This window comes from Pseudorasbora parva, chromosome 14 (assembly GCF_024679245.1).
Source record: "Pseudorasbora parva isolate DD20220531a chromosome 14, ASM2467924v1, whole genome shotgun sequence".
NCBI classification, from domain to species: domain Eukaryota; kingdom Metazoa; phylum Chordata; class Actinopteri; order Cypriniformes; family Gobionidae; genus Pseudorasbora; species Pseudorasbora parva.
In genome coordinates this window covers 39,632,999-39,921,356 of record NC_090185.1, presented here as the reverse complement: position 1 = coordinate 39,921,356, position 288,358 = coordinate 39,632,999, and the positions used below count along the sequence as shown (strand labels likewise).

At 41.2% G+C, this 288,358-nt stretch overlaps 4 protein-coding genes across 8 annotated transcripts; all 4 read left to right on the top strand.

The window, feature by feature from the left end:
- The first annotated feature begins 68,891 nt into the window (after window positions 1-68,891).
- alpi.1 (alkaline phosphatase, intestinal, tandem duplicate 1) lies at window positions 68,892-102,361 on the top strand. The gene is made up of 11 exons (XM_067416398.1): window positions 68,892-69,021; window positions 69,349-69,468; window positions 72,056-72,171; window positions 72,560-72,734; window positions 77,213-77,385; window positions 78,554-78,688; window positions 78,770-78,845; window positions 78,919-79,053; window positions 79,136-79,327; window positions 82,323-82,439; window positions 101,945-102,361. The coding sequence occupies exons 1-11, from the start codon at window positions 68,952-68,954 to the stop codon at window positions 102,217-102,219; spliced, it is 1,584 nt and encodes a 527-aa protein (XP_067272499.1). The 5' UTR covers window positions 68,892-68,951; the 3' UTR covers window positions 102,220-102,361.
- Window positions 102,362-102,811: 450 nt separating this feature from the next.
- On the top strand, window positions 102,812-120,902 carry alpi.2 (alkaline phosphatase, intestinal, tandem duplicate 2). Its single transcript, XM_067416399.1, has 11 exons — window positions 102,812-102,890; window positions 102,979-103,095; window positions 105,035-105,150; window positions 105,230-105,404; window positions 113,450-113,622; window positions 114,124-114,249; window positions 115,159-115,228; window positions 118,451-118,585; window positions 118,672-118,863; window positions 119,355-119,475; window positions 120,641-120,902. The coding sequence occupies exons 1-11, from the start codon at window positions 102,812-102,814 to the stop codon at window positions 120,900-120,902; spliced, it is 1,566 nt and encodes a 521-aa protein (XP_067272500.1).
- A 21,259-nt stretch (window positions 120,903-142,161) lies between these two features.
- Window positions 142,162-191,556, top strand: ppp1r2 (protein phosphatase 1, regulatory (inhibitor) subunit 2). The gene is made up of 6 exons (XM_067416397.1): window positions 142,162-142,529; window positions 160,715-160,822; window positions 163,355-163,438; window positions 176,963-177,063; window positions 185,084-185,254; window positions 189,606-191,556. The coding sequence occupies exons 1-6, from the start codon at window positions 142,405-142,407 to the stop codon at window positions 189,623-189,625; spliced, it is 609 nt and encodes a 202-aa protein (XP_067272498.1). The 5' UTR covers window positions 142,162-142,404; the 3' UTR covers window positions 189,626-191,556.
- Window positions 191,557-193,687: 2,131 nt separating this feature from the next.
- LOC137040614 (arf-GAP with coiled-coil, ANK repeat and PH domain-containing protein 2) lies at window positions 193,688-284,600 on the top strand. 5 transcript variants are annotated; one of them, XM_067416389.1, is made up of 24 exons: window positions 193,688-194,049; window positions 227,082-227,139; window positions 235,624-235,743; window positions 237,402-237,455; window positions 238,508-238,566; window positions 245,666-245,849; window positions 248,277-248,321; window positions 248,536-248,631; window positions 254,270-254,344; window positions 263,944-264,056; window positions 264,155-264,206; window positions 264,285-264,385; window positions 265,382-265,487; window positions 265,558-265,766; window positions 266,943-267,012; window positions 267,329-267,423; window positions 267,556-267,740; window positions 273,292-273,372; window positions 276,219-276,311; window positions 279,669-279,859; window positions 280,698-280,807; window positions 280,891-281,001; window positions 281,102-281,163; window positions 283,772-284,600. In XM_067416389.1, exons 1-24 carry the CDS (start codon window positions 193,997-193,999, stop codon window positions 283,849-283,851), a joined length of 2,403 nt encoding a protein of 800 aa, XP_067272490.1. In that variant the 5' UTR covers window positions 193,688-193,996; the 3' UTR covers window positions 283,852-284,600. The 5 variants fall into 5 exon arrangements, with proteins under 5 accessions (XP_067272490.1, XP_067272488.1, XP_067272491.1 ...); XM_067416390.1 differs by having other exon boundaries at window positions 193,689-194,049; window positions 281,102-281,145; XM_067416387.1 differs by lacking the exon at window positions 283,772-284,600 and having other exon boundaries at window positions 281,102-282,976.
- The last annotated feature ends 3,758 nt before the right edge of the window (window positions 284,601-288,358 follow it).

Below are 288,358 nucleotides of genomic sequence, written 5' to 3'. Positions count from 1 at the left end.
TGCAGAGATCTAAACAGTTGCTAGGGTACTCTGTTTGGTTGCTATGGAGTGGCTTGGTAGCATCCCATAATGATTCCCCAAAATCCCCTTGCCAGTATGAATGATATATACCAACCCCCGTGTCTCTATGATGTACTAATGCAGAGATATAGGTCTTGCTAAACAGTTGCTAGGGTACTCTGTTTGGTTGCTATGGAGTGGCTTGGCACCATCCCATAATGATTCCCCAAAATCCCCTTGCCAGTATGAATGATATATACCAACCCCCGTGTCTCTATGATGTTCAGATGTGGAGATATACACTGTGGATTTGGGTTGTTAGGGTGCTTGATAATGGTTGCTAGGGAGTGGCTAGGAAGTGTTGAAGGTGATTTGTGATTGGCCGTTGATGCCCTGAGTCAATCAAACCCACCCTCATGTTTCTATGACACTCCTATCTAGAGATATAACTTTGATCTTTTTCAATGGAAGTCTATGGGATCGGTTGTTAGGGAGCTCTAAACGGTTGCTAGGGCGTGGCTTAATAACATCATCATGATCCTGAGATAGTGATTGGTTGTCTGAGTAGATTGGGCCCACCCCCTTGTCTCTGTGAGTCTGTGAAACAGAGCTATGCTCAATACAAAATCCCTATGGGATTTACCATAGTAGGAGAAACGCATGCGTTGCATGCGTTTCATGGGGCAACCCTCCCCATGTTAAGTCTATGGGGCAATTTTTCGATTTTTGGGGAGCTCTAGCACCCCAGGGGTACAACTTACACCCCTTTGAGATGTGTGTGCTGAGAGATCCTATCAGCCCCTTCAATTTTCGTGTAATATATGTGTGTGTTTGAGATCCTCGCTCGGAGCCACGAGGGGTCAAAGTTTCGCCCCATCAATCGTCAATGGCACTTTTGGGGTACGTTTGCACCCCTGGGGCACACACCGTACCCCCGATCCCTTATAAAAGTCATAGCACACCATTCCCGTATAGGTCGCCGACTTTGGCTATTTAGTGGTTGGGGTTTGACAAAATTTGTGGGAGGAGAAGCGCGCCGAAATACGTAACCAGAAGAATAAGAATAACTAGAAAGTACAATTCCTGAAGAAATTGTGAGTGGTGCTTGCCGTGGCAAAACTCGGGGCCCGGTTATTGCAAGAGACTGCAAAATCACCTTGCCAGTATGAATGATATAAACCAACCCCCATGTCTCTACGATTTTCAGATGTAGAGATCTGAACAGTTGCTAGGGTACTCTGTTTGGTTGCTATGGAGTGGCTTGGCAGCATCCCATAATGTTTCCCCAAAATCCCCTTGCCAGTATGGATGATATAAACCAACCCCCGTGTCTCTATGATGTACTAATGCAGAGATATAGGTCTTGCTAAACAGTTGCTAAGGTACTCTGTTTGGTTGCTATGGAGTGGCTTGGCACCATCCCATAATGATTCCCCAAAATCCCCCTGCCAGTATGAATGATATAAACCAACCCCCGTGTCTCTATGATGTTCAGATGTGAAGATATACACTGTGGATTTGGGTTGTTAGGGTGCTTGATAATGGTTGCTAGGGAGTGGCTAGGAGGTGTTGAAGGTGATTTGTGATTGGCCGTTGATGCCCTGAGTCAATCAAACCCACCCCCATGTTTCTATGACACTCCTATCCAGAGATATAACTTTGATCTTTTTCAATGGAAGTCAATGGGATCGGTTGTTAGGGAGCTCTAAACGGTTGCTAGGGCGTGGCTTAATAACATCATCATGATCCTGAGATAGTGATTGGTTGTCTGAGTAGATTGGGCCCACCCCCTTGTCTCTGTGAGTCTGTGAAGCAGAGCTATGCTCAATACAAAATCCCTATGGGATTTACCATTGAATGAGAAACGCATGCGTTGCATGCGTTTCATGGGACGACCCTCCCCATGTTAAGTCAATGGGTTTTTTTGCGATTTTTGGGGAGCTCTAGCACCCCAGGGGTACAACTTACACCCCTTTGAGATGTGTGTGCTGAGAGATCCTATCAGGATCTTCAAATTTCGTATAAGCAACGAGTGTTTTGGAATTTATCGCTTGGCGCTATGAGTGTTCAAAGTTTTCGCAATGCATTCTCGATGGGACGTTTTCGCTACTTTTTCGCCCCTGGGGCGAGCCCCGCACCCCCGATCCCTTAGAAAAGACATAGCACACCATTCCCGATGAGGACGCACCTTTTGACAATTGCTTTGTTGGGTCTTTGACAAAATCCCTGGGAGGAGTAGCGCGCCGAAATTTTGGCGGAAGGAAGAAGAATAATAATAAGTATGGTGGAGAACAATAGTGATGCCTTGCTAAAGCAAGCACCACTAATAACTAGAAAGTACAATTCCTGAAGAAATTGTGAGTGGTGCTTGCCGTGGCAACACTCGGGGCCCGGTTATTGCAAGAGACTGCAAAATCACCTTGTCAGTATGAATGATATAAACCAACCCCCATGTCTCTACGATTTTCAGATGTAGAGATCTGAACAGTTGCTAGGGTACTCTGTTTGGTTGCTATGGAGTGGCTTGGCACCATCCCATCATGATTCCCCAAAGTCCCCTTGCCAGTATGGATGATATAAACCAACCCCTGTGTCTTCATGATTTTCTGATGCAGAGATCTGAACGGTTGCTAAGGTACTCTGTTTGGTTGCTATGGAGTGGCTTGGCACCATCCCATAATGATTCCCCAAAAGCTCCTTGCTAGTATGAATGATATATACCAACCCCCGAGTCTCTATGATGTACTAATGCAGAGATGTAGGTCTTGCTAAACAGTTGCTAGGGTACTCTGTTTGGTTGCTATGGAGTGGCCTGGCACCATCCCATAAAGATTCCCCAAAATCCCCTTGCCAGTATGAATGATATAAACCAACTCCCGTGTCTCTATGATGTTCAGATGTGAAGATATACACTGTGGATTTGGGTTGTTAGGGTGCTCGATAATGGTTGCTAGGGAGTGGCTAGGAGGTGTTGAAGGTGATTTGTGATTGGCCGTTGATGCCCTGAGTCAATCAAACCCACCCCCATGTTTCTATGACACTCCTATCCAGAGATATAACTTTGATATTTTTCAATGGAAGTCAATGGGATCGGTTGTTAGGGAGCTCTAAACGGTTGCTAGGGCGTGGCTTAATAACATCATCATGATCCTGAGATAGTGATTGGTTGTCTGAGTAGATTGGGCCCACCCCCTTGTCTCTGTGAGTCTGTGAAGCAGAGCTATGCTCAATACAAAATCCCTATGGGATTTACCATTGAATGAGAAACGCATGCGTTGCATGCGTTTCATGGGACGACCCTCCCCATGTTAAGTCAATGGGAAAATTTGCGATTTTTGGGGAGCTGTAGCACCCCAGGGGTACAACTTACACCCCTTTGAGATGTGTGTGCTGAGAGATCCTATCAGGATCTTCAACTTTCGTATAAGAGACGAGTGTTTTTGAAATCCTCGCTCGGAGCTATGAGTGTTCAAAGTTTTCGCAATGCATTCTCGATGGGACGTTTTCGCTACTTTTTCGCCCCTGGGGCGAGCCCCGTACCCCCGATCCCTTAGTAGAGATATAGCACACCATTCCCGATGAGGACGCACCTTTTGTCAATGGCTTTGTTGGGTCTTTGACAAAATCTCTGGGAGGAGTAGCGCGCCGAAATTTTGTGCAGAATAAAGAATAATAATAACTAGAAAGTACAATTCCTGAAGAAATTGTGAGTGGTGCTTGCCGTGGCAAAACTCGGGGCCCTGTGGCATTTGTGATGCAAAAAAGCCAAGCAACATGATGTTAGCATGATGCTAACATGAATAGCATGTTGTTAGCATAGGATAAGCAAGTTATTAGCATAATGCTAACATGATTAGCATGTGGTTAGCACGATGCTAACATGATTAGCATGTTGCTAGCATGATGCTAACATGATTAGCATGATGTTAGCATGATGCTAACATGATTAGCATGTTGTTAGCATGATGCTAACATGATTAGCATGATGCTAGCAACATGATTAGCATGTTGTTAGCATGATGCTAACATGATTAGCATGTTGCTAGCATGATGCTAACATTATTAGCATTTTGCTAGCATGATGCTAGCATGATTAGCATGATGCTAACACGATTAGCATGTTGCTAGGTGGTTGCTAGGGTGTTTTTGGTGGTTGCTAGGCGGTTGCTAGGGTATACTGGGTGGTTGCTAGGGCGTTGCTAGGCGGTTGCTAGGGTGTTCTGGGTGGTTGCTAGGGCGTTGCTAGGGTGTTGCTAGGCGGTTGCTAAGGTGTTCTGGGTGGTTGCTAGGCAGTTGCTAGGTGGTTGCTAGGCGGTTGCTATGGTGTTCTGGGTGGTTGCTAGGGCGTTGCTAGGCGGTTGCTATGGTGTTCTGGGTGGTTGCTAGGGCGTTGCTAGGGTGTTGCTAGGCGGTTGCTAAGGTGTTCTGGGTGGTTGCTAGGCAGTTGCTATGGTGTTCTGGGTGGTTGCTATGACGTTGCTATGTGGTTGCTAGGGTATTCTGGGTGGTTGCTATGGAGTGGCAGCATCCCATAATGATACCCCAAAATCACCTTGCCAGTACTAATTATATAAACCAACCCCCATGTCTGTATGATTTTCTGATGCAGAGATGTGAACGGTCGCTAGGGTACTCTGTTTGGTTGCTATGGAGTGGCTTGGCAGCATCCCATAATGCTACCCCAAAATCCCCTTGCCAGTATGAATGATATAAACCAACCCCCGTGTCTCTATGATTTTCTGATGCAGAGATCTGAACGGTTGCTAAGGTACTCTGTTTGGTTGCTATGGAGTGGCTTGGCACCATCCCATAATGATACCCCAAAAGCTCCTTGCCAGTATGAATGATATAAACCAACCCCCGTGTCTGTACGATTTTCAGATGCAGAGATCTGAACAGTTGCTAGGGTACTGTGTTTGGTTGCTATGGAGTGGCTTGGCACCATCCCATAATGATTCCCCAAAATCCCCTTGCCAGTATGAATGATATATACCAACCCCCGTGTCTCTATGATGTTCAGATGTGGAGATATACACTGTGGATTTGGGTTGTTAGGGTGCTTGATAATGGTTGCTAGGGAGTGGCTAGGAGGTGTTGAAGGTGATTTGTGATTGGCCGTTGATGCCCTGAGTCAATCAAACCCACCCCCATGTTTCTATGACACTCCTATCCAGAGATATAACTTTGATCTTTTTCAATGGAAGTCTATGGGATCGGTTGTTAGGGAGCTCTAAACGGTTGCTAGGGCGTGGCTTAATAACATCATCATGATCCTGAGATAGTGATTGGTTGTCTGAGTAGATTGGGCCCACCCCCTTGTCTCTGTGAGTCTGTGAAGCAGAGCTATGCTCAATACAAAATCCCTATGGGATTTACCATAGTAGGAGAAACGCATGCGTTGCATGCGTTTCATGGGAGGACCCTCCCCATGTTAAGTCAATGGGGCAATTTTTCGATTTTTGGGGAGCTCTAGCACCCCAGGGGTACAACTTACACCCCTTTGAGATGTGTGTGCTGAGAGATCCTATCAGCCCCTTCAATTTTCGTGTAATATATGTGTGTGTTTGAGATCCTCGCTCGGAGCTACGAGGGGTCAAAGTTTCGCCCCATCAATCGTCTATGGCACTTTTGGGCTACTTCTGCACCCCTGGGGCGGACCCCGTACCCCCGATCCCTTAGCAGAGATATAGCACACCATTCCCGTATAGGCCGCCGACTTTGGCTATTTAGTGGTTGGGGTTTGACAAAATTTGTGTGAGGAGAAGCGCGCCAAAATACGTGTGCGGTGGAAGAAGAATAATAATAAGTATGGAGAAGAACAATAGTGATGCCTTGCTAAAGCAAGCACCACTAATAAGTATGGTGGAGAACAATAGTGATGCCTTGCTACGCAAGCACCACTAACTAGAAAGTACAATTCCTGAAGAAATTGTGAGTGGTGCTTGCCGTGGCAAAACTCGGGGCCCTGTGGCATTTGTGATGCAAAAAAGCCAAGCAACATGATGTTAGCATGATGCTAACATGAATAGCATGTTGTTAGCATAGAATAAGCAAAATATTAGCATAATGCTAACATGATTAGCATGTGGTTAGCACGATGCTAACATGATTAGCATGTTGCTAGCATGATGCTAACATGATTAGCATGATGCTAGCATGATGCTAACATGATTAGCATGTTGCTAGCATGATGCTAACATGATTAGCATGTTGCTAGCATGATGCTAACATGATTAGCATAGAGCTAGCAACATGATTAGCATGTTGCTAGCATGATGCTAACATGATTAGCATGTTGCTAGCATAATGCTAACATGATTAGCAAGTTGTTAGCATGATGCTAACATGATTAGCATGATGTTAGCATGATGTTAGCATGATGCTAACATGATTAGCATGTTGCTAGCATGATGCTAACATGATTAGCATCATGCTAGCAACATGATTAGCATGTTGCTAGCATAATGCTAACATGATTAGCATTATGCTAGCACGATGCTAACATGATTAGCATGTTGCTAGCATGATTAGCATGTTGCTAGGCGGTTGCTATGGTGTTCTGGATGGTTGCTAGGGCGTTGCTAGGCGGTTGCTAGGGTGTTCTGGGTGGTTGCTAGGGTGTTGCTAGGCGGTTGCTAGGGTGTTCTGGGAGGTTGCTAGGGCGTTGCTAGGTGGTTGCTAGGCGGTTGCTATGGTGTTCTGGGTGGTTGCTAGGGCGTTGCTAGGCGGTTGCTAGGGTATTCTGGATGGTTGCTAGGGCGTTGCTAGGGTGTTGGTAGGCGGTTGCTAGGGTGTTCTGGGTGGTTGCTAGGCAGTTGCTATGGTGTTCTGGGTGGTTGCTATGACGTTGCTATGTGGTTGCTAGGGTATTCTGGGTGGTTGCTATGGAGTGGCAGCATCCCATAATGATACCCCAAAATCACCTTGCCAGTATGGATGATATATACCAACCCCCATGTCTCTATGATTTTCTGATGCAGAGATCTAAACAGTTGCTAGGGTACTCTGTTTGGTTGCTATGGAGTGGCTTGGTAGCATCCCATAATGATTCCCCAAAATCCCCTTGCCAGTATGAATGATATATACCAACCCCCGTGTCTCTATGATGTACTAATGCAGAGATATAGGTCTTGCTAAACAGTTGCTAGGGTACTCTGTTTGGTTGCTATGGAGTGGCTTGGCACCATCCCATAATGATTCCCCAAAATCCCCTTGCCAGTATGAATGATATATACCAACCCCCGTGTCTCTATGATGTTCAGATGTGGAGATATACACTGTGGATTTGGGTTGTTAGGGTGCTTGATAATGGTTGCTAGGGAGTGGCTAGGAAGTGTTGAAGGTGATTTGTGATTGGCCGTTGATGCCCTGAGTCAATCAAACCCACCCTCATGTTTCTATGACACTCCTATCTAGAGATATAACTTTGATCTTTTTCAATGGAAGTCTATGGGATCGGTTGTTAGGGAGCTCTAAACGGTTGCTAGGGCGTGGCTTAATAACATCATCATGATCCTGAGATAGTGATTGGTTGTCTGAGTAGATTGGGCCCACCCCCTTGTCTCTGTGAGTCTGTGAAACAGAGCTATGCTCAATACAAAATCCCTATGGGATTTACCATAGTAGGAGAAACGCATGCGTTGCATGCGTTTCATGGGGCAACCCTCCCCATGTTAAGTCTATGGGGCAATTTTTCGATTTTTGGGGAGCTCTAGCACCCCAGGGGTACAACTTACACCCCTTTGAGATGTGTGTGCTGAGAGATCCTATCAGCCCCTTCAATTTTCGTGTAATATATGTGTGTGTTTGAGATCCTCGCTCGGAGCCACGAGGGGTCAAAGTTTCGCCCCATCAATCGTCAATGGCACTTTTGGGGTACGTTTGCACCCCTGGGGCACACACCGTACCCCCGATCCCTTATAAAAGTCATAGCACACCATTCCCGTATAGGTCGCCGACTTTGGCTATTTAGTGGTTGGGGTTTGACAAAATTTGTGGGAGGAGAAGCGCGCCGAAATACGTAACCAGAAGAATAAGAATAATAATAAGTATGGTGGAGAACAATAGTGATGCCTTGCTACGCAAGCACCACTAATAAGTATGGTGGAGAACAATAGTGATGCCTTGCTACGCAAGCACCACTAATAAGTATGGTGGAGAACAATAGTGATGCCTTGCTACGCAAGCACCACTAATAATAACTAGAAAGTACAATTCCTGAAGAAATTGTGAGTGGTGCTTGCCGTGGCAAAACTCGGGGCCCTGTGGCATTTGTGATGCAAAAAAGCCAAGCAACATGATGTTAGCATGATGCTAACATGATTAGCAAGTTGTTAACATGATGCTAACATGATTAGCAAGTTGTTAGCATGATGCTAACATGATTAGCATGATGTTAGCATGATGCTAACATGATTAGCATGTTGCTAGCATAATGCTAACATGATTAGCATGATGTTAGCATGATGCTAACATGATTAGCATGATGCTAGCAACATGATTAGCAAGTTATTAGCATAATGCTAACATGATTAGCATTTTGCTAGCATGATGCTAACATGATTAGCATGATGTTAGCATTATGCTAACGTGATTAGCATGATGTTAGCATGATGCTAACATGATTAGCATGTTGCTAGCATAATGGTAACATGATTAGCATGATGTTAGCATGATGCTAACATGATTAGCATGATGCTAGCAACATGATTAGCATGTTGCTAGAATGATGCTAACATGATTAGCATGATGTTAGCATTATGCTAACATGATTAGCATGATGTTAGCATGATGCTAACATGATTAGCATGTTGCTAGCATGATGCTAACATGATTAGCATGTTGCTAGCATGATGCTAACATGATTAGCATGTTGCTAGCATGATTAGCATGTTGCTAGGCGGTTGCTAGGGTGTTCTGGGTGGTTGCTAGGGCGTTGCTAGGCGGTTGCTAGGGTGTTCTGGGTGGTTGCTAGGGCATTGCTAGGTGGTTGCTAGGCGGTTGCTATGGTGTTCTGGGTGGTTGCTAGGGCGTTGCTAGGCGGTTGCTAGGGTGTTCTGGGTGGTTGCTAGGGCGTTGCTAGGGTGTTGCTAGGCGGTTGCTAGGGTGTTCTGGGTGGTTGCTAGGCAGTTGCTATGGTGTTCTGGGTGGTTGCTATGACGTTGCTATGTGGTTGCTAGGGTATTCTGGGTGGTTGCTATGGAGTGGCAACATCCCATAATGATACCCCAAAATCACCTTGCCAGTACTAATTATATAAACCAACCCCCTTGTCTGTATGATTTTCTGATGCAGAGATGTGAACGGTTGCCAGGGTACTCTGTTTGGTTGCTATGGAGTGGCTTGGCAGCATCCCATAATGCTACCCCAAAATCACCTTGCCAGTATGAATGATATAAACCAACCCCCGTGTCTCTATGATTTTCTGATGCAGAGATCTGAACGGTTGCTAAGGTACTCTGTTTGGTTGCTATGGAGTGGCTTGGCACCATCCCATAATGATACCCCAAAAGCTCCTTGCCAGTATGAATGATATAAACCAACCCCCGTGTCTCTATGATGTTCAGATGTGAAGATATAGATTGTGGATTTGGGTTGTTAGGGTGCTTGATAATGGTTGCTAGGGAGTGGCTAGTAAGTGTTGAAGGTGATTTGTGATTGGCCATTGATGCCCTGAGTCAATCAAACCCACCCCCATGTTTCTATGACACTCCTATCCAGAGATATAACTTTGATCTTTTTCAATGGAAGTCTATGGGATCGGTTGTTAGGGAGCTCTAAACGGTTGCTAGGGCGTGGCTTAATAACATCATCATGATCCTGAGATAGTGATTGGTTGTCTGAGTAGATTGGGCCCACCCCCTTGTCTCTGTGAGTCTGTGAAGCAGAGCTATGCTCAATACAAAATCCCTATGGGATTTACCATTGAATGAGAAACGCATGCGTTGCATGCGTTTCATGGGACGACCCTCCCCATGTTAAGTCAATGGGCCTTTTTTTCGATTTTTGGGGAGCTCTAGCACCCCAGGGGTACAACTTACACCCCTTTGAGATGTGTGTGCTGAGAGATCCTATCAGCCCCTTCAAATTTCGTGTAATATATGTGTGTGTTTGAGATCCTCGCTCGGAGCTACGAGGCGTCAAAGTTTCGCCCCATCAATCGTCTATGGCACTTTCGGGGTACGTTTGCACCCCTGGGGCGCACACCGTACCCCCGATCCCTTATAAAAGTCATAGCACACGATTCCCGTATAGGCCGCCGACTTTGGCTATTTAGTGGTTGGGGTTTGACAAAATTTGTGGGAGGAGAAGCGCGTCAAAATAAGTGGCCAGAAGAATAATAATAACTAGAAAGTACAATTCCTGAAGAAATTGTGAGTGGTGCTTGCCGTGGCAAAACTCGGGGCCCGGTTATTGCAAGAGACTGCAAAATCACCTTGCCAGTATGAATGATATAAACCAACCCCCATGTCTCTACGATTTTCAGATGTAGAGATCTGAACAGTTGCTAGGGTACTCTGTTTGGTTGCTATGGAGTGGCTTGGCACCATCCCATAATGATTCCCCAAAATCCCCTTGCCAGTATGAATGATATAAACCAACCCCCATGTCTGTATGATGTACTAATGCCGAGATATAGGTCTTGCTAAACAGTTGCTAGGGTACTCTGTTTGGTTGCTATGGAGTGGCTTGGCATCATCCCATAATGATTACCCAAAATCCCCTTGCCAGTATGAATGATATAAACCAACCCCCGTGTCTCTATGATGTTCAGATGTGAAGATATACACTGTGGATTTGGGTTGTTAGGGTGCTTGATAATGGTTGCTAGGGAGTGGCTAGGAGGTGTTGAAGGTGATTTGTGATTGGCCGTTGATGCCTTGAGTCAATCAAACCCACCCCCATGTTTCTATGACACTCCTATCCAGAGATATAACTTTGATCTTTTTCAATGGAAGTCAATGGGATCGGTTGTTAGGGAGCTGTAAACGGTTGCTAGGGCGTGGCTTAATAACATCATCATGATCCTGAGATAGTGATTGGTTGTCTGAGTAGATTGGGCCCACCCCCTTGTCTCTGTGAGTCTGTGAAGCAGAGCTATGCTCAATACAAAATCCCTATGGGATTTACCATAGTAGGAGAAACGCATGCGTTGCATGCGTTTCACGGGGCAACCCTCCCCATGTTAAGTCAATGGGCCTTTTTTTCGATTTTTGGGGAGCTCTAGCACCCCAGGGGTACAACTTACACCCCTTTGAGATGTGTGTGCTGAGAGATCCTATCAGCCCCTTCAAATTTCGTGTAATATATGTGTGTGTTTGAGATCCTGGCTCGGAGCCACGAGGGGTCAAAGTTTCGCCCCATCAATCGTCTATGGCACTTTTGGGCTACGTTTGCACCCCTGGGGCACACACCGTACCCCCGATCCCTTATAAAAGTCATAGCACACCATTCCCGTATAGGCCGCCGACTTTGGCTATTTAGTGGTTGGGGTTTGACAAAATTTGTGTGAGGAGAAGCGCGCCGAAATACGTGTCCAGAAGAAGAAGAAGAACTAGAAAGTACAATTCCTGAAGAAATTGTGAGTGGTGCTTGCCGTGGCAAAACTCGGGGCCCGGTTATGGAAAATAAGCCAGCCCCATGTCTCTATGATGTTGTGGAGTTGAGATATGGCTTATTCATGTGTTTGTATGGTTGTTAGGGTGGTCAAAATGGTTGCTAGGGTGTGACTATACAGTTCAAGGGGTGATATTCATAGAGTAGTTCTCAGTCTGAGTCAAAAGAGCCCAACTCTGTATGTGTTCAATGCTGTAGTACTGAGATATGGCTTGTTAATGTTGAAATACGGTTGCTAGGGTGCTGAAACTGGTTGCTAGGGCATGTCTATGAAGTTGTGATGTCACTACTGATTGTCTACTTGATAGGCCGAGTCAAAAGAGCCCACCCTCGAGTCTCTATGACCTTCTGATCCGAACATATGATCTCACACAGTACTGCCAATGTTAAGTCTATGGGACTTTTCCGGGAGGATTTTTTTCCCGCCAAAACGGAGATCGTTCATCCGATCCCTTAGAAAAGACATAGCACACCTCTCCTCGATAAGTCGGTCGATTTGACACCTCATCCGTGGGTCTGTGACAAACGGTGCCGGAGGAGTAGCGTGCCAAAGTTTTGAAAAAGTGAATAGTATTTACAATACTAGAAAGTACAATTCCTGAAGAAATTGTGAGTGGTGCTTGCCGTGGCAAAACTCGGGGCCCGGTTATGGAAAATAAGCCAGCCCCATGTCTCTATGATGTTGTGGAGTTGAGATATGGCTTATTCATGTGTTTGTATGGTTGTTAGGGTGGTCAAAATGGTTGCTAGGGTGTGACTATACAGTTCAAGGGGTGATATTCATAGAGTAGTTCTCAGTCTGAGTCAAAAGAGCCCAACTCTGTATGTGTTCAATGCTGTAGTACTGAGATATGGCTTGTTAATGTTGAAATACGGTTGCTAGGGTGCTGAAACTGGTTGCTAGGGCATGTCTATGAAGTTGTGATGTCACTACTGATTGTCTACTTGATAGGCCGAGTCAAAAGAGCCCACCCTCGAGTCTCTATGACCTTCTGATCCGAACATATGATCTCACACAGTACTGCCAATGTTAAGTCTATGGGACTTTTCCGGGAGGATTTTTTTCCCGCCAAAACGGAGATCGTTCATCCGATCCCTTAGAAAAGACATAGCACACCTCTCCTCGATAAGTCGGTCGATTTGACACCTCATCCGTGGGTCTGTGACAAACGGTGCCGGAGGAGTAGCGTGCCAAAGTTTTGAAAAAGTGAATAGTATTTACAATACTAGAAAGTACAATTCCTGAAGAAATTGTGAGTGGTGCTTGCCGTGGCAAAACTCGGGGCCCGGTTATTGCAAGAGACTGCAAAATCACCTTGCCAGTATGAATGATATAAACCAACCGCCATGTCTCTACGATTTTCAGATGTAGAGATCTGAACAGTTGCTAGGGTACTCTGTTTGGTTGCTATGGAGTGGCTTGGCACCATCCCATAATGATTCCCCAAAATCCCCTTGCCAGTATGAATGATATATACCAACCCCCGTGTCTCTATGATGTACTAATGCAGAGATATAGGTCTTGCTAAACAGTTGCTAGGGTACTCTGTTTGGTTGCTATGGAGTGGCTTGGCAGCATCCCATAATGATACGCCAAAAGCTCCTTGTCAGTATGAATGATATAAACCAACCCCCGTGTCTCTATGATGTTCAGATGTGAAGATATACACTGTGGATTTGTGTTGTTAGGGTGCTCGATAATGGTTGCTAGGGCGTGGCTAGGAGGTGTTGAAGGTGATTTGTGATTGGCCGTTGATGCCCTGAGTCAATCAAACCCACCCCCATGTTTCTATGACACTCCTATCCAGAGATATAACTTTGATCTTTTTCAATGGAAGTCAATGGGATCGGTTGTTAGGGAGCTCTAAACGGTTGCTAGGGCGTGGCTTAATAACATCATCATGATCCTGAGATAGTGATTGGTTGTCTGAGTAGATTGGGCCCACCCCCTTGTCTCTGTGAGTCTGTGAAGCAGAGCTATGCTCAATACAAAATCCCTATGGGATTTACCATAGTAGGAGAAACGCATGCGTTGCATGCGTTTCATGGGAGGACCCTCCCCATGTTAAGTCAATGGGGCAATTTTTCGATTTTTGGGGAGCTCTAGCACCCCAGGGGTACAACTTACACCCCTTTGAGATGTGTGTTTTGAGAGATCCTATCAGCCCCTTCAATTTTCGTGTAATATATGTGTGTGTTTGAGATCCTCGCTCGGAGCTACGAGGGGTCAAAGTTTCGCCCCATCAATCGTCTATGGCACTTTTGGGCTACTTCTGCACCCCTGGGGCGCACACCGTACCCCCGATCCCTTATAAAAGTCATAGCACACCATTCCCGTATAGGTCGCCGGATTTGGCTATTTAGAGGTTGGGGTTTGACAAAATTTGTGTGAGGAGAAGCGCGCCGAAATACGTGTCCAGAAGAAGAAGAAGAATAATAAGTATGGTGGAGAACAATAGTGATGCCTTGCTACCGCAAGCACCACTAATAAGTATGGTGGAGAACAATAGTGATGCCTTGCTAAAGCAAGCACCACTAACTAGAAAGTACAATTCCTGAAGAAATTGTGAGTGGTGCTTGCCGTGGCAAAACTCGGGGCCCTGTGGCATTTGTGATGCAAAAAAGCCAAGCAACATGATGTTAGCATGATGCTAACATGAATAGCATGTTGTTAGCATAGAATAAGCAAAATATTAGCATAATGCTAACATGATTAGCATGTGGTTAGCACGATGCTAACATGATTAGCATGTTGCTAGCATGATGCTAACATGATTAGCATGATGCTAGCATGATGCTAACATGATTAGCATGTTGCTAGCATGATGCTAACATGATTAGCATGTTGCTAGCATGATGCTAACATGATTAGCATAGAGCTAGCAACATGATTAGCATGTTGCTAGCATGATGCTAACATGATTAGCATGTTGCTAGCATAATGCTAACATGATTAGCAAGTTGTTAGCATGATGCTAACATGATTAGCATGATGTTAGCATGATGTTAGCATGATGCTAACATGATTAGCATGTTGCTAGCATGATGCTAACATGATTAGCATCATGCTAGCAACATGATTAGCATGTTGCTAGCATAATGCTAACATGATTAGCATTATGCTAGCACGATGCTAACATGATTAGCATGTTGCTAGCATGATTAGCATGTTGCTAGGCGGTTGCTATGGTGTTCTGGATGGTTGCTAGGGCGTTGCTAGGCGGTTGCTAGGGTGTTCTGGGTGGTTGCTAGGGTGTTGCTAGGCGGTTGCTAGGGTGTTCTGGGAGGTTGCTAGGGCGTTGCTAGGTGGTTGCTAGGCGGTTGCTATGGTGTTCTGGGTGGTTGCTAGGGCGTTGCTAGGCGGTTGCTAGGGTATTCTGGATGGTTGCTAGGGCGTTGCTAGGGTGTTGGTAGGCGGTTGCTAGGGTGTTCTGGGTGGTTGCTAGGCAGTTGCTATGGTGTTCTGGGTGGTTGCTATGACGTTGCTATGTGGTTGCTAGGGTATTCTGGGTGGTTGCTATGGAGTGGCAGCATCCCATAATGATACCCCAAAATCACCTTGCCAGTATGGATGATATATACCAACCCCCATGTCTCTATGATTTTCTGATGCAGAGATCTAAACAGTTGCTAGGGTACTCTGTTTGGTTGCTATGGAGTGGCTTGGTAGCATCCCATAATGATTCCCCAAAATCCCCTTGCCAGTATGAATGATATATACCAACCCCCGTGTCTCTATGATGTACTAATGCAGAGATATAGGTCTTGCTAAACAGTTGCTAGGGTACTCTGTTTGGTTGCTATGGAGTGGCTTGGCACCATCCCATAATGATTCCCCAAAATCCCCTTGCCAGTATGAATGATATATACCAACCCCCGTGTCTCTATGATGTTCAGATGTGGAGATATACACTGTGGATTTGGGTTGTTAGGGTGCTTGATAATGGTTGCTAGGGAGTGGCTAGGAAGTGTTGAAGGTGATTTGTGATTGGCCGTTGATGCCCTGAGTCAATCAAACCCACCCTCATGTTTCTATGACACTCCTATCTAGAGATATAACTTTGATCTTTTTCAATGGAAGTCTATGGGATCGGTTGTTAGGGAGCTCTAAACGGTTGCTAGGGCGTGGCTTAATAACATCATCATGATCCTGAGATAGTGATTGGTTGTCTGAGTAGATTGGGCCCACCCCCTTGTCTCTGTGAGTCTGTGAAACAGAGCTATGCTCAATACAAAATCCCTATGGGATTTACCATAGTAGGAGAAACGCATGCGTTGCATGCGTTTCATGGGGCAACCCTCCCCATGTTAAGTCTATGGGGCAATTTTTCGATTTTTGGGGAGCTCTAGCACCCCAGGGGTACAACTTACACCCCTTTGAGATGTGTGTGCTGAGAGATCCTATCAGCCCCTTCAATTTTCGTGTAATATATGTGTGTGTTTGAGATCCTCGCTCGGAGCCACGAGGGGTCAAAGTTTCGCCCCATCAATCGTCAATGGCACTTTTGGGGTACGTTTGCACCCCTGGGGCACACACCGTACCCCCGATCCCTTATAAAAGTCATAGCACACCATTCCCGTATAGGTCGCCGACTTTGGCTATTTAGTGGTTGGGGTTTGACAAAATTTGTGGGAGGAGAAGCGCGCCGAAATACGTAACCAGAAGAATAAGAATAATAATAAGTATGGTGGAGAACAATAGTGATGCCTTGCTACGCAAGCACCACTAACTAGAAAGTACAATTCCTGAAGAAATTGTGAGTGGTGCTTGCCGTGGCAAAACTCGGGGCCCTGTGGCATTTGTGATGCAAAAAAGCCAAGCAACATGATGTTAGCATGATGCTAACATGAATAGCATGTTGTTAGCATAGAATAAGCAAAATATTAGCATAATGCTAACATGATTAGCATGTGGTTAGCACGATGCTAACATGATTAGCATGTTGCTAGCATGATGCTAACATGATTAGCATGATGCTAGCATGATGCTAACATGATTAGCATGTTGCTAGCATGATGCTAACATGATTAGCATGTTGCTAGCATGATGCTAACATGATTAGCATAGAGCTAGCAACATGATTAGCATGTTGCTAGCATGATGCTAACATGATTAGCATGTTGCTAGCATAATGCTAACATGATTAGCAAGTTGTTAGCATGATGCTAACATGATTAGCATGATGTTAGCATGATGTTAGCATGATGCTAACATGATTAGCATGTTGCTAGCATGATGCTAACATGATTAGCATCATGCTAGCAACATGATTAGCATGTTGCTAGCATAATGCTAACATGATTAGCATTATGCTAGCACGATGCTAACATGATTAGCATGTTGCTAGCATGATTAGCATGTTGCTAGGCGGTTGCTATGGTGTTCTGGATGGTTGCTAGGGCGTTGCTAGGCGGTTGCTAGGGTGTTCTGGGTGGTTGCTAGGGTGTTGCTAGGCGGTTGCTAGGGTGTTCTGGGAGGTTGCTAGGGCGTTGCTAGGTGGTTGCTAGGCGGTTGCTATGGTGTTCTGGGTGGTTGCTAGGGCGTTGCTAGGCGGTTGCTAGGGTATTCTGGATGGTTGCTAGGGCGTTGCTAGGGTGTTGGTAGGCGGTTGCTAGGGTGTTCTGGGTGGTTGCTAGGCAGTTGCTATGGTGTTCTGGGTGGTTGCTATGACGTTGCTATGTGGTTGCTAGGGTATTCTGGGTGGTTGCTATGGAGTGGCAGCATCCCATAATGATACCCCAAAATCACCTTGCCAGTATGGATGATATATACCAACCCCCATGTCTCTATGATTTTCTGATGCAGAGATCTAAACAGTTGCTAGGGTACTCTGTTTGGTTGCTATGGAGTGGCTTGGTAGCATCCCATAATGATTCCCCAAAATCCCCTTGCCAGTATGAATGATATATACCAACCCCCGTGTCTCTATGATGTACTAATGCAGAGATATAGGTCTTGCTAAACAGTTGCTAGGGTACTCTGTTTGGTTGCTATGGAGTGGCTTGGCACCATCCCATAATGATTCCCCAAAATCCCCTTGCCAGTATGAATGATATATACCAACCCCCGTGTCTCTATGATGTTCAGATGTGGAGATATACACTGTGGATTTGGGTTGTTAGGGTGCTTGATAATGGTTGCTAGGGAGTGGCTAGGAAGTGTTGAAGGTGATTTGTGATTGGCCGTTGATGCCCTGAGTCAATCAAACCCACCCTCATGTTTCTATGACACTCCTATCTAGAGATATAACTTTGATCTTTTTCAATGGAAGTCTATGGGATCGGTTGTTAGGGAGCTCTAAACGGTTGCTAGGGCGTGGCTTAATAACATCATCATGATCCTGAGATAGTGATTGGTTGTCTGAGTAGATTGGGCCCACCCCCTTGTCTCTGTGAGTCTGTGAAACAGAGCTATGCTCAATACAAAATCCCTATGGGATTTACCATAGTAGGAGAAACGCATGCGTTGCATGCGTTTCATGGGGCAACCCTCCCCATGTTAAGTCTATGGGGCAATTTTTCGATTTTTGGGGAGCTCTAGCACCCCAGGGGTACAACTTACACCCCTTTGAGATGTGTGTGCTGAGAGATCCTATCAGCCCCTTCAATTTTCGTGTAATATATGTGTGTGTTTGAGATCCTCGCTCGGAGCCACGAGGGGTCAAAGTTTCGCCCCATCAATCGTCAATGGCACTTTTGGGGTACGTTTGCACCCCTGGGGCACACACCGTACCCCCGATCCCTTATAAAAGTCATAGCACACCATTCCCGTATAGGTCGCCGACTTTGGCTATTTAGTGGTTGGGGTTTGACAAAATTTGTGGGAGGAGAAGCGCGCCGAAATACGTAACCAGAAGAATAAGAATAATAACTAGAAAGTACAATTCCTGAAGAAATTGTGAGTGGTGCTTGCCGTGGCAAAACTCGGGGCCCGGTTATTGCAAGAGACTGCAAAATCACCTTGCCAGTATGAATGATATAAACCAACCCCCATGTCTCTATGATTTTCTAATGCAGAGATCTAAACAGTTGCTAGGGTACTCTGTTTGGTTGCTATGGAGTGGCTTGGCACCATCCCATAATGATTCCCCAAAATCCCCTTGCCAATATGGATGATATAAACCAACCCCCGTGTCTTCATGATTTTCTGATGCAGAGATCTGAACAGTTGCTAGGGTACTCTGTTTGGTTGCTATGGAGTGGCTTGGCACCATCCCATAATGATTCCCCAAAATCCCCTTGCCAGTATGAATGATATATACCAACCCCCGTGTCTCTATGATGTACTAATGCAGAGATATAGGTCTTGCTAAACAGTTGCTAGGGTACTCTGTTTGGTTGCTATGGAGTGGCTTGGCACCATCCCATAATGATTCCCCAAAATCCCCTTGCCAGTATGAATGATATAAACCAACTCCCGTGTCTCTATGATGTTCAGATGTTCAGATATACACTGTGGATTTGGATTGTTAGGGTGCTTGATAATGGTTGCTAGGGAGTGGCTAGGAGGTGTTGAAGGTGATTTGTGATTGGCCGTTGATGCCCTGAGTCAATCAAACCCACCCTCATGTTTGTATGACACTCCTATCCAGAGATATAACTTTGATCTTTTTCAATGGAAGTCTATGGGATCGGTTGTTAGGGAGCTCTAAATGGTTGCTAGGGCGTGGCTTAATAACATCATCATGATCCTGAGATAGTGATTGGTTGTCTGAGTAGATTGGGCCCACCCCCTTGTCTCTGTGAGTCTGTGAAACAGAGCTATGCTCAATACAAAATCCCTATGGGATTTACCATAGTAGGAGAAACGCATGCGTTGCATGCGTTTCATGGGGCAACCCTCCCCATGTTAAGTCTATGGGGCAATTTTTCGATTTTTGGGGAGCTCTAGCACCCCAGGGGTACAACTTACACCCCTTTGAGATGTGTGTGCTGAGAGATCCTATCAGCCCCTTCAATTTTCGTGTAATATATGTGTGTGTTTGAGATCCTCGCTCGGAGCCACGAGGGGTCAAAGTTTCGCCCCATCAATCGTCAATGGCACTTTTGGGGTACGTTTGCACCCCTGGGGCACACACCGTACCCCCGATCCCTTATAAAAGTCATAGCACACCATTCCCGTATAGGTCGCCGACTTTGGCTATTTAGTGGTTGGGGTTTGACAAAATTTGTGGGAGGAGAAGCGCGCCGAAATACGTAACCAGAAGAATAAGAATAATAATAAGTATGGTGGAGAACAATAGTGATGCCTTGCTAAAGCAAGCACCACTAATAAGTATGGTGGAGAACAATAGTGATGCCTTGCTACCGCAAGCACCACTAATAAGTATGGTGGAGAACAATAGTGATGCCTTGCTACGCAAGCACCACTAACTAGAAAGTACAATTCCTGAAGAAATTGTGAGTGGTGCTTGCCGTGGCAAAACTCGGGGCCCTGTTATGCAAGAGACTGCAAAGAGACAAGCAACATGCCTGTACGATGTTGTGGAGTGGAGATATGGCTTATTCATGTGTGTGTACGGTTGCTAGGGTGGTCGAAATGGTTGCTAGGGTGTGGCTATACAGTTTAAGGGGTGATATTCATAGAGTAGTTGTCAGTCTGAGTCAAAAGAGCCCAAGTCTGTATGTGTACAATGGTCTGGTACTGAGATATGGCTTATTAATGTTGAAATACGGTTGCTAGGGTGGTTTAAATAGTTGCTAGGGAGTGGCTATGAAGTTGTGATGTCACTACGGATTGTCAACTTGATAGGCCGAGTAAAAAGAGCCCACCCTCAAGTCTCTACGACCTTCTGATCCGAATATATGATCTCACACAGTACTGCCAATGTTAAGTCTATGGGACTTTTCCGGGACGATTTTTTTCCCGCCAAAACGGAGATCGTTCATCCGATCCCTTAGAAAAGACATAGCACACCTCTCCTCAATAAGTCGGTCGATTTGACACCTCATCCGTGGGTCTGTGACAAACGGTGCCGGAGGAGTAGCGTGCCAAAGTTTTGAAAAAGTGAATAGTATTTACAATACTAGAAAGTACAATTCCTGAAGAAATTGTGAGTGGTGCTTGCCGTGGCAAAACTCGGGGCCCTGTGGCATTTGTGATGCAAAAAAGCCAAGCAACATGATGTTAGCATGATGCTAACATGATTAGCAAGTTGTTAGCATGATGCTAACATGATTAGCATGTTGTTAGCAGCATGATTAGCAATCTATTAGCATAATGCTAACATGATTAGCATGTTGTTAGCATGATGCTAACATGATTAGCATGATGTTAGCATGATGCTAACATGATTAGCATGTTGCTAGCACAATGCTAACATGATTAGCATGATGTTAGCATAATGCTAACATGATTAGCATGATGTTAGCATGATGCTAACATGATTAGCATGATGCTAGCAACATGATTAGCATGATGTTAGCATGATGCTAACATGATTAGCATGTTGCTAGCATGATGCTAACATGACTAGCATGTTGCTAGCATGATGCTAACATGATTAGCATGTTGCTAGCATGATGCTAACATGATTAGCATGTTGTTAGCATGATGCTAACATGATTAGCATGATGCTAGCAACATGATTAGCATGTTGCTAGCATGATGCTAACATGATTAGCATGTTGCTAGCATGATGCTAACATGATTAGCATGATGCTAACACAATTAGCATGTTGCTAGGTGGTTGCTAGGGTGTTTTTGGTGGTTGCTAGGGGGTTGCTAGTGTGTTCTGGGTGGTTGCTAGGGCGTTGCTAGGCGGTTGCTAGGGTGTTCTGGGAGGTTGCTAGGGCGTTGCTAGGTGGTTGCTAGGCGGTTGCTATGGTGTTCTTGGCGGTTGCTAGTGCGTTGCTAGGTGGTTGCTAGGGTGTTCTGGGTGGTTGCTAGGGCGTTGCTAGGGTGTTGCTAGGCGGTTGCTAGGGTGTTCTGGTTGGTTGCTAGGCAGTTGCTATGGTGTTCTGGGTGGTTGCTATGACGTTGCTATGTGGTTGCTAGGGTATTCTGGGTGGTTGCTATGGAGTGGCAACATCCCATAATGATACCCCAAAATCACCTTGCCAGTACTAATTATATAAACCAACCCCCATGTCTGTATGATTTTCTAATGCAGAGATCTGAACAGTTGCTAGGGTACTCTGTTTGGTTGCTATGGAGTGGCTTGGCAGCATCCCATAATGATATCCCAAAATCCCCTTGCCAGTCTGAATGATATAAACCAACCCCCGTGTCTGTACGATTTTCAGATGCAGAGATCTGAACAGTTGCTAGGGTACTGTGTTTGGTTGCTATGGAGTGGCTTGGCACCATCCCATAATGATTCCCCAAAATCCCCTTGCCAGTATGAATGATATAAACCAACCCCCGTGTCTCTATGATGTTCAGATGTGAAGATATACACTGTGGATTTGGGTTGTTAGGGTGCTTGATAATGGTTGCTAGGGAGTGGCTAGGAGGTGTTGAAGGTGATTTGTGATTGGTCGTTGATGCCCTGAGTCAATCAAACCCACCATCAGGTTTGTATGACACTCCTATCCAGAGATATAACTTTGATCTTTTTCAATGGAAGTCAATGGGATCGGTTGTTAGGGAGCTCTAAACGGTTGCTAGGGCGTGGCTTAATAACATCATCATGATCCTGAGATAGTGATTGGTTGTCTGAGTAGATTGGGCCCACCCCCTTGTCTCTGTGAGTCTGTGAAACAGAGATATGCTCAATACAAAATCCCTATGGGATTTACCATTGAATGAGAAACGCATGCGTTGCATGCGTTTCATGGGACGACCCTCCCCATGTTAAGTCAATGGGCCTTTTTTTCGATTTTTGGGGAGCTCTAACACCCCAGGGGTACAACTTACACCCCTTTGAGATGTGTGTGCTGAGAGATCCTATCAGCCCCTTCAAATTTCGTGTAATATATGTGTGTGTTTGAGATCCTGGCTCGGAGCCACGAGGGGTCAAAGTTTCGCCCCATCAATCGTCTATGGCACTTTTGGGCTACGTTTGCACCCCTGGGGCACACACCGTACCCCCGATCCCTTATAAAAGTCATAGCACACCATTCCCGTATAGGCCGCCGACTTTGGCTATTTAGTGGTTGGGGTTTGACAAAATTTGTGTGAGGAGAAGCGCGCCGAAATACGTGTCCAGAAGAAGAAGAAGAATAATAAGTATGGTGGAGAACAATAGTGATGCCTTGCTACCGCAAGCACCACTAACTAGAAAGTACAATTCCTGAAGAAATTGTGAGTGGTGCTTGCCGTGGCAAAACTCGGGGCCCGGTTATTGCAAGAGACTGCAAAATCACCTTGCCAGTATGAATGATATAAACCAACCCCCATGTCTCTATGATTTTCTAATGCAGAGATCTAAACAGTTGCTAGGGTACTCTGTTTGGTTGCTATGGAGTGGCTTGGCACCATCCCATAATGATTCCCCCAAATCCCCTTGCCAGTATGAATGATATATACCAACCCCCGTGTCTCTATGATGTACTAATGCAGAGATATAGGTCTTGCTAAACAGTTGCTAGGGTACTCTGTTTGGTTGCTATGGAGTGGCCTGGCACCATCCCATAATGATTCCCCAAAATCCCCTTGCCAGTATGAATGATATAAACCAACTCCCGTGTCTCTATGATGTTCAGATGTGAAGATATACACTGTGGATTTGGGTTGTTAGGGTGCTTGATAATGGTTGCTAGGGAGTGGCTAGGAGGTGTTGAAGGTGATTTGTGATTGGCCGTCGATGCCCTGAGTCAATCAAACCCACCCCCATGTTTCTATGACACTCCTATCCAGAGATATCCCTTTGATCTTTTTCAATGGAAGTCTATGGGATCGGTTGTTAGGGAGCTCTAAACGGTTGCTAGGGCGTGGCTTAATAACATCATCATGATCCTGAGATAGTGATTGGTTTTCTGAGTAGATTGGGCCCACCCCCTTGTCTCTGTGAGTCTGTGAAGCAGAGCTATGCTCAATACAAAATCCCTATGGGATTTACCATTGAATGAGAAACGCATGCGTTGCATGCGTTTCATAGGACGACCCTCCCCATGTTAAGTCAATGGGGCAACTTTGGGCAGCTGTAGCACCCCAGGGGTACAACTTACACCCCATTGAGATGTATGTGCTGAGAGATCCTGTCAGCCTCTTCAAATGTCGTATAAGCGGCGATTTTCTACGAAACCCTCGCTCTGAGCTACGAGTCGTTATTTTTTTTTTCAATGAAATGTCTATGCGATTTTTTTCGCTACTTTTTCGCCCCTGGGGCGAGCCCCGTACCCCCGATCCCTTAGAAAAGATATAGCACACCATTCCCGATTAGGCCCCACGTTTTGGCATCACAACTATGGGTCTGTGACAAAATCTCTGGGAGGAGTAGCGTGCCGAAATGTTGTGTGGAATAATAAGAATAATAATAAGTATGGTGGAGAACAATAGTGATGCCTTGCTAAAGCAAGCACCACTAACTAGAAAGTACAATTCCTGAAGAAATTGTGAGTGGTGCTTGCCGTGGCAAAACTCGGGGCCCTGTGGCATTTGTGATGCAAAAAAGCCAAGCAACATGATGTTAGCATGATGCTAACATGAATAGCATGTTGTTAGCATAGAATAAGCAAAATATTAGCATAATGCTAACATGATTAGCATGTGGTTAGCACGATGCTAACATGATTAGCATGTTGCTAGCATGATGCTAACATGATTAGCATGATGCTAGCATGATGCTAACATGATTAGCATGTTGCTAGCATGATGCTAACATGATTAGCATGTTGCTAGCATGATGCTAACATGATTAGCATAGAGCTAGCAACATGATTAGCATGTTGCTAGCATGATGCTAACATGATTAGCATGTTGCTAGCATAATGCTAACATGATTAGCAAGTTGTTAGCATGATGCTAACATGATTAGCATGATGTTAGCATGATGTTAGCATGATGCTAACATGATTAGCATGTTGCTAGCATGATGCTAACATGATTAGCATCATGCTAGCAACATGATTAGCATGTTGCTAGCATAATGCTAACATGATTAGCATTATGCTAGCACGATGCTAACATGATTAGCATGTTGCTAGCATGATTAGCATGTTGCTAGGCGGTTGCTATGGTGTTCTGGATGGTTGCTAGGGCGTTGCTAGGCGGTTGCTAGGGTGTTCTGGGTGGTTGCTAGGGTGTTGCTAGGCGGTTGCTAGGGTGTTCTGGGAGGTTGCTAGGGCGTTGCTAGGTGGTTGCTAGGCGGTTGCTATGGTGTTCTGGGTGGTTGCTAGGGCGTTGCTAGGCGGTTGCTAGGGTATTCTGGATGGTTGCTAGGGCGTTGCTAGGGTGTTGGTAGGCGGTTGCTAGGGTGTTCTGGGTGGTTGCTAGGCAGTTGCTATGGTGTTCTGGGTGGTTGCTATGACGTTGCTATGTGGTTGCTAGGGTATTCTGGGTGGTTGCTATGGAGTGGCAGCATCCCATAATGATACCCCAAAATCACCTTGCCAGTATGGATGATATATACCAACCCCCATGTCTCTATGATTTTCTGATGCAGAGATCTAAACAGTTGCTAGGGTACTCTGTTTGGTTGCTATGGAGTGGCTTGGTAGCATCCCATAATGATTCCCCAAAATCCCCTTGCCAGTATGAATGATATATACCAACCCCCGTGTCTCTATGATGTACTAATGCAGAGATATAGGTCTTGCTAAACAGTTGCTAGGGTACTCTGTTTGGTTGCTATGGAGTGGCTTGGCACCATCCCATAATGATTCCCCAAAATCCCCTTGCCAGTATGAATGATATATACCAACCCCCGTGTCTCTATGATGTTCAGATGTGGAGATATACACTGTGGATTTGGGTTGTTAGGGTGCTTGATAATGGTTGCTAGGGAGTGGCTAGGAAGTGTTGAAGGTGATTTGTGATTGGCCGTTGATGCCCTGAGTCAATCAAACCCACCCTCATGTTTCTATGACACTCCTATCTAGAGATATAACTTTGATCTTTTTCAATGGAAGTCTATGGGATCGGTTGTTAGGGAGCTCTAAACGGTTGCTAGGGCGTGGCTTAATAACATCATCATGATCCTGAGATAGTGATTGGTTGTCTGAGTAGATTGGGCCCACCCCCTTGTCTCTGTGAGTCTGTGAAACAGAGCTATGCTCAATACAAAATCCCTATGGGATTTACCATAGTAGGAGAAACGCATGCGTTGCATGCGTTTCATGGGGCAACCCTCCCCATGTTAAGTCTATGGGGCAATTTTTCGATTTTTGGGGAGCTCTAGCACCCCAGGGGTACAACTTACACCCCTTTGAGATGTGTGTGCTGAGAGATCCTATCAGCCCCTTCAATTTTCGTGTAATATATGTGTGTGTTTGAGATCCTCGCTCGGAGCCACGAGGGGTCAAAGTTTCGCCCCATCAATCGTCAATGGCACTTTTGGGGTACGTTTGCACCCCTGGGGCACACACCGTACCCCCGATCCCTTATAAAAGTCATAGCACACCATTCCCGTATAGGTCGCCGACTTTGGCTATTTAGTGGTTGGGGTTTGACAAAATTTGTGGGAGGAGAAGCGCGCCGAAATACGTAACCAGAAGAATAAGAATAATAATAAGTATGGTGGAGAACAATAGTGATGCCTTGCTACGCAAGCACCACTAATAAGTATGGTGGAGAACAATAGTGATGCCTTGCTACGCAAGCACCACTAACTAGAAAGTACAATTCCTGAAGAAATTGTGAGTGGTGCTTGCCGTGGCAAAACTCGGGGCCCTGTGGCATTTGTGATGCAAAAAAGCCAAGCAACATGATGTTAGCATGATGCTAACATGAATAGCATGTTGTTAGCATAGAATAAGCAAAATATTAGCATAATGCTAACATGATTAGCATGTGGTTAGCACGATGCTAACATGATTAGCATGTTGCTAGCATGATGCTAACATGATTAGCATGATGCTAGCATGATGCTAACATGATTAGCATGTTGCTAGCATGATGCTAACATGATTAGCATGTTGCTAGCATGATGCTAACATGATTAGCATAGAGCTAGCAACATGATTAGCATGTTGCTAGCATGATGCTAACATGATTAGCATGTTGCTAGCATAATGCTAACATGATTAGCAAGTTGTTAGCATGATGCTAACATGATTAGCATGATGTTAGCATGATGTTAGCATGATGCTAACATGATTAGCATGTTGCTAGCATGATGCTAACATGATTAGCATCATGCTAGCAACATGATTAGCATGTTGCTAGCATAATGCTAACATGATTAGCATTATGCTAGCACGATGCTAACATGATTAGCATGTTGCTAGCATGATTAGCATGTTGCTAGGCGGTTGCTATGGTGTTCTGGATGGTTGCTAGGGCGTTGCTAGGCGGTTGCTAGGGTGTTCTGGGTGGTTGCTAGGGTGTTGCTAGGCGGTTGCTAGGGTGTTCTGGGAGGTTGCTAGGGCGTTGCTAGGTGGTTGCTAGGCGGTTGCTATGGTGTTCTGGGTGGTTGCTAGGGCGTTGCTAGGCGGTTGCTAGGGTATTCTGGATGGTTGCTAGGGCGTTGCTAGGGTGTTGGTAGGCGGTTGCTAGGGTGTTCTGGGTGGTTGCTAGGCAGTTGCTATGGTGTTCTGGGTGGTTGCTATGACGTTGCTATGTGGTTGCTAGGGTATTCTGGGTGGTTGCTATGGAGTGGCAGCATCCCATAATGATACCCCAAAATCACCTTGCCAGTATGGATGATATATACCAACCCCCATGTCTCTATGATTTTCTGATGCAGAGATCTAAACAGTTGCTAGGGTACTCTGTTTGGTTGCTATGGAGTGGCTTGGTAGCATCCCATAATGATTCCCCAAAATCCCCTTGCCAGTATGAATGATATATACCAACCCCCGTGTCTCTATGATGTACTAATGCAGAGATATAGGTCTTGCTAAACAGTTGCTAGGGTACTCTGTTTGGTTGCTATGGAGTGGCTTGGCACCATCCCATAATGATTCCCCAAAATCCCCTTGCCAGTATGAATGATATATACCAACCCCCGTGTCTCTATGATGTTCAGATGTGGAGATATACACTGTGGATTTGGGTTGTTAGGGTGCTTGATAATGGTTGCTAGGGAGTGGCTAGGAAGTGTTGAAGGTGATTTGTGATTGGCCGTTGATGCCCTGAGTCAATCAAACCCACCCTCATGTTTCTATGACACTCCTATCTAGAGATATAACTTTGATCTTTTTCAATGGAAGTCTATGGGATCGGTTGTTAGGGAGCTCTAAACGGTTGCTAGGGCGTGGCTTAATAACATCATCATGATCCTGAGATAGTGATTGGTTGTCTGAGTAGATTGGGCCCACCCCCTTGTCTCTGTGAGTCTGTGAAACAGAGCTATGCTCAATACAAAATCCCTATGGGATTTACCATAGTAGGAGAAACGCATGCGTTGCATGCGTTTCATGGGGCAACCCTCCCCATGTTAAGTCTATGGGGCAATTTTTCGATTTTTGGGGAGCTCTAGCACCCCAGGGGTACAACTTACACCCCTTTGAGATGTGTGTGCTGAGAGATCCTATCAGCCCCTTCAATTTTCGTGTAATATATGTGTGTGTTTGAGATCCTCGCTCGGAGCCACGAGGGGTCAAAGTTTCGCCCCATCAATCGTCAATGGCACTTTTGGGGTACGTTTGCACCCCTGGGGCACACACCGTACCCCCGATCCCTTATAAAAGTCATAGCACACCATTCCCGTATAGGTCGCCGACTTTGGCTATTTAGTGGTTGGGGTTTGACAAAATTTGTGGGAGGAGAAGCGCGCCGAAATACGTAACCAGAAGAATAAGAATAATAATAATAAGTATGGTGGAGAACAATAGTGATGCCTTGCTACGCAAGCACCACTAACTAGAAAGTACAATTCCTGAAGAAATTGTGAGTGGTGCTTGCCGTGGCAAAACTCGGGGCCCTGTGGCATTTGTGATGCAAAAAAGCCAAGCAACATGATGTTAGCACGATGTTAACATGATTAGCAAGTTGCTAGCATGATGCTAACATGATTAGCATGTTGTTAGCAGCATGATTAGCAAGTTATTAGCATGATGCTAACATGATTAGCATGATGTTAGCATGATGCTAACATGATTAGCATGTTGCTAGCATAATGCTAACATGATTAGCATGATGTTAGCATGATGCTAACATGATTAGCATGTTGCTAGCATGATGCTAACATGATTAGCATGTTACTAGCATGATGCTAACATGATTAGCATGTTGTTAGCATTATGCTAACATGATTAGCATGATGCTAGCAACATGATTAGCATGTTGCTAGCATGATGCTAACATGATTAGCATGTTGCTAGCATGATGCTAACATGATTAGCATGATGCTAACACAATTAGCATGTTGCTAGGTGGTTGCTAGGGTGTTTTTGGTGGTTGCTAGGCGGTTGCTAGGGTGTTCTGGGTGGTTGCTAGGGCGTTGCTAGGTGGTTGCTAGGGTGTTCTGGGAGGTTGCTAGGGCGTTGCTAGGTGGTTGCTAGGCGGTTGCTATGGTGTTCTGGGTGGTTGCTAGGGCGTTGCTAGGGTGTTCTGGGTGGTTGCTAGGGCGTTGCTAGGGTGTTGCTAGGCGGTTGCTAGGGTGTTCTGGGTGGTTGCTAGGCAGTTGCTATGGTGTTCTGGGTGGTTGCTAGGCGGTTGCTATGTGGTTGCTAGGGTATTCTGGGTGGTTGCTATGGAGTGGCAACATCCCATAATGATACCCCAAAATGACCTTGCCAGTACTAATTATATAAACCAACCCCCATGTCTGTATGATTTTCTAATGCAGAGATCTGAACAGTTGCTAGGGTACTCTGTTTGGTTGCTATGGAGTGGCTTGGCAGCATCCCATAATGATTCCCCAAAATCCCCTTGCCAGTATGAATGATATAAACCAACCCCCATGTCTGTACGATTTTCAGATGCAGAGATCTGAACAGTTGCTAGGGTACTGTGTTTGGTTGCTATGGAGTGGCTTGGCACCATCCCATAATGATTCCCCAAAATCCCCTTGCCAGTATGAATGATATAAACCAACCCCCGTGTCTCTATGATTTTCTGATGCAGAGATCTGAACGGTTGCTAAGGTACTCTGTTTGGTTGCTATGGAGTGGCTTGGCACCATCCCATAATGATTCCCCAAAATCCCCTTGCCAGTATGAATGATATAAACCAACTCCCGTGTCTCTATGATGTTCAGATATGAAGATACACACTGTGGATTTGGGTTGCTAAGGTGCTTGATAGTGGTTGCTAGGGCGTGGCTAGGAGGTGTTGAAGGTGATTTGTGATTGGCTGTTGATGCCCTGAGTCAATCAAACCCACCCTCATGTTTGTATGACACTCCTATCCAGAGATATCCCTTTGATCTATTTCAATGGAAGTGTATGGGATCTGTTGCTAGGGAGCTCTGAACGGTTGCTAGGGCGTGGCTTAATAGTGTCACAATGATCCTGAGATAGTGATTGGTTGTCTGAGTAGATTGGGCCCACCCCCTTGTCTCTGTGAGTCTGTGAAGTAGAGCTATACTCAATACAAAATCCCTATGGGATTTACCATTGAATGAGAAACGCATGCGTTGCATGCGTTTCATGGGACGACCCTCCCCATGTTAAGTCAATGGGCCTTTTTTGCGATTTTTGGGGAGCTGTAGCACCCCAGGGGTACAACTTACACCCCTTTGAGATGTGTGTGCTGAGAGATCCTATCAGCCCCTTCAATTTTCGTGTAATATATGTGTGTGTTTGAGATCCTCGCTCAGAGCTACGAGGGGTCAAAGTTTCGCCCCATCAATCGTCTATGGCACTTTCGGGCTACGTTTGCACCCCTGGGGCGCACACCGTACCCCCGATCCCTTAGCAGAGATATAGCACACGATTCCCGTATAGGCCGCCGACTTTGGCTATTTAGTGGTTGGGGTTTGACAAAATTTGTGGGAGGAGAAGCGCGTCAAAATACGTGTGTGGAAGAATAAGAATAAGAATAATAAGTATGGTGGAGAACAATAGTGATGCCTTGCTAAAGCAAGCACCACTAACTAGAAAGTACAATTCCTGAAGAAATTGTGAGTGGTGCTTGCCGTGGCAAAACTCGGGGCCCGGTTATTGCAAGAGACTGCAAAATCACCTTGCCAGTATGAATGATATAAACCAACCCCCATGTCTCTATGATTTTCTAATGCAGAGATCTAAACAGTTGCTAGGGTACTCTGTTTGGTTGCTATGGAGTGGCTTGGCACCATCCCATAATGATTCCCCCAAATCCCCTTGCCAGTATGAATGATATATACCAACCCCCGTGTCTCTATGATGTACTAATGCAGAGATATAGGTCTTGCTAAACAGTTGCTAGGGTACTCTGTTTGGTTGCTATGGAGTGGCCTGGCACCATCCCATAATGATTCCCCAAAATCCCCTTGCCAGTATGAATGATATAAACCAACTCCCGTGTCTCTATGATGTTCAGATGTAAAGATATACACTGTGGATTTGGGTTGTTAGGGTGCTTGATAATGGTTGCTAGGGAGTGGCTAGGAGGTGTTGAAGGTGATTTGTGATTGGCCGTCGATGCCCTGAGTCAATCAAACCCACCCTCATGTTTCTATGACACTCCTATCCAGAGATATAACTTTGATCTTTTTCAATGGAAGTCAATGTGATCGGTTGTTAGGGAGCTCTAAACGGTTGCTAGGGCGTGGCTTAATAGTGTCACAATGATCCTGAGATAGTGATTGGTTGTCTGAGTAGATTGGGCCCACCCCCTTGTCTCTGTGAGTCTGTGAAGCAGAGCTATGCTCAATACAAAATCCCTATGGGATTTACCATTGAATGAGAAACGCATGCGTTGCATGCGTTTCATGGGACGACCCTCCCCATGTTAAGTCAATGGGCCTTTTTTGCGATTTTTGGGGAGCTCTAGCACCCCAGGGGTACAACTTACACCCCTTTGAGATGTGTGTGCTGAGAGATCCTATCAGCCCCTTCAATTTTCGTGTAATATATGTGTGTGTTTGAGATCCTCGCTCGGAGCCACGAGGGGTCAAAGTTTCGCCCCATCAATCGTCTATGGCACTTTTGGGCTACTTCTGCACCCCTGGGGCGCACCCCGTACCCCCGATCCCTTATAAAAGTCATAGCACACGATTCCCGTATAGGCCGCCGACTTTGGCTATTTAGTGGTTGGGGTTTGACAAAATTTGTGTGAGGAGAAGCGCGTCAAAATACGTGTGTGGAAGAATAAGAATAAGAATAATAAGTATGGTGGAGAACAATAGTGATGCCTTGCTACCGCAAGCACCACTAATAAGTATGGTGGAGAACAATAGTGATGCCTTGCTACGCAAGCACCACTAACTAGAAAGTACAATTCCTGAAGAAATTGTGAGTGGTGCTTGCCGTGGCAAAACTCGGGGCCCTGTGGCATTTGTGATGGAAAAAAGCCAAGCAACATGATGTTAGCATGATGCTAACATGAATAGCATGTTGTTAGCATAGAATAAGCAAAATATTAGCATAATGCTAACATGATTAGCATGTGGTTAGCACGATGCTAACATGATTAGCATGTTGCTAGCATGATGCTAACATGATTAGCATGATGCTAGCATGATGCTAACATGATTAGCATGTTGCTAGCATGATGCTAACATGATTAGCATTTTGTTAGCATGATGCTAACATGATTAGCATGTTGTTAGCATGATGCTAACATGATTAGCATAGAGCTAGCAACATGATTAGCATGTTGCTAGCATGATGCTAACATGATTAGCATGTTGCTAGCATAATGCTAACATGATTAGCAAGTTGTTAGCATGATGCTAACATGATTAGCATGATGTTAGCATGATGCTAACATGATTAGCATGTTGCTAGCATAATGCTAACATGATTAGCATCATGTTAGCATGATGCTAACATGATTAGCATCATGCTAGCAACATGATTAGCATGTTGCTAGCATTATGCTAACATGATTAGCATGATGCTAGCATGATGCTAACATGATTAGCATGTTGCTAGCATGATTAGCTTGTTGGTAGGCGGTTGCTATGGTGTTCTGGATGGTTGCTAGGGCGTTGCTAGGCGGTTGCTAGGGTGTTCTGGGTGGTTGCTAGGGCGTTGCTAGGTGGTTGCTAGGGTGTTCTGGGAGGTTGCTAGGGCGTTGCTAGGTGGTTGCTAGGCGGTTGCTATGGTGTTCTGGGTGGTTGCTAGGGCGTTGCTAGGCGGTTGCTAGGGTGTTCTGGGTGGTTGCTAGGGCGTTGCTAGGGTGTTGCTAGGCGGTTGCTAGGGTGTTCTGGGTGGTTGCTAGGCAGTTGCTATGGTGTTCTGGGTGGTTGCTATGACGTTGCTATGTGGTTGCTAGGGTATTGTGGGTGGTTGCTATGGAGTGGCAACATCCCATAATGATACCCCAAAATGACCTTGCCAGTACTAATTATATAAACCAACCCCCATGTCTGTACGATTTTCAGATGCAGAGATCTGAACAGTTGCTAGGGTACTGTGTTTGGTTGCTATGGAGTGGCTTGGCAGCATCCCATAATGCTACCCCAAAATCACCTTGCCAGTATGAATGATATAAACCAACCCCCGTGTCTCTATGATTTTCTGATGCAGAGATCTGAACGGTTGCTAAGGTACTCTGTTTGGTTGCTATGGAGTGGCTTGGCACCATCCCATAATGATTCCCCAAAATCCCCTTGCCAGTATGAATGATATATACCAACCCCCGTGTCTCTATGATGTTCAGATGTGAAGATATACACTGTGGATTTGGGTTGTTAGGGTGCTTGATAATGGTTGCTAGGGAGTGGCTAGGAGGTGTTGAAGGTGATTTGTGATTGGCCGTTGATGCCCTGAGTCAATCAAACCCACCCCCATGTTTCTATGACACTCCTATCCAGAGATATAACTTTGATCTTTTTCAATGGAAGTCAATGGGATCGGTTGTTAGGGAGCTCTAAATGGTTGCTAGGGCGTGGCTTAATAACATCATCATGATCCTGAGATAGTGATTGGTTGTCTGAGTAGATTGGGCCCACCCCCTTGTCTCTGTGAGTCTGTGAAGCAGAGCTATGCTCAATACAAAATCCCTATGGGATTTACCATTGAATGAGAAACGCATGCGTTGCATGCGTTTCATGGGACGACCCTCCCCATGTTAAGTCAATGGGCCTTTTTTTCGATTTTTGGGGAGCTCTAGCACCCCAGGGGTACAACTTACACCCCTTTGAGATGTGTGTGCTGAGAGATCCTATCAGCCCCTTCAAATTTCGTGTAATATATGTGTGTGTTTGAGATCCTCGCTCGGAGCTACGAGGCGTCAAAGTTTCGCCCCATCAATCGTCTATGGCACTTTCGGGGTACGTTTGCACCCCTGGGGCGCACACCGTACCCCCGATCCCTTATAAAAGTCATAGCACACGATTCCCGTATAGGCCGCCGACTTTGGCTATTTAGTGGTTGGGGTTTGACAAAATTTGTGTGAGGAGAAGCGCGTCAAAATAAGTGGCCAGAAGAATAATAATAATAAGTATGGTGGAGAACAATAGTGATGCCTTGCTACGCAAGCACCACTAATAATAATAAGTATGGTGGAGAACAATAGTGATGCCTTGCTAAAGCAAGCACCACTAATAAGTATGGTGGAGAACAATAGTGATGCCTTGCTAAAGCAAGCACCACTAATAATAATAAGTATGGTGGAGAACAATAGTGATGCCTTGCTAAAGCAAGCACCACTAATAATAATAAGTATGGTGGAGAACAATAGTGATGCCTTGCTAAAGCAAGCACCACTAATAAGTATGGTGGAGAACAATAGTGATGCCTTGCTAAAGCAAGCACCACTAATAAGTATGGTGGAGAACAATAGTGATGCCTTGCTACCGCAAGCACCACTAATAATAAGTATGGTGGAGAACAATAGTGATGCCTTGCTAAAGCAAGCACCACTAATAAGTATGGAGAAGAACAATAGTGATGCCTTGCTAAAGCAAGCACCACTAATAATAAGTATGGTGGAGAACAATAGTGATGCCTTGCTACCGCAAGCACCACTAATAATAAGTATGGTGGAGAACAATAGTGATGCCTTGCTACCGCAAGCACCACTAATAATAATAATAATAATAATAATAATAATAATAATAATAATAATAATAATAATAATACATTATAACAAAAAATACATATTTATATAATTTGATTATTTTAATTTGTTTTATTAATAACTTTTGTTTTAAAATATTGTGTTTAAATAATAATAATAAAATAAAATGTATTATTATTCCCAAATATTTATATATTGTTTAAATTAATTTAAATTAGTTTAATTATAGGTGCTATTTAATAATAATAATAATAATAATAATAATAATAATAATAATAATAATAATAATAATAATAATAATAAATATAGCCTCGAGCTGCAATTATCAGGGTTCAAGCGTTTAAGGCCTTTAAGCACATGGGTAAAAAGATATTATGTTTTATTTATCAAGCCTGTAACCAGTTAGATCATAGATGGAAAATACCTTTCACAGCCAAAACAGGCAATTTACTAAGAGAAAATATGTTTTTTGAAAGGTTTTTTGACACCACCTCTTGCACAATTTCCACCACTTTTTAGGTGTCCTCAGAGTGTGTGCATACATATATGTGTCAAATTTTGTGTAAATATATCATTTAGTTTTAAAGTTATAGACACTTATATTTATGAGAGCATACATTGTTTCATTTTTTTGCCACTTTCTATCAAAATTGGACTAATGGTTTCGAAGATAGTCGCAAAAGTTTTTAATGCTAAATCACACCGTTGCACAAACGATGAGGTGAAACCTGGCATGTTCAGTTTCGTTGGATTCGAGAAGGATTCAGGAGTCTAAGGAGGTGACTCCCATGAAAGGTGTGGGCTAGAAACTTCTCAGGCTCCTTTAGAGCATGATGTCGATGACACATACAGAGTTTCTTTCCGATTGGTGATTAGCCTTGTCTAATAGATGCTCAAATTTAATTGGCCAATGGTGGACACATATTTTTTTAAGAAATGCCAATGTCCTCAAAGACAGACATGGCACCGTGGACCGAGACACGGTGTTTTATTGTTGAATTGGGACACTGTACAAATTGTGAATAAAAACATAATGCAATGATGTGGAAGTTTCAACTTTCAATATTTTATTCAGAATACAACATACTGTAGATGACATCAAATGTTTAAACTCAGAAAATGTATAATTAAAAAGGGGTAAATAATTTTTTTTTAAATTTCATGGCATCAACACATCTCAAAAAAGCTAGGACAAAGCTATATTTACCAAGCAGATCTCCTAGAAGTGGTGAACTCCTCACTTCTCTATGGGACTTTTCCAACCGCCCTTAAAACTGCGATAGTTAAGCCTCTTCTGAAAAAGAGAAATCTGGATAACGCCATACTGAGCAACTGCAGACCAATCTCAAATCTCCCCTTCATAGGCAAAATCATTAAAAAAGTTGTTTTCAATCAACTAAACAAATTCTTAAACTCAAACGGATTCTTTGACAATTTTCAATCTGGTTTCCGACCACATCACAGCACAGAGACAGTGCTCATAAAGATTATAAATGATATTCGCTTAAATACTGATACAGGTAAAACATCAATTCTGGTACAACTGGACCTCAGTGCTGCATTCGACACTGTTGACCACACTATACTTCTTGACAGGCTGGAAAACTGGGTCGGGCTTTCTGGGATGGTCCTCAAATGGTTCAGGTCATACTTAGAAGGGAGAGGTTATTATGTGAGTATAGGAGACCACAAGTCTGAGTGGACGTCCATGACATGCGGAGTCCCACAGGGTCAATTCTAGCACCACTCCTGTTTAACCTGTATATGCTGCCACTGAGCCAAATAATGAAAAATAACAATATTGCTTACCACAGCTATGCTGACGACACCCAGCTCTACTTAGCACTGTCACCTAATGACTACAGCCCCATTGACTCCCTGTGCAAATGCATTGATGAAGTTAACGACTGGATGTGCCAAAACTATCTTCAGTTAAACAAAGACAAAACTGAAATCACTACATTTGGAAACAAAGGTGAAATTCTCAAGGTGAATGCATATCTTGAGGTGAAAGGTCTGATAACAAAAAATCAAGTCAGAATTTTGGTGTGATTTTGGAGTCAGACCTGAGTTTCAGTAGTCATGTCAAAGCAATAACTAAACCAGCATACTATCATCTGAAAAATATTGCAAGAATTAGATGTTTTGTCTCCAGGCAAGACTTAGAGAAACTGGTTCACGCTTTCATCACCAGTAGGGTGGACTACTGTAATGCCCTTCTCACCGGCCTTCCCAAAAAGACCATTAGACAGCTGCAGCTCATACAGAACGCTGCTGCCAGGATTCTGAGCAGAACCAGAAAATATGACCATATCACACCAGTCCTCAGGTCTTTATACTGGTTTCCAGTTACATTTTGGATCAATTTTAAAGTACTATTACTTGTTTATAAATCACTCAATGAGCTAGGACCTCAATACATTGCAGATATGCTGATTAAATACAAACCCAGCAGATCACTCAGATCAGCAGGATCAAGTCAGTTAGAAATACCAAGAGTTCACTCAAAGCAAGGAGAGTCTGCTTTTAGCTATTATGCCAGCCGTAGTTGGAACCAGCTTCCTGAACAGATCAGATGTGCTCCAACAGTAGCCACATTCAAATCCAGACTCAAAACACATCTGTTTAGCTGTGCATTTACTGAATGAGCACTGTGCCACTGTATGTCCGACTGATTGCACCTTATCTATGCATCATTTTTTAAATTCTTTTTATAACTGTTTTAGTTTACCTGTTCTTTTCTATGGTTATCATCATTTTATTATTTTTAATTCTCTTTATATTGTATTCTTTTTCTTATGCATTTTTTATCCCTATTTTAATTCCTTTCTATGTAAAGCACTTTGAATTGCCATTGTGTATGAAATGTGCTATATAAATAAACTTGCCTTGCCTTGCCTTGCATTGTGTGGCATCCCCTCTTATTTTTATAACAGTATGCAAACATCTAGGGTACTGAGGAGACAAGTTGCTCAAGTTTAGGAATAGGAATGTTGTCTCATTCTTGTCTAATAAAGGCTTCTAGTTGCTCAACTGTCTTAGGTCTTCTTTGCCGCATCTTCCTCTTTATGATGCGCCAAATGTTTTCTATGGGTGAAAGATCTGGACTGCTGGCTGGCCATTTCAGTACCCGGATCCTTCTTCTAGAGATTGATGCAGCATGTGGTCTGGCATTGTCATGTTGGAAAATCTTCCCTGAAATCATGCAAAGTGCCCAAGCATATAAATATTACTGCTGTGATGGACATGAGATTGTTGTTTTTTGTTTAGGACAAAAACACGTGCATTTAGCCCTCGAGGGGGCTGGATGCGCTCACTGTGATACATTTGTGAGGTAACTCTCCTCCCACTTGGCTCTCTTCACAAGTGATGGGAGTCAAGCCGCTGCAATTGTAGGACTCTCCGATGGAGCTAACGGAGGGGCTCGAAAGTGTCTCCCTTACCTCCCCGCTAGATCTAGATCCCTCTCGTTGGCCCGAAAGCCTGCGGAGCAGCTTCTTCCAGGTTGGACGAGAGCAGTTTGCACTCTTCTGGATCCGAGGAGCTAGAAGTAGAGTCAGTATCAGAAAGCACAGTCATGTCTGAAACCCCCTCATATAAAAGCACAGTATATGAGCTTTTGGAGCTTATGACTCATGCCATGGCCAGACCCAGTTTGAAACGGTCTGGCCTTAAGCTCAAAATCCCCCATGGCAAATCAGATGAGGGATATCTGATGTCACTAGCCCTAAACGTGGTGTTCGGGAGCCTAGTTGGCTGAAAGATGGTACTTGATCTGATGTTATTGTAGCGACTCAAAACAAGTTTGGCGAATCAAACACACAATCGCCAGTTACATTCAACAAATATGTTTTGAATGCGTTGTGCTGAGGAACAGACCTTCCCCCAACACAACAGAGAAAGATTCTTCGTTACCCTGGAAACCATCTGATAAGATGTTTTATGGCCCAAAAGAATTTGGCCACATGAAGTTTCAGACACAGAGAGTTTAAGACACAGAGCTTTTACCTCAAATTATAGACAAACCATCTATAAATGAACATGCACCCCCAGGACATTATATGTAAACACATAACTGTCTTGTAAAATGTTTATTCTGTATGGTATTTTGCATCTTTTTGTCTTTGTCTTAACAAAGTACTAGTTCAGATAACCTCATATATGTCATGTCTCCTATCAAATTAATGCTCACTTCACGACTTACACTTCCATGTATATCACTTATTCAGAAAATGCAGTGTGTGTTTGTTGCATTAATTAGAAGATGAATGCCCAGAGACCCACTGAGTCGAGCTTTGAAACAAAGAGCCATAAAATCTGCTGAGGAATTTCCCGCCTGGAAATCCCAACAATCTCATTGGTTAAGTCTAACCCTGGAGGGTGGGACTACTTCCAGACCTTAAAAGACCAGTGGAGACAATCTTCTCTCTCTTCTCTGAAAATCTCTTGCTCTTACTTCTCCAACTCTCTCCCTGTGGGAGCCAACACCCACGGTGGCTGGCACTTAAGCCATGCCACCAATGCAGGCCCTCCAAGCAGGCCCCAGCTCTTCCTCTCTTCCCCTCTTCCCTGGTTCTCCTCGCTTCCCTACTGAGTCATCAACTTACTAGCCCCAAGGGCATTCTTCAGAAGGAGGACACGGAGCATCTCCTAAAAGCAACCAGCCGCTCCCTCTCGACTCGGAAAGAACCACCGGACATGCAGGGCATTTGAACTCGGAAACAAACGCACACACGCGAGAAGCCACAACTAGAGCAAGTATTATCTTCCAAATTCAAACTGCTGTAAAGAGGGTGTGTTATTTTCCCGTTGGGACAAGTTAACTCTGTGAAGGTCGTATTTGATGAACTGAAGGAAAGCTGCTTCTTATCCCCCCCCCCCCCCACACTCTCTTTGTCTCTCTCTCTCTCTCTCTCTCTCTCTCATCTCTCTCTCTCTCTTTTATCTCTCTCTAATTTCAGTCTATTCATTTTTCTCTTTTATGTATTCTTTCGTTAATACCTATACTTCTACTCTCTTGATGCATATTTAGTATGTACTTTCTGTGTGAACTGTAGTGTTATTTTTAGTCTGTGTTTATTAAACCTCCAAAAGACATTTAATGAGTTGAATCTGTTATTCTGCCACATACACAAAGTCAATGAAACTTGCGATCTAACGTTACCTAACTGCTTATGCTACTATGTTAGTAAAGTAAACTGTATGACCATTTGAAATATTGAACTTGTCCTGATCAGTAAAGTTAATGTTTCTTATGCGCTAGTAAAGCAGTAATCCCTTATTGAGAATTGATTTGAAAAGTCTATAACTAATTTGCAGGACAAACTTAGTAGGATAATTTCAAGCAATTTCATAAAGGGTTACTTGTATTTAATTAAACAATTTTCCCTATCGGAAAATTTTAATACGTAATGAATGACTGGCAAATCATATTCATAAATTCATGAATATTGAATATTAAATCCCTTTTGAGTTAATTATTCCCCGAGACATTAAACTCATTAGTCATTGTTGTTACATTATATTCTGTTCTTTAAAAAAAGGGGAAATGTTGTTTCATGTGTGAATTATATTGCTGACTACTGTTTTGAAAGGAAGTATGAACTGTTGTGTTAGTGAGGCTAAACAAGCTGGATGAAGTGTGCTACCTGTTTGCTCACTAATGTCACGTCACAACATAAGAAAACTAAGGTGAAGACTCAGATGCGCAAAAATGTGATTTATTATGAAAATAAACATAAATACAAAACAAAAACCCACGAGGGGGAAAAACACATAATCAGAACTGTAACATAACTCAAAAACATACCAACAGGGAAATCACGGGGAAACGGAAGACGCAGACATAACAAGGATCCAACACAGACTGACAAACACAAGGAGCTTATAAAGGGAAGAAATCAAGAGGGAACAGGTGGGAGAAATCAAACACTAATCGTTTACAAGGGGGGAGGGATCAGACAATTACATGAGCACATGCTCAGAATAACATGTGCACACGACAGGAGAGGCATGTGACACTACCCCCTCCGGCTACTAGATGCTCCACTAGGGATGGGAGGGACAGACCAGGGCGGGACGGGGGGGACAGACCAGGGGGGGACGGGGGGTACAGGGGGGAACGGGGTGGGGGAGGCAGACCAGGGCGGGACCGACCAGGGCGGGACGGGGGGGACAGACCAGGGCGGGGTGGGAGGGACAGGGACAACAAACAAGGAAGGAACAGAAAAGGGAGGGGTCAAGAAGGGGAAAATAGGGAAAACAAAAAATTCAGGAGGCCATGGTGGCATACAAAGTTCAAGAGGCCAGTGCTTCCCACTGTGTCCAGGCGGAGCAGGCAGAGCAGGGCGCCTCAGTGGCGCAGGCAGGCAGAGCAGGGCGCCTCAGTGGGGCAGGCAGAGGAGGACACCACAGTGGGGCAGGCAGAGGAGGACGCCTCAGTGGCGCAGACAGAGCAGGACCCCTCAGTGGTGCAGGCAGAGCAGGGCGGCGCAGGCAGAGCAGGACGCCTCAGTGGGGCAGGCAGAGGAGGACGCCTCAGTGGGGCAGGCAGAGGAGGACGCCTCAGTGGCGCAGGCAGAGCAGGGCGGCGCAGGCAGAGCAGGACGCCTCAGTGGGGCAGGTAGAGGAGGACGCCTCAGTGGGGCAGGCAGAGGAGAACGCCTCAGTGGCGCAGGCAGAGGAGGACGCCTCAGTGGGGCAGGCAGAGGAGGATGCCTCAGTGGCGCAGGCAGAGCAGGGCGCCCCAGTGGTGCAAGCAGAGCAGGACGCCTCAGAGGTGCAGGCAGAGCAGGACGCCTCAGTGGTGCAGGCAGAGCAGGACGCCTCAGAGGCACAGGCAGAGCAGGACGCCTCAGTGGGGCAGGCAGAGCAGGACACCTCAGAGGCGCAGAAAGAGCAGGACGCCCCAGTGGTGCAAGCAGAGCAGGATGCCTCAGAGGTGCAGGCAGAGCAGGACGCCTCAGTGGTGCAGGCAGAGCAGGACGCCTCAGAGGCACAGGCAGAGCAGGACGCCTCAGTGGGGCAGGCAGAGCAGGGCGCCTCAGAGGCGCAGAAAGAGCAGGACGCCCCAGTGGTGCAAGCAGAGCAGGACGCCTCAGAGGCGCAGACAGAGCAGGACGCCTCAGAGGCGCAGGCAGAGTAGGACTCCCCAGTGGTGCAAGCAGAGCAGGATGCCTCAGTGGCGAAGGCAGAGCAGGACGCCTCAGAGGCGCAGGCAGAGCAGGACGCCTCAGTGGTGCGGGCAGAGCAGGGCGCCTAAGAGGTGCAGAAAGAGAAGGACGCCCCAGTGGTGCAAGCAGAGCAGGACGCCTCAGAGGCGCAGACAGAGCAGGGCGTCTCAGAGGCGCAGACAGAGTAGGACGCCCCAGTGGTGCAAGCAGAGCAGGACGCCTCAGAGGCGCAGACAGAGCAGGGCGTCTCAGAGGCGCAGACAGAGTAGGACGCCCCAGTGGTGCAAGCAGAGCAGGGCGGCGCAGGCAGAGCAGGGCGCCTCAGTGGCGCAGGCAGAGGAGGATGCCTCAGAGGCGCAGGCAGAGCAGGGCGCCAGGGCGGTGCAGGCAGATCAGGGCAACGGGTCGGCGCGGTCAGAGCAGGGCGACGGGTTGGCGTGGTCAGAGCAGGGCGACGGGTTGGCGTGGTCAGAGCAGGGAGACAGGGCGGCGCGGTCAGAGCAGGGCGCCGGGTCGGCGTGGGCAGAGCGAGGTGCCGGGTCGGCGTGGGCAGAGCAGTGTCCACTGGAACACGATCCACCGGCACAGGGACCACCTGAATTTGATCTACCGGAACTGGGACCACTGGAACATGTACCACCTGAACCGAGTCCACCGGAAAATGGACCACCGGCACAGGGACCACCGGAACACGATCCACCGGCACATGATCCACCGGCACTCGGACCACTGGCTCAGGGACCACCAGAACACGCTCCACCGGCATCGGGACCACCGGAACACGATCCACTGGCACACAATCCACCGGCACTGGGACCACCTGTGCAGGAACCACCGGTGCTGGGACCACCGGAACACAACCCACCGGAACACAATCCACCGGCACTGGGACCACCGGAACACGATCCAACGGATCTGGGACCACCGGAATAGGGTCCACCGAAACTAGGACCAACTGGGTCACGGGTGGAGCCTTCCTTCTCCTTCTCCGTTTCGAGACTACAAGGATTCTACTGTGTTGTTGTGCATTTCCTAAGGAGTTCTGAAATTATTCTAGTTTGTTGCTATGCATTTGCTAAGGGGTTCTGAAATTATTCTAATGTGTTGCTATGCAGTTGCTAAGGAGCTATAAAAGTTTCTAGTGTGTTGTTATGCAGTTGCTAAGGAGCTCTAAAAGTTTCTAGTGTGTTGCTATGCAGTTGGGTGCTTTTGTGTAGTTCTTACTGCCCAAGTTATGATATTCTGGTCTCTACCAATTAATAAAATTCTATAAAAAAGAATCACTTTTTAATCTATTTTTTTATTATTTTATTTATAGGCTGAAAACTGACTTTCTATGACAGTAGTGTTGACAGGTATATATATATATATATATATATATATATATATATATATATATATATATATATATATATATATATATATATATATATATATATATATATATATATTTAACACTAACCTCTTTACGTTGCAGATTTGAAGGACTTTAACCTGACATATGAACTGTTGTATTATTACCTTCAATCATAGAGCATGCCAATAAAAACATGATTACTGTTATCATGCTGTGGTGTAGCCTCCCGGTCATGTTATGTTATGGCATGTGATTTTTATGTTTACTTCAGTGTCAACGTATATTTTCAGGGGGAAAAAGTAATTATATATATTGAGTTCTTTGATGAATGTCTAACTTTGAAAATTCCCATATTTTAAAAATGACATAAAAACTCCCATAAACTCCCATATAATTTTTTTTTTCTTACATAAATGGCAAAACACAGTCTATTTGATTTTTAAAAAAGTGCTTTGGCTATACAATGGTGTTGCTAAGGAATTGTCGGTGGTAGCTAGGTGATTTACTGGCTCAACTTTAAAGAGCCTGACCTTAATCTATATAATATTCTGTTCTGCGGATAGGACTTGGGTTCCTTCTTCTGTAATAAGGCCATGGTTCCATGTCCTCTCAGTAAAAGTGGCAAAAGGCCTCCCAAAAATTCTGTAACTGGCAATTGTTGCAGCAATGCATCAAGAAACTTTCAAACAATAAAAACAGTCCCATATGTGTCTGATTCCCACAAGTGAAGCGTGAAGCTTTGTTTATGGATCTTGTTTTACCTGTGTGTATTGAGCGTTTAAAACCCTTGACAGACTTGTGTGTGGCGGACATTCAGTGTTCACGGCGTATCGTGGGAAGTACACTTCCTACAAGCAGAGTATGCTCCATTTACACACGGCCATCTGAATAAGCAGTCTGGTGAGGCCACGGATACGCCTGTGCTCCGTAACACCTTGATCCCAAAGTTTTAGCTTCATGAAGACACAGCATTCAGGCTGGCAAAGCTCCCTTTTTCTGCTTCCAGGGGTGGGTTTTCTTCCTGTAACTCATGATTCATGCTTTCCCGATTGAAATAACGTAAACAACTTTCATTTTGTGTAATCTTGGTCAGCACGTGTGTATGTTTGGTAATGGCTGTGGAACACAGACCCCAGTGTCTCCTGGAAAATAAGCTAGTCATCCTGCCCCCATTCTTCATGTGCCGCCGTCTCTTGTGTACCACAGAACACATTGGATTATCCGTCAGTAGCTGACTGAGAGATCATTATTGCAACAAAAAAAAATGTGTTGTGTAGTGTCATCAAGAATACGTAATCTATCTATCTATCTATCTATCTATCTATCTATCTATCTATCTATCTATCTATCTATCTATCTATCTATCTATCTATCTATCTATCTATCTATCTTAGCCTTTTCTTAACTTTTCTAACACTTTTCAGCAAGTTTGACAATACAGGTTTGTCTTGATAAATCACTTTTGCATATGCAGTACATACACCGACCAGGCATAGCATTATGACCACCTTCCTAATATTGTGTTGGTCCCCCTTTTGCTGCCCTGCTCAGCCCTGACACGTCGAGGCATGGACTCCACTAGCCCTGAAGGTGTGCTGTGGTATCAGGTACCAAGATATTAGCAGCAAATCCTTCAAGTCCTGTAAGTTGTGAGGTGGGGCCTCCATGGATCAGACTTGTTTGTTCAGCACATCCCACAGATGCTCGATTGGATTGAGATCTGGGGAATATGGAGCCCAAGTCAACGCCTCAAACACCTCAAAAAAAAAAAAGTCTGCCGACTCGCCCTCTTCCCATAGTGCATCCTGGAGCCATGTCTTCCCCAGGTAAGCCACGCACACACACCCGGCCAGCCACGTGATGTGAAAGAAAACGTGATTCCTCAGACCAGGCCACCTTCTTCCATTGCTCCGTGGTCCAGTTCTGATGCTCACGTGCCACTGTTGGTGCTTTCGGCGGGGTCAACATGGGCACCCTGACTGGTCAGCGGCTATGCTGCCCCATACGCAACAAACTGAGATGCTCTGTGTATTCTGACACCTTTCTATCAGAACCAGCATTAACTTCTGGAGCAGTTTGAGCTCCAGTAGCTCGTCTGTTTGATCGGACCACACGGGCCAGCCTTCGCTCCCCACGTGCATCAATGAGCCTTGGCCGCCCATGACCCTGTGGCCGGTTCTCCACTGTTCCTTCCTCGGAGCACTTTTGATAGATACTGACCACTGCAGACCGGGAACAGCCCACAAGAGCTGCAGTTTTGGAGATGCTCTAACCCAGTCCTCTAGCCGTCACAATCTGGCCCTTGTCAAACTCACTCAAATCCTTACGCTTGCCCATTTTTCCTGCTTGTAACACATCAACTTTGAGGACAAAATGTTCACTTGCTGCCTAATATATCCCACCCACTAACAGGAGCTGTGATGAAGAGATCATCAGTGTCATTCACTTCACCTGTCATCTGTGTTTATACGGTTAACAATATTTCTTTGTGTTTGAGTTTCACTTACCTTCAAATTTGAATTACAATTCTGCATCATGCTTGCCGCCTCATTTCAAATGAATTGAACTGGAATTTTAAAGGCAATCCAAAAGCAATTAAATTCTGAATGATTTCCAAAGCAATAAATGTTTATAGTCATACTGGCCACCAGACTTATACAGTATATATTATATGTGTATTTATTCAAGAGTGATAGATTTGCTAACTATAAACCATCCAGTAAACATTCCTTTGACAGACACATTTCAGCACAGTTTGTTTAAATCTGTCACAATGTAATACATTCCACAAAGAGGATATCAAATGAATGAAGTAATATTATAATCATAAAAAAGATCATTTACTTATAAGTCTTAACGGATATAAACCTTTACACATCTTGACATTTAATCATAACCATGCCCTTATGTGTAAGACTAGCGCTATTGTTCCTGTCTTCCTAAAACTGCTAGTGTTAAACATAATTAGAGCTTTCCAAAGAAGCATTCATTATCCGCTCCCTCCAGCAGCTTTTCTCAAGACTTATTGCCATCTGTGGAAAGGTCAGCTCACGCTTATCTTCTTTACTCATACCTGCCACTGAAATGCTCTGTAATACTTCCTGTCTTTAATTAACTCTCATGTATATCACGTTACAGAGCCAGCATTGCCATAAATGTTGTACCTGACGGTTGATAATATCCTTCGCAGTGTTTCTATAAATCTGGTATCTGTTTTGTTTTACACAATTGAATGAGCTTGTGATATAAATCTGTTCTCAAGCTGCAGTTCCTCATATAGTTTCATATTTAAGGCTAATCACACCTGTGTGAGCTTTGCTTTGGGTTTAGATATCTTGGGACAGTTACATAACCATATTGATAGAGCATCATTTGCAGTATCTATTAGTCATAAAAAGGGCAATACTAAATTATCGCATATTTACTGCATTATAATGTATCAGCAAAAAGGAAAGGACTTTATGAATCGCACACACATACTGTAGAAGAGGTGTCAGACTAACATGTAAAATGACTAACCAACAAGTTTGCATAACATTTCATATTTTAATGACTTTAGAAATGTATGGTTAAAGGGTTGTAACCATACCAAGTAAACCATAAAGTAATAGCATATTTTCATTACACCTTGAATACATGCAAGAGTACAGATATTAGTAATATTTTTTTTTAAATCATTCAGTTTTTAAAGAGATACATGACTCAAATATTGATTCACACTGCTATTTTAGTGATTTAAACTGCATGTTTAGTCCGGTTGTAATTTCCACTGGCATTTCAAAACTTTGCGGGAACAAAAGCAACTAGTTCTGCGTGTCACGTTTGGTTTGGGTATTGCTGGTGTCCATGGCTGCGTCCGAAAACCAAGGCAGTGACTCAATGGCTTGTTAGGCAGCGTTTGTGCATGAACGTGTGCACCTCAGGAACCTGATTTCGGACTTCTAAGTAGGAATGGTTCGATACCACAATTTTGGCTTCGGTACGGTATCACAATCTAATACCGAAGTACCAATATGAAATCGATACCACACGCTCTATACAGGTATAGCGTGAGAATGAGTACAATTATGCAAGTTTTGAGTTTATAAAGCGGGAAATTAGCACAAATGTTAATTAGTAAATGAATCAACAAAAATTATCACATCAAATCAGTCCTTTGAAAACTTTCTTGTGAGAAATAATTTCAGCAAAAATCTCTCAAAATTAGCAAATTGTTTCTGGCTTGAAAAGACACACAAAACCGATCTGCATGCTCCGATTCAACATCTTCACGTTCGTTTCAGGATGGCTATTGGAAATCCAATTTGAACATGCAAGCGATTTTATAGCTTTTCGTAATAACTATGGGATAGGAGCTCGCACCAACGATGCACACACAAGCCTGTAACTGTAGCTCGCACTCTCCAAATTAAGTTTCCTCAAACTGTCAAATACACAAAATGATGTACAAATGTCCGTCTTTAGTGAGTATTCACTTATTCACAAAGCATTTGTGAAGCCACAACACACACAAACTTGAGGCCGATGGGCTACAACAGTAGAAGACCCCACCGGGTACCACTCATCGCCACTACAAAGTGGAAAAAGAGGCCAAAATTTGCACAAGCTCACCAAAATGAATCTCGATTTCTGCTGAGACATTCAGATGGTAGAGTCAGAATTTGGCGTTAACAGAATGAGAACATGGATCCATCATGCCTTGTTACCACTGTGCAGGCTGGTGGTGGTGGTGTAATGGTGTGGGGGATGTTTTCCTGGCACACTTTAGGCCCCTTAGTGCCAATTGGGCATCGTTTAAATGCCACGGCCTACCTGAGCATTGTTTCTGACCATGTCCATTCCTTTATGACCACCATGTACCCATCCTCTGATGGCTACTTCCAGCAGGATAATGCACCATGTCACAAAGCTTGAATCATTTCAAATTGGTTTCTTGAACATGACAATGAGTTGACTGTACTAAAATGGCCGCCACAGTCTCCAGATCTCAACCCAATAGAGCATCTTTGGGATGTGGTGGAACGGGAGCTTCGTGCCCTGGATGTGCATCCCACAAATCTCCATCAACTGCAAGATGCTCTCCTATCAATATGGGCCAACATTTCTAAAGAATGCTTTCAGCACCTTGTTGAATCAGTGCCACGTAGAATTAAGGCAGTTCTGAAGGCGAAAGGGGGTCAAACACAGTATTAGTAAGATGTTCCTAATGTGGCAGAAGGATTGGTGCTGCTTTGATCACCGGTATTTGCCGTTAAGCCTATTGTCTTCAACACTGGGCTTTAAAACCGTAAGTTCTTTATTTCTTTATAATTTTTTTGCTAATATTGTTTCTAGTTTTGCTTTATTTAATTGTTTCCTCATATGACTTATATTGTCTTTGCAGCCTGAATGGCTTGTTTCTTCCTTCTGTTATACTTATTTCTTTGTTAGATTTCCTTTGATTGTCTTTATTTTGTTTTGAACTAGTTTGTTGAAGCTGCAATTGACATTTTCTACTTCCAAGTTATTGTCCCTTTCATATTTTCCTTGATATTTATTTTTGTTACTTTAGTATTGTGACTTGTGTTTATTGCAAAGTATTAAAAGCAAAGTGTAACCTTTATTTGGGGGTTTTGTATGATTGATTATTTGACTGAGTTTAAACAAACCTTTTAAGTGACTTTATTTTATGTGCATTTCTTTGCATTTGACAGGGCCTGAGCACTAGGGGGAGAGGGCTGGATCTATTTAGGTGGTGGCATCTTCCTCACCATGTGTTGCAACCACCTCACCGAGTGTGTGTGATTTTTGTTAACCTGTGTGTGTGAATGTGTGTCTGCGTGTGTGAGTACAGATAATTGTAGTGATTCTTCCTCTTCAGGTGATGTAGTCTGACTTTCTACCTCTGCTGGTAAGCTCTAGTCCAGGCTTTGACTTGTATATCCCTTTTGAAGAAAAAATGTCCCATTATCCATTTGAATGTTTTTTTAAGATGGTCAATAAAGATTATTTTATCAGTGACATGAACCTGTGTATGCCTTTTTGTATGGACACATTCTAATTCTCTGGGTGAAATTCCCATAGTGGCGTAGTCGGAGTCTAAATAGTACAATCGTATTCATTTGTTATAATTCATTAAGAAACTCATTTTCCTCCCGCTCTCTACCACGCCAAACTAATAATCCTTTAGTTGAGTGTAAAACACACAAACTAAAAACAAGTACAGCAATCTTGTATCATTGACCAAACTAAATACTTAAAGGAGGAGAGTGAAATAAAGGAACTAAGCTTTAAAGTCTGCCGCAAATGATTCCAATCTTAGGCAGCAGAAAACGGAAAAGAATAACGGCCAAAAGTGGTTCGGATTTTAGGTATACATAAATGAATTAAATTGCTAGATCGCAGATTACGACTAATGTTACATGATTCTAAATATAATGGTGTTTTCCACTTACACTTGTAGAGCAATTAATTTAATAAATTAAACCAATAAACGTGTTCACCTTATGTATTTAAAGTTCATAAATGTAACTGTCAGACACAGACGAGGACACAGAGGGATTAGTGCAAGTGCAAGGTTTATTAACAGAGGTTTCGAACACAGGTGATACTTAGAAGGTGGGTGACACTCCGATGATGGACGATGAAGGTGAAGACGATGATGGTGGTGAAGACGAAGATGATGATGAAGATGAAGATGAAGATGGGTACAGATGAGGGCTTCTTGAAAGGACAGGTAGTCAACGGTGGGATCGGTGCAAGACCAGACAGTGGGTGCATTTACATGCACACCAGTAAGCTGATAACTCCAAAAAATCAGCTTATTGAAATAACCAGTTCCCTTTCGGGGAACTCGAGCTGCGTCGAAACGCTGTGAGAACGCCTCTGCGTTAATGCGTCGTGAAGCGCCTGTAGAACCATTCCATCGGAAAAAAGATCGATCGTCGGCGTGATGACGTCATCGACCGGAAGCTATAAAGCGTCCGCGAAAACAAACAGGAACTAGCTTCTGAGCCTTCAGCAAGCGATCTGTGTGAACCTGTCTGTCTATTTGGTGTTTTTGTCTGTCTTTTTGCAAGAGTTTTTCCACCTTTTTGTTAAATATTCCTATATTTACAAAAAAAGAGAAAATAAATAGATAGATTATGGCGAGTGAAAGCAGTAACTTTAAGAGGTGTGTTCATCCCTGCCCACGCTACATCACGAGCGGGGATACACACTCTCTTTGTGTAGCCTGCTTGGGAGCGCAGCATGCCCAGGCAGCCCTCGAGGGGGCTGCTTGCGAGCACTGTGAGCGATTGCCATTAAGAACGCTGCGCTCCCGCCGGGCACTCTTCGAGGAGGGTGCCTCGGCTCGTGTTCCCCGCGGCTCTGGTCCCGCTGCCGCCGAGGCGGAGCGAAGGCTGCAGTCGTGGGGATCACAACTGGATGTTGCAGAGGGGTTAGAGACGGGCGCTGCCTTATCTCTGCCCTCACCTGCTCCATCCAGCGGCTCTTCTCGGGGCATGGAAGCACGCATGGCGGTTTCTTCCCCCCCGAGAGAGTCGCCGGTGCTTCATCTGTCCAGCTCTGAGGAGGTGGACGTTGAAAGCATCGATACTGAAGACTCGCCACTTCAGTCCCCTGCTAGTGACGAGCTAGTTGAGGTTTTGACGCGAGCAATGGCCAGATTAAACATCGACTGGCCCACTGAAAGATCTGAGGCAGGGAGAAAACGTCATAGCAAGCTAGACGAACGCTTCCTGCCATCTCGCGCTTCAGAACCTCAGCGGCGGGGCCTGCCGTTCTTCCACGACTTGCACACCGAGGTGACAAGATCGTGGAGGAGACCGGCATCATATCGTGTCTTCAGCCCGCAGACTTCGGTCTACAGCAACATCAGCGGGCTGAGACAGTATGGTTATGGGGCGATGCCAAAGGTCGAAGAGACGCTCGCAAGCCATCTCTCACCTTCATCGGCATCGTCCCTTAAGGCCCCGACTTTACCCACCAGACCATTAAAAACAACGTCGGCGCTGGTGGGTAAAGCGTACTCGGCAGCGGGTCAGGCGGCTGCATGCCTGCACACGATGGCTATCGTGCAGGCATACCAGGCTGACCTGCTGAGGGATCTGGATAGTAGTGATGCTGTGGGGGGAGATATTGTCGCTGAACTAAGAACGTCAGCTGATTTAGCTCTCCGGGCCACCAAGGAGACGGCCAGATGTGTTGGCCGCTCCATGGCAGCATTGGTGGCTACGGAGAGGCATTTATGGTTGAACCCCACAGATATCAAGGAGAGGGAGAAAGCCTTTCTGCTTGATGCGCCGCTTTCTCCTGGAGGCCTCTTCGGTGACGCAGTCCACACTGTCACCGAGAGGTTCCAGGAGTCGAAAAAGCAAGCTGCGGCGCTCAAGCAGTTCCTCCCTCTCCGGGTCCAGGTCCCTGGGGCTGCTGCTGATACCACCAAGCAGCCCAAACCGAGTACGAGCTCCTCACACAGGGCTCAGCAAAAGCAGAGCGTCGCTGCCCGAGCTCCCCCTCAGCGCGGGGACGAGGGGCGGCGCTCTCAGACGAGGCCTTCGAGGGGCAGGGCTGATCTGCGGACAGTCCTGATCGCCAAGAAGGCCTCGTCGAAGCGTTCCTGACGCCAGAAGCGTCAGGACGCTGAGGGTGGTTCCCCCCGTAGGGAAACGGTGTTTACCCCTGCCAACGGTACCCGTTTCCCTACGGCACCCTCGGGGGGCCGCGCTGCCAACCCCGCCGCAATGCCGGGGCGCAGTCGGTCTCCGTGGGCCACCCGAGGGTGGTCCGCACCCCCTTCGGGGGGCCCCCGAGCAGTCAAGTCAGTTGTTCCCTGCCGGTCCGCCGCTTCAGGGCACTGTGCTTGTTGCTCAAAATACACCAGAGGCCAGCCTCGAGAGGCTGGTTCCCTTAGTAGATTTTCTAGACGAGTGGAAACGTCTATCAAATATATCTCATTGGGTCCTGCAGATAATAGAAAAGGGGTACGCCATTCAATTCAGAAGTCGGCCACCTCCTTTCTGCGGTGTCCTACCTACAGAGGTGGGCCCGGAGCAGGCTCTGGTAATGGCACAGGAAGTAGAGACACTCCTGCAAAAAGGGGCTATAGAGAGGGTTCCCCCTCCCAGCAGGGAGTCGGGCTTTTACAGCCGTTACTTCATCGTGCCGAAGAAGGATGGGGGCTTACGCCCGATATTAGATCTGCAGCTATTGAATCGCTCGGTGGCCAAGCTCAAATTCAAGATGCTTACACTCAGACAGATTGTAGCGCAGGTCAAATCGGAGGATTGGTTTGTCACCATAGACCTCAAAGATGTGTATTTTCATGTCTCCATCCTTCCACATCACAGGAAGTTCCTGAGGTTTGCCTTCGGGGGAGAGGCATACCAATATCGTGTACTTCCCTTCGGTCTAGCACTGTCACCCCGCACGTTCACCAAGTGTGTGGATGCAGCTCTGGTGCCGCTGCGTCTGCAGGGCATCCGCATATTGAACTATATCGACGACTGGCTGATTCTAGCGAATACAGAGCAGATGGCGGTCCAGCATCGAGATGCTGTTCTCGCCCATATGTCGAAGTTGGGGTTGAGGCTGAACGCCAAGAAGAGTGTGCTTTCTCCGGCTCAGAGAACCACTTTTCTAGGTGTGAACTGGGATTCGGTAATTATGCGGGTGCAATTATCGCCGACACGCATAGCATCGATCCTAGCAGCCGTCAAAGAACAGAAGCTAGGCCGAGCCGTCACTGTGAAACAGTTCCAGAAACTGTTAGGTCTCATGGCAGCAGCGTCCAACGTGATACCTTTTGGCCTACTGTACATGAGGCCACTGCAGTGGTGGCTCAAAACGAAAGGGTTCTCCCCGAGGGGAAATCCGCTCCGCACGATCAAAGTCACGCGGCGATGCCTACGTGCTCTGGTCATGTGGAAAAACCCGGGGTTTTTATCTCAGGGTCCCGTGTTGGGGGCTCATGTTCGTCGCGTAACGCTAACGACAGACGCCTCTCTCACGGGCTGGGGGGCGACCATGAGTGGTCGCTCATCCCAGGGTCTATGGCAGGAACATCAGCGGCACTGGCACATAAATCGGCTAGAGATGCTCGCAGTGTTTCTTGCATTGAAACAGTTCCTGCCTGACCTCAGGGGCCACCACGTACTAGTCAGGACAGACAACACGTCCGTGGTCGCCTATATAAATCACCAGGGGGGTCTGAGGTCTCGTCCATTGGACAAACTGGCACATCGGATCCTCCTGTGGGCCCAAGGGAAATTGCTGTCAATCAGGGCAGTATATATCCCGGGGGCCCTGAATCAGGAAGCAGACAGCCTGTCGAGACAGGGGCCAAGGCCCGGGGAATGGAGACTCCACCCAGAGGTGGTGGAGCTCCTTTGGAAGGTTTATGGGAAAGCAGAAATAGATCTATTTGCTTCGGCGGAGAATTCCCACTGCCCGCAGTGGTTTTCTCTGACCCATCCGGCCCCGCTGGGGCTGGATGCCATGGTACAGGAGTGGCCGAGGCTGCCTCTGTACGCCTTCCCCCCGATTGTCTTGCTTCCAGGAGTTCTGGAGAGGGTACGCCGGGACGGGGCCCAGGTACTTCTAGTGGCTCCGAACTGGCCGACCCGAGTATGGTTTTCGGACCTGATATCTCTCCTGGAAGGCTCTCCGATGGAGATTCCGACCAGGAGGGAGCTACTCTCTCAGGCGGGCGGGAGATTCCTGCACCCACGCCCGGAGATGTGGAAACTGTGGGCCTGGCCTCTGAGGGGGCTAGGCTCATAGAGGAGGGTCTCTCGGCCGAGGTCGTGGAGACCATCCTACACTCCAGAGCTCCGTCCACAAGGAAGCTGTACGCTTTGAAATGGAGACTTTTCTCAGCATGGTGCAGAGAACGCCAGTGGGACCCAGTTAACTGCCCGGTTGGTACAGTGCTGGAGTTCTTGCAGGCAAGGTTCTCGGCAGGGTTGACCCCCTCCACAATAAAGGTGTACGTGGCGGCCTTGGGTGCCTTCCACGTCCCTTTCGGTGGAGTGTCTTTGGGAAGACACCCTCTAATTACACGCTTCCTTCGTGGCACTTTAAGGTTGAGGCCGGCTATGCACTCGAGGGTCCCAGCATGGGACTTGGCCATTGTTCTGAGGGGCTTGTCCGGACCACCGTTCGAACCTCTGGAGGAGGTTTCAGATAAGTTCCTCACTCTGAAAACTATCTTCTTGTTGGCCATTTCTTCTCTTAAAAGAATAGGAGATATTCAGTCCCTGTCGGTAGGGCCCTCATGTTTAGAGTTTGCGCCGGGGATGGTGAAAGCATTTCTACATCCCAGGCCGGGTTATGTCCCCAAGGTTCCTACGAGCCCACGGGGCCCCATCACTCTACAAGCCTTCTGTCCTCCTCCGTTTTTGACGTCAGACCAGGAAAGATTAAATCTGCTGTGTCCTGTGAGGGCACTGGATACTTACGTCCACAGAGCTGCCCTGTGGAGGAAATCTGAGCAATTATTTGTCTGTTTCGGACCCCCTAAGAAGGGGGCTCCAGTATCCAAGCAGAGGATGAGCAAGTGGGTGGTCGAGGCCATCTCACTTGCTTATGAAGCGGCTGGGCAGCCGTCTCCACTGGCTGTCCGGGCGCACTCAACCAGGGGTATGGCTGCTTCAAAAGCACTCTTGTCGGGGGCTTCCCTCCACGATATATGCAACGCGGCCGGATGGTCGTCTCCGTCTACCTTCGTCAGGTTCTACGAACTAGACCTGGCATCTACAGTAGGGGCACAGGTTCTCTCGTAACCGTGTGCGCTTCGGCTTCACACATACGAGACACTTGGTCCTATGGCGATGTGGGTATAAGCGTTCTCACAGCGTTTCGACGCAGCTCGAGTTCCCCGAAAGGGAAGGTCTCAGGTTACGTATGTAACCCTAGTTCCCTGAGGGAACGAGACGCTGCGTCACTCTGCCATACTCCCGGCGTGTCCGTGATCACTTACTTCAGGCTTTATCAGAAGTTAGTTCCTGTTTGTTTTCACGGACGCTTTATAGCTTCCGGTCGATGACGTCATCACGCCGACGATCGATCTTTTTTCCGATGGAATGGTTCTACAGGCGCTTCACGACGCATTAACGCAGAGGCGTTCTCACAGCGTTTCGACGCAGCGTCTCGTTCCCTCAGGGAACTAGGGTTACATACGTAACCTGAGACGTTTTCCCCGTTTACATGCAAACCAGTAAACGGACAATGCAAGTTAACCTCGTTTACATGACTATTTCTAAACCGGGTTATTTCCTTGTAGTGCCGTCAAAAAATAATAATGTCCGTATATCTGACTATGAGTTTTTCATATGTTACGTCAGTTGTGATGTTAAATAAAGCGTGCACTGTGTCAGCGGGAGATTTACGGCTCATATTATCCCTTATGCAGTTATGCAGCGTTTTGACTGAACCTCTTCTACTTCTGCTGCATGAGAAAAGAGTCCTTATTTAATAAATGTCCTTATTTCATGCAAACGCTAGCTTGCTCTGTCTGGATGCGTTTAAATCTGCTCTAAGTTTGTGTTTTTATCACCTATCACACATGCGCACTTCAATAAGCTGACAGAAAGCAGGTTAATGCGTTTACATGCAGCACGAAATCGGGATAAGAGGCCATAAACTCCCTGTTCTGACCGGTTTATACTTACGCCGTTTATGACATTACTCCGATAAAAGAAAACGGGTTACCGCGTTTACATGACCATGCTCATTGTCGGCTTATTGGGCATAATCGGCTTAAGAACGTGCATGTAGACGCACCCAGTGGGAGTGAAGGTGAGCCGGGTTGATATAGTGGGGACTGGTGATGGTGCCCAGGTGTTCATAATGATGGTGATGGGGAACGAGTGGGCGTGGCAGTGACTGATGATTGTGAGGGTGTGACAGTAAAATAGCATTATTAAGTAAAATGTACATATAACTAATGTGTAATGGTGACAAAAAATTGAATTGTTATATTTACTTAAAGAAATTTTGTCAATTTCTTTTGTTCATTCAAATAAATGGTTAATTGTAGAAACTACTCAACACACTTGTGTGGAGCCACTTGACACTTATTTTCTGTGTAAGTCAAATTTTTATAGTGTACAGTAAAATTTTGACAGAAAAGGCTTTGCAGGTTTCATTAAAATGGTATTTAATAACAGAAGTCATAATAAACATATGTCCAGTACATGCCCCAGGCTTGCATCGCCAACTCACCCAGAATCCTCAGTAATCTGCAAACTTCTTCAGTTGTTTGAACCGGTGTTGGTTTTTTTAACCGAATTTTGTTGAAGTTGCTACCAGATTGCCTATGTCCTCCCCCACACCTGCTCTTAAACATACCAATACTAGGGGGGTAATAATCTGGCATGGGGTCAGAATTCGGCACAACACCAGCTATTTCAGTTCTAAGTCTCGGATTTTTGGATTTTTAAGTCTCGGCTCAAAAGAATGATTCGTTCAAGAACCGAACATCACTACCCTGTACTACTGTTGTTGAGTTTGTTTTTCATGGCTATGATTATTTCATGTTTTAAGTCAAGTCTGTTTCGTTTGTATCTGTTCATATTTGGAATAACTGCACTTGGGTTCAGTAAGCTTCAGTGGACTTTCATTACACTGAGATTAATTAACTTTCCAAATTTGGTTTAAAACAAAATGGTATATGAAAACTGGCAAGAGAGAAAAAAGATGTGCACTTTTTGCATTATTTTATGATGGAATTTACTACCCATCCCCTTTAAACACTGCATTGAATTTAAAAATATAACTCAAGTGGCCTAATTATAAGTTTCATGGGAGTGTCCATGACAAAAAAAAAGAGAGAAAAATCGTATTTTCCTTCAAAAAAATCTATTTTAAAACACGTCGCGCTCAGAAATGTTGTTTTCATATGACTTTGAAAAACTTTTACACCATTTTTAAGAAAGGCTTACCTTAAATCACTAAAATAAACAAATGTTAATTATAAACATGGTCATCATATAAGAGATGCATTTATAGAAGTTAAATGCAAAATTTTGACAATTTATTTTTGTTTCAAACCAAAGAAACAGATCCAGTAACATGTCCTGTTTTGCAAAAGTCATGATCACCCTAAAAGTTAAAGCTTACTGAAAACAAGCAATCGTTGTTTTATTCCGCTGAAGTGGCATTATGTTTATATACAGAATTGTGCCAGGAATGTGGTTCAACTGTCTGCAGTTGCACATTCGTGTATATTTAGCAAATGCTCTGGCTCCTCTACCCGTAACTTGTACTGCCTTGGCCTTATTTTGATGGCCCATGTCTGGGTAACACCTGTAGGGCAGAGTGCTCCCTACGAAGGATGTTTGTAGATGCAGTCAAGTCTGAGGTTTGCCTTCCTGACTCCAGCACGGTTGGTTATAGAAATAAACGCATGCCTGACCCCCAGGCCTTAGTACTCAGGCTCTTGACTCACGGTGCGGTCACTGTTAGACTGTGCAGAAACAAAACACTCAAGCCCTGCTGGGTGGTAATTTAGGCAGCTGGTAAGGCAAGAGAAGTTAAAGTGCCTTCTCAATGGACCTTTAATGCATCATAATGTTAAATTTTCCTCTTAAAATAAAATAAAAAGACCTAGTAAAGAAGAAAGTAATTCAGAAAGCATCTTAAAGGGATACTTCACCGCTTTGTCATATTAAACTGTTATTCCCTTAACTAAAATGAGTTGATACATACCTCTCTCGTCTGAGTGCATGCTCTTAATCTCTCTGACGCGCGGTGATGATCTGATAGCATTTAGCTTAGCCCACTAAGCCCAGTTCATTCACTATGGAACCAAACAGAGATCAAGTTAGAAGCGACTAAACACCTACACGTTTTCTCTATTTAAATACATGTGACGTTCCGGTGAGGAAAAGGAAAGAGGAGAGAAAGAGTAAAGAGAAAAGAGCTGACTACGCCACTAGACCAGGGACATAGACATAGACTCAGAGACGTGGAGTTACAAAAATACAAAATCTTTATTAAGCCAAGATAAAAATGTTAGAGTGAATAACTTGTATTTTGAACACCCAAAAAGGGCAAATCACTGCTGGCACAGACACACCACAAGAGTGACACTGACGATAACTCACAGGGCTCGTGGTTACCAGAAGCAGGACGAGCTAGTGCCACGCGTCGCTAGAGTCCACGATGGTCAGGGAACACCCACACGTGCACAGCACTTCACACACACACACTCACTGCAACCAAGGGTCAATCACTATAGGTTGCACAAGGACCCACCACCAAAAGAGCAACTAGCCCTCCTGCTCCGGACCCACGGCACCTGGAACACAAGAAACACAAATTACCAAACAAAATAAAAGTTCAAAAGAATTCAAAAAGGTTTGTTACATAAAGTTGGGTACCCACTTTATAGAAATAAATATACACACAACAAAATTAATCCAACGTAACAAAAGAAAAACCACAAACCACTCAAACTGCAACCATTGGGTTGAGAGAGAGAATATATGGAGCACTGCCACAGGCCGGGTAAAATTACCGCACTACTACCTGCGCAGTGACACAGCAAAGAGGGTTACAGCGGTAGCTCTACAACAGAGGAAACCAGGGCACCGTAAAAACAGTCGCACAATGGCGCCGCCCTTGGCAGCACTACAGCCACCCTTATATACTGTTGGAAATGAGACGCTGATTACCTGAGCCTAGGGAAGAGTGATCGATCCCAGAGAGGATGGATATCACTAGATAGTGGCACTTCACTACATACAGTTACACGAATAATTGAACGATCAAGTATGATGACATAAAATAAAACGTGGTGCTTTTCTAAGCGGATTAAAAAGTAGAACTATAATGTATGTCGAAATAGCACTTCTGAGAGTACTTCGACTCGGCGCAGCAAAAAGTCCCGGCTGAAACAGAGATGTGAGGAGTTTTTGCTGCGCGAGTCGAAGTACTCTCAGAAGTGCTATTCCGTCATACATTAAGATACATACCGCCCTGGCCACGTGCTCCTTACCCTCGCCCTAGTTGGATTTAGTTTAGCATGAGGTCACACCTTACTGGAGGTGGGGGGGGGGCAACTGTCACGTTCACCTGTCACCTCAGAAATTCATTTCCCATAACCCTTCCTGGCTCTGTGATTGTCTCCAGATCTCCTCCATCCTCTTGGATTCCCTCTCCAGTCTCCAGTTTCTTTTCATAAGAGATAAACCTTGCTTCATAAACCTGTAAGAAAAGAATACATGTCCTTAATCCTTTGAAGACAGCAACATTCTGGTGTGTGTGTGTGTGTGTGTGTGTGTGTGTGCGTGTGTGTGTGTGTGTGTGTGTGTGTGTGTGTGTGTGTGTGTGTGTGTGTGTGTGTGTGTGTGTGTGTGTGTGTGTGTGTGTGTGTGTGTGTGTGTGTGTGTCCGTGTGTCCGTGTGTCCGTGTGTCCGTGTGTGTGTGTGTAAATCACCTGGTCTTGGACGGTTCTTCGTCTTTTCATCAGTTAATATTTTAATTATAAAAATACTCACCTTGTGCACTAAAGCTCGTAAATAAACCACAGCTTCACAGGGCTTATTGCTTTTATAAAATGGTTAGTCCATAAAAATATGTATTTAATATTTATTTTATTCATAAAATAAATGCACAGTAACAAAAAAAATGATATTGATAAAGGTATTCTTCTACCAAGAAAATGTACAAGAAATTGTTCAAGAAACCATTCATAAAGTGGTTACCAACAAATCAGCATCAAAAACCTTAACTATCCATTTTATAGTATTAAGCTTATCTAACATTAGTAATAAAAGTTACTGTTAACAAAACTAAGTTAAAGTCAACATGAGTTCAGAAATGACTATTTAATTTTTTAATTCCCATTCCCAGTCATGTCAGGCAAAAATCATCAGTGCATAATTTATTAATATTGGTTTTTATATTTTCATTTTCTAGCTTGCATCACAAATCTATATTGAAAAAATATGATAGAATACATTTCTCAGATCTTACAGTTTAATATATATATATAAAGATTTCCTTTTTTATTGTGGACAATCAAAAATTGCCTGTATTTCTTGTTTGCTTTATCTGGAGCGATCTTCGAGTAAATGATTTCTAAAATGTCACTGCTGGATCTGGATTCGAACCTGGAAAGACTGTGTAAGCAAATCAGATCATAAACCATTAAACAACCTCCAAGAATAAAATAATGAATCTTTCTCAAATCTTTATAAGTGATATAGACAGAACAGCGCCAATCTGCTTACTTTTCAAAACCAAACACAGATGTTGCACCAATCTGTAAGAGAGGAGAGAGGATTAACATTTAAGTTGGGATATTCATGATTTCAAATGCAGCGAGGGCTGTTTCTTTCTTTACATAAAACAGAATGCTTAAGGGCCTAGTAAACTTATTTTACGTCAGTCTTTTATTGCTCTGACGCTTTTTAGAGGTTAGAAGGTTCGCCAGCTATTGTTTGGTGTTTTGTAGAGGATGGGTCACAACAGGCTGTGGGAATGTGTACGCTTTACCTGTTTCTGCAGTTTCATTATCTGTAAGATTTACTATTTTCTTTGTGTTTATGTATCGAAAGTATGACATTATGCATTAACATTACATATTTACAGAACCAACTAGTCAGTGGGTTGTGCCATAAACAAGCTGTTTAATAGTCATGTTTAGGAGCACATCAGACACCTCAAGTAATATACAGTCCCTGACAAAAGTCTTTTCGCTTATCTATTTTCTAGAAATACCTGATATTAACCTGACTTTTAATTAATTAATTGGTGTTAGAAATAGCTCATATGAAAAGCTAAAACCCTCCCAAATGATGTTTAATGCACTGAAATAAATAATTTTCACAGAAAAAATATTTATCATTTAATCAAGACAGAAAGGTCAAATTTTGGCAAGACAAAAGTTTTGTCGCCTATACAGAAATTGAACAAATTTACTGCAAGTACAAAAATATGTCAGCAAATTAAGTTGTGGTGCTGTGAGATCCAAATTTAATATCTTGTATGACTTCCATGAGCTTGAAGGACTGCATCCATGCGGTTTGGCAAGGATTCATACAATTTATTGATGAAGTCATCAGGAATAGCTAAGAAAGCAGTCTTGCATGCCTCCCAGAGTTCATCAATATTCTTTGGTTTCGTCTTCCATGCGTCCTCTTTCATCCTACCCCACATATGCTCAATGATGTTCATGTCTGGTGACTGGGCTGGCCAATCCTGGAGCATCTTGATCTTCTTCGCCTTGAGGAACTTTGATGTGGAGATGGAAGTATGCGATGGAGCACCGTCCTGCTGCAGAATTTGGCCTCTTTTATGGTTGGGAATATAAGAGGTAGCAAAGATTTCTTGGTATTTTAGACTATTGATGTTGCCTTCCACCCTGCAGATCTCTCGCACACCCCCATACTGGATGTAACCCCAGACCATGATTTTTCCGCCACCAAACTTCACTGTTTTCTGGGTGAATCTCGGATCCTTTCGGGCACCAGTAGGTCTCCTGCAATATTTGCGGCGACAGTGGTGTAATTCAACAGAAGATTCATCTGAAAATCCACCTTCTGCCACTTTTCCAGCGTCCATCCTTTTAGCTGGCTGTGGGCCTTGGCAAATGCCACACGGTTTTTCAATTGTCTTTTGTTTAGTGCTGGCTTCTGGGCACTGATTCGACCATGGAGGCCATTTCGAGACAGAATCCTACAAACTGTTCTGGTTGACACAGGGACTTCAGGTGACCAGGTCTCGTGGAGCTCTGCTGCAGTGGAAAATGGGCTGGCCTTGGATTTTCGAGCCAACAAACGGTCCTCTCGAGCAGTTGTCTTGCGGGGTCTGCCTGACCTGGGCTTGTCAAAAACGTCCCCAGTCTCTTCAAATCTTTTTTTTATCCTCTGTACTTGACACTGAGACACATTGAAGGTGTCTGCCACATCAGCAGTGGATCTGGTCTTCAGCCTCTTGATAATCAAAACTTTAGTCTCAGGGTGAATCTTAGGCATGTTTGCAGAGGTCTAGTTGCAGTTGATGTGAAGGTCTAGCGTACTGGGGTTCTTTTTATACACACTTGAGACCTAATTGATCCATTATTAGTCACAGGTGAAGCTCATATGACAAGGTGACAACACTTATGTCTTTGCAAAAATTGACTCAATGGGCTTTACCAAGCTGTGAATATTAGAATACTTTTTGAAAGTTTAGTTTTTCACTGAAACATTATCACAAAAGCTGGTGGGATTAAAATGAGCCATTTCTTGTAAAAAAATCTTGATTAGAAATATATTTCAGCGGCACTTTAGGTCAATTTGTACCCAAGCGACCAAGACTTTTGTCAGGGACTGTACAGACGCTATGTGCACCCTTCAGCTTGTACTTGTCACAATAAAGTAATACAGGATCTAGTCATATCTAGTCATTTATGCTCTGGAAACTCAATGGTATTGCTCTAAAGGTTCTGCTCATTCTCTCCCATGAAGTGCTCTACCAGATGTAAAGAGTTTCTTGTTTACTGGAAACTTACTTCCATTACTATTCTGAGATTTCAATTCACGTAAATGTCATGATGTCATGAATGGCTCTAGTACATTTTGATTACACATATGGATTTGTGCTCTTGTCTCATATTGTTATTTTTAAGATATATTTTTGAGATATATGTCCGATCCATTCAGTCATTTAAGATGATGACTGAATGGATCGGACATTTTTTGGAGTCATGTGTGAAACTGAAGAACTATTAGAGACATGTTATCTTGTTTAAATGCTCAATCAGAGCTTGTTTCATCATTACTCACGGTGTCCAACATGGCTCAGTACTGGGTCCCATTTTATTTATTATATTATTATACCTCTTTTTCTTATGCAATTAGCATCCCTTTTTACGCATGATTCACATATCCACAAAACTATTCCTTATCTTCTTCTTTCTGAGTTTTATGTTGATTGTTTCTGAATTTATTCAAATGAAAATATACTTTTGAGACTAAACTCTTATATATCGATTCACACTGCAGTTTAGGGATTGATGACTTTTCTAGTGGCCATGTCCATAAACTATTAAACTAACGATTTAATTTATTGAAAATACAATAATTTATTGTCTTGACTTCACAACACTTCATGGGTGTGTCCACAGAAAAACCTTTTTCAAAAGTGCGTAGTTCTTACAAATGTACTTTTTGTGTTCATGTTGGTTTTAAAAATTTAAAAATGTAAATGAAATTATGCTAAAATGTCATGTGGGTTAAAAAGTAGCAATATATTTTCATACAAATGACTGTGCTCAACTGAATACATCATAAAGTGTCTATGTCTATCAAAATAATTCTTCATCATTTAAAAATGGCGGAAGTAATAATTAGCGTATCATTGGGTTTTGAGTTATTTTAGAATTTAATTGAGATTCTACTAGAGTTTCAATTAATATTTTTAATTAGTTTTTGTTTTTATAGTTTCCATTTTCCTTTAAGTTGTGTTATTGTCATTTTTATTAGTTTCTGTATCATTTTTAATTCTTTTTTTTAAAAAAATTATTTGTTTTAATTTGATTTATTTTACTACATCAAGATAAAGATGTCTTGGTACAGTTTGTACATGAAATATACCGCACTTTCATATATACTTTTTAAATATAACTCCTATTGTATTTGTCTGACAGAAGAATGTCATATACACCTATGATGACTTGAGGGTGAGTTAATCATAGGCTTGGTTTCATTTTTGGGTGAACTAACCCTTTCAGCATTCATTTTCAACATTTAGCAGCAATAGATAAAGGCTTAAAGCAGGTTGGAACTGTTTTTCTTCGTGGAAGATTTGCGGAAGAGCTAATAAAATATTTAATCTCGAGATAATATTTTGTGTCTAATAATTATTTATCTGAGACTAGTAGCCGTGTAATAAGCGGGATAATGTCCACCCAGCCGGTTGTTATCGCAGAATAAACCCCTTCAGAGTGATGCTCCGCTTCGCGTCGGGGTCCTGATCACTCTGTCGGGGTTTATTCTGCGATAACAACCGGCTGGGTGGACATTATCCCTTACTCAAGCAACAAAAGTGTGTTTTTATGAATTTAGTTTTAGCTAATAATGTATTTATTATTAAATACATTAATTGATCAAGCAAAAGAATCGTTGTGTCATTGAACCATGCATAATTACTAAACATTCTGGAAATGTCTATAAAACTTTATATGTAGTCATAGATAACATCATGCATTGTAGGGTAACAATGAAGATTTTTGCATTGTAAACAACAACAACACTGCATTCACCACAGTTTTTGTATGCAAAACATCTATAGTTTCTGTTAAGGTTTTTGACTAACACCACTTCCAGTGTAAAAGCTATGGGAAAATTTAAGAAGGAGAGTGGAAAATACTTCCAAATAGAGTTTGAGCTGGTTTTAGTCTTACCACAACTCATTATTAGCTTAATCTCAAGTTCAGCCTTTAAAAGCAGTGCCTACCATAACAATGGCCTGACGTGTCTCAGCTAGCCCTAGTATTGAGTTTCCCTGCTCATATTTTGGTACGTGCGGTGCGGTCACATCATGTGAGGCCTCAGTGAACGAACGGTTCATATTTCTGCTTTTATTAGCTGCTTGATTTGCCACACATGAGTGTGCAGTGTGCAGTGCTGTAGAACATTGTGTCCATCCGATACAGATGAGATGCTCTTTAAGCCTCATTAACAGTGTACGTTTGGATTCAAAGTCAGCGTTCCTTGACTCTTTCATGTCGTTGTCTTTAGTTTTTTCCTCTCCTCTCTGTTTCTCTCTGTCTCGCTCTATTTTTACAACATTAATTCTCCACTACCTCATTGAAGAAAAATGCTGCTTACGTTTATTTCCCACAAAACAATCCAAGGGTGCAGAGTTAGTAAGCAAACCATCAATTACTAAAGTAAAATCACTGTAACGCACAGACTGCTTTATTGTTTGCATAATACAACAGCGACAGCAGGAAAATAAAAGACACCATTGTTCAATAAATAGCTATTTTGACTATTATTGGATGGGCTATGTTTGAAATACACACGTGATCGCACTTAAATTTTATATCAAGACCAATTAGGGATGTTGCCCGGCAACGGAAAATAACTAAACACTGCTTGCATGTACATCCCATAATAACAGGTTCTCCCTCGTCTTTACTTGTTTGGGAAAGATTGAGCGCTGTGTTTTCCCTTCATTGTGTAAATATTGTAAAATACTGCTTCAATCAACAATTAGAGGCGTGACCAATCGTTTGATACCCTTTTGGAAAATAAGTGCACTTTAGCATTCTTTTAAAAAGTGTGTTTTCAGACATTTAAAGTCCCACTGACGTCAATAATTGTATCTCTTAAAACTAATCTTCGATCACAAAAATGACATATTTAAACATGTTTTGCTGTGAAAAAAAATTGGATGTAACTCTACACCCTTGCTTCATTTAGTATATGCAGATTCATGAATATGCAAATTAGCCCTGCCCCCACTCACGCGCGCACACACGCTCAGAAATACAGCCGACTATTTCACTGAGGTAAACGCTGCACTCAAACCATGTTCCCGTGTGCCATCTCAGTCTGACTTCAGTATCAATTAGCATCCTTAGAAGCTCTTTGAACAACTCAGAACGTCAGTGGAGAAAGGCATACAGTTCATCATAACATCCAACCTACCCACAGCAGTCATAGTTAATGATATGCTAAAGCCCCACCCACAGGAGTCATAGTTAAAGGGGGGGTGAAACACTCAGTTTCAGTCAATCTCATGTCAATCTTGAGTACATATAGAGTAGTATTGCATCTTTCATATCTCCGAAAAGTCTTTAGTTTTATCATATTTATAAAAGAAATATGGGCTGTACCGAGTCTTTCCGGAAAAAAACGAGCGCCTGGAGGCGTATCGTGTGGGCGGAGCTAAAGAATGACGAATGCGCACAAAGTGGTGACGTCCTCAAGCGTGGAGAAACTCAATGGCTATCGATCTCAGCTAATACAGATAATGATCCGGAGGTTGAAATAAATTGAACAGGAGAAACAGCAACAGCAGGACTTCGGTCTCTGTGGTATGGACTGTATTTAGTGGCCTGTCAACATTTGTGTGTCTTTACTCGCAGTTTATGAGGACATGATTCGGTTTATGGACTATTGTATGCGACTAAACCTTAGCAGTAGCAAGCAAAATGGTGTTGCACGTCAGACTAGTGTAACGTTATACATAGAACAGCAATGGAGTAACCGTTAGTGCATTTGAATGGCGAAGCACGCGATCATGTCGTTTACTGATGTTTACTCACGCGACGATAGCCAACAGCAGAGACATTTGAAGCAGTTTAAGTTAACTCACCGGCTGCTTCCAAAGCAGGACCGAACCTTTATCGCTGGGACCGCTCCGTCAAAAACACACTTCTTTGGTATGATTTGGTGAAGTCCTGTGACAGCAGTGACCGCGGAAATCCACTTTGCAATGCGACTGAAGTGATGTTGTGAAGCTTCCCGTCATTTCTGCGTTCAAATCGGTTCAAATGCAGCGCTGCCTTCCCGGAATGCTGTGCTGAAGCGTTGAAGTCGCTCAATGTCACGCATAGGAATAAAGTGGAGCGCGGCGCGGACTATAACGACAGAAGTGTTCACGGACGACTGGATCTGCAGCTGAGCGAGTGTTTACGGCGTGCATTTCCTCTCTCGCTCTAGTCACGCACGCGCACCCTACCGGGAGAAGAGCCCGTACGGCCCATACAAGGACCTTCCGCTCTATCGACGTCAAGCCGACCCATACTCGAAAAAAACTCTCCGAAACTTGTGAGAAACCGGAAGGAGTATTTTTGACACAGAAATACTCCATCAAACGTCCAACATTAGTTTTTGAAACTTTGTCTATGTTTAGGATGGGAATCCAATTCTTTAACAGTGTAAAAAGCTCAGTATGCATGAAACAGCATTTCACCCCCTCCCCTTTAATGATATGCTAAAGCCCCACCCACAGGAGTCATAGTTAATGATATGCTAAAGCCCCGCCCACAGCAGTCATAGTTAATGATATGCTAAAGCCCTGCCCACAGCAGTCATAGTTAATGATATGCTAAAGCCCCACCCACAGCAGTCATAGTTAATGATATGCTAAAGCCCCACCCACAGCAGTCATAGTTAATGATATGCTAAAGCTCCTACCAGAGCAGTCATAGTTAATGATATGCTAAAGCCCCACCCACAGCAGTCATAGTTAATGATATGCTAAAGCCCCTCCCACAGCAGTCATAGTTAATGATATGCTAAAGCTCCGCCCACAGCAGTCATAGTTAATGATATGCTAAAGCTCCGCCCACAGCAGTCATAGTTGATGATATGCTAAAGCCCCGCCCACAGCAGTCATAGTTAATGATATGCTAAAGCCCCGCCCACAGCAGTCATAGTTAATGATATGCTATATACCATTATAACATCGCGACTGCATGAAAAGAGGTTTTACTGTTATGAAAAATGATTTGTGAGCATTCTGTCATTAATTCCTCCTGTGGTTGGACAGCCGTCAGACCTCTGTTCATCTTCACACACAGATGAAGATATTAGTGTTGAAATCCGATGGCTCAGAAAGGCCTTCATTGACACCAATGTCATTTCCTCTCTCAAGACCCATAAAGGCACTAAAGACGTCGTCACAAAGCCCATCTCACTACAGCGGCTCTACAATCATTACATGAAGAGGCGAGAGTTTTTGTGCGCAAAAATAAAATAAAAATAATGATGACTGATTTCAAAACAAAGCTTCCTGAAGCATCGGAGCTTAATGAATCAGTGAATCGATTCATGATTCAGATCGCGTGTCAAACTGCTGAACTGCTGAGACTTTGGCGATCCGAATCTTGATCCGATACGCTGATTTATAACGGTTCGAAGCTTTACGAAGCGGTGTTTTGTAAACTTGTAAACTATTTAATTATATTTATTACACATTTGTAATAAAGAAAGTTTCAGTTAAGTACATTTAAAATATATTACACTGAAATGTTATATCAAATAACACAGTGCTAAAGCACGACAAGATTATTAAGTAAAGCTTTGTAGTACAACCAATTTGATATTACATTAAGAAACCTAGTCAAAAAAGTGTACTCTCTTAATTTGCCTTTTATTTTTTCTTATCTGCAAATACAGTTTGAACTTGTATAGAAGTGCACAAATGCATTTTTTTTTCAATAAGACTAACACAATTCTGACATTTCAGGGCCAATGTTGCATTACTAGCTAACATCGCAGTATGAAACCTTTCAGGCATTGGCGTGCTTGATGTGTCACACATGCTGGATTCATTTTCCAAGTCATAATAATAACCAAAAAGCAGTTTGAGTGCCAAACTGAATGGCTTTTCTCCCGCCTATGAACCATTGTATGAAAAACATACATTAGTGCAATTTGCCACATCAAAGGGGCCATTCGGCTTCCCAGAGCAGGTCTCGGGAGAGCTGGGAAAGGAAAGGAAGAAAAAAAACAAGGAAGAGCAGTCTAAAACAAAAACGCCGGATTTAGAGAAGAAGTCAAGGGGCTTCCTGACCCTGTGTGGTCCCCCACAGTCAACCTATGAGATGTCTGGGGCCCAACACACCCTGGGTTTAAAAAGCAGGGGCTGGAGGTTTGGTGGAGACACTCCTTCCCCCTTCGAGGTGTAGTGAAGTCGCTCCTCTTCTCTGTGGCTCGGGATGTGTTTGGTTTATAGCCTCCTTTTGGCCCACCTCCTCCTGAGCTCCAGCTGCAGCGCGGAGCCCGTGGGTAAGGACACAGCGCTCCTATTGTCCGCTTACTTCTAAAATTAGTACTTGGTGGGCAGACAGGTAATGTCTGCCGTTGGGCTCGTGGGTGTTTCGCATGTAGGTGTGTGGGTTGAATCTGGATCTTCAGGAGCTGGGGTTTGGTGAGGCTTTGAGAAGCTGAGTGCAGATTTAGACCTCTCTGTGGCAGCTTTCCCGTTAGCATGAGGGTGCTCAGGTCTTGTCAGGGCAGGTTTGCGGTGGAGCCTCTTCTGAAGAGTTACAGCCCCAGACCAGCTCTATTTCTGAGAAAGGGAGGTTGTTTAAAGCGTGATGTTTGTTCTGGTAGATGAATGGGAGAAAGAGCCTGCGTACTGGAACGATCAGGCCAGGAGGACGCTGCACGCTGCCCTCACACTGCCACTGCGAGCGCACCGTGCCAAAAACACCATCCTCTTCCTCGGTGATGGTGAGTTACCAACCCAACCTTACAGTCTATGAAACTACTCGTCTTCATTACAATAGTACCATTTATAAGCAATTACTAATCATTTCTTTGAGATTTAAAATACAGGTAACAATTTCAGTTTAGGGTCCAATTCTCACTATGAACTAGCTGCTTATTATCATTCATATCACTAAGATATTGGCTGTTTATTAGCACTTATAAAGCACATATTAATGCATGATCATATTCTACATCCCTTTATACGACCCAATACCTAAACTTAACAACTACCTTGTTGTCTATTAATAAGCAATTAGGAGTTTATTGAGGCAAAAGTCATAGTTAATAATAGTGAATATGTGTTACCAAAATACACACACATTAATTTGTTTAACTTAAAAAAGGAAGTTATCTGTTAATACATGAGTTGTGTGTGTGTGTGTGTGTGTGTGTGTGTGTGTGTGTGTGTGTGTGTGTGTGTGTGTGTGTGTGTGTGTGTGTGTGTGTGTGTGTGTGTGTGTGTGTGTGTGTGAGCCTGTTTATGTGGTTTATGAGGACACAAATTTGTATAACTACATGGGTATTACACTGGTATTACACTATAAATGTGGTTTATGAGGACATATCAAATGTCCTCATAATTCAAATGGCCTTAAAAACATACTAAATGAGGTTTTTTTGAGAAAGTAAAAATGCAGAATGTTTCCTGTGATGGGTAGGTTTAGGGGCAGGGGCAGTGTGTGTGTGTGTGTGTGATGGGTAGGTTTAGGGGCAGGGGCAGTGTAAGGGGATAGAAAATACGGTTTGTACAGTATAAAAACCATTACGCCTATGGAGAGTCCCTGTAAACCACATAGACCAACGTGTGTGTGTGTGTGTGCGTGCGTGTGTGTGTGTGTGTGTGTGTGTGTGTGTGTGTGTGTGTGTGTGTGTGTGTGTGTGTGTGTGTGTGTGTGTGTGTGTGTGTGTGTGTGTGTGTGTGTGTGTGTGTTGTTAAAAATATATTTTATCAGTCCAACTAATATGTATTCTAACACTTTCAACATTCTCTCACATGATTTATTCACTATAGTTTAGAAAATGGTAATAAAACATGACAAGAATTCACAGTTAAACTGTTAAACATGATACTTGATAATGTCAGATAATGGATTACGATCAACCAATCAGCTGTTACATTTAAGTACACAATTAGATAATACCAATTTAGCTCAACCAATGACTAAGCAATGCATCATTTTGTTCAGTCTGTGGTGTCAAAGGTCACATTATCAATTCAAGAAAAAACACTGAAGCGAAACATGCTCAGGTCAAAGTGTCATTTTCGTCCAAAATTTGTATCAATTTCCACCGTATGAAGAATTGTTGGGTATGACAAAGTTTACTTTATTTTGCTGTCCTCACTTACAGAAATCAACTATAGTGTCCTGTGCACATTAGTGAAATATTATATCTGTGTCTGAATCATTTTTGGTTTGACTGTATAAATATATATGGAAATGTATTATAGCTCAAATGTATATTAAATGCAATTAGTTCACTAAAGAGCTATTTGACCCACTTAAGTAGAGCTTAAGTACATCTTTATAGTATACAATTTCATAATTACTTTGAAGCTTAGGGTTACACTTTATTTTAAGGTGTATTTCATTTTGCAGTGTCATTGTTACATATTTTGCATGTACTTACCATAGAAAAAACAGTTACCTTTAAACCCTAACACTAACCATAACGCTGTATTTAGTGCATGTAGTTAATTAATATTACTCAGTACTTATTTGAGGAAGTACAATGTACGTGTTACACTTTATTTGAAGGTGTCATTGTTACACTGTAATTATACATTTAAATACTGAGTAATATTCATTAACCACATGTACTTTAGAGTTATGGTTAGTGTTAGGTTTAGTTACCTAATACAATGGTAAGTACATGTAGCATATGTAACACTGTAAAATAAAGTGTAACCAAATATGCTTCTAAGCAGTGTTGAGAAAAGTTACTTTTAAGAGTAATGCATTACAATATTGTGTTACAACCCAAAAACAAAACTAACTGTGTTACTTTGTATGTAAAATGAATGTGTTACGTTACTTAAGTGTTACTTTTTCTCGCTTGGGTTTGGCATGTTTGTTTGTTTTTTAATTAAAAAATATATTTAGGCAAACGTAAAGGCTCCATCGCCCCAAAAGTGAAATGAATAAACCTCAGGACTGAAGGAAATGCAAATCCACAGCCGTTGCATTACCAATTTGAAAAAGTAACTGCCGTGAAGTACTTGTAATGTGTTACTCAACACTCCTTCTTAGATCTGATATCTGTATGGCCATTTTTACAGTGCTCTCTGGAATACTTGACTCATTGATACACTTCTGTCTTACTTGATAAGTAGCTGTGTAATAAGTGGGATAATGTGCAGTCGGATGTTCCTGATCCACCTGTTGGGGTTTATTTTGCGATAATAACTGGTTGACTGCAAATAACCCCTTATGCACGTACCTGTTACTTCTTACACCATATTTTACTGTAGAGTTTATGAATGGTTTTGGGCTCAGGTTCAAGCTGTGATATTATACGTGACAGCAGTGTTTATCTGTTCATATTTTAGGGATGGGAGTGTCTACAGTTTCAGCTGCCCGTATACTGCGAGGTCAGATGGAAGGACAGTCGGGAGAGGAGACCGTTTTGGCCATGGACACGTTTCCATATCTCGCCCTTTCAAAGGTCTGAAGCTTCTCATCTCTCACATGGGTTTATCACCAAACTAATCGGCTGAAGAGATCATTAATAACAAGTCTTGTTATGCAAGGATAAAGGCCAGTTTTGGTTTTGCATGAGATTGCATTTCTCATTGTCAATATTGAGACTCTGGATTATTGGAAAAAATACAAACACCACCTTTAATAGCAAACAAACTGAACAAATTGAGTTTGGATACTACTGCAACATGTGCACACATGAGGGAGAGGGAATATTGATTACACTGTAAATGTGGAGCACATATCTCTATGGCATGGTTATGGATCTATCAAATTATTCACTAAGGGAATTGTTTATCTAGTTATAAACAGCAGTCTGTTTTTAAGACTATGATTAATATGTTTCCAAACAGACATATAGTGTTGACAAGCAGGTGGCGGACAGTGCCAGCACAGCTACTGCGTACCACTGCGGTGTGAAGGCTAATGCTAAGACGGTGGGCTTGAGTGCCAAAGCCGTGGCCTATGAGTGCAACACAACTTTTGGCAATGAGGTTTTCTCAGTGTTACATCGCGCCAAAACACAAGGTATTGTCCATTTAGACTCGCTACCACAATGTTTTTCTGTTGCTGTTGTTAAAGGTATTATTTACTCATACATAGTGCACACGCCATATGGAACATGTTTTTTTTAATGTTTTTTTGTGGTTAGTGTCTCAGGACGCAGTGCCAGTTCCTTAAGGAAAAGGAAGATTGTTTATATTGTCACAAAATGTAAATTATACTATCACCCAGATCTAATCCGTTTTGCAAAACAATCGGCATTGCAAAAAGCACTATATAAATAAAGCTGACTTAAATTGACTCTCGGCTGATGGGAAGCCAGCTCACTTAACAAAGAGCATGACTTCAAGTGTCGGCCACATTGACAATCACCCTTTGTTGAGTGATCTGGCTTCCTTTCAGCAGAGCTGAGTCAAGACAAGTCAGCTTTATTTATATAGGGCTTTTTGAAATGCAGATTGTTTCACATCAGCTTCACAGTGTTAACAGAAAAAAAATGCAACAGAATTTGATTCGGTTGAAGAGCCGCTCTGGAGAAAACGGTGAGGTTATCAGCACATTTCAATTGTCATATAGCGAGAATGTGGGCAAATCAGTAATATAGTTGATATACTGTAGTTAATTTAGTTTAGTAATTACATTTATTTGGATATTTAATTGAAAGTTTAGTGTCCCAAACCGAGCAAGCCAAGCCAAAGGTGACAGTGGCAAGGAACCAAAACTCCATCAGGGCATGATGGAGAAAAATAAACCTTGGGAGAAACCAGGCTCAGTCGGGGTGCCAGTTCTCCTCTGGCCTATTAACAAACAATGTATGATTATTATTCTGGAAACCTTACAGGTCAGAAATCATATTAGATCAGAATATTCGAAAGATTGGAGGCATCACGCCGGAGGCGGTTTATTGAGAATGAAGTGTCGATTATACAATTTCAGAAGGGAGACTAATTGACAAGGTCTCTCCAGATACTTCAGGGATGCGTTGGTCACATCCAGGCACAGGTCCACCATCTGATACAAATATGGCCCAGATCCGGCTGACTGCAGTAAACTTTGGGATAGACAGATAGACTAACATAGAGGGCCAATATGTTGAAGCTGTTGTTCCACTGAGCTCCTGGCAGATGATATTCTAAGTGTTGCCCGGTTGTGAGGCCACCTTGACCTTTACCCTGTAGTGAGTGTGTGGACTTCCTCTCATTTAGAGAGTTATTTTGATGAATCCACCCACTGCTCCACTGAGCTCCAGGCAGATGAAGTTCTAAGTGTTGGCTTGTCATGAGGCCACTTTGACTGTCACCCTGTGGGGAGCAAGTTGGCCTCCTTTCACTTAGAGTCGTTTAATTGAAGCCACTGATCCACTGAAGTCCAGGAAGGTCATAAACGCAAGTATGCTGGCCTTCCATATTTGGGCTGGCCTGATATCCGGCCTAGGTTTTGTACTTCAGGAATAAGTCTACTAAACAGAGACAGTTTTTGCTGTAACATTTCTGTCTCCTAGCCTACATTAGCTCAGAGTAGGCTGCTCCTAAAGCCTCTCCGGCCCAGGACTGATAGCTAGTGATCCTGGTAAGCCTCCTTTTACTGTGAGAGTCATTCAGCAAGGGGGCCTGCTTTCTGCAAAAGGCTAATAATCCGAGTGGCCTCCTCAGTCTGCCTAGGTTGAGCTGGACTCTTGTTAATAGAGTAAAAGCATTATGCTGAGCTACAGTTCTCTAGTGGTGTAAGTTACAGAAAAATAGCCAGGAGTCGCAGGTTATTTCTGAGAAAACCTCCCCTGTGGATGTCCTCTGGGTGGTCTTAGGCCTCCTCTCACAGAGTGAAGAGCACTATGCTGAAGTCCCTGCTCTCTAGAACTCTGGTTAGTAGCATTATCTAGCTTGTGGCCTTTTAGAGCAGGCTCTTCTGTGAAAGCCACCTGATTTTAACCATCAAGTTACAAGGTTGAGAGTCCTTGGCCTCTTCTGTGGCATTTCATCCTGTTTAGGTCTCCACTCCTCCAGAGCTTCGCTCAAGCAGCAACCTGTCTTGGAGTAAGTGTCATTGTTTCTTCAGGCCTCCAACCTTGAGCTTTGTCTCGGGTGAAGCTGATAACATATCCCCTTCTTCAGGGTCCACCAAGAGTGCTTCACTCCCAGAGCTCTGTGCCTCTTGTGTGCGACACCAATGATACTCAGGTTGAGCTAACTAAGTACGCCCTCCTATTCAGGACAGTGTTGAGTGTGCTTGCTACCTAAGGGCTCAAGCATTAGCACCAAGCCCATGCCTGTGAGAGTCTGGAGTAGTAGGCCCTACATAGAGTCCTCCTCACAGGCTGGTTGCATGATATCTGTACTCTCCTTGTTTAAAGTTTAGAAAGTGATATGCTGAGTACCTCACTTGTGTGGAAATGGGAATGAGTAGTACAAGCCTACAGGTGGCCATCTCTGTTAGACTCATTTCCAAGTAATTGGCCATCCAAATTGGGCCACATTGATAGGTGATTTTTCTGGTCGACATACATTCCAAGCACTTCTAGCTAGTTTGAGTGTGCTGGCTCTCCAGAGTACACAGATTGAGTTCATGATACAGACTCCACAGGAGCCTCCCTAATTCTAGCCCTAGAGCTTGGTTGATACTCTACGATACGGCCTAGGTAGCAATCCCCTCATTTCAGAGGGTTGTTCTGTAGAGTACTTCACTCCCTGTGTCTGGTCAGAAGGTCGAGGGACTCCCTTGAGACCTCCCTGGTAGATAAGCTTTTCTAGAGCTGTAGGTACTCCCTCGTTTGAGAGGATCGTCCTATTGAGAACCTCACTCCCTGAGTTTGGTCTGAAAGGCTAAGAGATTCTTATGAACCCCCTTGGTAGATCGGCTCCTGTTAGAGCTGAAGGTACTCTCATTAGGGACCCAATGTGGAATACCCTGCCTCCATAGTGCTTTAAAAGAAGCACTCTGTATTTCCAGAGTTCGAGCAGAGTTTCTAAGGGTTTGGAAAGTGCTATGCTGAGTCCTGCTCCCCAGGATGCTCATCTCTTTGTCTGGTGTGAGCTGGTTACTGCCTTTTCTGCAGTTCCTCTCTTCTGGTTACCTCTCATGTGGCAAGTAATGGTAAGTGGCTCTGTTTAGGAAAGAGACAGGTTGTTGGCTAGACTAGGTTACCAGGTCAGGGGGTTGACACAATGTCCCCAAAAAGTGGCTGGCCAGGGCTCCTTCTGGCCCCCTGGCCATACTCCCTTAAAATAACCCCTTCCTAGTGAAGAAACTGGTTCCAAGCCTTTGAGTAGCCTTTGAAAAGTACTCATTTTACTTTACAGAAGGCACTTCCTCATTGAGACTTGATAGCTTGTACAGTGGCCGTAGGGAGTTCTGTCACTGACAGTCTAGTATGTGACCAGAAGGGGTGAGTGGTTTTTGGCATTTCTGTCATTCTGCCATTATTTGAATGGCGGTATGGGTATTTTGTCCCCCATAGTGTCTCAGGACGCAGTGCAAGTTTCCTTTCAACCTGTGACACTGCGTCTCATTGCCATGACTTCGAGTTGCCTGTTCAGGCATGACATGATGCTTCTCTAGGTGCCCCTTTACTTTCTAGTCACACTAGTAGGGATGCCATAGCCTGTCGCTATGTAGTGTCTCATTACGCAGTGCAAGTTCCCTGTTTTCAGAGAACCAGGGTTACAGCCGTAACCTGAGACGTTGTTTGTATGTATAGATAATTTGTTTTATATTGTAGTATATTTTCCCTATGTGAGTATACTTTATATATGCAAATAACGTTGGAAATGTATCTAATCTTTATATAGAGAGCTGTGCGATATATACAATCATGCTTTATGTGAGCATATTGTGTGATTGGATATACTATTACACTTTAAAAAGTGATCAGTTGACTTAAAAAAGTGAATTGTGTGGAATATTCAAGTTCACATAATGAAATGTTTTCAATTACGCATGAAGTTTATTAATTCATTTTAAGGCAACAGGTTTTTAAGTTTAGGGAACTGATCACTTTTCACTGTGATTTATAAAAATTTGGATATACTGTAGGTTACATTTTACGACAATATGAACAATCAAGCAGTTTAATTTGCTATATATTTCATACCATAATGTGAGTGTACTGTATGTATCCGGATGAGGTTGGATACTTAACTTATTGTCGTTGTATAACTCTCAATACAGTTGCTTCTAATGTTAGCCTGTTGCTAAATCTAATAGTCAACACTCTAATAAGCAAAATTAACATATTTAGCATGTGCAAAATATGAAATAGTATATTTTAATTTATTTTTAGAATCCATATTTCCTTAGGGTCTATTTTGTCCCAAAGGTTCCAAAAAAGGCTTTCCACAGTGATGCCCTAAATAACCTTTTCCACTTTAAAGAACCTTTTGTGGAATGGAAAGGTTCCAGGGATAATAAAGGTTCTTCATTTTGAACTAATAAACAGCCTTTATTTTTAAAAGAGCAGTGCATTATTTGATTGCCTTACTCAACTGTGTGGTTGTGTGTATATCAAGGAAAGTCTGTGGGCATTGTGACCACCACCAGAGTCCAGCACGCTTCACCTGCTGCCGCCTACGCCCACTCCGTCAGCCGCAGCTGGTACAGTGATGCAGATGTGCCCTCCGCCGCCCGCCGTCAGGGCTGCATAGACATCGCCACGCAGCTGGTGACCAACACCGACATTGATGTGAGCCATAACCCAATGTGTGCCTTAAATTCATAAATAATTGTTTTTTTATGATGAAATGCTACACAGCTGCACACACACACAAAATTACTATTTGAATTTCTGATTCATTAAAGTGGCGTTTGGACTGAATGCAATGATTGGACAAACGTTTAATGGTCCTACACCTTCCACAGATTTGCCCACGATTTTGCCATCTGAGTCAAATTTTGCAAATCCTAAAAGATTCCTCTGATCCTAAGCTAAAATCTGAATTCTTTGATCGTTAGTTTGACATGTTCACCGGCAACCCATTAATGACCGCTGCAATCAAACTTTACCTCTGATGAAATTCTGGCAGTGTCAGAAGATTTGGCACACAATCCTGCAGTGTGACTTCTTCTACGACGACTGTCAAATATCTTGGTTTTTCAAGACAAACTATTTCTTTGTAGCCTTCATTTCTTAATTTCTTTGCAAAAGATTTCTTTGTAGCCTTCATTTCAGTCCAGCTCACTGTCATTGAGTGCTTTATTGATTGATGATATAAAACCCCATACAAGTTTTCTTAAGTGCGTCTGTTTTTAAAACGCCTTGACTATCGTACAGTCTGACATTTATGACAACTTAGATCTTACAGTGTGCTATGGCTTACAGCAGCGATCATGTTCGGACAGTCTGACATGGAACAATTGTAAAGGACTATGATAAATCACACAGTGTGCATCCGGCTTTAGTGATTGCTATCAGGATGTGTAGAGACTTTTAACCAGCACAACAAAAAACACATCACCTTTCTTGAACACATCACCTACCCTGCCTTTAAATACCCAATGGCATCATTTAAATACAAAATGCATAAGTTAAATAGGTAACACTTTAGTATAGGGAACACATATTCACTATTAACTACGACTTTTGCCTCAATAAACTCCTAACTTACTTCTTATTAATAGTTAGTAAGGTAGTCTTTGTAGCATTTAAGTTTGGGTATTGGGTAGGATTAGGGGATGTAGAATAAGGTCATGCAGAATAAGGCATTAATATGTGCTTTATAAGTACTAATAAACAACCAATATGCATTTTAATAAGGAACTAGTTAATAGTTAATAACTGAACCTTAAAATAAAGTGTTACCGTTACAGACTAAATGTTAAATGAGAAGTTCAAATGTGTATCTCCATTGTAGGTAATTCTTGGCGGTGGGCGTATGTACATGACTCCCAAGGGTACGCCTGATCCAGAATACCCCACTTCATCCTCTCGCAAAGGAGATCGCAAAGACAAAAAAAACCTCATTGACGTTTGGCTAAATACTCGCAAGGTATCGCCAAGAAATACATTTATTACAGCGCAAATTGTGATTGTAAACCACTGCTCTAATCTTATCTGTTTTGTTTATTAGGGAAGGAACGCCCAGTATGTTTGGAACAGAGAGCAGCTTAATGCCGTGGATGTTAAAACAACAGACTGCCTGATGGGTAATACCAGTTTACAAGGATTCTGCATTATCAGTCTGCCACTATGATATTCTCACTCATATTTCTCATTCAGGTCTGTTTGAACCCAAAGATATGAGATTTGAAGTGTTTAGGAATCGCACCCGTGACCCCTCTATTGTGGACATGACGGAGAAAGCCATTCAGATCCTCAGCAAGAATCCTAAAGGGTTTTTTCTCTTTGTGGAAGATGAGTATTTATCATTTGCTGTGGAGTTACTGTCGTATCAAGTTATTCTGCTAACAGTGAAACATTTCTGTTTGTGTTTTACGAGGCAGAATAGACCATGGACACCATGACGGGGTTGCCAAGCTCGCTCTGACTGAAACCATCATGTTTGACCGGGCAATTCAGAGAGCGTCTGATCTGACCAGCGAATCGGACACTCTTACTGTTGTAACGGCAGATCATTCCCATGTCTTCACATTTGGTGGAAACACCCCCCGAGGGAACCCTATTTTTGGTACATCCTAGCTTACTTCCTGTCGTTGCATTCAAGTAATGGCAATTGTAAAAAATTAGTTCACTTCAAAATGAACATTTCCTGATATTTTACTCACCCCCATCTCATCCAAGATGTTCATGTCTTTCTTTCTTCAGTTGGAAAGAAATAACATTTTTTGGAGGAAAACATAAAAATGTTCTCCACATAATGAACTTCAATGGCAATCAACGGGTTGAAGGTCAAAAGTTTTTAAAGGAAGGGCTTCAGAGGCTCTGCACGATCCCAGACAAGGAATAGTGTCGCCATAACCATCGGCCATTTTCTTATAAAATAATATTTAATTAATTGGGTAGGATTAATAATAATTGGGTAGGATTAAGGGATGTAGAATAAGGTCATGCAGAATATATATATTAAACATACTTAAGTAATGAAAAATATACAAAATACAAAGTTGCAAAAAAATGATTAAAAATGTATCTGCACACAGTTTGACCAGCAAGCTTGTGTTTCGTTTTAACTCTCTTTCTTTTTGATTTATATTTTTAATTAAAAAATGGCTAAATGTTTCTTGTAAATTTTAAATATAAAAATGACTAATATATTAATTATACCTTGATCATTAATTCATAGTAGCCTACAGTAACTAATGTAAGAGACAACTTTAAAATGTTATCAAAAATTATACACATATGTAGGCTATATCATATGTATACTTTCACTCATTATTTGCCTCTATTTTAGAATACTTAATAATTAGCTAATCAAAATATGTTACATTGCCGGAAAAAAAAACTGAAATCAAATGCATTTCTGATACGTTTCTGTCAACTACATGATAAGATGGCAGTATAAAAATGCAATTTTGCTGCATAATGAATGCATAAAAGCGAAGAAAGGGAAAAAAACTATGCAAATAGATGTTAACATTTGTGACATTAAAGCTACACTGTGTGATATTTTCCCCCATCTAGCGGTGTAAAGGTATATGACCATCCAGTGAATAATAGTTTCTATTCCTCTCAATTCTGATTTCCTGAAAACTCCTACGGTGGCCGATTTAGTCCAAGATTAACATGGCAATCCCCCTCTTTACATTCGACACAGTGCCATCGAGTGTTAAAACACGAAAGGCGAAGCTTGAATTTATAGGTATGTCCCTCTTTGGCTACTGTACTTTCAAGATGGAGGAGCAACATGGCAACCGGCATTCGAACCCCTCACCCGTTTGTATTTTCAATGGCATTTTATAAACTTACAAGAATACTTTATTACTTGAAAGAAGTAAATAAACATTAATGAGCACATATATTTTTTAAAGAAATAAATGTTTTTAGCTAAGAATAAACTAAAAAAGTTACACAGAGTAGCTTTAAATATTTGGGTCATATGTGCGTGTGTTTCTGTTGCATTGTTTTAACTGCTTGAGGTAGGCTACTTCTAATGTTCCTCTCGGCCTCGACGGCAAACACACTGCTGTTCTCTACTAATGCAGCATTTAGTCAGCAATCTAATTAATTTATAGTGATAGGAAAACATATAGTGTACTGTATAACATACCGTTTTGTTGTCTGTTTTAAATCCGTTTTTGAAGTGTCCCGCTCTGTGCAGCGCGCAGCCTCACGTCATGTGTCAAAACAATCTCCAAGAGGCATCAGTGAGGGTTTGTTGGGCCTCTAGAGCAGGGATTTTAAAACTTTATGATGCTAAGGACTCCAACTATGATGAACCTTTTATGAGGGACCTACTTCCTAAAATCCACCTATATTTTTTTGTATATGAGGGGATTTTTTTTTAAACCATTAGATAAAATAGTGTGACATTATAAATACAACATATTGTTTCCAAACTTAAATTGGATATTCTTGATGTTGGATGTATAAACCTAAAGAAGAGCATTTTCAATTAAAAATTATTTGTATAAGCAACTTTCACAATAAATGAATGTAAGCAGCTTACATACTGTGTTAAGAAACACCGCCTTACAGCCCCAGTGAGCAAGAAAGGGGACTAGGGACTATAGTGAGAAAAACTCATTAGAAAGATACAAAGCAAAAAAGTAATGAAATGCTTTGGGGAAATGTATCGGAGTAAAAGTATACATTTTAGTATCAAATATAAAAACTCAAGTAAAGTATAGATTATCCTAAAAATACTCAAGTCTACGCTAATATGGCAGAGTCTGTCATAATTCGCTACCTACAAAGAAACCGGCTGCAAATTGAAGCAGCTCGCTCGCTGGATGACACAGTTTTAGACATAGACAGCACTGACTGCATTCCTGCAGCTTTCCTGCGCTGGCAGACATGCCAGAAACATGACTAAATGTGATTTCATCTGTTGTCACCTTTAAAGACGACACTTGGTAGATTATTGCTGAGGTGAAAAAGTAAAAAAAAAAAAAAAAAAAAAAAAAAAGGAACTTAAAACAAGTTATGGAAATTTAAGTGTAGTGTTTTGAAAAATGCACAAAAATTATACATTTATTAAATTATATATTTATTAATTTATTTTTTCAAAACAGTGAGAGAAAAAAAGCCCTAAATCAGGTTGTGTTCTTAATTTGAGGTTGATATCTCAAAAAATGAGCTTTCGGTCAGATTTAGTTTGTGCGCAGTACCAGACGCTTCCACTAGATGAAATTCATTTCCAATTCATTTCCAATGTGCACATTTGTAATCATGAAAAGGAGTGTGACTTTTTTTGGACCATACAATCTTTTTCATAAATCCTGTTCATGATTTATTTTATTTATTGTATTTTTTTTTTTTTTTGTGACGACATAGTAAGAGCCAAGTTTTGTACCATAGAAGAAAAAACTCTAAAACTATATAAACTGTGTACATTTTTCTGTCAAAAAAAGTTTGAAGATCAACAGAGGGTTAAATACATGACATACTAGTTTCAGTAGAAATTAGAGATTAGGTTTGAGTTTAGGATGTTCGGGGTTAATTCCAACCATGTTGAACCCAAGGTGCTTCATGTACTTTTGTACTTCATATTTGTCTTTCAGGTCTGGCACCCAAGAAGGCTGAGGATAGTCTTCCATTCACAAGTATCTTGTATGCTAATGGACCAGGATACTTTCATGTGAACGGAACAAGAGGAAACGTTTCAGCAGTGGATTATTGTAAGTGTGTACTTAATGTACCTACTATCTTAAAAATAAAGGTTGTTTATTGACATATTTGGTTCCATGAACCTTTAACATCCATGGAATCTTTCCATCCCTCAAAATGTTCTTTAAAGAGGAAAAAGATTGTTAAAATGATTAAAAATTGAAAAACTGAAAGGGTTAGAAGGTTGTTTTCCCAACGGAATAAAAAAAAGTAATTGTTACTTTTTATCTTACATTTCTGAGAAGAAAAAAAAGAACTGCAGGATATAAACTTGTATTTTCTCACAATTTTCTCACTAACTTGTTTAATCACCCAATTCAAACTTTATAATTTGCAAATTCAACTTTATATCCCAAAATTCAGACATTAGAACTCACAATTCCAAGTTTATATCCCACAATTTGAACTTTAGAACTCATAATTCCATGTTTATATCCCACAATTCGAACTTTAGAACTCACAATTCCAAGTTTATATCTCACAATTTGAACTTTAGAACTCATAATTCCATGTTTATATCCCACAATTCGAACTTTAGAACTCACAATTCCAAGTTTATATCCCACAATTAAAATTTAAGAACTCACAATTTCGAGTTTATCTCCCACAATTAAAACTTAAGAACTCACAATTACGAGTTTATATCCCACAATTAAAACTTTAGAACTCACAATTACGAGTCTATCTCCCAAAATGAAAACTTAAGAACTCAGAATTCCAAGTTTATATCCCACAATTAAAACTTAAGAACGTCTCAGGTTACGTATGTAACCATGGTTCCCTGAGAGGGAACGAGACGCTGCGTCGAAACGCTAGGGGGGACGCCTCTGCGTACCATGTCATGAAGCACTTGTGTAATCAGTCCAATAGCGAGACGATACGTCACAGGCGGGTGACGTCATCGACCAGGAAGCTATAAAGCACACCTGGACCAAACAGTCACTAGCTTCTGGAAAAAGCCGAACAAGTCGATCACAGGCATGCCAGGAGTATGGCATAGCGACGCAGCGTCTCGTTCCCTCTCAGGGAACCATGGTTACATACGTAACCTGAGACGTACCCGATCTCGAGGGAACTTCGAGCTGCGTCGAAACGCTAGGGGACCTCAATACCCACGCCGCCAGAGTCCCAAATGTCTGTATGTGTGAATCAACCCAGAAACACCCGGGACCCCGGTGTAAGGCTACATCTAGATTGTAAAACCTCACAAATGTATGTGGAGAGGACCACCCAGCCGCATCACATACCTCTGACAATGAAACTCCAGAAATAAGAGCCATAGAGGCAGCCATACTCCTAGTGGAGTGGGCGCGGACCCTCATTGGTGAAGGATGTCCGGCCGACTCATAAGCGAGCGAAATAGCCTCGACTATCCACTTGCTAAGCGTCTGCTTTGAAGCCGGTTTTTCCTTGCTCGGGGACCCAAAAACACACAAACAACTGTTCTGAGTTTTGCCACAGGGCAGCTCTGTGGACATATGCATCTAGGGCCCTGACCGGACATAGCAGATTTAGCTTCTCTTGGTCTTGACTAGTGAACGGAGGCGGACAGAAAGCTTGCAGCATTACTGGTCCCGGCACATTAGTCGGGACCTTGGGAGCATATCCTTCCCTCGGGAAGAGAAATGCTTTTACCATTCCTGGTGCAAACTCCAGACAAGAGGGTGCCACTGCCTAAGTAGGCACCCTCGAGCGTGCCCCAGGTCTGCGCCTCAAAGTACCACGAAGGAAACGCATGACCCAAGGGTGTTTCCCCAATGATGCATTATCTAATGGAATATGATAAGCAGATATCGCCGACACATATACTTTCAGTGTTGACGGAGATAACCCTGCGGAGAATTTTTCTTGTAGGAACTCAAGAACTGAACCGAACGGGCAGTTAACAGGGTCCAAAGCCTGGTGCGTACACCAGGCGACAAAAACTCTCCATTTGAGTGCGTAAAGTCTCCTTGTGGATGGTGCTCTGGAGTGCAACATGGTCTCTATCACCTCAGTAGATAGACCCGTGTTTATGAACTGGGCCCCCTCAGGGGCCAAGCCCACCGTTTCCACAGTTCCGGGCGCGGGTGCAGTACTGACCCCCCCGGCCTGCGAAAGAAGATCTCTCCTGACTGGGATTTCCCAGGGAGGACCTTCTAGGAGAGACATAATGTCTGCGAGCCATACTTGGCCCGGCCAGAGCGGGGCTACCAATAAAAGCTGAACCCCGTCCCGGCGGACGCTCTCCAGCACTCCTGGGAGCAATGCCAGAGGGGGGAAGGCGTACAGACGCAGCCTCGGCCACGTCTGTACCATTGCGTCCAGCCCCAGCAGGGCTGGATGCATGAGGGAGAAATATGCTGGACAGTGTGTCGTCTCTCGAGACGCAAACAGATCCACCTGGGCTCGCCCAAAGCGGATCCACAGCTCCTCCACCACCTCGGGTGGAGTCTCCATTCTCCCGGCATCACTCCCTGCCTCGACAGGGAGTCTGCCGCTACATTCAGGACCCCCGGGATGTACATCGCCCTGAGCGAGAGCATCTTGCCTTGGGCCCATGATGATATGATGCGTCAGCTTCCACACCCGACGCGATCTCAACCCCCCCTGGTGATTTATATACGAGACCACCGAAGTGTTGTCTGACCGAACTAACACATGGCGGCCCCGCAGGTCTGAGAGGAAGTGTTTGATTTTATATGATTGAAACACAGCCATCAGCTCCAGCTGGTTTATGTGCCAGGAGAGCTGACGGCCGCTCAGACCTTGGGCCGAGCGGCCACTCATGACCGCTCCCCAGCCAGTTAATAATAATAATAATAATAGATTTTATTTATAATGCACTTTTCATTCCGAAGAATCTCAAAGTGCAACAAAGGGGGGGGGGGAAATAACAACAAAAAATGAATAACAAGTAAAAATATAGAATACTACAAACAATCAACCAACACAGAAAACAGAACAGAAACAGAGCTGATGGTGAACAGAAACAGAGCTGATGGTGAACAGAAACAGAGCTGATGGTGGACAGAAAACAGCTGATGGTGGAAGTCTCTGTTAGCTCCGCAGCACACTGTGGTCCACTCCATGTTTCAGATTTCTCCCAGCGGCAGTGTCCCGATGACATCGCCGAGGCACGACAGCTGAAGACCAGATGATGGGTCTTCTTCATGATGATTCAAACGATGGGGATCGCTGCAGCACCATGCAGGAGGCAGAACATTCCTCCGGGCACTTCTGTGGACACACCGGGGCCGGCGCAGATGTCGCTCCACGGTCGCAATGCAGGACGGAACAGCGGCGCAGCCGAGAAGCAGAACATCCCAACATCATGCCGGACGCCGACGACGAGAGCCAGGATGACGCTAGCCCGGTGCAAACTTCAGCCACCATGCAGCTTAAGCCCAAGGGAGACCACCAGTGAGCACCCGCGGCGAGAAACAACAAATGTCCTCCAAACCAGAAACCAACCGCAGCAATTCAAACGTAAACATTAGAGAAGCGGTGGAAAACGGCGAAACGACGAACAACGACCTCTCAGTGGCTGCCAGCAATCAGCAACAGTCCCAATTGTAGCTCTGACTGTTAGACTAGTCACAAACATAAGGAAATAAAATAAAATGTAAATCTAATAGTACATTAACATGATTTGTTGTGTAGTTAGGGAGGCATCCGTCGTTAGCGTTACGCGACGACAAGGAGCCCCCAGAACTGGACCTTGGGACAGGAACCAAGGATCTTTTCACTTCACTAAGGCATGTAGGCAGCGCCGCGTGACCTTGATCAAGCGAAAAAGGGTTTCCCCTCAGGGAGAACCCCTTGGTCCTGAGCCACCACTGTAAGGGTCTCATGTACCGCAGGCCAAAAGGTACCCCGTTGGACGCTGCTGTCATCAGCCCTAACACTCTCTGAAAGTGTTTCACAGTGAGTGACTGACCTAGCTTTATCTGGTTCACGGTATCCAGGATCGTTTTTATCCTGGGAGGGGATAGCCGAGCCGACATTATTTTCGTGTCCCAGACTACCGCCAGAAAAGTAGTGCTCTGCAGCTTATAGGTGCCAGCACACATTTCTTTCCGTTCAACCTTAGCCCCAACACTCTCATATGGGCGAGAACAGCATCTCGATGCTGAACGCCCACTGTTTCGACTATGCTAACACCAGCCAATCGTCGATATAGTTGAGCACGTGAATGCCCTGGAGTCGCACCTGAGCCAGAGCTGCATTCACGCACTTGGTGAAAGTGTGGGGTGATTAAGCTAGGCCGAATGGCAGCACTCAATACTGGTAAGCTTCGCCCCCGAAAGCAAACCTGAAGACCTGTCTGTGCTGCGGAAGGATGGAGATGTGGAAGTATACATTTTTTAGGTCTATTGTGACACACCAGTCCTCGGACCTGACGTGACACACGATCTGTTTTATCGTGAGCATTTTGTTTAGCTGATGCAGATCTAAAAATAGGCCTTAACCCTCCATCCTTCTTTGGAACTATGAAGTACCGGCTGTAAAAGCCCGACTCTCTGCAGAGGGGAGGGACCCGTGTATAGCCTCTTTTCGCAGAAGAGTCTGTACCTCTCGTTCCATGACCAGAGGCTGCTCGGGGGTTACTACCATAGGAGTAACCCTGCTGAACACGGGTGGGTGTGACCGAACCCTTTTTATAATGTGAGCAGGACCCATTCTGAGATATTCGGCAGAAGTTTCCACGCTGCCAGAAAATCTACTAAGGGAACCAGCCTCTCGAGGCTGGTCTCTGGATTTTCCTGGGTGGTCAGCCCGGTGTCCTGTAACGGATAACCGGCAGGTAGCAACCGAACTGACCGCCCCGGGGCCCTCACGAGAGGGCGCGAACATCCCCAAGCCGCTACGTTTCCGGGCGGACAAGGAGATATATGTTCGCCGGGGACCGCCGCGCCCTGAAGCACCAACGGTGGCAGGGTTGGCAGACCGGCCCCCCCCGATGGCACCGGGAAAGAGCGGGCGCCTCGGCGAGCCGCACTCTCCCGGAGGGGACTGCCATCGGAAGTCCTGCGCCTCTGACGTCAGGACTTCTTAGCCGAGGCCTTCCTAGCAGTAAGGACGGCCCTCAGATCCGCCTTACCACGGGAAGGTCCCAGCTGAGCGCGTCGCCCGGACCCCCGATCTCTCTGCGGGGGGGGCCCCGAGCGGCCACGCTCTCTCTTTGTTTTGCTCGGTGTAGGTTTGAGAAAGGATGTACTCGGCTGAGGCTGCCCCGCCCGACAGCCCCAGAGGGACATTTTGATTTATTTATTTATTTATTATATATATATTTTTTATATTTCACATCTCAATATCAATATCCCCCAGCAGGTCTGCTTGTTTTATATGCTTGCAGGGCAACCGCCGTATACAAACCGGCGGCCGCCTGATCTGCTGCCGAATATGCCCTACCCCCAAAGCCGACTTTTTTTTTTTTTTTTTTTTTTTACCGGCTTGTTGTGGGCAGCTGTGGGGCTGTGTAACGATGCGGACTCGGGGGAGAGATAGCTCGCAAGCGTCTCTTCCCCGCGAGACATCGTTGCCCTTTCTGAATGATAGATGTAGACCCATAATCTACGCGATGCCTCGGCAAACACGCGATCTGAGCCACTAGACTCAACCCCGTAATCTACACGCTGCCTCGGCAAGCGCGAGATCCGCGATCGAGTCATAGAATCTATATTGTAGACCCGTGATCTACACGCTGCCTCGGCAAACGCGAGATCCGAGCCACTAGATTCAGCCCCTCGTAATCTCAAACATGCTGTCTGCTCGCCATTATATTGTTCTTTCTTTTTCTTATTTTATTTATATATTTATTTATTTTTTGGCGAACTTCTTGACACTCGGCCGGCCAGTCTAAACTTAACCTGGACACAGCGCGAGTTACACCAATAGCACCTCTTTTTATGAGTGTGTGTGTGTCGTTTTCTTTTGGCAGATCATCATCAGCGCTAACAACATCCAGTTCCTCGGAGCTGGAGTGCTGCTGCGTTTGTGCTTCAGCGCGAGCGGAAGAAAACCGCAGAGCGTGCTTCCAACTCGCTAACTGAGGCATATATCCAGCGGGTAAAGGCAGAGATAGGGGATCACCCGTCTCTAACCCCGCCACTAGATCCAACTGCGATCCCCGAGGACGCGAGCCTTCGCTGCGCCTCGGCAACAGCGGGACCCGAGCCCTGAGGACCGCGAGCCAAAGCACTCTCCTCGAAGAGTGCCCGGCGTGATCTTAATATGCGCATTGGGAGTCTCTCGCAATGCTCGCAGCCGACCCCCTCAAGAGCTGACTGGGCATGCTCGAGCCCCAAACACATCACACATTAGGACGTGTGTATCCTCACCCGTGATGTAACGTGGGCAGGGAGGAACACAACACCTATACTGACTTGCCATATTTCTTTCTTCTTTTTTTTTTGAACACTCACACAATAAATGGACATACAATTCACACAGAGCGCTTGTGAAGACACAGAAGCTAGTGACTGTTTGGTCCAGGTGTGCTTTATAGCTTCCTGGTCGATGACGTCACCCGCCTGTGACGTATCGTCTCGCTATTGGACTGATTACACAAGGGCTTCATGACATGGTACGCAGAGGCGTCCCCCCTAGCGTTTCGACGCAGCTCGAAGTTCCCTCGAGATAGGGAACTTACGATTCCAAGTTTATATCCCACAATTAAAACTTTTGAACTCGCAATTCCAAGGTTATATCCCACAATTAAAACTCAAGAACTCACAATTTTGGGTTTATCTCCCACAATTAAAACTTTAGAACTCATAATTACTAGTTTATATCCGAAAATTAAAACTTAAGAACTCGCAATTCTGAGTCTATTTCCCACAATTAATACTTTAGAACTCACAGTTCCAAGTTTATATCCCACAATTAAAACTTAAGAATTCACAATTTTGAGTTTATATCCCACAATTAAAACTTAAGAATTCACAATTTCGAGTCTATTTCCCACAATTAAAACTTAAGAATTCACAATTTTGAGTTTATCTCCCACAATTAAAACTTAAGAACTCACAATTTCGAGTCTATTTCCCACAATTAAAACTTAAGGACGCAAATGGGCGGCTGGCACATCAGTGGCACAAGCTGAAAGTACATTAAAGCTGAAGGACATCATCGGGAACCCATGCGTAGGGAGGCAGGGACTCGGATCCACTCACTTCCAGCAATGGGGAAAAGCAGACCCAAAGCAGAGGAGGGTCATGATTCAAGCTGAGGTCCGACACCTGGAGGAAGAAAGGCGCAAGTCTAGGGCTGTCGAACTCGGTCTGCAAGGTGCCTGGACAAAGTGGGACCTGCCAAAGCGGAAGATCACGTGGTCTGAGATCTGGAGACTGGAGCCTTTTCGTATCTCCTTCCTGCTCCGTTCAGTGTATGACACCCTTCCATCACCAACAAACCTCCACAGATGGGGAATGAGGGAGGACCCATTGTGTAGGCTATGCGGAGGGAGGGGAACAATGGCGCATATACTGGCAGGATGCAAAACAGCTCTTAGCCAAGGAAGATACAGGTGGCGACATGACAACGTCCTCAGTGCACTGGCTGATATCTTGGAGCGGGAGAGGCAGAAAAAGCGCCAGACCATTATAAGGCCGGTAACAGCCATTCAGTTCATCAGAGAGGGGGAGAAACCACCAGCCCCCAAGAAGATTAAGAAGAGCCTCTTGCAAGCAGCACAATCCTGGGAGATGAGGGTGGACCTGGGAAGGAAACTAGTCTTCCCCCAGGTTGTGCAAACACAGTTGAGGCCAGACATGGTCTTATGGTCGGAGGAGGCAAGGAAGCTAATCTTGATTGAACTGACGGTGCCATGGGAAGACGGGTGCGAGGAGGCCTACGAGCGGAAAGCCACCAAGTATCAGGACCTCGTTGAGCAGTGTAGGGCCAAAGGGTGGCAGACCTGGCTATTCCCGGTTGAGGTCGGGTGTAGGGGTTTCCCGGCACAGTCTGTGTGGAAAACACTCACAGCTCTGGGTTTGGCAGGTAGGGAAAGGAAGGTAGCTGTTCGTAGGTTGGGTGAGGCAGCAGAAAGAGCGTCTTGCTGGCTCTGGAGTAGGAGGGAGGAGTTGAGCTGGGGGCCAGGAGGAGGTGGGCAGTGACTGGCCACCACTGCCGACCCGCCAACTGGAGGGTGTTGTGGTTCAGGGTCGAAACATCCCGTGAAAGTTGGACGCCACCTGACGACATCTTCTCCTGGCTGAAAGCTACTGCCATGTACTACAGTCAGTGACTGAATTAGATAGCATCAGTTAGATGTATCCAATAGTAAGAATTCACAATTTTGAGTTTATCTCCCACAATTAAAACTTAAGAACTCACAATTTCGAGTTTATCTCCCACAATTAAAACTTAAGAACTCACAAGTACGAGTTTATATCCCAAAATTAAAACTTTAGAACTCACAATTCCAAGTTCATATCCTGCAATTCAGACTTAAGAACTCAGAATTACGAGTTTATATCCCAAAATTAAAACTTAAGAACTCACAATTTCGAGTTTATCTCCAACAATTAAAACTTAAGAACTCACAATTACGAGTTTATATCCCACAATTAAAACTTTAGAACTCACAATTACGAGTCTATTTCCCACAATTAAAACTTAAGAACTCACAATTTCAAGTTTATCTCCCACAATTAAAACTTAAGAACTCACAATTACGAGTTTATATCCCAAAATTAAAACTTAAGAACTTGCAATTCCAAGTTTATATCCCAAAATTAAAACTTAAGAACTTGCAATTCCAAGTTTATATCCCAAAATTAACACTTAAGATCTTGCAATTCCAAGTTTATTTCCCACAATTAAAACTTAAGAACTCGCAATTTCGAGTTTATATCCCACAATTAAAACTTTAGAACTCACAATTACAAGTCTATTTCCCACAATTAAAACTCAAGAACCCACAATTTCGAGATTATCTCCTACAATTAAAACTTAAGAACTCGCAATTCTAAGTTTATATCCTGCAATTCAGACTTAAGAACTCAAAATTCCAATTTTATCTCCCACAATTAAAACTTAAGAACTCACAATTACTAGTTTATATCCCAAAATTAAAACTTAAGAACTTGCAATTTCGAGTTTATATCCCACAATTAAAACTTAAGAACTCACAATTACGAGTCTATTTCACACAACTAAAACTTTAGAACTCGCAATTCCAAGTTTTTATCCCACAATTCAAACTCTAGAACTCGCAATTCCAAGTTTATATCCCACAATTAAAACTCAAGAACTCACAATTTCAAGTTTATCTCCCACAATTAAAACTTAAGAACTCACAATTACGAGTTTATATCCCACAATTAAAACTTTAGAACTCACAATTACGAGTCTATTTCCGACAATTAAATCTTAAGAACTCAGAATTTCAAGTTTATCTCCCACAATTAAAACTTAAGAACTCACAATTACGAGTTTATCTCCCACAATTAAAACTTAAGAACTCACAATTACGAGTTTATCTCTCACAATTAAAACTTAAGAACTCACAATTACGAGTTTATATCCCAAAATTAAAACTTAAGAACTTGCAATTCCAAGTTTATATCCCAAAATTAAAACTTAAGAACTTGCAATTCCAAGTTTATATCCCAAAATTAACACTTAAGATCTTGCAATTCCAAGTTTATTTCCCACAATTAAAACTTTAGTACTCGCAATTCCAAGTTTATATCCCACAATTAAAACTTAAGAACTCACAATTCCAAGTTTATATCCTGCAATTCGGACTTTAGAACTCACAATTCCAAGTTTATCTCCCACAATTAAAACTTAAGAACTCGCAATTTCGAGTTTATATCCCACAATTAAAACTTTAGAACTCACAATTACGAGTCTATTTCCCACAATTAAAACTTTAGAACTCGCAATTCCAAGTTTATATCCCACAATTAAAACTCAAGAACCCACAATTTCGAGATTATGTCCTACAATTAAAACTTAAGAACTCGCAATTCTAAGTTTATATCCTGCAATTCAGACTTAAGAACTCAGAATTTCAAGTTTATCTCCCACAATTAAAACTTAAGAACTCACAATTTCGAGTTTATATCCCAAAATTAAAACTTAAGAACTCGCAATTTCGAGTTTATATCCCACAATTAAAACTTAAGAACTCACAATTACGGGTCTATTTCCCACAATTAAAACTTTAGAACTCACAATTCCAAGTTTATATTCCACAATTCAAACTCTAGAACTCGCAATTCCAAGTTTATATCCCACAATTAAAACTCAAGAACTCACAATTTCAAGTTTATCTCCCACAATTAAAACTTAAGAACTCACAATTACGAGTTTATATCCCACAATTAAAACTTTAGAACTCACAATTACGAGTCTATTTTCCACAATTAAAACTTAAGAACTCACAATTTCAAGTGTATCTCCCACAATTAAAAATTAAGAACTCATAATTACGAGTTTATATCCCAAAATTAAAACTTAAGAACTCACAATTACGAGTTTATCTCACACAATTAAAACTCAAGAACTCACAAGTCCAAGTTGATCTCCCACAATTAAAACTTAAGAACTCACAATTCCAAGTTTATATCCCAAAATTAAAACTTAAAAATTCACAATTCCAAGTTTATGTCCCGCAATTCGGACTTTAGAACTCACAATTCCAAGTTTATCTCCCATAATAAAAAACTTAAGAACTCACAATTACGAGTTTATATCCCAAAATTAAAACTTAAGAACTCGCAATTCCAAGTTTATATCCCACAATTAAAACTTAAGAACTCACAATTCCAAGTTTATATTCCACAATTAAAACTTTAGTACTCGCAATTCCAAGTTTATCTCCCACAATTAAAACTTAAGAACTCACAATTCCAAGTTTATCTCCCACAATTAAAACTTAAGAACTCACAATTCCAAGTTTATGTTCCGCATTTCAGACTTTAGAACTCACAATTCCAAGTTTATCTCCCACAATTAAAACTTTAGTACTCACAATTCCAAGTTGATCTCCCACAATTAAAACTTAAGAACTCACAATTCCAAGTTTATATCCCACAATTAAAACTTAAGAACTCGCAATTCCGAGTTTATATCCCAAAATTAAAACTTAAGAACTCGCAATTCCAAGTTTATATTCCACAATTAAAACTTAAGAACTCACAATTCCGAGTTTATATCCCAAAATTAAAACTTAAGAACTCACAATTCCGAGTTTATATCCCAAAATTAAAACTTAAGAACTCACAATTCCAAGTTTATCTCCCACAATTAAAACTTAAGAACTCACAATTCCAAGTTTATATCCCACAATTAAAACTTAAAAACTCACAATTCCAAGTTTATGTTCCGCATATCAGACTTTAGAACTCACAATTCCAAGTTTATATTCCACAATTAAAACTTTAGTACTCACAATTCCAAGTTGATCTCCCACAATTAAAACTTAAGAACTCACAATTCCAAGTTTATATCCCACAATTAAAACTTAAGAACTTGCAATTCCAAGTTTATATCCCAAAATTAAAACTTAAGAACTTGCAATTCCAAGTTTATATCCCAAAATTAACACTTAAGATCTTGCAATTCCAAGTTTATTTCCCACAATTAAAACTTTAGTACTCGCAATTCCAAGTTTATATCCCACAATTAAAACTTAAGAACTCACAATTCCAAGTTTATATCCTGCAATTCGGACTTTAGAACTCACAATTCCAAGTTTATCTCCCACAATTAAAACTTAAGAACTCACAATTTCGAGTTTATCTCCCACAATTAAAACTTAAGAACTCACAAGTACGAGTTTATATCCCAAAATTAAAACTTTAGAACTCACAATTCCAAGTTCATATCCTGCAATTCAGACTTAAGAACTCAGAATTACGAGTTTATATCCCAAAATTAAAACTTAAGAACTCACAATTTCGAGTTTATCTCCAACAATTAAAACTTAAGAACTCACAATTACGAGTTTATATCCCACAATTAAAACTTTAGAACTCACAATTACGAGTCTATTTCCCACAATTAAAACTTAAGAACTCACAATTTCAAGTTTATCTCCCACAATTAAAACTTAAGAACTCACAATTACGAGTTTATATCCCAAAATTAAAACTTAAGAACTTGCAATTCCAAGTTTATATCCCAAAATTAAAACTTAAGAACTTGCAATTCCAAGTTTATATCCCAAAATTAACACTTAAGATCTTGCAATTCCAAGTTTATTTCCCACAATTAAAACTTAAGAACTCGCAATTTCGAGTTTATATCCCACAATTAAAACTTTAGAACTCACAATTACAAGTCTATTTCCCACAATTAAAACTCAAGAACCCACAATTTCGAGATTATCTCCTACAATTAAAACTTAAGAACTCGCAATTCTAAGTTTATATCCTGCAATTCAGACTTAAGAACTCAAAATTCCAATTTTATCTCCCACAATTAAAACTTAAGAACTCACAATTACTAGTTTATATCCCAAAATTAAAACTTAAGAACTTGCAATTTCGAGTTTATATCCCACAATTAAAACTTAAGAACTCACAATTACGAGTCTATTTCACACAACTAAAACTTTAGAACTCGCAATTCCAAGTTTTTATCCCACAATTCAAACTCTAGAACTCGCAATTCCAAGTTTATATCCCACAATTAAAACTCAAGAACTCACAATTTCAAGTTTATCTCCCACAATTAAAACTTAAGAACTCACAATTACGAGTTTATATCCCACAATTAAAACTTTAGAACTCACAATTACGAGTCTATTTCCGACAATTAATCTTAAGAACTCAGAATTTCAAGTTTATCTCCCACAATTAAAACTTAAGAACTCACAATTACGAGTTTATCTCCCACAATTAAAACTTAAGAACTCACAATTACGAGTTTATCTCTCACAATTAAAACTTAAGAACTCACAATTACGAGTTTATATCCCAAAATTAAAACTTAAGAACTTGCAATTCCAAGTTTATATCCCAAAATTAAAACTTAAGAACTTGCAATTCCAAGTTTATATCCCAAAATTAACACTTAAGATCTTGCAATTCCAAGTTTATTTCCCACAATTAAAACTTTAGTACTCGCAATTCCAAGTTTATATCCCACAATTAAAAATTAAGAACTCATAATTACGAGTTTATATCCCAAAATTAAAACTTAAGAACTCACAATTACGAGTTTATCTCACACAATTAAAACTCAAGAACTCACAAGTCCAAGTTGATCTCCCACAATTAAAACTTAAGAACTCACAATTCCAAGTTTATATCCCAAAATTAAAACTTAAAAATTCACAATTCCAAGTTTATGTCCCGCAATTCGGACTTTAGAACTCACAATTCCAAGTTTATCTCCCATAATAAAAAACTTAAGAACTCACAATTACGAGTTTATATCCCAAAATTAAAACTTAAGAACTCGCAATTCCAAGTTTATATCCCACAATTAAAACTTAAGAACTCACAATTCCAAGTTTATATTCCACAATTAAAACTTTAGTACTCGCAATTCCAAGTTTATCTCCCACAATTAAAACTTAAGAACTCACAATTCCAAGTTTATCTCCCACAATTAAAACTTAAGAACTCACAATTCCAAGTTTATGTTCCGCATTTCAGACTTTAGAACTCACAATTCCAAGTTTATCTCCCACAATTAAAACTTTAGTACTCACAATTCCAAGTTGATCTCCCACAATTAAAACTTAAGAACTCACAATTCCAAGTTTATATCCCACAATTAAAACTTAAGAACTCGCAATTCCGAGTTTATATCCCAAAATTAAAACTTAAGAACTCGCAATTCCAAGTTTATATTCCACAATTAAAACTTAAGAACTCACAATTCCGAGTTTATATCCCAAAATTAAAACTTAAGAACTCACAATTCCGAGTTTATATCCCAAAATTAAAACTTAAGAACTCACAATTCCAAGTTTATCTCCCACAATTAAAACTTAAGAACTCACAATTCCAAGTTTATATCCCACAATTAAAACTTAAAAACTCACAATTCCAAGTTTATGTTCCGCATATCAGACTTTAGAACTCACAATTCCAAGTTTATATTCCACAATTAAAACTTTAGTACTCACAATTCCAAGTTGATCTCCCACAATTAAAACTTAAGAACTCACAATTCCAAGTTTATATCCCACAATTAAAACTTAAGAACTTGCAATTCCAAGTTTATATCCCAAAATTAAAACTTAAGAACTTGCAATTCCAAGTTTATATCCCAAAATTAACACTTAAGATCTTGCAATTCCAAGTTTATTTCCCACAATTAAAACTTTAGTACTCGCAATTCCAAGTTTATATCCCACAATTAAAACTTAAGAACTCACAATTCCAAGTTTATATCCTGCAATTCGGACTTTAGAACTCACAATTCCAAGTTTATCTCCCACAATTAAAACTTAAGAACTCACAAGTACGAGTTTATATCCCAAAATTAAAACTTTAGAACTCACAATTCCAAGTTCATATCCTGCAATTCAGACTTAAGAACTCAGAATTACGAGTTTATATCCCAAAATTAAAACTTAAGAACTCACAATTTCGAGTTTATCTCCAACAATTAAAACTTAAGAACTCACAATTACGAGTTTATATCCCACAATTAAAACTTTAGAACTCACAATTACGAGTCTATTTCCCACAATTAAAACTTAAGAACTCACAATTTCAAGTTTATCTCCCACAATTAAAACTTAAGAACTCACAATTACGAGTTTATATCCCAAAATTAAAACTTAAGAACTTGCAATTCCAAGTTTATATCCCAAAATTAAAACTTAAGAACTTGCAATTCCAAGTTTATATCCCAAAATTAACACTTAAGATCTTGCAATTCCAAGTTTATTTCCCACAATTAAAACTTAAGAACTCGCAATTTCGAGTTTATATCCCACAATTAAAACTTTAGAACTCACAATTACAAGTCTATTTCCCACAATTAAAACTCAAGAACCCACAATTTCGAGATTATCTCCTACAATTAAAACTTAAGAACTCGCAATTCTAAGTTTATATCCTGCAATTCAGACTTAAGAACTCAAAATTCCAATTTTATCTCCCACAATTAAAACTTAAGAACTCACAATTACTAGTTTATATCCCAAAATTAAAACTTAAGAACTTGCAATTTCGAGTTTATATCCCACAATTAAAACTTAAGAACTCACAATTACGAGTCTATTTCACACAACTAAAACTTTAGAACTCGCAATTCCAAGTTTTTATCCCACAATTCAAACTCTAGAACTCGCAATTCCAAGTTTATATCCCACAATTAAAACTCAAGAACTCACAATTTCAAGTTTATCTCCCACAATTAAAACTTAAGAACTCACAATTACGAGTTTATATCCCACAATTAAAACTTTAGAACTCACAATTACGAGTCTATTTCCGACAATTAATCTTAAGAACTCAGAATTTCAAGTTTATCTCCCACAATTAAAACTTAAGAACTCACAATTACGAGTTTATCTCCCACAATTAAAACTTAAGAACTCACAATTACGAGTTTATCTCTCACAATTAAAACTTAAGAACTCACAATTACGAGTTTATATCCCAAAATTAAAACTTAAGAACTTGCAATTCCAAGTTTATATCCCAAAATTAAAACTTAAGAACTTGCAATTCCAAGTTTATATCCCAAAATTAACACTTAAGATCTTGCAATTCCAAGTTTATTTCCCACAATTAAAACTTTAGTACTCGCAATTCCAAGTTTATATCCCACAATTAAAACTTAAGAACTCACAATTCCAAGTTTATATCCTGCAATTCGGACTTTAGAACTCACAATTCCAAGTTTATCTCCCACAATTAAAACTTAAGAACTCGCAATTTCGAGTTTATATCCCACAATTAAAACTTTAGAACTCACAATTACGAGTCTATTTCCCACAATTAAAACTTTAGAACTCGCAATTCCAAGTTTATATCCCACAATTAAAACTCAAGAACCCACAATTTCGAGATTATGTCCTACAATTAAAACTTAAGAACTCGCAATTCTAAGTTTATATCCTGCAATTCAGACTTAAGAACTCAGAATTTCAAGTTTATCTCCCACAATTAAAACTTAAGAACTCACAATTTCGAGTTTATATCCCAAAATTAAAACTTAAGAACTCGCAATTTCGAGTTTATATCCCACAATTAAAACTTAAGAACTCACAATTACGGGTCTATTTCCCACAATTAAAACTTTAGAACTCACAATTCCAAGTTTATATTCCACAATTCAAACTCTAGAACTCGCAATTCCAAGTTTATATCCCACAATTAAAACTCAAGAACTCACAATTTCAAGTTTATCTCCCACAATTAAAACTTAAGAACTCACAATTACGAGTTTATATCCCACAATTAAAACTTTAGAACTCACAATTACGAGTCTATTTTCCACAATTAAAACTTAAGAACTCACAATTTCAAGTGTATCTCCCACAATTAAAAATTAAGAACTCATAATTACGAGTTTATATCCCAAAATTAAAACTTAAGAACTCACAATTACGAGTTTATCTCACACAATTAAAACTCAAGAACTCACAAGTCCAAGTTGATCTCCCACAATTAAAACTTAAGAACTCACAATTCCAAGTTTATATCCCAAAATTAAAACTTAAAAATTCACAATTCCAAGTTTATGTCCCGCAATTCGGACTTTAGAACTCACAATTCCAAGTTTATCTCCCATAATAAAAAACTTAAGAACTCACAATTACGAGTTTATATCCCAAAATTAAAACTTAAGAACTCGCAATTCCAAGTTTATATCCCACAATTAAAACTTAAGAACTCACAATTCCAAGTTTATATTCCACAATTAAAACTTTAGTACTCGCAATTCCAAGTTTATCTCCCACAATTAAAACTTAAGAACTCACAATTCCAAGTTTATCTCCCACAATTAAAACTTAAGAACTCACAATTCCAAGTTTATGTTCCGCATTTCAGACTTTAGAACTCACAAATCCAAGTTTATCTCCCACAATTAAAACTTTAGTACTCACAATTCCAAGTTGATCTCCCACAATTAAAACTTAAGAACTCACAATTCCAAGTTTATATCCCACAATTAAAACTTAAGAACTCGCAATTCCGAGTTTATATCCCAAAATTAAAACTTAAGAACTCGCAATTCCAAGTTTATATTCCACAATTAAAACTTAAGAACTCACAATTCCGAGTTTATATCCCAAAATTAAAACTTAAGAACTCACAATTCCGAGTTTATATCCCAAAATTAAAACTTAAGAACTCACAATTCCAAGTTTATCTCCCACAATTAAAACTTAAGAATTCACAATTCCAAGTTTATATCCCACAATTAAAACTTAAAAACTCACAATTCCAAGTTTATGTTCCGCATTTCAGACTTTAGAACTCACAATTCCAAGTTTATATTCCACAATTAAAACTTTAGTACTCACAATTCCAAGTTGATCTCCCACAATTAAAACTTAAGAACTCACAATTCCAAGTTTATATCCCACAATTAAAACTTAAGAACTTGCAATTCCAAGTTTATATCCCAAAATTAAAACTTAAGAACTTGCAATTCCAAGTTTATATCCCAAAATTAACACTTAAGATCTTGCAATTCCAAGTTTATTTCCCACAATTAAAACTTTAGTACTCGCAATTCCAAGTTTATATCCCACAATTAAAACTTAAGAACTCACAATTCCAAGTTTATATCCTGCAATTCGGACTTTAGAACTCACAATTCCAAGTTTATCTCCCACAATTAAAACTTAAGAACTCGCAATTTCGAGTTTATATCCCACAATTAAAACTTTAGAACTCACAATTACGAGTCTGTTTCCCACAATTAAAACTTTAGAACTCGCAATTCCAAGTTTATATCCCACAATTAAAACTCAAGAACCCACAATTTCGAGATTATGTCCTACAATTAAAACTTAAGAACTCGCAATTCTAAGTTTATATCCTGCAATTCAGACTTAAGAACTCAGAATTTCAAGTTTATCTCCCACAATTAAAACTTAAGAACTCACAATTTCGAGTTTATATCCCAAAATTAAAACTTAAGAACTCGCAATTTCGAGTTTATATCCCACAATTAAAACTTAAGAACTCACAATTACGGGTCTATTTCCCACAATTAAAACTTTAGAACTCACAATTCCAAGTTTATATTCCACAATTCAAACTCTAGAACTCGCAATTCCAAGTTTATATCCCACAATTAAAACTCAAGAACTCACAATTCCAAGTTTATCTCCCATAATAAAAAACTTAAGAACTCACAATTACGAGTTTATATCCCAAAATTAAAACTTAAGAACTTGCAATTCCAAGTTTATATCCCACAATTAAAACTTAAGAACTCACAATTCCAAGTTTATATTCCACAATTAAAACTTTAGTACTCGCAATTCCAAGTTTATCTCCCACAATTAAAACTTAAGAACTCACAATTCCAAGTTTATCTCCCACAATTAAAACTTAAGAACTCACAATTCCAAGTTTATGTTCCGCATTTCAGACTTTAGAACTCACAATTCCAAGTTTATATTCCACAATTAAAACTTTAGTACTCACAATTCCAAGTTGATCTCCCACAATTAAAACTTAAGAACTCACAATTCCAAGTTTATATCCCACAATTAAAACTTAAGAACTCGCAATTCCGAGTTTATATCCCAAAATTAAAACTTAAGAACTCGCAATTCCAAGTTTATATCCCACAATTCGGACTTTAGAACTCACAATTCCAAGTTTATATCCCACAATTAAAACTTAAGAACTCACAATTATGAGTTTATATCCCAAAATTAAAACTTAAGAACTCGCAATTCCAAGTTTATATCCCACAATTAAAACTTAAGAACTCACAATTCGGAGTTTATATCCCAAAATTAAAACTTAAGAACTCGCAATTCCAAGTTTATATTCCACAATTAAAACTTAAGAACTCACAATTCCGAGTTTATATCCCAAAATTAAAACTTAAGAACTCGCAATTCCAAGTTTATTTCCCAAAATTAAAACTTAAGAACTTGTAATTCCAAATTTATATCTCACAATTAAAACTTAAGAACTCACAATTCCAAGTTTATGTCTTGCAAGTTATAAACTCAGAATTGTTAGAAACAAAGTCAGAACCATGATATGTATGCTGTGTTAATGTCTTAATTACCGTGACGTTCTACTTCGGAGTGATTTACATCCTCTAGCATTTTGCGTTTCGATGGCAACACCATCAAAGGCAAAATTAATCTGCAATTGGTCATGTGGTACAGGGGTCAGCTGGTAAATGTCAGAGCTCTCAGAGAATTCCAAGTTTACAAGCTGTAATTACGAGTACAAGAACACTTTTTACACGCACCTATATACTCGCAATTCTTAGAAAAATGAATTTGCATCATTACCTTTTTATTCCATGACGGAAACTTCTATGGCAGAAAAAACACCTTCTTGGAACCCTTATTTTTAAGGATGTATATGTATATTTGCTCTTATCATACAGTATCTTATTCTGTTTGTAGTTGATGAAGAGTACATGCAACAAGCTGCCGTTCCGTTAGAATCAGAGACACACGGAGGGGAAGACGTGGCTATCTACGCCAAAGGCCCAATGGCTCACCTCTTCCATGGAGTCAAGGAGCAGAACTACGTGGCTCACGCCATGGCTTATGCAGCATGCTTGGAGCCTTACACTGACTGCCCACCGCGTCTTCAAGACGCCGCCGCCGGCTGTAAAAACACTCTCTCAGGCCTTCTTATCTCACTAACCGCCGTGTTTTGGCTTGTCTCAAGATGACAGACCTCCCTACATGAGAGATTGAGGCCCCGGGACTCTTTTGGGCCTTTTGGAGATTTATAACACAAATAGTTTATATTGAAGTGCAGACGTGCAATGCTGTGTATATAAATGTAAAGTTTCGTTTTTACATGTATTTTATAACCAGATGTTTTGTATATATTGCGCAATGGAAAACTCTTTTGCACTGTGATTATAAATTTCAAACATGTGAGAGCAATAAAGTTTCTAAAAGAAAACAGTCATATTGTCAGTGTTATCAATGAAGCAGCAGAAAGCAAGACATAATATCCTATGCTATTTTACTCATCTAATAAATTCATTTGATTTAAGCATTTTTAGATATTTGGGCTAAAACAAGACAAAAATACTAAGCAAAAAAAGCTTTTTTGCAAGAGTTTAAGTCTACAGTCAAGCATTTTTATGTCACATTCATGTCATGAAATTCATATCATATCATGTCATAAAATAATATTATAATAGTAATAGATCACCCTTGTTGCAAAAGAGTGACAGGGAACTACATGAACTTTGGTCTGAGAGAAGAGTATAAAGAGAAGGGCATCCGCTTGTTTGGCAGAGCTACCGAATCATGGCCCCGACACAGACCCTTCTGATTATTGGGATATTTGTTTTAGCAGGCTTTGATGGATGTTTTTCCGTCACTCCTGGTAAGTGTATTCCACAGTGTGCAGTTATTCTTTTTCTCTCCAAACAAAGATAATGAAACCATGTTTCTTTTCTGGGATTGATTTGAAGCCGAGGAGCAGAACCCACACTTTTGGTATGGCAAGGCTAAAGATGCTCTTCATGGGTCGCTCTCCATGATGCCCAACATGAACCGTGCTAAAAATCTCATCCTCTTCCTCGGAGATGGTGAGTTACATGTCTTATGTCTTGTTTTTGTATTTTTCTCTACGTGGTTTATAATCTTGATAGACTCTGTATCAATTTATCAGGGGTGTACTAGTTATTGTAGGGAACCCTGTACAGTTTTAGCCATAGGAATTTGTCAAAATTAGCAGTCGTTCGTGTTGGAAGATAACCGGCACTAATGACGTTCTGCAGCATAAAGGCTGTTTACATCAACAATGATTACTATAAAGATAAACATATCAATAACTAGTGTCCAGGCCTGCAGACAAAGACATGCTGCTATTATGTGTCTGTCACTTTAAGTGCTCAGACTCTCTAAAGCCAGGTGGATTCTTATTGGCTGTCAATCTTTTATAGTTTATCAGCTGGAAAAAACACATGCTAAATGCTTATGGTCATTGAAATAAAGGTGAATAAAATAAAATTAAAATTAAATTAAAATATTAGATCAAGTACTAAAAATGACCTGATCTTAAAATGAAATAAAAATAAATTAAAGCTAAATATAAATATTTTAAAGAAACTACAACTGGTAATATATTAAAAAAAATATTAGACAAAGAAAAGTTTTGACTGAAATATGTTAAAGTACTAAAATTATTTAATATTAAAATGAAATTGAAAATAAATTAAAGCTAAATAGAAATATTTGTAAGGAACGACAGCTAATAAAATAAAAGAATAAAATAAAAATATTAGATGAAAAAAATGCTTAAAAATTGAAATTTTAACTGAAATACTAAACAAGTACTAAAATTACTTGATATTAAACTGAAATAAAAATAAAGGTAAATAAAAATATGCTAAAGGAATACTATAACTAATAACTAATATAATACAATTAAATTAAATAATACAATACAAATATTAGATGAAAAATATATAACTTAAAAATTAAATGTTTTAACTGAAATATGTTAGAGTACAAAAATTGTTTGATATATTTAACTGAAATAAAAATAAATGAAAGCTAAATATAAATATTTGTGAGGAACTTCTAATAATAAAAAAAATAGATGAAAAAATAGAACGTATTGCAAATTAATATGCTAAATAGAAATATTAAAAAAGCTATTAAAAAGCTACAACTAATAAAATAAACGTAAAAGTTTGAAATTTTAACTGAAATAAATAAGGGGACTGAAATAAGTTATAAATAAGTACTAAAAGTACTTGATATTAAACTGAAATCAAATTAAAGCTAAAAAGAAAGGTCTTAAAGAAACTACAAATAAGAAAAATGACGAAATCACAAGAAAATGCTAAAACCACAGCTAGAATTAATATGTAATAAAAGTAATATTTTATGTAATATAATATATGTATGTAATATATATGTAATATTTATAAATAATACAATAATAGCATGTAAATAATACTTAAATGTCACTGATTTAGACAATATCGTTCCTCTGTGTCATTATCATTACAGCTGAGGTTTGAACTTTTCTCATAAAACAATTATTCAAACTTTATAGTAAAAAAAAGAGTAAAAAAAGCTGAAACACGGTTATCACAGCGTTATTATATTACACAATGTCCATTAGCTCAAGGCTTTGCTTGGGTTTATGTGCTGTACTTCAAATCTCACGTGTAAATATTGATCAAAGTCCTTTAGTCTGACATAAAGGGCGCCGTACAGTCCACCATGTCTTTCCCGCCAATCTCACTAGACTCACAATCTGACATGCAATAACCATAAAGCGCAGGGGGAAAAACTGCACAGTTTGCAGCAGGCTTTAGATTAGATAATCAGATCATTTACTGCATGTAGTAATTTATCAAATGGTAAAAAACGTATGGATATTATATTTTAAAAAGATAATCAATGAATCATACATTAATACTGCAGTTTAAATCCCTCTAAAGAAACACTCTGATAGGATTTGAACAGATCCCACATGTGTCTTGTTTAAAGTAAGCTGTTGTGTTTGATAAGGCATGGGCATCAGCACTGTGACCGCGGCCAGGATCATGAAGGGACAGATGGCTGGGAAGACCGGAGAGGAGAGTGTCCTGGCCATGGACACATTTCCTTATCTGGCGCTCTCCAAGGTGCAGAAAACTCACGCTCTGGATGGAGAAGCTGATAGATCTGAATACTCGTAATAACGCTGCTGTCTGTTGTGTGTAGACGTATAATGTGGACCAGCAGATGCCGGACAGCGCAGCCACAGCCACTGCATATCTGTGTGGAGTGAAGGCCAACTACGGCACGCTGGGGCTCAGCGCAGCCGCGCGCCGCAAAGACTGCAGCTCCGCTAAAGGCAACGAGGTCAAGTCAATTCTTCATCAGGCGAAGATGGCAGGTAACGGCCAGGAAGACCAACACCAGAGCTGTGTTAACCCATAATGAGCTGATGCCAGATCAGCAGATCAGCTCTTTTGAAATCTGAAGTGGGTTTTTTACTTTAAAAAAATGTTCACATCTCATAACTTTATTTCTCCCAATTACAACTATTTCTCAAAACAATAGCGACTTTATTTCTTTATACACCAACCAGGCATAACATTATAACAGGTGAAGTGAATAACACTGATGTTCCCTTTCGGGGAACTCGAGCTGCGTCGAAACGCTGTGAGAACGCCTCTGCGTTAATGCGTCGTGAAGCGCCTGTAGAACCATTCCATCGGAAAAAAGATCGATCGTCGGCGTGATGACGTCATCGACCGGAAGCTATAAAGCGTCCGTGAAAACAAACAGGAACTAGCTTCTGAGCCTTCAGCAAGCGATCTGTGTGAACCTGTCTGTCTATTTGGTGTTTTTGTCTGTCTATATCCAGAGATGTTCCACCCTTTTTGTTAAATATCAGTAGATTAACAAAAAAAAGAGAAAAATAAAATAGATAGAGATGGCGAGTGAGAGGGGGCTGCTTGCGAGCATTGTGAGCGATTACCACTGAGAACGCTGCGCTCCCGCCGGGCGCTCTTCGAGGAGGGTGCCTCGGCTCGTGTTCCCCGCGGCTCTGGTCCCGCTGCCGCCGAGGCGGAGCGAAGGCTGCAGTCGTGGGGATCACAATTGGATGTGGCAGAGGGGTTAGAGACGGGCGCTGCCTTATCTCTGCCCTCACCTGCTCCATCCAGCGGCTCTTCTCGGGGCATGGAAGCACGCATGGCGGTTTCTTCCCCCCCGAGAGAGTCGCCGGTGCTTCATCTGTCCAGCTCTGAGGAGGTGGACGTTGAAAGCATCGCGACTGAAGACTCGCCACTTCAGTCCCCTGCTAGTGAGGAGCTAGTTGAGGTTCTGACGCGAGCAGTGGCCAGGTTAAACATCGACTGGCCCACTGAAAGAACTGAGCCAGGAAGAAAGCGTCATAGCAAATTAGACGAACGATTCCTGCCGTCTCGCGCTTCAGAGCCTCAGCGGCGGGGCCTGCCGTTCTTTCATGACTTGCACACCGAGGTGGCAAGATCATGGAGGAGACCGGCATCATATAGAGTTTTCAGCCCGCAGACCTCGGTCTACAGCAACGTCGGCGCTGGTGGGTAAAGCGTACTCGGCAGCGGGTCAGGCTGCTGCATGCCTGCACACGATGGCTATCGTGCAGGCATATCAGGCTGACCTGCTGAGGGATTTGGACGGTAGTGATGTCATGGGGGGAGATATTGTAGCAGAACTGAGATCTTCCGCTGATTTAGCTCTCCGGGCCACCAAGGAGACGGCCAGATGTGTTGGCCGCTCCATGGCAGCATTGGTGGCCACGGAGAGGCATTTATGGTTGAACCCCACAGACATCAAGGAGAGGGAGAAAGCTTTCCTGCTTGATGCGCCGCTTTCTCCTGGAGGCCTCTTCGGTGACGCAGTTCACACTGTCACCGAGAGGTTCCAGGAGTCGAAAAAGCAAGCTGCGGCGCTCAAGCAGTTCCTCCCTCTCCGGGTCCAGGTCCCTGGGGCTGCTGCTGACACAATCAAGCAGCCAAAACCGAGTACGAGCTCCTCACACAGGGCTCAACAAAAGCAGAGCGTCGCTGCCCGAGCTCCCCCTCAGCGCGGGGACGAGGGGCGGCGCTCTCAGACGAGGCCTTCGAGGGGCAGGGCTGATCTGTGGACAGTCCTGATTGCCAAGAAGGCCTCGTCGAAGCGTTCCTGACGCCAGAAGCGTCAGGACGCTGAGGGTGGTTCCCCCCGTAGGGAAACGGTGTTTACCCCTGCCAACGGTACCCGTTTCCCTGCGGCACCCTCGGGGGGCCGCGCTGCCAACCCCGCCGCAATGCCGGGGCGCAGTCGGTCTCCGCGGGCTACCCGAGGGTGGTCCGCGCCCCCTTCGGGGGGCCCCCGAGCAGTCAAGTCAGTCGTTCCCTGCCGGTCCGCCGCTTCAGGGCACTGTGCTTGTTGCTCAAAATACACCAGAGGCCAGCCTCGAGAGGCTGGTTCCCTTAGTAGATTTTCTAGACGAGTGGAAACGTCTATCAAATATATCTCAGTGGGTCCTGCAGATAATAGAAAAGGGGTACGCCATTCAATTCAGAAGTCGGCCACCTCCTTTCAGCGGTGTCCTACCTACAGAGGTGGGCCCGGAGCAGGCTCTGGTAATGGCACAGGAAGTAGAGACACTCCTGCAAAAAAGGGGCTATAGAGAGGGTTCCCCCTCCCAGCAGGGAGTCTGGCTTTTACAGCCGTTACTTCATCGTGCCGAAGAAGGATGGGGGCTTACGCCCGATATTAGATCTGCGGCTATTGAATCGCTCGGTGGCCAAGCTCAAATTCAAGATGCTTACACTCAGACAGATTGTATCGCAGATCAAGTCGGAGGATTGGTTTGTCACCATAGACCTCAAAGATGCGTATTTTCATGTCTCCATCCTTCCACATCACAGGAAGTTCCTGAGGTTTGCCTTCGGGGGAGAGGCATACCAATATCGAGTACTTCCCTTCGGTCTAGCACTGTCACCCCGCACGTTCACCAAGTGTGTGGATGCAGCTCTGGCGCCGCTGCGTCTGCAGGGCATCCGCATTCTGAACTATATCGACGACTGGCTGATTCTAGCGAATACAGAGCAGATGGCGGTTCAGCATCGAGATGCTGTTCTCGCCCATATGTCGAAGCTGGGGTTGAGGCTGAACGCCAAGAAGAGTGTGCTTTCTCCGGCTCAGAGAACCACTTTTCTAGGTGTGAACTGGGATTTGGTAATTATGCGGGCGCAATTATCGCCAATACGCATAGCATCGATCCTGGCAGCCGTCAAAGAACAGAGGCTAGGCCGGGCCGTCACTGTGAAACAGTTCCAGAAACTGTTAGGTCTCATGGCAGCAGCGTCCAACGTGATACCTTTTGGCCTACTGTACATGAGGCCACTGCAGTGGTGGCTCAAAACAAAAGGGTTCTCCCCGAGGGGAAATCCGCTCCGCACGATCAAAGTCACGCGGCGATGCCTACGTGCTCTGGTCATGTGGAAAAACCCGGGGTTTTTATCTCAGGGTCCCGTGTTAGGGGCTCATTTTCGTCGCGTAACGCTAACGACAGATGCCTCTCTCACGGGCTGGGGGGCGACCATGAGTGGTCGCTCATCCCAGGGTCTATGGCAGGAACATCAGCGGCACTGGCACATAAATCGGCTAGAGATGCTCGCAGTGTTTCTTGCATTGAAACAGTTCCTGCCCGACCTCAGGGGCCACCACGTGCTAGTCAGGACAGACAACACGTCGGTGGTCGCCTATATAAATCACCAGGGGGGTCTGAGGTCTCGTCCGTTGGACAAATTGGCACATCGGATCCTCCTGTGGGCCCAAGGGAAATTGCTGTCAATCAGGGCAGTATATATCCCGGGGGCCCTGAATCAGGAAGCAGACAGCCTGTCGAGACAGGGGCCGAGGCCCGGGGAATGGAGACTCCACCCAGAGGTGGTGGAGCTCCTATGGAAGGTATATGGGAGAGCAGAAATAGACCTATTTGCTTCGGCGGAGAATTCTCACTGCCCGCAGTGGTTTTCTCTGACCCATCCAGCCCCGCTGGGGTTGGATGCCATGGTACAGGAGTGGCCGAGGCTGCCTCTGTACGCCTTCCCCCCGATTGTCTTGCTTCCAGGAGTTCTGGAGAGGGTACGCCGGGACGGGGCCCAGGTACTTCTAGTGCCTCCGTACTGGCCGACCCGAGTATGGTTTTCGGACCTGATATCTCTCCTGGAAGGCTCTCCGATGGAGATTCCGACCAGGAGGGATCTACTCTCTCAGGCGGGCGGGAGATTCCTGCACCCACGCCCGGAGATGTGGAAACTGTGGGCCTGGCCTCTGAGGGGGCTAGGCTCATAGAGGAAGGTCTCTCGGCCGAGGTCGTAGAGACCATCCTGCACTCCAGAGCTCCGTCCACGAGGAAGCTGTATGCTTTGAAATGGAGACTTTTTTCAGCATGGTGCAGAGAACGCCAGTGGGACCCAGTTAACTGCCCGGTTGGTACAGTGCTGGAGTTCCTGCAGGCAAGGTTCTCGGCAGGGTTGACCCCCTCCACAAAAAAGGTGTACGTGGCGGCCTTGGGTGCCTTCCACGTCCCTTTCGGTGGAGTGTCTTTGGGAAGACATCCTCTAATTACACGCTTCCTCCGTGGCACTTTAAGGTTGAGGCCGGCTATGCACTCGAGGGTCCCAGCATGGGACTTGGCCATTGTTTTGAGGGGCTTGTCCGGACCACCGTTCGATCCTCTGGAGGAGGTTTCGGACAAGTTCCTCACCCTAAAAACCATCTTTCTTTTGGCCATCTCATCTCTCAAAAGAATAGGAGATATTCAGTCCCTGTCGGTAGGGCCCTCATGTTTAGAGTTTGCGCCTGGGATGGTGAAAGCATTTCTGCATCCCAGGCCGGGTTATGTCCCCAAGGTTCCTACGAGCCCACGGGGCCCCATCACTCTCCAAGCCTTCTGTCCTCCTCCGTTTAAGACGTCAGACCAGGAAAGATTAAATCTGCTGTGTCCTGTGAGGGCACTGGATACATACGTCCACAGAGCTGCCCTGTGGAGAAAATCTGACCAATTATTTGTCTGTTTCAGACCCCCTAAGAAGGGGGCTCCAGTATCCAAGCAGAGGATGAGCAAGTGGGTGGTCGAGGCCATCTCACTCGCTTATGAAGCGGCCGGGCAGCCGTCTCCACTGGCTGTCCGGGCGCATTCAACCAGGGGTATGGCTGCTTCAAAAGCACTCTTGTCGGGGGCTTCCCTTCACGATATTTGTAACGCGGCCGGATGGTCGTCTCCTTTAACCTTCGTCAGGTTCTATGAACTAGACCTGGCATCTACTGTTGGGGCGCAGGTACTCTCGTAACCGTGTGCGCCTCGGCTTCACACATACGAGACACTTGGTGATGTGGGTATAAGCGTTCTCACAGCGTTTCGACGCAGCTCGAGTTCCCCGAAAGGGAACGTCTCAGGTTACGTATGAAACCCTAGTTCCCTGAGGGAACGAGACGCTGCGTCGCTCTGCCATACTCCCGGCGTGTCCGTGATCACTTACTTCAGGCTTTATCAGAAGTTAGTTCCTGTTTGTTTTCACGGACGCTTTATAGCTTCCGGTTGATGACGTCATCACGCCGACGATCGATCTTTTTTCCGATGGAATGGTTCTACAGGCGCTTCACGACGCATTAACGCAGAGGCGTTCTCACAGCGTTTTGACGCAGCGTCTCGTTCCCTCAGTGAACTAGGGTTACATACGTAACCTGAGACGATCTCTTCATCTTGCCACCAGTTAGTGGGTGGGATATATTAGGCAGCAAGTAAACATTTTGTCCTGAAAGTTGATGTGTTAGAAGCAGGAAAAATGGCCAAGCGTAAGGATTTGAGCATGTATCAGTTTCAGTATCTATCAAAAGTGCTCCAAGGAAGGAACAGTGGAGAACCTGCCACAGGGTCATGGGCATCCAAGGCTCATTGATGCACGTGGGGAGCGAAGGCTGGCCCGTGTGTGCCGATCAAACAGACGAGCTACTGGAGCTCAAACTGCTCCAGAAGTTAATGCTGGTTCTGATAGAAAGCTGTCAGAATACACAGAGCATCTCAGTTTGTTGCGTATGGACCAGTCAGCGTGACCTCTGACCCCTGACCCCGCCGAAAGCACCAACAGTGGCACGTGAGCATCAGAACTGGACCACGGAGCAATGGAAGAAGGTGGCCTGGTCTGAGGAATCACACTTTCTTTTACATCACGTGGATGGCCGGGTGTGTGTGCATGGGGAACACATGGCCCCAGGATGCACTATGGGAAGAATTATTGGGCAATGATCTGCTGGGAAACCTTGGGTCCTCCATCCATGTGGATGTTACTTTGACACGCTCCACCTACCTAAGCATTGCTGAGACCATGTTCAGCCTTTCATGGAAACGGTATTCTGGTGGCTGTGGCTCTTCCAGCAGATAATGCTCCTGACACAAAGCACAAATGCTTCAGGAATGGTTTGAGGAGCACAACAATGAGTTTGAGGTTTTGACTTGGCCTCCAAATTCCCCAGATCTCAATCCAATCGAGCATCTGTGGGATGAGCCGAAACAAACAAGCACGATCCGTGGAGACCCCACCTCACAACTTACAGGACTTAAAGGATCTGCTGCTAATATCATGGTGCCAGATACCACAGCTCCCCTTTAGGGCTCTAGTGGGGTCCATGCCGCGATGGGTCAGGACTGTTCTGGCAGCAAAACACAAAATTAGGAAGGTGGTCATAATGTTATGCCTGATCGGTGTACCTTAATTGTGATTTTAGTTTTCATAACTGTGACATTACTTCTCATCATTATGACTTTAAACCTCACAATTTTAACTTTATTTCTTGACAATTTCAACTTTTTCTTACATTTACGACTTTATTTCTTAATATCTCAACAGTTTTTAATTTTCATAATTACGTTTTTATTTCTTGGCTCACTAGCACTTTTATTTCTTTCGTTTTTATTACTGACTTTATTTCTCACAATTACAACTTAAAACCTCACAATTTCATCTTTATTTCCTACAATAGCAACATTATTTCTTAATATCTCAATTTTTGCGATTTAAGTTTTTTATAATAACTTTATTTCTCATCATTACGACTTTATTTCTCGACACAATAGCACATTTTTTTCTTTATTGCGATTATATTTTTCATAATTGCAACTTTATTTCTCACCATTACGACTTTGTCTTGGTCATTGTGACTACCAAAATTACAACTTCATATCACACAATCTGAACCTTACATCTCGTAATTTCAACGTCACAGTATATCTCACAACTGCAGCCTTATGTCCTGTAATTGAGACGTCACATTTCACAATCAAGAACTTTATATCTCACAATTTCAACTTTATTTCTCTAATAACGTTTTTGTAATTGGTACTTTATTTCTGACTAAGATCTCTTATCATCTTTCTCACACTAATAAGCAAGATGTGAAAAGTTGATCCTAAGGTTGTCTACTTGCAGGCCTATTGTTTTTAAAACACCTTTAGTCACAGATAGAAAAAAGAGCACTGCAAAAAATGCTTTTCTTACTTAGTATTTTTGTCCTGTTATAAGTTGAAATACCTAAAAATTCTTACATTAAGAAGCATTTACTGGCAAAAAAGTTGTCTTGTTTTGGGGAAAAATAGCTGCTTAAAATAAGCTAAATAATCTGCCAATGGGTTAACCTAAATAAAATAGTTTTCTGTTTGAAATAAGATTTTGCTTACCCCATTGGCAGATTGTTGGTCTTATTTTAAGCAAAAGCTCACTTAATTGTGAGCTATTTTCCCCCAAAACAAGACAAAAACTTTTACTTGTCTAGTAAATGCTTCTTAATGTAATTTCTTTTTAGATTTTTGGACTAGAAACAAGACAAAAATACAATGTAAGAAAAGCATTTTTGCATTGAGGTAGAGCTTCATGTGCCTATGAGCGTACATGGATTTTGATAGGTAGAAATCAGTGGATAATTCAATAAAAATAACTTTTAACTGCAGGCAAACTCTGATCTCGAACAGTTTGTCAGTGTTCACTACTCTGAACCCTTTGTACTTTCATGTGTCTTTTATGGTTAAATGAGCAGTTGAGGCTGAACTCTTATCTCTTAACACTAAACACTGCAAAAAATGCTCTTCTTACAAGATTTCAATCAGAAACAAGGTTATTTAAAAGATTTTATTCAGAAACAAGATTATTTTTCTCGCCCCATTGGCAGATCATTTTGCCTGTTTTAAGCAAAAACTCACTTCATTTAGATTTGATCTTCAACAAAACAAGAAAAAATATCTTATGTAATTTTGCTTATCTAGTAAATGCATCTTCATTTAAGAATTTTTAGATGTTTAGACTAGAAAGACAAAAATACTTAGTAAGAAGAGCATTTTTTGCAGTGAACCTGACGAAGGCTCCTAATAAGCCGTTTATCTGCTGGTTTGGTGTTTTCCAGGGAAGTCTGTTGGCATTATAAGCACAGCCCGTGTCCAGCACGCTTCACCCGCGGCCAGTTACTCGCACACCCCTGAGAGAGGCTGGTACAGCGATAAAGATCTGCCCGCTGAAGCCCTCACGGGGGGCTGCAAGGACATCGCCTACCAGCTCGTCCACAATACTGATATAAACGTGAGATCGCCGGACCTCTGCATAGAACTGTCGACTATACAGCTGTCTATACACTGCAAAAAATGCTTTCCTTACTTAGTATTTTTGTCTTGTTTCTAGTCCAAACATCTAAAAATTCTTAAAACAAGAAATATTTACTAGACAAGCAAAAGTAATTGTCTTGATTTGGGAAACAATAACTCAAAATGAAGAGAGTTTTTGCTTAAAAAAGCAAAAGTGGGGTCAGCAAAATAATCTTGTTTTCTGTTTAAATTAAGGTTATCTTTCTTACCCCACTGGCAGATTATTTATCTTATTTTAAGCAAAAACTCTCTTCATTTTGAGTTATTTTTTCACAAAACAAGACAATCATTTGTACTTGTCTAGTGAATGTTTCTTAATGTAAGAATTTATTTTGACTAGAAACAAGACAAAAATACTAAATAAGAAAAGCATTTTTTGCAGTGTAAAGAGCAAACTGTCAATCTGAATGTCTCTTTTCCTGCTATGATTTTCCTGTAGGTTATTTTAGGAGGCGGCAGACAGTACATGTTTCCCAAGGAAACCGCTGATCCTGAATACTCTTCAGAAAAGGGGAGCCGACAAGACAAAACTGATCTCGTTGATGAGTGGTTGAAAAACAGAAAAGTAAGTCAAATTGCTCTAAAATATATTAAAAATGATCATTCCAGGGATAATTACTTTATTTCCCATGGAACACAAAAGGAGATGTTTAGAAGAACACTGCCAACAATGCTCTTCTAATTTCATTTTGACTCGTTTCTAGTCTAAATATCGAACAATTCTTAAATAAAGATGCATTTACTAGATAAGTAAAACAGCATAAGATATTTTTTCTGTTTTTGTTGAAAATAAAATCAAAATGAAGTGAGTTTTTGCTTAAAACAGGCAAAATGATCTGCCAATGGGGTGAGAAAAATAATAATCTTATTTCTGATTGAGATCTTGTTTCTTGTTTCCGTCCCAAACAGAAATAAGATTATTTTTCTCACCCCATTAGCAGATAATTTCGCCTGTTTTAAGCAAAAACTCACTTCATTTGGATTTTCCCCCAGAAAACAAGCAAAAATATCTTGTCATTTTATGTCATCAATGTCATTTTACTTATCTTGCAAATTAATCTTGATTTAAGAATTGTTAGATATTTGGACTGTAAACAACAAAAAATACTAAATAAGAAGAGCATTTTTTGCAGTGAATGTCCTGGTTGCTCTTTTACGATGGAAGTGAATGGGGAATTTTTACTATTTTATATTCTTGCAAATCTCCCTCCTTTTGCAAGTCTCATCTCATCCGTCACAATAACCAACCCCATGTCATGACTGATGTGAAACTTGACCCACCCAAAGCGGTCTGGATGTGTGAGACGATCCATCCCCTCCCATTCATTCCGACTGCACTTTTGGCCGGTTTAAATCTTGCCTAAAATCTCCTTTTGTGCTCTGTGGAAGAAAGTCAGCCGTTCAGAATTATCACAACAGGAGGAAAAGTAAATGGTGACAGAAGTATTGCTTTAACAACCCCTCCTTTCTTTAGAATTCCAGATATGTGTGGAATAAAAAACAGTTTGATTCCGTCAAAGAGGACAGCACTGATTACCTGATGGGTAAGTCCGCCTTTTCCGTTTGAAGAGGAACATACAGTTGATCTTACAGTATAAAAATGTACATCAGTAGTCATCAGCCTTCTTTATGGATGCTTGTTTCCGCTACCAGTAAAAAAAATTAACAGATAAATGTGAGACATTATATAAAATTATATCGACGATTGGCTGGTGTTAGCGCAGTCGAAACAGCTGGCGGTTCAGCATCGAGATGCTGTTCTCGCCCACATGAGAGTGTTGGGGCTAAGGTTGAATGGAAAGAAAAGTGTGTGGGCACCTCAGCAGAGCATTACTTTTCTGGGGTTAGTGTGGAACACGAAAAGAATGTCAGCCCGGCTATCTCCTCCCAGGATAAAAACGATCCTGGATACCGTGAACCAGATAAAGCTAGGTCAGTCACTCACTGTGAAACACTATCAGAGAGTGTTCGGGCTGATGGCAGCAGTGTCCAATGTGATACCTTTTGGCCTGCTGTACATGAGACCCTTACAGTGGTGGCTCTGGACCAAGGGGTTCTCCCCGAGGGGAAATCCCTTTCGCTTAATCAAGGTCACGCGGCGCTGCCTACGTGCCTCGGTGAAGTGGGAGGATCCTTGGTTCCTGTCCCAAGGTCCAGTTCTAGGGGTTCCTTGTCATCGCTTATCGCTAACGAAGGATGCCTCCCTAACTGGCTGGGGGGGCGGTCATGAGTGGCCACTCGGCTCGGGGTCTGTGGAGTGGCCATCAGCTCTCCTGGCACATAAACCAGCTGGAGCTGATGGCCGTGTTCCTGTCACTCAGGCACTTTCTCCCAGACCTTTGGGGCCGCCATGTGCTAGTTCGGTCGGACAACACAGCGGTGGTCTCTTACATAAATCGCCAGGGGGGTCTAAGATTGCGGTGGTTGTGAAAGCTGGCACATCAAATATTGGTTTGGGCCCAGGGCAAGATGCTGATCAGAGCGATATATTTCCCGGGGAGCTTGAATGAATGTAATGGCAGACTCCCTGTCGAGGCAGGGAGTGGTGCCGGGGGAGTGGAGACTCCACCCCGAGGTGGTGGAGAGTCTTTGGATTCGCTTCGGGCGTGCGCAGGTGAATCTGTTTGCGTCTCAAGAGACAACGCACTGTCCGATATTCTTCTCCCTCACGCATCCAGCCCCACTAGGGCTGGACGCAATGGTACAGACGTGGCCGAGGCTACGTCTGTGCGCCTTTCCCCCTCTGGCGTTGCTCCTAGGAGTGCTGGAGAGAGTCCGCCGTGACGGGGCCCAGCTTCTATTGATAGCCCCGTTCTGGCCGGGCCGAGTGTGGCTATCCGACATTATATCTCTCCTCGGGGGTCCCCCCGGGAAATTCCCATCAGGAGGGACCTTCTCTCTCAAGCGAGGCGGTCAGTACTGCAACCTCGTCCGGAGCTATGGAAACTGTGGGCTTGGCCTCTGAGAGGGCCCAGCTCATAGAAAGGGGTCTATCCACTGAAGTGATATAAACCATGTTGCACTCCAGAGCACCATCCACAAGGAGACTTTATGCCCTCAAATGAAGAGTTTTCGTCGCCTGGTGTACAGGCCATGCTTTAAACCCAGTTCACTGCCCGGTCGGTTCAGTACTCAAGTTTTGGCAGGAAAAATTCTCCGCAGGGTTATCCCCTTTGACTCTGAAAGTGTATGTGGCGGCTATATCGGCCTACCACACGCCTTTAGAGAATGCTTCAGTTGGGAAACACCCGTGGGTCACGCGTTTCCTTTGTGGTACTATGAGGCTGAGGCCTGCGGCACGCTCGAGGGTGCCTACTTGGGACTTGGCCATAGTGTTGGAAGGCCTTATGTTAGCCCGGTTCGAGCCGATAGAAGAAGTGTCAGAAAAATGTCTTACATTAAAGACTGTGTTTCTTCTGGCCATCTCGTCCCTTAAAAGAGTAGGAGACTTACAGGCTCTATCAGTAGCACCCTCTTGCCTTGAGTTCGCACCTGGAGTGGTGAAGGCATTCCTTTTCCCGATGGAAGGGTATGTGCCTAAGGTCCCGACTAACGTAGCGGGGCCAGTGATGGTGCAGGCTTTCTGTCCGCCTCCATTTCTTGATCAAGACCAAGAGAAGCTAAATCTGCTCAGTCCGGTCAGGGCCCTAGACGCTTATGTCCACAGAGCTGCCCTGTGGCGCAAGTCAGAACAGCTGTTCGTGTGTTTTGGGTCCCTGAGTAAGGGAAAACCGGTGTCAAAGCAGACACTGAGTAAGTGGATAGTCAAGGCTATCTCACTGGCGTACAAGTCAGCCAGACAGCCTTCACTGCTAAGGTCCGTGCCCACTCGACCAGGAGTATGGCGGCCTCTATGGCTCTCATATCAGGAGTTTCACTTCAATAGGTGTGTGATGCGGCAGGGTAGTCCTCTCCGCACACTTTTGTGAGGTTCTTCAATTTAGACGTGACCTCTACCCCAGGGTCTCGGGTGTTTTTGGGTTGAGCAAATTCACATAGACAGACATTTGGGACTCTGGCGGCGTGGGTATTAAGTTCCCCTAGCATTTCGACGCAGCTTGAGTTCCCTCGATAAAGGGAACGTCTCAGGTTACGTATGTAACCATGGTTCCCTGAGAGAGAACGAGACGCTGAGTTGCTATGCCATACTCCCGGCATGTCTGTGTTCGATTTGTTCGGCTTTATCAGAAGCTAGTGACTGTTTGGTCCGGGTATGCTTTATAGCTTTCTGGTCGATGACGTCACCCGCCTATGACGTATCTCCCCGCTATTGGACTAATTTCACGAGTGCTTCATGACGCATCACGCAGAGGCGTTCCCCTAGCGTTTCGACGCAGCGTCTCATTCCCTCTCAGGGAACCATGGTTACATACTTAACCTGAGACGTTTTTTAAAAAAACTTTTTAGTTTTTATTGTGCAATTCTGACTTTTTTCTTGCATTTTTTTTCCTCAAACTTGTGTTTTTTTTCTCTTGCAATTCTAACATTTTTTCCACGACAAATCAAATTATTTCTGCCAAATCAAAAAAAAAAATTCTCAAAATTTTGACTATCTTGAATTTTGAAGTTTATATCTTGCAATTCTGACTTCATGACATTACACAGAGATATAAACTTGCAATTGCAAAAAAAAAAAAAAGTTAGAACTGTGAGATAAAAAAATAAAAAAATCGTAATTGCCTTTTTTTATTTAGTGGTGGAAACAAGCTTCTATACTTTTTGACTCACCGTGGTCTAATACTGCTGTTTTCCATTGCTGCGACCAGGGCTTTTTGAGCCAAAGGACACCAGGTACGAGCTGGAACGCGATCCTGAAATGGACCCGTCCCTGACAGAGATGGTGGAAAAAGCCATCAAGATTCTTCGCAAAAACTCGAAAGGATTCTACCTCTTTGTGGAAGATAAGAGGATATTTCTTGTCGTTTCTATTGTGTAACCCTTAAGATGTGTTGAGTGTACTTATTTGTGTGTGTTTTCTTTCCTGTAAGCGGGAGAATAGATCATGGCCATCATGCAGGACAGGCCAAGTACGCTTTGACCGAGGCTGTGGAATTTGACAGGGCCATTGCGCGGGCGTCTGAGCTGACGAGTGAGGTTGACACCTTGTCTGTGGTGACGGCTGACCATTCCCATGTGTTTTCCTTCGGTGGATACTCCTACAGGGGCAATCCTGTGCTAGGTAGGCAGATACCAAACTCATCAACAAACTGCTGAAAAACAACTTTATCTGTTTCGCCACAACTTTTGAAATGACTGTGTATTGTGTTTGAAGGGATAGTTCAAACAAACACAAAAATCTGTCATTATTTACTTACATTACTTTTAAACGTGTAAGACTTTGTTCTTTGGAAAACAAAAGCAAATATTTTGGGGGGAAAAATGTCTCAGTGGGCTTTTTATACAGTTAAAGTTGATGGGCTCCAATGTTTTGTTGTTTTGAACCCCATTGACTTTAATTGTATGAACAAACACATTAGAAAAATTCTTCAAAATATCTTCAAGCACATTCTACAGAAGAAATCAGGTCATCCAGGTTTGGAACAACATGAAGGCAAATTTCTAGGCCAATTATTATTTATCCTCATGTTTCAACATATTTGCCCAAAAACAAGAACAAATTTGAGGCTACACTGGTATTCAACACAACTTATTTACGTCTTTGTCTTTCAGGCACTTCCTATTCAAAAGGTGAGGATGGTAAGAGCTTTACTAATGCACTTTATGGAAATGGTCCAGGATACCAGATAGCGAATGGAACTCGTCCTGACATGAATAACACAATCTCAAGTAAGTTTTATGAGTTTAATTGTTTTCCCCTCAAGTGCAGAAGTTTTAAGTACATGGTAAAAGCTCAGTTTTGACAAATACATACGCCCCATCTTGTGGTCATTTGTGTCACTGCAATAAAAGGTTCATACAAAAATAAAAAATATATGCCATGATTTACTCATCTTAAAGCCGTATATGACTTTCTTCTTTCAGATACACACAATTAGAGTTATATTAAAATATATACTGGCTCCAAGCTTTATAATGGGAGTGAATGGGGGTCGAGATTTTGAACCCCAAAAAATTGCATCTATCCAACATAAAAGTGCATCTATCCATCATAAAAGTGCATCTATCCATCATAAAAGTGCATCTATCCATCATAAAAGTGCATCCATCCATCAAAAAAGTGCATCCATCCATCCATCATAAAAGTGCATCCATCCATCATAAAAGTGAATCTATCCATCATAAAAGTGCATCCATCTATTATAAAAGTGCATCCGTCTATTATAAAAGTGCATCCGTCCGTCATAAAAGTGCATCCATCCATCCATCATAAAAGTGCATCCATCCATCCATCATAAAAGTGCATCCATCCATCATAAAAGTGCATCCATCTATTATAAAAGTGCATCTATCCATCATAAAAGTGCATCCATCTATTATAAAAGTGCATCAATCCATCATAAAAGTGCATCTATCCATCATAAAAGTGCATCCATCTATTAAAAAAGTGCATCCATCCATCATAAAAGTGCATCTATCCATCATAAAAGTGCATCCATCTATTAAAAAAGTGCATCCATCCATCATAAAAGTGCATCTATCCATCATAAAAGTGCATCCATCATCATAAAAGTGCATCTATCCATCATAAAAGTGCATCTATCCATCATAAAAGTGCATCCATCTATTATAAAAGTGCATCCATCCATCATAAAAGTGCATCTATCCATCATAAAAGTGCATCAATCCATGGATCCATAATATGAGGAACACACTGAAGTGCATAGTGTCATGTTGCTGATGTTTTCATTGAACTAAACTATAACTTCGAGTATAGCACAACACATGGTGTTATTTGTTAGTTTTGGAACTTATATAATAGCTATATAATAATTTGATGAGTGAAATAATAACTGTATGTGATAATGAATGAATATTTGACTGTTGTTCGCAGGCAGTAATGAGTATCTTCAGCAGGCTGCCGTACCTCTCGATTCAGAAACTCATGGTTCTGAGGATGTTGCCATTTTTGCCAAAGGTCCAATGGCCCACCTCTTCCACGGGGTCCAGGAGCAGAGCTACATCCCTCATGCCATGGCCTACGCCGCCTGCATCGAGCCCTACACGGACTGCCTGCAGGAAAATGATGGAGTTTGCTCTCGCTTCAGCCTTCTGGTCCTGGTGTTGGGCCTGCTGTCCTCACTCACAGCCCTCCTGTAATCGGACTAAAGATGCACTTTATACAGCATGATGCACGTCAGAATGCATTTACAAGTTTTCACAATCCAACTTCAGCATTATAGACAAACCGGAAAGCTCCTTCTCTGTAGATAAAGTTTGGTTGTTGAGATATCTTTTAAATCCTCTGTGAGGACTTTAGAGATTGTAGCAAGTGGTGGGAAAGACCAGACCATGCCAGAAAAATCTGGCATTTAGAATATTTACTTACTTTACATTGTACATTTCTCTGAATAAACTCCCTTATAAATGTATTGTATATCAAAACAAAACACTGTGTAGGCTTAATGTTTGTTTAAAATAATTCCTCAAATGTTTACCTTTAAAATGCTGGCTATTGGGAAGAGTGATTTACTGGTGTCCTCTACAGGGAAAAGAAATGAAGTGGTTTGAAAGATATCAGTTGTGCTACTGTTTTATACAAGATGTGTAAATAATCCCTTAAATGTATTAGAAAATTCAACTATAAACCATTGTGTCAACTGTGAACCAATTCAACATTCAAACCTCCTTCCACCTCCATCCATCCTTTACTTCAAGGCATCTTGTAAAACAGAAAAGCAATACAATGGATAAAATACAATTTTAAATGAATGATATTATGAAGCTGACAAGTGCAAGAAAGGTTTTTTTTTTTTTTTTTTTTTTTTTTTTGTATCTGAGAATGAAAATACATCATCCGCTTAATGCCACTTCCTAATAAGTCTGTCAAATAAAAAGGCATTTTTGGCACCACATTTAGTTCTTTTTTAATAACTGACCATCAATGATGAAATGAGTTCAGCTCTGGAGAAAACAGTGATGCCATTGTCCAGCTCAGCTTAGTGCAGTCATGTCAATAATCTTGTTGAATATTTAGTGTCCCCAACTTAACAAAAGCCAGCGGTAACAGTGGCTAGAAACCCAAAATCCATCAGGTGACAGAAACTGAGAAAATAAACCTTTGGAACCAGCCTCAGTCTGGGGGCCAGACCAACAAACATGATTCAGAGTCCAGGCTGCGTCACAAGGAATTGGTTTAATAAAGAAACTTTAACATCCATCATGGAAACTTTCAATTTAGATTCTCTTCACAATAAGAAAAACATGGTATTTTAAGAACTGTTGAGGAACCCAAGCTCTTTCATGGCATCACTGCAAAAACAACTTTACTTTTAAAGGGGTGATGAATTGAGAAATCATCTTTCCCTTGAGCTTTTGATAAATAAAAGGTCATGGTAATATAAGAATATCCTCTTCAGAGCTGAAAACTTCCTTGTTAGTCAAAGAACTCCGCCTCTACAGATAAATGTGTACGCCTGCTTCAGTAGCCACGCCTACCGACTGCTTCTGTAGCCACGACCACCTACAGTTTCTGTAGCCCCGCCTACCTGTGTCTGTTGCCCCGCCCACCGACTGCTTCTGTAGCCCCACCCACTGACTGCTTCAGTAGTCCCGTGCACCGGCTGCTTCTGTAGCCCCACCCACTGACTGCTTCTGTAGTCACACCCACCGACAGCTTCTGTAGTCACACCCTCCGACAGCTTCTGTAGCCCCGCCTACCAGCTTCTGTAGTCACACCCACCGACAGCTTCTGTAGCACCACCCACTGACTGCTTCTGTAGCACCACCCACTGACTGCTTCTGTAGTCACACCCACCGACAGCTTCTGTAGTCACACCCTCCGACAGCTTCTGTAGCCCCGCCTACCAGCTTCTGTAGTCACACCCACCGACAGCTTCTGTAGCCCCGCCTACCAGCTTCTGTAGTCACACCCTCCGACAGCTTCTGTAGCCCCGCCTACCAGCTTCTGTAGTCACACCCACCGACAGCTTCTGTAGCCCTGCCTACCAGCTTCTGTAGTCACACCCACCAACAGCTTCTGTAGCCCCGCCTACCAGCTTCTGTAGTCACACCCACCGACAGCTTATGTAGCCCCGCCTACCTGCTTGTGTAGCCCCGCCCACCGACTGATTCTGTAGCCCCACCCAACAACTCGTGGAGCTTAACGTGCAATAAACATGCCGAAGATAGCAAGATAATTATTTGTAAACAAGACAGAGGTCAAGCTGGATTTGCAGACATATTGAGATTAAAACAATGCTGTGGCTTCTATTTTGGATCTGTCAGGAATGGTGCAGCACACTTATGTGAATAAATCATGTTTTTATATGTGATAGTATTACATTGTCACAGATCGTATTGATTATGTGATTGTGTCTAACTGAACATTAGCACGCTTTCGCAGGCTGGAGAATCCTTTATTTTCTCGAGCCCTGTGAGACAATTATTCCAGTCGCACCTTTCAAAACAACCCCTCCCTCATGTGAACTGAAAGGGGACCTTAAGCTCATTAAATATGCAAATCTTCTCCAATCCTAGCCGTGGGCGTTTACTTCCAAGTCTCCAGTGACACGCCCGTCAAAACCCAGCGTTCAGGAGAGAGCCTCAAAACCCAGTGTAGAAAATAGCCTATTACTGATTAGTTATGATGTTTTTGAATGTAAAAACCACACGAAAGTCATAATTTGACCTCACATTTGGGGACTTTTGAGCTCGATAGTTCCTTAAAGATTAATGTGTATATATTTTTAATATTATGAATATGCTTTGGACAGCAGAATTAAAATGCCACATCACTGTACATCAATAATGCTATTTAAAGCTAGTGCTATTAGTAAATCTCTTAATATGAATCAATATTAGATTATTCATGATGAAGCTATAGTGGAGTTTTGTTATGGGACATTTATGTACAGCGGTCACAGATCAAAAATTAATAAGTGTGATTTCAAAATGTAAAAACACATGCAAAAACACCTATATAAAATTTATAAAACTAATGCAAATAATATTATTATTAGCGTTAATTATAAAAATTAAAGTTGCATTTTAAAAAATAACAAGTATGAATCAAAATTTTAAACACATTAAAAATGATACATGTATTTACATGATTTGTTTTATTTTTAAATTATAATTTTTTGATCCATGACCACAGAACTTTTGGCGGGAATTTAATCCCATTTTTTGTGATTAGCAAAATATGTCTACAAAGATATGCAATTTATTTGCAATTTATTTATTTGGCAGCTCTTATTGCAATATCGCAATAAGGAACAATATTGGATAAACATGCTGAATTAATTCTGTTTGCAACGAAAAATCCTAAAATCAGTACCAAATGCCCAATAACATGATTCTAAAGCCCCTTTCACACTGCGATTCTGGCAAATCCACGGATAATGCAACCCAGCATTTGTTCCCGGGCCGCTAGATTTGGTCCATTCACACTGCCAGCGAAATACCATAATATGTGCGCTTTTACACACAACCCGTAACGGTCCCGGATCGAGTTGACACGTGACATCCGGATGTGACGTATAATGTACGAGTCGAAAAAGATTGGCGCCAAAGAATAAGGAAAGGCAAAACGGAAGTGTTCTCATTTTTATTTTTATTTGCTCATAAACAACCGCATCACGTACCGTTCCACTGAGCTGGCGAACGATCTCAGCTTCAGCGCGGATAGTAAGGAGCTCTGTGGTCTCGACTTGTGTCCAGTTTGCGCACATTTCTTTATATTATTATATTTACTTTATATTTATATATAATATTCTTTATTCTGAGGAATCGATGGCCATGAGCACCGAAGCAGGCACGGTGGGGCAGTCGCCACCCCACTCGCCGGCAATGGAGGAGCTGGTGGAGGTCTTGACTCGCGCTGTGGCCAAACTTAATTTAGATTGGCCACAAGAAAAGGTGGACATCCAGCCGCCCAATAAGCTGGATGAATGCTTTTCAAGCGACGAACTCAGCCTCCCCGTCGGGGTTTGCCTTTTCCCCCCGATCTGCACAATGAGATCTGCACGTTTGACTACGCCCCCAGTGCTAGACTTTGCTAATGTGCTGGGGGCGGCTGAGAAGGGCTATGTAGCGTTGCCGTGGGTTGAACAGGTGCTTGTGGGCCACCTCTCACCCGAGACCGCTGCCTCACTAAAGGCCCCGGCATTGCCCTCGAAAACCATGCCGAGAGACATCAAAGCTGGTGGGTAGGGCATATGGTGCGGCTGGTCGCGCTGGTGGGTGCCTGCACACTCTCGCGGTTCTGCAGGCCTACCAAGCGGACCTGCTGAAAGAGCTCGACGAAGGCGAGGGACCCTCTCCGGAGGACATTACTGAGCTGAGGAAGGCAAAAGACTTGTCTCTCCGCATCACAAAGGAGACGGCCCGTGCAATCGGCCGCTCCATGGCCGGTATGGTGTGTGTGGAGAGGCATCTCTGGCTTAACCTGTCGGGGATCAGGGAGAGAGACAGACACTTTCTCCTTGATTCCCCGGTTTCACCTTCTGGCCTCTTCAGCGGCGCTGTGAGCACCGTCGTCGAGAGGTTTCAGGGGGTGAAGAAACAGGCGGCCGCCCTCAGCCAGTTTCTCCCTCGCCGCTGGGGCTCCTCCAGCAAGGCTGCCTCAAGTGGGCAGTCTCAGCCAGCACCAGGCTCCTCGCACCGAGAGGTTCAAAAGCAGAGCGTTGCTTCTCGCTCCCCTCCTGAGGGAGCATGGCAAAAGAAGCGACGTTCTCGCGGGAAGTCTTCTAAGCCGAAGGCCGACCTGAGGGAGGTTTTTCAGGCGAAGAAGTCTTCCAAGTGGTCCTAGTTCCGGCTGGGTCGCTGAGAGCTGTCCCCCACGGGGCAGAACGACCGAGGTCGTTTTCCCCCCGGAGCTCTCGGGGAATCGATGCTGTGCTCCCGCAGTCAAAAGGGCTCCGGGCTCCGGGCCACATCATTCCCCCGCGTTCGCGCGCTACTTCAGCCGCCTCTAAAATGACCTGCGGCAAAGCAGCGAATGCGTTTGCACACCGAAAATGTACCTCGACTATTCCCTGCTGGGCATCCGTGTACTAAATTATATCAATGACTGGCTGATCATGGCCAGGTCGTACGATATGGCGGTTCAGCATCGAGATGCTGTTCTATCCCATATGAGGTGCTTGGGGCTGAGACTCAACGCAAAGGAAAGTGTGTTGACGCCCTCCCAGTGGCTGTCCAGAGCATGGTTCTCCGACATCATAGACCTGCTAGACGACCTTCCATGGCGGATTCCTCTGGGGATCTGCTGACCTGAGGGGGCACAGCTCATAGAAGAGGGTCTGTCAGCAAGCGTCGTTGAGAGCCTACTCAGCTCTAGGGCTCCTTCCACCAGGAGGCTGTACGACAAAAAAAGTGGAGTGTGTTTTCCACTTGGTGTAGAGACCGTGAGGTGAACCCAGTTAACTGCGCAGTGGCTTCAGTGCTGGAGTTTCTCCAAGATCGGTTCTCCACCGGGCTTACCCCGTCCACACTTAAGGTGTATGTGGCAGCAATAGGGGCTTTCCACGCACCGTTAGGTGAGAGACCTCTGGGGAGGCACCATTTGGTTGTACGGTTCCTCCGAGGAGCACGGAGGATGAGGCCTGTGGCTCATTCCAGGATCCCAACTTGGGATCTGGCAGTAGTGCTTGAAGGGTTGGCTGAGGCCCCCTTTGAGCTGCTGGAGCTGACCAAGGCCAAGAACCTCACGCTTAAGGTGGCCTTTCTCCTTGCCATCATTTCTTTGAGGAGAGTGGGGGACCTCCAGGCTTTGGCAGTCACGCCAAATTGCTTGGAATTTGCCCCAGGCGGAGTTAAGGCCATCTTGCGTCCGACCCCGGGTTACGTACCCAAAGTACTATCTAACACGGTACGGGCTCTTTCAGCAGGTCCGCTTGGTAGGCCTGCAGAACCGCGAGAGTGTGCAGGCACCCACCAGCGCGACCAGCCGCACCATATGCCCTACCCAACAGCTTTGGCGTCCCACGCTTGTACGCGGGTGGGCTGGTTTTGTGAAAACCCCGCTTTCCAGAGCTTGTTGTGGCCGCCACCTTCTGGCGGCCCCTGGCCCCATCCTGGAGGATGTTGGGCCGGTGGGTAGCATATTTGTGAAAAATATTTTTTGCCCTCTGCTCTGTGTCTTCTGCTCCACCTTCTAGGGCTCGGGTTGAGCTGCACTCGCAACCTGCGTGCTTCGTGATGGTTCGGTCGGATGCTCCCCTGGAAGCCGAAGCATTGCCATGGCTGACGCCCTAGCGTGAACGGTAGGCCGCTGCATGAAGGAAGAGCGGCCGCCCCGACGCAGTTGGCGTAAGTTGTTCTCCCCTCGCTTTGAGGGTCTAGGTACTTTCTGCTGAGTACACTGCTTTTGGCAATGTGTTTAGGCTATGTCTGTAGGCACTGCCGGATGGGACTGCGTCATCGCATGGAGGACCCCGTGAGCCTCTGGGATGAAGCCAGCCCCGGGAGGGGCATGGGTTACCAGCTGGCTGTGAGCAGCCAGCTTGGGCAGTCCTGGCAGTGGACTCTGAGCAGGAGGCCTCAGCAGGCCTCCTTGCGGGTGAGTCGCGACATCGGGCCAATGTGCGCCTGGGAGGAATATCCCAGACGATGTCGGCTTCAGCAGTACCTCGTCGACAAGCAGGCCCATCATGGCCTCCCTGGGGTGAGTCCCCAGGTGGTAATTGGATGTCTAGGTCTTCGTCAGCCAAGCAGACAGGCACTGTCAGCCCGACTTGGAGCGCCCAGCATTCATCCAACCTGCCAGCAGCATTCGTCGCTGGCATGGTTACAAGCCCAGTTAGTAGGCCTCCCTAGGCCTCCCTGAGGGCCTGCTGGGGTGCAGCAGGCCTTGCCGTGCTTCCCTTGAGGGGGTATTCCTGTGCTTCAGGTGTTAGACGGCAGGTAGTAGGCCTCACCAGGCCTCCCTGAGGGCCTGCTGTGGTAGCAGTAAGCCTCGTCTGGCTTCCCCCAAGGGGTTGTTCCTGGGCTTCAGTCACTGGATGACAGGTAGTAGGCCTCGCGGGGCCTCCCTGAGGGCCTGCTGGGATGCAGCAGGCCTCATCTGGCTTCCCCTGAGGGGGTACTCCAGGGAACTAGCACTGGATAACAGGTAGTAGGCCTCTTCAGGCCTCCCGGAGGGCCTGCTGAGGTACAGCAGGCCTCCTCTGGCCTCCCCTGAGGGGGTGTTCCTGGGCTCCAGTCACCAGATGGCAGGTAGCAGGCCTCACCAGGCCTCCTGGAGGGCCTGCTGGGTTGCAGCAGGCCTCATCTGGCTTCCCCTGAGGGGGTGGTCCAGGGCCTCAGCCACTGGGTGACAGGGATTAGGCCTCGCTAGGCCTCCCGGAGGATGAGCCTCGGTTCCCGGTTCCTATGACAGTGAGCATGGTTGCTAGCCAGGGCGGCTAGCATGGTCTGCTATCAGGTAGCAGGCCTCACCAGGCCTCTCTGAGGTCATTTCCCGGCCTCAGTGCCGGCAACGTGTAGCCTGGCAAGTAGCAGGCCCTGCGGGGCCTCCCTGGGGGAACGAGTTCCTTGGACGGAGACACATAACTGGCTCAAGCTGATAGCTAGTGGTTCCTGCCATTAGGCTTCGGTCCTGGCCGGCAGCACCTGATGGCGGGCGCATACTCTAGCACGACGAGTTTACACTGCTGCTATGCGGTCCCAACAGGACAGGGACCTGCATAGGTTGCCTACACCATGGTACCTACCAGGCAGGCTTAAGAGCTCCCCTCTTATGAGGGTTGTCTGTGAGCTTACGGCCGCCTGGGCCTGGTCAGTTGGTCGTAGGCCCCTCGGGGCCTCCCTGTGAGATCAGCCTGTAGGCCTTCTCAGGCCTCCTGAGCACCCCTGTAATGTATGTGCTCGGTAGATCCTAGGATCGAGCAGCTGACTCCCCTCGCTAGCAAGGGTCAGAAAGCACTACGCTGAGCGCTGTTCTCCAGGATAGCCCGTCTCTGAGGTCCGGCCTGAGGCGGACACTTCCAGTTCGCAGTCCCTCAGCTGGATGCCTCTCCAGAGGCGAGTTTCCAGAGGCTCTGTTGTTAACAGACTGGGCTGGCAGACGGAAGCGTCCCGCATAGTGATGCCAGGTCAAGCCTCCCTGGTGGCATTCAGTGAAGTTCTTCCCGAATAGTGACTGGCTGGGGCGCCCTCGGGCCCCCTAGCCACATTCCCTTAAAGGAACCCCTTCTGTCGAACAGGTTGGTTCCAGGCCTTTGAGCGGCCGGGGTAGGGTACATGAAGGTGCCCCAAGGCCATGGCTCGGGCTATGACCGTAGGGAATGCTGTCACTGACAGCCTAAATGTGACCAGAGGGGGAGTGGTTCAGGCATTTCAGTTGAATTTGCTTGTCCTGACAGTTGTCACGGCCAGTAGGCATGCACTCCCCTCGGCATGGCGGCGTGGGTATATCGTTTCCCATAGCGTCAGCTGACGCAGCTCGAGTTCCCTTTCGAAAGGGAACGTCCCCGGTTACGACTGCAACCTTGGTTCCCTGAGCATAACCCGAGACGTTCCCTCGATAAAGGGAACGTCTCGGGTTATGCATATAACCCATGTTCCCTGAGAGGGAATGAGACATTGCGTCTCGTAGCCCCGCCTATCGTCAGAGCGCTCGCTTCATCACAGAAAGCTGTATCTGCTTGTGTCGGCGTCCCTTTATACCTCCGGGTATGCCGTCACTCGCTACATCATGATGCAACACCAATCAGGATTGGCCTTTTTCAAATGTGCTTCAGTAGTGTCACACCAAGGGCGTTACCCGAAGTATCATCTACGATGACACAGTGTCTCGTTCCCTCTCAGGGAACATGGGTTATATGCATAACCCGAGATGTTTCTTTTGTGTAAGCACACTCTCTGCTTTTAAAACACCGACTAGCTCTTCTGGCACTGCAGGGTTGTATAATTGAAAAAAACAAGCTCTAGGAGTCGCACGATAACTACGTCATCACTACCTCACATCCGTTGCGGCATTAGTTTTGGCTTTTGTTCAAAAAGCACTCGTCCCGAATCAAACCCCGTAATGTTACTAGGTCCCCGACCCGGGTTCAATTCGGTAAACAATTCCGGGACGTGGTTGCTTTCACACAGAAGGCGACCCGGCAATATTCCGGGAATATTGCGGGTCCGACGTGCAGTGTGAAAGGGGCTCAAGTGGCATCATTAGCTAAGTCATGTGACTTTTAAATTCAGCATAATGGGGTCGTCCAATTTTTTATAACTCTGAATTTGCGTTTAATTTCGGAGGCTGCATACATTGAGCCGCCCAGTTGTAACCGTAATCAAGTCGTAAACCGTAATGTTTAGACTGTTGTTGGTCATAGTAAACACTTCACAGTTTGGTTTGAATCAGATACTGACCGTTCTGAAATTGTTCCACAGTCAATTTTAGACAGTGCAGGTGCCATCAAGTGATGCGTGAGATTTTTACATGGGGTTGAGGTGCGTGGACCCTCATAGTTAAAAAATGAATAAATAATATAACAGTGCTATATATAGCAGTCAACTAATGCACATTAGCATGATAACACAACATCAACTTATTCAGTTGCAAATGCAAATGCTTTCGTAAATTAAATAAAAAATCGTAGTTTCTGTATTTTTCTGTCAGGATAGTTACCGATGTGATAAACAGCCATGACCCATCTGTTCCTAGTCTGACACTAGTCGGCCACTCTCTCGAATACACGCTGTCTTAACAACCAGGTACCATGAAAGTTGCCAGGATACATTAGCTAACTGACTTTTGCTAATTACTTACCTGTTAATATTAGCCATCTCAGCATTCATTTTAAAGCCTTTGTCTGCTTTAAGTTGTCTCCATCTCTCAAATGCATCTCCAATTTTTATATGGCTTTTTATTATAACGCATCATACAGTTTTTTTGGATGGATGCCAAAGTTTTTAGGACAGGAATGCTCACTCTCGGACCCTTTTCGTTTGGCAGCTTCCATGACTGGACTAAACTGAAATGAAATACACCGTGTTTGCCGGCAACATTGTTTTTCAGATGTATGTATGCTACCTTAGCATGTTTCTTAAATATCTGCAAACATATTATGGTATTTTCGTGCTTTAGGAGAGTCCAAATCTTACATAGAGCCCCTTTAATATACCATTTTGAAGAAAAATTAACTGTTTTGTGTGTGTCTCTTTTAATGCAAATGAGCTGCTGCTCCCCACCCCAGAGGGCGGAGCCTAAGCATCACAGATCATTCACAGCAGTGAACACGCCAATGAAAACTGAAACTGATACATTTGTTTGTTTCAACAATCATCTCTATCAAGGGTTCATGTGATATTGCAGTTCTTCATCATCATGAAATATTATCAATGCATGCGTTTTAAAGTCTTATTAGCCTTACTAGTTATTTTTCATGTGTTATTGCAATTAAACGCTCACAAGGTTATGTCAGAAACACACAAAGTTCACATCAAAACAGTTGATTGTCTTTCATGTATGCAGCAAGTAAGTTAGAGAAATCTGTGACTAAAATGAAAGCAGTGTAATATACAGTACTGCTATATCTGCTGCTGTTAATATGAATCAAACAACAAGAGAAAAACAGAAAATACCTCACTGCTCTTGACTGAATAACTTTAGTAGCTTTATTAACTTCATTAACAACACATTTCTTACTTGAATGCTGCTGTTAAATGCTCTTGCAAGGAGATAAACATGGCCGACTGTGTTCAGTTATCTGAGGGGCGGGGCTATGCTAATACGTCAGTGTCCATCAACACTTGTGGGCGGGGCCTGTGAAATATGACACCACTTTGCCCAGAATCTGCAGACAGCTTGTTCTGAGACACTGCTTATGATTTATGGGGATTTAAAAAAGAGTGGGGGATTTTTACCATTATAGGGTGGTTGTATACACTGCCAACATACATTTATGTTCAAAATATGTTTATGTTTATGTTCAAAATAAAAGTGAATTTTGCATAATAGGTGCCCTTTAAAATAAAAATGTATGGAGTTAATTGAAGCACTGAAGTTCAGAGCTTTCTACTTGGCGGTAAGCTAATCTCTGATATTTTCTATCTCATGGTATTTTGTCTTTAACTAGTTCCAATAACTTTAACAGACAGTTTTTTATTTTCTTTCATTTAGACTTCCATTTTAGTTCCCTAAGATCTATATAATTAATAATATCTTTAAATGTCAGGGCTATTCGTGACAGCACCAAAAGGAAAATCTCAGTCTTTTTATTCAGTAGATGAAAAAAAATGCTGATTTTATATTTTTTACAAGAGACTCATTCGCTGGACGATGATGTGAAGTTTTGGAAAGCACAGTGGGGTGAAATGTGTTATTTATGTCATGCTTCTCAACTATCAGCAGGTGTCGCTATTCTACTTCATCATTTTAAAGGAGATAGGATTGAATCGGTGAGCTCAAATGAGGGTAGATGGATAATCTTGGTTTTAAAATTAGACGATTCTGTCTTTATAGTTTGTAATTCATATAACTATAACAATACAGCTCAAGCAAAAATAATGTTTTTACAACTTTGTATGAAACCTGATGCCTTTAAAGACTCATATAAGGATGCATGCTTGATTGTAATGATGATCAGACAGAGTACCTGTAAGATTAATCTCACATTCAAGATTCAAAAGTACTGCATATATTTATGAACAACTGGCAATTATAGACATTTTTAAACCCCTGACATTAACAAATTTACCAAGAGCAAAGTCAATTGATCTATGGCTTATTTCACCCTCTTGTCTGCAATTTGTGTCATAATCATCACATAGCTATGCCTCATTTTCTGATCATAAATTAATTTCTAATTTAGCACACTGAAAAAAAAGTGTGTTAGATTTACATGATTTACTTGTGTACATCTGTCCCACATGAATCAGTTAAGTTAAACAAACATCTTTTGTTCATGTAACTTCAACATCATGGAACGAATATATTTTAAGTGCTCCAATTAAGTAGTTTCAAAGTGATTTTTATATGGCTCCCTGACATGATTTAGGCATTCAATTTCATATATCCATTCATCCACTTCAGATTCATATATTGTTATGTTACACAACTGAACTATAATACTGCACTAGCTAGTTGACAATCTTTTAGCTAGCAATAGCACACATTAGCATCTTAAATGCTGAGCATTAAAAGCTCTTTCACCAAAGCCGGTATGACATTAGTTACAATGATAACCCACTGTGATTTAAATTGTTTTAATAATTTCAACATAATTCAATATGAAACAATATTAAACACAATCAAGTCTCCCCGTTTCTCATTTTGCTCAAAAATACATAAAATAACACTTTTACAAATAAAATGACAACATTTACTCTCTCTTGATTTAGACATATGCAACGCATGCAAGGAACTAACAAACCCCTCCCAGTTTAAGTTGATGCAGTTTGACTTATATTTAAGTGGATTGAACACAATCAAATTAAGTTAGGACAAAATGTATAACAATTGTGTTGCTTTACCTCATTTTAATTAAGCAATTTGAACAAGAAGTTAAAAAAAATTAAGTGCAGGAACAAAACAACAAAAGGGCAATACACTCACCTAAATCATTATTAGGAACATTTGTTCAATTTCTCATTAATGCAATTATATATATCAACCAATCACATGGCAGTTTCTTCAGTGCATTTAGGGGTGTGGTCCTGGTCAAGACAATCTCCTGAACTTCAAACTTAATGTCAGAATGGGAAAGAAAGATGATTTAAGCAATTTTGAGCGTGGCATGGTTGTTGGTGCCAGACGTGCCGGTCTGAGTATTTCACAATCTGCTCAGTTACTGGGATTTTCACACACAACCATTTCTTGGGTTTACAAAGAATGGTGTGAAAAGGGAAAATCATCCAGTATGCGGCAGTCCTGTGGGCGAAAATGCCTTGTTGATGCTCGAGGTCAGAGGAGAATGGGCCGACTGATTCAAGCTGATAGAAGAGCAACTTTGACTGAAATAACCACTCGTTACAACCGAGGTATGCAGCAAAGCATTTGTGAAGCCACAACATGCACAACCTTGAGGCGGATGGGCTACAAAAGCAGAAGACCCCACCGGGTACCACTCATCTCCACTACAAATAGGAAAAAAGGCCACAATTTGCATGAGCTCACCAAAATTGGACAGTTGAAGACTGGAAAAATGTAGCCTGGTCTGATGAGTCTCGATTTCTGTTGAGACATTCAGATGGTAGAGTCAGAATTTGGCGTAAACAGAATGAGAGCATGGATCCATCATGCCTTGTTACCACTGTGCAGGCTGGTGGTGGTGGTGTAATGGTGTGGGGGATGTTTTCTTGGCACACTTTAGGCCCCTTAGTGCCAATTGGTCATCGTTTAAATGCCACGGCCTACCTGAGCATTGTTTCTGACCATGTCCATAGCTTTATGACCACCATGTCCCCATCCTCTGATGGCTACTTCCAGCAGGATAATGCACCATGTCACAAAGCTCGAATCATTTCAAATTGGCTTCTTGAACATGACAATGAGTTCACTGTATAAAATGGCCGCCACAGTCCCCAGATCTCAACCCAATAGAGCATCTTTGGGATGTGGTGGAACGGGAGCTTCTGCCCTGGATGTGCATCCCACAAATCTCCATCAACTGCAAGATGCTCTCCTATCAATTTGGGCCGACATTTCTAAAGAATGCCTTCAGCACCTTGTTGAATCAATGCAGCGCAGAATTAAGGCAGTTCTGAAAGTGAAAGGGGGTCAAACACAGTATTAGTGTGTGCTCCTAATAATCCTTTAGGTGAGTGTATATACATGGTTATTGGGAACTAAATAATAATCTATTCAAAGTTTTGTGATTTAGTAAAAAAAAACACACACACAAAAAACACACACAAAAAAAGCTTATTTGAAAATAACGAAATTAATCACATACAAAATTTTGAATTTTTAAAGTTTAAAATTAGGGAAATAGCAATTAAACAAAGTAAAGAAATACATAAAAAAATATATAATTTAAATTTAACTTTTTGATGACTAAGAATATAGTCTTTCAGAGTAAGAAAAAACAATAATGAAAAAATTAAAAGAGGAAATATATCAAATGTGTATTGAAAAGGCTGAAGGGGCATTTGTGAGGTCTCGAGCAAACCGGCTGGAACAAGGGGAAAGAAATTCAAGTTATTAAGAGAACAAAATCTCAATAGAAATCATTTAACTACTCTTAAAATTGATAATAACTCAATTCATTAGCCATTTCAAGATATGCTGGTACATTTTATAGCAATATATACAAGTCAATATTCAATTCAAGGAGTCAGTAAAAGCATTTAAACCAACTATATCTGAACAAATGGATTGTGAACATCCCATTACTAAAGTGGAAATATCAGAGGCTCAGTGAAAAAAAAGGAAGTCTCCGGGTAATGATGGGCTTTCAGTCGCATTTTATCTGCATTTTTGGGAGATTATTGAAAATCCTGATTTGAACGCACTTTAAAGGGTCATGAAACCCCAAAACACTTTTTTTGAGATGTAAACAGATATGTATAGGCTGCACATCATTGAAAACACTAAGGGTACTCATTAATGGTATGCATATGTGAAAATAGTTATTTTTGCATTTTTCAGAGCGATTTCTGTCTTCCGGTTTGAAAAGTTTAGTCGGAGCAACGTCACAAATGCTGACGTCGGCACGGCCTTTTCGGCCCAAGTATGGGCAGCTGGGCACATGCTGACGTCGACCGCTCCGAGCGATTCTCGATATATATTCATGACATAAAGCTCATTCAGTCCAATCCCTGCGCTGTAGTATGCATACAAGATAATTTAGTTAATATGCATGAGACAGTCACTTCTGTCAGGCTCGTCTTACATCATTATTGTAGAGATATGGTGGGGAAGTTTTGAAAGCAGCGTGCGGAAAAGTCACGGAGGAAAGCTAGGCGTTGTGCTGATACGAAGTAACGTAAAGGGCGCCGAGCGAGCTGTAACCGGCGCCGTCTGTGGAAGCCTTTGCTACAAAGGCTCGGTAAAGTAAAATTCACCTGAGGAATCGCACGCCGAACCTGCAAGCGTTGATTATCTATGTCAGGAGTGCAAAATAACCAATCTGTAATCTGTAGGCTAATGAACAAAAGCCACGTCCTCTCCGTTTTATTTGTCGTCACAGCCATGCACTAAACCGCATGTGTTCGGGCTCTTAGTGAAACAGTGTGATGCATATTTGGACAAATATAGATTTAGCTGCCGAGTGATAGACAGCGCGGATCGTCACGGCAATGCGCGGTCGAGACTAGTCTCAAACCTCTTCGCTTTTACCCCGATCTAGAATTACACATCTCTTATCACATCGCATGTTGGATGGTTCACGTTCTCTTATCAAGTCGGCGCGTTGTTCATCTTGCCAAACAGCGTGCATATTTGGACAAATATAGTTTTATCACGTTTGCAAAATATTTCGTCATGCAGAATAACATTTATTTTCATTTCTCACTGAATTATGCTGGTTTGAACTTTGAAGAGCTGAATGATTTGCGATCTCTGCTGCACGCCACTCATAGCTCTCTCATTCGCTGTACATCCTCATTTAATCTCTCTGTGGTAAACAATGCCAACGTGAACCAAGAACATGTCTCAGAACCGCTCAGCACCTACTGACAGACACTCCCCTATTTATGCAAACATTCCCTCTTTCCACACAATACCATCCCACCTTTTCACAGTCGACCACTCCCCTTTTAACAAGCTTTTTCAAATCGAAGGTGTGAAAAAACACAGCTGCAGCAGGGGGGTTTCATGACCCTTTAAAAAAGGATGTCCACGAGTATAAAGCAAGGTTTAATATGTCTTCTCCCTTAGCCTGATAAAGATTGGAGACCTATTACGCTCTTAAATATTGACTACAAAGTCATAATTTTTGGCTAAACAGTCAAAAATAGGTCTTCATGAGATAATTAGTGAAACACACACAGGTCTTTTGAAGGATATTGGTTTAGGCTTCTCATGGCCTTTCTGTGCACTTGAGCTGAACTGAGACTTGAGAGCTGGTATAGACGTTTAAGAGGCTCTTGTGTCGACCTTGATTGAGATGTTGAGTTTTATTTTGAGTTTAAAAAATTAATAGGATTTCTAATCTTACAAATAAATTGTTTCTTAGGCCCTGTCCACACTAACACAGCACAGCAAAAAACATGTTGGGAGATTTATCACCACGGGTGTTAAAATTATCACTTTCCGGGTGAACATACAGGTCCATCTTTGCTAGTGTTAAAACAACACTGACGAAAGTGTTCGTTATACAAACACTGTGTTAGTGTTTCTTTTTAGTCACTCAAGGTGTTGAGAAATGTATTACTCATAAGTGTACATTTAACACTTTATGGTGATTAATCTCACACACCCAGTGTATTTAATGTTTATTTAATGTAAATACTTAATTTAAAATGGCACTGTGAATGAAATTTAAAACAATTTATATATATATTATTTTATCCCCCCCCCCCCAAAAAAAAAATCAAGTGACTACAAATTTATTTGAATATTTATTGAAATTGTAATATATCAATTCCATTACATTTATGTATTTGGCAGACACTTTTATCCAATGCGACTTACACTGCATTCAATACCATTTTTAATTAAAAAAAACATTTTTGTCAGTTCTTGCTTTCGCCGGGAATCGCTACAGTAAAGCCATTGTTGTCACACATACAATTGAATAAAACAATTTCTTGTTATACTCCAATGCTATAACATCTTACCATGATAAATCTCTACTGCGTTTCAAACAAGATTTAACAAAGAAACATTCCTCAAGTAATGTTTTAATTGAAAATACAAAAATTCAACATTGTATATCTTAAATCAACCTTAATGTTAAAAAACTGTCTGGTTTGTAATTCATTCTGATAAAAAATACTATTCCTTTATAAATTAATACATTTACATTTGGCAGACGATTTTATCCAAAGCGACTTACATTGCATTCAATGTACGCATTCTTACATTTTGTCAGTTCTTGCTTTTCCAATGAATCGATCCCATGATCTTGGCGTTGATAGCACTCCTCAAAATGATACAAACACATAGTATTGTTCCTGTTAAAGAGACAAATTTGTTGCTAACATAGTTGTTGTTTTTAATAAAAAAATAATAATAAAATATAGCTGCTAGCAGCAATTGCGGGGCCAAGCCCATTATGGCTCTTCTTGGCTTTTTTTGGACTTTGGATATTATTAGGAAACTTTTTTACATTGCCTAATTCACATGCTTAAACAACATAACTTAACTTTACTTACTACACATTGAATTTGACCAATCAATCTTCAAAGCTATAGCCTGTTGCTTTAAACAGCAGACCACTCATACTTTGGTTTGTTTAATTTTATAAAGGCTTGAGATTTCGAAGGCAGAACTGCAGCTTTTGCCACTAAATGACAACATTACACACAATTTTATAAAGCTGTCCCCCATGGGACTCGAACCCATAACCTCACAATCCGGTGTCTGACACTCATCTCATTGCGCCACAGGGAAGACATGTGTTCATTGACATGCCATAGGTCCATAGTTAAAATTAGAAATTAACTCAAAATGAAGATTTTTGGATTTAATGAACAACATTATATATTTTTTGTGAAAAATTGGATGAAATCATTCTTAGAAGTAATTAATGTCTGGAACGGAAGAACATTTTTGCAAATAACCATTTAGAATGCTAAGCTAATTAGCATAAAGACACAAACACAGGCAAGTTCAACTTCAGAGGTGGATTTCTCCGGAACGGTAGCGAATATCAAAAATCTGTTCAGTCATTTCTTTGCGGCTCACTCTATATTTATTATGAGCCAATTTTGAACAAAATTGGACAAAATTTGAAGGAGGAGTAGCGAAAAAACTGTTTTTCACTTGATTCAATATGGCGCACAGTCACATGTTTGGAAAATGACAAATGAGACATCGTCGAAATCTGCAAAACCCAGAGAACAAAATGACATACATTATATAGAATATAGATAATGTTTTCAAAAGTTATAAACGTTTTAGCAAAAAATCATATATCTCTGGAACACTAGGTGGCGCTATTCTGAAACTTCTCATGTACATTCGGGACATGATGACGGTCATGCATACCAAATTGTGTGCAGATATGTCAAATATTATAAAAGATATCACATTTTATGACAAAATTCAAAATGGCGGTCACGTGGTTCATCCGATCCTAACATATCTTATATCACCAGATTCAGCATGAAACGAGGAATCCATAGACACCAATATTATGATTTTCTGACAAACCGTTCGGATGTTATGGGCAAAAATAGCCTTTTTTCATATCTCATGACCCCTAGGTGGCGCTGTTCCCAACTTTGGCATGGATCCTCAGATCATGGGTCTGATGAAGCATACCAATTTTCGTTTCGATTGGTCAAAGTTTGGCCGAGATACAGCCTCAGAACCAATTTTGGGTCGAGCTTGTTAAGTTCATGACATTATAACTTTTGAACAGAGATGAATATCAAAATTCTGTTCAGTCATTTCTGTGCGGCTCAGTCCAAAGATTCTCTCTGCCAAGTTTGGACAAAATTAGACAAATTTTGAAGGAGGAGTAGCAAAAAAACTGAATACTGTACTTTTTAAAATGGCCATTACTGTAATGGGCGGAGTCTTAATGTAAGATATTAAATTTGATCAGCATGATGAGAGGAATCAGGTGTACTAAGTGGCATTTTTCTACCTCAAAGGGTTCAAAAGTTATAACAGTTTCAATGTTGAATTTTTGGACTGGTGGTGGCGCTATGGAGTTGGTCTTAGAGACTCCAAATTTGGTCCATTTATTATTTATTACTATCTCTACAAGTGTGCCAAATTTCATCATTTTCCTACTTACGGTTCATAGGGCTGCCATTGACTCCCATAGGGGAGGAAGAATAATAATAATAATAATAATATAGCTGCTAGCAGCAATTGCGGGGCCAAGCCCATTATGGCTCTTCTTGGCTTTTTTTGGACTTTGGATATTATTAGGAAACTTTTTTACATTGCCTAATTCACATGCTTAAACAACATAACTTAACTTAACTTACTACACATTGAATTTGACCAATCAATCTTCAAAGCTTTAGCCTGTTGCTTTAAACAGCAGACCACTCATACTTTGGTTTGTTTAATTTTATAAAGGCTTGAGATTTCGAAGGCAGAACTGCAGCTTTTGCCACTAAATGACAACATTACACACAATTTTATAAAGCTGTCCCCCATGGGACTCGAACCCATAACCTCAAAATCCGGTGTCTGACACTCATCTCATTGCGCCAGAGGGAAGACATGTGTTCGTTGACATGCCATAGGTCCATAGTTAAAATTAGAAATTAACTCAAAATTAAGATTTTTGGATTTAATGAACAACATTATATATTTTTTTGTGAAAAATTGGATGAAATCATTCTTAGAAGTAATTAATGTCTGGAACGGAAGAACATTTTTGCAAATAACCATTTAGAATGCTAAGCTAATTAGCATAAAGACACAAACACAGGCAAGTTCAACTTCAGAGGTGGATTTCACCGGAACGGTAGCGAATATCAAAAATCTGTTCAGTCATTTCTGTGCGGCTCACTCCATATTTAATGTGAGCCAATTTTGAACAAAATTGGACAAAATTTGAAGGAGGAGTAGCGAAAAAACTGTTTTTCACTTGATTCAATATGGCGCACAGTCACATGTTTGGAAAATGACAAATGAGACATCGTCGAAATCTGCAAAACCCAGAGAACAAAATGACATAAATTATATAGAATATAGATAATGTTTTCAAAAGTTATAAACGTTTTAGCAAAAAATTGTATATCTCTGGAACACTAGGTGGCGCTATTCTGAAACTTCTCATGTACATTCGGGACATGATGACGGTCATGCATACCAAATTGTGTGCAGATATGTCAAATATTATAAAAGATATCACATTTTGTGACAAAATTCAAAATGGCGGTCACATGGTTCATCCGATCCTAACATATCTTATATCACCAGATTCAGCATGACACGAGGAATCCATAGACACCAATATTATGATTTTCTGACAAACCGTTCGGAAGTTATGGGCAAAATTAGCCTTTTTTCATATCTCATGACCCCTAGGTGGCGCTGTTCCCAACTTTGGCATGGCTCCTCAGATCATGGGTCTGATGAAGCATACCAATTTTCGTTTTGATTGGTCAAAGTTTGGCCGAGATACAGCCTCAGAACCAATTTTGGGTCAACCTTGTTAACTTCGAGACATCATAACTTTTTTTTTTCCCAAGGGTCCAAAAAATTCTGTTCAGTCATTTCTGTGCGGCTCAGTCCAAATATTCTCTCTGCCAAGTTTGGACAAAATTAGACAAATTTTGAAGGAGGAGTAGCGAAAAAACTGAATACTGTACTTTTTAAAATGGCCATTACTGTAATGGGCGGAGTCTTAATGTAAGATATTAAATTTGATCAGCATGATGAGAGGAATCAGGTGTACTAAGTGGCATTTTTCTACCTCAAAGGGTTCAAAAGTTATAACAGTTTCAATGTTGAATTTTTGGACTGGTGGTGGCGCTATGGAGTTGGTCTTAGAGACTCCAAATTTGGTCCATTTACTATTGATGACTATCTCTACAAGTGTGCCAAATTTCATCATTTTCCTACTTATGGTTCATAGGGCTGCCATTGACTCCCATAGGGGAGGAAGAATAATAATAATAACAATAATAATATAGGAAACTAACAGATACAATAGGGGCTACAGCCCTTTCAGGGCTTGGCCCCTAATAATATAGGAAACTAACAGATACAATAGGGGCTACAGCCCTTTCAGGGCTTGGCCCCTAAAAAACAAGAGAGCTGATATTAACTGATACAAAAACACTTTCAAGTAAAAAAAAACTGTTTTCCTTATCATCAACACAGTTTGTAAGTCTGTTCTTTTTGTTGTTGTTAATATATTAATGTCATACTTGCTTTAATATGATGTTAACCTATTTGTTATTATTTAATGTATAATCTTTGTTCACGGACTGTGATGACTGAATGTTTGTAAATTAAATAGATATTCAACATAAATGTAAAGAAATACAAATATGTGCACGGACAAATTATTTTTTTTACTGCAATTCAATATTCTATTGGGATTGACTTCATGGTGACTTTAACACACTGTACTTCTAAGGTTTCCTCGTTTTCATGCCTGTCAAACACTAAATATGCCTGACTAAGTTCTACACATATATATAAATATTATGATATTTATGACGCATTTATGCGATATTCATGAATAAAACCGATGCTTTGCTTCGTTAAAATGCGAGAACTCCTGTCATGTGCTTGACCTCACCACCCCAACAAACATGGCGACGCTTACGCGGCACCTACGAGTTGCGTTTCTATAGCAACACTGCAACTCTCGCGATGACACAAAGTGCGAGACTGACTGCGGCGCCCTATTTCCTTTCCTCGCTGTAAATGGGCAAGTGCGTGTGCACTGGCAGAATTCAACTCATCAACGGTCACAAACTTTGCTCGCAAACAGCGTTTAACTTTCATTTCACGGTCGGAAATACAAAAGCGTCAAATCAGGTCAGAGTGGTGTTTCCGAGCAGCCTCGGTGTGTTTTAATCGTTTGTTTGAGACGTAAACAGTGCAAAAGAGGAGTTGTGGGTGGGTTTGACGGTTATGGCAGCACCGCGACCCATTAAAGGGATTCTGAAGAATAAATCCAGTATCAAAGGCCGACCCGAAGAGCCAGTCCAGGACACTCCAGAACCAGGACCTCCTATACTCTCTGAAGACGACCAACAGTGAGTAAATGCTCTTTAAAACAGGTTAAATCAGTCGGACAAGGCGTCTATTATAGTAGTGTTAGAGTCACCATGAGACCTGTCAATCAAACTCTGCTCTGAAATGATGTTGACAGTGACCCTGAACTGTACACTCAACCAGACCCACAGGTTCAGTTTGATGGGTTTGTTCCTGTGTTAATAGCATAGGTTGCTAATAGGTTAGCCACTGACCTGTCATGGTGTCAAAATAAACAGTCCTACTCGAATGAACACGCTCATCCATCTTCATAATCAGTTTCTGAACCTGTTATTTAGGTATGTGACATGTTTCCATTTTAATTCAGTGATTATTATGTCGCAACAGTGTGGTGTCATTTTTTTTTAATCTTGACCAAACATACAAGTTATGGGATATTTTTATGTTATATATGCACATTATTACATAGATACAGTTAATTGGTTAAGATAGCAACTTTCTCAAGATTTACAGATACTGTAAGATTTGGGATACTGTATGTAGTACTCAACTGAACAAAATATATAAACACTGGCCTCGTGGTTTTTGGATATTTCACTGCCAAAATGTTACTGCAGCTTTAAGCAATATTTACATACTGCATTTATATTATAAATGCAAAAAAAATAATAGTCTTGAATGTGAAACACTTGTATTTTGGATGTGATTAATCGATTTGACCGCCGTAATGTAAATAAATGTTTACTTTCAATGCGATTAGTTGTGATTAATCGATTTGACTTCACTAATTTAAGTAAACTTTTATTTTGGATGTGATTGATCGATTTGACCGCCCTAATGTAAAGAAACGTTTTTTTTTTTTTTTTTATGATTACCGGTAGTCACGATTAAGCGATTTGACAGCATTAGTTTAAACGTATTTTGGATGCGATTAATCGATTTGACCTAATGTGAAGACACTTTCATTTTCACAATGAATATTTTCATTGTGATTAGTTGCGATTAATCAGTTTGACAACACTAGTTTAACCATATTAACATATTAACATATTAACTTATTTTGGATGTGATTAATCGATTTGACCGCCGTAATGTAAATAAATGTTTACTTTCAATGCGATTAGTTGTGATTAATCGATTTGACTTAACTAATTTAAATAAACTTTTGTTTTGGATGTGATTTAATTGATTTAACCTAATGTGAAGACATATATATTTTCATTGTGATTAGTTTTGATTAATCAGTTTGACAACACTAGTTTAACCAAACTTATTTTGGATGCGATTAATCGATTTGACATCACTAATTTAAATGCATAATGCCACACCACAATCTCAGTAGTTCACAAAATGGGCTTATTTTTTATGCAAAAAAAATACTTTTTTTGGCTTTGGGGTGAAACGAGATTCTCCAAGATGATTGTTTTTATTATTAAAATGTAATTAATTAGTAAATGAAGTGTGATTTATCTTAGATAACATGAACATGGTCAGTTAAGTCAAATCAAAACGTCAACATAAATGTGGAACATCATAAAACACAGCTGTCATTGCAGATGATTTTATTGTTTTTGCCTGAAGGCCCACACGTGTAAGAATTGATCTCATTCATTTTGACATTCAGTCGTCCAAAGATGCTCCTAGCAGTCGTGGATGTCCGTCTCTCTGTCTCTCCTGGAGGTCAGAGAAGTTGTCTCATATCAAGGAGGAGACCGAAATAACAACAATCCCGTTTCCTTGTTAACTGAGCCATCTGGCTTTTATCTATATTCAGCACGCATTGATCTGTTCTTTGAGGTTGACTAAAATTTGAGCAGGATTTTTCAGAAACATCACTAAACGAGGCACTAAACCTCTTGGTTATGGAGAGGTTGTGTTTGTCAGTATAGCGTCTGTCGACTGTATGTAGGTGTTCTCTTCCTCTCTCGCCAGAAGACATTGTTCATGAATCCAGCTCTCCCACTCTAAGGAAAATAGGACACACTGTAAGAATGGCACTTATTACTGAATCCCCGTCCTGTGAGACTACACTAAATTAGACCCTATTTAAAAAAAATCTTTCCTTACTGGCATCTTTGGTTCCAAAAAGCAACTTTAAATCCAAGAGATCTTCCCATTTATAGTGGAAAAAACTTCTTTAGATCATTCAGATGTTCTTCACACTGAGAAAAAGACTCTTTAAGGAACACAAAATGGTTCTTCTTCTAATGGCTGTTACATTTTTAAGAGTGTAACCAGTAAATAACGGAAGTATTGTTCTTGTATCATTATTATATTTCTCTTGTCCCAAAAGAGTAAGTAAAATAATAATCATTCATACCATTAACACCTTTATCCTAATAAACAGGACTATTATATCTGAAACGTGATGCTACTTATAAAGCGACTTGTATTGCAATTATCGTCAAGCACGCACTTCATGCCAAATGAAAGGCCTGTGAGCCCAAGTTTATTTTTATATTGCATTTCCTAAAATAAAGCACTTTAACTGTGTTTAGAGTGTATTTTGTTTATTTTTTTTTTATACATTAGTTTTTCCCCCTACTATGGTAGACAATGGGGCCCAAGATCTGCTTCTATACAACATTCTTCCAAATATCTTCCTTTGTGTTCTGCAGAAGAAAGAAATTCATGCAGGTTTGGAACAACCGCAGCAACATTACACACTAACTAAAGTTAAAAAGGATCACATGCAATCACTCCTTTAAATAATGTATTCTTCATTTTCTCAAAATAACGTCTTATAAAAAACAACAACCGATTATATGATTATTCATTTTTTTATGAGCCCAAATATTGAGAATACAATATTTGAGCAAGTTCCCACAGCACACCTTTAGGGGTCTAGCGGAGTCCATGGCTCGACGGGTCAGGGCAGAGCAGGGCAGCAAAAGGCAGACCAACACAATATTAGGAAGGTGGTCATAATGTTATGCCTAATCAATGTATATTTTTTTATTCCTGTTATGTTCTGAGATAGAGGCTAAGGTCCTATGATTTCCACAATGCTGAAAACAGATGGAACCGCAGAATCCAGTCACAAAAACAGAAATTACTGTACGACGCAGATTTTTTACGGAATTTGTAAATTTTTTTATGAACAAATCAAAAGCAGGTCAGCGCATTTATATAGACTAGTGTCTGTGAATATTAAACGGCCAAAAGACTATTTAAGTGAATCCTGCATGTCTCTGTGTGAATGAATGGTTTGATTACACACACACACGCACTGTTTCCAGCCTCTGCCGTCTCACTATAACTTCATCTCCAGAGCCGCTCTGAGAGTCACGTTTAATCTGATGATGAAATAAGTTTACAGTAGTGTGCTGTGTGTATATATCTGGCAACAACAATTAATGCAATGTGATTTTTGAATGTTTAACTTAAATAATGACCTAAAAATGTTACAGTAGACAAAGTCTTAGTACCACTACTCAATTTACATATGACATTGATATCTATGTCATTCTTTCTCCCTACAAAATTTAAATAATATCTGTATTTCCAGCCCGCTATATGTGGGCTTCTCCATCTTCCGACAAAGCCATCTGAGAGTCACGTTTAATCTGATGATGAAATAAGTTTACAGTAGTGAGCCATCTTGCTGTTTTGTGCACACAACAACGATTATGAAAAATGATAGTGATGATTCGATTTTTAAATTTCTAATCATTCGGATTTTTGACAAAACATTTTTGACTTTTTTTTTCTTTTTCTTTTTTTTGCGACGGTAAAATGACATACCCAAATAAAAATGTCTGCAGCTCTTAAACCCTATGGTCTAAATTCATAAATCTGGTCTGGTATTTTAAACTAGACGCTTGAAATTGTGTTCCCCAAGAGTCATAACTCAAAATATTAAAGGAACAGAGTAAAACAAGTGGAAATATGCATTTAAGTGACTTTTTTTTTTTTTTTTTTTTACATTTCCTCAGGGGAAAAAAATTATGAAATTCTAATGTTGAGGCCCTGAAAGTAACCTAAATATAAAGCTGTCATATAATGTCTGATCATGTTTTGATTCAAATTTCAGGATGATTCTCTCAAAAATGTAGCTTCTGTAAGCTTTTATGTCAAAAAAAGACTAGGCGTCCTTTCAAAAAGGCCAATTTATATGAACTTTTGTGATTTTAAAGAGTAGTTTTTTTATTCAAATAATTCTGCAATAAACTGCTAATTATAATGCATTTACAGTCCCTGAAAAACTAAAGCAACTATTTACAGAATTTACAAAGTGTGAAAAACTCATTTAGTTGATATAAACAGCCTGTCATTGAGTTTGCGCGCTGCAATGGGATGTGTGTGTAAGCTTAAGGCGCATGCCGGTTTGTGGTCCAGATGGAACCGCTTCTGTTTACATAATATTGCGCAAGAGGATGCCTTTTGATTGGTTACTACATCCATCCATCAAAACTTTGCTGGCTAGGCACTGACAGTCATTATGCTTATGTTTAAATAGCTAGTGCTTCAGCATTTCATTTAACCTTTTTCTCTCTGGTGTATTTATTGCAAAAACGAGTTCAGAACATCAATCTTGAGTGTTTTAGCTTTCAAATGCCGCATAGTTTGTGATAGTTGATTGAATGGTTTGTAAAACAAAAGTAAATAAAAGTAGAGACGCCCACTTGCGTCAACCTCCCTGCCCACAATCCGGTGCATAGTTAAGGGGTTAATAATAGCCTTTCTTGTTCTGCCCTATCTATAATATGTTGCTGCCTCATTAAAAAGACGCACTATACATTTTAAATAAAAGTCATTTATTAGTATATAGGCCCTATTTAAATAAATATATACTTGTTTTTCATTGATATATTTTGTGTAACATTTTCCCAGATTTACAGCTACACTTGTTCACTTTTGTGGTTTCCTTTATTTTTTCCCCACTAAATGTTTAGATGTTATACTAATTTTTACTATATTATTGTGCACTTGTGATTTTGTAACTTTTGCTGCTGAATTATTCACTAATCTAATTTATTCACCATCTATAGGCCCTGTAAGTAGGCTAGTTTTGTCATAGTTTGTGATTTTATATATATTTTTTTCTATTTGTTGTTTTTCTTTATAATGAAGTCTGTATTTAGTTGATTGTGTTTAACTCACAAAAGAGTGATTTTCAATTCAACAGATTAGAATTAGATTTAGAAATTCTACATAAAGTTTTTAAACAAAACTGCATTGGTATCGGATCGGTATCGACCGATACTCAGAATTTTTTATATCGTATCGGTTCTGAAAAAATGGTATCGGTGCATCCCTAAACACAACAATAATTTCCCTCAATACAATTATTAAAAAAACCTTCAAAACATGCTCAATATAATGTTAATGCACCGCTTTTGGTGCAGTAGGCTTGTTTTTTGATTATTAGTTAATCCAAAGGCAGCATTTTCACCAATAAATGATGCGTTAACAGTGACCATTAACAGAGATAAAATCTTAATTGTGACCCAGTGAATCTGATTACACAAAGCAGGCAATTGGTATTAACTAGAAAATTATGATCATGACTCAAATCAGGCTGATTGTTGAAATGATGGTTGCGGTTACTACACTGAAAAAAATTTGCAGTGACATTTACTTAAAAAAATCTAGGCAACTTTTTCCACAAAAAAGTGCTTGTAATCTTTACTCGGGCTATTCTTAGTAATATTTACTAACTAGAACCACTTATTTTTTATGTAAAATACACAAGTAAATTGCACTGGCAATACTCATCTATAGATTGTAACTTTCACTCAGATTACGATTGCATCCAATTACAAAACCCAAGTGAGCACTGCTGATATTTCTGAGTTTTGCATGATGCACCCAGAATGCATTGTGGCAGGAAGCATGTCACCATTGTTGAGATTCTTAGGCTGAATCTTGATCTCTGTGTGTGATAAAAGCTTGCAGGAGTTCAAAGTGCTTCGTGTACAGTCTGTTATAAAATGTATTCAGCTTTTCTGGTTAAAACTGTGCTGGATCTTTTCTAGAATAAAACAAGGTTAATAGTATTGCTCATACTCAGGTATAAGATTGGTGAATTAAGCCACTACACAATGATCAAATTCTTATCATCAAGCGGCCAAAAGCTTCTGATCGTGTTTTCTCTGCTTTTCTTTCCATATCAAACCCAGATACAGCAGTGAGAGAAACACTAACATTAAAAAGTCGCCAAACTGCCCAACTAAAGAAAACGCTCATCGCCATAATGGTGACATAAAAAAACTCTATTAATTCTCAATAAGAGCTTATGCAGCTTTAGCTACCGTTATTGTGATTAAAACTCACGTTCAGTTAAGTCAAAACTTATTGAGAAAAATTCAGCCACATAAAAGCAACATCCCAAAATGACCGTCTCTGCCACGCTGAACAAACGGGATCTTTTTGTAAAAAAATGAATAAAAATTAAATGAAATCTGTGCGCATTTTTAAATGCATTTTGCTTTTTAGATTTAAATTTACCGTATTTTCCGGACTATAAGTCGCTCCGGAGTATAAGTCGCATCAGTCAAAAAATGCGTCATGACGCGGGAAAAAACATATATAAGTCGCACTGGACTATAAGTCGCATTAGGGCAGAGCTGGAGCCGCGCGCGCATGCGAGCAACTGCTTCACTGCATAACCCGAGCAGAAGAAAGAAAGTTTGAAGTGAGTGAGAAACTTGTAAGGGACTGGCGAAAAGCAGAGGTTACTTTAATTGTGATGAAGAAGAAAAAGAAATCTACTTGCGGACTGTAAGCAAGATGGCCAGAGCTGAAGGAACGAGTCCACAGAGGCTTAAACTCTCTGCCGGGAGAGGCTCTGCCGCGCGAGACGAACGCTGTGTGAATCGTTCTCCGCTGCATCTTTTACTACATGCTGTTTGTATTTTGCAGAATAAGATTTTCTTTATGGGGGCATTTTGTTTGTGTTCAGTCTTTCTAAGTTGTTGTCTATAAGTAAATATTAGGCTACAGGAGCAGCATAGAGCGCATTCTCGCGGCTATATGTTTATTCTTGTCAGTCAGTATGAATTAAATTTGATATATAAGTCGCACCTAACTATAAGTCGCAGGACCAGCCAAACTATGAAAAAAAGTGCGACTTATAGTCCGGAAAATACGGTACTTAATATTTAGGTGAATGTGCTGTGACTATAAAACATTAAATATTATTTGTAAATATATGATAAAATGTAATCTTTTTTTTCTCAGTTAAGTTATTAGATGAATAGACTGTGTACATTTTACTTAAGATATATTTCCAACTTAAACTTGATTTTACAATGTAATAATTACATGAATTAATGTAATGGATTTTACCATAGCACAAAGTCATTTTTTTCAGTGTACTTTTTTACTTAATATTTTTGCCTGTTGAATGATAAAACAACACATAAATAAATCCCACAGACTTGCAATGAAGGAGGGACCCGTGCCATATCTACAGACCAAAATATCAGAGACTTGGGGGTTAGCCAGTAAGCAAATGCCTAGCAACTACCTCGCATGCCTTAGCAACCACCTTACACACCAGAAGACAGTCAGAAACCCTTAACAGATGCCCTGGCCACCACCCACACACACCAGTGGAGCTGCATGAGTAAAACTCTGGTTTATTACACACACCAACCAGTTTCGCAATCAATCAAACACTTCTTAGAAATCAGTCATCGAAGATCTCACACTGAAATAGTTAATAGTTTCAAAATTAAGGCTTTCATAGCGCAAAAGTATTATAATATAGAGCGGCACAAAGCGCGTATGCATGTCACTACTCGATCCGTACCGGCAACACGATTTGTTCTGCGCATGCGCGAAAACGTACTTTTGCCGTCACTTCCTGTCATCGCCAAAGTTTTTTGCGACAACAGTGTCACTTTTTAAAAATATATATTATTATAATTTTTTTATTGAACAAATACAAAAGAAAACAGCCACAGTTCAAAAAGGATTCAACAACAACAACAAAACAAATATAAACAATAGACCGACAGCAAAATGAATTAAACAAACAAACAAATACATAATTTAATAATAAAAAAGAACACTATATATATATATATATATATATATATATATATATATATATATATATATATATATATATATATATATATATATATATATATATAAAAGGAAACTATATAAAAAAAAGCACACAAAAAAACAACAACAACAAAATTGAGCAAGGGGTGACGTGCAGTTTATAGTAGCCTAAATTAGGTTCAAGAGAGTGAGACAGTGAAAAATATGCCAATGCCTTTTTTTCCCTTTTTACATTATAAAAAGTTATATATACTTCTTGCACCGCATAGAGGACTTTAAAGCTTTGGCATTGCTGGAAGAAAAGACAGAATCTAAATTACATTTCAGATCTTTACAAAAAATAATAAAGAAAGGTTTAACAGACAAAAAAAATGCACTTGTGTATAAAAAAAACGTAGCTAAAAAAATAAATAGATTTATAAGAAAAAAAACTTGTCTTTAAGACTTTTGTCAGAGTTATACAAAAAAAAATACAAATGGGACATCCTTAAACTCCAAATAAAAATTGTCTAAGAGAGAAAAACATACAAACAAACTAAATTTCTTCCAAAAAAAAAAAGTAACTACATGAAAACAATCCCAAAAAGGTGAGGGACAGACTCATCTTCCACTCCACAAAAGGAGCAAAGGGGATCCATCCCAGGAAACATTTTTTTGATATAAATAAATTGTCCCGTGTGTTTCTTAAATGCAGACATATGTATTCTTTATATTGTAGACAAGTATGCTGAAGTAGAAAAAATTACTTTTTCATTTTAAAAAATGAAATATTGAATGCAAACAAAAACATCTGAATTTCCCAAATGGGGTCAAGCAAGTCTAAACTTAATCAATGTAATTAGTGCCACATAATAATAAACTTGGAATATATAGTCTACATTTGTATTTTCCAAGTGAGGTCTCGTAAATGTGGAGACTTAGATTCTTATAAAGATTTTATTTAACTAGGCTATATGGTACAAACGCATCAAAACAACTACTTTAAGCTTACAGACTTGCTGCTTATTTGTTGTTTTTTGGTTACATCTTATAAAGCAAATTGTAGTTTGCATTTGAATATCCCTCTACTAGTTTTACAAGGGTTTGATATCCTAGATGTTAAATGTAGCCTACAAATCAGTTTTTAAGGAACTTCATCACTGTTAGTGATTATTCAATTAAGGTTTATGGGAAATTATTAGCACTTGTATTTCACCAACTGTGTAATATTTCTGTCACTAAGGAAAGTAAAGAGCTGGATGATGTCTTAAATTTTATTTGTATGATGGGTAAATATTATATTGACAAAGCAAGATAGGCCTACCTACCTTAATTTCAAACCTAGCTGCAAAGTATTTGCTTATGATTAATGTTATGTTTAAATCCAGGTAAGCATGAGGACAATAAATTTCCCAATTCTCAAAGTTTTATTCAGTCCACAAGCAGGACAAACAAACCAACAGTGCCAGATGGTTACGTTGACAGCAGGTGCAACAACTCTTCCATTCTTACGATACCTTTTTATAGGTAACAACATGTGAACTATAGCGCCATCTCCTGACAAATACACAAACACAACAATTAACATTTATTATCAACTCTGCAAAAATCACATATTCATTGTTCTTTATTGTTTATTTTGTATTGATTTATAGTTATGCAATAAATAAAAAACTATCGCAGTACGGATCGAGTGGTAGTAATTCAAAAAACTGCCGTAAATTGCTTTGCCATGTCAAACAGGAAGTAGAAACATTTTCGCGCATGCGCAGAACAAATCGTGTTTCTGGTACGGATCGAGTAGTGACAATGCACATCCCGTTCGCAGGATGATGCGCTTAAAGCAACATGGAGTCACATGCTCACAGCGCGCCGTGCTCTGCCCGCAATGAGAACTTCAAAACAAGATACAGACGCGTAGTGTATCTATGCAGTATTCTCATAAGCCGTTTATTTTAACAGCTTAACATTTCAGTTAGTGTGTGAAGAACAATATAATAACTAGTCCAGTGTTGTGATCTAAGACAATCGGTAGAAATTAACACGATTTACAATAAACGCCAGCAAGATAAAGTCATTTTGTGAGAAAACATAGAGTGTTATCAACAGATCAAGCACAATAACAGAAACAATAAATAATCTTTGGAGAGAGTTTCATCGTGTTGCCTGTCGTAACCGAATGCGACACACAGTTTAAAGCTGAATGGAGAGTGACTGACAGCCGCAACGGAGGGAAGCATGCATTGAACTGAACGTGAACTTGAATTAAATGACTTCAATATTCATCTGTACTCACATTAAACTATGGAATGGCTTCAGAACACTTATAATATAGTGCATGAATCGTTGATGATGCTTTATCATGTTTTTGGGTCGCTGGGGCTTAACAATAACAAAGAATATTATGCGCACAGTATCGAATTTGGATCGGTCCTTTCTGTCCGATACCCGATCCAACTAAATAATGGCGGATCGGAGCCGATACCGATCCTGAGTATCAAAATCGGTGCATCTCTTGTTGTGTTTATCACCCAGCCCTAAGTGATCCTTAAGGAAACAACTAGAGGTCGACCGATTGTGTATTTTACCGATAAGTAGGTTGGACCGCACTTGCCGATAACTGATTAATCGACCGAAAGTTTTTAAAAGGAATACTGGATAAAATAACATAAGTAAAACAGTGCTGAACTTTATTACAAGAAATAGAAACTACTGAATTATTAAAGTGTGCTAAATTAAAAAAATATATATAAATATGTATATTAAAATAAGAAGTTCAAACAGAACAAATTCTTCAGAAAATAATTTAAACATTTAAAATAATACAGGTCAAATTTGTTTCTTGCCCTTTAACCAATTCAGCTCTGCAGCACATTTTGCATTTTTTAGAGAATTAGGCAAATCTGAATTTAAGAGCGCCCTACCCACATACATTGGAGTAAATTGATAAAAATGGTCTCATTTTACAGAAAACACTCTAAATTTTAACTAGGGCTGCACGATTTGGGGAAAATATATAATTGCGATTATTCTGGGTAAAATTGCGATTGCGATTTAAAATGCGATTATTGTTATTATTATTTTTTACAAATGAAAAGTGTGTGTATATAACATTTTATGTTTTAATATTAATGTGACTAATAATTATTATTATGATTTTTATTACTGCTAAAAATATTTGTAAAAATAAGAAATATTACCATTACAATAACATTTTCATAATTACAAATAAAAAAGAGTATGTCAGAATAAATATAACAATATAATACTAATACTAATTATTATTATTATTTTGTAATATTTTAAAGAAAACTTATTTTACAAAAAAAAAAACTGCTGGGTTACCTATTAATATGCAGACAGCCTATGACTAAAAAACATTAGAAAGGTCTAAGCCTAAGGAGTTATTGTTATATATATATATATATATATATATATATATATATATATATATATTTTTTTTTTATTTTTTTTTGTATTATTGATTAGCCAAAAGTTTTTAATTCATACTGAAAGCCAGAGGGCGCCCTCGAGCGGAAAACGCCACAGTCGCCTCAGAGAAGTAATTGACGTTAGTTTTCAGGAAATCCATCATGATGTGAAGCTAACGCTGTGTGAACAGAAGATAGAGACGCTTTGATTTAACATGACGACAATAAACACGACTGCAGCAAAATATGGTGTATTTGAGTTCTTCAAGCCGTCAAGGGTATTTTCATAATAATAAAGTGTATTATAATGCAGCGCTGATTGACATAGAATGCTATAAAATAACGAATAGTCTGCCTCACTCTGATGAGAAGCCACATCAGCTCACACACACTCGACTGACGAGATGAACTGAGGTAAAGCATGTTATTAAACATTGTCTTTTGTTGAACAGGTTTAGGAACGCTTCACTAGTTTGTGAAGATGTTTGACTCGTGTTGCTTTTTCAAACGCACGATATAAGCAACTTTCAGACGGAGCAGCGTTTATCAAAGAACCGCTCTTCGCTAACACACTGGGCATTTATTTATTTAATTAAAATCGCAGCCTTTGAGCTTTCATAATCGCACACAAGCCAAATCGCGATTGCGGTTCGATGTCGATTAATCGTGCAGCCCTAATTTTAACACAGTGATGGAATATTGCATATATTATATTGTATCTATTCACAATTTTATGATGAACAAAGATACAAATAATTATTTTTATTTTTAATAAATTTGTTATTTAAAAATCTATTTTTTTTAATCAGTTGGTCTACATCCTTTCTGAAAGTTTCTGTTGATTCTACTAATTGGCACTAAACAAGGGAGAACATAATTTTCTTTATCTCCCTCCAAAAAAAAAGTTAAGATTTATCTGTCCAAGCTATCTAATAACTCCTACTCATCTGCATTGACATTAGCCTGCCATTAGGAAATCGAAAAGAAGGCTCCTCCTCTTCCACTTTGTGAAGGGAGATCTCGGGCTCTGATTGGTCTAGAAGCTGGGTGTTGAATTCAGACCGTATTATTTTCTTCTATGTAATATAAATGCAGAAGTTATTAAGAAAGCTGAGGTTCTAATCTTTCAAATGATACCATATGTCTAGTGGTGGGTCCAATGGGGGGTGCAGAGCTGAAGTGGATAACCAAGCAACATGCATACACCTAGGTAACACTGTGAAGTCCTTATGCAACAAGGATGTGCTAACCATATGCATTATGCATACATTTTTACAGCATTTAATATGACCAATATTTTACCTTGATCATTCATGTTAGTTCATAGTGCATTAACCGAGGTTACCAAATAAAATAAAAATTCAAACTCAATTAAATGTTGAGATTAATATACTAACAATGAACAATACTTCCATGGCATGTATTAATCTTAGTTAATGTTTAACTTACCAATTCATACAAATCTAAACAGCCTGCTCTTTTAGAAGGAGATTATCTAATAAAAAACAAATGTGTTTCTGCTTTGTTTATGTTTCTGTCGGCAGCATGACGATACAGTTTGCTTTCTCACATGACTAATTTTATACGCAGCATTTGTGAAGGACTTGCGTGTGTTTTTATCACATTGTTTTAACTGCTTGAGGTACTGCAACATTTTTTGCGTTCTCTCAGCCTCGTCGACAAACATACACACTGCTGTTCTTTACCTGTTCGTAACCGCTCCAGCAATGGACGCATCACAGAAAAACTATCGGTATTGAATTTTGCAGATAACCAATTGTTCCACCAATCATCTATCGGTGGCGATTAATTGGCAAAACTGATGACTTGGTCGACCTCTAGACACAACTGAATATATCGCACCATTATCCTGTATGAACACGAGGGCATTTTTTATCCCAACACTTGTTTCTTAAACACCTGCAGTAATACCCCTGACTTTTAGCTCTATTACGGGATATCCTGTACCAGCTTGTTTTCCAGGACTTTTCCCCTATGAAGATAAAACAATGTTTCGCAGCATTCGGGTCTCCTAACAGCAGACGGGTTCCTTGTATTGTCCTTTGCTCGTTCTCCTAATAAGTCACTTCAGATCGCCGCTCAAGTGTTGTTTCTGTAACCCATGATCTGTAAAACATTAGCCCTACTACATGCAGCAGTGCACCATATGCTCCCACGTGACCCTGAATAAACCGCTGCTCACAATCTAATATCAATGAAAGTAATCTCTTGATTATTCTGCCAGGGAACATGGACATCTATTCTGAAGAGATTAGCATTACTCGATTGGTCCTCGGTCCAGCTTTTAGTCGGATGCATCCCAGACCTGTGCGCATTAGGGAAATCTTGCGCAGATTGTGTCCTCCCTAAAAAAATAATCCTCCTGTCAAAACAACAGTATCTTAGCTTGTGGTTTGGCGTTTTGAAATGCTGTGGTTAAAGAGCGTCATGTTTTAAATCCTACATTGAGTCGATTTCCACACTTGCTTTGTGCACCTCGTCCAAACGCTGGTTGTGTAACTGTTCTTCTTCCATGTGGATTGGCACAGTTGACTACTACTGCAGATGCATTAGTGCTCCAGTCTACTGCCTTCATATCACTCAATGCACTCTTCATCGGACTATACAAGACAGAAAGAACGGATTCAGACTACGCTGACCATTGCTTTAGTTATAGTTTTGAAGCTTATCAGAGTTTAAACTTATCAGAGTTTAAACTGAAGGCCAGTGAAATGCTTTGTGTAGTGAAGTGGCTCTGTCATTGCGTGGAGTGGGTGTTGATTGCAGCTGCTAAGGCCATAATCGAGTGATTGAGGTCATACTTTAGCTTTGCTTTTACACTAAGGGCCCTATTTTAATGATCTGAGTGCATGGTCTGAAGCGCATGGTACATGTGCACTCGGGGCGTGTCTGAATCCACTTCTGCTAGTTTAACGATGGGGAAAATGGTCAGAGCATGGTCTAAAAGGGTCGTCCCTCGTCTCTTAATGAGTCATGGGTGTGTTTTGGGTGTAATGTGCAATAAACCAATCAGCATCTCATCTCCCTTTTCCTTTAAAACCCAGTTGCGCTCGCACCAAGACTGAACGCTTCTCCAGAGAGGAATACTTTTATTTTTAATAATACATAATGCGTGTGTGTAATGTATGCACGTTGCGCACCACCTCCTATAGGTTCATATTAATAATGCTCCCTTTGAATAACACAAACAATACCTTTAGAGCAGGTTTGTGTTGGTGGTCCGTCGGTTTCAGTTCCTCAAAATAGAAACAATGCTCCTGAACACACCTGGTGTTCAGACCAGACGCCCATGGGTGAACAGATGCGGCAGTGCATCTGCTATTTAAACAGCATTGCGCTGGACGTGCAAATAAGAGACTGCGTTGAGTTGAAATTGCGCTGGTGTATAATAGGGCTCTTTTTTTGGTCGTCACATTAAAAATAGCATTTAAATTGGACAATATTTAGAGCTTTGAAGTGTTGGAAAAAGTGTGAAGCAGCTGAAAGTCACTGAAAAGTGCTTGAATTTCATTCTCAAAAGGTTGTACAAACCTTGAAATGCATGGCTGGCCTTCACCAATTTGCTGCCCTAGGCAAGATTTTTCCAGGTGCCCCTTATATCACAGCCTCCACTGATCATTGTGTTCACACTCACACAGAAACAGCATAAATACTTGAGAATATGTTAGGGCTGCACGATTTTGGGGGGAAACCGTGATTGCAATTTAAAAAATAAAATAAAAAAAATGTGTGTGTGTTTGTATGTATATATATATATATATATATATATATATATATATATATATATATATATATATATATATATATATATATATATATATATAAAGGCCTGTCACGATAACGATAATACATTTTTCTGGACGATAAATTGGCCAAGAAATGATTGCGATAAACGATAATATTGTCGTTCTGATACCCTTTTCATCTAAAATAATGATAATGGCATAATAATGCAGGTACACCTTTTCAAAGAGCAATAAACTTTAACTTCTAAAGACTATTTAACACTAAAAATGGAAAACATTTTAAATAACCACAATAAATGAACAAAACAACCAAAAACAATAAAAGCATGGACACTCAGTTTGTTTAAAAAATGCATTTAAATAAGTACCAAAAACAATAAATAAAATGGATGAAAACTGCAACGGATGATTGTGTTTTAGGTGCATATTAGGGGCGACACGGTTCACAAAACCCACGGTTCGGCTCGTATCACGGTTTTAGGGTCACGGTTTTCATTCTGTACTGTTTTTTTTTTCTTTTAATCCAATAAATGTACTTCAGCATATGATGTTAATTATCCACAATTTAGGATACAGTTTAAAATATATATATATATATATATATATATATATATATATATATATATATATATATATATATATATATATATATATATATATATATATATTTCCTAGCCTAATCATGCACAAACTGAACTTGACCATCTCTGAGGAAAGTGATATTTTGATACAGCGAGAGAGAAGACATTGATGACAAGCTTTTCATTTATTTGGCAAAAAAAGGAGAATGTGTATTCTGTATTGCTATCTCTACAGGAACGTATGTGCCTTTTTAGCACACAAAGATTGAACTGAAGAATTAACTTGCGTTTAATCAAACTTCAGTGTAGCTTTAAGCCTCGTTTATACATGACGCGTTTGCTCAAGCGCGAGGGTGTGCGTGGCAAAAATGGCGTCGACGCGGAGTGTGCGAGACCCCATTTCGCTTGGTGTTGTGCACGTCAAATTGCGTAACTTTTGCAATTTTATGTATAATGTGATTTATCATGCAGCCCTAATATGTTTTGTCAGGAGGTATTCAAAATCGTAGGACGAGTCTCTGTCTTTAATAGGGGTGTTGAAATTAATCGTTTTTTCGATGCATTGCGATGCAGACGAGGACGATTCGGTATCGGTTCAGTAATAGACCGTAACTGATTATAATGTTACTGACATCACGTATAATGTTATTTGTCGTGTGCTTTGTCGCGGTAGTATACAGTGGCAGAGGGAGGCAAGATGTGAGTGAAAGTAATTAAAAATGCTCCAACTACTTTAAAAGCGACAACTGGGCACATTTTGGCTTTTATGAACAACCTGGTAAGCACAACCTGGAGAACACATGCTGTGTGTAAGTCAAAGTTATCTGATTTATAAAAAATATTTCATCATACCTGGGCACAAATGTGTCTCCACAAAACGGATATATAAATCTGATCTTAAATTCCCACATTATTTATTGGAGTTCATTTCACGTCAAAACAACAGTTATGAGCTGCATTTAATCAACAGCTAATTTCAAAATGAAAGATCTCAATATGAGCGAGCACGGAACCCACCGATGTTAAGATCATTCGGTTTCTTTACTTTTAATGAAGATGATTGTATGTTGAGCACCAATGACTTGACTTTCGGTTTAATTTGTGGTAGTTTGTGCATTGGCTTGATGAAGAGATACTCATCTGTGGCGATGCATGTTGCGGTAGCGCTGTCATATCTGGCTATAACATACTCTCATACTTTTTTTTAGCATTGTTGGGATGAGTAAAATTTACATGTGGTTTCAATATTTATATTTTGTATATTTGTTCTAAATGCTCCTGTTGTCTTTGTGCCCAGACTTGAGTTTTTGATACATTCAAGAAGTGTTTTCTTTGACCAGTGTTAAATTAAAGGTTCAGTTCACATAATTCACTGACAAAAATGTTATACACAAGGATGCAGTGAATCGTCAATGCACTGTGATGCATTGTGACATCGAATTGAACCAAATTGATGACATGATAATCGTAATCGAACTGAACCGTGAGACCAGTGTAGTTTTCACGCCCCTAGTCTTTGATATGAAATATGAGCCTCTTATGCATCTACTGTGGGGAAAAACAGTACACGGGAGAAAAACATGGATTATCATATACATTTCTTTAGAGAGAAGTATTATTTTGTTTTATTTTTACCCATAATATGATGTAGTAAGCATTACTGAGCACTAAACACACTCATGTTTCATTCATCCTGGAGGCCAGAGGGCGCCCTCGAGCACAAATACCATATACGCCTCAGAGAGAACTTAGTCATATAAAGTTTGCAGGAAATCCCTAATGTGAATCTTGTGCTGTAGCTGAAAATAAGGAAGAAAGAAACACTTTGATTAAACATGAAGACAATAAACACGACTGCGGCAATATATTTGAGTTCAAGCCTTCTCGGGTATTTTCATAGTAATAAAGTATATTTATAATGCAGTGCTAATTGAGCTCAGTCTTGGTTAACTGTAACAACACTGGCATGCCATTTATAATATGGCTAAAATGTAAAAAACATTTTTATTGATTTATTCTCTGTCAACATAATCTAAATTGATTAAATTTACTCTCTTAATTTTAATCCCTGGTCATATGGAATTAATCATTACGAATTATCAGTAAAGTAAAACATGTTTTTATTTCTTACCAACATCTAATTATTATTATCCTGCTTTTTCAATCCTGTTATCTAATTTTGGCTTTTTGTGACTGTCACACATAATTACATCATGAGAGACATGAGAGAGGGCGTGTGTGTTAGTCTTATCATTTATATCACTAAAGGGTTGGTATATGTGGCTATGTATGCCACTTAGTGCTCATTTTTTGTGTCCTCTGTTTCCAAGTTACTCCATAAAGTTTCAAAGTGGGGCAAAGTCCTTTGTTTAATATAGCGGATCTCAGTGGGAATATTTGCATTATGGCTAATAGCTTTAATGCTAAATCTGTGTTTGACCTATTCTTTCAGGAAGAAGTCACAGAAATGGGATGAAATGAACATTTTGGCCACGTATCACCCGGCAGATAAGGACTATGGGCTGATGAAGATAGACGAACCCAGTACGCCATACAACAGGTGAGCAGCACGCATAAAACCTGCCACTAATGCCATTCTGCCACTAATGCCAGATTATGAGTGGGGGTTAAATTGAGTATAATTTCTAATGTGTTTGTGCAAAATACTACAGCATGGATTCAGGAGTGAAACTACCTGTACAGGTTGTGTGATTCAGGAGTGAAACCACTGCTAGGGGTGTGCGATTCAGAAGTGAAACCACTGTTAGGGGTGTGCGATTCAGGAGTGAAACCACTGTTAGGGGTGTGCGATTCAGGAGTGAAACCACTGTTAGGGGTGTGCGATTCAGAAGTGAAACCACTGTTAGGGGTGTGCGATTCAGAAGTGAAACCACTGTTAGGGGTGTGTGATTCAGGAGTGAAACCACTGCTAGGGGTGTGCGATTCAGAAGTGAAACCACTGTTAGGGGTGTGCGATTCAGGAGTGAAACCACTGCTAGGGGTGTGCGATTAAGAATTGAAACCAGTGCTTGGGGTGTGAGATTCAGGAGTGAAACCACTGCTAGGGGTGTGAGATTCAGGAGTGAAACAACTGCTAGGGGTGTGAGATTCAGGAGTGAAACCACTGCTTGAGGTGTGAGATTCAGGAGTGAAACCACTGCTAGGGGTGTGTGATTCAGGAGTGAAACCACTGCTAGGGGTGTGTGATTCAAAAGTGAAACCACTGCTAGGGGTGTGCAAATTAAGAATTGAAACCAGTGCTTGGGGTGTGCGATTCAGAAGTAAAACCACTGCTAGGGGTGTGCGATTCAGGAGTGAAACCACTGCTAGGGGTGTGCGATTCAGAAGTAAAACCACTGCTAGGGGTGTGCGATTCAGGAGTGAAACCACTGTTAAGGGTGTGCGATTCAGGAGTGAAACCACTGCTAGGGGTGTGCGATTCAGAAGTAAAACCACTGCTAGGGGTGTGCGATTCAGGAGTGAAACCACTGTTAAGGGTGTGCGATTCAGGAGTGAAACCACTGCTAGGGGTGTGCGATTAAGAATTGAAACCAGTGCTAGGGGTGTGCGATTAAGAATTGAAACCAGTGCTTGGGGTGTGAGATTCAGGAGTGAAACAACTGCTAGGGGTGTGAGATTCAGGAGTGAAACCACTGCTTGGGGTGTGAGATTTAAGAGTGAAACCACTGCTAGGGGTGTGAGATTCAAAAGTGAAACAACTGCTAGGGGTGTGAGATTCAGGAGTGAAACCACTGCTTGGGGTGTGCGATTCAGAAGTGAAACCACTGCTAGGGGTGTGAGATTCAGGAGTAAAACCACTGCTAGGGGTGTGCGATTCAGGAGTGAAACCACTGCTAGGGGTGTGAGATTCAGGAGTGAAACCACTGCTAGGGTTGTGCGATTCAGGAGTGAAACCACTGCTAGGGGTGTGCGATTAAGAATTGAAACCACTGCTAGGGGTGTGTGTTTCACGTGTGAAACCACTGCTAGGGGTGTGCGATTCAGTAGTAAAACCACTGCTGGGGTGTGAGATTCAGGAGTGAAACCACTGCTAGGGGTGTGAGATTCAGGAGTGAAACCACTGCTAGGGGTGTGTGTTTCACGTGTGAAACCACTGCTAGGGGTGTGAGATTCAGGAGTGAAACCACTGCTAGGGGTGTGAGATTCAGGAGTGAAACCACTGCTAGGGGTGTGAGATTCAGAAGTGAAACCACTGCTAGGGGTGTAAGATTCAGGATTGAAACCACTGCTTGGGGTGTGAGATTCAGGAGTGAAACCACTGCTGGGGTGTGAGATTCAGAAGTGAAACCACTGCTGGGGTGTGATATTCAGGAGTGAAAGCACTGCTAGGGGTGTGAGATTCAGGAGTGAAACAACTGGTAGGGGTGTGAGATTCAGGAGTGAAACCACTGCTAGGGGTGTGAGATTCAGAAGTGAAAGCACTGCTAGGGGTGTGAGATTCAGGAGTGAAACAACTGGTAGGGGTGTGAGATTCAGGAGTGAAACCACTGCTAGGGGTGTGAGATTCAGGAGTGAAAGCACTGCTAGGGGTGTGAGATTCAGGAGTGAAACAACTGGTAGGGGTGTGAGATTCAGGAGTGAAACCACTGCTAGGGGTGTGAGATTCAGAAGTGAAACCACTGCTAGGGGTGTGAGATTCAGAAGTGAAACCACTGCTAGGGGTGTGAGATTCAGGAGTGAAACCACTGCTAGGGGTGTGAGATTCAGGAGTGAAACCACTGCTGGGGGTGTGAGATCAGTTAACAGTTAATAATCGATTAATTGTGCATGGAATACGTCTGGTTTAAAGTAGTTGATAATGATAAGCTATACTGCCTTCAGGTTAGCCCTTGGCCTTTCATACTACTTATTGAAGAAAAGCAGTTGTTTAAAGATCTGGTCTCTTGCTGAGGCTGTATGGATTGTTAATATTGGTCGTTCCATCCTTCTCTGGATATGTTACTGCCCTGTCTGCAAAATACAAGGGCAGCACTTTGGATGCAACTCAATATGACAGGGCAAATTTGCAGAAAAGGTCATGCTGTCTTTCTCCCTTTGAGCAATTGGCCAAAAATCTCCTTTCCCTCTTTAGGATGGTTGCCGACGACGATGATGAGGGGGCGCTCAGCGATTCGGACGGGAACACAGTCTTACATGGAGACGACCTCGCTAAGAAGTAAGTTGTGCATGATTGCTGTCTCTGATACGAATGGAAGGCAAGTACAGGGACTCGGAAAATGTTTTGGTCCGAGAACTATAACACATCCTTTAGACACCCTGTCTTGTGTGAGTGTGTCACACTGCAATGCCAAAATAGTTCAAATCACACACAAATAAGTTCTAGCAAAAAGGACCAGCAGTTTTATGGTGGTTCAGTGTATTCACGTCTGTAGCCTGCATTTCACAATACTGTATTAAACACCAGATAAGCTGAAGACTGTGAAAAGCATTGTGCTCAATAAAGCTTTTTAAAAATACACCATTAAAGCGGTGGTTTATTATGATTGCACTTTTTAAATTTACTGTGTGTGTATTGTTGCTGTTTGAGCATAAACAACATTTGCAAAGTTGCGTCGCTCGAAATTCAAAGCAAAGGGAGATATTTTCTTTCACAGAAATTAAAGACTACAACAAACAGCTGGAAGGGACTACACAAGATTCCTCCTGGGTTAGTGACATTACTAACCCTAAAATTTACATATACCCCATCCTCGGGAACACACAACAAAGTCCATGTTGAGAAGAAGAAGAGTTGTAGTTGAGCACATTTGGGAGTCGCTCAAGCTGTCATCCCTCTTTCACATTTATTGATCCAGTACAAACCAAAATGCAATAGCATCACACTCACTCTGGGAACATCAGAGACTTATTTAACATCTTGTAAAAGGGCATAATAAGACCACTTTAATTAAGATACATTTCATAGACCCAAAGGATATGAGCACCTCTGTGCTAGTACAAAATCAAAAAGGGCGTTTCTTCAACTATGGTTATTTTTTGTTTACAAATTGTTTACCTTTATTTGTCTTCACAACAACATGTCCCCTTTAATCTCCATCATGCTCATCACTCGCATACTAATCCCAAATTCACTTAATATATATTAGAGCTGCAACTAACGATTATTTTTTCTGTCGACTAATCTAACGATTAATTTTTTTACCCTTTGAAATTTTTCAAAATTCTGTGGCACCCCCTCGCATAAGTTACGCTAGAGGTGTAACAGTACAGCTCACAGTTCGCGTTGTATCGCGGTTTTAGGTTCACGTTTCAGTACAGTTCGGTATTTGCTATGTTCAGGGGGAAAAGGGCTACTGTCAAATGAATATAAAGAAAATAAGAACAGATAACTTAAATAGAAGCAGCAGCACAAATAAATACTATTAAGCAAAGATGAGAATAAAATAAACAATGCTTTTCAGGTAGGTCTAACATTAGTTTTTAGAGAAATGGAATGAAGTAATCAAAAGGACAAAAGGATAACTCAATATTTGCGCGCTTTGGGACGAGTGCACAGAGACAGATCTTCTCATTCGCGTCTTCTGGCTACACGGGGGTGATGACTGTGAAAATGACTGCTCGTATTCGGACGTACAGCAGCACTCGCATGCGTTTTATAAAGTTTACAAAGAGAGACCGTTTTGCCCACGTTTTTCTTTTATTATCGCTGTTGTTGTAACTTAGTGTATACCTGAGGAGTCAGCACGTATCCATCAACAGAAACATACATACAGCATTATTTTCAAGTTACAACCCATATTAAAGATGCGTCATCAGATGCGAGATGAACCGAAGTGTAAGTGCGTCCCGGCATCTTTTGCTCGGGATCCCGGTTGGGAAACACTGGTCTGTATTGATTGACACCGCGCTGGTTTGTTTAGAATTATAATGAGCGCCGTGACCGCGCGCTGCCGCGTGATGAAGGTGTGTCGCAACTCTGTTATTCAACTGCTCTGGTTTTAAAAGCTATGTCACACTAAATGCGCCAAAATGCAATAAAACTTGTTTTACGGTCGATGCAACCCACGTGTGTGTGTGTGTGTGTGTGTGAGTGAGTGAGTAAGAGACGCGCAAAAGGGCGGAGAGAGAACTTAAGGAAATGCAGCTAAACGAATATGTGTGCGTCTTTTAAATAGCGTAAAAATGAATGAATGACGAATGTGGCGGCCGTTATTGATTATGTGGCAGTCCGCCACAAATTAGTCTATGTGTGGGAAACACTGTTTGGCCTCTGTTTAAAGTATTCCCATACTTTTGATATTCGCTGTCTAGGTTTTTGTGATAGAACCAGGAGCAGAAGCCAACATTACGCGAGATGAACGTCTGACACGACGCGTCGAAGCATTTCACGAACGTCGACGTATTTCCGTAGTCGACGTCATCGATGACGTCGACGCGTCGTTGCAGCACTAATATATATATATATATATATATATATATATATATATATATATATATATATATATATATATATATATATATATATTTATATGTATATAATATTTTAGGGATGCTCATTTCGGTTAATTTTCCTGACTGACAATTGATACTCAATAATCATAATAATGATAAGATTATAATATTGAATTGGCATTAAATAAAAATACAATTAACGAGTGTGTGACCCGTTAAAACTACTTTTTTCACAGGTTTATTTTACTTTGCAAACAGCAGAACAATACAGAACAGCTCAACAACAGAACCTGGATTGACACATTATCACATTTTCACGCACATGCAGCGTTTCTGACAGAGAAAATCTGAATCAAATCATTTAAATAAAAAGCATAAAATAAATATGCCTACACTAAATATTTTTACTTAAATAATTACCAAATTAAGATGACAAAACGAAAATACTCTGAATCCATTTGAAGCTTTGAACAACCGGAATATATTTTTTCCATCAAATAAAAATTGCAGGCCTACCTCAATCCACAGACTGGTTTTTATTTGTTAAAAAGTTACATGTCTAATTGATATGGGTTAGTCTGGAGCACAGCCTGTTGACAGTTAGACCCGCGGAAGAAAGCCTTGTTCCCTTTCGTCTGTCTCCGCAGCGCGAGCTTCCGCTGACTGCAGCCCTCGTCTGTTTGGGAAAGTGTTTAACACGCTCGCCGTTGTGCTGTTCTTTGAAATGACGGAGACAGATCTTTGACATGACAGAAATGAAAGAAAAACACAGAGTAATTGTTCTTTAAACCAACAGCGGCGAGAAGAACATAAATTACAATGTTTACTTTAGTAAACGTGATTAAAACCACACTACACAAAGCATTAAACAAGGCTTCATATGGCAGTGATGCCTGGGGAATACAGAAACGCCTCGCCATCGGCCAGCCTCAGGAAGCGCCTTTCATTTGCTTTCCTCCACCAGGCCGGAGCTTGTACTACTGCTGTATTTTAATACTGCATAGCATATTTCGCAACTTCGCCGCCCTTTCTGTCGAAATGGTCCCACACAGTAGGCTTCTTCTTTCCCACTAATTCATTTAGCAAAATATGTCTGTGTTGGAAAGTGTGGTTGCAAGTGTCGAAGCGCCCCATGAGTTAACAACAATTTTTTTTTTTTACCATGCAGCAAACAAACAAAAGTGTAAAAAAAAACCTAAAAAAACTTTAAACCGTTTAACTGATAGTATTTAACGGTTAACTGGTCTATATGAGCAGCACATACTGTATATATTAGTGGAAAAATTGTGGCGGAAATGACACCAGCACTAAGAAATCATAATAATGTGCATAAAACATTTTTATAGTTAAAAAAGTTGCAAAAATTATAGTAATGATATTAAAAATATTGCATAAATTAAGGAATGAAAATCGTCTTCCAAGACCATTTTAATGTGGCATTGCTTTAAAAAAAGGATGGCGTTGAAGTCAATTAATTAAAATAAAATCCTTGGACATAAAAGTTCCCATATTTGAAGTAGCTTCCTCAGTGGACTTCGTTTTTATAAAATAATACTGATAATTGGACAACTCTGATTAGTACTTTTAAAGAGTTGGGGAAATAATCAGTAGTTTCCTGTATATTTTTGCAAGCTTTCTTTATTCAATGCAGAGGTATGAAAGAGTCCAACTGTACCAACTGTACCCACCTTTCAAACTTAAGCCTTTCAGCAAAGGTTAAAGTCTCTTCATCGTTTGTTCACATGATGGATTTGACACTGTAGCAAACCATTTGTGTTTTCCCTGCTGTCTCCTTGTGACGCACCATCCTCCTTTCATTAATGGATTCACAGCGTTCTCTAATGGAGCAGGTTCGAACACCCTTATTAAACAAAATACAGTCACTGCGAGAAACAGTACTTGTATTATTCTTGGTTTCCTGCCTTGTTAGTTCATCATTGTTGGTAATGTGTGCAGGTAGAGTTTTAACTCTGAGCAAGCAGAAGTCAGTTCACAGAACAGATGTCACGTCACAGCCTACAGGCGAATCAACTTCACAGCAACTCAAGCAGAGCTGCTAACCGCTTTCATCTCTGTCTGCCATTCTGCTTCAGTTTGACTCAGAACAGACACTTTCCTGTCAGGTCAGTGTTTCCTACAAAAGCCACCATGTGCTTCTCTGCATGTCAGCAGAACGGCTCATAGTGGCATCCAGTATCCATCCACAACCAGCAACCCAAAAAACCTTGCCAATCAATAGTGGTGTGTTTAACATACTATGAGCCTCTAGCCTCTAAATCATCACTGGTTCATCCATCAAAGCAGCATTTGCCTAATAGGGCTTTGTTTTATTTTATTTCAAAATATAAAAAATGTAACTTTTTTTTTTTTTGTTTGACTTAAATTGCTCTATTTAGAAAGTTTTTCATTTAGAATGATTAGTGTGATTTTGTAGGCGAGAAAAAATATTGGAGTTTAAATATTTTTATATCGTAATAATTAATTATTTTTAGTTACTCTCCAAATTAATGTAAAAGTGAATAATTAATAAATTAACAATTAATAGTGATCATATAATAGCCAAAGGATGACCGAAAAAATGGGTGCTGCATTAATTGCATTAAATATTACATATATATTCAGTGTTAAACAGAGTTATTGCGTGCATTAACGCACTAATTTTGACAGCACAAAATGAAAATGGAACAAAAAAATGGAAACACTGGCGGAAACAATGTAGGACACATGGTGGGCAGTCAATAAGAGCCTAAGTGTGAAGGTTGAATTATCAGAGCAGTAGCACAGCTGTACAAAAATTTTTGCAAATCCACACATAATGGGAGACACATCAAGGTTCAAGGTTTGTTGGTGCGTGTCTCACTTGCTCTCTGTGACAGCAAGTCTTTTTGGTGTATCGAGAGTTATGGTATCCGGGGTAATGTCGGCATACCAGCACGTAGGACGAAGCACATCCAAAATGAGTAACTGTTGACACGAGGAAGCTGTCTGAAAGGAACGACCAGGTAATAATCTGGACTGTATCCAAAAAACAAAGCCACAGCTGCCCAACTCATTGTAGAATTAAATGCGCACCTCAACTCTCCTTTTTCCACCAAAACTGTTGGTCAGGAGCTCCACAGAGTCAATATTCATGGTGGGGCTGCTATAGGCCCCGTCCAAACGGACATGCGTTTAGCTGTATACGTATACATTTTGTACCGTATCAGCATTTCGTCCACACGGATCTGGTGTTTTGGAAGCATAAATCCGATATTTTTGGAAACCGGGTCCCAAAGCGGATAAATCTGAAAACGACCATCTTCCGTTTTTGTGTGTACAGCGAATCCGTGTATTTTCTGAAACGGTGATGTCATCACACTACGTCCAGCACGGTGAAAGAGTTGAGGGATAAAAAAAAAAAAAGGATACAACTACGGGCACTGGGCATGCGCACATCAATATCGCGTTATTTAATTACCGTATCTGCATTATTGTAAGGGTATGTTTAGGGTTGGGGTAGGTGTAGGCATTAATAAAACACATCTGTTAAGTGGCAAATGTATTTATTGTTATTTTATTATGAGATTTTGCCTCCCCTCCGACCACTGCTATACCCCTTCTAGCTACAACTCTTCTTCTCCGTTTTTAGTGTATTTCTGTGGCAGAATTACAGCGCCACACACTGGCCTGGCATGCAAACTACATTGTTTTTAGTTGGTTTCGGTAATCTTGTGTGGACAGATATTTCTTGAAACAAGGAAAAAAAAGATCGTATTGGGAAAGCTCTGGCTTCGTGTGGACGGGGTCATAGACTAACTTATGGTGCCAATGCCAGTTTAATTGGAGCCAACAGTTCAAATCTTGGGCCGTGGAACGTGTGAAACATGGAGAAGCCCAACAGAGGCTTAACTTTCAGAGAGTGAAGCATTGGTGGATCAGTGAAGGTTTGGGCTAGCCTGACAAGCCAGACCCACATCAAGATGTTTGGTCTGGAAACTCACCATTGACGGCTCAATCCGAGGGGCGGATAAACGGCTGTCTGTCAAACTCCCTCTGCACGCGATAGGATAGCGCTACACCAACCAGAGCAACGAAGGTGAAGCAGAGCTCGCTGACTGATTAAACATTCGCCGTATCCGGTCGGCTAAACTTCGAACACATCTTCCCTTTTTAAGAATGACTTCAGTGCCGTTCTTTGTTCTTTTCTCAGAGAAAAGCTGAACTCCAAGTCTTCCGGAGGCGCGGGCAGAGCTGATTCGAAAGATCGCCGCTGTTCGCCAGTTTCTGTGTTACTAGAAGCACGCAAACACAACTCGGCCGTCGTCATTATGGCCCCGGCCGCCGACTCTATAGCCTACACGATGTGATTGGGCCGTCCAGATTGAGAGGAATACAGCTCAGATAGGTATTGAGAGTGCCTAGTAGGGATGCGCGATATACCGGTACTGGAAAAATACCGGTATATATTTTATTTAAAACGGTACGATATCATGATTTGGCACATTTCGGTATATGCTGCTTTTCCGAAGTTCACCGCTAGATGGCAGCGCTCTACCCAAACTGACCCGAAACAACCGGCAAATGTGACAACAACATAGACGGACAAAATGGATAAAGCAGTTGAATCTCACTCAAGATGCCCAAAACGAATTAATAAAGAGAGGAGTAGAAGTGACATTTGTAATGACTTTGCTTATAAAACTGATGAAGAACCATCAAACCTAGCCAAGCATCTGTCACTATCCTGACTTTAAGACTTCTGAAGAGATCGACAGGTCAGTGAATCATTCAAACCATCTCATTTAGACATTTATTTTCTTTTAACACTGATCAACGCACACACATAGCCTAACATAAGATCGAATATCACAATCTCCAGCGTTCGTTTCAACCAATGACATTTAGATCTCATTATATTTGCACGCGTACTATTGCACTATTTACATTCGCGTTAGACACAACCACCTGTGTTTATGTGAATACTTACTAAAGACGGACATTTGTACATAATTCTGTGTATTTGATTGTCTAAGGCAGTGTTTCTCAAACTTTTTCTGCCATTCCCCACTTTGGAGGTAGGGAAGGGCTCCGAGCCCCACCTGTCCCCAATAACCCCAACAAAATGGTAATTATCTAGGCTTTTAAGTTTGCCTGTTAACATTTATTTTATTAACATCACATTTAAACCTTTCATGCGTACAGTCAAAATATTTTAGCTGACTAAGTGTCAGCTGACTAGAGTGTGAGTTTTATTTTAAGGCAACGTTATTTTAGAACGTTTCACCTTAATGTTTCTATGGCAATGCGTCATGTTTATCACGTGACTCACCACAACCAAAAAAACGCTGTATGACAGATGTATCGCTTTTATTACGTTATTGAACCGTTTGAACAAATGCACTGCAGTTCAGAGTCCTGTCAATTGGATTTACAGCACATATATTCATCAGCATCTCCTGGAATAAGTGACCGGTGAACTGGGAGAAGAATCGAGCAAACTTTATAGTTACTTACACTATGTGTATCTGATATGAATAAAATATGTCAGCCAATTATATTTGAATGGATTGTTATTGCTGCTTCCATAGCCACTAGTGTGTATTACAAACTCTAACATTAAATGTATTGTTTTACTTGTACTTGTGTATTTAAATGTTACCTATTAAATTAAACCTAAAATAAACAGTAAGTGGTTGAAAACTGCATGATGTATGTCAAGAGCTGAGCGCGTCCGCATTTGGCTCAGTGCCAGCCGAAGCGCGTCCCACCGTTTAATTCTGGCAATGATGTCACGTCATTGAACATTCTAAATCCCTTATGTGGGTCCGTACTCTCAGGGGCATAGACATAAAAATCCCATGTGGGACCGCTCAAAAGGTTAATAGAGATGGGCACAAAAAATTAACACATTTCCTCCTGTTTGTCGCGCCCCACTTGTCATGTCTCTATTCCCCACCAGTGGGGCGCGCCCCACACTTTGAGAAACGCTGGTCTAAGGAAACTTAATGTGTAATGTGCGAGCGTGACTAAGTGACAGGCGTGTGTGTTTGTGTGTGTGTCGTATGAGCTCATATCTCCTGTAACTTACGAAATGCTATAAAATCTCTTGCGTGTTCAAATGATTTCCGTTCTTCACCCCGAGACGAGCGTGAAATGTTGAATAGGATTATGCAGATTGCTTTAGTGTAGTGCGATGTCTTTTGAAACCAGAAGCAATTTGCTAATTTTGAGAGATTTTTGCTGAAATTACACAAGAAAGTTTTTAAATGACTGATTTGATGTGATAAGCTTTGCTGATTAATTTACTAATAAACATTTGTGGTAATTTCCCACTTTATAAACTCAAAACTTGCATAATTGTTCTCATTCGCGTGCAATATACCCGCGCTAATATCAGACCGTGTGGTATCGATTTAATATCGGTACTTCGGTATTAGATTGTGGTACCGTACCGAAGCCAAAATTGTGGTATCGAGCCATCCCTAGTGCCTAGACGACACTTGTGGGCAAATTAAATTTGCTGCCGCTAGGGTGCAATATCATGCCATTCCTTAATGTGCTTGATGGGCAGTAAAAAAAAAAAAAATCTGCCCACAGCGGTCATAGTTAATGAAACGCCTAAGCCTCGCCCGCATCAGTCATAGTTAATGGAATGCCTAAGCTCCACCCATATCATACATAGTTAATGATATGCTAAAGCCCCACCCACAGCAGTCATAGTTGATGATATGCTAAAGCCCCACCCACAGCAGTCATAGTTGATGATATGCTAAAGCCCCACCCACAGCAGTCATAGTTGAGGATATGCTAAAGCCCCACCCACAGCAGTCATAGTTGATGATATGCTAAAGCCCCTTCCAGAGCAGTCATAGTTAATGATATGCTAAAGCCCCACCCACAGGAGTCATAGTTAATGATATGCTAAAGCCCCTTCCACAGGAGTCATAGTTGATGATATGCTAAAGCCCCTTCCAGAGCAGTCATAGTTAATGATATGCTAAAGCCCCACCCACAGGAGTCATAGTTGATGATATGCTAAAGCCCCTTCCACAGGAGTCATAGTTGATGATATGCTAAAGCCCCTTCCAGAGCAGTCATAGTTAATGATATGCTAAAGCCCCTTCCAGAGCAGTCATAGTTGATGATATGCTAAAGCCCCTTCCAGAGCAGTCATAGTTGATGATATGCTAAAGCCCCGCCCACAGCAGTCATAGTTGATGATATGCTAAAGCCCCTTCCACAGGAGTCATAGTTGATGATATGCTAAAGCCCCTTCCAGAGCAGTCATAGTTGATGATATGCTAAAGCCCCCGCCCACAGCAGTCATAGTTAATGATATGCTAAACCCCCACCCACAGCAGTCATAGTTAATATGCTAAAGCTCCACCCACAGCATTCATAGTTAATATGCTAAAGCCCCTTCCAGAGCAGTCATAGTTAATATGTTTAAGCCCCGCCCACAGCAGTCATAGTTAATGATTTGTTAAAGCTCCTCCCACAGCAGTCATAGTTAATGATATGCTAAAGCCCCGCCCACAGCAGTCATAGTTAATGATTTGTTAAAGCTCCTCCCACAGCAGTCATAGTTAATATGCTAAAGCTCCTCCCACAGCATTCATAGTTAATATGCTAAAGCCCCTTCCAGAGCAGTCATAGTTAATATGTTAAAGCCCCTCCCACAGCAGTCATAGTTAATGATATGCTAAAGCTCCTCCCACAGCAGTCATAGTTAATGATATGCTAAAGCCCCGCCCACAGCAGTCATAGTTAGATATGCTAAAGCCCCGCCCACAGCAGTCATAGTTAATGATATGTTAAAGCCCCGCCCACAGCAGTCATAGTTGATATGTTAAAGCTCCTCCCACAGCAGTCATAGTTAATGATATGTTAAAGCTCCTCCCACAGCAGTCATAGTTAATGATATGTTAAAGCTCCTCCCACAGCAGTCATAGTTAATGATATGCTAAAGCTCCTCCCACAGCAGTCATAGTTAATGATATGCTAAAGCTCCTCCCACAGCAGTCATAGTTAATGATATGCTAAAGCTCCTCCCACAGCAGTCATAGTTAATGATATGCTAAAGCTCCTCCCACAGCAGTCATAGTTGATGATATGCTAAAGCCCCGCCCACAGCAGTCATAGTTAATGATATGCTAAACCCCCACCCACAGCAGTCATAGTTAATATGCTAAAGCTCCTCCCACAGCATTCATAGTTAATATGCTAAAGCCCCTTCCAGAGCAGTCATAGTTAATATGTTAAAGCCCCTCCCACAGCAGTCATAGTTAATGATTTGTTAAAGCTCCTCCCACAGCAGTCATAGTTAATGATTTGTTAAAGCTCCTCCCACAGCAGTCATAGTTAATATGCTAAAGCCCCTTCCAGAGCAGTCATAGTTAATATGTTAAAGCCCCGCCCACAGCAGTCATAGTTAATATGTTAAAGCCCCGCCCACAGCAGTCATAGTTAATGATTTGTTAAAGCTCCTCCCACAGCAGTCATAGTTAATATGCTAAAGCTCCTCCCACAGCATTCATAGTTAATATGCTAAAGCCCCTTCCAGAGCAGTCATAGTTAATGATATGCTAAAGCTCCTCCCACAGCAGTCATAGTTAATGATATGCTAAAGCCCCTTCCAGAGCAGTCATAGTTAATGATATGTTAAAGCCCCGCCCACAGCAGTCATAGTTAATGATATGCTAAAGCCCCGCCCACAGCAGTCATAGTTAATGATATGTTAAAGCCCCGCCCACAGCAGTCATAGTTAATGATATGTTAAAGCTCCTCCCACAGCAGTCATAGTTAATGATATGCTAAAGCTCCTCCCACAGCAGTCATAGTTAATGATATGCTAAAGCCCCGCCCACAGCAGTCATAGTTAATGATATGTTAAAGCCCCGCCCACAGCAGTCATAGTTAATGATATGTTAAAGCTCCTCCCACAGCAGTCATAGTTAATGATATGTTAAAGCTCCTCCCACAGCAGTCATAGTTAATGATATGTTAAAGCTCCTCCCACAGCAGTCATAGTTAATGATATGCTAAAGCTCCTCCCACAGCAGTCATAGTTAATGATATGCTAAAGCTCCTCCCACAGCAGTCATAGTTAATGATATGCTAAAGCTCCTCCCACAGCAGTCATAGTTAATGATATGCTAAAGCTCCTCCCACAGCAGTCATAGTTAATGATATGCTAAAGCTCCTCCCACAGCAGTCATAGTTAATGATATGTTAAAGCTCCTCCCACAGCAGTCATAGTTAAGGATATGTTAAAGCTCCTCCCACAGCAGTCATAGTTAATGATATGCTAAAGCTCCTCCCACAGCATTCATAGTTAATGATATATAGTTTGTGACATCAGAAACACCAGTAATTTCAAACTGTGTTTTTTGAGACTGTCTTTGGTTCACTGCAGATTTAAAGAAAAAATACTCAGCAATGGTGCTGACTTGCACATGGTTTGTCTTAAAGCATTTAAAACACCACATAGACACATAAACAACATTAAAAACTAGATTTTCACCACAGGGGGTTTGTGGGTTAACCCACCGACTAGTCTAAGAATTGTAAAAGGTTGTAAGAATTCACTGGCCATGAAATCTCAGCAGAATGTTTATAGATGTTCTCCCCCTGAAAAAAAAGGCACTTAAAGTCTTTGAATGAATAGAAGATGTCTGTTTTAATGCAGGATTTGGATCGTTGCATCTAGATCAGTGTCTGTAAAAGCTCTGAGACGGATGAGAGTGAGTGGTTTGTCTGCCGCAGGCCTGTAACAGAATCTGTAGCCGATGTTAGAGCGGCTCACATTGTTCACGACCCGAGCAGCTCTGCCTTAGTCCTGATCGCCTTCTTTCTTTCTCCGCCACTATCTGTTTTTCCATCATCCTTCTTCTGCTGTGTCTTGTGTTTCCCTCAGGTACGTGCATTTTATGCTCCCCTACCCATCAGTCATTGAGGCCATTGTGCATGTGTGTCCGATTACTCCTGAGAGATGCTTTCCTTAGAGATTCTGTCACATTAACAGTGAGAATACTACTGAGATCACCAGGCTTTACGAAAAACAGGCGGTAATTGTTTCTCATGCTGACGTCCGTAAAAATACATTTGCAGTCACCTCAGTGATAAAACTTGTGCATTCGGATGGCGATTTATTCATGGTGGAGGAGCGTGTCTGGGAACACTGCTCACGTGGTCAATAACATGATTGTATGCTGTAAATAAAATATCATATGCTTGGTATCATAAGAATAAAATAATTTAATTTAATAATAAGAAATTATTAATGACTTAATTATTTAAATTTACTGTCTAAAATAGGAAGATGTCATTTTAAAATGTGGAATGCGCGATTGACCAATCAGAATCAAATATTTCACAGAGCCGTGTAATAAGATTAAATAATATATATAATAATAAACGATTATAAAATGATTATAAATGATAATAAAATAAATACCTTACGACCCCATGAGAAACAATTACCGTCCAAATAGGGCTAAAGACGTAATTACGACACGATCACGGATTTTGGTCATAAATACAGTAAATGGATGTTTGGGGGCGATTAGATATTTATTGGTTCACTTAATGCCAGACACCTTTAAGTGCAGTTGGAACAGCAATGCTCTTTCTTTAGGTGTGTAACTGATGCTTTTATCCGTCTTGTGCTTCCAGAACAGAAAAAAATCATGGGAAATTAAGTTTTGGTGCACAAGGGTTGACAGGGCCACAGGGTCATGGGCGGCCAAGGCTCATTGATTCACGAGGGGAGCGAAGGCTGGCCCGTGTGGTCTGATCAAACAGACGAGCTACTAAGACACTTGTTATACCATTTAAGGTATTAAGACTTCAAGAGTCTTACATTTTCTTCAAGACTTCTTACATTTAAGAAAACTGATCCGCTGGGTATTTTTTTCACACACAAATACATTGTAAAGTTCACACATCTGTTTTTGTCTCAGATGTGAGTAAAATGCTCCCACTGTGAAGCCCTGAGTTGTATATTGCCGCCCATGACCCTGTGGCCGGTTCTCCACTGTTCCTTCCTTGGAGCACTTTTGATAGATACTGACCACTGCAGACCGGGAACAGCCCACAAGAGCTACAGTTTTGGAGATGCTCTGACCCAGTCCTCTAGCCGTCACAATCTGGCCCTTGTCAAACTCACTCAAATCCTTACGCTTGCCCATTTTTCCTGCTTCTAACACATCAACTTTGAGGACAAAATGTTCACTTGCTGCCTAATATATGCCACCCACTAACAGGAGCCGCGATGAAGAGATTAACAAAAAACCTGGTGTCTTTTCAGGCTAGCGGCAGCGGTGGAGGGCGCAGAATCCCGCTTCATGGACGAACCAGAAGAGGAGAGCAGTGAGGAGGAGGAGGACGAGTTGAGTCCGGAAGAGCAAGGTCAGACACGTGTGTGTGCGTGTGTGTGTGCGTCTGTGTGTGCGCGCGTGTGTCTCTCTCTCCCTCTCATGGCCTCAGATTCACCTCTGCTCCTGCTCACACTAATGACATATTTACACAGCTCACCGCACCCTCAGCCAGGGGCTCAAACAAACTTCTCGACTACGCTCGCTCGCTCACTCACTCCCTCCCTCCCTCCCTCCCTCCCTCCCTCCCTCCCTCCCTCCCTCCCTCCCTCCCTCACTCCCTCCCTCACTCACGCTCACTCACTCACTCCCTCCCTCCCTCCCTCCCTCCCTCACTCACGCTCGCTCACTCACTCACTCACTCACTCACTCACTCCCTCACTCACTTGCACACGCGCGCTTGCTCGCTCACTCCCTCACTCGCACACGCTCGCTCGCTCACTCCCTCACTCGCACACGCTCGCTCGCTCACTCCCTCACTCGCACACGCTCGCTCGCTCACTCCCTCACTCGCACACACGCTCACTCACTCACTCCCTCACTCACTCGCACACGCGCGCTCGCTCACTCCCTCACTCGCACACGCTCGCTCGCACACACGCTCACTCACTCACTCCCTCACTCACTCGCACACACGCTCACTCCCTCACTCACTTGCACACACACTCACTCCCTCACTCACTCGCACACACGCTCGCTCGCTCACTCACTCACTCACTCACTCACTCACTCACTCACTCGCTCACTCGCACACACACTCACTCACTTACTCGCTCACTCGCTCACTCACTCGCTCACTCGCACACACACTCACTCACTCGCACACTCGCTCACTCACTCGCACACGCTCACTCACTCACTCACTCGCACACACGCTGGCTTGCTCACTCACTCCCTCACTCACTCGCACACACGCTGGCTTACTCACTCACTCCCTCACTCACTCGCACACGCTCACTCACTCACTCACTCACTCGCACACACGCTGGCTTACTCACTCACTCCCTCACTCACTCGCACACGCTCGCTCACTCACTCACTCACTCACTCACTCACTCACTCACTCACTCACTCACTCACTCGCACACTCGCACACTCGCTCACTCGCTCACTCGCTCACTCACTCGCACACACGCTCACTCACTCACACACTTACTCACACACTCACTCTCTCACTCACACGCTCGCTCGCTCACTTGCTCTCACACTCACTCACACACACTCACGCTGACACACTCGCTCACTCTCTCTCACACTCACTCACTCACTCACACACACACACACACTCACACTGACTCGCTCACACACTCACTCACTCACACTGACTCACTCACTCACACACTCACGCTCTCTCACTCACTCTTTTACTCACTCACTCACACACTCACGCTCTCTCACTCACTCTTTTACTCACTCACACACTCACTCACACTCTTTCACACTCTCTCACTCACTCACTCACTCACACACACGCTCACTCACTCTTTTACTCACTCAGTCACACACTCGCGCTCTCTCACTCACTCTTTTACTCACTCACACACTCACTCACACTCTTTCACACTCTCTCACTCACTCACTCTCACACACACGCTCACTCACTCTCTCTCTCACTCACTCACACACACACTCGCTCACACACTCACTCACGCACTCACGCACTCACGCTCTCTCACTCCCTCTTTTACTCACTCACACACTCACTCTTTCACACTCACTCACAAGCTCACTCACTCACTAAATCGCTCGCTCACTCGCTCTCACTCACTCACTCGCACGCTCGCTCGCTCGCTCACTCACTCACTCGCTCACTCACTCACTCACTCACTCGCTCACTCACTCGCTCACTCACTCACACTGACTCACTCACTCGCACAAACACTCACTCACTCGCTCACTCACTCACACTGACTCACTCACTCTCACTCACTCACGCTCTCACACGCTCTCTCACTCACTCTCACTCTTTCACTCACTCTCACTCTTTCGCTCACTCACACGCTCACTCACTCCCTCACACGCTCGCTCACGCTCGCTCGCTCGCTCACTTACACGCTCGCTCACTCACGCTCACTCTTACTCTCACACATTCTCACACGCTCACTCACTCACTCACTCACTCACTCACTCACTCACTCACTCACTCACTCACTCACTCACTCACTCAATATATATATCTTAACTCACAAACTTACAGTCTTTAAGATAAATATGAGCATTTCAGTGGTTGATGCATCAAAACAACAACAAAGAAACGGCTTGCACACTCCATAACAAACAAAACGATCTAAAAGTAGACAGATATTAAAAAAGAGACTCAAATCCGCCACAGTTTTCCTGCCACAGTAAGTCATGCTGCATGATTATTGGCTCACTAACGTTGACGAGATTAACCCCTTAGGTATCGGAATTTGGTATTGAACAACTATTTGGTCTGTGCCTAAAATGTACCGAACCCAATACCCGGCCTAATCTACACACACTTACATCACTGATAGTTCCTTTAATGCTGGGTTAGATTATTTCTGAACTATTTTGATTTGACTACTGATGACTACTGATTTAGTTTAATAATGAAATAAATCAAACATTTTACCCCATACTTACTAGCTAAATTGAGGCTAAATTTGCAACCCTGTTGCCTGTTTCACTATAGATTTATTGTTCTTTTTGTTTTGTTTTTAAGTATCATTTTACTATATTTGATTGAGGATTTTTGTTAAAGGATACGGTTCACTTCAAAATGAAAATGTCCTGATAATTTACTCACCCCCATTGCATCCAAAATGTTCATGTCTTTCTTTCTTCAGTGGAAAAGAAATAAAGTTTTGTTGAGGAAAACATTTCACGATTTTTCTGCACATAATGGACTTGACCTTTAACCGTTGGTTGCCATTGCAAATCAATGCTGTTTCAAAGGAAGGGCTTCAAAGGCTCTGCACGACCCCAGGCGAAAAGTAGGGTCTTGTGCCGCTTTCCAAGCAACCCGTGTTTTGTTTTGTTTTGTGGCGGGAGAAGCAAATGAAAGACACAGTGGGTGTGGCATCAGGACTCGAAGAGTTGCTTATTAACATAAATAAACAGGAAATGTCCAAAACGTGGAGTAAAGCAGTTCACAGCGGCAGGGACGAGGCTTCATGATATTCAGCTGTGCCTCGTCACTCGACGCCATTTCACGTAATTTCAGCGCCTCTCAAAATTATTCTTTCTTAAATTTGAACGTAAAGTCCACACTAGAGGCTTAGTAACTACTAGCTAGTTTGTAACTTAAGCCCTATTCGCACGGGATTATTATTATCTAAGGACCTCTGTGATTTAGAAAATCCCACTTCTGAGTTTTGCGTCATATGTATCATCATCATTTTGATTGTTTTATAGTAATACAAATAGTTTTACTTAGTTAGAGAAGAGAGGCTACAATTTAAAACTGAACTGAACACAGACCTTTATAACGAGTGAGAAGCTGACAATATCGGCCTACGGCGGAAGATTCAGTTTCAAAGCTCAATGTAAAAGCGCCCATTTAAACGAGTTCATCATTTAAACGAGTTCATCATTGTACTGTTCTGTTCTGTTTTTCATTCAGAATAGTGTTGATGTTAATATTAAACACACCATTCAAGCATTTTGCCTCCAAATTGTTACTCATTCTAAAGTGAAAGTATAATCCGTGCGGTGCGCATTATAAACGCAGCCTCCGTTCTTTATGAAAGATAAAGATAGAAACGCGCACAGGAAGCAAAAACCTTGCATAAATGATATACGATCCGCCTAATCCTGGCCAAATCACGGAGATGCCGATTCGCACGGGACTACTATTACCACAGGACCTCAGTGTTCGGCGAAATATGGTAGCTAAATTACGGGGGAATTTTTACGTTACAAATGACAGACATGGCCGATTCGCACGGGATTAAGATCACAGACATTTTCTGCAATTATTACAGATCACCAGATAATACTAATCCCGTGCGAATAGGGCTTAACTCTGTACTTTTTTTGGTTGACGCATTTGATCTTGAGGCAGAACGTAGCTAGTAGGTCATAAGCTCTCCATAAAGTAATGCGTAGTCACATGATATAACGTTTACCCTCAATGATCTGAATTTCAGTTTATTTTTCATTTTTATAACTTATTTTGCCTCGCGTAACCAACCGAAAAACAAGTTTCTATTAAATACAATACTATAAGTAACTCAAGTGCTTTTATATAAATTCAGAAGCATTCAGTATATGAAACAACATTGGTAAGGATCAATAAATAAATACTGAAATAAAAGAGAGAAATTACAATTATGGATTATGACTGATTTTATTTGACATGCACAACACCAAAGGATGGGACAGATGCACACACACTGTTTTGCACGGGTTCATGTTAAAGAGCCGCTAACAAAGTAATCTATTCACATAATGTTTTCTCTCTTAAAATATAATTAAATGTAAATGTCAGGATTATCATATATATATGTAAAGAATTGAAGTCTGTCATGCAAAATAAGAGCTTTATTATGTAGTTCAGTCTGTCTGCTATTACAACCATTACTCTTGATCGGAGGCTTCCTTAAATATTTAGTTTATACGTAGATTTATGCTTTAAGTAAGTTTAATGGTGCAATGCAAAACTATTTAGTAGTGCATAAGTTGTAACTTAGTGCCCATTTATGTCTCAACTAGGTTAGGGTTAGGCTATAAGTTGTATGTTTGTGTTGACTTTGCCTGGAACCTTACAAAGTCGTGAGTCGTGGTTTGAAGTCGTAACTTACGGGCTCAAAACCCTGCCAGGAACGCAGCATTATCTAGACAAGCCATCTGCCATTTTCTAAAGAAAAATAAACATTTATTTACTTAACCTCCAATGCTAGACTTCGGTGTCTTTCTTCTTCACGCTAAAGCCCTGCATTAATGCCCGAGCCCGACGTGCCCCGACTTTTTTACGCCCCTAGGGCCGGGCTTCGGGCCAATTTTCAGGTCATGCCTAAAACGCGGGCTGGGCTTCGGCCTTTTTTAATGGGGCGGCAGTGGCTCAGTGGTTCATGTAGGTTGTCTACAAACCAGAAGGTTGGTGGTTCAATCCCCGGTTCCACTTGACCAAGTGTCGAAGTGTCCATGAGCAAGACACCTAACCCCAGCTGCTCCCGACGAGCTGGATGGCGCCTTACATGGCTGACATCGCCGTCGGTGTATGAATGGGTGAATGTGAGGCAAAATGTAAAGTGCTTTGGATAAAAGCGCTATATAAATGCAGTCCTTTTACCATTTGCCTTTTTTAGGTTTCTCCTTCGTTTTATATTTATTTTATTAATTAAAAGGAACAATGAGTTCTGCGCTGGTGGAAACAACACGAGACCATAATAGCTAACGCGACTGTCAAGATGGCTCGCACAGTGTTCAGAGCATAGGTTCAGAGTCCGCGCCAGCAGCAGCAGCGCGCGTTTCTTGTGAGCGTGGCGTTTCTGTTGCGTGTCATCCGCGGTGCGTCTGCTGCTATTAATGTACAGGGAAGCCCAATACTTCATGTTAAATATAAATATATTGCCTATTGATACAGCAAAGACAACGTCGGCAGTAGCCGGCCCATACCATATCCATGGTATTGACGGCAAAAGGCTACAGAATATTTTGTTCTGTATTGACTGGTTTAATATTTCAAAATCGATAATTATGTTGTTTTTTATTATTACAATTAGGCCTATATCTGCATTTATGTACAGACTTTCAAACATGAAAATGTCATTTTTATTAATATGTATTCATGTCAAAATGGCATATAAACATCTTTTCCTATTATATTTCGCCTGGAAACGCTTCCAACACGCTCGCGTGTCGCGTGAAAATAGGCCTATCTTCTATTTGAAGCATGCACGTATTTTCCGTGCGGCTCGGACCGACGTAGGCAGTAGGCTATGCAAGCTCTAACCGGTTAACATGGGAGCCGAAATAAAAACGGACACGCCACGCAGCCGAGACGCTCACGACACGCTTGCAGTGTGTCCCCGGCGTTATGGCCGTTTCACAACTGGTTCATTCGTTTTCTCTGACCAGGTATTTATCTGATTGCGAAATTACCAGGAGTAGTCCCGAGATTCTTTCGAGACGTAGCCTATTTAATTCCGATCACTAAACAAACCAATTCAGAAGGATGAAAGCATTTCAGATGAAAGCGGACAAATGTAAATGTAGCCTATCTGGTTGTTAAACCACATGTATACATTTTACTCCCAGCAAATGGTTAAAAAATAAACTTGCGAAAGCGTGTTATGGGCTTTATGTTGTAGTCAGATAGATATGTAGATATGATGGTGCTGCAACACTCATCTTCAATAAAAATGAATGAGACTAAATGATCTTACCAGTGCGCTTAGGTCGCTCTCTCTCTCTTATGTGGTCTTTGAATTTGAAATGAGCTGCTGAATAAAATGCATCTAATCTTATGCTTTTGTTGCTGTAAACTCTGTTAAATGAGCATATACCACGGGAATTGAAGATCGGATTTATATTCATTTTGCGTAGGTGTAAGGTAGGCTATAAGACAACCTGCATGTTCTTTTTTTATTATTATTTGTTTTTAGATTGTTTAGCTCCGTTTGCGAGAGCCGCGAGCAGAATCAGCCTCAGCTCGTCAAAAATGCCTTTTAGGCTACTGGTGCTAATAGTTGGCGAAATTAACTAACATTGTGATGCTTGAAGTGTTTTATATCTATGGATTTTATTATAGGCAAGACAAGTCAAGAGTTGATTTGAGAGACTAAATCGATTAAATATGCGGTTAACTCACTGTCGGCCGCTGGCCGCTTGGTCATCACTTAAAAAAAATAAAACTTTAATTTAACAAACAAAAAAATTGCTCTAAACATTTTTCTAAATTAACTTAATAAAGAAACTAAATGAAATATAACTACTTTGACATTAAAAACAAAACAGAACTATTTTAATGGCTGCAACAATGTTAAAGAAAAAAAAAAAAAAACACGGGCTCCAGTCGGATTCGGGCCGAGAATTGTGATAAGCTGTCGGACACGGGCCGGGCTAGGGCCTCGGCGTCTCGGGCCAGGGCCGGGCTAGGGCCTCAGCGTCTCGGGCCAGGGCCGGGCTAGGGCCTCAGCGTCTCGGGCCAGGGCCGGGCTAGGGCCTCAGCGTCTCGGGCCAGGGCCGGGCTAGGGCCTCAGCGTCTCGGGCCAGGGCCGGGCTAGGGCCTCAGCGTCTCGGGCCAGGGCCGGGCTAGGGCCTCAGCGTCTCGGGCCAGGGCCGGGCTAGGGCCTCAGCGTCTCGGGCCAGGGCCAGGCTAGGGCCTCAGCGTCTCGGGCCAGGGCCGGGCTAGGGCCTAGATTTGAGGCCCGTGCACGACGTATGATGGCAAGGTGGAAGTAACGACCCAGTGTTGAAAATATCTAATTTTAACTTTTCTCCTCCAACCTTAAATTGTCCGACATTGTTGTTTTACTTTTATTTTTGTAAAGGCCGTTTGATGTAGTCTCGGCACGTTTGTTTAAACACCGGGTCCAGCTAAATTACCCGTGGACATCATACATCGTGAAGAAGCACAACACAGAAGTCGCACATTGGAGGTTAAAAAGTATATAAATGTTTATTTTTTCTAGAAAATGGCTGATGATTTGGCTAGTTCATGTTTCTCGGCTGGAATCATGTAGAAACTGCATTGATTTGGACCTTTAATCGTTGGTTCCCATTGAAGTCCATTATGAGGAGAAAAATCCTGGAATGTTTTCCTTAAAAAAAAGTCATTTCTTTTTGACTGAAGAAAGAAAGACATGAACATCTTGGATGAGTAAATTATCAGGACATTTTTCCTTTTGAAGTAAATCCTTTAATTTAATGGTTATTGCCACACAAAAAAGCCCAGAAAGCATTTTTGATAACGCATCTCAAGCATGTATGTTAATGTGAAGCAAAACAGCAGGTCTGTGTTCAGTTTGATGTACTGATGTGGCGCCTCATGAATAAGAACATCTTATTCTGTTTTCTGTTTAATAAGAGCAAACATTTGCTGTCGTGTCTTCCCATTTAGAGCTGTGTGTTCTGTCTCTCCTCAGCCAGAAAGAAGCAGTTTCAGATGATGAGGAAGATGCACTATAATGAAGGTATGAACATTAAACTAGCCCGACAACTCATCGCCAATGAGCTGGAAGAGGAGGAAGATGAGGATGAAGAGATGAAGGACGACACAGAGACCGAGGACATCACCGTCGACCCGCCGCAAGATGGTAAATGAAGAAGACATCCACATATAGTGTGCAAATGTACATATCGCAATATGCATATCACAACGGCACGCAATACCTGAATGATTTTAATAGGCTACTGCAACATTGTGAAAAGTGTGCGTTTTAGGTTGAAACTTATAGCAGAGAATAGACTGGGCACATGACTCTTACTTATGGGACTTGCTTGACGTTAAAACAAGAAATTAAATGCAATAACTTGTGAAAAACAACTCCTTACAATCTTGTGCTGTCTGACACACACACCAAAACTTTTATGTTAAAATTATGTTGTCAGATTTGTGAGAAATTTATGCTAAAACACGGCTGGTCACTTTCAGAAGGTGTAGCGACGCTTTCTTTTCCCAGAAAGACACAAAAATGGTATCATTCTCAGTCTTTAAAAATTTGTTTTAAATATAATTTCAATTGATTTTATACACTAATAGCAATATTATATCGCATTATTTAACAAGGTTTTGCATTTCGCACTTTTCTTCAATATCGCACAGCCCTAATCCTGATCTGCCGAAACATCAGTACACATGTAGTTTGGATAGTCCAGACAAAGAGTAAGTGTGATGTGTTTAGGATTGTGTTGTAAAGCTGTAAGTAAACAGAAACTTTCACATGGCCATCATCTGTTGTTGAGTGAGAAGAAGAGTCTGCTGACCACTAGAGGTCTCCTGAGACTCCAGAAAAGGGTTTCCAGATGCTCTCCCAATATCCATTAAGGACACAAAGCTTCAGGATATAGAGCAGGACGTTTGCTGCTAAGTGCAGCTTGATTAGTCAAGCCTCAGTTTATTTGCTATGGCTTGTTTTTTTTGGGTTGGTGATGTGAATGAACCCATAATATTAAAACCACAGTGCCAGTTCTTGATTCCTTGATTGGTCAATAGCTAAGCCTTTTATATAATTAATATTAGGGCTGCAACAACTAATCGATAATAATCGATAATGAGTCCCATTAATCGATCAGTCGGGTCTGCTCTCTGTATGCAAATCTTCCACCAGTCGTGCCAAATTACAGCACTAAATAAAGCATTTTTATGGACAATATTGTAGTGGAAACAGAGTGAGCTGATGTAGGAAAGGTACGTGATCCAAACGGCCAAAACATGAGGATTGTTTATTTTAAGCTTCAAGCGAATGCATTAGCGTTTAACACACCATGTCACGCTCTTGACGTGTGTGTGTACTCAGTGCAAAACGGTCATTTTACAGGTTATCCACTGATCTATATAGAGGACAGTAGTTATATCTTCATCTGTAAATGCTATTAATTCACGCAAGTATTTTATTTTTGCATTAAAACGCGTTCTGACTGTTAAACTTTACTGAACGTGCGCTGGTGCGGCGGGAGACAGAATGCAATCGAGAGAGAGAGACCATTAATATTTAGCGGAAAAACAATCATTTATCGGAAATATCTGCTGTTGGACGCTAAATGTATGTTTAAAAGTCAGCATGTCATGACAGTAGTAACTGTAAAGGGATAATAGCGTGAAATTGAATATAAATATAAGATGTTTCTACAAGATAAAGAAATGACAGTAAAAGTTACTGTGTCGAGAGAGAGAGAGAGAGAGAGAGTGAGAGTGTGTGTGTGTGTGTGTGTTCCTGCAGAACATCCTCCATAGTAGCACTGAATTTGTGTTTGTTTTTCTTTAATATAATTTTGATGTAGGGATTTACTTATGCTTAGTAACTTTTTTTTGCAAATAATGTAGGCTACAGCACAGATACACCCTTACGTAAATTAGCCATGGTTATATTAAATATTATATTATAATAAAACCATGCTTTTGCCGTATTGATTACAGTTTTGTATCACCACACACAAAATATATTTAAACAATGGATTTGAAGAAAAACAATGGTTAATTTGTGGTTACTATTGAATAACTACAATAGCCATGTTATTTATTTATTTATTATTTATTAATAATATGACTAATATTAATATTATTATTTGTTCATTGCAAAACCATGGTTCATTTTTGTAATGGTGATATATTCACTATGTGTGTGTTCATAGCACTCAGCTGACATGTGTGTTTGAAGGACAGCACTGGACAGGATGTGGAATAGTGTTTTGTCAATAAAATAAAAAATAACCCTTTATCCAATAAATCGGAAAAAAACTAATCGATTATCAAAACAATCGTTAGTTGCAGCCCTAATTAATATAATATATATTTATATCATCGAAAATATATGTATAGAGCTATGTCGCACGGCTACGAGTGTGATATTGTGTTTATGCCAAAGTTCAACGGCGAAGTGTGTAAATAAATCCGAAACAAAAACGTAGTGTCTATAAAAACCCTTTTTTGTGTAGAACTACTTCCTTCATGCTGCAGATTCACATCTGATCACTGCCACGCGAATGCCACGCGAATAACGTTGAGTCGCTTTACTGAAGATTATTTTATTATGTAGAGTATTATGGTATTATGAGAGAGAAATGGACTAAACGAGTGTATCGTCTGCATCTGATATAGCATTCATTCTTCAAACCAATGTCCATAATATAGCCTAGAAATCTAGACGCACCCTAGCGGCAGCAAATTTAATCTGCCCGCAAGTGTCGTCTAGGCACTCTCAATACCCTTCTGAGCTGTGTTCCTCAAAATCTGGACGGACCAATCACATCGTGTATAGAGTCGGTGGGCGGAGCCATAATGACGACGACCGAGTTGCGTTTGCGTGCTTCTAGTAAACACAGAAACTGGCGAACGGCGGCGGTCTTTCGAATCAGCTTTGACCGCGACTCTGGAAGACTTGGAGTTAAGCTTTTCTCTGAGAAAAGAACAAAGAACGGCACTGAAGTCATTCTTAAAAAGGGAAGATGTGTTCGGAGTTTAGCCGACCGGATACGGCGAATGTTTAATCTGTCAGCGAGCTCTGTTTCACCTTCGTTGCTCTGGTTGGTGTAGCGCTATCCTATCGCATGCAGAGGGAGTTTGAAAGACAACCGTTTATCCCGCCCCTCGGATTGAGCCGTCAATGGTGAGTTTCCAGACCAAACATCTTGATGTGGGTCTGGCTTGTCAGGCTATCCATAATATATATCCATTATAAAATATCAGTTTGAATGTCCGCTGGAGAAAGCGGTATATATATATGATAAGCATATCTTTGTCCTTTTAAAAGATTTCCAAGACAGCTAAAACAACTTCCTTGAGGTCAACCAGTAGGGTTGGGCATCGAGAACCGGTTCGAACTTGGAACCGTTTTAAAAATAACGATGCCATTGGAATCGTTTAGAAAATGTTTTCGGTTCCGATCTTCGGTTCCAAGCGCACAGGTTTTGGTTTCCATGGCCACCTGATATCCGGTGCGCGTGCGCCCGCTTGTTCTTTCAGCCATGGGGCACGGGGCTCTCTGAAGTATAGATTTATTTCACTTTTAAAAAGCCTGGGTCGGCACAGTGCAACTAGTGTTGTCAAAAATATCGATACTGAAATATCTGAAAAGATACGATAGCCTGCTCAGTTTCTACAGTATCGATCCCAGCTGCGCTCTCCTCTCCTCTCCGACCGACCATCAGCGAGTTGGCACGCTCTGCATATTCTCCCTCAGCCCGGTTAACCCTCTGAACACGGCGGACGCGCGTTCTGCTGGACTTTTCCTCATGACAGTGTGTTAGTGTTAGTGTGTGATCGGTCTGAATTTCGCGCGGGATTGGACATAATTCTACTAATCCCCGCAGATGTCGCGCTCACATCTGAAGCAAACACACACACACACTGTTATAAAGCCACTTCTGACATACAAGTGCAAACATTTGCTTCTTTTTCCAGCTTATTATTGGTCAAATACACACACAAAAAAAAATCTCAGTGCACATCTGGAAGAGTATTAATGTAAACAGTCATAAACAGTTCAGGAAGAAATAAAGAATGAATAAATAAATTCAGCTTTGATCACAGGAATAAATTACACTTTACTGTATATTCACACAGAGAACAACTGATTCACACTGGAGGAATATTTCACTGTATTTTTAGAGACTTCTTTTAATAATCGTACCAACCACAACATTTTGTGCATGTGCGCGTGCGTGTGTAGACCAGCCAGCGGTCCCCACTTTTCAAAAGGCTTATAAATCATACAGAATAGGTTTAAGAAAGTAAAAATGCAGAATGTTTTCTGTGTGTGTGTGTGTGTGTGTGTGTGTGTGTGTGTGTGTGTGTGTGTGTGTGTGTGTGTGTGTGTGTGTGTGTGTGTGTGTGTGTGTGTGTGTGTGTGTGTGTGTGTGTGTGTGTGTGTGTGTGTGTTGCACTGATTTTTCTTAAGAGATGACCTTGTGAAATGAACTCAAACGTCTCCTTCTGGTTTATTACAGCTGATTGCTTGGATTCATAAGGATGTCCAGATGTGTCCTTCGCCTCCGGCCTTGTCTCGTGACCCTCTGGCAGGCGCGGCTGGGCTTCGCTCCAGGGTCCCCTCCACCCCCTGTACTCCACCAACACCACAATGCCACGCATATCAACCAGATCCCCAATTTGCCAAACGTTTGTCGTCGTCATGCTAAGAAACACGACTGTTATGAAACCATCGGTCTGGACCTCGAAAGCGCTGCCATTTAACGAACCATACTGATTCTCTGATTTCCCAGCACACTGGTATTAGTGCGATTTGAACACGCAGATGGATTAGCATGCACTGGTAAAGGGACTGATGTGGTCTCGGGCTTTGACACGCACACACAGCCCGTATTAAACTGCTCACACGAGCTCTACTGTATGCATGGCTTCAGAAAACCATGTTTAATTACATTGGCACTAATTGTATTTCCCCTGTGTTTTAATTAACAGGTGAGTATTACGTACCTAGCTATAAAACTACTGATCATTAGACTGAACCCTTTGGTCGTCTCTATTGCTTTTCCAAAAACGACGAGCGCTTTAACAGATGCCGAGCGCTTCTGAAGGGGTTTCTCTTGGCTTCTCGATTGAGCTTTCTTTGTTTTGGTTGCCTTTTTTTAAGAAGCGACCTTTATAATGGGGTTATTTCTGTTATTTTTGTGAATGAAGGATATAGTTATAGTGCAGTACCAAATAAAAAATGAAATTATTTTGACCCAAGCAATTAGACCTTTAAAATGGTGGATATACTGGTGTATTTTGTCATTTTATAGTCATACTCGCACACAGTATATGCGTGTTGTATTAAAAACAAAATGCTAAATGGGTGAATGTTGGAAAACCTTGCAATAACTTGTCATATTTGGCTCCAAAAATCGAAAGGAGAAAATATTACGGTAATGTGTCATTATTGTGTGCATTACAATGAGTTATTACTGTAATTCAATAAATATTCAGACGCATTGTGTTATATATATATATATATATATATGGAACAAAACATATTCTGACTCATTACTTTAATGCAAAAAAAGTAATTTGGAATCAATACTGTAATGCAAAACATAGTCTTGACTTAATATTTTTCTGACTTATTACCGTGATGTACATTTTTGTTTTATTTACATTAAAAAAACTGTCTCATTACCAAAATGCAAACCTGTAATATGAGAGTTAGGAATAAAATGTTAAATATGAATTTAAAGATGCATTACCGTAATAATTAAACGTTTTAAACATTTACTTAATTTTTATGAAATAACCAAATAATAAATTTTTTTCCCCTATTTTTTTTTTTTTTTTAAGTTTTTTAATTTTATTTTTGATTTGGTGACGAAGTACAGAGCTAAAAATGTTCTTGACAGGTTTTACGAAATTCACCCAGACGTCGTTGTCGCTGCCGCAGCGTTGCTTTTTGGAAACCGTGCTTGAATGCGACCGTATATCTGCCTGAATGCATCTGAGAGCATTTCCTGGCTACTGTATTTATTGTCAACAGAAAACCAGCAGACTCCTCTGTGTTTGAGCCGTCTCCTCATCATTGTGGATGATAGATTGAGTTCAGATGTTCTCCTGGACTGAAGCTGTCAGAACAGACGGGACAGGTCCAGCCGTCTCTCTGACTGAACATTAAAGCACATTGGGCGCCTGGTTTAATGAACACAGATGGCTTTGTCCTGCAGTGTCCCATCATCAGCACACGCATTTCAAGTCAGATTGAGTTTAATCCTAAATGTGTTCATTCTCAAGCACAAGTGCTTTGGCTCTGATCATGAACTTTCTCGGTTTGTATTTTGTGTAATTTGCCCATTTCTGTGTCCATTTTATTCCTCGAGATTTGTTTTTCTGTTTCTTTTCTTAAATGGATGTGCATGTTCTTCAAATGAAAATGTGCATATTTGTCATCATTAAAATGTTGGTATGAATTTGCTCTTTGAAATTGTTTTTAAGTTACAAGTTTTAAAAAAATATGGTAACCTGTCCCTTTAAATAAGCACAATTACTGTAGTGGAAATAATAACTAACGATAAATATATTGGCGTCCGCATTAATAATGTCTCCTGCCGCTTTAAATGCTTGCGCTTCTGATTGACTGTTAATGTTTTATCATTCATCAGCTGGAAAAAGCAATATGGCTCCTCTCTTTGTCATGAACTTCACTATTCTCACAGAATTAAGTCCTGTTCACACATAACTATATTAGCGGGCATGTGGCTTTAAATGCTCGAGCTACTACAGGATGGATTCTGATTGGCTGTAAATGTTTTTATTGTCCTTCAGCTGGAAAAAAAAAAGTTCTGAGCTGTGCCTTTATCGTCATATAGCTGTGGTGTGGTGTGAACTCTTTTCTTTAATATTGAAGCGGCGTCCTTGTCATTTATAAAAAAATAAAAGATAAAACAGAAAAAAAACATACGTTTTTATAAGCTGTTGACTTAAAAAAACGAGTGTTTTAGGACACACAAGAGGGCACAGGTAATTGAGCACGACATAATAATTACACTGAGAAATGCACCCACAGAAGGAGAACTTGATCAGCGACAGGAAATGTTGTTAACTATGTTTAATAATGTTTACTGCACACGTAGGCACACTGAGACGATGTGGGCGTGGCCTAAATCCGCTATACGCATTTCGTTGTATATGGCGTGAACAGGCCTTAATGGCCTGTTCTATAGATTGAAAAGATAACTATAAAGATAAGTATATTAGCATCCACACCAACGGATGATATCTGTGTGCTTTAAATGCTCGAGTTCAGCAGGGTGGATTCTGATTGGCTGTAAATGTTTTTATCGTTCATCAGCTGGAAAAAAATTCAGCGATTTCTCTGTTGTGTGAACTGAACTCTGCTATTCTTTAATATTGAGAACGATTTTAATGTCGTTATCTTTATCTTTATACTGACCCTGGTGTGAACGGACCTTTAAGCCCCCATAACATTGATTTTAAAGCAGAACAAAAATATTGGAGTAACTAGTTTGGCAGAAATTATATAGTTACTATTGTGATTTTTTTATATATTTAAGATAGTCCTCAGAGTTGCACATGACTCGGCTCAAATGTAAGTGTTGTATATTAGAGATAGACCACTAGATGGCCGTAATTTACAATAAATAAATATAAGCAAGACAAACTAGATCAATATACAGTAAAAATCACTGGAAATAAGGGAAGCTTTACACATCAAAACTACAAATAAAGCATTTGCGATTCATATAAATTCCTCTAAAGATCTGAAAGGCAAGTTTGTCTTCTTTCTTTTTCTTAATAAAAGAGGGTGTGAACCTTTTCCTCAAACTTGGATCCCGGAGAGCTGTGATAGTTCCCCGAGCGAAGTCAGTGTTGGCGAATTTCTCAAGTGCATTATATCGAGCTAATCTGAAGCTGCTGCTGCTGCGAAAGTGTGTATAATGTGTTGGATTGTGTCAGATGGGACTTTCGGAAGGAGGGAGAAGAGGATTGGATTCGCTGGCCTGTTTCTGGCCGTGTCTCAAATCTCCCGGTCGGCAAACGTTTTTTTCCCCGAGACACAAAGTCTGTCTTCCACCAGACGGCGCTCGACGGCTCAAACTACCGGCTCTGCCATCGAGCCGCATGTGTGCACTACAAAATACACTTATGTAAATATATTACATTCAAGGATTAAAGATAGATAGACCCACAATCTTTAAAGGAAAAACATATCCGCTAATTCTAGCGCTGGGAACAATATCAAGTATCACGTAACATCGCTGGATGCTAAATTATCAGAAGAAGAAAAAAGACAAAAGACAAAAAGACTTTTACTTGCACTGAATTTCCCTGCGAAACGTGGATAATAATAATAATGAAAATAATAATTATTATTAGTATTATTATTTGTTATAATTAAACGATTTAATCCGTTTTCCACGCATTATTTTTGTCCTACGAAGCAACCCCAGCCAATCCGATGTCAGAGCTCACAATGATTGACAAGGCAAAGCGTCTTCTGATTGGCTAAAAAGAAGCCCCGCCCATTTAATAACTTTCGTTACATACAAACCGTCATTCTATTCAATTTGTTCCGTTTCTTTTCCTCGGGACGAAACTCGTGCAATCTATATCGGCAGCGCACTTGTGTTTTGACACACCGCCGGCCTTTGCTCTTCATTTACACTCATCAGCTCGGTCCTCTCGCTAATTCTGGAGCAACTACGCCTTCTAATCACCCTTTCCTACGCTTCATGTCCCGCTGACAAGAGCTCATCCGACGGCATCGCTCATATGTGGAGCTCCTTCGGGACCCTGGAGTGAATCGAGCAGAAGTTTGAGCTGTTATTCATTTCACTGGAGCTAATGTTAGCCTGTTAGCTCTTAATCTGTTTCTTAACCGGATCAAATCAACATGAAGATCACTGTGGATTTTGAGGAGTGTCTCAAGGATTCGCCCAGATTCAGGTGAGAAATACCTTTACATTAATACTCGTGTATTTTATTATTATTATTATTATTATTCTCTCTCTCTCTTTTTTTTTTTTTTTTTTAGTTCTGTGCCTTGTTGAACTTTAGATTTAAACTATACAATGCAATATAAACATATCCTGTGATATATTATGCTGTCAACGGCTGATTTAATCATACATGTCTTATAATATTTGAGTTGACAGTCAACTTAAACATTACCATAATGAAAAGCATCAGCACTGGCTTTGAGCAAGACCTTTAAAGGGACAGTTCAATCAAAATAAATTAAAAAATGCATACAAATAAAAATGAATAAATAATAAATCCTTAATAATTCACTCAAAACTGAGGTGCTGATTTTTGCACCAGACAACATTATTCCTAGGTTTAGGCAGGCAATTGGGGCTTTATCATCCTCGGACTGTAATGTTGTGCGAAATTTGGGTGTCATTTTTGATAAATCTATGTGTTTTAGCAGTCATGTTAAATCTGTGGTTCGTTCCTGTTTTTTCCATCTCAGGAACATCGCTAAGATTAGATCTGTGGTTTCGAAAAATGAGATGGAGATGCTTATTCATGCTTTTATTTCCTCTCGTCTCGATTTTTGTAATGTATTGTACACTTGTTTAAACAAATCCTCCATGGACAAATTGCAAGTGGCACAGAATGCAGCTGCAAGACTTTTGAATAATACCAACAGGCGAACACATATTACACCTTTACTTAAGGCTCTACATTGGCTTCCAATTAGTTTTAGAGTACAGTTTAAAATTTTAACCATTACTTACAGAGCCTTGCATGATCAAGCTCCCTCTTATATCCAGGATATACTGCATGTATACAATTCTGGTCGCTCTTTGAGGTCTTCAGGCTAAGAACTTTTAACTGTTCCTAGAACACGTTTTAAAACGAGAGGTGACCGAGCCTTCTGTGTAGTGGCTCCAAGGCTCTGGAACTCTCTTCCATTAGCCTTGAGAGCTTTGGACTCTGTGGAAGCTTTTAAAAAACACCTTAAGACGCATCTTTTTAGACAAGCATTTAATTAGCAATTATGGTTTTGTATGTTTGTGTGTATTTATGTATCATATTTGTATGTTATGTGTATGTGTATATCTTTTATGTGTATATTTTAATTTTGTAAAGCACTTTGTGACCTTTTGTCTGTGAAAAGTGCTATAGAAATAAAGCTTACTTACTTACTTACTTACTTTCAGGTTTCTCAAACCCTGTTTTTTTTCATTTCCTTTTGTGGGAAACAAAAATATGATTAGCAGAAAGTTTAATGAAAGTGGATGGGGACTGGATCATTTTAGCATGTATTTTGCTTTGTTTGGAGTTGTTGAACTTTTAGATTTAAAACTATAAAATGCAACATATGTCGTGATATATTATGCTGCCAACGGCTGATTTACCATCATTACCATTTTAATAATTACGTAATGAAAAACATCAGCATTGGCTCTTTGAGCAAGACATTTAAAGGGACAGTTCAACCAACCAAAACACAAACACACAAAAAAATGAAATGTTTATGAATAAAAATAAATAAATAATCTATAATTATCAATAGGGGTGGGAAAAAGGTTGATGCGTCGCGATTCTTTATCTATTGATTCAGAATCGATTCTCAAAAATTCTGAATCGATTCTGTGTTCAATTCAAACTGTAAGCGCGCGGTCACTGGCCAATCAGAAAAACATGTTGATAGATGACCGTATCGTATGCTGACCATTCGCAAGGCCCCGCCCCTTTAGTTACTGTTGCTATGTCCGACCAAGCCTGCAGTCTCCCGCTCAGATACTGAAGCTTTCGCGCCTCGATCGCCCCCCGGTGACCGGTCCCAGTATAGGTCACCGGGGGGCAACCTATACAGTGGTCCCTCTGTGTTTTCTAATGGACGCGAGGCAAACTAAACAATAAAATTACACTTCCAATATTTTTTCCGCAAAGTTAGTGTGTCACTGAAGGCAGTTATGATCATGATGATTTCATTTCAAGTGTTCGTTTTTAGTTGAAGTTTAGTTTTAGTTAGTTATCTGATGCTTTAAAAACGGGGGGTGTGACGTCATGATTGACAGCTGAGATCGACTGATTCTTCTCTGAGTGAAGTTTTTTCGGGATTTTTGGGGGCAGATTGGAGCTTTAGCTTTAATTTCCATAACTGTTTATTTCACACCAACATAATTAATTGTTCTGCATCTGCGAGAGTGTGGGCGGGCTTTTGATATCGCGACTGTACTTCCTGCGCTCTATTGCGCAACTCCGGTCCCGAAATCGCTACTGCGCAGACTCGGTCCCAAGATGTCTGAAAGCTTCAAATCTGGCGAGCGGAAACGGATAATGTCGAGTCGTCCATATTTTTTTTTTTTTACGTTTTATGTGTCCGACACGCCATGGGCTTCTCACGCCACATACACACGTTCTCACGTAGAGAAAATACATCGCGGAGCAAAAACGATCCTGACAACACGCCGACAGACAGGACAGAGCAAGTTACTTTCCATATGAAACAAGGTCTAAACTTTAAAATGTTGTCTTTTTTAAAGAAATGTAAACCACAAATAGTGTTTTGTGTGGCTCTTTAATGTGTCGTGATCACTAGCGCCTCAGCTAAAGCTGCTCGTGAAGCGATCCTCTCTTTCTTCTAGTTTATTGATAAGCAAAAAATAAACATGAATGAACACTAAAAGAAATGTTGTTTCAACCACGGAAAGACGTCACTACACACCGTTTTCAAGTCCACCGACGTTAATCTCTCCTGACTGCTTTGACGGACACTCCGGCAGATTCGGCGATGTGATTGGTCAGATCACCTGTCAATCAAACTCGCGGCGAAGGGTGAATTTGAAGATAAAATGGACAAACTGCGACCTGCTTACCTGGCGTAACTCTGTTGCTTTTAAATGTGCTTTATAAATACCATTTAACTTGACTTGAAAGGAAACTTTTTTTGGTTTAAAGACTTTTTGTTAAAATGTTCTAAAGAAATTGAAAAATAGTCACATTTAATTGTAAAATGAGAACTGTTTATTCTTAATGATTGTTCTTTGCCATTGTATGGCTTACCATGTTTCATTCAGAGCTTGTTAATCCTGAATATAACTTTGTTAATAAAATACAAATATTGTAGTTAAATATAATCATAAAAAAATAATATAATCATTTGTAATATGGCAATACTGTCAAACAGATATTCTAACTATAAATAAAAAGCATAGGAACTCCAATTTAGGTTAAAATGTAAAATTAATGTATTTGCACAGCAGGATATTTAGTTACCAAAAAAGCATCGTTTTGGGAATCGGATCATTAAGTGCCTTAAGATTCCCACCCCTAAATATCAAGTCTCTCAAAACCAGTTGTTTTTCTTTTGCCAGAAACAAAACGATATGCTTAGCGGAATGTTTTGGCCCATCTAATGAAAGCGGATGGGGACTGGAGCTGTCAAGGTCTAAACTTGACAGAGAGCCCATGAGAAATAGCCCTTATAACTCGTGTACTGTCACACAGTATGGTTCAGTGTTAGAAGGCTTATATCGTCTTTTAAAGTTACGGCAGTTTATTGCTTACAAAAACGGCCGGTTTGGACTACAACGAGCTTCTTCCTGGCTTTTGTAAGTTTAATAAGGATTAATCTTTCATTAAAACTGTTAAATATGCAGTTATTTTTAGGGATGTCCCGATCCGATCACATGATCGGAAATCGGGCCCGGTCACGTGATTTCAGACTCGATCGGAATCGGACGTTACATCCCGATCAGGACTCGGATATAATGTATATTCTGGGGTGAGCTGAGCATGATGACGCATCAATAATATGGGTTGTAACTTGAAAATAATGCTTTATGTATGTTTCTGTAGATGGATACACGTGCTGGCTCCTCGGTGATACATTACAACAGCGCTAATATCACCCGTGGGCCGTGTATATTCGCCAGAAGACGCGAATGAGAGCGCGCGCTGATCTGTCTCTGTGCATCATCCGAAAGCGCGCACTCGTCTCACAGCGCGCAAATATTGAGTTCTCTTTCAAGACTTGCGCTTAAAGCTACACTGTGTAACTTTTTTAGTTTATTCTTAGCTAAAATCACTTAGTTCTTTCAAAAATATATGTGCTCATTAATGTATATTTACTTCTTTCAAGTAATAATGCATTCTCGTAATTTTATAATATACCATTGAAAACACATACGTGTTGAGGGTTCGGATGGCGGTCGCCATGTTGCTCCTCCATCTTGAAAGTACATTAGCCAAAGAGGGACATACCCGTAAATTCAAGCTTCGCTTTTCGCGTTTTTACACTCGATGGCACCGTGTCGAATGTGAAGAGGAGGATTGCTTGAGGCTGCTATATGATGATGGAGGATCACTCTTAAGCCCCTTTCACACTGCACGTCGGACCCGCAATATTCCCGGAGCATTGCCGGGTCGCCTTCTGTGTGAAAGCAACCACGTCCCGGAATTGATTACCGAATTCGACCCGGGTCGGGGACCTAGTAACATTGCGGGATATGTATCAGAGTCGCCAAGGAAGCGGAAAAGAGAATTAAGACGGCAACGCAACGGGCAAATCAACAAGACAAAAGTAAATATTGGAGTGGCCTTTCCAAGATGGAAAAAGCTCATGAGGAGCAACGATTTTAAAAAGAACGCCGACGTTGCCTGCTTTCTTCTCGACAGGAAATATTAATTCAGCCTATTTGTGTATATTGGAAGTTTTATTGTTGCTTGGCTCATTATATCATGGTGTGCTGTGCATAACACTAGAACGACGTCTAGGATAGTTTTCCTCGCGTCAATGATGAAAAAGTATTGTTTACCTTATAACATAAATCCGTGTTCTATGACGGATAACATGAGATTAATATTTTAATTGCATTATAATTTGTTTGCCTTACGCTAGTGATGTCGTACAATATACAGAATAACGATAGCACTGATAAAATAACCTGATAGCTGATGTTAGCAATGGACTGGTTAAAAATAACGAAAACGTAAAACTATTATTCATTTTACATAGATTAATTTGATCATAGATCATTTGGTAAATTAAATAACTGCAAATTATAATAGTTTCCAAAAGTTACCTCATCACATGAAGCAACACTCACCGAAGAGGTCGAACTGAAGCCATGACTAAATCGGCCACCGTAGGAGTTAAAACAAAATCAGAATTGAGAGGAGCAGAAACTATTATTCACTGGATGGTCATATACCTTTACACCACTAGATGGGGGAAAATATCACACAGTGGAGCTTTAAACGGACCAACTTAAACAAGAAGTATGTCAGCATGTCCATCTTGATGAGTATCCAAGCAGACATACCGTATTTTCCGGACTATAAGTCGCTCCGGAGTATAAGTCGCATCAGTCAAAAAATGCGTCATGACGCGGAAAAAAACACATATAAGTCGCACTGGACTATAACTCGCATTAGGGCAGAGCTGGAGCCGCGCGCGCATGCGAGCACCTGCTCGCGCACTCGCTCGTGCCCGCTTCACTGCATAACCCAAGCAGAAGAAAGAAAGTTTGAAGTGAGTGAGAAACTTGTAAGGGACTGGCGAAAAGCAGAGGTTACTTTAATTGTGATGAAGAAGAAAAAGAAATCTACTTGCGGACTGTAAGCAAGATGGCCAGAGCTGAAGGAACGAGTCCACAGAGGCTTGAACTCTCTGCCGGGAGAGGCTCAGCCGCGCGAGACGAACGCTGTGTGAATCGGTCTCCGCTGCATCTTTTACTACATGCTGTTTGTATTTTGCAGAATAAGATTTTCTTTATGGGGGCATTTTGTTTGTGTTCAGTCTTTCTAAGTTGTTGTCTATAAGTAAATATTAGGCTACAGGAGCAGCATAGAGCGCATTCTCGCGGCTATATGTTTATTCTTGTCAGTCAGTATGAATTAAATTTGATATATAAGTCGCACCTGACTATAAGTCGCAGGACCAGCCAAACTATGAAAAAAAGTGCGACTTATAGTCCGGAAAATACGGTAGTCTGAATATGCCTTAAGAGGACTGTATACAGTCGAGAAAGACGACGCAGAGCCCTCCATTAGGTCTTAAAGGGGCAGTCGCCTTTACTGCTGTCTGTTTAATGTCAAACAGAAGATAAGGAATCACTCACTGCTCTTGATTAAATAGCTTTTGTAAGGATTATTCTTTAATTTAAACAGTTAAATATGCAGCTATTTTACATTTGATTAGCCTACTTTATTCAATGTCTCTACCCTAAAAACTAATGTTAGACCTATAAAAACCTGAAAAGCATTGTTAATTACACTTCAGTCAAATTACACTTCAAATATTTTTCCCCCAAAGTTAGTTTATGTCATTGTAGGCAGTTATCATCACGATGATTTCATTTCAAGTGTTTGTTTTTTAAATAAGTTTAGTTTTAGTGAGTTATCTGATGCTATAAAAACGGCTGTGTGATGTCATGATTGACAGCTGAGATCGACGTCTTCTCTGAGTGAAGTTGTCACTGAGGCACTAACAGATTTTTTCAGGATTTTTGGGAGCAGATTATTTAATTTAATTTAATTTCCATAACTGTTTATTTCACACCAACATAATTAATTGTTCTGCATCTATGAGAGTATGGGTGTGCTTTTGATATCGCCATTGTACTTCCTGCTCTGCGCAACTCCGGTCCGGGACTTTTTTATATTTACTGTAGCACTAAAATCCAAAAGTGAAGAATTTGTTATTTATAACTTGATTGTTCAGGCTACCTCACAGAAGTGCTCTGTTTGTTAGAGTTGTTGAGTGTTAAAATAAGGTGAATAAAATAAAAAATAAGGAACATCCTGGTTCGTTTTTTCGCTCTTCTTTATTCTTTTTTTATGTATCATAGAAGTATCGGATCGGGACTCGGTATCGGCAGATACTCAAAATCAAATGACTCGGACTCGGACTCGAGGGCAAAAAAACCTGATCGGGACATCCCTAGTTATTTTACATTTGATTAATTTATTAAATTTCTCTACCTTTCTGCAGGCCAGTACATTATCGTTACATGTACATGTGAGTGAAGTCAAGTTAAATGTTTTAGTTTGAATTTTATTTTATACTGTGCATTGTTGCAATGTGCTAAATAAAGAAAGAGAAAATGTCCGTATTTCATTGAGACTGGAGATTAAATAAAGTGCTTAAGTATTGTAGAGCTTGTAGTATTAATTAAAACATTGAGTGATAGATTGAGTGACCACAGTGGCTGGTCGAGAAAAAAGTTAATTTCCATGCCGTGTGTCTGTGTGTGTGTGTCTGTGTGTGTGTGTGTGTGTGTGTGTGTGTGTGTGTGTGTGTGTGTGTGTGTGTGTGTGTGTGTGTGTGTGAGAGCCTAAACTACATCATTGCCATGACATCCGCCTGTCGGTGTCAGCTGAACTCAGGCGGCACGAGAGTCAAAAGATCTAGGAATGTTTTAGGCAAATAAAAAAAATCGTACAAATACATTAACGTGAAATAGTCCTATACTCTCAATGTCAAGCAAACCACCAAAACTAAATCGATGCGTGTAATCATTTGGTGTTCGCCGTGTGTAATCTTGCTTTGAAGAGACTGGCAGATTGCATTTCAACGTTTCCCTCAGATGCGGGAATGCTTAACGTTAACCCAGTCGATGTCATTACCGTGACTGTGGATTGTTATAGTATATTCCAAATATAATCTCTTTGAGGACGATATTTGCTGATTCATCTACTGTCCTTCCTGAAACGCTAACGTTTAGTATCATTGTTAATTTGTTGTGCCTGCTGCAATGTTACTTTCTGGCTCTTTCAGAAAACTTTCAACCGCTTTTAGGCCCCGTCCACACGGAGACGGCAGGCAGAGGAAATAAAAAACACTGGAATACAATTCATAATAAATAAAAATATGTATATTTTTTATTTGATTTCATTCTCTTTTTTTAAATGAGTTTATAACACTTGGTTCAAACTGTAGTTTAAAATAGTAGGCTAATGTTCAAAGCATTGTTATGCTTGATTTTAATTACTGCTTTATTGCGTATATTATGTTGTCATTTACATAATCTGAATGTATATGAACCATGATAAAAAGGTGACCTTGAAATTGGTGTTAAAGGTGACATGAGAGGGGGACATTTTTGGGTGCACCTAAATAAAAACGTTAGGTGCAACCAAGGCAAAAAGTTAGCCTGGAGCCCTGTTATATGGTGCTTTTTTTCTTCTTTCAAGTCTTCATTCGTGGTCATTGTATGGAGAAGAGCATACTTTCCACATTCTTTGGCAAGAAAACGGTTGAACAGTATAAGTCATTTATCCTTTATTCCAGAAGAAATACTAAACCTCAGCTAAAAGACTAATATTATTAAGTAAGACGAGTCCTGATATTTGGTCTAGCTGGAGTGTTGAAGAATAATTTATGCTTTCTGTCCCTTCATCTCCCCCTCCGCTCTCAAATCAACATCCTCTCAGAAACAAGGAGCAGATGTTCATGAGAAAAAACATGGAAAACATTCCTCCATTTTTAACTGAAAGGATTGGAAACCACTGGTCGTTTGCTTTGAATGAATCTTATTCTGACGGAGTGTTTATTTTCGTCTGAAATAGTCATACAGTGATCATACAGGAGATTATTATAACACTGTCTGCATCATTTTCTACGGTGTAAAAGTGATAATATAATACATTTTCACAATCTGAAGGTTATCTTGCAGGACAGAAGTCATGATTTCTCTCAGTACAGTCGCAGGCAGGTTTTCCGCTGCTGCGTACTCATTTTTCCACTTTCTCTGTTTAGTTTGGCGTTGAGAGCGACAGATAAAAATGGTCCTCGTGGTATGGCCTCTTCACGCCTGTTTCCACTTATGTGTCGAGTGCTGCCTTTAAATTTGTAGTTTGCAAAATCATAGCCAGCTTGATAGTTTTTTTTTTTAGCATTGGCATTTTACTTTAGCATTTCCACTTCTCACAGACCAAGTAAAGACTCAAGCATCTCCAAAACGGCAGCTTTTGTGGGCTGTAGGGATGGCTCGATACCACAATTTTGGCTTCGGTACGGTACCACAATCTAATACCGAAGTACCGATATTAAATCGATACCACACGGTCTAATATTAGCGCGGGTATATTGCACGCGAATGAGAACAATTATGCAAGTTTTGAGTTTATAAAGTGGGAAATTACCACAAATGTTTATTAGTAAATTAATCAGCAAAGCTTATCACATCAAATCAGTCATTTAAAAACTTTCTTGTGAGAAATAATTTCAGCAAAAATCTCTCAAAATTAGCAAATTGCTTCTGGGTTCAAAAGACTTCGCACTACACTAAAGCAATCTGCATAATCCGATTCAACATTTCACGCTCGTCTCGGGATGGAGAACGGAAATCATTTGAACACGCAAGAGATGTTATAGCATTTCGTAATAACGGTTACATGAGCTCATAACGACACAGACACACACACACACACACACACACACACACACACACACACACACGCACGCCTGTCACTTAGTCACGCTCGCACATTACACATTAAGTTTCCTTAAACAGTCAAATACACAGAATTATGTACAAATGTCCGTCTTTAGTGAGTATACACATAAGCACAGTCGGTTGTGTCTAACGCGAATGTAAACAGTGCAATAGTACGCGTGCAAATATAATGAGATCTAAATGTCATTGGTTGAAACGAACGCTGGAGATTGTGATATTCGATCTTATGTTAGGCAGTGTGTGTGCGTTGATCAGTGTAAAAAGAAAATAAATGTCTAAATGAGATGGTTTGAATGATCCACTGACCTGTCGATCTCTTCAGAAGTCTTAAAGTCAGGATAGTGACAGATGCTTCTTGGCTAGGTTTGATGGATCAGTTTTATAAGCAAAGTCATTACAAATGTCACTTCTACTTCTCTCTTTATTAATTCGTTTTGGGCATCTTGAGTGAGATTCGACTGCTTTATCCATTTTGTCCGTCTATGTTGTTGTCACATTTCCCGGTTGTTTCAGGTCAGTTGGGGTAGAGCGCTGCCATCTAGCGGTGAACTTCGGAAAAGCAGCATATACCGAAATGTGCCAAATCATGATATCGTACCATTTTAAATAAAATATATACCGGTATTTTTCCAGTACCGGTATACCGCGCATCCCTAGTGGGCTGTTCCCGGTCTGCAGTGGTCAGTATCTATCAAAAGTGCTCCAAGGAAGGAAGGCTGGCCCGTGTGGTCCGATCAGACGAGCTACTGGAGCTCAAACTGCTCCAGAAGTTAATGCTGGTTCTGATAGAAAGCTGTCAGAATACACAGAGCAGCTCAGTTTGTTGCATATGGGGCGGCATAGACCAGTCAGGGTGACCTCTGACCACTAGGGCTGTGTTGAAAAAATCGATTCACCAATTCTGAATCGATTTTCATATTAGTTTCTAAAGATCGACTCGTAACTCAGAGGATCAATTTAATAATAGGCCTACATTTTCCCCGTGAATTTTAATTTGCCGCGTCATTGAATTCACGCATGCGCACGAGGTGGAAGGACATTAAAACAACGAACATGACCGCTTTGAAAACTCCAGAACCGCCGCGGACAGAGAATACTAGAGTAGATAAACAATCTCAAGCCGAAGCGCTCGTCATACCGTCGCCACCATGCTGAAGAAGCGCCGCGGACAGACTGAGTTTTCCTCACTCTTCCTCTTCTCTCGTTCCACCGCGGTAAGAACCGCCGCGGACAGAGAATACTAGAGTAAGTTTGGACGAGTGAACTTGGGCTGCTGGATATGTCAAGAACGCCGCTTAAGTCACAGCGGTTCTCACTGCAGCGCGCACTTACTGCCAACGAAGTTGTAATGGCTGCCTTGTCATGACAAGCATGCGCCCTCTCCACAGCGCGCGTTCGCTGACTAGAGCACTCTGGAAGGGGGATTGTTCTTAACAACTCCATTCATTTGCAGTTGAATGTCTATAATAATAGTATCTATGTTGCATAACTACAGTCCTGTAATTCAGGTAACAGCTGGAAAAAAATGCTTTCTTCAAAAAACACTTATCTGAATCTCGAAGATCGGATCAGATCGGATCGAATTGAATAATGATAATCGATTCAAGATCTTGGGAATCGGAATCGATTCTTGAAATTTGAATGGAAACCCAGCCCTACTGACCACGGCGCATATAAAAGACATGACCAACTATCTTTACGATGATACTTGACAAGACCGGCATCGTGAGACGCGTGGCATGGGTGCACTTAAGCTAGTTTTGCTGCACCGCACGAGAACCAAACTCTTTTTCTCGTCTATGTGCACTTGAATTTTTAAATAGGCAAGGCTTACAAATGCACAAAAGATCAGCTTCAGTGAAGAAGCAGCTCTGGCCCGAGTGTCTTTCACACTGACCCCAGGCCATCGGGCAGTCCTTGTCCTCCAGCCCTGCAAACACAATGCAAATAAGAGATTTGTTGATTATTACGGGAGTTTTGGCACGAGTCCAGAGTCCCCTACATCTTAGAAATCACTGCTCTCAGATCAGACGTCAGAATTAGCACGCTTACTCACATGTTGTGGCATTACTGTTGAGTCAAGCCTGTGCCGAAATTGCGAATGATTTCCCAAAGAATCGACAGTGAAATGTAGAGAACACAACTAAACAATGCTCAACTGAGACGTTAACATTGTTGAGAATAAATAAGCACATTCCTAGCATTAGGATCCTTTGGAAGGTGATGTTAGGTTTAGTGCAGTGCTCCTGTATCTTCTCTCCTCGTCATCTCACTAACACTCCAGTGGGCGGAGCCAAAGCTGCTGTGATGAAGATGATGAAGTAGGCGTCGATCTTCTTCTGCTTTCTCCATCTATTATAGGCTCATAGTCGTTTTCTGGGCTCGGGTAAAATAAAACCTGTTTTTGGTCTAAGGAAGTTTTCAGTTCTGAAACTTCCAGGATATTCTTATAGTATGATGACCGTTGGCAAGGATTCGCATGCAAAATTCCCTCCATGTAATCTCATTACGTGGTGTTATTGGTTTTCTACTAAATCTGAGGTTTACCTCATTGGGAACTCCCCTCCCCCTCTGTTTCATCCCAGATTGTTTCCCAACAATTGCAGGAAGAGTTCCACAACAGAGGGGCCGTCCCGAGCGTCACAGCGTGAGATCGACTCTTACTGGGCCGTCCCATTCAGGGATTTCTGATGAGCTCACCTCACCCTCAGGTGTCAGAGAACGCCTGCCAGGTTTCCCATAATCCTCAGAGACTGGCTTTGAGCCATCTTGAGCTCCGTTGTTTCTGAGTAGAAAGATAGTGGCGTTTTGATGCCAAAGATCTTCGATGAAGGCGGGTGTGATTCCTCCATTGAATCCAGCTGGATAAACAAACCCCATTCCACTCTTTAGGAATAGTCCTGTGTTTTGTGTTGACATATGGAGGTCTGATGTGGTTTCCTGTTTCTGGGTTGTTTAGTCCTCTACATTGCCTCTTGTTCTTTGATGTTGGCTCTTCTATTAATGTGGTCCCTCATCACTGATGAGGATATCCAGACACAAAACAATCCCACGATACCCATCATGAACACGGCTAGGTCATATGTGTACAGTACACCGCTTGAAATTAAAGGAAAGAAATACGAGACTTTACTTTGCACAAAAGATAATTAAGCTTGTTTTAGGAACATTACAACGTTTTCCAATGTGATTCATCCTTATCCAGAGTTTCTGCGATTTCCAATTGGATTCATGTGTCACAATTTGGATTGCGAAAGTTTTTTTTGTGTGTGTAAGTTTCTGGAAATGTTCACCCCCTAAATTGAGTAAATTGGGACTTTCATATCAATCAAAACCAATTAAAACACAATTTAAAAAGTTGATAGATAAATATATCATAATTTTTCCTTTAAATGATTAGGCAAGGTTAGTACATGTTGTGAAATATCATGAATCTTCAAAAACACAATGATATTTATGAACTAGACATGCATGTCTAGTTCATAAATATCATTGTGTTTTTGAAGATGGGTATATTTTCTGAAGAAAATGTGAGTTGGGGGATTTTTGTGCCCTGTGTACACACATTGCAGACCTGCTGTCCTCACTACGCCGCGTGATTCGGGGATGGGTCTGTGACACGGTGCGGGACAAGTTGGGTGCCAAAAATGTATACGGAAGGAAGTAGTATGTTAGATAGATAGTCAAGTCACCTTCATTTATACAGTGCTTTTCACAACACAGATGGTTTCAAAGCAGCTTTACAGTGATCATAGGAAATGAATCAGCTCTCAAAGAACGTTTGTCCAGCTAAAGTACGGTTTTGATCGATTCATTTCCGATAATCGTGAAAATTTGGGTCACTATAACTGTGATGTTAAATTTCCACACCAGAAATAACATTTCCTCTAGAAATAACTAGGGATGGGTCCCGAAACCCGGTATTAAATGAGCCCCGGTGCCACTTACTATTTATAATTGCTTTATAGACGTTATATTGCGAATTCTATAGTGCTACCCATTTCTATACGCAATAATGAGAGAGAGAGAGAGAGAGAGAGAGAGAGAGAGAGAGAGAGAGAGAGAGAGAGAGATACACAACGCGCACACAATGTTCGTCTCCGTTAATGAGTGACGACGATGGCCAACAAAAGTTTAGTCTGATTACACTTGTATTTTCGATTTTGGTTACCAGGAATTAAAAATAGATATGAGGTAAAACTATTAAAAACTTGCCTCGTCCCGTCTTGTGCAACTTCCTTCCCTTCAGAGCGGTGAGCATTGGTTCCCCCAAAGCCCAAACTTACTGCCAGAATCAGCACAGTCTGTGATTATTGTAAAGCACAGTCTCTATTATTGTTAAATTGTGGAAAGCGTTTGTTAATAAATGGATAGAGCTATTAAAAGCACAATAATCCGCGCAAGAGTTCCAGCTTCAAGGCGGCTAATGCGTGTGCGCGAAACCAACGCAACGTGTGCGCGTCTACACCATCAAATACACACACCAAATTGCCAACGTCAAAATGGCCGCTTGGAGAGTATTTACTTAAACACAGTTTATGCCTTAAATAGGCGTTAGTAGTTGGGAGAAAATATTATGTATATGATTAAATCTGCATTCAGTCTTAAAGGGGCAGCGTCTAATAAACCCTGACGATGGTGTCATTAATGTGAATCAAACAAAAGGCGAAGAGAAAAATACTCACAGCTAGTAATTGATTAAAAAGCATGAATCTATTAATCTGTACAGTGAAAACTATGCAGTGTTATTTTATATTTGATTATTAGCTGTCTTTTGTAGGTCATTACCTGAACAGTAATGTTAGTAGACCTTCCTGAAATGAAAGCACCGTATTTTATTTGTATCTGTGTTTTATTGTATATTTACTGTGTTCATTTGACCATTTGTTTGTACTTTGTTTCTTGTTCTTATCGTATGCATATATGAATCAAAAAATGCCTATAAATGCACTGGTGAGATGTTTTATATTCGTTTTGTTTAAACATTGCTGTTTATTTTGCTTTAGATATTTTACATGTTCAGATTATAAAGCAATGTTTATTATGTTTGTAATTTTTCTGTTTATTACAGGGAGTGCAGAATTATTAGGCAAGTTGTATTTTTGAGGATTAATTTTATTATTGAACAACAACCATGTTCTCAATGAACACAAAAAACTCATTAATATCAAAGCTGAATATTTTTGGAAGTTTTAGTTTTAGCTATTTTAGGGGGATATCTGTGTGTGCAGGTGACTATTACTGTGCATAATTATTAGGCAACTTAACAAAAAACAAATTTATACCCATTTCAATTATTTATTTTTACCAGTGAAACCAATATAACATCTCAACATTCACAAATATACATTTCTGACATTTAAAAACCAAACAAAAACAAATCAGTGACCAATATAGCCACCTTTCTTTGCTAGGACACTCAAAAGCCTGCCATCCATGGATTCTGTGAGTGTTTTGATCTGTTCACCATCAACATTGCGTGCAGCAGTAACCACAGCCTCCCAGACACTGTTCAGAGAGGTGTACTGTTTTCCCTCCTTGTAAATCGCACATTTGATGATGGACCACAGGTTCTCAATGGGGTTCAGATCAGGTGAACAAGGAGGCCATATCATTAGATTTTCTTCTTTTATACCCTTTCTTGCCAGCCACGCTGTGGAGTACTTGGACGCGTGTGATGGAGCATTGTCCTGCATGACAATCATGTTTTTCTTGAAGGATGCAGACTTCTTCCTGTACCACTGCTTGAAGAAGGTGTCTTCCAGAAACTGGCAGTAGGACTGGGAGTTGAGCTTGACTCCATCCTCAACCCGAAAAGGCCCCACAAGCTCATCTTTGATGATACCAGCCCAAACCAGTACTCCACCTCCACCTTGCTGGCGTCTGAGTCGGACTGGAGCTCTCTGCCCTTTACCAATCCAGCCACGGGCCCATCCATCTGGCCCATCAAGACTCACTCTCATTTCATCAGTCCATAAAACCTTAGAAAAATCAGTCTTGAGATATTTCTTGGCCCAGGTTTGACGTTTCAGCTTGTGTGTCTTGTTCAGTGGTGGTCGACTTTCTGCCTTTCTTACCTTGGCCATGTCTCTGAGTATTGCACACCTTGTGCTTTTGGGCACTCCAGTGATGTTGCAGCTCTGAAATATGGCCAAACTGGTGGCAAGTGGCATCTTGGCAGCTGCACGCTTGACTTTTCTCAGTTCACGGGCAGTTATTTTGCACCTTGGTTTTTCCACACGCTTCTTGCGCCCCTGTTGACTATTTTGAATGAAACGCTTGATTGTTCGATGATCACGCTTCAGAAGCTGGGCTATTTTAAGACTGCTGCATCCCTCTGCAATATATCTCACTATTTTTGACTTTTCTGAGCCTGTCAAGTCCTTCTTTTGACCCATTTTGCCAAAGGAAAGGAAGTTGCCTAATAATTATGCACACCTGATATAGGGTGTTGATGTCATTAGACCACACCCCTTCTCATTACAGAGATGCACATCACCTAATATGCTTAGTTGGTAGTAGGCTTTCCAGCCTATACAGCTTGGAGTAAGACAACATGCATAACGAGGATGATGTGGTCAAAATACTCATTTGCCTAATAATTCTGCACTCCCTGTATAAAAAAGTATAACAAAAAGAACGATAAGAATACCGTTAAAGTACCGGATCGATAAGCAGTATCGGTTACAGTAGTAATACTGTTAAATCCCTAGACATAACCGACTATGTTTACGGTGATCCTCGACAAGACCGCCATTTTGACATCAATTTATGTAAATATTCACTGCGAGACGCGTGTTAATATCGGCGGCATTTATACGCAGATGCCGATATATCTGCGACAGGCCCGTATCGGCCGATAAACCGGTCAGGCTCTGGTTTGTATCTCTTGTTGTGTAAATCTTTTTAAAGTACAGTAGGATCCGTTTCTTCAGTTCCGTTTGGCACTCATTTAAGATTCCTTTATACTCGTTTTGGATGGTTTTGTTGGCGGGAGATGGGATCAACTTTTGGCCAGGTATGATGATCCAGATGTTGGATGTGTTCGCATGCGTTGTTGAATGAATGTGAGCGTTTCTTCCCCCTCTCATTACTCACACACACACACACACACACACACACACAGTCTCTGGATCGGCTCCAGGATCGAGTCTATGAGGCAATGGCCTAGATTTCATTAGCAGCGACCCACTTCCCTTGTGTCAGCACTTTCCCAACAGCCTGCTCCAGCCAGAGATGTTTTGGGGAAAACTCTAGGGTGAAAATAGGAGCAGACGTTTTGTCAGGAAGATGTGCTTCAGAACTGTTCCTCTACTGATGAACTATAACCAAGAGCTCTTTATCATAGCAAGATAACAGTTACAGGAAGAGAGCTCTTTAAAATAGACTGCAAAACTCATCATAGTGTGTCTTAGGGGGTTTAGTGTGAGTGTGTGTAGCAATACGGCCAAAAAAAGCACAAGAAAATGTGATTCAATATTGATAATTATCACGATAAATGTCAAATCTTTATTCCCTTCAAGTTTAAAGACGTGAAAAATTGTAGAAACCAGACTGTTTGTTGAGGTTTTAAACTTCTCTTTATTGTCAGAGCATGACGAACACTTCACATTTCACAATTCTTTACACTTTTCCTTAACAAATTATGAATGTTTCTGCATATGTGCTAAGGCTGATATTGTATGAGGTGTTACATGTTTTTTCTGCACATTTGACAGTAGCTTGAGTTAAGATGTACATTTATATTCCTTAACAAAAACAAGTAAGATCTATAAAAATTGTAACCTGATTTTGAAATATTCTGACTGAATATATTGACTGTTTGAGTTTTATCAAAATAAACTGTTGGTCTTTCATAGTATCTTAAATTTAGATCATGATAAGTTCAGGTAAAGCATTTACGCTGCAGGTCTTGATGCACAATTCCCATTTGGTGACTATATTAGATTTCTTTTTGATGACCCGCTTACATAATCTTTTAAAAGCGACCTGTATGTTATTTTTTATATATATATATATATATATATATATATATGTGTGTGTGTGTGTGTGTGTGTGTGTGTGTGTGTGTGTAATACACACCATGGTAAAATGTAACTGGTATTAGTATGAAAAACAGTAGCCTCCATAGTGCGTTAAAAAAAAAAAACTGTAATATTGTGAAATATTGCAATTTAAAAGAACTGTATTCTATGTGAATATATGTTAAAATCTTCAGTCACATGATCCTTCATTCATTCAAATAAGGAAAAAATAGGCAGAATGCACAATTAAATATCCTAAAAATCCTTTTTTAAACATCGAAATTGTCCGATAACCAATGTGTTACCATTATATTATGCATTTGAAGAAATATGATAATATTGTGTAAGGCATGGATTAAAATTTAAGTTATTATCTGTATCTGCATATATTCAAATGATGGTGTTAATAACTCTGTAGCCCCTTTCACACAGCAATTCCGGCAAATACACGGATAATGCGACCCGGCGTTTGTTCCCGGGCCGCTAGATTTGGTCCATTCACACTGCCAGCGAGATGCCGTAATATGTGCGCTCACACACAACCCGTAACGGTCCCGGGTCGACATCCTGATGTGACGTATAACGGCGAGCGATCTCCGCTTCAGCGCGGATAGTAAGGAGCTCCGTGGTCTCGACTTGTGTCCAGTTTGCGCTAGGGATGACAATTTCGACAAATTCGCATGATCGATCGTCGTTTAAATTAACGATGAATTAATCGATTAATCCATAACTACAATAGGCTATACCTACTGCAAGAAGCATCTGCTGTCATTCACCGGAATAACAGAACGAGAATAACAGAACGGAATAACATTCAAAAAACGCAAGCATCCTCACTAAGAGTAAATGTTTGATGTAAATAAACTGCTAGATTATGCATTGAGGACTGATCATTTAATATAATTATTTAATAATCAAGACTAATATTATGCCGTCGCAGATGCGCTGACAACCCTGCATGCGTGCGTCAATGTCAGCAAATAGCCTACTTTTTGTTAATGTAAGTGTGTTGTTTTCTTCCCAAAGGTGCTTAAGACACTTCCTTAAAGGGGGGGTGAAACACTCAGTTTCAGTCAGTGTCATGTCAATCTTGAGTACCTATAGAGTAGCATTGCATCCTGCATATCTCCGAAAAGTCTTTTTTTTTTTTTATAATTATATAAGAAAGATGCGCTGTTCCGAGTCTTTCCGAAAAAAGCCGAGCGGGTGGGGGCGTATCGTGTGAGCGGAGCTAAATAATGACGTGTGCAGCAGCGCGCTGCAGTGAGGAAAGTGAGTCGCTCTGTGAGGAAGTGATTCGCTCTGTGAGGAAAGTGATTCGCTCTGTGAGGAAAGTGATTCGCCCGCCGCGTGAGGAAAGTGATTCGCCCGCCGCGTGAGGAAAGTGATTCGCTCAGTGAGGAAAGTGATTCGCTCAGTGAGGAAAGTGATTCGCCTGCCGCGTGAGGAAAGTGAGTCGCTCTGTGAGGAAAGTGATTCGCCCGTCGCGTGAGGAAAGTGCTAATACAGATCGACCGCCGGCCTATCAGTGGGTAAGTCAGTAGCTACTGGTTATATCACCTGTTTAGCATCCTACAAGCCAGCGCTTTGATGGGCGTAGGCTGTTGCTTTCGCTCTCTCCCTCTCTCTCTCACGCTCTTCCGGTAGAATTGTCCGTACGGCCCATACAAGGAAATTCCGCCCCCATTAACGTCAAGGGGACGCATGATCTCAAAAAACTTGCCGAAACTTATGACTAACTGGAAGTAGTATTTTTGACAAAGAAATACTCCCATCAAACATCCACCTTAACTTTTGAAACTTTGTCTATGTTTAGTATGGGATTCCAAGTCTTTAACAGTGTAAAAAGATCAGTATGCATGAAACAGCATTTCACCCCCCCCTTTAATATTGTGAATATTGGGGAAAGTCTGGACTGGAGAATGTGAAAAAGGACACGTTTACTTGTAAATGCCCATTACGTGCCAAGAAGACCTACGACATTTAGTTTTAAGCCCACAGCGGTCTTGAAGTTAAGATTTACGTAGCCTAATTCACAAAGATAACATTTATATATTTATATATTACGTTCATGAGCTAAATGTACCAGTTTTTAGAAACCATTTCGTTTAATAACGATCTGAAGACGCCGTCCACACTGGCATGCAAAAACGACAACCCTGAACGGTAAACTAATACTCCGGTAGGCTAATAAACAGTTCTGAAACAGAACATTAGTTTACCGTTTAGGGTTGTCGTTTTTTGCATATATATATATATATATATATATATATATATATAAACCTCAATTTAATTGTCCATGTTAAATGAAAGGCAAATGCTGGTTTCTTTTTCAAATAAAACGTTTATTTTATTATAATTTTCCCAAAACGCATTCGACATTTTACTTGTAAAACAAAGTTACAATACATTTGTGCCTATTTACACTTTTAAGCAAACAAATAATTTAACACATTTTATGCATTAAAATAGGCCTATTCTTTAATTTCCTCGTTCCCTCATATTTATTGTGTAAACTTTGAAACTTTTTCGTTTTAAAACAATATTTAAAAACAATCAATCTTATTATTTCGTCAACTTTTCAACATAAAGTTGGAGTTTTTATTTCTCAAACTAATTTAATACATTCAACGTTCAACATCTGATTCATTTAAAATTCCTATCCACATTTCTGCAACTCTGCAACACTTTACCATAAAATATAGCTAAAAAAAAAAAATTAAACAAGTTTGTTGCGTGAACTTTGCAATAATTGAAGCTATTTCATAGCCTTTCTTCTATTCTAAATGTTAGCAACTGTGCAACGCTTTTATCTTTAACTTTTTAAACACATTTGATTTATTGTATGGCTATGAAATGTATGACACTTTAACATGCATGTGTATTTTCATATCGCAATAACTTCGTTTACACGAAGTTCAGGATACAGCAGGTAGGCCTACATCATTGGTTTTTGTTTAAAAATATCAACATGTTAACATGTTCCGGGGTAAGCCTTGTGCGAAGTCTGTTTACCGTGAGGCCAGCTGTTGAGAAGACTCGTTCTGATGGGACGGATGTTCCCGGTATGCATAAATACCAATTTGCCAGCCGAGACAATCTGGGAAACCTGGTGGCATTCGCTTTCCACCATTCTAGTGGACTGGTGTCAAGCGACGGAGGCTGTTCTCTGAGAAAATTGATACATTGTTCATTGTAATTACTTCCGAGAAGCATCCGAAGGGCTTTTTTCCCGTCATCACAATTAGCTTGGGCCTGCTGCGCATCTCGAGTAACTCCATTTGCATTTTCTGTATTGGTCCCGGTCAGAACCACTGCGGAGGCCATTTCGTACAGCTTTGTGTTGGCAGCCAGCCTCTCTGATGTCGTTAGAAAGCCTAGATGCTTGTGTCTAGCATCCAGCATCGTCGCTATCATGGATGGTTTAGATGGGAGTGCGGTAGAGTGAACCTAAAGTTATAAATGTAAACGATTAGGTTGCGCATCCACAATTACATTTTGTAGGCCTATATACGTTTGTCAATATTTTTCTTACCTGCATTCGTTGCGCCAATGAGTCATGCACTTTTGCTTTGAACTCCAAAACCCGAGTGCTGTCCTCGTCGTTTCTTTTAAGATGTGACCGTACGAGGCCGTAAGTGATAGGGTAGATATTTGAGATGGACACATCAAATTCGGTAGACATTACAGTCGTGGCACATTTTAATGCAGCCAGCACAGGTGCCACGTCCTCCATCAGCTGCCAGTACTCAGGCCATCCTTAAAAATATTTTGGTTTGCAGTAACAGTAAAAATTTTTTTAAAAAGGGTCGGTAGGTAGGTCTATATTTTTTTTTTCAAATTTTAATACAAAAAAAAATGTACATTTTTGGTGATGGTGATTACGTAGGTATGAATTTAAACAAACTGGCATATCGTGACATCACTGACTGGGTCTTCAAGCCGTGCCTTCGGGAGTGTAGGCTAATTGCAGGCTATATAGACCACAAACAAATTGAAATATTTGTCAAAAACATGTTTATTGCATAAATTTCAGGTGCATTCTTTAAAGGGATCCCCTGGTGTTGAGACTTGTATGGCTTAATATAACATAAATGATGTCTCTTACTGAATTATGTAGTAGAAAACCCATGAAAGATCTACGTTATTTTAAAAATCGATTTTATATTTGGACCATGGGCGGCGCCATTTTGTTTGCGTTCTAGGTTGATGACGTAGAGTGGTTGAACTCCTCAATCAGCTGGCGTTACCCGTAGCTATTTTTACCACAACGCAACTCGAAAATTGTTTCAGAGTTAAACAAAACCAATGAATTCCTTTGTAATTATACTTAAAACACACTCAAACATACATGTGCACACAAACTCACCTACACAAGTCACAAACAGATCGGCGGGCGCGCACACGACAGGCTCTGTCTCAATCGAGATGTTGGGCTGCTCAGTCTCCACGACAGGGGCTGAATCTGAAATCGACCCCCTATACCCTTAAATAGGGCATTATTTGAAGGGACGGACATTTGTAGTGTTGTCCGACACCATAGTGGACATGTTCGAGTGCAGTCATTCAGTCTCACGTTCCACCGCAATAACGAGTAAAGCCGATTTACAAACAGCTGTCCGACTTCACGCACCCAAACATACATGTGCACACAAACTCTCTCTCTCACACAGACTCACACACACCCCAACAGATCGGCGCGAACACACACACACACACACACACACACACACACACACACACACACAACAGATCGGCGCGAACACACACACACCCCAACAGATCGGCGCGAACACACACACACACACACACCCCAACAGATCGGCGCGAACACACACACACACGCACGCACTGCGTGCGCGCATACATAACCCTCAATCTATTCCCTGTGTTGATATCCTGTTCAACACATCCTGTTCCCTAGATAGACTGTTGATAGTAGATTAACTATAATGCCTAATGTGACCAGCAGAGGGAAATATCTAGGTAGGACGATGGGATAAAGTAACGTGAGGAAGAGAGGCAGGATGTTTTGGTGATGATGCATGCGATTGAGACAGAGCAGTCAGGTGTGTGTGTGTGTGCGCGCCCACCGATCTGTTTGTGACTTGTGTAGGTGAGTTTGTGTGCACATGTATGTTTGAGTGTGTTTTAAGTACAATTACAAAGCAATTCATTGGTTTTGTTTAACTCTGAAACAATTTTCGAGTTGCGTTGTGGTAAAAATAGCTACGGGTAGCGCCAGCTGATTGAGGAGTTCAACCACTCTACGTCATCAACCTAGAACGCAAACAAAATGGCGCCGCCCATGGTCCAAATATAAAATCGATTTTTTAAATAACGTAGATCTTTCATGGGTTTTCTACTACATAATTCAGTAAGAGACATCATTTATGTTATATTAAGCCATACAAGTCTCAACACCATGGGATCCCTTTAAGAAAAGGGTCCAACCACCAGCTAGCTGTCATTGACTCAAAGCTGTCAACCCTCCCTTTTTTTCCGGGTTTCTCACGTATTTTAGCTCTTTGTCTTCCCGTTTTAGTATTTTCCCGTGATATGTTTCTTAATTTTATGCTCGATTTTGTTAACTCAGAACACGCAACTATCTGTGTCTCTGAAGTGGCTTGCACTTCTTGCCAGACCAACGCATCTGGTGATATAGACTAGTGCATTTGAATATTAAAAAGCAAAAAGTTGTTTTTATGAATTCAATTAATTAAGTAGCTATAACCAGCTATTCAATCAAGAGTAGTGAGTGAGTCCTTATCTTTTGTTTGACAGAGAGCAGTAAAGGCTACTGCCCCTTTAAGACCTAATACAGAGATATGCATCGTCTTTCTCAACTGTATAAAGTTCTCTTAAGCCATATAACTTACAGACTGTCTGATGGATACTCATCAAGATCGACATGTTGACATACTTTTTGTGTGAGTTTATCCGTTCAAACGCAAGACTTGAAAGAACTCAATATTTGCACGCTGTGAGACGTGCGCGCGCTGCGCACAGAGACAGATCTTCTCTCACTGCAGAGGGTTCTCATTCGCGTCTTCTGGCGAATATACTGAGTGATGATGGCGAAAATGACTGGTCATACGGCAGCACTCGCATGCATTGAACACAGTTTACAAATATAGACCGTTTTGCCCATGTTTTCTTTTATTATCGCTGTTGTAGTGCACGTGTATCCATACATAAAGCATTATTTTTCAAGTTACAACCAGTGCCGCCGCTCCCACCACGCGCTGGGGTCGAGCAGAACACACGCTACCCATAGCAACGCGTTATGACAACGACATTTCATTTCAGACTGACAGAGACAAGATAAACGGCTTTTCCGCCATTCGTTACTGTTTTGTACACGTTGTTATATTAATTATAATTCAAAATCTGTTTTATTCGCCACAATATAGTAATGATAAATGTTGAGAGCGGCACTTTTGATTCATTTTCAAAAAGGGCAGGGGCTCAAACAAAGCCCTCCCTTCTGCAGTGCACTTGCCCGGTGTGTGAAACGTGTCCATGGTCCTGACTCCTGTCACACGGCGAAATCTCCGACAGGGCTTTAACAGTCTAACGTTACAGTGAATGAAAGTATGAGCCGAGCCGAAACGAACGCACATGCAGGTCATAGTGTGACATCCGTTAACCATAGTGTAAACATAGATGACGTCACGGGTTTTTCTATAAACGAAAGAACGTAGCCTTCGTTTGTATGGCCCAGGCAATTTATACATTTATAATACTTACTAAAATATGATTCATATTATTTTATTACTGTTGTATTAGTTGTTTGAAAAGTAAAAAAAGAAATTGGTCGGTCTTAAAGCCAATTTACAACCGGCAAGTCGGTCGGACTAAAAGGAAAAAAAAATAAAAAATTGAGTCGGCCCTAAATTGACAGGGTCGGTCGGGTTACGGCAAACAAGAATATTTTTAAGGATGGCCTCATCTTTGAGCTCAAGAATTCTGGCGTCCGCTAACTTTGTGACAGTGCGGTCAGACAGTACGGCCGTCACTGCCCATCTTTGTTCCACGAGCCGGGCAAACATGTCACTGACCGAATTCCACCGTGTCTTGCAGGAGTGTATCAGGCGATGCGGTGGAATTTTCATCTGTGCCTGTTTGTCACGAAGTGCTTTGGTAGCTACAGTACTATGATTGAAGTGCGAAACGAGTCTTCCAGCAGATGCGATAACCCTGTTCAGGTATATGTTGAAGCCATCGTTTATGGCGAGTTGTAATGTGTGAGCAAAGCACGGCACGGAATCCCAGCTTACACGAGTTTGATCGTTCGCTGCCACTATATTTTTTGCGTTGTCGTGAACGCATGCTATTATTCGCCCTACTATGTCCCATGAAGCTGCGGCCTCGTTTAACTTTTCTGCAAGTCTGTCAGAGGTTTGTTTATCAGACAAGCTCTCTGTAAGCAGAACCGCGCTCTTCATTTGCCATTCAGGGTCTATGTAATGACATGTTATGGTTATGTAGCTTTCCCTTGTTAGTGCGGTCCAGCAGTCAGTTGTGAGGGCGATCTTTTCAACTGAACTCAGCGCCATCTTTATCTCTTCTTTTTTCTTTTCATAACGATCTTCTAACCGGCTGGTTATTGTGGCTCTTGATGGTAGATTGTAGTCAGGCTGAATGAAGTTGATTAACTTTCGAAATCCACCACCTTCGACGACGCTGACGGGCAACAAGTCATTTGAAGTCATTTCACAGATTCGTTCGGTAATTGCTTCTGCCGTTTGAGCTCCGACCTTTTTCCGTGCTAAAACAGAAGTAATTGTAGGCTGTGTCAATTGTTCAAATCCTCCTGTCCCGGAGACCGCTGGATGCACTTTCTTCAAGTGATATCATGGTACTAGTTGTCGTATTCTATTTTAAAACGCAATCACAATGTTTGCAGTTAACATTGTCGCCATTTGAAGTAAAATGATCCCAAACAAATCTCTTGCGTGCTCGCTTCATTTTCCCCCTTTCGTTTGAGGTATGTGTTTTGGCGCGTAACTCGGCTTAAACTATGCACGTCAATAATGACCGCTCATTCGATCATCGATAAGGTGTATCGATTAAACGGATTATCGACAATTAATCGATCGTCGATTAATCGCTGACATCCCTAGTTTGCGCACATTTCTGCTTGTTTAAGTTTCTTTTGTATATGAACACTCTCTGTGTTTAAAACACCGACGAGCTCTTCTGGCACTGCAGGATTGTATTATTGAAAAAACAAGCTCTAGGAGTCGCACGATACTAGGCTACGTACACATTGCAGCATTAGTTTTGGCTTTTGTTCACACAGCGCTCGTCCCAGATCGAACCCTGCAATGTTACTAGGTCCCCGACCCGGGTTCAGTTCGGTAATCAAGCCCGGGACGTGGTTGCTTTCACACAGAAGGCGACCCGGCAATGTTCCGGGAATATTGCGGGTCCGACGTGCAGTGTGAAAGGGGCTTATGAGAGTTCAGTGTGAGGGACACCGAACGCCTCTTCATCGTGTCCTGAAGTGCCAAATCTGACTGAGATTGACTTTATGCAGAAATCACATTTGGTGGCTATATTAGAATATATTTTGTGCATTTTTGATATTTGCATTGACGCTGTACACTGGCGAAACAGCACTAGAGGTTCTGACACGGAAACGGAAGTAAAACGACACTATGCAATGGACGCAGACAAAATGATTATTCAAGTTTTGCTTTCTGCACAAAGTGCCATATCTGAGCTACAGGCGTGATCTAAAAAACGTGTGTTTCTGTTCCTCTTATGGGATGTTTAAGAGTGTTTTGGGTAATGCGGTATGAGAGGGCTTTTGTAAAATGATGTCCTCCCCACGGACACACACTGACCACCTGTCTCATCCTCCTCCTGACGGACCTCAGCTAAACGCTCAAGTGCTTTCTCCAAGGCATGCTTCCCCTCGTGCTTATTCAGGAATTAGATTCACTAACCATCTCAGCGATGGAGTCACGTGGACATGAGCAGAAAAGCAGCTGTTGATGCGAGTGAGACTGCACAGATCATGTCTTCTCGCAGTTTTGCAGCGGTCATGACGTCAGGTCGCCTTTATTTGTGTCCATATCTGGATCCAGCTGACTATGGAAACCCTGGGATAAGAGACAAACAGATTAAGGCCATGTGTCCACCAAAGTGTTTTTGGACTCTTGCTAGGATACCTTAAGCCCTATTCGGACTGGATTAGTTTAACATGGGGACAAAGGGGTAAAGTACATTTATTACCAGAGGTTCTCTGTGATTTTAGTCCCGTCTGAATGTGACATCTCGGAAATCATTACGGACAATGTCAGTAAAGATTACAGAGACTTTTACCTTCTGGAAAAAGGTCTGGAAAAATGATCTCGGGTAATACTAATCCCGTTCGAATAGACCCGCTGTAAAAATGTATGGTAAAATTCTGTCATTTCTTGTTTAAAAGTTAAAAAAGCACATTTTGCGATCTTGGAGGCGCTTGAAGCATTCGGTTGCGTTGTAGGTCATGGGACAACTCTGTGGCAAACGTCCAGTATTTTCCGCATATCATTTAAAGCAAACACATTTAGATTTACATTTAATCATTTAGCAGACGCTTTTATCCAAAGCGACTTACAAAAAAGGGGAGAGCAATAGAAGCAACGAAACAGACAAGGCCAACAACCTGTAAGAGCTGTAAGAAGTCTCAGTTAATTAAGCACACTACACAAACAATGTTTTTTTTTTGTTTGTTTTTTTGACAAACAAAATTTAATGGATAGTTAAGTGCTATTCTGTATTGGTCAGCTGTAATTAGAAGAGATGTGTCTTAAGATGTTTTTTTAAAAATGGCTACAGACTCGAATTGAGATCGTCAGGTCATTCCACCAGGTGGGAACGGTCCAGGAAAATGTCCGTGAGAGCGATTTCATGCCTCTTTGGGAAGGAACCACGAGGCGCCGCTCATTCACAGAACGCAAGCTTCTGGAGGGTGTGTAAGTTTGAACAATTGAGTTTAGGTATAATGGTGCAGAACCAGTGGTTGTTTTGTAGGCGAGAACTAGAGCCTTGAATTTGATGCGAGCAGCCATTGGCAACCAGTGCAGTTTGATGAAGAGAGGCGTAACATGCGCTCTCTTCGGCTCATTAAAGACCACTCTCGCCGCTGCATTCTGGATCAGCTGCAAGGGTTTGATAGTGCATGCTGGAAGCCCAGCCAGAAGAGCATTACAATAGTCCAGTCTGGAGAGAACAAGTAAAAAGAAGATCAAAAGCACTTATTAGAGGCACAACTCTTATTTTAGCTCTAGGAAAGTGTCTATTACTAACACAATCCAATCAGAATCGTTAGACTGGGTCTAACTGTTTATTAAAACACACATTATATTGGAGACTGAGTTTAGACTGGCTTTAATGTTGTGTTTGCTCACGTGATGACAGCAACGTCATACACACATGACGACACGGAGGTTACCGTGGTGCGTAGAGTTACCCCTCCCACTTCTGCTGGTTTTACTGAGATGTCTTATCCCGTGTGAATTGGCCATTGATATTACAGACGTCCTGAGGTAAAATTACTTTACCCCCACGTCCCCATGTTAATCTAATCCTGTCTGAATAGGGCTATAGACTGTAAGATATGGACGACGCACCTTCACTCTCTTCCGTTGTAGAAAGCTACAAATGAAGTATCCCAATATAGCCACTTTTCCACCGGCGGGCCGAGCAGTTCTTGGTCATATCATACTGTCCGCGATAATACCAGTATACATTTTTACATGATAAAAAGTGTCATATCGCGATATCAACGATACAGCGGCGCCATGACGGATCCGTGTATTGACCTTTACTTTCCCTAGCGCGCACAACAACACATGACATGAGCAGCATGTCAGCCTCCGGTGAAGATTTAGTGCCTAAAGTGAGCTACTGGTTACAAGAGGTCAGTTCTCTTGACAACCGATATAACATTGACAGCTTAAAGCTGTTATTGATGTTTGCGCCGCAATTATTTTTATTATTGTTATTTGATCGGAAGCGTAACATTGACGGTCATTTTCGTCAGTTACGGCTCATTAGATCCAGCATTGTGCACGCTTTGAATCAGACAGAGATAAAATAGTGTGTGAGATTACGTTTATTTGAATTAATGGATTATACCATTTATTTCAATCAATTCGAGTAAGTGTGTGTGTGTGTGTGTGTGTGTGTGTGTGTGTGTGTGTGTGTGTGTGTGTGTGTGTGTGTGTGTGTGTGTGTGTGTGTGTGTGTGTGTGTGTGTGTGTGTGTGTGTGTGTGTGTGTGTGTGTGATTCTTGCCTGCGTGACCACGTCTGTTCAGCATCTCTCTTAACAATGAAGATGTGCATTTATTACTCAAAAATAGCGATGTAACCCTTAAAGGGGGGGTGAAACACTCAGTTTCAGTCAGTGTCATGTCAATCTTGAGTACCTATAGAGTAGCATTGCATCCTGCATATCTCCGAAAAGTCTTTATTTTTTTAATAATTATATAAGAAAGATGCGCTGTTCCGAGTCTTTCCGAAAAAAGCCGAGCGGGTGGGGGCGTGTCGTGTGAGCGGAGCTAAATAATGACGTGTGCAGCAGCGCGCTGTGTGTTGAGTCGAGCGTCATCCCTAACAGCGGTAAAAAAACTTTATTCAAAAAAAAAAATATGGCTTTTAATCAGATACAGCCATACATCTATGATCCGGAATCAGACCCAGAGGCTGCAGTTGAACAGGAGCAGCAGCAAAAACGACTAGAGCAGGACGTCTGTATGTGGTAAGTTACAAGTTATACACTAACTATATAATATGCTTAGCGGCTTGTGTTATTTACATATTTATACTTGAATTATATCGTCGTATTTTTGTCTTTGAAGGTGTACATGTGGGAAGTGCAGTTGTGCACGTGTGTTTGTGTGTTTACGCGTGGTTTGTGTAGACAATTGTAACGTTAGTAAGCGGACTGGTTTTGCACCGCAGGCTAGTGTTTACATAGATAGACACGGAATAGTAGCACATTTGAATGAAGAAGCGCGCTTATTTAGTTCAACATATTTCCCCTCTTTGTGTATTGTTGTTTGGAGTGCTTTTACAATACACAAACATAAAGTTACACATATAGTGGCCAGCTAAACAAATGTACACGCACTACACATCGCATGCTCCATTGATCAATTAACTATACGTGATCATGTTTGGGCTACTTGATGAGCATAGGCAAAGACACAGACATTTGAAGCAGTCTTACTCACAGCCTGCGGTTCTAACGTTAGGACCTTTATCGTTGGGACTGCTCCATCCTTCAGCATTAGGCGATTGGAAAATCCGGCGTCGAGCTGGGCCTTGTTTATGAAACAGTCGGCACCGAAATGCAGCGAACAGATATAAACATTCGCGCAACTCAGTTGCTGATCCGGAAAAGCAAATTACATCCACTGTTGCCTTAACGCGGGGTTTTTGGCGAATCTGTGCAGGACTGTCTTGGTCTGGCAACCAAAAACCCACTTTTTTGGTGACATTGTTATGTGCTATGTGTAATTGTCACCTGTCCAGCATCCTACAAACCAGCGTTTTGATGGGCATAGCCTGTTGCTTTCGCTCTCTCCCTCGCTCTCTCTCACGCGCTTCCGGTAGAATTGTCCGTAAGGCCCATACAAGGAAATTCCGCCCCCACTAACGTCAATGGGGACGCATGATCTCAAAAAACTTGCCGAAACTTATGACTAACCGGAAGTAGTATTTTTGACAAAGAAATACTCCCATCAAACGTCCACCTTAACTTTTGAAACTTTGTCTATGTTTAGTATGGGATTCCAAGTCTTTAACAGTGTAAAAAGATCAGTATGCATGAAACAGCATTTCACCCCCCCTTTAAAGTCCTTACTTACGCTACACATTGTAATATTAAAGGTTAACAACAGAGCCCAACTATTAGCCTCAATTCAGTTATAAGATATAACTAGATATAACTGAATATATTAGATATAATAATCAACACTCATAAGTTTCACATTAGGCAGTTTTTGCATTAACTTCTAAATCTAATTATCCAATTCGCTGGTGAAATATAATCATTTATACACGGCGTTCAAATCATGACAGATTTATTTAAACATATGTTAAATAATCAAGACATCACTAACAGGTTTAGGAGAATATAATCAATATATAGGTCATATATTTACCGAAAGAGTTTCTCTAGTGAACTCACAGCTGTGGATACTCAATGACTTCTACAGGTAAATGTTTAGCTCAAGCTTTCTGCGGTTGAAACACTGATTGAGCGATTACACGACATATGATACGTGTGTAAGTTGTAATGTATCCTCAACACACCTTAAGATATTAATTCATGTTTATTCTTTAGGAAGAGATGATTGCGTTCACTCGTTTGAACTGAAGCGCCTATAGTGATCAGTCACGTCACAATAAAGGCATTTTTAGTTTTAATTTTGTTATAAAATGGACTGAATATTTAATATGTTTGTGTGGGAACTCGTATTGAAGTGTGTTCTGCGCTCAAAACAAGCCGACTGTTAACGGTTAAAGATTGCATTCACACTTTTTGCAACCGAAAGCCCTGTACCAAAACGGTTCGATACGTGTACCGTTACACCCCTACTATGTGAAAATCTTGTCTCGTCTCGTGAGATTAGCGTCTCATCCAAGCGGCTCCTCCCCCAAGCTAATACTGAGGTGACTTAAACTGCAGTTCATCGACGGGCCACTAGAGCGGCTCCAGAAGAGCAGAATCTCATTGAGCCTCATGTTAAAATGCCCAACATTACAGCAGAAAAACACACGTTTACAGCCTGGGACAAATTGTGGTTTTTGTCTAAATGGCTAATTTTCCCCTTCATGACGACTGTGAGGGGGTGAATTTATTTATAACTCATTAGTTTACATTATATAAAGCGTTAAAGTTCTGCATAATTAGGGGTGTGGCCACTTTGATTGCCGTTTGTCTGCTGTCTGTTAAGCCTAGTTCAGACTGCACGATTTTCAAACTCATCAGGACACTGCTCTTTTCACACTGCATGACTATCTGGGGTATCATTCAGTCACTGCTGTGTTCACACTGACTGATGGATCGGCGACAGAGGAGTTCACACTGCATGACTGAACAAGAGGAAGAATCGCCGACAACTCTCTCTCTCCGGTGCGCAAACTACGTTTCCCAAACACCCGTGTGCGATGTGACGAGTAAACAACGCGAGATCACACGTGCGTCAGACCGGAGTTCTCGCGCGAGACTTTGAATTGTTATTTAAAATGATAAACTGCACAACGTTTGCTTGAAACTGTATGTGCGCTGATTTGTGGGAAAAAAAGAAAAAAGATTATGGCGGAAGAAATTGTTGGAGAGACAGAGGGAGCCAGGATTGTGTTCTGCAAAGACAGTTTGAGGTAAATAAAGAATTATTTAACGTGCTGCTGCTGTGGCTGGATGTGCAAATGTTTGGCCTTTGTTTCTGTTTGATAGAATTGTAAATATATCTATTAAAATACTGATATTCTGCTCTATAACTCCTCCCTGAACCTCCTGCTGCCCTGTATCTCACTCTCTCATTGGCTGTCTGTGTAATTTTCAGTCAGAACTCAGTTCACACAGCAGGAGTTTCAATCGCCGACAGGTCCAGATATTAAGCATGCCAAATATCTCACCGGCGTCGGTGACTCGTCGGCGATTCTCTCTGATCGCGTCTTTGATTATTTACACTGCGTGATTGTCACTCGCGTGCACGAGCACCGATTTGCCTGTGATCTCGGGCATTTGTCGGCGATTTCGCAAAACCTGTCGGCGACTCAAAATCGGGGCAAAAATCGGGCAGTGCGAACTAGGCTTTAGTCATTGTGTCACCTAAGCCCCGCCTCTTTGCCTAATTTTGTCATCCGGGCGTGACGCACGATGTGCTGCTAAGATGGCGACGGCTCGTCTCTACTTTACGCTTCAGAGCGGCTCTTCAGAATACTATGGGGGACGCCACGGACACTACGGACTACTATATTTTTTTTAGTCTATGGTCTCGTCACACCCCTACTAAACATGTATTAAAAAAAACGAAACAAAAACTTTTCATAAATTCTTGTTAAATTGTATTAGCTTCATGATTTCAATTAATTAGACATGCTTTTTGATTACTAACATTTTATTTAACAATTAAAATAGTCCCAAAAAAAAGTTATTATGGAAAAAAAATGGAATCCAGGAAAAACTGATTTTGGAAAAACTAAAACTGATTTCATAGGGCCCTAAACATACATAGATGAGATTGATCAACCCATAAAAGAGCAGAAGAGAGAAAAGAGCACACATGACAAGCTCACAGGCTAGCAGAATGCTAACAGCACTGCGCTAATTATAGCGGTTTAAATTCAAAAGCAGCCAATATCAGATTAATTTGACATATAATGTCAGATATATGATAACAAGGAAGTTTTATTAACAATGTTTTTAACAATGAGGAATTCTGTTTAAACAGACAGGAACCAGATGTGTGTGTACCTTTAACACCGCCTGAGCTGTGTGTGAGACTGAAGTGTGTGTGTCCTCAACAGGGCGACGATCGAGGAGGTGGAGGGAGATGTCTGTGAGCTGGAGTCCAAACTAGACAAGGTAATTTTCAGAGTAATGCTCATCTGATACAGATTTAAGAGCCGGGAATGTAGCCTGGGCTTCTTACAGCATTCTGCTTTTGCATAAACACAGTGTGTAAGGTCATTATTTCAGGTTTTAACTGATTTAATAACCATAAGTACCCAAAACTAGCTTCATTTTAAGAAACACTCCACGTTTCCATTACTTTTCAAATTGCACAAATTGAAAATATGCCCAATGGAAAGACGTAAATTTAGCAAAAACTCCCATATATCGCAATAAAGTTTTCGCAAAAGGAATATGTCGCAAAACTTCAATGGAAATGTTTCGCATTTACAGGTCACCTGGCATACATAAGATCATAGTGAATCCACAATTCCTCTGTGTACTATAACCTCCCAGAAACACCCTTACACGTGGCCGCTTAACACTTGCCATTAACGCTTGAATAACACGCCTAAATCTCCTTCTCTTACTGCAACCCTCTACAATGTGAGGAAATCTTCTCTCCTGGCGATTAAAAAATATGTAGAGCATATGTCTATTGTTCATCTAAAATAATACACAATATGGTAAATGTGGTATAATAAAAAAAGTAATTTTTTGCAAATTTCTGGAAATTGCAACCAAAAAATATAATTGCACCTTCACCCATGGTACGGCAGCAAAGTTCCTTGAATTAGAGAATAGTTCCTAAATCACAACTTTTCATTTTCCGTTGGTCTTAGTGTACGATGTAACTACAGAAGAGTCAAGTTTTAAATAGGAAAAATATTGCAAGTCTTTGGTCATTTTTAGCAGGATGCTAATGGTCTAATACGATTCAATGATGTACGCTAAGCTATGCTAAAAGTGCTACAGCCAGATACATAGATCGGCTGAATGGATTCAAAAACGGTTAAACTCAATTTGTGTTCCTATAAATAAAATAAAAATGCTATATAGTATCTCATTGATACTAAAAGAACATGGCAAACCTGTTACAGTGTGTTTTATATTTATAAATGCAGAAATAGTTAGTGTTCTAAATAGCGCCTCTAAAGTTTCTCAATGCGCTCCTAAATTTTTTAACTTGGAGCACAGATGCACCTTGGGAAAAAAGTAAAAACATCAAACCCTGGCTTATTTACTCTCTCCTCGCCATTGACAGATTTTTTTTCCAGCTTTCCGTGTTTTCACTGTTATACCCATCTCCTGAAAGAGTAGACGATCACCTGATCAAAACACAGGAGAAGAAGAAGCAGAAACAAGTGATCAAATATCACGCCATCATCAACATTAAAGCGCTTATAAATCAAAACTGCCTAATGTTCCTGAATAAAATGAGCCAGGACGAGCTACAGGACTGAAGCTTTGTGGTGTTGATGGACTACATCTACTCCATCTGTGTTTTGACGACAATGGGATTTTCTCAGCGTTTTGCTCAAAATGTTGCATTTTGCTCAAAATTGATAAAAAATAATAATGCATGAATCTACAATTAAACTGATTTTTTTGGGGGGGGTGAAAACTATCAAAAATGGCTTTCAAATACATTTGAAATGTATATACCATTAAGGCAGTCTTATACATTTCAATATTGTGCAATACATTTAAGTTAGAGGGACCATAAAACATTAATCTACAATGTATAATTTATTTATTAAAAATAAGTGAGTTAAAATAATAATTGGCCAACCACCTGTTCTGATTTATTTTAGGTTTAGGTTATTTCAACAGGTGTCCAGACTCCTATTTTTTACAATAATGTTTTTAAAATATAGTATATTGTGTCTTACTGTGTATTGTGTATCTTACAGATTTTTCTTTTATTTTAAGTAGATAATAAGACAAAATAAACTTATATTCTTTGACAATACACTGGCTGGCAACTTTTTTTTAAATGCTAGCGGTGAAATAGTTAATAGTTAGTAAGGTAGTTGTTAAGTTTAGGTATTGGGTGGAATTTAAGGGATGTAGGATATGATCATGCATTAATGTATGCTTTATAAGAACTAATAAACAGCCAATATCCTAGTGATATGCATGATAATAAGCAGCTAGTTCATAGTGAGAATTGGACTCTAGACACATTTATAGGGTTAGTTCACCAGAAAATGAAAATGTGATGTTTATCTGCTGACCCCCAGTGCATTCAACAAGTAGGTGTGTTTGTTTCTTCAGGAGAACACAAATGAAGATTTTTAACTCAACCGTTGCTGTGTGCCAGTCATATAATCATGTGAATGGGTATAAATTCTATGAGAGCAAAACAAACTTGCTTAGACAACATGCACAAAGAGTCCTGTGGCTCATGACGACACACTGATATCTTAAGACACAAAACGATCAGTTTGTGTGAGAAATCGAGCCGTATTTATATCATTTTTTACCTCAAATACAACGCTTTATCCAACAGCCTGGAACGCGCTTCACTACCGGTAAAGAAGGTCAATATAGACCTTCTTAGATCTGGATAGACCTTCTTAGATCTGGATAGACCTTCTTAGATCTGGATAGACCTTCTTAGATCTTGATAGACCTTCTTAGATCTTGATAGACCTTCTTAGATCTGGATAGACCTTCTTAGATCTGGATAGACCTTCTTAGATCTTGATAGACCTTCTTAGATCTTGATAGACCTTCTTAGATCTTGATAGACCTTCTTAGATCTGGATAGACCTTCTTAGATCTGGATAGACCTTCTTAGATCTTGATAGACCTTCTTAGATCTGGATAGACCTTCTTAGATCTGGATAGACCTTCTTAGATCTTGATAGACCTTCTTAGATCTGGATAGACCTTCTTAGATCTGGATAGACCTTCATAGATCTTGATAGACCTTCTTAGATCTGGATAGACCTTCTTAGATCTTGATAGACCTTCTTAGATCTGGATAGACCTTCTTAGATCTGGATAGACCTTCTTAGATCTGGATAGACCTTCTTAGATCTGGATAGACCTTCTTAGATCTGGATATGGGATATACGAGCCAGAGCGTTGCTATTGACCTTACCGGGAAGCGTTGTATTTGAGATAAAAAATGATATAAATACAGCTCGATTTCTCACACAAACTGATCGTTTTGTGTATTAAGATATCAGTGTGTCGTTCATGAGCCACAGGACTCTTTGTGCATGTTGTCTAAGCATGTTTTTTTTTTTTTGCTCTCATAGAATTGTTACCCATTCACATGCATTATATGACCTACACACTGCAACGGTTGAGTTAAAAATCTTCATTTGTGTTCTCCTGAAGAAACAAACACACCTACATGTTGGATGCCCTGGGGGCAGATAAAAAGCAGATAAACATCAGAGTCTCATTTTTTTGTGAACTAGCCCTTTAATATGCAGTGTAACATTTTGAGTGAGATGTCCAGACTTTAGCTTTAATGTCAGCAGCACTCTAGTACAAAAGCAATATGTTCCTATAATCTTAAAATGTCTAGATCAGCCTCTCACGAGTGTCAGCGTTGAGTCTCAGTGTGAAGTGCGAGTCTTTCCTGCGGAGCGAGCGAGCGGGTCGGATTGCAGACCCACCCAGTGACTCAGGCCTCACTTCCTCCTCTCCTCTCTCTGAGGAAGGATATGAGGTCTGAAGGAGGAGCGGCTGCTGCTTTTCTTAGAAGGAGACGTGGAATAACCCAACGCTACACACATCAACACCATACATTGATCACAGCGATTTTAACATTTCCACAACCCTATTTTTTTGTAGGTTTAAAGTTTTAAAGGTTCTCCCAAAAATGTAGACTCTGTCATTAATTCCTCCTGTGGTTGGCCAGCCGTCAGACCTCTGTTCATCTTCAGACACAGATGAAGATATTAGTGTTGAAATCCGATGGCTCAGAAAGGCCTTCATTGACACCAATGTCATTTCCTCTCTCAAGACCCATAAAGGCACTAAAGACGTCGTCACAAAGCCCATCTCACTACAGCGGCTCTACAATCATTTATGAAGACACCAGAAGAGTTTTTGTCTACAAAAAAACTAAATAACAACTTATATAGTGATGGGCCGATTTCAAAAACAAAGCTTTGAGCCGTTATGAATCAGTGAGTCGATTCATGATTCGGATCGCGTGTCAAACTACTGAAATCACGTGATCGCAGCGATCAGAATCATGAATTGATTCACTGACTCATAACGGTTCAAAGCTTTATTTTGAAATCAGCCATCACTATAGAAGTCGTTTATTTTATTTCTTTGAGCACAAAAACTATGTTCATCTGTGTGGAGATGAACGGAGGTCTGACGGGTGTCCCGCGACATCAGGGTAATTATTAATGACAGAATTTATATTTTTGGGTGAACTAACCCTTTAAACCTACAAAATCAGATATAATCACTGATTCTTGAGACATTCTTTGAAATAATATTTGAACCACTGTAAGATTCCTTAACTTTTAAAATTAGTGTTACACTCCTATGGCCGACTTTCTTTATAAAACAAATGGTAACACTTTACAATAGTTTCGTTTTTGTTAGCATTAGTTAACATGAACCAGCAATGAATGAACAAAACAGCTACAGGATTTCTTAATCTTATGTTAATCTCAACATTTGAGATATTTTTTATATCTGTATATCTTATATCTTATAAGTTAGCATGAATGCACTGTAAACGAACATGAACGTGTGCGTGTGTTATCACTGACAGGTTATTGCTCTCTGCTAGTTAATGCATTACCAGATGAGACCTCATAGTTAAGTGATAACAAAAAATCTATTGCCTAACAAAACATAAAATAATGCAAGCAAGTCACTGGGCAACATTACTTAGGCTACATATAAAGAAACTACACGTGCCATGGGCAATTACAATGAAGTAGCCTCCGCACGGATAATGAGGAAATTATTTTAATAAAAAAAAAAAAAAATGCTAGTTATTAATGAAAATAATTTTTAAAAATGTTGGGTATTGACACATTTCACGATTCAACCTTGATTCAATATTGATACTTTGGATGTATATCAGGTATAATACAAGGAAAACAATCACTGAACTAATGCTGCAAACTATGGGAGTCATCTGTAGACTATAAGGCCGTGTGTCCACCAAAGCGTTTTTTCACGCTGCTGGCCGGCGTTTTCAATTGTTTCCAATGAGAGCGCCGCGTTTTTAGAACGCCTGGAGCGCAACGAGGAGCTGAGCGGGTATTTCACGATTTCGCTCAGCGTTTTTAACTGGTCGCCGAGAGTTAAAGAATGTTCAACTTTGACTAAAGCCGGGTGCACACTGTGCGATTTTGGCCACGATTTGGCCATCTGAGACAAATTTAGCAAATCCTAAAAGATTCCTCAGATCCTAGGCTAAAATCTGACGTCTTTGATCGTTAGTTTGACATGTTCACCGGCAGCCGATTAATGAGCGCTGCGATCAAACTTTACCTCAGACGAAATTCTGGCAGTGTCAGAAGATTTGGCACACAATCCTGCAGTGGGACTTCTCCTACGACGACCGTCAAATATCTCCGTTTTTCAAGACAAACCATGACCAAAACGAGAGCTAGAGATTTCTTTGTAGCCAGCATTTCAGTCCCGCGTGTAATGCAGCTCACCGTCACCGAACGCGTCATTCATTGATGATATAAAACTTCGGACGAGTTTTCTTGTGTGCGTCCGTTTTTTGCTCGCCTTCACTATCATGCAGTCTGACATTAATGTCAACTGAGATCTTACAGTGTGACATGGCGATCATGTTCGTACAGTCTGACAAGGGACATTTGCAAAGGATTTTGAAAAATCGCACCGTGTGCAGGACCCATAAAACGCAGCGCTCATCACTGTCACGCTTCACTCAGCCGTCCAATCACAGTGGAGGAGGGGCGGGACTAATAACTTACACTACACAGACCAACCGCCACATTGTGCGTGTCGTCATCAGATGAAAACAAGCAATAATAACAAAACAAAATGGTTTAAAACAAAAGCCAGAGCAAATACTTTACATTGGATCTGCAATTTTATATAGAATCAATACAGAAACAAACTACCTGTGAAATTAGAAAGACCTCCGCGGATTTTCCGTATCATAACAAGCAAAGAGTCTCACCTGAAGAAAAAAAACGCTGCCTGCCAAAACGCTCTCAAGCGCTCCCAGCGAGGCGTTTTCTGCTGAGCTAAAAACGCTCTGGTGGACACACGGCCTAATACTATAATACTGAAGCTGAAAATTATCAGATTTGTAGACAAACACTTAAATTAGACTCGATGTTTTTTTCTTATTACATTTAACATCTAATGTTAACTTTACAATCACATAATCATATTTATACTCTAATAGTTTTTAAAAAAATATATATAAATATTTAAATGGTGGCTGTCAAAAACTTGCCAGATTAATTCAAACATGCCTTAAATATTGAAGAACATTAAAAACCATTGTTTGCTAGTGGTTCTACTGCCGTCTTTCTGCGGTTGAAACACTGAGCGATTTCATGTGACATGATCTGGATTTGGGTAATGCCGAGTTCACACCGCCTGATTTTGACTCGCCGACAGGTTTTGCGAAATCGCAGACAAATATACTGCCGCACGATGGCCGATCCATCGCTCAGTGTGAACAAAACAGAGTTTATGTGAGAGGTTTTCATTCATCTACTATAAACAGGATAGACTCATCGATTCGATATCGGTTGGTAAAAATAAAATAACAATTTTTACCCAGCCCTAATTTTTAATTTTGCAGTAATAGTAAACCTCTATAATATTACTGCTCCATAACCTCATCGCTGGTTAATCTGCGCTGAACACCCGTGAGCTGGAGCGCTAGCAGCTCTGAAACACTGCAAACAAACCCAAAGAACGCACAACGTTTTATTACAATAGTCTATGCTTTCTGGGGGTGTAAGCCGGGCTTGACATTAACTTTTTTGCTCAGCAGCCACCGTGGCTAGTGGTTTTCCAAAGTTACTAGCCACTCAGCATTTTCACTGGCCACAATTTACGGTTTTGAAATTACATTTTATATGATTAAAGTTGACTTTGGCATGCTTAAATGACTTGATTTTGAAGATTTACAACCCTTTCAAACTTTCACACGCAGTGATCGCCCAAATCAACACTACATTGTACATCAGCTGGGATGACAGGTGGGCAAGGGCTGGACAATTACAGCAAATTACACACTAAAAAATTCTAGGGCCTAAATTAATTTAAAAGAAACTTTTTTTTTCCAGATAACAGTAGATTTGTTATATATTTATTTAACATCTGTAGTTGTTTCAGATGACAGACAGGTATTTAATTGGGCTGCTGAATGGATGGATAATATTCTGACACACATCCAGTTCTTACCCACCTGTGTTCATTCGCAATTCTTCACACACGATGGACATTTTGATGTGTGTGTGTGTGCACGTGTATTTGATTATTCAGGCAAAAGGAGCAGTGTTGGGCAAGCTATTTGGAAAATGTAGTGAGCTAAGATACCTTCATTAAATGAAGCTTCACTACACTGAAGCTACGCCCCTGGGAAATGTAGCAAAGCTAAGCTACAGCAACTCGACAAAAGTAGTTTACTACATCTAAGCTACTTTTTATTTATTTGATTTTATATTGAACCCACTTCATTCATATCAATGCTATCTCTGTGATCAATACAGTTCAAGCAGATAGACATTTTTCAGTTATTCAAAAATTGGTGAAATCAATTTGGCAACAAAAACGTGTAATCCGTAATATTAACAAAACCAGATTGTGTGTGTGCGTGTGTGTGTGTGATAGATTAGAGTGCGTGCGTGGGTTTATGATATGATGATAGATTTTGTCAAATAAAAAGGTAAAATGCTCATGATGTGACTGGAGATTCATTCATGTCCTCATATTGAGGTGGCAGAGGCTGATAAACTGTGTGTGTGTGTGCGTGTGCGTGTGTGTGTGCGTGTGCGTGTGCGTGTGCGTGTGCGTGTGCGTGTGCGTGTGCGTGTGCGTGTGCGTGTGCGTGTGCGTGTGCGTGTGCGTGTGCGTGTGCGTGTGCGTGTGCGCGTGTGTGTGAGTGAGAGGTAGGTTAAATGAAACCACGCATCTCCTCCATTTATTCACAGAGACAGAGAAACATGCAGGATTCATATTTAAACAGTTAGTATATATCACGATTTGATATCCACTGCCCAACGCTTTATTAATCAAAACCCATTCCGTATAATGATAAATTCAGTTTCTAGGAATGGATTCTGTCTGCGTTGAAATGAATCCTTAAGAGAGTTTAGTCCAAGAGTAGCGAGTGACCATTTGATTTGGTTTGTTGGTCTTTTGTTGTTAGATAAACATTAAAACGCAGACAGCAGCGCAGCAGGAATATTACAGTATAATCTTGGGTTATGCAGACATTATACAGCTCAGTGCCTTCACACAGTTCATTACTACACCATCGGTTTGGGATATCAGCCTTTTTATATATGATATGCTGATGGCTGTAAATTGATCAAAAATCGGCGGCCGATACATCCCTAATGTCTATGTATATTTGTCTCCTGTATTTATGTAAATGTGTGTGTGTGTGTGTGTGTGTCTCAGCTGGTGAAGCTCTGCATCGGGATGATCGACGCTGGGAAGGCCTACAACACCGCCAACAGGCAGTTTGTGAGCGGGATTCGGGAGCTGGCCCAGCAGTCCGCCAAAGATGATGTCATCGAGGTGAGCACGCAACAGCCAATCAGCGGCGAGCAGCCGAAACCCACGGAGCCTGATGGGGCGGTTTAAAGACTGACGGGAGTATAGCGAGCCCTCAACGCCTGCTTGAGTCGTGTTCACACAAACACTTTGGCCGCACTCCAGCATTGCTAGTCTCTGCGTCTCTGCTTTCCTGCTGCTCTGAAATGTCCATTGTGGCCGCTCCATTGTAGCATGAAAACATGGCAGTGTGTTTCCTTGAGCATGCTCCGGGCGTGGTAAACTCCCTGCTGTTTCAGAAAAAGATTTTGTTTAGTTTTTTGTTTTTAGGTAAACTTTTTTAGGTAAACATTTTTTTTTTTTTTTTTTTTTTGTGGAAAACATTTGTTTATTTTATTTTTTAAGGTAAAAGTTTTTGTCTAATTTAGGGTTTGTTTAAAGAACATCTCCGGTGAGAAATGCCCCTAGGGGTAATTAACAGATGGTCAGCGAGTAGATCGTTCTCTGGGATGCGTTTTCATGACAATCGAATGTAAAGAGTTTTATCTCTAAACACAGATTAGCTTATAATGCTTGTCTATGGGGCACAGGGTAAGGGAAATTAAACCACTAGTTAATACCACTGTACACAATACAACTTTGTAAGAGTACAAACAGTTTAATAAGAAGATGCTTTATAAAGGCGTTCACGGACAGGCGCCATCTTGGAAAACCGTCTCGACGAGTCGAGTCACGAGCGCTGTGCTAAGTGAGCTGGTCCATAGGAATTAAGTTTGTGAAATCTAATTACATGGACATTTTAATTTTTATTCATTTATTTTCTCTGTCGCGTTCAGTGCTTTCTTCCGGAAACAACGGCCCATATGAGATTCACAGTCACAGTTCATCACTTAGCACAGACCTCGTGGCTCGACTCGTCGAGACTGTTTTCCAAGATGGTGCCTGTCCGTGAACGCGTAATGCACTGTCTTTATAAAGCATCTTCTTATTAAACTGTTTGTACTTTTACAAAGTTGTATTGTGTATAGTGGTATTAACTAGCGGTTTAATTTCCCTTACCCTGTGCCCCATAGACAAGCATTATAAGCTAATCTGTGTTTAGAGATAAAACTCTTTACATTCGATTTTCATGAAACCGCATCCCAGAGAACGATCTACTCGCTGACCATCTGTTAATCACCCCGAGGGGCATTTCTCACCGGAGATGGCCTTTAAGAAAAGTTTTTTTTTTAAGTTAGTTTTTTGTTTTGTTTTAATTTTTTTTGTTTGTTTGTTTATTTATTTATTTATTTTTGACGTTTTTATTTTTTTTATTTAGTTGTTTAGTTTTGATTTTATGTAAACATTTTTGTTTAATTTAGTTTTGTTTTTAGGTAAACACTTTTAGGTTAGCGTTTTTTTGGTTGTTGTTGTGGAAAACGTTTTTATTTTATTTTTAAGGTAAACTCTTAGGTAAACTTCTTTGTTTAATTTAGTTTTTTTTTTTTCTCTTTTTTGAAGAAAATGGTTTTGTTTTATTTCGTTTTTTGATGTACATTTTTGTATCATTTAGTGTTTTTGTTTTGTTGGACCTTGTGATTTAAATATAACCGCAGTGTTGTTTTGTGTTTGTTTTTCTGTTGTTCTTGTTTTTGTATCCTCGTGTCTTGACCCCTGTGTAAAGTTCTCTCATTTCTTCACAGTCCAGTCTTACCAAGTTTGCAGAGAATCTTCAAGAGATGATCAACTATCACACGGTGAGGGAATCTGGGCAAAAGGCTTTTGCTATATTGCATTATTATTTCTGACTTCTTCTTCACCCCCATCGTTTTCGAAATGCGTAGCTTAAATGTGCTGAGAGGAGAATTTAGACATCAGGAGAAAGGACCACAGTTATCTGACATGAAACAAACGGTTCCCTCTGTAGTCTACAGCTGTCGATTCAGCTATGATGAGCCTTATTTAGTTATAAATGAATGTTTTAGGGAGCTGAACTGAATCTGATTCAGGTTATGAGCGCCTGCTATAGGCTTATACATTGAGCGCTGCTGTACATGTGAAGTCAGGCTTGTGACGCCCCAGATTGAGCTTGTGTTCATGTTCTGGTGTGCAGTGTGTGTCGTGCCTTGTTTCTGATGTAAAGGATCATTCTGTGATGTTCATGGCTCAGCGTTTTAGACTGGACTCTGAGTCAGTCTTTACGTCTGTGGTGAGGTCAGCTGACTTGTGGTTAAAGTCCTCATGAGCTGGAAGTGAAGCACATGATCTTAAAGCACAAATACATCACACACTGCATCCGTTTCACTGGCTTACAATGACACAATTTATGCCTTTAAAGTTGAAATATGTGGACAAATGTTCACTGTACCTACATATGGAAATATAAAGTGGAAATATAAATGTAATAAAAACAAATCCAAGTATGTCGAGACATTAGGCTGAGCAAAAAAACACTTGATGGATTGTTTGTAATTCTTTTAATATTTTGACAACCTTTATTTGTTTAACATGATTTCATTATTTAATGCAACACAAATGATATGATGAATCATTGTAGCATTTGTTTTATTGTCTTTATGGTGTCTAAAAATACATGTGTTGTATTATTGTATTAAAATATAGCTGTCAGTGTTTTGTAAAACAGTAGAAATACAAAAATATCTGAAATGTTGTATTTGCTCCATTACAGTAATGAGAAGAAAATAAGGCGATTTGTTATTAAAAAAAATGTCAGGTTTATTTTTTATGGTTATTTATTTTATATATATATTTTTAAATATAAATCATTTTATATTTGTGTTTTTTGCAGATTTTGTTTGACCAAGCTCAGCGAGCAATCAAATCTCAACTCCAGACGTTTGTGAGAGAGTGAGTGTCACTTGTTCTCTTATTGCTTCGGTTATTAATACAATGTGGAGTATTATATTATCAGGCGACTAATATGGCTTTTCAGAAGCTGATGCCTATATCTAGAGCAATGGTCTACATAATTAATAGTAATGTTTCCAAACTCTCTCTCTATATATATTTATGTATGTTTAATGTTTTTGAAAGAGTCGATTCTGCTCATCAAGCCTGCGTTTATTTGACCATAATACAGTAAAAACTGATATTGTGAAATATTCCTCCAGTATTTACACCAGTTGTTCTCTGTGTGAATATAGTGAAGTGTGATTTATTCCTGTGATCAAAGCTGAATTTATCATCATTACTCCAGTCTTCAGTGTCACATGATCCTTCACTAATTCTCAAACACACACACTCACACACACTCTCACTTACTTTCTCTCTCTCACACACACACACACACACACACACACACACACACACACACACACACACACACACACACACACACACACACACACACACACACACACACACACACACACACACACAATCCCACTCGCTTTCTCTCTCTCTCACACGCACACACACACACTCCCACTCACTCCCACTCACTTTCTCTCTCACACATGCACACTCGCGCACACCACACTCGCGCACTCACTCACACTCTCTCTCACACTCTCACGCACACTCTCACACACACTCTCACGCACACACACACACCACACTCACACACACTTACTCACACTCTCACTTACACCACACTCACGCACACTCTCACTCACATCACACTCACTCACTCTCATTCAAACCACACTCACACACTCTCACTCACACCACACTCACTCACTCTCATTCAAACCACACTCACACACTCTCACTCACATCACACTCACTCACTCTCACTCACACCACACTCTCACACTCTCACTCACACCACACTCACTCACTCTCACTCACACCACACTCACTCACTCTCACTCACACCACACTCACACACTCTCACTCACACCACACTCACTCACTCTCACTCACACCACACTCACTCACTCTCACTCACACCACACTCACACACTCTCACTCACACCACACTCACTCACTCTCATTCAAACCACACTCACACACTCTCACTCACATCACACTCACTCACTCTCACTCACACCACACTCTCACACTCTCACTCACACCACACTCACTCACTCTCACTCACACCACACTCACTCACTCTCACTCACACCACACTCACACACTCTCACTCACACCACACTCACTCACTCTCACTCACACCACACTCACTCACTCTCACTCACACCACACTCACACACTCTCACTCACACCACACTCACACACTCTCACTCACACCACACTCACTCACTCTCACTCTCACTCACACCACACTCACACACTCTCACTCACACCACACTCACTCACTCTCACTCTCACTCACACCACACTCACACACTCTCACTCACACCACACTCACACACTCTCACTCACACCACACTCACACACTCTCACTCACACCACACTCACTCACTCTCATTCAAACCACACTCACACACTCTCACTCACACCACACTCACTCACTCTCATTCAAACCACACTCACACACTCTCACTCACATCACACTCACTCACTCTCACTCACACCACACTCTCACACTCTCACTCACACCACACTCACTCACTCTCACTCACACCACACTCACTCACTCTCACTCACACCACACTCACACACTCTCACTCACACCACACTCACTCACTCTCACTCACACCACACTCACTCACTCTCACTCACACCACACTCACACACTCTCACTCACACCACACTCACACACTCTCACTCACACCACACTCACTCACTCTCACTCTCACTCACACCACACTCACACACTCTCACTCACACCACACTCACTCACTCTCACTCTCACTCACACCACACTCACACACTCTCACTCACACCACACTCACTCACTCTCATTCAAACCACACTCACTCACTCTCATTCAAACCACACTCACTCACTCTCACTCACACCACACTCTCTCACTCACACCACACTCACTCACTCACTCACTCACTCACTCACTCACACACACCACACTCACTCACTCTCATTCAAACCACACTCACTCTCACTCACACCACACTCTCTCACTCACTCACTCACTCACTCACTCACACACACCACACTCACTCACTCTCATTCAAACCACACTCACTCACTCTCACTCACACCACACTCACTCTCACTCACACCACACTCCCGCACACTCACACACTCTCACTCACACCACACTCACTCACTCTCATTCAAACCACACTCACTCACTCTCACTCACACCACACTCACACACTCTCACTCACACCACACTCCCGCACACTCTCACACACTCTCACTCACACCACACTCACTCACTCTCATTCAAACCACACTCACTCACTCTCACTCACACCACACTCACTCACTCTCACTCACACCACACTCACTCACTCTCATTCAAACCACACTCACACACTCTCACTCACACCACACTCACACACTCTCACTCACACCACACTCCCGCACACTCTCACACACTCTCACTCACACCACACTCACTCACTCTCATTCAAACCACACTCACTCACTCTCACTCACACCACACTCACTCACTCTCACTCACACCACACTCACTCACTCTCATTCAAACCACACTCACTCACTCTCACTCACACCACACTCCCGCACACTCTCACACACTCTCACTCACACCACACTCACTCACTCTCATTCAAACCACACTCACTCACTCTCATTCAAACCACACTCACTCACTCTCACTCACACCACACTCCCGCACACTCTCACACACTCTCACTCACACCACACTCACTCACTCTCATTCAAACCACTCTCACTCACACCACACTCTCTCACTCACTCACTCACTCACTCTCACTCACACCACACTCCCGCACACTCTCACACACTCTCACTCACACCACACTCACTCACTCTCATTCAAACCACACTCAATTCAATTCAATTCAATTGTGCTTTATTGGCATGACATACATGGGTACATATTGCCAAAGCATTTCACAAAGCAAAACAGAAACATACATCAAACATATTCACATTTATATTTATATATACAGATAATAAGCAATACATATATTATTAATCAGGATGTGTTCACTCAGTACATCTCAATTTGTGGCATTTATAGATATGCTGTGCTATATAAGTGGAAGCAGGTCCTTCACCGAGTAAGACCTTCAGTTTTTCGTGATGGTGTAGTGACTGGAAGTCAGGGATAATGTGTTGTATTTGCCCATCCAGTGAGTCTCTTAGGGCGGTGTATTTATCACAGTGGAGGAGGAAGTGTGCCTCTGTCTCCACGGCTCCTGATCTACACTCTCTACAGATACGCTCTTCTGTGGGCAGCCATGTCTTCTTATGCCGCCCTCTTTCTATGGCCAGCGTGTGGTCACTCAGCCTGTACTTGGTTAATAACGCTCTGTGTGTTGTGTTTCTGACTGAGATGAGATAGTTAGCCAGACTGTACTCTCTGTTTAGTCCCAGATAACATTGGAGACGGCTTTGCTCTTTGGTTTGATGTTTCCAATGCTGCATATACGCCTCTCTCTCGTTTTTCATGATTTCTTTGATTTCTGCAGATTTTACAGGAGCAGTGGTATACGCTTTGTTCATCAGTTCTGACACCATTACACAGAGATGACTGTTCTGGGTTTGTAGGGCTTTAAACTGAAGATCATCTTTAGAGCTTGAGTGTAGGTGGATCCAGAACTTCAAGGCTCTTTTTTTAATGGCTAGATTAAGGGGCAGTCGGCCCAGCTCCGCCCTGCATGCGTTGTTCGGTGTGTTTCTGTGGACGTGGAGGATGTTTCGACAGAACTCTACATGTAGGCCTTCTACAGGGTGTTTGTCCCAGACCTTATGGCTGAAGTTACTCGCTGGGCCCCAGACCTCACTTCCGTACAGTGCAATGGGCAGGATGACGCTATCGAATATCTTTGTCCAGATTCTAATGGGGATGTCTATTTTAAATAATTTCATTCGTATAGCGTGCAGGGCTCTGCGGGCTTTTGCAATTAATGTTTTAATTGCTAATTTAAAGTTTCCAGTGGGTGTTAGAACCAGACCAAGATAATTATAATGTAAAGTGTGTTGAATTGTGCTGTTGTTTACAGTAAATATATGTTTATGTTCCAGATTTCTGGGTTTCTTCTGAAAAATCATGATCTTAGTTTTATGGGAGTTGACTTCTAAGGACCAGTCCTGGCAGTATTTAGTTAAGATGTCGAGGTTTTTCTGGAGGCCTTCTGGTGTTTTAGACAGAATTAGTAAGTCGTCTGCATACAGTAAATATTTGACTTCTGTGTCAAACAGTTGAAGTCCTGTACTCTCTGATTGGTCCAATAGATCTGCCAATTCATTAATATAAATGTTAAATAGAGTTGGGCTGAGGCAGCAGCCCTGTCTGACCCCTCGCTGTTGGGAAAAATATTCTGTTCTTTGATGACCAATTTTTACTGCACATTTATTTTTGTTATACATGTTTTTTATCAAGTCATATGTTTTTCCCCCAATACCACTTTGAATGATTTTATAAAACAATCCTTTATGCCAAATGGAATCAAAAGCCTTCCTGAAATCGACGAAGCAAGCAAATATTTTTCCTTCCTTCTTTTGGTGTACATGTTGGTTTAGTAATGTGTGTAGTGTGTGAATATGATCAGTGGTTCGATGTTTGGGGAGAAAGCCAATTTGAGATTTGCTGATGACATTGTGCTGATTTAAGAAGGCTGAAATCCGGGAGTTGATTATAGAACAGAATACTTTTCCCAAATTGCTGGTTACACAGATTCCTCTGTAGTTATTAGGATCAGTTTTGTCTCCACTTTTAAAGATGGGAGAGATGAGCCCTGTATTCCAGACCTCTCACTCACTCACTCTCATTCAAACCACACTCACTCACTCTCACTCACACCACACTCACTCACTCTCATTCAAACCACACTCACTCACTCTCATTCAAACCACTCTCACACACTCTCACTCACACCACACTCACTCACTCTCATTCAAACCACACTCACTCACACCACACTCTCTCACTCACTCACTCACTCACTCTCACTCACACCACACTCCCGCACACTCTCACACACTCTCACTCACACCACACTCACTCACTCTCATTCAAACCACACTCACTCACTCTCACTCACACCACACTCCCGCACACTCTCACACACTCTCACTCACACCACACTCCCGCACACTCTCACACACTCTCACTCACACCACACTCACTCACTCTCATTCAAACCACACTCACTCACTCTCACTCACACCACACTCCCGCACACTCTCACACACTCTCACTCACACCACACTCACTCACTCTCATTCAAACCACACTCACTCACTCTCATTCAAACCACTCTCACACACTCTCACTCACACCACACTCACTCACTCTCATTCAAACCACACTCACTCACTCTCACTCACACCACACTCACTCTCACTCACACCACACTCACTCACTCACTCACTCACTCACTCTCACTCACACCACACTCCCGCACACTCACTCACACCACACTCACTCTCACTCACTCACTCACTCACTCACTCACTCACTCACTCTCACTCACACCACACTCACTCACTCTCATTCAAACCACACTCACTCACTCTCACTCACACCACACTCACTCTCACTCACACCACACTCACTCACTCTCACTCACACCACACTCACTCACTCACTCACTCACTCACTCTCATTCAAACCACACTCACTCACTCTCACTCACACCACACTCACTCACTCACTCACTCACTCACTCTCATTCAAACCACACTCACTCACTCTCACTCACACCACACTCACTCTCACTCACACCACACTCACTCACTCACTCACTCACTCACTCTCACTCACACCACACTCCCGCACACTCTCACACACTCTCACTCACACCACACTCACTCACTCTCATTCAAACCACACTCACTCACTCTCACTCACACCACACTCTCTCACTCACTCACTCACTCACTCACTCACTCTCACTCACACCACACTCCCGCACACTCTCACACACTCTCACTCACACCACACTCACTCACTCTCATTCAAACCACACTCACTCACTCTCACTCACACCACACTCTCTCACTCACTCACTCACTCACTCACACACACCACACTCACGCACACTCTCACACACTCTCACTCACATCACACTCACTCACTCTCATTCAAACCACACTCACACTCTCTCACTCACACTCTCTCTCTCACACACACACACACACACACACACACTCACTCACTCACTCACAGACACACACACACACACACAAGTCACACACATATTACATAAAAAAGTTTTATGTTAGACTTGATTCATTGATTTGACAGCATTGATTCAATGATTTTGTGCAAATTAAATGAAGAATAAATGTGAATATTTTCGCATATCAGCATGGCCACTATATCGGTTTACTGCTAATTTATATTGAAAAACTAATAAGACAACACACTTTTTATAAATAATGAAATTATTACTTTACTTTAACAAGGACCAAAATTGATCTCTGAAAAGACTTTTACACTGTTACAAAAATGTCTGTCATATAAATTCTGTTTTCTTAACTTTATATTCATTTTATATTCAAAGAATCCTGAAAAAAATGAATCCCAGTTTCCACAATCATACGAACTGTTCCACACTGATCATGATCAGAAATGTTTCTCCTCGTATGGGAATGATTTCTGAAGGATCATGAAGACTGGAGTAATGATGAATTGATCATAGGAATAAATTACACTTTGCTGTATATTCAGACAGAGAACGACTGATGTAGAGACTGGAGGAATATTTCACATTATCCCAGTGTTTGCTGTATTTCTGATCAAACAAACGCAGCTGTGGTGAGCAGAAGAGAGAGACATTACTTGTGTGCGTTTGGATCAGAGCTTTAAAGGAGCTGAAGTGTGTGTGCAGACATTAGCCGAAGCTGCTCTTCTCGTCTGTGTTTATAATGGCCCCGTTTCAGCAGTCGCTCATTTAAGGAATGGTATTGCTGTGCACAGGGACCTTCGGAAATTTAAAGAAGCTAAGAAGCAGTTTGACAAAGTGAGCGAGGAGAAAGAAGCAGCGCTGGCCAAAAATGCCCAGGCGCCTCGGAACAAACAGCACGAGGTGGAGGAGGCGTCCAACATCCTCAATGCCACACGCAAGTGCTTCCGGCACATCGTCCTGGACTACGTGCTGCAGGTGAGCCGCTACACACACTGCACGGGACACATTAAAGGAGTGCTGCAGTACTGGGAAGATGAATCTGTATTTAAACTGGGTCATCAATGTAGTAGAAATGTGAAATTATCTTTGAATTTGGTGCCTTCTAGACTGAGAAGAGACAGAAAATGTATTTTTGTCTCATGGGGATGAAAGACTACAATGCTTCGCTGCCCTGCGAGGCCATTCCCAAAGCCACCGCTACTGAATCACTTTCCCACCGAGTTCGTCTTCATAAAATCAGTTCAGTTAGAGAAAAGACACTACAATTAAAAACTGAAGGTGTGTGTTCAATATAATGTGATTGAGCCGCTGAGGGAGTGTCAGCACCAACGCAGCAGCAGTCAGATTACACTCATCATGATGAATGAGCTAAATGAGCTCTCGCGGCCGTCATTCACAGCGCGTGTTCAGTCTGGAGCATTTACAGTTCAGCCTTTGGAAGCTTAACTTTCATAGAAATTAATTTAAGAAGTTAAAATACTTACATTGCACCGCTCCGTTTATATGAATGGCTGCAGCTGAGAGTGTGATCTCCCATTCCCCACGCACGAGTTGAAAACATGAGGAAACGGCTCCCTCTGCTGGCTGGAGTCTTCAGCCTCTGGACAAACATTCCTCCCACGATCATTCACATTTACTCCAGGGTTTCTACTGATAGAAAGCCATTCTACTGGAAGAATAGCTGCCTTACACTGACACGCCACAGGACTGTCATTTATTTACTGTTTTTAACAGGTGACGTTTAACGGAAAACATGACATTCAAAAGTGAGAACTATGGGGAAATATGGGGAATTATGAAAATCTCAACTTCTTTATTTAGGTTTATTGTTTCGTTTTTTTCAGACTTTATTTTGACGCTAAAAATTGTATTTTATTTAGTTTATTTTCTTTCATTGTTTTGTTTTTGTTTATAGGTAATAATTTTTGCTTAATTTAGTTTTTTGTATAGATACAACTTTGTTTTATTTTCGTTTTTTATAGGTAAACATTTTTTGTTTAATTTATTTTTGTTTTTGTTTAGTTTTATTGTTTATAGGTAAACATTTTTGCTTTAAATAGTTTTGTTTATTTTTTTATTATTATTTTTTTATAGGTGATATGTAAACAATTTTTCTTAATTTAATTTTTTTAATTTTTTTGTTTATAGGTAAATATTTGAGATTTTTTTGTTTAGTTTTTAGTTTGGATTTTTTATTTTTATAGGTAAACATTGTTTAAAATAGTTTTGTTTAGTTTTTATTTTTTTATTTTTTTATTTATTTATTGGTAAACATTTTTATTTATATATTGTTTAGTTTAGTTTTTAGTTTTAGTTCATTTTTAGGTTTTTTTTATATGGGTAAACATTTTTGCTTAATTTTAGTTTTTAGGTCATTTATTTTTTGTATAGGTAAATACTTTTGCTTTAATTAGTTTTTTGTTTTGTTTTATTGTTTGAGCTGCTTTTCAAAGCAAGTGGAAGTGAGTTGTATTTATATATATATTAACATACCATATTTTATATTCATGTTTACTAGTTTTAAAAGTTGATTTTTGCTGGTCCTGTAATTTTCTCTTATTCTCTCAACCTTTGTACCGAATCCTGTGTCAGTACATCATAGTCACAAGACAAATAAATAAACATCACATTAATAATAAAGGTAATATAGTTGTAATGGTTTTACAGCGTGCATGAACTCAGCAGTAAAGCAGCGTTGTGAAGGAAAAGAAACTTGACCAGTTAATGTCACCCAATACATGAGCTCTCACTGCACTTCCTGTGTTCTGCACACGCTCCGTTTAAATGATCCCCTCTGCAAGGGCAGTCCAGTGGCTCTAATTCAAACCACTGCAACTTAATTAGCGTAGGCTGACCTTTGTCTGAAAATGCTGTGAGCCGCCTGTAAGCTCCAGCGTGAGTCAGCGAGGGCCTTGAGTGCAGTAGTTTCCCCGTGTGTTGAGGTGAAGAGCGCCCCCTGATGGCCCTGAGAGGAACGGCTCGTTCCCAGCCTGCTCTGAGAGAGTACGGGATGGGCCGCTTACGACTGCAGGAACCAGGTGTCTTGCGTTTGATAGTAATGTGGCATTATTGAAGCAATACTTGTACAGTTCTGAGATTTATTATTTTACTGTGACTGAAAGTGCATATAATTGTAATCAGAAGAAAAATATTCCAGTGTGAAGTGAAACTATTACCACATTTTAATACATGTAAAATTATAAACATCGATAGTTCCCTGTTGGGGGAAATCCCTGGCAGTTTTTTTTGTTTGTTGTTGACCTCATGTCTTTATGGTTTTACTTTTGTTTTGATGCCAATGAAAGCTACCTGTCCTTTTAATGGGAAATTTTTGTATATATTTTATTAATTTATTAGGGCCCGAGCACCCTCTTGAAATGGTTGTTTATTTATTTATTTCAGATTAACGTGCTCCAGTCCAAGAGGCGATCAGAAATCCTCAAATCGGTAAAGCATCGCACTCATCCTGATTTGTAATGAAGGTCTGAGAGTCAGAGGATCGTGCTTGAGCTGTGTGTGTGTGTGTGTGTGTGTGTGTGTGTGTGTGTGTGTGTGTGTGTGTGTGTGTGTGTGTGTGTGTGTGTGTGTGTGTGTGTGTGTGTGTGTGTGTGTGTGTGTGTGTGTGTGTGTGTGTGTGTGTGTGTGTGTGTGTGATTAACAGATGCTGTCCTTCATGTACGCTCACCTGACCTTCTTCCACCAAGGCTATGATCTGTTCAGCGAACTACAGCCCCTCATGAAGCACCTCACAGGACAGGTACTCTGTCTATCTATCTGTCTATCTATCTGTCTGTCTGTCTGTCTGTCTGTCTGTCTGTCTGTCTGTCTGTCTATCTAACTGTCTGTCTGTCTATCTAACTGTCGGTCTGTCTGTCTGTCTGTCTGTCTAACTATCTGTCTGTCTGTCTGTCTGTCTATCTATCTATCTATCTATCTATCTATCTATCTATCTATCTATCTATCTATCTATCTATCTATCTATCTATCTATCTATCTATCTATCTATCTATCTATCTATCTGTCTGTCTGTCTGTCTGTCTGTCTGTCTGTCTGTCTAACTATCTGTCTGTCTGTCTGTCTGTCTAACTGTCTGTCTATCTATCTATCTATCTAACTGTCTATCTATCGGTCTGTCTGTCTGTCTGTCTGTCTAACTGTCTGTCTGTCTTTCTGTCTGTCTATCTATCTAACTGTCTGTCTGTCTATCTATCTGTCTGTCTGTCTGTCTGTCTGTCTGTCTAACTGTCTAACTGTCTGTCTGTCTATCTATCTATCTATCTATCTATCTATCTATCTATCTATCTATCTATCTATCTATCTATCTATCTATCTATCTGTCTGTCTGTCTGTCTGTCTGTCTGTCTGTCTAACTATCTGTCTGTCTGTCTGTCTGTCTGTCTATCTATTTGTCTGTCTGTCTGTCTAACTGTCTGTCTGTCTGTCTGTCTGTCTGTCTGTCTAACTATCTGTCTGTCTGTCTGTCTAACTGTCTGTCTATCTATCTATCTAACTGTCTATCTATCAGTCTGTCTGTCTGTCTGTCTGTCTATCTATTTGTCTGTCTGTCTGTCTAATTGTCTGTCTGTCTGTCTTTCTGTCTATCTATCTATCTAACTGTCTGTCTGTCTATCTATCTATCTATCTATCTATCTATCTATCTATCTATCTATCTATCTATCTATCTGTCTGTCTGTCTGTCTGTCTGTCTGTCTGTCTGTCTGTCTGTCTATCTATCTAACTGTCTGTCTGTCTGTCTAACTGTCTGTCTGTCTGTCTGTCTAACTGTCTAACTGTCTGTCTGTCTGTCTATCTATCTAACTGTCTGTCTGTCTGTCTGTCTAACTGTCTGTCTGTCTGTCTGTCTGTCTATCTATCTATCTATCTATCTATCTATCTATCTATCTATCTATCTATCTATCTATCTATCTATCTATCTATCTATCTATCTATCTATCTATCTATCTAACTGTCTGTCTGTCTGTCTGTCTGTCTGTCTGTCTGTCTGTCTGTCTGTCTGTCTGTCTGCCTGTCTGTCTGTCTGTGTGTGTACGGTTATTAACAGTACACATATTCATCCTAAGCATGTGCCATCAGATATCATAGTGGTCGTGTGATGTCTGTCTGAAGCGGAAGCTTGATTTCTGCATCAGCCAGCATGTTGGTTTTGACCCGGTGAGACGAGGGGCCGGCGAATCTTTATTAACTGAGATAGGATTCTGGAGATGTGTGATTGGCCGGCGCTTACACAGGGCTCGCTCTGGAAACAGGAACTTAAACTGGGTGATTTAAAGGGTTTTCCCTGTCTGGGAGTTCAACTGAGTGTGTGTGAGAGTGGATGTGAATTATCCAGCACAAGGCTCTCAGGGTTAGTTTTGTGCCAGACATCATGAAGCTGGAGAGAGTGGAGCACTTCTGCCGACAGGTCTGGAGCAGCTGCTCGCAGGTTCGTGTCTATCTTCCTCATGGGCCGCTTTTATTTTCTCATTTCAGTTTGGACTCTTCTGCTCATTTGTGTTTGTGTAAACGTAACTGTTTCTTACTCAGTGGTATATATGATTATATTGATGGATCTGGAGTGATTATGTACATTTACAATATTGTGAAAAAATAGCAGTATTGTAGTTCTAACTTTCAGTCAGCTCATGGCTGATTCATGCTCACAGGGTTAGTCAGGTGATTAGGGTTAGTCAAGCACCTATCGAGAGTGGAAACTTCAGGCTGTGTCTGCCGCGGAGAAAAACATTTCCCATCTGATGTTATCAGCGATACATCTGCCCGCCTCTTTCCTGGCCAATCAAAACTTAAACAAAGCGCTCGTCCCGAATACAGCACGTGTGATGTGGATCCAGGCGCGATACAGGGGGATGGATGATCAAAAAAAGTCAAAAAGATCCCCTTACAGTTCACTTCCTTTCCTCAGCTTCCCCTAAAATAACATAAGTTTAAACATTGCTAGTTCCTAAATGTAGTTTTAGTATATGTAAAATCGTAAGCAAGTAGTTTGAATGCGTTCCTGGTTATAACCATGATTCTTCACCCTAAAACGATTATGAAATTGATTAAAATAAGTGTAATTCTTCATGCTTCCAGTTATTTGTGATCCACTGGATAACGACTTTATCACCTATACAATATTTTTAGAGCTTAACATAACTACAAAAAATGCCGATGCAGTTTTCTCTCATAGACCTTTTCAAGTCTCAAGACATCACACTTTTAAAATTAGACTTCCTCATACTGGATATTCAAGTTTTCCAAGATTTCTGGTTATTCAAAGGAAACAAACAGTCGAGGGAATTCATTGAAAAAAGAAACATCTAGATTTTTAGTTGTTTTAAAACATTTGTCTCATTTTAAACCATTTTAAATCATGAGGTCCCCTAGATCTCAATCAATTATAAAACATTTGAATTGTCATATTTTGGAAATATTAACACAATGACTGATTTATAGCATGTATAAAAATGGCTGGTGAGGTTATATTGGCTGAATAGGCCAGTTGTCTTATGTCCATAAATTGTATTTCTTCATACTTTCAACACAAATTTGCAGTCTTCATAGATCGTTCTGATGAGGTAGTTGAATAGGAAGTGAATTGTTGTCTGTATAGACATCACACACACACACACACACACACACACACACACACACACACACACACACATCAGTTCCAGAGGTAGTTCGTGTACAGGAGAACACACTGCTCAAAAATTTTAAGGAAACGCTTCAATCACACATTGGATCTCAACGAGTGAAATATTCCATTTGAAAATCTTTATTTATATACGTTCTTTAATTGGTTAAGAACAAAATTATGTGACAACAGTCAATGGAAACCAAATTCATCATCAAAGTCACAGGCTCATCCAACTCGCATTAAGGTCATCACAGCAGCTCATTAGTCAGGAGTGTGTATGGCCTCCACATGCCTGAATACACTCATTAAAGTGTCTGGGCCTGCTCCTGATGAGATGGCGGATGGTGTCCAGCCCCATAGACTGAGTCCAGAAGATCCTGTCCAGAATTGATGGCCTGCAGCGCATGCATGGTCAACACTAAGGGTGCTTTCACACCTACCTTGTTTGGTCCGGATTTTCGGACTTTTCAGTTTGGTACGAACCAAAATAACAGGTGTGAAACCTCCCTCGGACCATGGTCCGGACCAAACACACGAAATTTGGTCCGACAAAAAGAGGTAGTCTCGGTCCGGACCAAACTGAACAAAGGTTCGGTTCGTTTCTTGTGTGAAAGCATTTTCTGTATAGTTCGGACTTTCAGACCATTTACAGGAAGTTCTGTTGTAGGATTAGTGAAAAAACACAGATTAAACTCACAGCACATGCAGTGATGGAGCGCGGAGCATTTTAAACAGAACCGCTTGTGTACTCATGTCAGCTCGCGTGAACGGCGTGCTCTGCTTGACTATATGAGTTTCGGTTTATTTATGAGACCGCTCCAGTTCATGTGCAGCACAAATGATCACTCCGTCACGGGATGTCTGCTATATTATTTATTTAAGCTTATTTATTAAATTCAGGCAAACGATGAAACATTTATTAAAATTAAGATACAAAATGCAAAGCCTTCTACAAAACAAATCTAATGAAGTGGTCAAAATTATTTCTGATTCGATGTCTTTGACATATATTGCACATCTGTGCACGTTTCATAATCAATATAGCCTAGATGAAATTTAAAAATAACATTATAATATTTAAACATAACTATAAAATAAAATACATTGTTTGGCTAAAAAGCCTATCTTCTAGGAGCTCCTCCTTTCCTGTCGGCGCCGATAAAATGTTTGCACAACGAGGACGTTCATTTGGTGAATTTGCCTCGAGTATAGTTGGTGCTGCAGATAGTAATGCCATAATATTAAGAGTATTGGCAACGATGCGTCTGTTCATTCATTCTTGTCAAAGTTAGCCGCTGAATTGACAACACACTGACGTCAGACGCACGTCCGCTAACAAACCAATCAATGTTAAGATGCAGCCCACAGAGATGATGACGACAGGACGCCAGTGCGTCAGGTAAAGTTCTTTGGTGCGCTGAGATAACTGCAATGTGAAAGCAAACCAAAAAGAACCAAATGTCCAAACACAAACTTTGGTTCGGAACTTGGTGCGGACTTTCAGGTGTGAAAACGCCCTAATGAACAAATCGCTCTCTTTCTGACAAAGTCACAGGCTCATCCAACTCGCATTATCGGTGCTTTCACACCTACCTTGTTTGGTCCGGAATTTTGGACTTTTCAGTTTGGTACAAACCAAAATAACAGGTGTGAAACCTCCCTCGGACCATGGTCCGGACCAAACACACGAAATTTGGTCTGACGAAAAGAGGTAGTCTCGGTCTGGACCAAACTGAACAAAGGTTCGGTTCGTTTTGTTGTGTGAAAGCATTTTCTGTATAGTTCGGACTTTCAGACCATTCACAGGAAGTTCGCAACTCGCATTAGGGTCATCACAGCAGCTCATAATGTAAGTCAGGAGTGTGTATGGCCTCCACGTGCGTGAATACACTCATTAAAATGAACAAATCGCTCTCTGAGATAACTCGTTCCCCAGTCATATTTTAAGATTAGTTCAAAAAGAACGACACAACAGATCTCATCCAATATTACTCAGCTGCGCACGTGCAGGAAGAAGTAGAAGATGAGTGTAAACGATCGAGTGTAAAATCATTTTTGAGAGAAATAGTAAAGGTGAATGCACATACGTACAAGTTCTCCATTTAGGATTAGATTTAGAACGAACCCAAACGGTCTTTGGTGACGTGGATGATTACGTTGGAGTTATCTGTCAACCATCATCGTATAAAGCCCGCCCTGACCATTTTGATTGGTCCGAACAGTTTCTGTTTGGGCATAATTACTCCTCAACAGATCAAGTCCAGACCTGACCCGAATGGCCCGACCTCAAATCTTGTGGGCGGGGCTAAATTTGGCCGACCTCCAGGCTAGTAATTCCTGAACTGTGTAGTGGAAAATTCCCTTAGGAGTCAGAGTTTGGCTTTGGCGATTGAAAAGGTTGAGAGGTTATGGTTCAGGCACTCTTGGATTAGTAGTGGATTGTTCCATCATCATCATCTTGAAATATGAGGAAATAATGAGGCACAAGTGGCTTTCAATGCCGATGTAGGAAACCAGACCATCTGCAAATCACATGACTTTGTGTTTAAAGTGGTTTCTCATTGGCAGCCATGCGTTTAACTCCAGTTGTGTAAAGTTCAGTAGCGTTGGGTTAAAGCAGTGTCTCTTGAAGCAGTTTTAACACGTGAATATTTCAAATGGACTATGCGCCTGCTTCATAGGGTGACACAGAGGACTCTTCTCTTCCTGTATTAACCCATACCAATATTAATATTTTCTTTTTCGATGCGTCTTTTAGCTGGATCTGCTGGTGATGGATTCCGCAAAAGAGAGGAAGGATATGGAGACGAAACACTCGACTATTCAACAGAAGGTACAAGAGCTTCTCCAAACACCAGAGCATTAGTGTCCCACAAACCTCAGCCATCTCACACTATACAGGGCCAATCACAAAACATTTGTCCAACCAATGAGGTCAAAACTGAAGCCAAGCAACAAAATCATGTTTTTGATGCTTTTTGAAACAGAACATCCTTCTCTACTCTTCTCTCTTTGTGTTTTGACCTTTAGAAGTGGTTTAAAGTATACAAAGCAAAGCTTTTGCCTGATATCCTGTCCTCAGGTACATTAATAAACACTCAAAGCAATAAAGCTGCTGTTGTTACAGTAGAGCTGTTCATCTTTCGGCATTACCACGAGCATGATGGGAGATTTGAACTGAATCCTCACACATGGCATGTGTAAGTGTGTTCTGGGTAGTTGTTGGGTCATCAGGATATCAAAATAGCAATGCCAATTCCCCTGAAATTTCATTATTCCTATACCAGTTTCATTACCACAGCAATTACTGGCTCTTTAAAAAATGTTATACTGTTGTCTGAGGTCAACTAATGATGTTCGGGTGGTTTTTACATTCAAAAACATCATAACTAATCAGTAATAGGCTATTTTCTACACTGGGTTTTGTGTCTCTCTCCTGAACGCTGGGTTTTGACGGGCGTGTCACTGGAGACTTGGAAGTAAACGCCCACGGCTAGGATTGGAGAAGATTTGCATATTTAATGAGCTTCAGCTCCTGTCAGTTCACATGAGGGAGAGATTTTGAAAGCGGCAACCAGAATGATTCTCTCGACCACAGGGCTCGTAAACGTCTTTATCAAACAAACAAACAATGATTTATTTCTCATCCACCCGCGATTGATTGGACTATTATTTTATATTACACATAGCCGCATGATCAGTTGGTATAAGCGTGAACCGTGCGTGCAAACACACACGCGCAATTCATCACTTCATCAATTCATCACCCCTTTCTAGGGATGCACCGAATCCAGGATTCGGGTTCAGATTCGGCCGAATATTGGGCTTTTTGACTGGGTTCGGTTTCTGCCGAACCTTAGAATTTTTTTCCACCTGAACCGAAACCGCTTGCACTACGCGAGACTGGTCGATGATGCCGCGGTTGATTATGGCAACGTGTTTACTAGGTGGACCGTTCGAATGCAGTAGGCTGTGAGAAAGTGAAAATGAAACTTGTGAACAGAAAATGTGTTGTTTGGCCGTACTTTCAGTCACAAGAAGGCAATTCAAGTCGAGCTATATGTTTAATTTGCAATGCCGATTTGTCTCGCGGTGGCAAGAACCCTAAACAATAGCCGCTGGATGTCCGGTTCGCGAACGAATCCTTCTTTTTAACCGGATCTTTTCAGAGATCCGGTTGAACCAGTTCACCAAATCGGACTGAATCGTTCTAAACGGCTCGCATCTCAAATCAGCGCTGATCCCACAAGTTACTATAGTTACTCACTCTCTGACATGAGTGACAGTCCCTCAGACTAGAAATAAACTAATATCTTGAAGTAAATGTTGTAACTCCAACAGTTCACTGAACTGAGACATGTTTTGCTGTGAGAACCGGTGAGCTGAGATACTGCATGCGTCGTCTTGAACCAAACTGATCTCTCGGAGTGGGACGGCTGCTGTTTCTCTCGGGAAACGGATGCTGATAACATATGAGCACGGTGAACCAAGGATTTGTGTAAGTTTATGTTATGTCAATGTAAGTTTATTTAATCTGTGTAAAACATCAGTGTTTGAACGACAGTGGCTGTATTGAGTGCTTTTGCAAAACATGAATTAAAAAAACGTATCCAAGATGATGATGATGACAATAATAATAATTACTATACTAATTTTTAATTACAAATACTTTATATGAATGTGTTTGAATCTATTTTCATCCGCCGGGATGATAGAAATGACTTCATTACGTAAGGATGTAAAAGAAGCGGTGATCCGGTTTTTTAACCGGTTCATTGAAACGAACTGTCCGAAACAACCGTTTCGCGGAAAAGAACCGAACTTCCCATCCGAGAGAATAAGAGTTGTGCATGAGGGAATCTACAGACAGCAATACGGCACAGTCATCCTGGCATAATGTTGCCTTTTTTTAATTAAAATTAAATTAAAAATACACTGCTGTGGACGTTGTTTATGTCATTAATGTGTTTACTGTGATACTGGACTAAGGATGGGAGTTGGATTCGGTATTCGGTATTCGGTTTCGGCAGAATCTTAACCAGTGGATTCGGTATTCGGCCAAACTCAAAAATCTGGATTTGGTGCATCCCTACCCCTTTCAAAACTTTTTGCCAATGGAAGTCCCTCTTGAAAATTTCCCCCAAATATCTTGGCACGTGGATTTGGAATTAGGTTAAAATTTTGCCATAGTAGCCCATTGAAGCAGTTTGGTTGGAAGATGCATGCTTCCCTACAGTATTGACAAAGGACAGTGGACCTACTTTGCTTGTGGATTTTTGGCCAAACTGTTGGCAATATGACGCACTAAGCTAAATAGTATCCAAAAATGAAAATGCCATTTTAATGTCTCTATTTTCAATATGGTAAATATCCAGAATTGTGTCACCTGTGCGCGTCATGATCCTCTGTATGTTCATCTGTCATGCCATATTGGTCCTGTGATTCATGTGCCTGTGCCACCATCCAGCCTGGCCTTGCTCTCAGTCATGCCACGTGTGACTCCGTCTCTCCATTTCTGCTCTCCTCCTCCCCTCTCTCATTCGCTGTAACAGCAGTTGTTAACCTGCTCTCTCTTCTTTTCTGAATGCTCGTATGAGTTACTATGCACGTTAATTAATGTCATTAGACGTGTGATTTTTACGTCGGTAGCTCAGATGTTATCAAATCTAAGTACTGTTATTTTATCCTTTTTATTTAATTCATAAATATTTTCGTATAAAGTCAAAACCTAAAATGATACAGACAGCAGATATAATGTTTCACTAGTGTGTGCACTATAGTTCATTTTTAAGTGAGGAGCGCAAAATAAAGTAAACTGTGACATACCCAACAATGGCATTTTTTTTTTAAATGGGATGAAAATGATTCAGACACTTTGACCTGAGCATGTTTTGCTTCAGTGTTTTTTTCTTTCATTGCTAATTTGATCTTTGACACCACAGACTGAACAAAATGAAGCATTGCTTAGTCATTGGTTAGTCAAGCTAAATTGGCGTTATCTAATTTTGTACTTAAATGTAGCAGCTGATTGGTTGATTAATCCATTACATCCCTTTCTCTATCAAAGTTATCTGGCATTATCTAAACTATAGCGAATTAACTGACCATGTTGAAGGTGTCTATAAATTTGGGTTTGACTTTATAAGAGCTTAGTTTCAGACAAATTCTGTCGTTAAGGCAAAAAGAGGATCATGAAAAGATTTCAATAAAAGATGTTTACTAGCTGTGGTAATTGATTAACATTACGATTAATTTGTGTGCATCCTACATTACAATAACTGTCCTGTCCAATTAAATTATTTGCATTCCTGTTGAAAAACAAGCATTCTAGAGCAAAAATGTTGCCTATAAATAGTGTTGCGTGCCTTATCAAACCCGCCACAGCAATGATCAACCTCTCCTACATTTTGCTTGGGAATTAATGTGGTCGGAGCCCACGTACTCTGGGATCCTCAAGCAGAGCACTTCTACATTCTGATTGGTTGCTGCCGAACGTGTCATAGCTCATTACCATAAAGATTTCAACTGTCCTCGACACCCAAATCGCCCACGACGGGCTGCGCCGGCTCCCATTGACAATGAATGATTTCCGTCTGCTTAAGCCCTAATCGCACGGGATTATTATTATCTAAGGACCTCTGTGATTTAGAAATTACTCCCACATCTGAGTTTTGCGTCATATGTATCATCATCATTTTGATTGTTTTATAGTAATACAAATAATTTTGTTCAGTTAGAGAAGAGAGGCTACAATTAAAAACTGAACTGAACACAGACCTTTATAACGAGTGAGAAGCTGACAATATCGGCCTACGGCGGAAGATTGAGTTTCAAAGCTCAATGTAAAAGCGCCCATTTAAACGAGTTCATCATTGTACTGTTCTGTTCTGTTTTTCATTCAGAATAGTATTGATGTTAATATTAAACACACCATTCAAGCATTTTGCTCCCAAATTGTTACTCATTCTAAAGTGAAAGTATAATCCATGCGGTGCGCATAATGAACGCAGCCTCCGTTCTTCGTGAAAGATAAAGATAGAAATGCGCACAGGAAACAAAAACCTTGCATAAATGATATACGATCCGCCTAATCCTGGCCAAATCACAGAGATGCCGATTCGCACGGGACTACTATTACCACAGGACCTCAGTGTTCGGCGAAATATGATAACTAATTTACGGGGGAATTTTTACGTTACAAATTACAGACATGGCCGATTCGCACGGGATTAAGATCACAGACATTTTCTGCAATTATTACAAATCACCAGATAATACTAATCCCGTGCGAATAGGGCTTTAGATGTTTTCGCGGCCGGTGGTGTGAACACACAGTTTAACTCGCGCTCAATTTTCTGATTTCGCTGATTTCACTCTTCTTCGCTAGTGTGCTCGCACCGACCCTAACGCTAGCTACAGCTGGCTCATTGCTATCGTGCCTGTAAAGCGAGGTCACGGTATGGTGTCAGCGTCCCTGCTGCTTAAAACCTGTATCGCGATTCATTTAACATCTGAACCGACTTGAATCGTCACACCTTTGTATTGATTTTCAACCGGCTCCGAATGAATGGTTACATCCTAATGCATGATCATCTGCGGATGCAGACGGCCTCGGAAAACACTTGGAATATTTGTATAAATTGTGTGTCTGTCTTCATATAATACACAAATGTGTAGGTTTAGTGATGTGATTGGGTTACATGTTCAAACATGTCTAAATAAAATGTAAATAAATGTAAATAAAAGGATGCTGGCTGGTTAAAGCCGCATGGCTACTTTTGCTCTCGGGGTCCCCCTACAGTTTGGAAAAAATAATGTCCTCTTCTACTGTCGTAAACTCTGTCAACCTACATCAGGGGATGCCATCGCACGTGCATTTGTTGACATGACAACCCTGATAGCCCTGAACTAGTGATGCGCGGGTCGTCTCATAACCCGCGGACCCCGTATGTCTATTTAATGGTCGCGGGTGCGCGGCAGGTTGTAAAAATATATACAGTGGTGCGGGGCGGGCCAAATAACTTCATAAAAGCGTCCCGCGGGTCGGTGCAGCACTAACAGTTCCCCTGAACACTGCAGGAGGAGTTCACATGCAGGTGTTCTTCTGGCGGCGCGTGTGAAATGTCTTCATCCCAGGTACAGTCAGTGGCATGTTTCAGCATGTCATATGAAAATAATTTCATGGGTTTTATTTTTTTCAAACGCCAAATAATCGCGATGCTCACGTTTACAAGCCAGCGTCATTATAGTAGTCTATTGTTTACCGTTTTGCAGAATCTATATGATACTTCAGTTCAATGTTTGAGTGGTAGCTCACCGTAACAAGCAGGACAGCATCGGTCGGGCACGCCTCCTTCAGCTCACGCCGACGAGCAAACGCTGGTCACATGCTGATCCTCGTCCTGCCTTTAATCCCATCACCTTCTCGTTTCCTCTTATTGCTTTCCTCCAACAAAACCTTTTCTTTCTTATTTGTCTGTCCTGCTTCGGACATGACTATATTATCCGACAAACAAAGTTGGGCTCGCACGTCTGAATGTAAGGAAGTGTTGGTGTTGGTGGAAGTGACGTATATGCCGTAAAGCAGTCGAATTTTGTAGTTCTTTTTGTTCTCGGGTTACTACCCGAAACCCGAAGTTTAAAAGTACGATTAAAAACGATACAGACCCCATCAGGCTATGGCAGACGTGTCATTCAACCAATTGTAAGTCGATTTATCATCACAAGAGTCTTAAAAAATATATTATGAAGGTTGAAAAGTTACCTAGTGCTGCTTTAAATTGAGAATATCACTCCTTCATAATGGCAAAATTATAAGCCATGATAATTTCATCATTAGGATAACATTCCTCAGTCTATCTAATAATCATTGACGAGCTGTAAAACCCATTGACGTTTGTGGATGGTGGTTGTAACTGTAGTATAAAGAGTTAATCACACTATTGTACCTGCACTGGAAAAAAAATACTCAAAACACAGGCGTACCAAAGGGCACTGCCCACAGTGTAAATGTTTAATGCTCTTCTTGGATTGGTGAATCCAAGCCATGAGCCACAGTTAATGAATTCATTCATCGACCCCACACACACACACACACACACACACACACACACACACACACACACACACCAGAGCTTTCCTAAAGGGGAGGAGCCAGCAATGGTTAGCAAGTCTTATGCCCATCTCAGTCTTCTTCTTATACATGTGTGTACACACACCCATACATGCGTAAGGTCGAGTGTGTAGAGGCTCAGTTCAGCTGATCGTAGTCAACACAGAAATGTTTGGAAGTTAGATGCACTGCTGAAAGACACACACACACGCACACACACACTCGCGCTGCTCTCTTCGGCATGAAGATCTTCAGCAGGTTCCATTATGTGTGGTATCTGGTGAGTTAATCTAACTAATTTATTCCATAGGTGATAAACACAAATCTCTTATTGCCTCTTGATAGCTTGGTGTGACCTCTCCTCTAAATACTGACATTTATTTAGACATCTGGTCATTGTCTTATGCAATCTGTTGTTTGGTTGATGTGGTTTGGTTCATCAGGATGGGATTTTCATAATGATACGGTTATATACACAAGTACAGCTTTGCATTGAAGCTGCAGGGTTCATTTTATTTAGCAAGCGGCTGTTTTGTGTGTCTAGTGATCTGTTTTTATGGCTGGCACTGCTGTTTTAATGGATATCAGTCGGTCAATGACAAACATGGATGTCTGTTATAATGAAAAGATGAACATTTGAAGAATAATTTACATATATTAGCTCTAAAAATGTAAATTGGATTAACCACCAAGGGGAAAAAGGAAGCAAGATCCTCAAACAAAACTTGGACGGGCATTTAAAGTATGTTCATCATACATGATCTCTAAACGAAAGAAAAAAACATGATCTTCACATGATTTACTCTTAAACCTGAATAGCGTTATTCTCGCCGGCGTATCGGATCTGGAGGAAGAGCTCCAGGTACTGTAGGTAGTCGTGTGTTTTGGGAACCGCTGTAGTCCACTTCTTTGTTCCTGCCACCCTGTATATATCCAGCACGCTGGCTTATGTGTCAGCTCATGGCTTGATCAGGTTACCAAGAAATGGAAACCAAATCTGCTTTTTAATAACAGTTGGTGCTGTCATGTCCATTTTGCTGGTCCTACTGTAAACACACAAGCGCAGGGTCACACTGAATGCCATGGCCTGTAGTTCACACACACACACACAGGTGGATCTGAATCCAGTTCTGTTAGCGTTCACACTGACACTGGTCTTGAAACTGGATTCAGATCCTCCATTCGCACTGCAGATTGCCGTAACTTTCAACTTAATTCACATTCTTGCTGTTTGTTTATTTGGCCACACTCAAGATTAAGGTCCAATTATCGCTATTAACTACGACTTCTGCTTTAATAAACTATTGCTTATTATTAGTTAGTAAGGTAGTTGTCAAGTTTAGGTATTGGGTGGGAATAATTGTGAGAATTGGACCCTAAACTAAAGTGTTACCGGAGTTATATATTTCTGCAGCATATATATACAAATCAATACAATTTTTGGGATCACTTTACTATACGATTCCATTTGTTAACATTAATTAATGCATTAGGTTACAGCATTTATTTGTTCATTTATAAATTTGCTTTTATTATGTGTAAATAATATATAGAATTAAATGTGTGTTATGAATTATGATTGTTAACCTAGATTTAATAAATATTGTAAAAGTATTGTTCATAATTATTTCATTATGCCTAATGCTTTTAACAAATTAAACCTTAAAAGTGTAACTGCAAAGTATTATTATTCTTTTTTTTTAATGCATACTTAAAATAGCTATATTTTAGTTAATTTTTTAAGTGGTAAACATACAAAGATTGTACAAAATACACATATAATCTAACATAAAAATTCGAAAAATAACAATACAAATACAAACACAAAAAAAGGAGAAAAATGTGAAGGCTGTCGAGTGTTTTATGTGTGTGTTTTTTTGTTGTTGTTGTTGTTTACATACATATCTTTTTTTTTTCTTACCCTTTTTTTTCATATAAATATCCAGATATTCATACACATACGTATACATATTTTCTTCCCTCATTTCCTCTCATCCTCATCCCAATAATTATAATGCCAACAACAATAATAATAACTATACTAATACGCTCCTTATATTGTTATTTGCATAGAAACACGATGATTAATATATAGAATTAAATGTGTGTTATGAATTATGATTTGAATTTTTACCTATATTTAATAAATATTGTAAAAGTATTGTTCATAATTATTTCATGATACCTAATGCTTTTAACAAATTAATCCTAAGTGGAACTGCAAAGTATTGTTATTCTTTTTTTAAACGCACTCCTCCTTTTGTATAGCTATATTTTAGTTTATTTTTCAAATATTGTACAAAATACACATTATAATCTAAACAAAACAAAGTATTCAAACAACAATACAAATACAAAAAAAACAGAGAAAAGAACAAATGTAAAGGGTGTTTTTTTAACATAACTATTGTTCATTAATATTAATACACATACATATTTTCTTCCCTCATTTCCTCTCATCCTCATCCCAATAATTATAATGCCAACAACAGTAATAATAACTATACTAATACGCTCCTTATATTGTTATTTGCATAGAAACACGATAAGCACCTCATCTCGTGTCATTATTTTTGTGCGGTAGCCTATAACAAAAGCAAACATATTTGATGTTATTGGAATGGACATTAAAATATAATAACTCATTACATTCTCATGCATGGTTTAGGCAGGCACACTTAAGCTCAAAGTTGTGTGTGCTAAATGGTTGATTTTGGGATGCTTACGGTGTGTGCGATGTGATGTGAGAGTATCTAAGTGTAGTGCGGTCCAGACTGGATTGGCGCAGCATACGGGTCAGGCTGTAAAATAAGCTCATCTACTAGTATGTCACGCTTATCTGTCTTCAGCTGTTTGAGGTTTCACTCCATGATACAAGCACAGGATCCAGTGACGCCTCTAGTATTACTGGGGCTTTGCTAGTCTGAGCTCATCTGGGCTTGACTAGTCCGAGCTCAGTCCAGATCACATGACATCTGCAGGAAGCAGGGATCGTAGATTGGCCTGATAGCATTTCTATATATTGTAATCAGCATGTTCACAACTTGATAATAATCACTCGCTTGCAAACCTTTTGTGATGGAAATGATGGGAACACAATAGTTTTGCAATGGAACACAAAAGTTTTGCATACAATCAATAGTTTTGTAATAAAATCGAATGAATACAAACATTTTGCAATAAAACATAATAGTTTTGCATAGAATCAATAGTTTTGTAATAAAATGCACACGTTTGCAATAGAATCAATGGCTTTGCAATTAAACTCAATAGAAATTAAAATATTGATATGGCCTGATTCGTTCTGCTTTTCTGCTCAGGACTTCTCAAATGATGACACTAAGCTGGAGTACAACGTGGATGCGGAGAATGGGATTGTCATGGAGGGCTATCTGTTCAAGAGGGCCAGTAACGCCTTCAAAACGTGGAACAGGTCAGTGGCAAGACATGAAGTCAAACTGTGACATACTCCAGGTAAGCACACACTCATCGCCGACATTTACACGCTTGCTAACTGCATTTTCTTTTCAGGCGTTGGTTCTCAATTCAGAACAATCAGCTAGTGTACCAAAAGAAATTTAAGGTAATCCTAGGGCGAAATAAACGAACAAACACACATTTCAAACTTGTGTTTTAAGCAGTGTTTGCTGTCGTGTTTCAGGATAACCCTACCGTTGTGGTGGAAGACTTGCGCTTATGCACCGTCAAACACTGCGAGGACATCGAGCGCAGATTCTGTTTCGAAGTGGTTTCTCCAACAAAGTGAGTACATGATCAATGTGATCAGTTTTAATTTTGCAAGGGACACAAAGTCATGTCTGATTGAACACCTGAATTACTTTTTTAAATATTTGAATATACTGTATTTGTACAATAATTGTGTATTTTTTAAATTCTTCTTCCGCTCTTGCCGCCCATAGAACCGTTGGCAGGAAAGTTGTGAAATTAGTCAGACTAATAGAAGACAGTCTGAACTGTCACCACAGGAAATTTGGAGTCTCTAACTCAATCCCTCTAGCGCCACCATCTGTCCAAAGTTGCACACACATTCATGCTAATAACTTTTGAACCATAAGGGCTAGAAGCAAAACCTACTTTTTCACACTCCCGATTTCTACGATTTTCACGAAAATTTTAACCAATCGTCTTCAGCCTATGCTGACAAAAAGTTATGGAATTCAAGTTGGTTCTTCAAACGTTTCTGAATAACGTGCAAACTAATTTTACGCAGCATTTGCGAAAATAGACAAAAGGCTGTATCTCTGCAATGCTTTATCATATTCAGACCAAACTTGGTACAGATCGTCACAAGCCTGACCTGAGGCTACCTGCTACTGGTCTGGAGTTCGGAAAAATTGCTATTTTTGCTTATAACTTTTGAACAGTGTACCCAGAAATCATAAAAGTGTTGTGGTAATTTGGGCGGCATGCGAGTCGAATTATATCCACTTTTTCCATATTGGCCATTTTGGGGCATCGGCCATTTTGAATTTTGTAGTAAAATGCTGTATTTCATGAGTGCATTAGTGTATCGTTACGTAACTCGGTGTGGGTCATTGGCACGATACCCTGAAGGAGCCTGAAAAGTTTCAGTTTCAGCCCATTTTGCAGTTTTTTTGCAAATTGTTTGTTTTAAGTATAAATCTGGCACTGTGGTTATTTTTTAAAGCATTTCATTTAAAAAGACAAACCGCTGATTCTTCTATGATTATTTTCCAGAGCAGAAGTCAGACTGTATTGGTGTTCTTTCTGTTTAAGGAGCTGTATGATGCAAGCGGACTCTGAAAAACTCCGGCAGGCCTGGATCAAAGCCGTCCAAAACAGCATCGCCACCGCCTTCAGGGACCGAGCGGAGGACGCAGAGGTACTCGCTTTACCTTTCATTGGCCTCCTGCATGCCCAGAGCTTTGCTAACAGTGGCGTGTGTTTGGCAGAAGATGGACCGGAAGTCGTCCACCTCCACAGGCAGCCTGGACTCCGGAGGCGAGGCCAAGGAGAAGTGCCTAAAGGGGGACAGCGCCCTGCAGAAGGTCATGGCCATCTCCGGAAACAGCACCTGCTGCGACTGTGGCCAGCCCGACCCCAGCTGGGCCAGCATCAATCTGGGCATCACACTCTGCATACAGTGCTCTGGGATACACAGGTGTGTGTGTGTGCGCGTGTGCGTGTGTGTGTGTGTGAGTGTGAGACCTGGTAATCCCTACGTTATGGGGACAAAATGTCCCCACAAAGATGGCAATTACCGAAATCCTTGTCCTTGTGGGGACATTTTTAGGTCCCCATGAAGAAAACATCTTATAAATCACACAGAAGGAGTTTTTTTTTAGAAAGTAAAACTGCAGAATGTTTCCTGTGATGGGTAGGTTTAGGGGCAGGGGTAGTGTAGGGGGATAGGATGTCCAGTTTGTTCAGTATGAAATCCATTACGCCTATGGAAAGTCCCCATAAAACATGGAAACACGACGTGTGTGCGTGTGTGTGTGTGTGTGTGTGTGTGTGACTGACAACACTACGCTCTACTTACTCTTCAATGTAAACTGCAAAAAATGCATTTCTTACTTAGTGTTTTTGTCTTGTTTCTAGTCAAAATATCTAAAAATTCTTACATTAAAGGGGTGGTTGCATGCGATTAGACTTTTTTAAACTTTAGTTATTGTGTAATGTTGCTGCTTGAGCATAAACGGAAGCTGCGCTCGCTGTGCATAATCGAGCAGAAGAAAGAAAGTTTGAAGTGAGTGAGAAACTTGTGAAGGACTGGCGAAAAGCAGAGGTTAAACTGCAAAAAAATACTCTTCTTATTTAGTATTTTTTTCTTGTTTTCAGTCTAAATATCTAAAAATTCTAAAAATCAAGATGCATTTACTAGATCAGTAAAATGACATTAGATATTTTTCCTTGTTTTCTTGAAAATAAATCAAAATGAAGTGAGTTTTTGCTTAAAACAAGCAAAATGATCTGCCAATGGGGTGAGAAAAATAATCTTATTTCTGTACAAGAAACGAGATTTCAATCAGAAACAAGATTATCTTTCTCACCCCATTGGCAGATCATTTAGCCTCTTTTAAGCAAAAACTCTCCTAATTTTGTTATTTTTGTTTCCCAGAACAAGACAAATACTTTTGCTTGTCTAGTAAAAACTTCTTGATTTAAGAATTTTTCGATGTTTGGTCTAGAAACAAGACAAAAATACTAAGTAAGAAGAGCATTTTTTGCAGTGTGTAAATAAATCTATGATTGCGGCGTTATTTTGACCTTTTTTGTGTGAACTATCCCTTTAAACTTGTTATATATTTTATAAATGATATGTTTTGTTTGACAGGAGTCTTGGAGTTCATTTTTCCAAGGTCCGATCTCTGACGCTGGACACATGGGAGCCTGAGCTGCTCAAGGTGAGACGCGAGGCTTCAGTCCCCACGTCATGAGCATACGGATGCCAATCGACAGATGTTTGTTAGAGCATGTCAACATCTGTCCATCTCATAAACATCTCATCACCTCGTACACGTGAAGTCACAGACCCACTTCAGACAGGCAGAGCTTTAGATTTGCAGTTTGTCTGTTCAAACAGGAGCAAGACGTCCTCGTTTCTGCCAGTGAACACATTGTATTTTAATAGAACATTTTCAAGAGGATTTTTTCTCATTCTAAGATGATACAGTTTTAGTTCTTATACATGAATTAATAACAGTTACTTTTGTTACTAAGCTGATGTGTGAGCTGGGAAATGGTGTCATAAATCAGATCTACGAGGCTCGACGAGAAGAACTAGGACACAGAAAACCACAACCGGGAGATCCCAGGTAAAATAATCAATAATAATGAATTATTAACAGATATTCAGTGAAGTATGAACAGTATAAAACATGGATCAAGATGCCAATATACCTCTCCTGTTGGAAAGCAAGTGTAAAAGCTGAGCGTTTGTGTCCCAGGCATGAGGTGGAGGCCTACATTAAAGCCAAGTATGTGGAGCGGAGGTTTGTGCAGAGACAGACAGAAGACGAGATCAGACTGAAGGTTTTATCACTGAGTAAGCAAGATAAACTGCTCAGCGGCTGCTCGGACGCCCAGCCTGGACCTTCGCCGCCTAAACCCCGGCCAGCCTCAGGCTCCTCTGGTGAGTAGATCATCAGGCCTGACCCGACCCAGTGTGGCCTCTGTCCTGAAACTGGACCCTCTGCTGATGATACGCTTTAACCTCTGCTTGGTCCTGCCCTGTATTATCCTCAAGTGGTGTAATCACCTTAGACAAACGGATGTGCATTTTAGAGAGGTCTACACAGGTCCACTTCAATATTAAAAGCTGAGGTCCGACCTGCACTGCAAAAAATGCTTTTCTTACTTAGTATTTTTGTCTTGTTTCTAGTCAAAATATCTAAAAATTATAACATTGAGAAACATTTACTAGACAAGTACAAATTATTGTCTTGTTTTGGGGAAAAATAACTCAAAATGAAGAGAGTTTTTGCTAGGGATGCACGATATTATCGGCACGACATCGGAATCGGCCGATAAACGCTTAAAATATACAAATCGGCATCGGCCGATATGAAAACATTATGCCGATATGCCTTGCCGATATGATAACTTGTTGATATGCGCCTGCAATAACTCACGTGTGCAAGGAGTGCTACAGATGAGACCATGTCAGCACTGCGGTCATTCTTCAAGTGATAACAAGAATAAATTGCATGTACAGTGATTTATATTGACTGTTTTTAAATGTTGCCTTGAATTTCTGAATGCACATACAGAAGGACGTGACCGTCAGCAGCAGATTTGCCACGTTTTCACAACAAAACTAGCCCAAAACAAGCCCAATCGCGTCTCCCCACTCTCTAGCGTGTGCGGCAGCCTCCACAGCAGCAGAAGCTCCTCCAGGTCCTAGTGCCCTCCAGCTAGACTGCTATATATTTACACATGTAGTGGGGGCGCTGTTGTTACACTAATACAATGAAAAGTAGAATACACAAATAAATTGAAGTTACTTCTTGTTCTGAATAAACAAATCAGTAATGATGTCATAAATCACAAGCATGACACTTGTAAATTAAATACTTTTATATACAGTGTATTAATCTGTAATAAAATTTTATGAAATGGATGATGAAAAATAATCCAAGGAGCTCTACAATAATTGTAGAATATTACTGACTTTATTATTGTTATTTTCAGAGCTTTTAATATACTCTTATCATAAAAAGAACTTTATTAACATTTATTTATCTTCAACAAGAAGGATCCTTTTAGTAAGGATACCTCAGAAATCTGAAACCAGAATGAAAAAAATAGTTTTTGCTCAAAATGGTGTTGTTTCCAAACAAAGGGAAAAAATAAACATATATCGGCATCGGTATCGGCATCGGCCAAAATGAGCTGAAAAATATCGGCATATCGGATATCGGCAAAAATCCAATATCGTGCATCCCTAGTTTTTGCTTAAAATAAGATAAACAATCTGCCAATGGGGTGAGCTAAATAATCTTGTTTTCTGTTTGAATTAAGATTATTTTCCTTACTCCATTGGCAGATTATTTATCTTATTTTAAGCACAAACTCTCTTAATTTTTTCCCAAAACGAGACAACAACTGTTGCTTGTCTTGTAAATACTTCTCGTTTTAAGAATTTTTAGATATTTTGACTAGAAACAAGACAAAAATACTGAGTTAGACGATCATTTTTTGCAGTGTGAGACTAGGGTTGGGTATCATTTCAATTCTGCAGGTTCTGACTCTGCTTATCGATTCGTAGTTAAAAATCCAATAATAGTAAAAAAAAAAAAAAAATTGATATTAAAGGAACTGTATGTAAGAAATGTATTTCAATGAATCATAAAATGGCCCTGATACTGTTTAACTACCTGGTGCTGCTTAGGTCGCAATTTTTAAATCACTCGCAGGCCGCACGCAGCACTGAGCAGGAATATCAGGAGTCTAGACCACAGCCAATCAGAGGAAAAATTTTAGGCGCGCCCTTACAAATGGCCCTGATATGTCACTAGACATTAAGAAATCATGTTAATTTTAAATACTTCTATCACTGCCAACAGTAGTCCGGCCAGGATATTGTCATTATAAAGTTGTTGTTGCAGCCCTCAACTGATGTTTGTGTTTTGGCCTGAAGCTCCGCCCTCCACCTTTCGACCAATCACGAGTCAGTAGTGTTTCTGGGTTGCCAGATCTGCTCTAGTTAGCACAGCTGCAGATCTACAAACGTTCCTGCTGATCCTGCAGCCAATCTGGCAACCTCGAGTCAGGGGGAGAGGAGATAGTGATTGCAGTGCCAGTTTTGGCCACAATCCTACATACACTTCCTTTAAACATACAGTCTTGTTCAAAATAATAGCAGTACAATGTGACTAACCAGAATAATCAAGGTTTTTCATATATTTTTTTATTGCTACGTGGCAAACAAGTTACCAGTAGGTTCAGTAGATTCTCAGAAAACAAATGAGACCCAGCATTCATGATATGCACGCTCTTAAGGCTGTGCAATTGGGCAATTAGTTGAATTAGTTGAAAGGGGTGTGTTCAAAAAAATAGCAGTGTGGCATTCAATCACTGAGGTCATCAATTTTGTGAAGAAACAGGTGTGAATCAGGTGGCCCCTATTTAAGGATGAAGCCAACACTTGTTGAACATGCATTTGAAAGCTGAGGAAAATGGGTCGTTCAAGACATTGTTCAGAAGAACAGCGTACTTTGATTAAAAAGTTGATTAGAGAGGGGAAAACCTATAAAGAGGTGCAAAAAATGATAGGCTGTTCAGCTAAAATGATCTCCAATGCCTTAAAATGGAGAGCAAAACCAGAGAGACGTGGAAGAAAACGGAAGACAACCATCAAAATGGATAGAAGAATAACCAGAATGGCAAAGGCTCAGCCAATGATCACCTCCAGGATGATCAAAGACAGTCTGGAGTTACCTGTAAGTACTGTGACAGTTAGAAGACGTCTGTGTGAAGCTAATCTATTTTCAAGAATCCCCCGCAAAGTCCCTCTGTTAAAAAAAAGGCATGTGCAGAAGAGGTTACAATTTGCCAAAGAACACATCAACTGGCCTAAAGAGAAATGGAGGAACATTTTGTGGACTGATGAGAGTAAAATTGTTCTTTTTGGGTCCAAGGGCCACAGGCAGTTTGTGAGACGACCCCCAAACTCTGAATTCAAGCCACAGTACACAGTGAAGACAGTGAAGCATGGAGGTGCAAGCATCACGATATGGGCATGTTTCTCCTACTATGGTGTTGGGCCTATTTATGGCATACCAGGGATCATGGATCAGTTTGCATATGTTAAAATACTTGAAGAGGTCATGTTGCCCTATGCTGAAGAGGACATGCCCTTGAAACGGTTGTTTCAACAAGACAATGACCCAAAACACACTAGTAAACGGGCAAAGTCTTGGTTCCAAACCAACCAAATTAATGTTATGGAGTGGCCAGCCCAATCTCCAGACCTTAATCCAATTGAGAACTTGTGGGGTGATATCAAAAATGCTGTTTCTGAAGCAAAACCAAGAAATGTGAATGAATTGTGGAATGTTGTGAAAGAATCATGGAGTGGAATAACAGCTGAGAGGTGCCACAAGTTGGTTGACTCCATGCCACACAGATGTCAAGCAGTTTTAAAAAACTGTGGTCATACAACTAAATATTAGTTTAGTGATTCACAGGATTGCTAAATTCCAGAAAAAAAAAATGTTTGTACAAAATAGTTTTGAGTTTGTACAGTCAAAGGTAGACACTGCTATTTTTTTAAACACACCCCTTTCAACTAATTGCCCAATTGCACAGCCTTAAGAGCGTACATATCATGAATGCTGGGTCTCATTTGTTTTCTGAGAATCTACTGAACCTACTGGTAACTTGTTTGCCACGTAGCAATAAAAAATATACTAAAAACCTTGATATTTCTGGTTAGTCACATTGTACTGCTATTATTTTGAACAATACTGTATTTTTATGCTTTTTTTAAAAAACATTGTTGCAGCTGAAAACCATGAACAACAATCGGCAGCCTTATGGTACGTTCACACCAAATGTGAATAGAGCATCTGGAGCGAATGATTTCCATGTTAAGTCAATGAAAAGGTGTGTTGAAGTGCGCCTGGAGGTCGACGTGTGACGCGCATTTGAAGCGAATTGAGCGTATTGCGCGATACGCAAGTGGTGCTTTTTGGGCGTTCACATGTTTGAAGCGAACCGAGTTGAAAAATCTGAACTTTGCCGTCAATTCGCGTCGCGTTAACCAATCAGGAGCCTGCTTGCTGCTGTCACGTCGTAAAGTGACGGGATGAGAAACCCTGCATCATTTAAAAATACTACTATTGTGTCACCAAATGTAGTTTTATGACTTTTTCAGGTGAGAATGTAGTTGTTTAAAGCTCAAATCTGAGAGATTTGAAAGAGAGCGCCTATTTAAAAAAATTAATCTTCGTTTTTGGAGTTTTTCTCCCCGGCGAGAGCAGCCTTTCCTCAGCCGCTGCTCGGATGTCTCTGTAGAGGTTAAACGTGAGATATAATTCGTCTTGTGTACATCTAATAGGCGTTCTGTGGTCTAATGAATCTATTGTTGCCTACCAAATCAGGAGGGCAAAGTGAAGTATCATAACTTCATATTTTTTAAGGATATTTAAATGTGCATGCAGTGAAGATAGTCCAGGTAGTGCGTTGGCTGAACCACATTTGTGTGGCTGTTAATGCTTAATATATATGTATATATTTTTTTTAATGTAGAGAGGCAGAGTGGTATTTATGACATATTTCTCATGGAGCGCCTTGAACATGCGTCTATTTTGCTTCAAATGCTTGATTTCTACACGTGTCCAATTTGCTGCAGACTCGCGAATGGATTCAAAATGTTCACGCGTCAAACTAGACGCGGTTTTTGGCGCTCAATTCACGATTGGTGTGAACGCAGCATAAAGAACACTTACACGCGGAGATTTTGCCTGTGGTTTTAACAGAAATGCCAAAGCAAAAACTAGACTAATTAAAATAACTAACTGTAAGGGGTCAACCAATCAGAGCAGACTGGGCCGTTTTTAAAAGTTAAAGGGTTAGTTCACCCCAAAATGAAATGTCTGTCATTAACTCCTCCCCCTAATGTCGTTCCACACCCGTCAGACCTCCGTTCATCTTCACACACAGTTTAAGATATTTTATATTTAGTCTGAGAGCGTATGCAAGTGTATGCACACTATACTGTCCATGTCCAGAAAGGGAATAAAAACATCATCACAGTAGTCCATATGAGACATCAGTGGGTTAATTAGAGTCTCTTGAAGCATCAGAAATACATTTGGGTCCAAACATAACAAAAACTACGACTTTATTCAGCATTGTCTTCTCTTCCGCGTTTGTTTTCAATCCTCAAATAAAGATTCAAACGGTTATGAATCAGCGAATTGATTCATGATTCGGATCGCGTGTCAATGATTCGTGAACGGAGGTCTTACGGGTGTGGAACGACATTACTGGGAGTCATTAATGACATACATTTCATTTTTGGGGGAACTAACCCTTTAATGTATGCAGGTTGTATTGTGTGACCCATGATTGTCTGTGGTCCAGCTCTCAGGACCCGAGCAGACCTGTGTGTGTGTGAGTGGGGCCGAGGCTCAATGATATGCTTTACTCTGTGTTTCTGTGCCGTCCTAACCCTGAAGCGCACCTCGAGCCTCTCTTCTGTGTAGATGAGCTAGACTCTCTCTTCTCCTACTTTAACTCCTCCGCCAAGCCTCGCCGCTGTAAGTACAGCAGTGTGTGTGTGTGTGTGTATTCTTCGTTCAGTCTCGGCTGAGCAGAGTTCACAGGTCACACCTTCACTTCTCCAGCCCATCTGAACTACAGATCCCACAGGATGAGCACCTACTCCATTAATTACACAACTCAACACTTCATACAAACTATCATTACATTACGTTAAATTATAAATGTGTTATTTTTAAAAACTTATTTATAGTCTAATATACAGATTTTTTTAAACTGATTAGTCGTTTTATTACTTCAATGCTATCAAAATGATTGTTTTAAAAAATAAAATAAAAATCTCATTAATGTACACACATTATTGCCCATATTGACAGAAAAACACAGAATTATTGACATTTTTGCAGATTTATTAGAAAAGAAAAACTGAAATATCACATGGTCCTAAGTATTCAGAGCCTTTGCTGTGACGCATAGCTCAGGTGCTGTCCATTTCTTCTGATCATCCCTCAGCTTTATTTATATCACGCTGTTACAATCACGATTGTTTCAAAGCAGCTTCACAGGACAATATTGCAACACAATTAGATTTGGCTGTACAGTCGTTCTGGAGAAAACAGTGATGTTATCAGCTTATTTTAATTGATCATATAGCGACAATGTTTGCAGATCAGTATTATAGTTTATAGAATAAAATAAGACCTAATTCATTCATTTTATTTGTATATTTAGTTGAATAACTTGGATCATAATTTTTGTGTTTAGTTTTTTATCATCCTTGAGATGGTTGTACACCTTCATTTGAGTCCAGCTGTGTTTGATTATACTGATCAGTCTCGATTAGGAGAGCCACACACCTGTCTATATAAGACCTTACAGCTCACAGTGCAGGTCAGAGCAAATGAGAATCATGAGGTCAAAGGAACTGCTTGAAGAGCTCAGAGACTGAATTGTGGCAAGGCACAGATCTGGCCATGGTTACAAAAACATTCTGCTGCAGTTAAGGTTTCTGAGCGCACAGTGGCCTCCATAATCCTTAAATGGAAGACCTGGACGGAAACCTTCTCCAGAGTTCTCAAGACCTCAGAACTGGAGAGGATCTGCAGGAGGAATGGCAGAGGATCACCAAATACAGGTGTGAAAAACTTTCCCAAAAAGACTCATGGCTCTATAAGATGAAACGGGTGCTTCTACTAAATACTGAGCAAAAGGTCTAAATACTAAATACTTAGGACCTAAAAGGTCTAAATAGGACCATGTGAGACCAACACCAGCAGCTGACATGGCACCCCAGACCATCACTGACTGTGGGGACTTGACACTGGACTTCAGGCATTTTGGCATTTCCTTCTCCCCAGTCTTCCTCCAGACTCTGGCACCTAGATTTCCGAATGACATGCAACATTTGCTTTTATTTGCAAAACGTACTTTGGACAACTGAGCAACAGTCCACTGCTGCTTCTCTGTAGCCCAAAAGTGGTTTGACCTGGGGAATGTGGCACCTGTAGCCCATTTCCTGCTCACGCCTGTGCACGGTGGCTCTGGATGTTTCTCCTCCAGACTCAGTCCACTGCTTCCGCAGGTCCCCCAAGGTCTGGAATCGGTCCTTCTCCTCAATCTTCCTCAGGGTCCGCTCACCTCTTCTCGTTGTGCAGCGTTATTTGGCACACTTCTTCCTTCCCACAGACTTCCCACTGAGGTGCCTTGATACAGCACTCTGGGAACAGCCTATTCGTTCAGAAATGTCTTTCTGTGTCTTCCCCTCTCGCTTGAGGGTGTCAATGATGGCCTTCTGGACAGCAGTCAGGTCGGCAGTCTTACCCATGATTGCGGTTTTGAGTAATGAACCAGGCTGGGAGTTTGTAAAAGCCTCAGGAATCTTTTGCAGGTGTTTAGAGTTCATTAGTTGATTCAGATGATTAGGTTAATTGCTCGTTTAGAGAACCTTTTCATGATATGCTAATTTTTTGAGACAGTAATTTTGGGTTTTCATGAGCTGTGTGCCAAAATCATCAGTATTAAAACAATAAAAGAGCTGAAATATTTCAGTTGGTGTGCAATGAATCTAAAATATATGAAAGTTTAATTTTTATCATTACATTATGGAAAAAAATAATGAACTTTATTACAATATGCTATTTTTTTTTTTTTTTTAGAAGGACCTGTATACATTTTTACAAACCGCTACGCACCCGCGACCATTAAATAGACATACGGGGTCCGCGGGTTATGAGACGACTCGCTCATCACTAGTTCAGGGCTATCAGGGCTGTCATGTCCACAAATGCACGTGCGATGGCATCCCCTGTTGTAGGATGACAGAGCTTACGACAGTAGTTGAGGACATTATTTTTTCCCAACTGTAGGGGGACCCCGAGAGCAAAAGTTACCCAGTGCTGCTTAAATAAATCTGCAAAAATGTCAACAATTCTGTGTTTTTCTGTCAATGTGGGGTGATGTGTGTACATTAATGAGAAAAAATAAAATAAAACTTTCTGTATGCACTGTATATTATTCCACTACAGCAGTTTTCTCCTTATTTAGGTAATTTAGGTTAAATGCCGTAGTTTCTCATCCTGTTTGAGCCTCAGTTCAAGATTAGATCCATTATCAGTGTAAATTGTATTATAATTGTGAACTTTGCTCGGTCCACACAGTCCTGGTGGTTTTTCTGTGAAGCGTCTTTCCATCGCTCAACATCCCATCATGCACTTCTCTCTCCGTAAGGAGCTTTAACATTGCTCGTGCTGGTTTTCTCCTGTGGATGTTTCTGCTTCCATGTGTCTCCATGCTTTGTTTCCTGTGGTGTTTTATGATGTTGCTGGCTGTCACACTGAAGAAGAGTCTGACAGTGTGTGTGTGTGTGTGTCTCTCTGTTTGACAGTGAGAAGTACAGACGCTGAAGTGCAGAGCCAATCAGAAGGAAGCAGAGAGACAACGAGTACAATCGCTTCCTCCAGCGCGCTCAACAACACCGGTCAGTCTGAGCTCGAGCTTCAGCGGGAATTCATCCGCAAGGAAAGCATATACAGTACTTATCTTAGATCAGGAAAGTCTACTTGGTCAATGAGATGAAAATGTTAGGGAAAGGAAGAGATCCAGTCAAAACAGATGTTGTGTAATTGATGCACACATTTGCGTGCGGATCAATGTCATTTTGATGATCTGAATCATGAATGGATACACTGATTCATAACGGTTCGAAGTTTTGTTTTGAAAAAGTGAGATGAGCTTTGTAACGACGTCTTTAGTGCCAGAGGAAATGACATTGATGTCAATGAAGGCCTTTCTGAGCCATCAGATTTCAACACTAATATCTTCATAGTTTACATTTTTGGGTGAACTAACCCTTTAAGTGCTGAACAATTAAACTAAACTCATTCGATTTTAGGAGACTAAAATAATATGACTAAAACTATCACTACTTGACAGAAATTAGCTGATATATACACTCACCTAAAGGATTATTAGGAACACACACTAATACGGTTTGACCCCCTTTCCCCCTCAGATCTGCCTTAATTCTACGTGGCACTGATTCAACAAGGTGCTGAAAGCATTCTTTAGAAATGTTGGCCCATATTGATAGGAGAGCATCTTGCAGTTGATGGAGATTTGTGGGATGCACATCCAGGGCAGAAGCTCCCGTTCCACCACATCCCAAAGACGCTCTATTGGGTTGAGATCTGGTGACTCTGGCGGCCATTTTAGTACAGTCAACTCATCGTCATGTTCAAGAAACACATTAGAAATGATTCGAGCTTTGTGACATGGTGCATTATCCTGCTGGAAGTAGCCATCAGAGGATGGGGAGATGGTGGTCATAAAGCAGGGTATCCGCGGGTTCTTGAAAAGTCTTAAAAGGTGATAAATCAATTTTGGGAAAATTAAGACCCTTATAAAGTATTAAAAAGTCTTATCACGGCTTTATAAAGTCTTAAATTTTGAAAGAATTTTGTTCAAGCTTTGTCAAAAGAGTTTGACTCCAAAAAGTATTTATGAATATATTTATTTTCATCCTCGTAAGTATTAAAAAACAATAGTGTGCTCAGTCTGAGATCGGCTCGGAGCGTGCGCACCAGGGATGGAAATTAGCACCGCCACCAGCCAAATGCGGCTGATTTTGAGTTGTGGCGGGTAAACTCGCTTCACCTACCGAGCTGTTTCACCTCTTTGTAAACTTTGTTCAATGCATGCGAGTGTTGCCGTATGTGCGCATATGACCAGTCGTTTTCTCCGTCATCACTCGCCTGGAGACGCGCTGTGAGACTCGCGCATCATCCGAGAGCGCGCGCTCGTCTCACAGCGCGCAAATATTGAGTTCTCTTTCATGTCTTGCACTTAAACGGACAAACTCACACAAGATGTCCATCTTGTGTCCATCTTGATGAGTATCCTAGCAGACATAGTCTGAATATGCCTTTGAACTGTATAGTGTGCACAGTCGAGAAAGACGAGCATATCCCCGCCTCAGCTCTTAAAGGCGCAGTAGCCTTTACTGCTGCCAGAGTGATGTCCTTATATTTAGTTTGACATTAAACAATGCTCTTGATTGAATAGCTTTTATATGTTTAATAAGGATTAATCTTTCATTTAAACAGTTAAATATGCAGTTATTTTACATTTGATTACATTATTCAATTTCTGTCCTTCTCTGCAGGCCAGTAGGCCTGTACATTATTATTTAATGAACACTTGAGTGAGGTCGAGTTAAACATTTTAGTTTGAATTTTATTTTCCGGTTTTTGGCTTTGGTTTCGGCCAAGATTTTTTATTTTGGTGCATCCCTATTGACAATGTTCTGCTCGGTATGTTGTCAACACGCTTTCTTTGTTGGGACTAAAAACCATAAAACTGGAAGCCATAAAAGACCGCAAATCTTCCAAATGCCACAACCAGGTAAAAAAAGAGCACACAGAGCCCTACTTATTTAATGAAATGTATATCAGTTCATGTTTTGTGTGTGTATAAGCGAGAAAGAGAAAATGTCAGTATTTCATTGAGACTTGAGATTAAATAAACTGCGTAAGTATTGTAGAGTTTGTAGCATTAATTTTCACATGCAGTTACACATTGTCAGTTAAAAACAAAAAAGTGGCTGTAAAAACATTGAGTGGTAGACTTTAAAAAAAGTTAATTTCCATCCCTGGTGCGCGCCGTCTACGGGTGACGTCATGTATTTTGCGAAATACGCAGTTAGGGAATGTGTCGCCCTCCTTATGTTGCGAAACAGATATGCAATATAAACGATACAAAATTGGCCTACGATAGAGATTTAAAGTCTACATTCGACTACAACTGTGTATTAAGTTAAAGGTTTGTTGCCGATTAGAACTTGAAGTGCGATGGGGTCTTAAAATATTTTGAGAAGGTCTTTAAAAAGTCTTAAAAAGGTATTGAAATTAACTTCAGGATTCCTGCATATACCCTGTAAAGGGATGGACATGGTCAGAAACAATGCTCAGGTAGGCCGTGGCATTTAAACGATGACCAATTGGCACTAATGGACCTAAAGTGTGCCAAGAAAACATCCCACACCATTACACCACCACCACCAGCCTGCATAGTGGTAACAAGGCATGATGGATCCATGTTCTCATTCTGGTTACGCCAAATTCTGACTCTACCATCTGAATGTCTCAGCAGAAATCGAGACTCATCAGACCAGGCAACATTATTCCAGTCTTCAACTGTCCAATTTTGGTGAGCTCATGCAAATTGTCGCCTCTTTTTCCTATTTGTAGTGGAGATGAGTGGTACCCGGTGGGTTCTTCTGCTGTTGTAGCCCATCCGCCTCAAGGTTGTGTGTGTTGTGGCTTCACAAATGCTTTGCTGCATACCTCGGTTGTAACGAGTGGTTATTTCAGTCAAAGTTGCTCTTCTATCAGCTTGAATCAGTCGGTCCATTCTCCTCTGACCTCGAGCATCAACAAGGCATTTTCACCCACAGGACTGCCGCATACTGGATGTTTTTTCCCTTTCTTTGTAAACCCTAGAAATGGTTGTGTGTGAAAATCCCAGTAACTGAGCAGATTGTGAAATACTCAGACCGGCCCGTCTGTCACCAACAACCTTGCTACGCTCAAAATTACTTAAATCATCTTTCTTTCCCATTCTGACATTCAGTTTGGAGTTCAGGAGATTGTCTTGACCAGGACCACACCCCTAAATGCATTGAAGCAACTGCCATGTGATTGGCTGATTAGATAACTGCATTAATGAGAAATTGAACTAGTGTTCCTAATAATCCTTTAGGTGAGTGTGTGTATCAGATGTGTTGCTGTAGCAGTGTGTGAGTGGTTTGGTGACTGTGCCGCTGTGATCTGTCCTCCAGAGGAGTGCTGTGGGAAAGAGCTGGAGGTCTTCTGTGAGCCCCAGAGTTTCCCCCCGGGCCTGCAGCTGTACTGGGCCGCTTTCTCCCGCAGCCTGCCCGACATGGCCCAAGCCCTCGCCCACGGAGCCCCAGTCAACTGGACCAGCTCAGACCAGGCCAACAGGACGCCGCTCATAATGGCCGTTCATGGGGTGAGGACATCACCAACTGGAGGACCTAACACTCCTGGGCTTTATTTATTTATTGTGCCTTTTTATTTTATGTAGCTTTTTTGTCTTTTTGTATAATTTTTTGTTTTTCATGGGGTTTTTTCTCTCTTGTTTTTTTTTTTTTTTTTTTTTGCTTTTTTTTCATGTTTTTATTTTTGAGTTTGTGTGGTTTCTTTGTTTCATATTTTAGTTTTTGTTTGTTTTTTGTTTTACTTTTTTATGTTTTTATTGTTTTTCGTGTGTTTTTTATTATGTTACTTTTTGGTCTATGAGCTTTTTGTTTTCATGTTTTTTTTTTTCATTTTCTTTTTGCTATTGCGTTTTTTTATGTTTTGCTGTCTTTTTTTATATTGGTTTTGGGGGGGGGGGGGGTGTCTTTTTTTTTTTTTTTTTTTTTTGCTTTTGTGTTTTTTGTGAGGTTTCTTTTCCATGTTTTTTGTTTGGCTCTTTTGTGTTTTTTAATTGTTGTTTTGCTATTGCTTGAGTTTTTGTGGTGGGTTTCTTTGTTTAATATCATTTTTTATGTTTGTTTTGCTCTTATATGTTTACATTGTTTTTTGTGTTTTTAGTCAAATACAGCAATAATCATGCAGATAAAATAGATTTTTACTTTCAAATAATATTTTTTCCTGGTCTTATTTGCATGATTCATCAGTGCATGTTTTTCCATAAAGAATTTCTGGCTAAAATTTGAATAAGAAATGCATCACATAACAGAAGAAATTATGAGTGCAGTTTTATATTTACGTGTGTGTGTGTGTGTGTGTGTGTGTGTGTGTGTGTGTGTGTGTGTGTGTGTGTGTGTGTGTGTGTGTGTCAGGGGTCTCTGGTCACCTGTGAGTTCCTGCTCCAGAATTCAGCCAGTGTCAATCAGCAGGACAAACTGGGCCGAGGCCCTTTACATCACGCCACTATACTGGGCCACACTGGGTCAGTCCTGCTCAACACACACATACGCATAATGCAGTTTCTGTGAATCCTGCTTTAATGTTTGTTTGTTTTTGCTACTGCAGGCAAGTGTGTTTATTTCTAAAACGGGGAGCCAATCAGAACGCAGCAGACGTAGAGAATAAAACGCCACTTTCAATCGCAGTCGAGGCAGCAAACGCCGATATTGTCACACTGTAAGTTCCTCTAGTGCTCACACATTTAATGCGTATTGTGACATCTGTGCCGATCATAAAGTGTGTGTAATGTGGTCTCTGTTTCTGTGTTTTTGGACAGGCTTCGTCTGGCCAAGATGAACGAGGAGATGCGCGAATCGGAGGGTGCGTACAGTCAGTCAGGTCAATATAACTCCAACAGCCCCACTGAAATGCAGTACCGCAAGTGTATGGAGGAGTTCATTAGCTTACAGCTCCGAGACTCCTAACACACACACACTACAACACAACCTGTCGCAAACACAGCCTCTGTGAATGTACACAGCCAGTGAATAAAGCTCCTCGTGGCCCCAGGATGGGTTCATCTCGCCCATGTAGTGATCAATAATGGGATGTTACCGCCGGGACACGTGCAATAGCTAGTCTTGTGAAAGAGTGACGTTATGTACTATTGAACACATGTGCACCTTATTTACATGTGTGTGTATTTGTCTTAAAACCATCTGAAAGAGTAGTGCAATGAACACTGAATGAGTAGTGTATTGATGATCATTCTGACACATTCCTGGTATTTATCACTTCCTCTGATGTACTTGAGGAAGGAAAACTGTCGAAATCCAATCTGTGTTTATAAATGTTACATCTATGAAGTCGTTCGTAGTAGATCCGCACAATTCAGTGATAAAATATAGATTATTGTTATGAATGTCATCTATACTGACCATCTATTTTAGCACAAAGTATCACTTTTATTTATTTATTAATTTTTAAAAAGTTTTGTTTAATGCAGAGAAATGTTTTACATATATATATATACCGATCAGGCATAACATTATGACAGGTGAAGTGAATAACACTGATGATCTCTTCATCACGGCTCCTGTTAGTGGGTGGGCTATATTTGGTAGCTAGTGAACATTTTGTCCTCAAAGTTGATGTGTTAGAAGCAGGAAAAATGTCTCCTGACAAGCCAGAGCCACATCAAGATGTTTGGTCTGGAAACTCACCATTGGCGGCTCAATCCGAGGGGCGGATAAACGGTTGTCTGTCAAACTCCCTCTGCACGCGATAGGATAGCGCTACACCAACCAGAGCAACGAAGGTGAAGCAGAGCTTGTTGACTGATTAAACATTCGCCGTATCCGGTCGGCTAAACTCAGAACACATCTTCCCTTTTTAAGAATGACTTCAGTGCCGTTCTTTGTTCTTTTCTCAGAGAAAAACTTAACTCAAGTCTTCCAGAGTCGCGGTCAAAGCTGATTCGAAAGACCGCCGTTCGCCAGTTTCTGTGTTTACTAGAAGCACGCAAACGCAACTCGGCCGTCATTATGTTAAGCCCCGCCCACCGACTCTATATACGATGTGATTGGCCCGACCAGAGTTTGGCGTTTACAGCTCAGAACTGTATTGAGAGTTGCCAGACGACACTCACGGCAGATTAGATTTGCTGCCGCTAGGGTGCGTCTAGATTTCTAGGCTAGGAAAAATGGGCAAGTGTAAGGATTTGAGTGAGTTTAACAAGGGCCATAGGAAGGAACAGTGGAGAACCGGCCACGGGGTCATGGGCGGCCAAGGCTCATTGATGCACGTGGGGAGCGAAGGCTGGCCCGTGTGGTCCGATCAAACAGACGAGCTACTGGAGCTCAAACTGCTCCAGAAGTTAATGCTGGTTCTGATAGAAAGCTGTCAGAATACACAGAGCATCTCAGTTTGTTGCGTATGGACCAGTCGGGGTGACCTCTGACCCCTGATCCCGCCAAAAGCACCAACAGTGGCACGTGAGCATCAGAACTGGACCACGGAGCTTGTTTTTGACTGAGGACAAAATGTTCACTTGCTGCCTAATATATCCCACCCACACTAACAGGAGAGATAATCATAATTTCATAAAGGTCATAATGTTATGCCTGATCGGTGTGTGTGTGTGTGTATATATATTATGAGGATTCTAAGATTACAGAAAAAAAGTATTATGTATTTTATAATTCAAGTTTGAATATATATATACACATTTATAATAAGTTTATGAAAAACTTTACATTATTCAGGAACATTATAAGAGAAATTTGACAGTCTGAATGTTGTTATGAATATTAAATTGTACTGGTTTTATTTAGTTTAAATGAGTGCCAAATGAGTTGCAGTACTGGCATCAGTCACAGAGGGGCGCAGTAGAGCTGGACTTTACTTCCCACAGTCCTGTTCAGGAGGTTCATCGCCTTCCTCCGCTTCATTCGGCCACAGGCGTTTATTCTCACATTAATCAAGCTCATGTTCAGAGAGTGTATCATCACTGCGATCTCTCAGCAGAGCACGATGCAGAGTCTCAGGTTTATTAATATGCAACATCAAGGGGTTCAGAAGGCCTTACGAGATTTATTATAGAGATTTCTGTCATGTCTTCATCTGTTCACTTTCTGTTTCTCTTTCTCACTGTTAAGTCTTCTGTGTGGCTCATGTAACCCAGAACGTTTGCCAAACACACGACGGTGTTTCATATAAATGTATATATGATGAGCAATCAGATGTAAACGGTCAATAAATACTCTTCATATCCCATGATTACTGTCATGTGCTTCTCATTCCTGTGCTCTTTCCTCCTGCGTTCTCCTGCTGTTCTCCGAGTCTCTGCGCAGGTACGGAGCTTGTGTGTGTGTGTGTGTGTGTGTGTGTGTGTGTGTGTGTGTGTGCTCGTGCTCCAGTTTACACTATAGCATGTGTGTGTGTGTGTGTATGGTGTGCTTTATGCAGATCTATCACTCTCTCGTAATCCAGCTGTTTCTCTTTACAGGAGACGAAACGTACCAGGACATTTTCCAAGACTTCTCCCAGATGGCGTCAAACGACCCGGAGAAGCTCAACCGCTACTGAGGATGAGGGTATACATCCACCACACGCTCCTGCGCTCCTTTGGGATTTTTTATCATTAGCTTTGTCTTAATTGAGACACATCCTATAAGGGTTTTTTATTAAATCAATATCGTTGCCCGCATAATAATCAGAGCGACACCCGTTTAGTTATATTGAATCGTCTTTGTCTTTTTATTGTAAATGCCTTTAAAACTCGTTCACACGGTGTCTCATTCATGCGTTTGCCTTTATTATTATATATATCTACAGAATCTCAGATAAAAAAGTCATGTGATGTTAGTTTGAGCCATAGGATCTCGCTTATGAAAGGTGCAGAAGCAAATGTTTCCTAATCAGTGTGTAATAGTCAAATCCACCGCTGTGTGACTGTTTACATCATTTACAAAAACTGCTTTTATTGCATCCGTTCTGTACTTTATTGATGATTTTTGAATGCGTATATGAAAGAAAATCTGTGTTAGCATGTGCACCCCTCTGTTATTTGTTTTATTCAGATAGTATAAAGTGAATGTAATCCGAGCACAGAATATGGGGTGTGAATTATGTATATTCTGTACATACGTCATCTTGGGCTGGGAAACATTTGGTATTTTGTGGTACTTTAAATGTTTTTTTTTCTATATTACATTCTGTAATCATCCAGAGTGTATGATTCTCTGTATGATTCATGCCATTTTTAAGATTATTTTATCCACTGCGAATGTCTGACTGAAAATATCTCGATATATTATAAATTGTTTTCTCTACCATTTTTATAACTCCGTCTCGTTTGTGTGACTTTATTGACCTCAGCTGTTCTCTGAATGATGCTAGTCTAAACCTGTGTTCAACCGCTCTCGTTTCTGCCGTACGTTATCAGATCATGTGAGGAACTCTCCCGTGTGTGTGTGTGTGTGTGTGTGTGACGCGGCAGCTGTGCTTTTATAAACGCACATTACCCGTCATACCGCTTCAGAAACTTTATTTATATAAGATTTATAAAATATAAGAAGGCTCAAGCCATGCGTTATGGTTATTACAGTGAATCGTGACTCTCAGAAGCCGTGCACGTCAATTACTGTACTTTCATTAATAGGTAATGCGCCAAAAAAAGTGATGGGCACAAAAAAAGCAACTGAGTTTGTGTTTAAAGGTGCAGTGTGTAGTATTTATGAGGATCTATTGACATAAATGCAATACAATATACATAACTGTTTTAAGTGGAGTATAAAGACCTTACATAATGAACCGTTGTGTTTTATTACCTTAGAATGAGCATTGAAGTCGCCATTTTGTGTCGTCATGTTTCTACGGTAGCCCTAAATGGACAAACGTCTCTACAGAGCGCTAGCTACACTCTGCTGTCTCGGACGACGACATCTTTGTCCTGTGTGGGCCTCCGTAGCTTCTCTATATGTGCTCCGAGAGGGAGGGGTGAGCGGTGGGCAGGTGCAATTCACAAACTCACCACTAGGTGCCGCTAAAATGTACACACTGCACCTTTAAATGAACGTTTGTGTCAATGTGCTCTCGTGTAAACGACACTGGCTGTTTACACGACACTGTTTTCAACTAAAAACGGAAAACCTTTCATGCGTTTGGCTGTTCATTTAAACGACACTGGCGTTTTGGGAGCCTGAAAACACAAACTTTTGTAAAGTGTGACATCACATATGTTTCAAAGTGCACGTTTTTGAGAACGGTCCCGTTATCGTCTCTGTGTACGCTACAAAAATGTGAATCTGGTCATCACATGTTCAGTCTATATGGGTGAAGTGTTTCTTTACAGTGGCGTCGCCATCTACTGGCCTGGCATGAGCTATAGTGATTGTGTTCGTGGCTCTGTGTGAATGGCAGCCATTTTGGTAATGTTGGCATCTGTATGTGAGGAATGTATTTTCTGTTTTAGCACATTGTCTCAGATCAGCTGTAACTTTAATACACAGATCTGAAAACCACATGCAGTTTCTTTACGCTCACAGACATAACTGACTGTGTTTGTGTGAACTGTGACGTGAAAGAGAACTTAGTTTAGCAGCTCATTTGCATATAAAGAGACAAGCACAAAAACAGCATGTTTTTCTTACACTCAAAAACGGCCATTTACAACATGTTATAATACTTTATCTGTGGGGTATTTTGAGCTGAAACTTCACACACACACACACACAAACACACACACACACTCCCAGGACACCTGAGAATTACCATATATACCCGAATATAAGACGACCCCCCCATTTTCCAGACTTATTTTTGTGGAAAAAAATCTGGTTTTCAACAGAAAATGTTTTTATCTGAAAATGCTACTAATAATTCATTGGATTTTTTAACACCATTCATTACAGGGCTCAACATTAAGGATGTTCAAGTGCTTTTCCTTCAGATAAGTAAATCGCTCATTCACTTATCTGAGTAAAACATTTGTTTGTCTGGAAAAAAAGGTATATTTGTAATTTTTTTGTGTTGTAAATATAATTTATTCTGAAGCAATATTCTCAACAGTGTTCAATCAGCTTTGGCATATTGAAATCTGCATATTTGTGATATGTTTACCTTTTTAAAGGGCATTTTTAACCCTAATCTTACTTTATATTCTTAAATGTGATCTATATTTATTTTTGGATGAATGAGACATTTTAGAAAGTATGTTTAAACATGAAACAAAACCTCCAGTAGGTGGCAGCAGGTGAGTCTTAATGAGTGAGTCATTGAGTCGTTCAAACGATTCATTCAAATGGCTGATTAATTCACGACTGAGGCAGTCGTTTATGAACAGGTTATTGAATCTTTGATCCAACCGATTCATTTAAACACTGAATCATTCAGTAACACACACTGTTGCTGTGAGACACGTTATGGTTCTGCTGTTTTGAACTATTTTCGCTGCTGAAATAAAACAAAAACACTCCTGCATCTAAAATGTAAGTGACTTCATGTTAATTGTTTATGGAGCATTCATATGAAATCAGTGTCACTTTCAGTGGTGATGGTATTCAGGAAAACACACTCTTGGTTGAGTGATGTTGTTTAATTCTATCATATGTTATAAATATAAAAACGTTTTGAATGTTTAGCGTTGATTCTCTGTGTGAGCGGCGTTCATGTGTTGTGTTTTATCCTCGAGAGGCTGCGCGAGCGTCAACAGCGTGACCTTGTTATTGTCAGTTTAATAGCTTTGTGATTTTGTCTATATCGCGAATATAAGACGACCCCCCCATTTTTCGACCTATTTTTAGGACACAAAACCTCATCTTATATTCGGGTATATACGGTATATTACATCTTGTAAAAAGGGGCATAATAGGTGCCCTTTAACAACTTACAAACAATTATTGGAGACCAAAACTGTTTGTTGCACCTCCGTTTTAATTTGTTCAACTAATATTCCAATCACACAGATCGTGTAGCCAACCCTGCTCCAACACACCTTTAAAGTGATCCTGAAGACCTTGATTAGCTGGTTCAGGTGTGTTTGATACACTCTTCAGGAGCAGAACTGAAGATCCCTGACCTACAGCCTTGACAACTTCAGTTAACTCTTTCCCCAACAGCACGTTATTAAGTTGCCAGCCAATGTGAATGTGGGTAAGTTTCATTAAAAAAGCGATTCAGAGCGATGATCAAGCACAGATGGAGGAGATCGAGTCCATCAACGCCCCAAAGCTTGTCCTGGGACATCTCATTCACTAACATTAGATCGTTTTGATTTATATGCTGTTTAATGATATTTATGTGCGTCAGCAATGCTTCTATCACTTGTTTCTGCTTCTTCGCTTATGTTTGGATCTGTAGATACCGTTCTCTTTCAGAAGATGTGTAATAGCGCCCCGTACCGTATAACAGTGAAAGCACAGATTGCGGGAAATCTTCTCAATGGCTGGCAAGCGTTGTGTCATAAATAATGGAAAATTCTGGCAATGGTGGGAAAAGAGACACAACAAGAGTCACAAGGTGCCAGTGGTGGATTGCCACAATTATATCCCAAACCATGTGTTGCTGACAATAACAGTGAATGCTCCCTTTAAAGGGTCATGAGCACTCTACACTGCAAAAATGCTCTTCTTATTTAGTATTTTTGTCAAGTCAAGATGCATTTACTAGTCCAGTGGTTCTCAAACCTGTCCTGGGGACCCCTCACCATTGCACATTTTGCATGTCTCCCTCATCAGACACCCAATTCAAATCTTAGAGTCTCCACTAATGAGCTGATGATTTGAATCAGGTGTGTTTGATGAGGGAGACATGCAAAATGTGTACTGGTTGGGGGTCCCCAGGACAGGTTTGAGAACCACTGGACTAGACAAGCAAAACGACAACATTTTTCCTTGTTTTCTGGGGAAAATGTCACAATGAAGTGAGTTTTTGCTTAAAAAAAGCAAAATAATTTGCCAATGGGTTGAGAAAAATAATCTTATTTCTGAACAAGAAACAAGATTTCAATCAGAAATAAGATTATTTTTCTCAACCCATTGGCAGATTATTTAGCTTTTTTTAAACAAAAACTCACTTCATTTAGATTTTATTT

Coding starts and splice junctions, on each gene's coding strand:
- alpi.1 (XM_067416398.1), top strand. CDS start 68,952: ATGTGTTTGGTTTATAGCCTCCTTTTGGCCCACCTCCTCCTGAGCTCC. Junction 69,469..72,055: donor CATCCTCTTCCTCGGTGATG/GTGAGTTACCAA, acceptor TTCATATTTTAG/GGATGGGAGTGTCTACAGTT. Junction 77,386..78,553: donor TGACCAACACCGACATTGAT/GTGAGCCATAAC, acceptor TCTCCATTGTAG/GTAATTCTTGGCGGTGGGCG.
- alpi.2 (XM_067416399.1), top strand. CDS start 102,812: ATGGCCCCGACACAGACCCTTCTGATTATTGGGATATTTGTTTTAGCA. Junction 118,586..118,671: donor ATTCTACCTCTTTGTGGAAG/ATAAGAGGATAT, acceptor TCTTTCCTGTAA/GCGGGAGAATAGATCATGGC. Junction 118,864..119,354: donor CAGGGGCAATCCTGTGCTAG/GTAGGCAGATAC, acceptor TTTGTCTTTCAG/GCACTTCCTATTCAAAAGGT.
- ppp1r2 (XM_067416397.1), top strand. CDS start 142,405: ATGGCAGCACCGCGACCCATTAAAGGGATTCTGAAGAATAAATCCAGT. Junction 163,439..176,962: donor GGAGACGACCTCGCTAAGAA/GTAAGTTGTGCA, acceptor GTGTCTTTTCAG/GCTAGCGGCAGCGGTGGAGG. Junction 177,064..185,083: donor GTTGAGTCCGGAAGAGCAAG/GTCAGACACGTG, acceptor GTCTCTCCTCAG/CCAGAAAGAAGCAGTTTCAG.
- LOC137040614 (XM_067416387.1), top strand. CDS start 193,997: ATGAAGATCACTGTGGATTTTGAGGAGTGTCTCAAGGATTCGCCCAGA. Junction 194,050..227,081: donor AAGGATTCGCCCAGATTCAG/GTGAGAAATACC, acceptor TGTCCTCAACAG/GGCGACGATCGAGGAGGTGG. Junction 265,767..266,942: donor CAGTGCTCTGGGATACACAG/GTGTGTGTGTGT, acceptor TTTGTTTGACAG/GAGTCTTGGAGTTCATTTTT.